We start from the raw sequence: 244,583 nt of genomic DNA, 5'->3' as shown, positions 1-244,583 counted from the left end.
TTTGTATGTGTGCTGATAACACTTCCTGGCTGCAGCTCATTAGAGCAACTCGCTTCAAAGGCCAATCTCAGCGGCGATACACCTTCGAGCAGCAGACAGAGCGGAGCATCAGATGCTCCGCTCATCTAGCGGTAATATAGCGCGAGAGACATGCCGCGCCACCCCATGGCAGATGGGTATCACAGTTATGGCAATGACTTGCCGGAAATGATCAAAAAGTTGAATGACAGCAGAATTGATAACAAATTTATTGATAGATATACCTCAGTTGCTCTCAGTTGCATATCTTAGCTAATTGCATAAGCTAATTCCGAGATGTTAATTTACATATAGAGTGCTGATTAATCTATATTTAGAGCAGAGATTAGCAATGTATTTCAATGAATTTATTTACGAAATATGCACTTTGTTTATATTTGTGCATTTGTAGCGCTCCTTATCTATGTTTGTGTGCTAAAAATTGCCATTGTTTACAGTTAGTTTCGCTCGAGTCGCCGCCAAATTTGATTAGCTCTCAATTTACACTCACGCACACGCACAAGCACACGCACACATGCATAAATATGCGCATTTGCAGTTATTTGAACTGCTCTCATCTGCCGCATTCAATCCATTTACCATTTGGCAGCACTTGGCAACCGTTGCAGCAGAGCAGCGCAGCAGCAGCAGCAGCTCAAATTGTCGCTTTGTCGCTTTGTCCGTCTTATCAACTTCATTCATTAGTGCTGTCAATGCGTTCATGTATGTATGTGTGTGTCCGTGTCCGTGTTCGTGTCCATGTGTGTGTAGTTATTGAGAGAGCAGCGCAGACGAGCCAATACAGTTACTCAAATGGCAATACTTGCATGCCATGTACTCGCTTCGTTAAATATAGCACACTTCAATAAAAAAAAAAAAAACAGCAACAACAACAACAACAACAAACAAAAAATGGAAAAAAATGCCGTGCCAACGTTTCAGTTCGGTTTCCATTCATCAATATAAGAAAGCGACCCAAACTGTGTCAATCAGCCATAGCGACAGCGACAAAGACAGAAGCAGAGACAGCGAGGACCGACGAATGCGGCGATGAGGCAAAGACCAGTTTGAAGCGAATTGGCAGGTCTCGTGCGCTTATCAGACCCGTTCGCCATCTCAGTTTGTTTGTTGGGTGTGTAGTGTGCCGCAAAGTCGCCGCTGATTACAGTTAAATTTTTTTCTGCTATTTGAATCATTTTATTTTATTTTTTTTTTGCATAGGGAAAGGTGACCTGGCGAACTGTGGGGCTATCAGCGGCGACAAACATGCACGCACACCAACACACAGACACACACACACACATACATACATACACGCGGCCGCTCAAGTGAAGAGCGTTTGAAATTTGCGCTGGGTTGTTGGTTGGTTTGACTGACCGCGCGAATTATGATTGAATAATGTGCCCACTGCGAGGGTCGTAGTCGTAGTCACTTGCCAGTCAATTATGCAAAACGGTTACTGCACTTTGCATTAATTAACGAGTACAACAATAAATGCGAATATTTAATAGTTACAAACTATTTGACTCTGCTGTCATACGAGTTGCACGTGTACCGAGATGCCTAAGCTGAGCTTTCAAAACGAACAGCTGTTTAGAGAGCCAAAGAGAAAGAGAGCGGAAGAGAGTGAGAGTGTTAGAGTTTGTGTGTATGTGTGTGGGAGAGTGCAGAAAATGTCGTTGCTTTAGCTCTTCTTCTTGTTATTCTTCTTCTGCTGGTTGTTGTTATTATTATATTGTATGCTGCCCTCCCTTCCAGTGTGAGTGAAATATTTTGCAGTTAAATTTAAATTGAACGTACATATGTGTGCTCGTGTGTGTGCGTGTGTGTTTATGTTTGTGTGCTTGCAACATTTTCAGTAATTTAAAAATAAGTGCGCCGACGAGCAGCGGCCCCAAATAGCATCCGCGAAGTGCAGCCGACTGGATTGGCGCAACCATGCCATGTGATGATGCGTATGCAGCATAAGCAAGCAGGCAACAGAGTGAGAGAAAGAGAGAAAGAAACAGCCAGGGGCTGCTACTGCGACGGCAATGCTGGCTGGGGTTGGAGCAGCAGGCGGGTCTCCGGTCGGTCGGCCGGTCCGTGTGCGCGAGATAAACAAACTGCCAGTTCACTATCAATCAAATACCGGAAACAGCTGCTTTAGTTTTATTTTGCCATAGCCATTTGGCACAGCAACACACACAAACTCTCGCACACACACACACACATCGACACGCACGCATACTCGGAGCAGAGCGAGAACGGCAGGCAGACAGACAGCAGCGACTTAGGCGACGGCTGCAACGACGTCGTCCACGTCATCATTGGCATACGTATAACGTATAACGTATAACGTGGCATATGTATTAATACACATACCAGCATGTGAAACATGTGCATGAAGAGGAGTATGTTATTTATGTTATGTTAACACAGAGAGAGCTGTTTGCCTCGAGCTGAAATGAAGTCTGTAAACAGATTTATTCTGTTAACATGATTCTGTAAGGTTGGCAATGTAAAAGACACTCTGTTGATATTTAGTATTATATGATTTTTTTTATTTTGTAGTTTTTTAACGGAACATACATTCTAAAAACATTACATAAAGTTCTTCATCATCATCTTCTTCATTGCCATGGAGGCTCTCCAACCACCGTCAAGCTCCACTTCTCCTTCAACTCCATTATTATAGTAAAATGTACAAATAAAATAAATATTCATTATATGTATATCTTGTATGTATGTATAGTGCCTTAAATATTAATCGTTTACTTAAATATTCATCAACTTGCTTTACTTTACTTTCTTTTAGTTTGTTTTTACTTCTCCATTTGTATTTAATTTTAGTTTTATTCATTAATATTATAGTTAGGATTTAAGCATAGTATATGTTTGTATTACTAAGCTATATTAGCTTATCTATATATAACATATACATTTATAACATATGGTAAAGTGTGTTTTTTAGTTGTTTTTTTTTTTTCAATCTTTTTTTTTAATAATATTTTTTATAAATTTGTTGTCGCCTTTGCTAATCGGATTGTATTTTTTTTTTCTTTTCTGGTTTATCTTTATCTAGTTCTGCATATATAAAAAAAAATGGTTTAGTTCTGGATTTTTTTACTCTTAAAATGTTGTTTGGCTTTTAATTGTTTTTCATTTCTGTTGTTTTATTTTATTATTATTTTCAGTTTTGTTTTGGAATCTTGTGTTATATTACAATAAAAAATCATAAAAAAAATAATAACAATTTGCATATAAAATACATTTGTAAGAAATTAATTGTTCATTCAGATTTAGTTTTACAAAAATTTATTTTAATCAGTTTTAAGTTTTTGCTGTAGTAAAGTAAACTTTGTTCATTTCTCCTCTCGTATATATGTATGTATGGCTACCACGCACACATATACGCTCACGCACATATACATAAGCACATTTAGACTTGGATCTAGAGCAGAATTTAGTTTTAGTTTGAAGAACATATAACATATTATTATGCATTAAATTCGTAATGTGTTTAGTTGTTGTTGTTGTTGTTTTTTGTTTGCCTCTACTTTTACTTTATCAGATATCGTACAGATTATGATATATATCGTATATATATATCGTATGTGCGTAAATGTTTTTGTGTTTTTATAGACTTGTTTTTGTTTTTTAGTTCTACAACATCAAAATGGACTTTTGGATATTCAAAAATTTTCTCTAGTTACAGTGTTTGCTGTATATATGTATATGTATATATACATATATATCGATATATATCCATATATACATATAGGCATAATATTTATCTAAAAAGTTCATACGAATGGTTCAGTTATGCAGAAACGAGGCTTTACTGTACAGGTTACATTGGTGTTGGAATTGTATTTTTGTAAATTTGAAAACAAAAAATAATAATAAAATAAATAAAAATAAAAACAAATTTGCCAAATTCAAGAATAATAATGCAAAATATATAAAAATATATATATTTATATATGTATTCAAAAAAATAGTTTACAAACATATTTTTTGTCGCTCGTAGTTTTTTTTTTTTAGATTTTAGTTTTGTTTAGTTTTTCTTTTCTTTTTTTTTTAAATTAAGCGAACATTATTTTTTAAATAACATTTCTAATAATTAATAATTATCTGTTTGCAGTCTTTGGTTATTTATTTTTTCTTTTCTTTTTTGTTTTTCCATTTTTTTTTTTCCATACAGTTAATATTTTTGTTTTTGCATACATATATATATATATACATACATATATACATATGTATGCGTGCATATGTATATATGTACGTATATATATATATATTATATATAGGCTCATATGTTTAAGTCATACATTTAATAATTTGTATATATAGGCGTACACACATACATATATACATATACATATATACATATACATATATACGTATGTATATATACATACATATGTATATATCAATTTCGAAGCTCTACACGCTCTCCTCACTCTCCTCCCTCTCCTTCGCTAGCTGCTGTCTGTGTCGCGTTTTTTACCCGCGGCAAAAAACGCGCACAAAACGCGCGCTCACACTCTCTCTCTCTCTCTCCCTCCACCGTTACTCTGCCTTGCCTTCAGTAGTCTGGACTCGAGTCGAGCAGTCGCTTCTCTGGCGTCAGATCGCCTTTGCGCAGAATTCTGCTAGCCGCACTGCAGCCATGATCGAATCCCTTGCCATTCGCCTGCAGCGCCGCATTGGGGGAGCCAATGGAGCTGCTGTTGTTGAGGACGCCGCCGGCTAGCGGCACAATGGGCATCATGCTGCTGGTGGAGCCAATGGCCGCGTCGACGCCGATGTTGCCCTGGCACCGGCAGCCGCGTCCCGCGAACCGCGCGTAGCACTTCTCGCAGAGCTTGATGCAGCCGCGCATGGGCCAGTAGCACCAGAGGCAGGGCAGCACAATGGACAGGGCGCCCAGCCAGCCCCAGCGCTGGGTGCGCTTGTAGGGGCCGCAGGAACAGGGATTATCGACGCAGGGTGTGCCGGTGCCATCGTCGCAGTCCATGTCGTTGTCCCGCGCACAGTGATAGAACAGCGCCTTCGCGCAGCACAGGCACGAGGCATAGTCGATGATCGACTCGGCGCTGCACAGGCACGTCTTGTTGCACACCCATGTCTGGGGCAGCGGGCGCGGGCTTTGGCACTGCTCGCAGCGGCACAGGCCGCAGCGTGGACACACAATCGGATTCAGCAGCGACGGATCGCCGCCCATCACTATCGAGGCGCCCAGCTGGCCGCCGCTGCCGGGCAGCATCTGCTGCTGCTGCTGCTGCTGTTGCTGGTGCTGCTGCAGCAGCTCCTGCATGTGCTCCTTGCTGCCCGGCTGCTTGGTAATGGGTGGCTGCATCTGTCCAGCCGCCGCTGTTGCTGCGAAGCCTAGGCGCGGTGGTGCAGGCGGTGCAAACTTTGAGGCGGGTGTTGCTTTGGTTTGGCCATTTAACTGATGCGGTTGGTGGTGCTGCTGATGTGGGTGGTGGTGGTGCTGGTGGTGGTGATGGTGGTGCGCGGGTATGTGTTGCAAATGCGAATGTAATAAGCCATCGATGCCTGCTCCGGACGACGTCGACGTGGACGTCGCACCCACTCCAACTCCCACTCCCGCTCCCGCTCCCGTTCCCGCCGCCGCCGCCGCCAATCGATTAATGTGATGGGCAGCCGCTGTTGCTGTTGCAGCCGCTGCTGCTGCCGTTGCCGTTGCAGACGCTGACGTCGCATGTTGCTGCTGGTGTCGTTGCGGCAGCAGCAGCAAATGGTGCGTCGTTGTCTGTCCGTTATCCTGCTGCCCGGCCGGATGCTGGCTGCGTGTCGCATGCTGCAGCGGCGTGTCCACGTACTCATTGGTGAGCCTTTCGGATTCGGGTCGCGGTTGAGCCAGCGTGACGGGCGAGGCGGGCGGCTGACCCGTTGACAACAGAGACACGGGCTCAGCGCTTTGGAAATGACTAAGGAAGTTGTTGTTGTTGTTGTTATTGTTGTGGTTGCTGTGGTTGCTGTTCGTGTTGTGTATGCTGATGTTGTTGTTCGTCAGCAGCGGCGCTGGCGGTCGTCGTCGCGTGAAACTGGAACTCGAACCGGCGCTGCTGTTCGCCGTGGCCGTCGAGGAGGAGGCGTTGCTGCTGTTGCGACTGAGGCTGCTCGGTCGCTGCGGCAGAAATGTCAGATGATGTATCTGATAGTCGTCAAAGTCGGCCGTTGTGGGTATTATAGATATAATGTTGTTGTTGTTGTTGTTGTTGTTTATAGTCGATGTTGCAGTTGTTGTTGTGCTAATACTCAGTTGTTGCTGATTGCTGTTGCTGTTGCTGCTGCTGTTGCTGTTGCTGCTGCTGCTACTGTTGTTGCTGCTGCTGCTGATGCTATTGCTGCTGTTGCTGATGCTGTTGCCACCACCTAGCGCTGTTGGCTCCGGCGCCCTTGGTCGATGCACACGCGGTTGGAGCTTTGGGGGCCGTGGTGGCGCCAAGGGATCGCCGCCATTTCTGCGATCCATGTAGTGTTGCAAAAAACCAAAATTCCAAACACCAGCCTAGCTCTGCTTGGCTGCCTGCCGGTCTCTCAATCGCTATCTACCTTCGTCTACCTCGGCTGCTCAGCTCTCAATAGAGCTTGAGGTAATTGCTGTGACCAAAATCGGCTCGATTTGCCTTCATCCTAGCACGTTCCGTCGCCCGATTGCTTTCTGCAACAACAACAACAAGCGAAAATAAGTGAATTAGTTTAACTGTATGCATGTGTAAATATATGTATGAAATATCTTTCATTTTGCCTTCAACTAGCACGTTCTTATTAACTACATACGAATATAACCTATATTGTACATCTATTTAAAAAAAACTCAGCTGAAGGTTCGCTTGGCACGAACCACATTTGTTGTTGTTACTCTTCATATTTCTCATTGTTTATAATTAATTTCTTGCTGTGCCATAAATATATGTATATGTATGTATAAAAATAAAAACATTCGAAAAACAAAAACAACTCGAAGAACAAGCACAACATCGCTTTGGTCAGCTCAAACCCCCCAAGAAAAAGGTCAAAACCATTGGCGTGACTCTTGTGTAAACATAATGCAAAAACTTGCGATACCCTGTAATTCATAAATAAATATCATAGGGTATGCTGTTGTGAACTTTAATTTTGTACACTTTAGCAAATCCATTTATGATCATTTTATATTGTACAGGGTATCTTGCTGCAGATCACTCTTAAATATTGCATTCGCTATTGCTTTTTATCGTTTGATATTATATACAGATCATGCCATGCACTCTGACTATTAGATTTACATAAGATTTACAATAAACACATTTTACAGGGTATCTCACTGCAATAATTCCCATTTCTTATACTACATATATCTCTACATTTAATATATACATATATATATTTTAACACTTTGCTTATCAACATTCAACATCTCTCAATCAGTACTCCCCTTTTACAGGGTATCTCTTGATCTGCCACTTCTCCCAGCTGCTCCGCTAATTGTTTACTTTTAAAGTTTGTTTTAATTTGTTCCCTCCATTGTCTGCCATTGGTACTAAACCCTCAAAATTCCCTAGAATTTACGATCTTCTCAGATTGTAGCTCCCCAATTAGGATTTTGGCTAATCTTGGAGCGGGTAGCTTTGTTTGTTTTTCTCCTTCTGCATCAAGTTTAATGCCTATTCCTGAGAATTGGCCTAGACTTTTTGTTTAGCTCTGCAATTGAAGTTTCTGATTCAGATATTTTTTTATTGCTTAATTCCATATTTGAGCTTTTTGTACGCAACGAAATTTGTTTTCTTTTGCTTTTTAGTATTTTAATCACCTTTCATCTCACTCGGTGAACTAAATGATCTTCATTATCTTTTATAGCCACTCCCGCAGTTCGTAAAAATTGAAATAAAATTAATTTGGGCGCCACATTCAGTTTTTTTTTGTTTTTTTAATTTAACCATATAAAAAATGCTGGGTTTTATGAATAATATTATTTTGCAATCGAAATGGGAATTGGAATTTGAACTAAAAAATGATCTAAAATGTTTATATACAAATTTTATTCAAATTGAAAAGCGAATTGGTATACAATGTTTACTTTTAGCACTGTTGTGTACTAAATGATCTAAAACTGCATTAGGACTGACATTGATCGAAATTATATATATACATAGACCACTAAATTGGGCTGGAAAACATTTTTAGAGCTAAAATAATAATTGACTTGTTCTAAAGTCTAAAATATTATATTAAATATGTAATTGAAATAGACTTGAATTTAACTAAAAGACTTGCATAAAATTGTATATGTTTTAAATTAGAATTGCCATCAGTTATTATTGCTCTATTCGCTATTACTATGATCTAAAAAATGTTCTAAAATGTCTAATAATTTTTATATAAATAATGCGATTAACTCTGATGTTAATTCCAAAAGAGCTTCACCCATATAGTTTATTGAATCGCCTAGCGAGTGCTTACTGTAGCAATAATATATCTATGCCATGTCGAAATGAATTTGGAAGCACTTAAAGCATCTCAGCTATGTATTATTAATGAATGCGTGGCACGAGTCACAAATAAGTAAATACAGGAAATTAATGAAGCCAACGATGCTAAACATGAAATCTAACTATACCCGAAAATTAATATATATACATGTATCTATATACATTCCCGTAGCGAATGGGCAATAAAAAGCTCTAAGAATTAGTATTATTATAAGTGTTTCGCATAGGCAACAACCAAATGCCAATGGATCTTTATTGATTCAATTTTACATAAGTATAGCACATATATTTACGATATATATATATATTCGATATATCTGGTATACAAATTTGAAACAAACGCCCACTTATTGACGTCATGTCCGGTACTCAAAAACAATTTTCGAGAATGACCACAATTGAGAAAAACAAAATCGAAATAAACAGCCAACAGATGAGGAATGGTCCAACGCAGAGGGGCCCGTGTGGACGGGGGGCGTGGCAGATCGCTTGCTGATTGCCAATAAGAAAAGCCATGAGAAATACTAGCTAGACCAAGAAAGAAAAAAAAAACTGAAATACTCGACTTGTGTGTTTGCCAAACGTGATTTGGTTTTTCTTTTGATTTTTCGTTGATTTTTGTTTCTTCTCATTTCTAATTTTTATATTGCAAATTATTTGTTAATTTATGAACATTAAACATGAGTGTATAAATGAATATATTTTTAATAGATATTTGTTTCATAATTAAAAAATTGTTTTTTAATTATTATCGCAGAGCACAAAAAACGAAGAAATGAAAGAAACTGCCACGCCCAAAACTCTGAATGCCAAGATTTTCGATTTCATTCTTAAATTAATTGGCACAGCGCAACAATAAAAACAACAAATAAAAAAGAGAGAAAACGAAACAAAAACAAACAATGGAAAATAACAACAAAAATATCATCACGTAATTTAAAAAGATTTTTCTTATTTTTAATTGCGTTCGAATAATTTTTTGTATTGTCTGCATTGTTGTTGTATTTTGTAGCATGTAGCATTAACAAACTTTGACCTTGTACAAAAGAAAAAGTGCTGCCAATTGTTTAATTTTTATTAATTGTTTGCTAAGTAAATTTTTACATTAACATTTTCATAATTGTTGACACTGTTAAAGTTGGCAGCTGCGGCTGCTATAATAGTGGACTGTTAAGCTTTTCTTGGCTGTTAAAGCTGTGCGTTCTTTAACATTACGCCGCTGCTCTTTAAACTATTATAGCTGTTATTCAAGCTGTACAATTGCTAGCGTTCCACTGTTAAAAGACCACATCGTGCTAACGTTCGCTGTTAAGTTTAGCTATGGAGCTTTCTGCTGCTGCTATTGCTGTAGTTATTGGTGCTGTTAAATGTGCTGTCACTGTTACACATGCTGCTGCTATCGAATTAAAATGAATTAATTATTCTTAAACCTGCTGCTATTATTGTTAAAGGATCTGCCTTATTCGAATTCGAAATTAGCATTTGGAATTTGAAACACTTTCATTAATAAGTGAACTTGTCGCTGCGAACGCCACAGAACAAGTCACGCGAATCGCTGTCGCTGCTAGCGCCGTGTCGCAGTCTGAGTTAGCGTCAGCGTCAGCGTCTACGTCAGCGCTGTTGTCTTTCATTCAAACGTTTCGATGGGTTTTTTTCTTTCTCTTGCTCTCTTGCTTTTGTCATTGTATTTTTGTTTTGTTTGCTGCCTGTTGCAATTCAAATAGAATTATTTAGCCCAAGCAAAAATCAAATGCAAACTGGTTTTAATTTTATAATAATGATTTTTTTATATTGTATATGTATATTTTTGTTGTTTTCAGTTTTGTTGTGGTTGAAGTCGGACTACATTTGAGGGCCGTGCTCCGTGGGCGGTGCTGACATTGGAGCCGCTGGGGCGGCAGCCACGCCCCACTGTCATTTAATATGCAATTAACAAATATCAGCATGACCCAATTATCATAAAAATACAAATACAAAAACAAAAACAGCAAGAAATATGGAAAAGAACACGAAAAAGCTCGATAAAAGCCAATTTTATGAACTACTCATAAACGATATAGCGCGTAATTAATGGACATATTTAGCCAACATCAAATGTGGCTATAAAACGAGCAGAAAACACTGGATAAATAAACAGTAGACATACATACATACATACATGTACATATATATCTACATGTATCTGAACAGTGCGAGAGCCTGACTTGCCTTACGAGACGTTATAATCTGTATTTTATATGCTTTGCGTTTAGTACATTTTACGATTAATAATAATCTGTAAAAATTATAGTACAGTGAACACACCCTAAGTGGATCCGCACAAATTGAGGCATTTTTATAGTTAATATGAGTTTCTAGATATGGCCAAACATAAATTTGATATGATTCCTTAACTGCAATCGATTAGTTCCAGCAGCCGAGTGTTTACTGTACGAGTTCAACACGTGGTGCAGGGCATTTAAATGCCTCTGCTATTTTATGAATTTGCTCAAAATTGCTGAGCTGCGAAAATTGATTTAAAACGACTTTCTGAAGCAGTCAGCAATGAGGCAAATATAATCATATGAATATACATATATATATAATTATAGTATATATATAATTATACATTTGTGTATATAATTAAATTAAAAATTGGAAAAGAAATTGGCGCGTGTGCTCTTATCTTTTATGTTTATAATATTAAGGGAAATTGAGAAATTCCAAAAAAGATAGAGATACAAATGCAGCTACAGATACGATTGCAGATGCAGATACAGGTACATATAAATATGGATTTATAGATAAAACTATAGACCCAAATTCAGATAGAAATCTAGCTATAAATGCATATTTCTATATGTAGATACAAGTATTAAATTTAGATACAGATACATATGGATTTAAAGTTACAGATACAAAAGTATCTACAACTTCTAATTCAAATACAGAGACAAATGTAGATACTGTTACAGATGCAAATGCAGAATCGGATACAGATGCAAATGTAACCACAGATATAGATACAGATACAGATACAGCTAAAGATACATATATACATAGCGGCCGCCACAAATGGAGCTACAGCTGCGACAGATGAGCATCGTAGACAGGAAACGCTAATGACTGCCGGCAAAGAGCTGCCTCAGCCTCGTGGCAGTAAATCGGTAACGGAAAAGACTCGCCAGACTGAAGGGAAAACTAAAGAAGGGCAGAGGGAAATCAATCGGCTTCCAGCAGCAGCAGCAGCAGCACAGATCATTAAACTATTTAAATGCTGCAGCGAGGGGCAGCGACAAAGAGACAGAGAAACGGCTCAAGTCTCAGCGACTAAAAGAAGTAAAACACTAAAAGGCAAAGGCAAGCAGTCTAAAAGGCCATATGTTGCTGGATGCTGCAGCATTAACAGCAACAACGACAACAACAGCAACAACATTAGCAGCAAAGGGCAGCTAATAGTTTTCAAAGCAAATGAGCAGCACATGTGGCACACAGATACACATACACAGATACACATACACATGCAAACAGAAGAATATATGTATATATGTTGTGTGTATTGGGTCTATGCTCTTGATAATGATGCTGATGATTATGTTGGCTGCTTTTTCTTGTCTTTTTTTTACATTTTTCTTTACTTTTATAGTAATCATTGAAGCTAACTGCCTGAAGCAAAGAGCGAGAGAGAGGGAGAGAGAGAGAGAGAGAGAGGGGTGATCCATAGAGGGAATCAGTGAACGCAAGGTAGAACTGAGGATGAGCGAACACACAGCATAAAGATCAAATCACCAACAAATGAGCCAACAACAACAAAAGCGACAGCAACAACAACAATAGTTTAGGTAAAACGTTAACTGGCCGACACGACTCAGATATACCCTATGCAGAGAATTACAAACAGCTGTCAAAGGCAGCTAGACATACGAGATGTATAACAGTTATGGTGATATAAAAGATATTTAACATGCATATAACAGCGATGTGTACATAGCAGAGGAATATGAGCAATGCAGCAGCTATATAACAGCGCTGTTAAGCAGGTTTTATTTATGTTAAGGAAATATCTAAGAAATATATCAAGTGTATATCATGCATAACATTTATAAATCAGATATGCAGAACATGTTATTATAAAATGTACATATTTAACAGACATTTCTGATATAAAGTACAACTCAATCTGTGTTACATAACAGTTAAGATATAAGAGTCGAATATGTAGAATTTACAAAGTATAGAAAATATACATCTATTAGATATATAACAGTTATTTAGCAAATGTTAAATGTTTATAGCAGGCAGCTATGGCTTGCATAGCAAATTAGTAGTTAAATAAAGAAGCTAAAAAAGCTAAATCTAGCTTTAAAATCGAGGCATATACAATTAAGCTAAGCGAGGCTAAGAAATTTACAATCAAGAGCTTATGCAACTAGAGTAAAGTATATAGAATGCTATAATATGCTATAATATATCAGTTAATAACTGCCAAACCCATATGCCCAGTTTTGATAACACGTTAACAGGGCATCAAAACTAGAAACGTTTCGACGGTTAGTTTTCTTGTCTTGTTGTTGTTGTTGTTGCTGCTGCTGTTGCTGGCTGTTGGCCGATGGCTGTATGAGTAAGAAAGAAGCCCATAAACTACAGATGATCGACCTCAAGATTTTCCAGCACTGATTGTCGCTGAAGCGTAGGCTCTAACAATTTTCCAACGCAGCTGTATCTATAGCGAGAGCCTGTATATATATATGTGTGTGTGTGTGTTTATGTATCTGAGCTGCGTCAGCTGGTGCAGCGTAGGTAGTTTTCAGGTAGAATCTATCTCTATGTGTGTGTGTGTGTGTGTTGTTATAATGACTAAAGTGAGTTACAGTTAAGTGGCAGCCAAAAAGGAAGCTGCAACATTTGTTGTTGTTGTTGTTGTTGTTGTTGTAGCTGTGCGTAAGTGCTGTTTCATTGTTGTTGCTGCACACCTTTCGACTGACTGGCAACAACAACAACAATCCGCTGCCCTTGCCTTATAAATAGATATCTTCAACAGATGTTTTACACACAACACAAAAAAAAAAGTTCATTGAAAATTCTTGCAGGCCAACAAAAAAAGGGGAAATTTCTTATGGTATATATGGATGGAGCCATATGTTATAAGGACTTGCTCTTAGATATGTGAAGATGTATGTGTGTGTGTGTGTGTGTGTGTGTGTGTGTAGGTTGTTGGCCATCAGCTAGCTGAGGCTTCCAAGAGCTGTTGGAATGTTGGAGGAATTCTTTTTCTTGTTATTCATTGATTGCGTTAGCTGATGATAGAATGAGAATGGTATCGATAGATAGGCAAGCTAAATGAAGTGGGATTATCAGTTATAGCAACTCTTGGAAGATCATTTAAGTTAAGTCTGCTAGTCTAGCTTAAGCTGAGCTTGTACTTTCTATATATATTTCATATATACCCTATCTGAAGTCTAGCTCCATATTACTGTTAAGATTTTAATTGAAGTGCTTAAAAACCTGCCCACGCACTTCCTGTCTTGGCCATCGATTTGGTATCTATAAATATCTGAGACTTTCTTATGCTATCGCCTTGTACAGCATTATGGCACATACATATATACATATATATACATATTTCTCATTTTTAACAATAAATCGATTTCATTTCATATACACATTGTTTTCACCAACTTTGCTGTACATACAGACATACATACATACCTATGTATGTACGTGCTGTACAGCTGTAGGCTCATTAATATTGCCAGCCCTACGCATTAATTCAATATTATTTTATACTACAGCTCGTTTGCAGCTACTTTATCTACAGCAACGCCCACCAATTGGGCCGAAACGAACAAAAATAAAATAAAAAGGGCAGAGCACTAATAGAGCCATATAGCAGAGGCCTACACACATACATATCTGTATGTATATGTGAAGATATGCTTGTTTGTATGTATAAATTTTTGCTATATTCAATTTTTCGTGTGCTATTCAAAAATTCCGGTCACATCCTTACACGCGCAAACGCCCACACAGCACGACGCTGACGGCGACGCCAGCAGCGCAGCGACGCAGACGACGCTGACTGCGCAGGCGACAGCTGCTTGACTACATACATATACAGATAGCTAGCAATATATGTATGTATGTATGTATATAGATATATAGCTAACAACGTGTTAAGCACATAGACACATGCACACACACACACACACACACACACACACACACACACACACACACACACACACACACACACATACAGTTTTGCCAAAAAAAAGAAAGAACGACATTCATGACATGCTGTTGATGACGTCAATGACACACACACACACACTGATACACACACACACACACAGGCAAAGGCTGCAAGGAACGCCAGCACGTCTGTCGTCTGCGTTTACCTATATACAACACTTATAGAGCAGGCGAATGCTACCAAAATAGCAACAACAACAACGGCGACAAATGAGAGCCAACAACAACAACAACAACAACAAATGCCTTTCTTTTGCGCCCAAAAAAGAAAAGAAGAGTGAGGGAGAGAGAGCGAGCGCGAGGCAAACCACCCCAAAATCAACCTGACCCGCCTTAACTTGCCCTCAAGTACTCACACACACACACACACATGCACACACACACACTTGCAGTCCATTCACACACACAGGCAGACACAAACAGCTGAGCGAGCAAAAGTTTAGCAAAGCATAGAAACAGGCGCGTGATTTGAGGGCACGCACACACACACAGACAGACAATCAGAAAAGTGAGCGAGAGAGAGTGGGAGCATGAGAGACGCAAAGGTGGAGAGCCAAGGCGTTGCTGATGGTAGTGTGAGCGAGACAGCCAACACTTGACTGTCTGCGCTTAGCTATTTTTAGCCACAATTTGGCCAACACAAAAATAAAAGCATCTCTCTGCGAGTGTGTGTGTGTGTGCGTGTGTGTGTGTGTATCCGTATAGCTGGTACAGATACAAAAAGAGGTGAGTGACGCCTAAAGTGTCTGTCTTTGAGATACTTTTGCCCAGGATAACAAAAAGCAAACAGAGCTGTACAAGAAGCTGCAGCAGTGGTAACAATAGTCGCGTGGGCTCGTCTCAAGCAAGCCAACAAAAGCAGCAGCAGCAGCAGCCGTAGCAGGAGTAGCAGCAGCCGTAGCAGGAGTGGCAGTAGCAGCAGGAGTAGCAGGACTCGTAGCTGGTCACCTACGCAGCCGCGTATTGTTGCCTGGCGACGAACTCCCACTGGAGCTTAGCTGGAGAGTGGGAGGGGCGCAGGCAGTGGCCGTTTCTCACCTACAGGTGGCAGAGATTGCCCTCAGCCATTGTGCCTTATAACAGTTAGCTCAATGGCAGCCGCGTTTGACAGTTTTGGGCGTCATCTTTGACCATATTTATAAATTGTGTTTCTTCTCTCATTGTCTCTCGCTCTCGCTCTCGCTCTCGCTCACTCATTCTCTATTATTTCATTGACGACATTTGTGCCGCTGAACGTATATACTATTTGTGTGTGTGTGTATCACGTCTATATGTATGTATCTCTATCTGTATCTGTATCTATAAGTATCTCGAGTGCGCGTTTAATGAGCATTTTGTATGCGTTTCTCGACGTTCGCCATTTGGGTGGCCCCTCGGGTGGCCAGAGGCACCATGAAAAGAACTCAAACCGGGAGCCGCTTAAGCTTTGGGGCATGCAAAAACTAACAAACGAAAGCGAATCTAATGGGCCACAAACCGAGGCAAACGAATAGCGGAAAACAGCGAACCAGAATCTGGCATGGTTGGAGCGATCCATTACTCGGCAAATTGTTAAGCACTATAAACTATATAAATTATGACTTTTTAGCCCGATGCCCGAGCACTTGCCATGAATTTCAATTCAACCATTTTCGAAATTTTATTGAATTCGATATTAGAAAAGTTCGCATTGTGATTGAGCTACTGGAAAGCAACATAAAAACATATACATTGTTGATTACAAATGAGTGATAAGATCTCAATTTGATGTCGAGGACTTAAAAAGTTTAATTTAGTTCTTGGAGAGAATATGTTTTTGACTATAGATAGTAAAATATGTGAGGATACTGTGTGAACTGAAGTGCACATATTATATTGTATATAACTAATTTTCTATGGATACAAATATAAATATATATAAATTATATTATTACTTTGTTCTTGGCATTAAATAATATTTAGATTTTTTTATAGATCATTTTTGAGTTAAGTTTCTTAACCAGCTTTTATTGAACACATATGCATATATGTATATGGGAACAAATAAAAGATGACTCTTCATAAGATATTTATGTTTACATTATAATTTTCTCTTCTTCAGTCAACTACAAAATATAAACAAGCTTCTTGTAAAGCTCCATTGGTGTTAAATAAATACTGATGGAGTTATGGATGTTCAATCTATGTCTATCTATTTCTATATAAAAATAGAACTTTAAGAAAAGTTAAAATTTCACAAAGAATCCAAATCCAATTGCATTTATCTATATAAGAAATACATTTTCCAAATTCAAGATACTCTCCTCACATAACTGCATTACTGATATACATATATTTATATCTAACTGTGTCTCACATTAATGCATATAAAATTCATGAATAAATGCAATTTTTATGCTAAAAACATATTTAGTTTTTTTATGTAAACATAAAAAATGAGCAACATAAATAAAACAAAGCGAATTTGCGTAAATTATACAAATGTTCATATTATGCTTGGCTTTTCTAGCAAGTGTGCCCATTAATAACACCATCATCAACATCATCATTATTATTATTATCATCATCATCATCATCATTATCGGCAGCAGCAGTAGCAGTAGCATCAGCATTCGTTGCACTGCCCTAAACACATTGGCTCTTGTTGTTGTTGTTGTTGTTGTTGCTGCTGCTGTTGATGGTTTATTTTTAAAATTTATAATTTTCAAAAATAACAATTTTTGTGCGACGACAAAAATAATTAAAATCACATGTTTCGCTTGCGGCATAAAATGTTTTTCAGACTGCTTTGCTTTTCCTTTCTCATATATATGTATTTATTATTTGTTGTTTTTGTTTTCATATATATATATATATATTTATTTTTTTTCATTCCCATTCTTTTTCGTTTTTCTTTATTTCTCATTTGGGTTCCTTCTTTGGCTTTTCACTTGGCGTTTCGCTTTGCTGGCAGCGCAAAAAGCCGCAGAATTCAAAGCAAAGCAAAGCAAAGTATTCGACCGTCTACCTACAAATTGATATACATACATACATACATATAAAAACATAAACATATACATATACATATATATGAATATGAACATACATATGTGTGTAGACGTCATGTGTAGTGCATGTTTTGCCTGCATTTCATATATCTAAATTTATATGCATTCAAAACATTCAATGGACTCTGGCTGGGGTTTTCATTATACAATAATATTTGTGATGGGAGTTGCTGTTGGCATAGAGCACGATCAGTCTTATGTTTTTCAATTCAAAATCAATTTAGCAAATCAAGGATTGCATGATGGTTTCAGAAGCTAGATTCATCAAATGTAATATAAATGTAATATTTGAATAAATGATGCTAACTTTTAGAATAATCACATCTCTTATTGAGAACTAACGAGATCTTTGCTAGTCTATACCAAAGATTGTTTTAAGAACCCTGCACAGACTTCCAAGAGAGACTTGATTTCTGCTTGATTAAAGTTCAATTTGCACAGGACTGGAATCCTTTGAGATTCAAATAAATGTTTAACACTTATCAAAAATGTAGCTCCGAGTTTTTCTTGCTCATGAAGTAAAGAGATTACATGTGCATAAAAGCCAATATATATCCTTATATGATCAATCCTTTCTGTTATATAGGCTTTGCCTATCGATAAGGTATATATATATACTGAAGGCAAGTCTAAGAAAATTGTAAAATATCCAGCTTACTTTCGTTAACTAAATACTAAATTAGATACTATATTCCCTCAAGCAGGTTGAATTTTGATTACCTAGTCCTTAAGCATATATATATTAAATGTAATATAAATTATAAATATATTATTTTTACTTTTTTTTTAATACATCTATGATTCGTAGTAATGTGCAATAGAATTTTTTTATTTTTTGCTTTGCTGCATTTGCGTCTGTGTTTCGCTTTTCACATTAACAATTTTCGCATTTTTCTTTTTTTGTTGCGCCATGTTCAAATTTTCTTGACTGCGTCATCGACGACATTGTGAATGTGTTTTTGTTTTTGGCTAATACATTGAAAAATACCTGCTGCTGCTGCTGCTTCTTCTTCTTCTTCTACTTGTTTGTTATTTATTTGCTTAATCAAATTTAAGCATATAATTTATTTATTTATATACGCGAGTAGCGCGTTTGCCTCTTGGCCACGTTCATGAATGAATTGCTGCTGATATACATACATACATATATTTTTGGCTATGACATAAATAGACAGCTATGAGCGAGTGTGTGTGTGAGTGTGTGTGTTTGTGTTTTGCATTAATTTAACTTAAATTTAATGCCAAGTGCGAAGAGTTTGATAAAAAAGAAGGTGAACAAAATACAAAGATTATTTGCAATTCATGTTTCCATTGAAAAAAAATACCCTAAACGTGCCACGCCCACATTGAATTTGGTATTGTCGAGGGGCGGCAGTTGCTATCAGCTGAAAAACCCCAAAAAAAATCTTTATCAGCTCCAAATCAAAATTCGACTTCGTCTCCAAACGACAAAAACAAAAAAAACTGCAGTCACGAGCCAAAGAACACACACACACACACACACACGCACACAGAGAAAACTACGCTCGACAAGTAAACGTATGTGGAACACAGAGACCATCGATCAAAATATAAACAACAACAACAAATTGTTAACATGCCCACAACGAACTTTATCGGGCTGAAAAAAAAAAATAAATAAATAAATACGTTTTGTACGCCTCTTTATTTATTTTTGGACTCTCGACTTATGCACGATAGAGACGTATTTTTGTCCAAATACCCTGTAAGCAGTGTTTGCAAAGTGGGTATATGGATGTTGTGTTACTGCAGTGGACGGAGACGGGCCGAAAGTGTTAAGGATATTGGCAGGTGAAGAGATCTAAGAAACGCGTTCAGCTTGATATATGAGAGGCCTAAGGGAAGGACTGGAGGAATGAATCTTAAACTCTAAAATAGACACATTGTATAACCTAGCCCATTTCTAAACATATATTATAATATATAGTATGTAAAGCACGCCTAAGCACACCTGGCACAGAGTATACCCGCCGTCTTATATATCCCACTATAGAGCTATTTACTGGCTTTTCGAAAGTGTTCGTTCGTTCCACAAGTTCTTGGCGCACTCCAGTGGGTCATGATAGCTGGCTGATATTTGAGGCGTTTGTCAGTGAAAAATAGAAAGTAAAAGCTTATCGAATGCTTATCGAGCGGATGCCACAAACGGGCAAGAAGTCCAAGAAGAAGAAGAAGCAGAAGCAGAAGAGGTAAATGACGAAATTGAACTATAAATAGAACACTTATATACACTTGAGTAAATATATATAATACAAACATATATTTATACATTTTTGGCCAAGCACGTGATTTCCAACTTGGATAGAGAGAGTGGGAGGGAGCGAGTTGTTGACAGTCGATTATTCGATTATCGTTGATCGATTGCTCAGGTGTTTTTTTCAATGAGCGAACAAAAATAATATTGATTAGACAACTGGCAGATTTAGTGAATGGGCAGCTATAAAATAATCAGCTTATCAAACGAGGCAACAATGAAGCAAAGCCAGCAGCACATCCGATCTCATATGAATACATATATACATACATATATATAAATTTATATATGAGTGAGTGTGTATTGAAATAGTTCTATTAAGTGGAACTATTTGTACAAACTGTTTTTCGCTTGGCTCTCGTATTAACATGAATTCCTAATCTTTATTATATATGCCCCGCGCATTATCTGTCTGGCGGATCGGTAAATAGAAACGCGACGAGACAAACAAAACAACTGCAAAGTCAGTTAAACATTTCTGTATATGAAATACCCTAGTTATACAAAGGTCTACAAAGGGTATATGGCATACAGAAGAAGAAATCTACATTAAATAAAATGATTCGATTATTCACAGTTTCAAAATTATTTATGAAAAGTCCCATAATGTGTGACTAAACAGCATTATTTATGGCAAATCTCGCCCATAAATAATCCACTATATGCACAGATCAAGCACAATATATATATGATTTATTATGGCAAGAAATTTGTTCAGATTTCCGGCAAATTCAAATCTCTACAAATATGTAAGTAAACAATTTCCTGCAACAATTTCTAAACACATTTCACATTCTTCCTGTTGTTGTTTACTATAAGAAATACTATGCTATATACTACATACATATGTATGTATATATGTATGTACATCTGTATGCATATATTCGTTTATAGACATAAATTAACATTTGCATTTGTCACGAATCGCTTGCGGCAATTGGTAATTGTGCATTTCCTGATATCTGAGATGAAGGTTAAACAATTCAGAAACAGAAACAGAAGAGAGAAATATTTCCCAACTCGACTTACATTGATTTTCAAAAGCAATCCGTATAAATCCAATGTTGTAATATATTTATATACGTATATATATATATATAATATATATAAGAGATATATCCAATTAATGCTGTGCTCGTAGACTCGTATAATCCAAAGTTTCGCTCGCTTCGATTTGGCCTTTATTTCAACTACACGCGATCGCGTTCATCCATACAAATATACAGATGTTTATATGTATGTGTGTGTGTGTTGGATTGGGTGTGTGTGTGTGTGTGTATATATATATACAAATAGACGAGCGTAGATTTGCTTGCGTTATTTATTTAGCATTTATGTACATATTAAAAAATATATTTTTTATTCGCTTTGTTTGGTTTTTTTTTCGCATTTCATTCACAAAAGTAAATTTAATTAACACAAAACGCAGCGTTGACAGCGACGGTGACGGCGACGACGGCAGCGACAGCGACGCTGGCAGCACAGGCGACTGTTACAGGTTTGCGTGCCAAAAATATAATAATAATAATAATAATAATAATAAATGAACGTTTGCGACGGCAGCAGCGACCACGACGAAGACGGCGACGGCGACGTTTACGTTGACGTTGACAGCGACTGCGGCTCACACACACACATGTACACTGGCACGCACACACACATGCTCACACGCACGCACACTTAGACGGGGGCCACGTCGACGACTGCAGCTGTGTGAGTGTCGCTTTTGTATCTGTGTAAGTGTGTGCGCTACGACAAACACACTACAGTAAAAAAATATTTTTATGCAATTTTATATAGACAAATTTCGTGTGTCGTTGTTGTTGTTGATGTTGCTGCTGTTGTTGTTGCTGTTGTTGGTGCTGTTGTTGTTGTTGTTATTGTTGTTGTTGCTGCTGTTGCTTTGGCTGTTGTTTTATTTTTCGCTTAACACGTTTTGTATTTGAATTGAATTTTTGTTGTGTTTTTTTTTCGCTAGATATTTTTGCCGTGCTCGTTGTTGGTGTTGTTGTTGTTGTTGGACTTTTAAATAGACGTCGATTTTCTTTGCGCAATTTACATTTTTAGGCACATGATTTCCATTGGAAGCGATTTGCAATTCCAAAATAGATTTTTCATTGCGATTGCAATTCATTTATCAAATACAAACATTTCAAAAACTCACTATATTTTGCACAAATTTAATTAAATTATATATATATCATATATATTTTGTTGCGCTTAATTTGAACTTGATTATTGCTCTTGTTAATGGTCGTCGTTCGAATTGTTGTTAAATTGTTTCAAGTGAATGTTTAATATGACAGGCTAAAAAAAATTATACTCTTCGCGGCAGCCGCTCTGCTCAGCTCCGTTCACGTTGCACTGTGTACACGCTCAAAGTTTTTGAAGCGAAATGAATGCCGAGTTCGACGCGACGTACTGGCAACCTTTTGCTTTTTGTCAACGGCGAAAACATTTCATTCTGAAATTGTATTTGCGGCGAAAAGAGCGCGCTGAGAGCGCAGCTGTGTGAGTGAGCAGGGCACCCAGTCGGACGCGAGCGCATGAGAAACGTAGTGCCACTCACTGAATTTTACAGTGGCAGAAGATTGTGGAAATAATAATCGTGGAAATAGCGTAATATTCCTTTATGTTGATTGATATATAGCGATTAAACAATAATTTAAATTAAAGTTGCTATATTTCTTGATTTTTCACTAATGGAATTACTGTTATCAAGTGCCATAATTTTATTAGAATTTTACTACAATATAGAACATGTTATAATGGAATGTTAACAAATGCCCAGGTCTGTATATAAATTCTGTAATAATGCTCATCTCACAAATGCACTCCTTCAAAAACACGTTTCGCTAAATCCGACTGGTATTATATGAAATGTATACATATAGATTTGTGTATGTGTGTTTGCTTGTGTATCTCGCCATATACTTGATCATTTACGAGAGCGAGAGCGAATTCGCTCTTTGACTCAATGAATTCGCTGCGCTCACGCTGTTCGAGTGACTACAAAACAATTTTGAACTACACAGCATTTGTAAGGCGACAACACATGGTCGGCCTTTCATAACCCCCCCGCCATCAGCTAGCGCCCTTGTTCCACATGCAGCGACTACAGGCCTCAAAAGCGCACGAAGCCTATGCTATAAGCGACGGCGACGGCGACGACGACGACGACGGCAGCGACGGCGACGGCGACGATTTTTCGTACTAAAAACCAACCGGACGTTGCCGCCACCGCCGTTGCCCGTTGCTCGTTGCTCGATGCCCGATGCTCGACGCTCGATGCCCGCGAGCGGCAACCGACGCCAACATAAGCTTTGGGGCTGTGAAGCTTTATCGGTATGTGTGTGAGTATATGTGTTTGTGTGTGTGTGTGTGTGTGTCTGTGACTGTTGGGGGCTTTGCTGTGTTGCTGTTGTTGTTTTAAAAAAAACGGAAATTGAAAATATGCCAACTTGTAGGCGCGCTCGCTCGCCGCGTTGCCGCTGCTGGTGACGGCTCTGCTTTTCGGTTTGCTGCGCTGCAGTGCGGGGGGCTTGTGGACTTGCGACAAATTCATGACAGTTTTTTTTTTTTCATTCATTTAAATTTACAAAGCAAACAGCGCGCAAACGAGCTGTACGAGCAGCAGCGGTAGCCGCCCCCTGCAGAGCCCCCCTCGCACGTTTGCTGCCTACGCGAAGAATTCACCACAGCAGAGTGATTCGAATTCCAAAACCGAAAACCGAAAACAGAAAACCAAAAACAATTTCAGTTTTAATCACTCCAATCTCAAATCTCAAATATTATTTGCCCCACTAAGAAAAAACGAATGTTATTGAGTGAGTTTTTATTTAATAATGAATCCCATCTAGTTGCATATTTTCACCAAATATGTTTTTTTTCCTTCTTCGCTGGGCCATAAAAAATCAGCCTCAATGAGCGTTGAATCTGTCTGTTTCGCGTTGGCTGCCAATATGAATGAAAAATACGCACACACCAAGGCGAAAGTAGCTACAAAACCGCGGCGATGTTGTTGTCTATGGATGAATAGCTGCAGCTGCCAAGTGTGCGTGTGCGTGTGTGTGTGTGTGTGTGAGTGAATGTGTTGGTGTGTGTCGGTTGTCTGTCTGTTTGTATGTGTGTGCATGTATACATGTGTATGTGTGAGCGAGTATCTGTATCTGAATGTTGCATGAGGTAAGCATACGCTGTTGTTGTTGTTGTTGTTGTTGCTGCTGCTGTCGTGCCAGTGTGGTGTGAGTAGAAAAAGTTAACAACAGGCGAGCCCATTGTCTCAAACCATTCACCTGGACAAACAATGAAAAATTATTGTTTGTGCCAAACCAAATGCCACGTATACATATGTATATATGTATGTATGTACATATATCTATATCTAACGATATGAAATTGTTCTATTAATAAATCAATATATATGACATTTAGTATTTTTTGTACACATATTTTCAAACAATTCTATGGCCGTCCGAAACGCACTTAAGTTGCGAGCAAGTAAACGCGCTCCAGTGTGAATGATATTGAAAGGCAAACACATCAGCGACTGGTTCAACGTTGTCTGTCTGGCTGGCTGGCTGGTCTCTGGTTAGGCTGCTGCCGTTGTAGTTGTTGTTGCTGTTGCTGTTGATGTTCGGCAGAGTTGCCGAGTGCTTCGCGCAGTCAGTGTCCAAAGAAAAATACACGACTCTGCGGCGCGTTGGCAACTGTGCGCAGCGACTTTAAAATAAAATCTCAAAACCAGTAGCACTTTTCTTGGCTTCAACATAAAAAAAAGTGCGCGGCAACAACAACAACAACAACAACAGCAGCAACGTCGACAGCGACGTGCGTTGAAAATAACAGCAAAAACAACAACGACAAAAAGTTAAAGCGAGCGTGAAGAGTTGTTTGTTGTCTAATAAGCCAAGCCTCAAAACGGGGGAGATAGCAAGCAAATCGGATCGACTATAGATAACAACTAAGTGAAAAAAATAAATATACATATACATATTATATGTATATACATACATATAAGTACATATGTATGTATGCACATATAGAAAGAAACAAGCTAGCTTGGAAGACAGACTATTGGGTGCCAAGGCAGAGATTAGCATGAACTTTCCAGTTCAGAAGGAAGCGAAACACAAATATACATACATACATACATATATACACATACATTTACATATATATTTACTATATGGCATAGTATCAAAATGGCTTGCCAAACGCATACATTTATACAAATCGTATGTATTTCAGTATGTAACACACACACACACACACACACACACACACACACACACACACAAACACGCACAGCAGACAGCAGTCGACACTCGAAACTTCCTCTCCAATGCCACAAAACTCAACTCGTTTCAGAGAGCGAGCACCAACAGCCACAGCGAAAGCGAATTCCAAAAGAGTCGAGCCGAGTCGAGCGAATTGAGTTTGAGTGAAAGAGCGCCACGCGGCGAATTCACTTAGCTCGCTCACTCACTCGCCAGAGTCGTTTTTATGAATGAAACCGTTTATAATGAATGGAGGCCTGCGCTGCCAGCAACGCTGCCCGCTGCCCGCTGCCAGCGTCGCTGTCATCGTCATGTGCGCTTGCAAAGAAAAAAAAATTTTGTGTTTTTTTTTTTCACTTTTGTATTATTTAAAATTGTTTTATTTTTCTGCTTTGTTGCTGTTGCTGCTGTTGATGTTTTCCTTGACTATTTTATTTAATGTCTTGTATATAAACATGTGTACATGTATTAATTGTGTTTATTTCAGTTCTTCTTTTTATGGATCCATGTAAATTGTTTACGCTTATTTTCGGTCAAATTGCACATAACTTGTACAGTTAATGCGTGAACAATGCTCCAACTCTGACAGACGCGCTGTCGCCCTCAGTTTGAACAGACAGCAGCAGCAATCGAGTTAAGAGCTACTTAGTAGTACGAGAGGCGCATTAAAACACTGTTTTTTATTGAAATACTCTTTTGTGTGTGTGTGTTTTTTTTGTGTTTTTGGGCATAATGAAAACTGCGACAGTTTTTGGTTGTTGCCCACATTTGCTGCCGAACGTGGGCGGACACGCATAGTAGGCTGCCTATCAAATTGACATACATACATATATACATATAGTCATATATATATACTTATATACATATGTGCGTGTAGACACAGTTTGTTAGTTTCATTCTTACCCACACTTAAAATTTTAGACAGCAAATTCAGCTTGGGGGTTTTACCCCAAACCGATTTCATTCCAGCTACCCTAAATGGCAAAAAAAATATTTGTTAACTGCCGAATTAGTACAGTTAGGCAAGAAGAAGATGATGATGAAGAAATTAGATATAATTTCGTTTAAATAGTGTCGTTATTTAAATGTATTTGTCATACACACATATGGATGTATAACAGATACAGTTGTTATACAGGTGCGAGCGACGGTAATTCAGTTTGACTATTTGCATGGACTTTCTACTGCATAGTTTTTTTTTTTATATAAATTCCAATCTTATAATAAAATTCATAATCATTCAAAGTAATCTATAAAGTTAACAATCTATATTTTACATTTTATTTATAAGCAATTTTATGTACAAATAAATATATACAATATAGCATTTTTGCATACAACTTGAGCTAATCGTCATGAATTGAGGTTGGACTTCTGGACCTTAGGCTGGAATAGCTTTAATGCAATGTAAACAAAATTTGCTCTATTATTAATTCGTACATTGTATAATGCATTCACTCAGTTATTTATTCATTCTTTCAATCCATCCTTAGAATAATTATACAATATATTCCTTTATTCATTTATTTATTTACTTATTTCAATCTACCTTTAAAATTATTTTGTTCTATATAATTATGTCAAGACATATATTCTTATCTATTATGAAATCTATGACATTTCTATATCTATATATAATATGTCATATAAAGAGTGAATATCTATGTTTCTATATATCTTTGCATGCCTTGGAAAATGCTCATTTTCTTTGCTTTCTTTTATAGCCATTTGATACAGTTTTCAAGATCTCTAACCTACCCAAGTAGTAAGGCAAATATATGCTAATTTCACTTGAGTTTTGCATTAGAGACACCTTCACCTTCTTCAACTCCTTCTCTATATTCATCTCCATCCCCACCTCAACTGCATAAAGTCTAAGAAATATAGGCACATGTCTTTGGTCTGCACTAAAAATGCTTAAAAAATTAACCATAAAGCTGACAGCTCAAATAGAGAGAAAGAGAAGGGGAGAGAGAGCGAGAGGGACGCATAACAAATGCATATTTAAATTACAACCAAATTTGGACATCGACGTAGGTTCCAAAATCTTTGCCAAGTCAGCCAAAAAAAAAAAAAAACTAAATACGAGAAAAAAATGTTGTTAAATTTTGTAAATGTGAGGCATTCGCTTTTCGATGTGGGCTTTGTCTCTGCTTTGCATATAATCAACATGGAAAGTGGCTCAAAAACCGTCGGCGTTGGTGGTTCGACAAGAAAAAGCTGCACCACACACGCACACACACCGACCAACACACACACACACACAGCTATTGGAGTTTTCAATATTTTTAGTTAACAATGGCAAATGCGACTGCGATTTTGATGGCGTTCGCAATGGCAACAATCACAATGCCAAACCCGCTTCCGTTTCATTCAGAAATGTAAAAGCCCCTAACGAAATATATAATTCAGCATTTAAAGAGTGGGTAATTCACTTAATGATCGGTTGTGTTGTTTATGAGAAAGCCAACTCCCAACGTAACTAACATAACTACAACTGTGAAATGCATTTGCGCAATTGAAATTCATACAATTGCTCGCTCGGGAACTGAAATGAGTATATTGGGTTTTTCGCTAGGATTTTTCGATCTACAGTTTCTCTGAAAAGAGTATATTGGTTTTTTGCTATGCTCATTCAATCTACAGTCTCTCCATTGAAATCCCTTTTGAAACTTGAGCCTCGGAATTATATTCTTTTAGATATTTTTGTCTGCTGTCTTTTTTGGATACATCTAACAGAAGTTCGATAGACGGGTATTATTATTTTAATTATAGGCCATAGTCTTCAAATACTATCCCATAACTCTATATGTATATGTTATATGTTATATTATATTTATGATCATACGGATCGTGAAATATTGACCTGTTATTAATCAACTTTGTAGTGGACTCATTTCCTTTACAGATATACGAAAATATATAAATTGGATTAACTGTAGCTTATTTACGACTACTCTAAGTTCAGTTTTGCTACCATTGTAGTTAAATTTGATCAAGAAAACAAATTTAGAATAAGTCTGATTACCCAACTGCTTTCATAACATTATAAATGGGTTTTGACTAGAATTTCTTTTTGAACCTTGGCAGTTGTAGAAGAAAACCGAATCAGTTTTAGTAAATGTTGTAGGTAAGTTATCGAAACCTTCAAATCAGATCATAACTTAAAATCAATTAAGCTTTTTTTTATGAAATCCATTATCTACTTTGATTGAAGTTTTGATTGAAGAACAGAATCAATCAAACGAAAATTTCCTCTGGATATCGGCTATGCCTCAGAAATATACTAAAGCTAAAATTCTGAAATAAGTTAGATTGAAATCTAAATGCAGAAATATTGATGTCAGAAGTAAATAAAATATATTCTTGTACTCTTCATTTGCAGAATGTGCACCTAATTATTAGATATTGCATTTTCATTAAGATTATAATTGAAAGTCGAATCTTTTACTGATCTTTCACATTCAGCAGTTTTAAGGTTTTGGTAGCTTTTTAGATTTACCCTAGATGTGAAATTCTTTTATAAGAGTTGGTATAAAAAAACTAGGAATTAAATAAAGTTTGATAAGTTTTCGAAAGCTAAAATTCTTGAAAGATCTCTTATGACATCTTTTATATGCCTGTGTAATAGAAATTTCATGAAATTAGAAGGACTCAGACGAGTTTGTAGTTTCTAAAGGCAAAGCTCCCACTGATATCCACAGCATTTGCGTTCAACTGAGGGCGTCAGCGACTGCAGACTCTGAAACAAAGAGCTGGAGCAGCCCTCGCTTATGGTTGCTTACTGATAAATAGCGCGGGTGTTTGCAGCACTCGGTCAGCGGCTGCCATTGGGGCTTATTCACAAATATGCACAGAGGTCTCTCTCTGTGTCTCTGTCTCTTCGTCCCGCTGCCTCTCCGTTGCTCTGTCTGAATGGCTGGCTGGCCGTAAATGGCGCTCAGCATGCGGCGGTAAGCCGGCCAAAATGAAGACAGTTGACACACCCGCGGAATGCCACAGATTGTTGCATGCCTCATGCCAAGAATGAATATACAGCAGCAGCGATGCGAATGATCGCAGCCAGAGGAATCGAGAATCGCGAATTGAGAATCGGGAATTGAGCATCAGGCTGTCTGTGGAGAGTCCCGAGTGAGCAGCCAAAAGCTGGAGCTTGGAATGCCATGGAACAGTAGCCACATCCGCTGTCAACTTTGGAAATTAACGCAGTTATTCACGCAGTTCGCCTGGAGCTGAGCCCAGCTTAAGGCAAAGAGCTAAATTGTGTCTGCCTGATCTTGATTCCGAGTCATTATGATACCAATTTAAAAAACAAAAACAAAACAAAAAACCCGGCTGGCTACCTAAGCGATGGCCTGGCTTGATAGAGGACAACGGAGAGATCTTCGCATCTGACCGAAACCCAAAAGATCGCCAGACAAATGCTTTGGGCACTCAATTCTGTTTCGGTTTATTCACAGATTCGTTCAGCTGTTGGAATTTGTCGACTACTGTTTCGCATTTTTTCGCAATTGCCAAATATTTTCAAGAAATAAAAAAAGTGGAAAAGGCTTCAGCCTTCACAGCTACTGTTTGCCTTGGATAACAGATGTGAGTCTCTGAGAGAGTAATAGGTAAAGACTTGTATGGCTATAGATTGAACTGTAAATGCTGTATGACTACTATATATGTGTGTATATATCATGTCTTTGTATCAAATGAATAATCAGTGGATCATTGCTGTACCTCCAAAGCGTTTGCTTAAGCTGTAGTAGGGTAGAAATACGTCTATTTCCAAGTCAAGTTTATACCAAGAATATGAGGCGCATGTTGCGCAAATAACTTACGTAAACTTAGAGCTATAAGTAAGAAGTCTTAAGAGCAATATAAAATACAGAACTAAATCATATTTAACACCTGAAGAGGCTCTGCCTCTGCCTAAGATACAAAATATAGCCACAATAAAAACTCTGAAATAATAATTCCTTAAGCTAGGCATGAGCCTCAGTGCAAGCAGTTGGCCTAAATGATTTACTATAGACTGATTTGAATATGAGTTACATATATTTATATGCACACATGTATACATATTTATGAAGATGCTCCAAAGCACTTGATTACTCAAACTAAACTCCAAGTCCTGATCGAACCAAAAGGTGCGAATTGAATTGAATCATTAATGAATAGATTTAGTTATGTATCTAAAGATCCTTGCAGTTGAAAAGATTTTAGACACATATTTAATTATTGTATGATATATTGATATAAATTAATAGCTAATAAATATGATCAAGAGTTGCTTATGCTAAAAGCACAAAGGCTTCATTATCTATAATGAATAAATTTACTTAAAAAGAGCATTGTGTAAGTGTATTTTAATGTCTGCTTCATTTATTGAAATACCTTCTCTAGAGTAAATGCCTTAAGGGGCAGAGAATTAAGTATTGCAACTATAAACTTACGAAGTATAATTTGGAATATGATTATACAAAATACACTTGAATTGTGTTTTTTAATCATTAAATCTTCAAAGTTATTGCATCTTGAATGAATTAGTTTGAATCCAGAATGAAAATGAATAAAGGGCTGCAGCATCATCTTAGCTGAGAGTGTTTTCAGTAAATTTCAAATTCGCTGGAAACCAATGCATAACTTAACTAACTAAAAGTCTGTATATAGAGTAGAGTCAACTAAGTTTGCTCTAACTAAAATTGATTAACAATTAATAGTTAATATTACACTGAAGCTAAGAGTAAACAACTATAAGAAGAATTAAGAAAAGCATCATAAGATTTTTTCACTAAGCCAAGGTATTGTTAATAACTTAGCTACTGTAACTAAATAATAAAAAGTAACTTACCAGTTAGACAAAAAACTTTATTGTAGATGAGCGAAAAGTTTATAGTTTATAACATTTGCTTGTTTTTGTTGTCAATTAAACAAATTGCACAGTTTGTGTAATGTTTTGCAGCGACTGTATTTTGAGCCAACAGCTAGTTAAGTACCTATTATTTACACACACACACACATACACAAATCGCCTAATTAATGTACTTAGATATGATTAACTTTGGTTAATTGTTTATTATAACTGCTTAATTATTTTATTTGAATAGTTTTTCTTTTTTTTTTTTGCACACTTTGAATTTGTTTTGTTTTAGGCAAGAGGAAAACGTTTTTTGTTGTTGTTTGTTTTTATTTTTTTTCGGATACAACTGAATGTCTTGGCTCTGCCGTTGTTAATTGCGTGCTGGCCAAGTTGCCTTTTCTCTTTGAACTGCACAATCCCAAGCTGGGTGAGTGGAGAGTGGCCTGCAGGGGATGCACACGCAGAGACTTGAGTGTTGAATGCAGCCTGACGCTCGTCCAGTGACTGAAACGATGTTGCACGCCATTTGCAACGCGGCCAACGGTGCGCCAACTGGCCCCAAACGTCGCCAGCTGCAGTTGTCATCGGCAGCTCGGCTCGCGGTTCGGCTGAAACGACAGGATGCTGGACACGGCACGACGAGCCAGACGAACGCAACGCGATGCGAAGCGAAGCGCAACGAGCGAGCGAGCGAGCCGAATGCAGCTCGTTGCGTGGGCATCGCGTTTGAGGCCTGTTGTTGATATGTGGCAACTGCAGCTCCACTTCACACTTAACTCAACTCAACTCAACTCGACTTCAATCTAAGGCTAATCGAATCCATATAGAGTGTGCTGGCCGTGCTCAGAGCATGGCTCATCACTAAAACAACCGAACTCAACTCTCGGCCACCGGTGATGGCCTCTTCCCCACCCATGGCCAATGAGCGAGCTGCATTCAAGGTCAACACGTTTTGACGGCCATTTTGAAATTGCTTTGCCGTTCAATGGCCGCCCAAACGCGTTGGCTGCACGCTGCACTTCCGTGCCCAATCAGCTCGGCCCTGAGTCCGAGCCCAGCCCGCCGCGTTGGCGTCGTTGCCTTGGCAACGTCCTTAGATAGGCGTAACCTCGACATTGGCTCTGAAATTGGGGGTTGCTTCCGCTGCAGCAGGAGCCGCAGGAGCAGCAGCAGCTGCAGTGCATTCAAGGTCAGACGCCATCATCAAATCAAATGAAGCTGTTCACATACATATGTATATGTGCGTGCTTGTGTGTGTGTGTGTGTGTGCCGTTGCAAGCCAGCTGATTGTCAGAGTTGCCACAGAACTTGAAGTTATATCGAATCGATTTACAAATAAAGGCGCCTAACTTCAAGTTGAACGTTTTAAGAACTAATTTTAGACAGACTATAGATAACTATGGGCTTTATATGTAAATTGTGAGTTTGAGAAAATTTCTGTAAAGGTAATATTTAACAAATGGCCTTAAACAATGCACAGAAGCCTTAAGTTAATAAGTCTTAAAGGATATCCTATAGCTAGATATCCTTAAACGATATATTATAGCTAGTAATTAATATAGTAATGCACAGTACTGGCCATCGTCACTATACTATATATATTGATAACGATAAAAGAAACCCTTAAACAACTCAATTCCTTATCCTGTCTCTTTAAAAATCTACAAATGTCAGTCAAACTCAAGCTCACCCATCTCAAACCTTAAGGAAATCCTCCATAAATACAAGCTGCCAACATTTGCTCTATTTTTAAATGCAGCATCAGGTATACGTTAAGTCCAGTACACGTTAAGTATACGCCATGGTCACATTAAGTATACGCATTATTCATATTTATGCAGCCAGAGCTTTGCTTTGCACTGGACTTGAGGCAAAGCATTTCCCTTTCCGCATATGGGCAAGAGCCGTTTCCCTTCAAGCCAAAATAAACTGAATTTTGGGCAAATCAAAGGCTTTCGCCTTTGCCTGGGTCGCCAACCAAATTGAAAGGGTAATCAAGGTAAAGCAATTTGAAAAGGTCAAACTGTTTTGGCATTCAATTTAGGCGCACAAGTAAATCGAGCAAATCGATTCATTCATACACATACATACATATATGCTCGTATATAAATAAATGTAAGAAATACAAAAATAAATGACAATTCATTGCGACGCGTTCGAAATACATTTTCAAATTCATTAGACAGCAAATTTTCACTTGCTGACGAGCGATATATAAAGATGTATATATTTATATGTATAGTATATATGCATGTATGCATAGATCTGTGTAAGTACATACGTATGTAAATGAAAATTGGCCATCCAATTTTCTGTGGCTGAGTGGCTTTGACTTTGCTTTTGGCTTTTTAGTTTTTGGTTTTGGTTTTGGTTTTTCATGTGCCTGTGGCAAACAAATCGCACAATAAATTTGTGCGCCGCCTGACGTCACAAGTGTCCTAGATAATCAACGGCAACAGCTAACGGCGAGGTGAAATCTATAAACATGTAATCATGGCAAACAGCAGCAGCAGCAGCAACAGAAACAAACAAACTGGCAACATTTACAAGCAGCCAGGCCAAAAGCACGTGCATTTCACGAATTTCATTTTTGGAAACTTCCGCTGCTCTCAACTGCGATTGACGTTGATTTGATTTTCATTACATTTTTTTTTTTTTCGGTTTTCTTTGCGCTTTTCCATTTGACTTTTATTTCTCCTTTCATTCATTAGATATCCCCACTCACACATTGAGAGAGAGGCGCTTGCTAAGCGCTTAAGCTGCTTCTGCAGCCAGCACTCGTTTTTCTCAATGAAATTTTCAAACCCCCCCCCAGCCAAAGCCCGTTGTCTGCCCTGGCTTGGCTCGGCTTCCCTGCTGCTGCTGCTGCTGTCCTAGTTCCACCATCCACATGACGCAGTCACCAACAACAACAGTAGGGGCTGCCTTCTGCTTTGTGGACGCCATTCGCTGCGCCTTGTGAATGAATTTCGCATTCTCTCTCTTTCTTTCTCTCTCTCTCCCTCTGTCTCTGCGGCTCTCAATTTCCAGCTGGCTGAGTTTTTCAATGGCCACAGCCTGCGCGCTGTGGCGTCATTGAGGATTATATCTAGCGTTTATCCTGTCTGGCAGCCAGCTAAAATCTCATCAGCGCCTCCTGCTCCTCTCCCTCTTGCTCAGGGAGGCGTCCTAATGGCATTCCTGCTGCGGCTGTCTGCTTTTATATGTGCGTGTGTGTGTATATATGTAACTTGATGTATATACATTCTACTCTATATACGTGTATTCTAGAAGTACATTTATTTAAGCCTTTTATTATATTGTTTTGAATATATATTACTATGTATGTATGTATATATAGTTAATCAATAATAATATTTATCTTTTTATATAACATGAACCATAAATATAATATAAATATAAGAAAACTTTTCAGACATTGCTTCAGCTACTCAGCTCGTTGGTCTCTCTTGCTTATAAGCAATTTGTAGATTTTGAATCCAAGGATCTTGTACTTCTAACCACTATGTATGTATATAGATCGTACTGCTCATAAATATAGTACTGCTGCACTTAAAACAAAACTCTCCCTTGTCGAATAAGAGATATTTAGAATAGAAAGCTGCTCATAGTTGAATTCCTTTCGAGGATTTGATCTACTGGCAGAATAAAGACATCAATTATATCCAGCCGCATATATATTATATATGTACATGCATAAAATCAGCTACTAAGCCTGCTGCTTGAGCTGATTAATACTTTGCTGAAGTCATATAAATGTCATCTCCATCACAATAAGCCACTTAGCCCAGCAAATACTTGCAGTGACTCAACTGATAGCCTCCACAGAGCTAATGGCCTTATGGCCAGCTTGATATTGGAATGGGTTGGGGGAAGGCGAATATATAAATGCACATTAAATGCTGATTCAAGGATATGCCATGAGCTATGCCAAAGCCTCAATGGCACAAGGAGTTTGCTGTAATGTGTTTGAAGTGGAGCATAAAGCAGATTTTGAGTGACGCACTTGCAGAACTAGTGTGTGTGTGTGTGTGTGTGTGTGTGTGTGTGTGTGTGTGTGTGTGTGTATGGCACACTCGAGAACTGTGCCGTGCTGTGTGTGCGACAGAATTGTCCTTCCAGCAAAAGGTTGAATGAACCCATGGCGGCTGGCTGACCCAGTTTCTGATGCAGCGCCTGGCGAGCCAGCAAAAATCCATTCACAAGCAGCTACGGCAGCAACAGCAGCAGCAGCAGCCGCCGCAGCATCCACATTCACATCCTTGGCGCATTCAATGACAGCTATGAATGAAAAAGGAGCTGCTGCACTGCGCATGCCACCTGGTTCAATGCACTCGATGAAGGTTACGCGAGCAGAGCTCAGAGCTGCTGTGACGTCATTGCTGACACAGTTTTTCCAATTTGCAAATGAGAAACGTTTCATCTTCTACTTCTTCATTATTAATTTATAACTTTAAATTTCATTTTATTTTGAGGCGTAACAAAAATAGGCGCAAAAAATTTTGTTTATGTTCGTGTTGTTGTTGTGCAAAAAGCGTTTACAAATTTGATTTAAAAACTTTTTTCCAAACCGAATACACACAATATACATATATATATTTATACATACATATATATATGTGTACAATAAAAACTAAAGAATTTTCATTAGATCTTCTTCATCTGGCCAAGTCAGCAGCGCCTCAAGCTCAAGCAGTCTGTAGTTAAAGAGTTCTCCGTTAAACGTACACAATTGTTATGGCAAATGCAGCAGCAGTTGCAGTTGCAGTTGCATTTGTAGTTGCTCTTCTTCTTCATCATCATCATCATCATTTTTTTGGCAAAAATGGTCTCTTAAAGTATTTCGAATAACTTCTTAAGCTCCACCATGAGCGCCCAGTCGGTTTTGATCAAATCATCACGGAAATAGTCCTTGCAGGCATCGATGCTCTGGCGTGAGATCTGCAAAGATAGAGATAAACATATTAGAGATATTGAATATTATATTTATATATATTTACTTGTAAATAAATCTACATAGATGACTCTCTTAAGTCTAAGCTATTTATTGTATAAATATACTACAGAAAAAATCATTTCAATTTGATATTGCTTGATATATGTATATTGTATACAGATACTGAGTATATACATATATATTTAATATATATATAATTCTTTTATTTTTTTGTAAATACACAATAAATATTATTCTTAACATCCGGTCGATACGCCAAGGCAGCTCGATTGATTGTATACATTTCTTAGTCTCCATTTCCATTTCCATTAGCATTTCCATTTAATTATATTTTTTTGCCAGTTGCATATTAATTAGCCTGAACAATACTTTCAATATGGAGAGCTGCATACATAATGTCCCGATAAAAAGATATATAACTATAGACGTATCGCACAATAGTGGCAATGGGCCATGCATATCAATGAGCTCAACATAAAGCTAGGCTTCTTCTATTTTAGTTTCTTCAACGAGCATAGCAAATACGTATATAATCGGATAAGAAATTGAGTATAAGATTTACTGCAGTTTTTAAGCCTATGCTATCGAAGTGTTATCGATAACTTATAAACTTATTTAAGGTATTATAGGAAGTAAGCTCGATATAGATATCTAAAAGAGAATGCTTGCTAAGTATATCATAATTATGGTCATATGAAAGTTTTATCGTGCAACTTCAAGAAAACAGATAAAAGTAACTCTCAACTTAGTTTTTAGTCTCACATTTGACCCCATACTTTGGGCTATTTATAGCTTGCGCCACAAGAACCTTATCTACGCTTTAAAGCCAGGGGGGTTATTTGGGTATTTGGGTTGCTGTCGCTTGAACCGGGTCGCCAAATGCGTCAGAATCTCTGATAAAAAAGAAGAACAAAAAAAAATACGAAAGAGTCAAAGCCGTTGCCGCTGTGGCACAATGCAAAAGCTTGAACCCGGCTGCACGGCAACTGGGTCAAGTGAGTAGCCAAAACAAACCGACGAACAAAAACTGGGTTATTCCGCTGAGAGAACGCCAGAAGTCAATGAACGATGCGGCAGCAAGTGCATTGCCGTGGAAGGTGAAACGTGACGTCAGGCATGGCCCCAGCCGCAGTGGGCGGGGCTGGCGTTGGGGTTGGGTTTTGGGGCGCGCCTTGATCAGGTCAGCCATGACATAATACCCTTTGATAGCATGAGAAGGCATTGAGTTCTAAAAATAGCCAAGCGGCTGTAAATAGATATAACTGAATGGAATGAGCGCGTACACACACACACACACAAAGCACACACACACACACATACACAGCAACTACATTCAGACACACATTCGCTCTCTGTTCGCCTCGTCCTTGATGTGTTTTTCTCTTTTCATCTTTGTCTTTACATGATGCGGACTAAATTTGATTACCCAACTCGACAGGCAAGCAATTTTTACGACAAATTAATTGAATCAAACTCGCTGCAAAGTGGAGCTCAATGAGCAATTACCCAACCATTCTTAGGGCCCCGATCCCAGCCAGCGCCAGCCCTAGCTGGCAGTCAATGCTGCTGACGTCATTGATGCCGCCTCATTGATAAGTGGCACTAAAATAGCGCGAAAATTAAGTTCATTATCGATTTCAAAAGTTAACACACACACACATACAGCACTCATATATATATGTATGCACACGTACACACCCAGACTTGTACGTACAGTGTCCTTCTACTTGACGTCAGCAATGTTATTGTTATTGAATACCCTGCAGTTGATGCATGTCAATAGAGGGGAGTAGAGATTAAGCTGAAGTATGCAACAGATGGTAACAGGCATCAGCAAAACCTTTAAGATACATACAAAGATACAGATACAGATACAGATATAGATACAGATACAGATATAGATACAGATACAGATACAGATACATATACAGATACAGATACAGATACAGATACAGATACAGATACAGATACAGATACAGATACAGATACAGATACAGATACAGATACAGATACAGATATCCATCTTGCAGCTAATTACAGGGCATTCGCCCGTCGAGCACTGTCCCACACCTACAACAATCTTGTTTTTTCAAGTAATTAATCAAATAATGTTGCTGGCCATTTGCTTTAGCGGAAGTTGCAAAGACCTTTTAATGCCGTTTATATGGCTACCCCGCCGCCGTGGCCTCCCCCGCTTCCCCCGTTCCACCGACGCAATCAGGTGCACACCTTTGTTTTCACCTGCCCGCGAAGTTTACACAACTTGGCCATGTAATTTGATAAGCCAAGTTGGCAATGGAAACGCGAATGGCGCACTGCCAAAGTTTAAGTGCCGATTGAGCTGATAGCGCATAGAACGGGAACGGGAACGGGAGCGGGAGTGGGAGGTGCTAAAGGTACCTGGTGCTCGAGCGCCCAACCGGTGCAGGTGTCACTCAGCGAATGGCCATTGCAGCTAACACCTTCTGATTGCCCAACTTGGCCAAAGAGTTAGGTTTCATAGCAAGAAATCAAATGTTGCAATTAAGGGAATGGAAATATAAAGGGGGAGCTACGGGGGGAATTGGCGAAGTTGTAAGTTGGACAGAAGATATATAGAACATATAGCAGATGTCTAAGGAATATATTAACTAATCATTAAATAGATACCAATGAAGAATTTAATGACGTTTAGCCAAGGCTAAGTTATTATCTGATGAACTTTGGACTTTTACTTGTGCCAACAGTAAACATCTAGATCTACATTATGCACTAATTTACCTTATAGCTCTACCTATATTGTATTCAGTTCTTACCTTGCTCACGAGCATATCGTCCGCCTCGAAGTGTCGACCATACATTTTGGGTGATTCGCCGGGAATCGGTTCGATTTTGATGCAAATCTCCTGACCTTTGCGTGCAAATTCGATTTGCTTGTGATTCGATTCGATTGAGGTGACAATACCAATGTCCACAAACTGGAAATGACAGAAGAAAAAGAAAGAAGATGTGTATTAGTGAGATTCAATTAGAGAGCCTAGTTGAGCTTACGATTAATAGAAAGATCAACTCAGCACAATAGATAATGGTACTACGAATCAGTAATGAGTAAAAGAACTTTAGAGAGGGGTTACGATAAGCAGATACTCTGTCGTCTGAGAGTTACAAGAGTTATACAGATATAAATTAATCGATTTCGTAATATATCTATACTCCCTACACACTATCATACACACAATAAAATAAGATCTATATATGCTAGAAATGGTGACTCTTCCAATGATCTAACTGCATTTAAACGAGCTTTAGTCACGCAAAGATCAATATAGGCTGCTTATAGGGCTTTAATTGGTTCAGGGCATTAAAAGAATTCAAATAATAATAAAAACAATTGAGAATATGGCTATCGGGCAGCACCGCATTGTCAATACTTGATACGCCGCCAGTCTAGTTATAGACCAATAGACCCATTAGCATCACTGGATGAGCGGGCATTCGGTAACGAAATGAAAACTGGAGTCTTAAGTGCTATCGACACACATCTGGCGTCCGGCCATTTCCTTAATATCGCCACTGCCAGCTCGACTGATAAAAAACGCGAGCTTGTGGGTGTTTTGGCTAAATGGGTGTTTACAGTGGGTTAGATAACGCCCCCAAGCAGCAGCGAGCAGCGGGCAGCGGGCAGCGGGCAGCGTCGCCACTCTCTATCGCTGGGCAAAGTCATTGAACCAAATTGTAATATGTTTGTTGTCGTAACTCGTTTGCACTCAGCGACAACAACAGCAACAGCAACAACAACAGCAAATTAAACACAGGAAACTGTTGCCAAGCCAACGCTGACATCGACTGCGCCGCCAGCGTCGGCGTCAACGTTTCCTGTGGGCGCCCCAATGGCGGCCACGTCGCCCGTTTGCTTCGTTCGTATTTCATTCAAACCAAATAAATTATTGAAATTTTTTTCTCTCGTTTTTTTTTTCGTCGTTTTTGGCTTGTTGCTATCGGTGCAAATAGCTACAACACATTTACATACATAGTGAGAAAGAGAGAGAGGGAGAGTCAGAAAGATAGACAGAGAGAACGAGAGAGAGAGAGAGAGAGTGAGAGAGGGGTCGCATTTGTCACCATTTCCTGCCGTTGATTACTCATACGCTCCGTTTTCAGTTCTAGTCCGCTTGTCGAATTTTCATTAAATGTGTTAATTTATTTTCATTTCCACACCATTTGTGTAGGCAGCGCGGCCCGATTGAGCCATTGATGAGTTATCGATAACACATCTAATTGGTTTCTAATGATCGATTGGCCAAGCATTGACATGCTGTTGATGTATAGAATTTTACTCTAATTTATGGCATTTTAATGGCATTTTTTAGACAGCGTTGCCACAGCGAGAAATAAAAAATAGTTATCGATAATTTTATTTGATTTTTTTCAGTAATTTTTAATCATATTTTCATGCATCTAAATTAAGTCTCCAGCTTTATAATTCCATTCTATGAAACTGTGCTAAAACTTCAATATTTACGCTCTATAAATACACACATATTTATAACACATTTGATACACTAAGTCCACTAACGAAATGCATTTCAAATATAAAAATATGATTGGTAATGACAAAAGAGCAACTCAATCATGCAATCCATCGACTCGCTGTGTGCGTTTCGATGTTCGTGTATGTGTGTGTGTGTGTGTATCAACGTTTATCTAAAAATATGATTTATATATTTATATATATATATATATAGTGTTTTTTTTTTTTGTACAGACCGGATGTCGTCTATTTTCAAACAAGAACAACAACATCAAACACGAGTCACTGCCTCTGCCTCTGCCCCTGCCCCTGCCCCTGCCCATGCATGTTCCTGTTTTGTTTTTGTACAGAAATCAACAACATTTATTGTACAATTTATGAGAGATACTGCATAGAACAGTTTTGATACAGCCCAATGGAACACCACACACAAATTGTGCGTACTCGTTGCTGTTGTTATTGTTGTTGTAATTAACTTAACTCTCGCAATTAATTTCACTCTATTTCTCTCTCTCTCTCTCACATTCACTCTCTCTCTCTCTCTCTCTCTTTGTCTTTCTCTGTGGTTTTGTTTTTCTGTGCTTTCTTTATCATGTCATGGTTTGCTTTTGTCTTTGAAGCTTAAACTGCAGTTGTCAGCAGGAAACACTAAATTAGCTGCCGGCTGAGAGAATTACGGCATTTCGACACACACAACAACAGAAAAAAAAGAGACAAGTGTGTGTGTGTGTGCTTGTCATGCACAGACAAATCAGAGTGCCAAAAATTTGCGACATCCGTCACAACGAAACCTGTGAACGAGCGAGACAGCTGCACATAGAAACAGAGGGGGCAGAGCGAGAGAGAAAGATAGAGAGAGAGAGGGAGAGGGAGAGGGGCAGATGAACATCTGTGATTTCAGCTTTAATCACAGCCATTGACAACTTTGGCAACGTCAACACAAATGGCTCAAAAGCTTTTCCCTTACGCTGCGCAGCTGCAAACGGTTCAGTGTTCTTCCTCTTCTTCGTTGAGGGTTGTCGGTCTTTGTACTTTAACGGTATACAATTTCTATATGCGACTCAAACCACAAGCAAAAGCTGTCGGCGTCATCTGCTGATTGCATTTGACTGCGAATTCAAGTGTTTGAGTGCATGTCAATAAAAAAATCTATAAGAAATGAATATCGATAGATTATCTTAATAACTGCGGTAGCTGATATTTGATATCGATATATAGCTTTAATAAATGATAAGGAATACCCCCTAAAAATATAGACAAATAGCTTTAATGAATTATACAAGCGGCTATAAAGGACAGAGTCCAGTAGGTAAATAAACGATAAATTATTCAAGAAATATTGATAGTGCACTTCGATAAAGGATTATTAATAGGACACGCTCAACGATATTTAATAATAATCGATAGAAGCTATGATATAATATTAATGCGGCATATAGAATTCAAATATATTGTTAGTTTTCATAATCGATAAACAAGCAACTTCGATAGACGATAAATACAACACAAGTTATTTTAAGCTAGTTAAATAGAGAACTTTAATAGAAAACCTTCTTTTATATAAACCTTCTTTTTCTATACAATATATAACTATAGAACCAATCGAACTGCCATCAACCAATATTACCCGACTTTGTAGTTCAGCTCAGCTTGACTTTAAGTTCTAACTGACATTCTGAGATTAGAATATTTCAATGGATGTTTGTCATTTCGTCTGCTGCCAACTGATAAAGGCAGATGCCCACATTTCTAGTTGTGGACAGAAAAAAGTCGATGAGGCACTATAATGCAACTGTTGAAGCACGCTGCATTGTCGCCAGTTGGCCAAGAGCAGCTGCTGTGCTGCAGCGCATCTGCAACGCCTCGGCATAACGCCCCTGAGGGCCTGTCAACAGCAGCAGCAGCAGCAGCAGCAGCAGCAACCACAACTGCAACAGCAACAACAACGACAAATAGCAATCAGCCGGCTGGCATAAGTCTAGTCATGCTCATTAGCATCCGCTGTGAATGCAGCTAACGCCCACATATTGACTGTAACAGCAACAACAATGAGAAGCACGTAGGAGGGCCAGCACAAAAGTCTTTCACTTCACTGTGGTGCAGCACACCAATACCAATGCACTCCACTCCACACCACTCCACTCCACTCCACTCACAGGAAGTCTGTGGGCTTCAGCTCTCTCAAGTATGCAGCTCAGGTGGGTGCTGCAAAGTGCAAACAGTGTCAGCCGGTGGCCAAGATCAACAAAGGCTCAACCGACGGGCGACAATTCATGATTGCAGCGATTGTTATTATTGATAAGCAGCCATTGAGGTCTGCCTATCAAATCGGAAACACTTAGAGATAAATTTATCAGTGGAACGATCTGTGGCCAAGTGCAAAACAATTATAAATTAAAGACCATAAAATAATTAGAGCCACGATTCTTTCTCCATTCAACAGCTGCATTTACTGGCTGATAACAAGGCGCCAAGGCGCACTTGCAATCGCCGGATGTGAACAAGGGGGAACGGAAGTGAATAAGCAAAAATTAAAAAGAATGCCAATAAATCTTTCAAGGTTTCACTAACTGAAACACTGACAATGATAGCGCTGCTCAGTAGACCAAGGTAAACACCGAACGCGAGCTCGGCACAGAGACCCAGTTTAGCTAACCTTTCTTATGTGTCGCTATATGGAGCAAGTGCTTCAATTTGAAATTTAGAATATTTTGCAACTTTAATGAGACCTTTAAAGGTGCAGAGTATATGCTTGAATAGTCTAAACTGGCGTTTATATGAAGTTGTAGAGGTTTTTATATGGATGTTGATTTCCTTTTATGAAATATTTATATATGATTCTCTCTATATCTTTTGTTTTAGTAATCAGATATAATTGCTTATCAATTTTTATAGACTTTATGTTATGAGTAATCTAATGTATGATCTGTAATTACATTACATTATATGTAAATAAAATTAGTATCTAGTAACACTACATCTAAGACTTAGTTTTTTATCTCAAGAGTCCAATACTATAATGCCAACATCTTTACTTAAAAGCATAAGTAGGTCTCCAATATAGATTATATATCATAGATGAAGCTTTCACTTTAGGCTAGGTATACCTTCTAATCACATTCTATGATAAGCAACGTTCTACATGACATCTACTAGACTAATCAAAGTTCTGACGAAATGAATGAAACACCAAAAACATTCATCTTTTTGACAGCTCGATGAGTTTATTAAATCATATAACTGTCATATATGAATATGCTACCATTCAAGCGAATTGTCACAAAAAAACCCCCCATTCAAACTATATGAGTAAAAGCTATAAATATTTCGCTTTAATTTGAAACACTATTCAGACAATTATTGTGCCCAGCCTTATCAATGCCAGCCCGTTGTAGACTGGCAACTCCCAGAGATACCTGAGAACACGTGTTTCCTCTATGTGCGTATGACTCTCAGGCTGTTGACTAATTGGCCGAGTGACAAACGGCAAGCGATTCAGCCAACTTGCCTCGCCAGACAATCTGTCAGCCCTTTTTCGTTTATTTGTGGCCTCTGCCGTTTTATTGTTCCAATTTCAGTCATGCTCGTGGGCGAATGCGACATTTCGTTCTGGCCAAAAGCAAAAGTATGCAGAATGCCAGACCAGGCCAGGCCAGACCAGACCAGACCACAGCAAACAGTCCAAAACAGTCCAAGCAATCCGTGCCCCACATCATCTTTCGTTGCGATTAACAAACGTCAATTAAGTATATTTATTTTGGGAGCGCGTGTAACCAAAAAAATGAAATACGTAAGAGTGCGGCAGACGGGTGTATGCAACTGCATAATGCTTGCCTAAGGTAAAATTGAAGTTGAATTAAGGGAAGATGAAGGTATTTATATATCTAGGAATGGAGCATTATTACGATACTCCACTCCCTTAATATACAGCATATCTTAACAGTAAACATAGATCAGATCTCTAGCGTTAAAGTATGCAGAAGAATACACAACAAGTAGATGAAGAGAGCCAATATACTCTTCTCATTTGAAGAGCGAGCATCAGCACACACACACACACATATATATATAAAGTAGCTGTCTGTGGGTATTTATGCGATTTTCCGACTTTTGTGCAAATTCAGCATATCCGGCCAAAAAAGAAACTGAAATGCGCCGAAGTAGAAGGCGACCGACTGACCGACCGACCGAGCGAGTGGACGAGGCGACGACGTCGACGTCAATTCCAAGCCACAAAATGAAACAAAAGTGAAGTAGATACATATATAAATATATATATATATGTATACTCTGTCGAGTAATTTGCTAATTACGCTAATTTCTTTTGTTGTTGCTGTACAGTTTTATAGTAAAAGCTATATATATAACAGAGAGAGAGAGAGAGAGAGAGAGAGAGAGAGAGAGAGAGTGTGTGAGAGAGAGAGAGTGAGAGAGAGAGAGAAAGAGACACAACTGAAAGGAAGACGAAACGCAAAAAATATAAAAAAAGCGCGTATCTAAGCGGATTTTATTATCTTATCGCCAGCCTGAATGACTTTCCGTGTCTGTATAAGTGTGTGTGTGTTTGGTGTGTGTGTGTGTGTTTGTGTTTTTTTATGACTGTGCAAACTACACTCGAAACATGAAGCGCTCTAGGCGGTCGCCTAGCCAAACAACAGGAAATAAGCATTTTTATGAATGAAACGTCGGCCAGCTAGCAATAGCGGGCAATAGATACAGATACAGATACAGATACAAATACACATGAGCGATAGATACAAATACACACAGCTCCACTTACAGTTACGTGCAAAATGTTTAGCTTAAGTGAAAAATGCCGAAAAAACAACAAACCCATTGCTATACAGATAGATACAGATACAAATGTGCAGATACAGATACATATGTATATACACATATGTATAAACCGTGCGTTTGCAAACTCGTTTATATATACATACATATATATAGTTTCTATCAGCGTAGTTTTTCATTCATGCTTTGTGCTTTGGCTGCGATTGCATTTTCAGCTTTTATGCTCTGCTTGTTCCATTTTAGATACATAACTAAATCACTTGATATATATAGAGATATATTTTTATGGTTCGCGCTGCCCACACAATATTTTACTAGATATATGTATGTGTGTGTATCTAGCATAATTTACTGCTGCTTTTAGTCACAGATCTTTTTCTCATTCATAAAAACATTTTTTTACTTTTACTTCCGGCTAAGCAAGCGGGCGAGCCGAAAGCGAGGCAGGCGGGCAGAGAGAGAGAGAGAGAGAGAGAGAGAGAGAGTCAGCGCACACCTGCATTGCTTAAGGGTTTGAGCTACTTCCGCTGCCACTTCCGACTTGCAACACACACACACACACACACATACACTGAAGTGTGCACACTTAGAATTTGAGTCGAGCTGTAGCTCAGTTTTCTATCTTCTTTCGCTCATTCGTTCTCATTCATTTGTGTTTTCCTACGTGCGGAAGCATTCATATCCGTTCTTCTGCTTCCGTTCTGCTGCGACTGCCACTGCCATTGCCTCAAATTGCAACCCGCATCTGCTGCTGCTGCTGCGACTGCTGCTGCTGCAATCTGCTTCCGCACCGCCTCAGCTGCTACTTATTTTCCATTTAATTACTTGTTCCGACTCTTAACGCTGTTTCTATTGCTTTATGGTTAAGCAGCATTGTTGTTGCTGTTGTTGTTGTTGTTGTTGTTGTCTTTGGCATTGTTGTCGTAATGCTCAAAGTACTTCTTTGTCGCACACGTACTGCAGCCGTATCGCATATAATACTTCACATTACCCTTAAAAAGCCAATGTGACGCAGTTGCTCATTGCTCAAGCCGTCGGCAGTTAGTCGACAGCTCAGATACCCTTACGAGCGCAGCTAAGACTAGGGATTTGCATTGAAATAGAAAAACTTAGGGGTTTTAGAGATAAGCATTCTGATTCTTATTGTATTGAGTTCACTTAAAAATGTAAGAAGTATGGAACATCAATATATTAGATTACATAGTATATAATAATTAAATTTTTATAAAATGTCTTTCACTATCTAAAAACTTCCCTTACAAATATATACACCATAATTTATCTCCCAATTAAAACCGCCAACAAATCGTCTCATATATCACAACGACTTCGTGTTCACTCTACACTTTTGCCCGAGGGCGACAAACGGAAGTCGTACGCCCATTTAGGCTTAACAATTGAAAATCTTTACTTGAAATGCGACGGCACATGCGTTAAGCACTACGATTTCCGCTACAGCAGGGGGCGCCCGTTCCCTTCACTTTTTTTTTTTTGCGTTTTCGAGTCCATGAATTAAACAAGATCTGGACAGGAGTTGAGGCGCGAACAAAAAGGGATAACGACTACGGCTGACGATACGGCTACTATGGCTCTACAAAAACAAATTCAATTCAACCCGGGGCATTTAATTAACAGATGAAAAACACAGCAGCAGCAGCAGCAGCACCATATGAATAAGCTTTCATTTCCGCTACAACAACAACAACAACAGCAACAACAACATGAGCAATAACACTTGAGTGCTGTTCAGCGCCAACTCGAGGCATGAATGAAATTATTAAAGATATCGATCGACTCTTCGATCTTTTACCAAAAAAAAAAAAAAAAGCAACTGGAAAACGAGTAGCTGAGTAGCCAGGGCAGCAGCTCGAACAGGAGCCCACTCGACGGGTAACAAATGAGTGCAGCAGCAGCAGCAGCAGCAGCAGCAGCAGCAGCAAAGAGTTGCTCCAAATTAAAAACCATTCATATAGAAGGTCTGGCCGGTAGCTACCCTGTATTTGGTAGAGGATAACCTATTTATTAATACTCGTAAAGTTAAAACTAAGTTGCAGAAGCAGTTGCAGCAGACATTGTTCAACTAGTAGTAAAAGTAGTAGCAGTAATAAAACAAGTAGGAGAAGCACTCAAAAGCAGCAAAAGAGGTATTATTGCACCAGTAATATAGAATAGTAGAATAGTAGTAGTAGTAGTAGCATGTATGTCGAAAGAGTAGTATAAATGTAGTAGATAACAATACAATAGTAGTAAAAATGAAATAGTAGTAGAAACTAAATATGTAAAAATATTAATAATAATTATAATAATATAGTATTAGTTTTCATATGAATAGAAATGGCGATATAAAAGTAGTAGTAGTAGTACTTCAAGTAAAAATAGTAGTAGATGTACCAACGAAAAAGTAGTAGAAGTATGCTTAGTAGCAGTGGTAATAACAAAGCTGCCTCAGTGAATTACTATTCAGTAGTGCTGCATCTCATCAGCTCAGACACATCATACCCTTTTGAGCAACATTATTCAAGGGATATACAATATGTTAATATATAAGAAAAATGTGGAGATCTCATCGTGTGTGTAGCAAGTTTATAAACTTTACACAACTAAATTTCGCTTTCTCGAGGCGCTTGCGCTTTAATCAACTTGGCCAAGAAGCGAACAAGACTATTTAACTCTTTTTTTTTCCACAACAGAGAGCTAGCCATGCAGATAGTGAGTAGATATGCAGATACACACACGCACACACAGGTACGCACACTCACACACATTGGCCACATGTGAAGTGTTTGTCGGATTTGGCGCTGAGTAACGCCTCCAACTTCCGTTCGCTATTCACAAGCCGGTCGAAAAGAAAATGAGAAAAACAAGTCGGACGGGGCAGGCAGGCTATGAGCGACTAACAGATATGCTGCAAGTGGAACGCATATGATTTAGTTAAGTTTAGGCTGCAGTTAAATAAAAACCTTAGGTTCAAAGCTTTATCCAAAGTCTGATAAATTTATACGATTTTTATTCGCCCTCCTTGTAATTCAAAAGATTGATAACATTTGCCGCTGCTCGACCACAAAATTCAACCCTTCGAACCTTTAAATTATGCACCAAATTTACCCTAATTAACCCTTGCAGAACTTTTCATGCAGGTCGAATTACTTTTGACTTTGACTTTGGTCCGTCTCCGCAATTTGCGAACCTCAATCGGACTGGGGTTAAGGGTTGAAGCTATCGATCTCGGACACCACAAGTACGGGAAGTGGAAGTGGTTTTACGGGATGGACACAACGGATGGTCAAGTGGCTCATCAGTTGCTTGGCCGTTGTAAATGTTTCTTGGGAACGGAAGTTTTTGGTGGTGCGCAACAAACAATTACGCGCCACTCGAAACAAAGGCAAAACTTGAAACAAAAAAAACAAAAAATAAACGAAGTGATGTGGCTCAGAGTAGAGCCGGGACTGGGGCTGGCGTGCAAGTGGTTAAGCCACTGTCATTACAGATTTAATTAGATAATTAATAAAGGCAATCAATGTTAGGGCCAAGGTCTGCTGCTGCGACGAGCGACCATCTGGCGAGCAGTTAAGCAACGTATCGAACGGCTGACACGCACGCGCACCAGTTGAGGCCGCTCCAAAGGAAGTGGGACCCCTCGTTCGAGTTGACGGAAATCGCGAGGCAAAGGAACGACAACAACAACAACAACTACAACAAAACTGACGACAGCAACAACACTCGTTCGCATTCTTTGGCAGCAAAAGCAGAAAAAAAAATCGTGCACATTTAAAGTAGAGTTGATTGGGGAGGATGGGGAGAACTCACATGTTCTGGTAGTCCCCAAAGCCAGCGTCTGCCGCGGCTACACAGACTCAGCAGATGAGCTACAAAGAGGCGAGCTTTTTCATTTAAGTAGAGTCTGACAATCGACAATCGATAGCCGATAGCTATAAACTGATTTTAAGCCAATATTGTGGTATATGATAAATCAGGCTAATGAAACGATATTAACTTTATAGCAGATCCTATCGCTTACGACTTGTATAGAATATTACAGAACCCATCAACATTTATCGATAATTTTGACTCTACAAAACCTACACCAGGTCCCATGTAGAGCATTGCATACTCTACAAAAGAGCACACAAAATCTGTATGAATTTAACTTTAGAAAGAGCTGTAGCTGCTGCTGCTGTGGCTGCAGAGTGAAGAGCCGAACAAAAAAAGGAGGAAAATGTTAAAAAGAATGACGATGAATGACGGGAAGCGCACAGCTTAGCTGCGCTCCGTTGGATAATTGAGGAAGTTATAATTGCCAATGAAGCCAACCAGCCCAGACTAAGAGATTGCCACGCCAGAACGGGGGGAACCAGCTGTCCAAGCGTTCCATCCATCCAACTGCTCTGCGTCCCGCCTCCCGCCTGCCGTATGCCGCCTGCAACAGCCAGAGTGTTCGAACCCTTTGCAAAAAAAAAAAAAAAACAAAAACACACACACACACACAAACAAAAAAGATCGCAGTAGCCAATTCAAGTTGTCGTCGTTGTTGCTGTTGCCGTTGGTTGTTTTTAGTTTTTGTTTGTGATTGTGGCAGAGAGGAAACAGTTATTGTTGTCTCCTCTGGCTGACGATGACGGGAAACAGGACATGTCTTCGCATAAATTGAACGCCTGTCCAGTCGCAGCCGCGTCGAGTCCAGTCTCAGCGGAAGGACATTAATTGAAGCACTCATTCGCATTCGCATTCACATTCACAATTCAATCTAATCTACGTTTTGATTTATGAGATAAGCATAAATTAATACAGAATGTGCTAGCGTTTAGAATCTAGTAGTATTAGGTTAGCTGAGCTTGCTTAATGGAAAAATTGTGTGAAGGGAGTTACTGAAAAAAAAAACCTTAACAGGAGAGCTCCAGTTCTAAGTTTCTAAGTTTGCATTAAGAAGGTGTGTAAACTGGAAACCTCTTTCAAGATGTTTATGAAAACTTTTATTCTCTATAAGAGTCACATTTAGATTATATATTCAAGAAGGGATCTCAAATGTGCTTAAGAAACGCTTTAGAAATCAAAAAAGTTGTTCGCTTACATATATATATTTATACTCTGTCTTTCTTCATCTTCAATACAAACTTCAAATTTCCTTAACATATTCAAGGAACTATCTCCCACAGCTGTCCACCTCACATAGTTTTCACTGTATTATGTTTTGTGCATACGTATGTATATGTGTATGTGTATGTGTCTTAAAACGCAATTGCATCACAAGAGCATTGGCAAATAAACAATAAATACCAAGTGTAGCAAACTCGAGAAACGCGCACCTGTGTCAACAATGGAAAAAAAGCGTCTGAGTTGGATACCAAAACCAAATGCGACGCAGTTTATAAAGATGGGCCCTTACCCTGCATGCATACATACAAAGGCACACAAACAGATACGCACAATTTTTGTATCTGGATACTTGACACGATTTTGAAAACAAGGACTTGCATTGTGTCGCAAGTCGCAAATAGTTCGATGCGATAGACCCCCTATAGATGGATCTACAATGCTTTTCCATTGAATAACCTTTTGTGATACACACACACACATATATATACATATTCACTCTCTCTTTCTGTCTTGCAAAATAGTTAAATATTTGCATCGCCTACTGTCTCGGACTTACCTCTTTGCTGGGCACACAGATCGGCGTGCCGACTTTAACGATTCCATTCTCTACCATAACGCCCATGACAATCGGATCGCGACTGTTGAATATGAATTGTGGCAGTATCTGTAGAGAGGGGGATAAAACATAGTGAAAAGGGGAATTAGTAAATATTTCTGATAAAACAAGGTATATTTTTGGAGAAGTGAAATGGTATTTACTTAACTTTTCCAGCTTAACATTAAAACCAATCAAATCAAATCAAACTCGAAGCCCGTACAACTTTCTTATAAGAAAACTAATCTACTTAATGAAGCACCAACCAGAGCTAATTAGATTCAACTCAGCTGCTATCTGCAGCAACAATCTTGAAGCTTATATTCAGAACAGATCTAAAGCTTATCTTTATCTAAAACTAATTCTTTAATCGCTTTCAAGCTGAATGCAATTTGTGTTGTTCGCTTTGAAGAGCGTTGCCAATGCTATTTGGCCTGGAGCAGACAACTCGAAGAGGGCCAAATGCAGGCAATGATATGAGAATGTAAGAGGCAAGAGTTAATAACTTAACTAAACAACATCATTGTTGTTGCTGCTGCTGCTGTTGTTGTTGTTGTTGTTGTTGTTGTTGTTGTTGTTGTTGCTGCTGTTGTTGCTGCTGTTGTTGTTGTCAGGCAGTGGGCAAGAAAAAGGTCTGGCAACTGGACACAGCTGTGAGCCCAATTAACAGCACAGTGGGAGACAAGACGGTGGCTAGAGACAAGACTGCAGCTCCAGACACGACCAGAGAGACCAGAGAGTCTTGCCTAGGGTCGAGTCGACTGCAGTTCGAGTCGTTGTTGAATGCGACTATAACCTAATGATTAGCTATAAATCAAATATGCTATTTTCAACATTATTTGAGCAGGAAGTGTGGACGTGATGCAAGCGTCTCACCAAACAGGCCTTAATCGATCGTTGGCTCACCTGCTTGGCTGATGGCTAATGATGCCAAGAGCCAGAGAGGGGGACAGAGAGAGAGAGAGTGCGACTGGGTGGCTGTAGTCAGCCACAAAGGCGAGTTGATTGCATTTTACACCTGTAGCTCACATTTGCTATAATTATTACTTCGATCAAGAAATACTCAATTCAATGAGCTAGGATATTTGCTTGTACTCGACATTTAATATATAACAATTCTTAGACAATAGATCATGCAAATTTTAGTCATTTGCCTAATCTTAATTACTTGGATTCTTCACTCACCTTCAGTTTGCATGGAAAGACGGCAATCGAGCGGAATTCTTCGCGTTTCTTTTGCTTCAACTCCTCGCGGTAGCTGGTGAACTTATCGAACAGATGATAGATAATGTCCGCTTGGAAGATCTTGACACCCAGCGAATCGGCCATTTCCTGTGCCTCGCGCTCCACTTTCACATCGAATGCCAAGATCGTTGCATATCTGTAGAACGAGTGTAGAACGAGAAAGAGTTGGCCAATTAAATCAATAACAAATGATCATCTTGCATTACAATTATAATTATAATTATCATCATCATCATCATCAAATATCAGTAACTATTTGGGTTTTCCTGTCTTTGACTATGTCGAACGGAGCCAGGAAGCGTCAATAATTGAAATGAAAAAGAAGAAGCCGGCGTCTATGCTACCTCTTCTTCTTCTTCTTCTTCTGCTACTTCTGTGCTCAACGTGCTTTCAAAGACAGGAAACAGTTGGCATTAAGTCGATACGTGCCACCCTTTGGAGTCAGCCGACAAGACAGGTTCGGTTCCACACAAATTGTTGAATAAATCGAGAAGGTTCTCCTTACTTTTGATGACGAAAATAGTTAGGAAATTATTTATGACTTAGTGTTGGGTAGTAGCTAGGAGGAAAATTTTCAGAAGTGCTTTACCAAGCTAACGAATGAGGAAATCTTAAAATATTGTGGAGCACTCAGGGCGATACTCGCACATCGAAAAACTTTTGCGAAGATTGATTATATATAGAGGATGAAGCGGTAAATTGGGAGCACTAGGAAAGAGATAATTAATGGGAGAACGAGTAGATCATTTGACTCTTAAGATGTCATAGAAGATCATTTATGTATGAAATATCCAAGCTATGCCAGCATAAAAACTTTTCTCCCTAGGAATCTTTCATTCAATGCTAAAGATCACTCATTTTATTGTCTATATAAATTCCATTTATAGTCTATAAATATATTTTAAAATCAGCTTTAAGAAATTCCACAAGAGAACAAATTTTAATTAATAAATAAAGCTCATTGTTTGTGGATCTTTCGCATTGGGTGGTTAAATATTTTGTTTTATGCTGCCTCGGAGTGTAAGAGTTGCCATAAAGACGGTTAAAGTTATTTTTTATGATGCTTGTGGCAAGATAAATGTGGACAGCCAAGGACGGAATCATCATCATCAACATCATCGTTGTCAGGGAAGACACTTAAAAAACAAACAAACTGAAGAAGAAGAAGAAGCAACGCAGAAAAAAATACACAAATTTCGTGATCACCTGCAGCGTAAAAAGCCAAATTTTATGGTTAAAAATTCCGTGCGCGTAAGAATCATCAATAAATAAACGGCAACACATAGTAAAAATGTAATATTGTGTTTATAGCCTGCCAGCGAGTATGCTCTAACCATCTCACTCGCACGAAGAGCGAGAGAGCAGCAGCAGGAGAGCGAGTGAAAGAGAGAGTGAAAAGGGGGTGGGCTGGCAGAGCTGGCATTAAATGTAATATTGAGTTTATAGCCAGCCGGCCACTCACTCATTCAAAAACACTCCAAAATAGAGAGTGGGCGAAAAAAGGAGTAAAGAGAGAGGGGGAGAGGGAGAGAGATAGATCGAGGGTGGGCTGAACTGCTTATTTTATAGCCTGCCAAGCAAGGCTTACAGCTTCAAACTCTCACTCAAGAGCAATGCAAAATGCAAGCTGAGTGAGTGAGAGAGCAAGAGAGGTGGACATGTCTGAGTGCTTTGGCAATGCATAAATAACTCAAATGGCTGCGCATGCGCAAAGGGCCGGATGCGTTTGGCAGCGGAAACGACGCGTCTATTACATGGGCGTTGATATGCAGATACAAATGTGGCATTCGGATACATTTGTATCTGCATAGCTACACACACTTCTATTGCTCTGTTGTTGCCGAAGTTATCGCCTCATGTGAGGCAGTAATGTGAGCATGTGGGCCGAACGAATTGTAAATGTAGCTGCAACTGCAACTGCAACTAACGTATCTGAAGCTGTGAATATTATGCTGAATGTATCTGCAGGTGCGAGTGCATCTAAATGAACGTATGTACCTCTGCAAAAACATATGCAGCTATACATTCATCTATATATGTACATATAAAGTAACTCATCTAGCTGCGAATGCATTTGTGTCTGTGCATCTGCATTCGCTTTGTTGCTGCTAAGCAGAGCACAAAAACAGTTGTCGCTGCAATCGGAAACTTCTCAGGCAGCAGCCAAGAGGCAGCGACGCCGCGCTATTCGCAAAAGTTACTCTAATGAGATAAAGCCGCCGTCCAGGCATAATTTTCTTAAAGGGTATCTCTCGCGCACAACAATAAATCATCGGGTATCGCAGGCAGTGGAAAGGAAAGTGCATTCTCTGATTGCCGCTAAATGAATCACTTAACCCGGAGCAACCACAGCCACACGGAGTCCATGTCGGCTATATCAGACACGCTCTTCAAAGAGCCGCACGGCACATTGTTTATAAGTCTTTTGTTCTTTGAGGTGCTGGCGGAGGGGGCCAACGGAGAGGGAGGCCGGGGCATGGGGAATGGGGAATGGGAATGACCAGTCGCTGGTGTTAATAAAGTTAAGCTGCAATAAAATTGAATTGTTCGCTGAATGCAACATTGTTGTCTCCAACAGCTGATATAATAATGATATGTAGCCTGCCTCCGCTTATAAATGGACTCCAGAGATCGTTAAAATGCTGCCGACTGTGCTTAGAGTGGTTAAGAGTTTAGTATATTTGGTTAACTTACTGCGCCTCATGCTCCAACATTGTCGAAGCCTTCATCACATCACGCTTGACCACGGGACCAATGCGAATGGCAGAGTACTGCAAGAGACAGAAGAAAGAAGCGGGAGAGAGAGAGAGAGAGAGAGAGTATGGATTAGATTAGGAAATTCGTAATAATGATACGTTTACATTTTAATAGGTGTGCCAAATGCCAAATGCCAAACGTAAACCCCTTGAACCATGCTCAAATTTCAAATTCTGACGCAGCAAATATGGTTACCAAAAAAATATAAAGGAAAAATAAACCTGATTGTGGGCGTAGAAAGTGCGTAAGAGCAGCCGCAAAGCTAATTAAATTAAACGCACGACATCGATACGATATACGGGTGCTAAAAGGTAAAAGGTCAACCGACACCTGCAAACGCATTGCTGACGTCAGCACTTAAGCACGCTTCAGCGTGGGTCAGAGGGCAAGGGTTGTTCCCTGACAAGTGCCCAGCCAGAGACAATGTTCGTCTTTCTCAACAAATTGAATGATTGCGTTGCTTATTTTATTTGATGTATCTTTCTCTGTTCCTCTTTATAGTTTCTCAGTTTTTTTCTTTATTTTTATTGCTTTGCTAACCCCTGGTGTTTAGGTCTGCACGTTCCGGTCAAGACTTCCGTTCTTATGCACATCTATTTATCTACATTTCGGGCCAACTTCCTTCGCGCTGTTGATTTCATTAAAAATGCGGTCGCAACGTGTTTATGAATGAAAATTAAGCAATAAGCTCTTCAAAATGCTATCGCGTGCGTGTGATTGTGTGTGTGCGCGTGTTTGTATGTGTGTCTACGATGCAGGAAGAATTACTTCCGTTGTTGTCGTTGCTTTTTTGTTTTCATTTGAACGTATGAACATTTACTCATTCATTCATTTACTCATTCATTCGCTCGCTGGTTCACTCATTCATTTGTTTTTTTGCTGTACGATTTCAAAGGGTATTCCAACTGAAGCATGCCATTTTTGTAACCCTCATGCAGGAGTTAGCTTCGACTGCACAAATATGCGAATAAATATGTACACATAATACATGATTTAAATTTTCATAATTTGTTTACAACGTTTCATATTAAAGGACATTATATATAGTAGTCTGATATTTTCTCTTTCATTTGTCCCGCCAGGGTATTTTCTCTTCCATAACCTTGCTAAGTTTCCCTATTTTTTTTTCGCTTGTTTTTATATTGACGTTCTTGTTGTTTTGTTCGGTTCTTGGCAGCAACTACGCCGCATTAATGAAAACGTTGGCATTGTCCACTTCTTCTTCTTCGCTCACTTCCTTCCTTTCATTCTTTTAGTGCCTAAATGTAGATATATAGTACATGCCGCAAAAACATGAGAACAAGCACACAAAATTAAATTCATTCATTAAATTCAGCGATACGATGAACACGCCATGGAGTGGGAAAGTGGGCTAGCCGATGAGTGAGAGTGAGCGAGCGCAACGCAGGCAAACAGGCAAAGGGTGAGTAAGAGGAGCGCAGTGTAGAAAGCAACGCACGAGTTAGGGCTAGAGAGAGACAGCTAATTGAGTTGTTTGCAGTACAATGGACTAAATTTTTTAACCGTTTTCTTCTCTGTTGTCGTTGTTGTTGCCTGTTGTTGTTGTTGTTGTGCACTTCTTTTTGACATTCTACTTTTTGCTGCCTAAAATGGTGTTGGCCAGGGTTTTATTTTGTTCATTCTCTTCTTTTTTGCGTTTTACGTTATTTGAGTAGAAGCAACAATTGTTAGAACTGCGAGACGAGTAATTAATTTGCTGTTTCAGCTAGCTTTTGCTACTACTTCTGCTTCTGCTTCTGCCTCTGCTTCTTCTGCATATTCTCCTGATTTTGCATTTCGTTGTGGGCGTCGTTGCATTCGCATATTTGCATGCAACTACGTCTCGATTACAAATTGTTGCCAACGCGCTTCGCGCTGAGCATGGCCGAGTGCCTCGACTTGCGAAACTTGCTATAAGTGCGAGTGTCTGCTGTGTCTGTGTAAGTGTTGTTGACTTTTAATTAAAATGCATAGGGGGAATCAAATTACCTACACTACCATAACAACGTATCTACGTACTTGCAAATACATACATACATATGTACGCTTATATGCTTGTAGCCTCTACCTAGTAACCAATGCTGATATTCCATGACGTCGTCGCCCGCAGAAGCAGCAGCAGCAACAGCGACTCACAATTATGGCTAAAGCAGCCACAAAAGTAGCAAAAGCTACAACAGCAGCAACTTCGTTGATGGCTGCATAATTACAATTACAGCCCAAATACCTGAATTAAACAAAACTAACCTAACGGGCAGCCATTCCCAGGCAGCATGCGTTTTCCCTTATACTCTACAATTTGTATTTTAGCTGTGGCATTCAGTTTGTTATGGCAGAATTTATTCTCTCTTATGTGCATATTCTCATATCTATATATCTCTCCCTCTCTCTTTCTATCATTCTCAATATCTATTATTCAACTTATTGCCTTCTCGATATCATATTACACATTTCAGCGTATTAGTTTCGTCTGCTAATATATTCAATTTTTTGGCACATTCAAGATATCTGCTTTTTCTTGTGTTGAATTTGCTGAGTGTATGTATGTATATACATATGTACATGTGTGTGTGTGTGTGTGTGTGTGTTTGGATATTTCTGCGCAATTTTTCATTCATGAAAGAAAAACGTCACGGACGAGCTAACAGACTCCGACTTGGCTGCTTGTTACGTATTTTTCATTCATAAAAGAAGAGGAAGCAGAAAAAGTAACAGACACAAAGAAAACAAAATTGCGTTGGCATGAATGAAACTTTGCTCAGTTGTTGCGGGTGTTTGTGTACATGTCAGTGTGTACGTGTGTGTGTGTGTCTGTGTGTGGGTTTACTAATACCATTACCGAAAAAAAAAAAGAAAAAGAAAAGAGTTGTATAAGCAAACGCAGCTTTTTTTATGAATGGCAGCTTGACTAGCTACGACTACGATTTTGCTATATTTGGTTGTAAGCGACGAGAGGCAAATGTTAATGAAGCCGCAGTTGGCAACGGAATTCAAGCACAGATTGCAGGCCAATTGCATAACGGTGCTTGCAACAGCAACTGCAATGCACACAACCATTGCACCAAAAGCTCTCCCTGCCTTCCTCTCTCCATCTCTTTTGTGGCTATTCCATGACTGCGTTGTCTTTGGTGTCTCGTAAAAATATATACACATGTACATACATATATAATGCAAGCAAATACACTGCGCTCCATAAATCTGCGACCAAAAATTAGATGGCGTTGCATACAAGCTGAGGAAGGGCTGGCGTAAAAATCGAGTAGCTGCTCATAATACGACTTCCCGCTTTAATACGTTGGGCAAACATATACATAGATAGGAATATGTGGGTTACTCTGCTCAAATCTAAGCGTTTCCCCTTGACAACATGAACAGTAGATATCGGTATTTTTAACTGTACAACAGTGGTATGTTAGTATTTATTCATGTATATCATAAATCGTTAGATCACCCTCGCACTGTATGTTGATGAGCAAGCAAAGATTAGAGAGAGGTTAAGGAAGCATAAGAAGAACATATACACACTTATATACATATGTATGTATCTACATATACACACAGACATACCGTGTTAACCTTAAAATTTTTGCAATTCATTTTCGAGGCAGTTTTCATTAGTATTTGAGCATGCTTCTGCTTAATGGCCTTTGGGTGTGAAATTCGCGAAACCATTTAAATTGAGGGGCTGCTAATGAATTATTGTTATTTGTATAAATATTGTGCGTATTGCTATTATAAGTGAATTATGTTAATCTTCAATGTAAGTGTGCATATCTGTGTATGTGTGTGTGACGCACGCCCCCACTAAACACATGGCCAGCAAGATAAAGATGGCAGATGGGCAGTCAGGCAGCCAGGCAGACAGCAACAAGTGCAATTAATTTTTATGAATAGAAAGCGCGGCTGCTGCTGCTGATGATGATGATGATGATGATGATGCTGATGCCGTTACGCCCTGCCGCGTCGTGTTTAATTTATAGAAATGTATAGCAAATGTTTATTTGATCAATAAAATGAATTATTGTACGCGAGCAGATGTGCGTGTGAACGAGCGAGAGCGTGCGAGATAAAAAGAGGGAAAGCTTCTGTTCAGTGTACAAACAAGCAAGCTGTCTGCCAAAATGAATGAAATAACTGAAATGAACAACAACAACAGCAAGCCCAACAGCCAATAAGCATCATGGGGGCTGCATTTAAGCAGAGCGCAAGTGCCAGCAGCTGAGAGCGCAGCCCAAAGAAATAGAGAGAAAGAGAGCAGACGAGAGCGAATAATGTACGTGTATGCGCATGTGTGCGTGTAATTGATTTGTTTTCCATACAATTTATTGCCTGTCTGCTGCGTGTGCTCTTTTTTCTTCTTCTTCCTCTTTTTAGTGAAGCGTGTTTCAGTGTTTTTTGGCGACACTTGCGGAGCTGGTTATTATTATTGAGGTTGTTGTTGCCATATGAAATGCGCTCAATGAAATGATGAATGGGCACTCAAGCCAGACAGAGCGAGAGAGAAAGAGCAACAAGCTGCCCATCAATTGAAGCCGAGCTCATCAAAAAGAGAGCCGCACTCACTCTCTCAACCAATTTTGTTTTTGTTTTTTTTTTTTATCTATTTAAAGTGTCGATTGTTTTCAGCTCGGACGTTGTGCCGTAAATTAAACCTAAACGACTTTTTAACGCGAATGGCAATGTGTCTGAAATCAATGAAAAACGTATTTTATTTTATTTTATTTCTCTTTTTTTTTTTTTTGGCTGCCGCCAACAACAGCAAACATACACACAACAAGACACTTAAATGACAATTTCCGGTCAGTTTGGTCAGAGCCAATATAAATTGGAATCCCTGTTCGTATTTCATAGCGTGGGTGCTTCAAATAATTACTCGATCTCAATGAAAAACACACACAAACACAAATTCAGAAAAAACAACTACATATACATACATATACATATATATATGTATAAGTATTTTGATCTGTTATGATATTAATGCCATATACGATTTCTCGATGAGAGCGCGAGCTACTCTATAAATAAACTCATGAGTGGAAGAAGACGAGCTAGTTATATAACTAGGTAAGTACAATATAAATCTTTGCTGTAGATTATAGAAGAGTTTGTTATACAAGAGTACAAGCCGATTACAAATATATGAACTGCAACTGTATAATAGAGATATAAAATGAAGTATAACACTCCAGTATAACAGCAATACTCGTATAGTCGTATAATAGCATCTAGTCAAGCCAATTTGTTACCTAATCCACTTTCTAACTAATATGCCCTCTCTGAAAGGTAATTAAATGGTTGACAAGTGACATTTGGTATTTGCGTCGGCGCTAGTTAGTTACTAAATTTGGCTTAAACGAAGGCGGAACTTGTTACATAGCCGGCCGGCCCGCTGCCCACATAACCCACACTCAACTCAACTCAGCTCAACTCAATTCAAGTCATGAATGAATGAATGAATGGCAATCAAGCCGCTCGCTGTCCGTCCTCGTCGTCTGTCCGTTTGTCACGCTGTCAGTCCGTCCGACATTTTGCCATAATTGATTTTTGATGCAAACGCAAATATAAGTTGACGGCGACAAATTTTTGCGTTCCAAATGTATAAAACGAACTAAACCATATGAGCGGCTTGCTAGAAGTGGGCATGCTGGAAGTGCAATTACCCTGTACAAAATTTCAAAAGGAATATTCTATTTATTTCATTGACGTTGGTATACCCCATGGCAGATCTAAATTATTAGCTGTTAAGAGAGGAGTTATCCTTGATCGGAAATGCATTCTCGAAGAGTTTTTCTCTGTTTCTCTTAAGATAAAATGTAATGCATGTAGAGGTACCCGATCTAAAATCTAACATATATCACTAGCAACTACTCCATAGTAGACTCAATCGCTAAGCCAGAAATCTTTCGAGTACATTTAGAGATCTCATTGCATCTCAATGATTTACATTAAATAGCTGAGATCACAATTAATCACCTGCCACAGCAACGTTCCACTTTACTTGCCACGCAAAGTGTGTTTTTGTCAACTGTTGTACGCCTCTGACTAGCATTATGTAAGCTTTTATTAGCCAATTTGCATAGTTGTTGTCTCCGTTGCGTTGGCGTCTTGGATTTGGCTTTAGACTCGAATTTGGTGGCTTTGGAGCAATGATGGGAAAACTTTTCGCAGCTGCCTGCATAAAAAGATGATGAAAATGTGCTGATGAGACTGTGGGAAACCCTATAACGCATGTGGGCTGCCCTTAATGAGCTTGTAGTGTTAGCTAATTGACTCGGATCTTGCTCTGTGGGCTCGAACTAGTTTCACAGACTACCTAAAACAAACAAAAACTAAGCTAAATATAGAATTGGATTATGGAATTCCATTTCTCTCAATTGCAATATAGACGATTCAATACATATACATTATATAGTAAAGAATGTAAATAGTAATGTGTTGCTTGAAACATATAACATATATATGATATATATAGCAATAGTCCTGTTAGATATACAATAAATAGGTTAGTGTAGCACTTTATAATGTGTTATACAGTAAACCCAGACTGATCACAACAAATTCTTAAGTTCTTTAGCAAAGAATGCAACAGCAAGTAATAATAATGAACGGAAATATCTGATTACATTATCGGCATATCATACCTATATTTATACACATAAATATATATTCATATAAATATACAAAACAATATGGATTCTATTTATTTTTGTTACTTCCGCTAAGCATTTCCGCTGCCTGGCATTAAATTTGAATATTCAAACGTGTTCTTTAACACAAACAAATATGAAATGCCAATAAAAATATATGTATCTGATATATGCACTTACATATATATACGGTTATATAGAACTGGCATCAAATAGCCAGGCATCAAATGGCAAGTGCCTAAGAATTCATTCATAAAAGCTTATATATAAATATTTAAGCTATATATATATATATATATACATATAGATATGTCTATAGGGTCGCCATAATCACTCAGTTACATACATATATATGTGTATATTGATATATTTATGTGGTTATATGTAATAAGTAGCTGCGTATGTTGTCTCCATACATACAAATACATATACATACATATATGTATATATAGAGCGCAAACTATTTTTAGTTGATGTTCAATCTTTTCGCAATTGGTGTGGGGGGCGGGGAAGGGGATATGCGCAGAAGATTGGATGCTTTGGCTCTTTTGGTTGGGGCAGTGCGTGCTGTTGGCTATGCGCCCGCCTTTTGGCTGCTTGTTGCATGAATCACTCCGAATGTGGCCGGGTTTCTAGTTGTTATTTGTTATTGCTGTTGCTCCCGCTGTTGTTGCTGCTGCTGTTGTTGTTGTTGTTGTCGCTAATGTTGTTGCAACTATTTGCACCGCATTTACAAAAATACATTTTATGTTTACGCCAACAAACGGCGACGTTGTCTGCCGCGCTGGCTGTGCTGGCTACGCAGACTGCGAGCTGCGATCTCAGCAGCAACAGCAACAGCAGCAGGAGACGGAAACGCAGGTGGCGACTGGCGACTGCCAACTGAGGAGAGAGGGAGCAGCGGAGCTGTGCAGCTCGGGGAACTGCGAATCGGGGAATCTGGTCACTGAGATTTAGGCAGACGCCGCCATCGCCCCATGCACTCATAATTTTCCAAAAATACTCTTCTCTACGACAATTTACAACTTTCTCTTCTTGTTGCCATATTTTTCAAAAAATGCTGTTTTTCAAATTAAATTAAAAAACTAAAAAAGCCGCAAAAAAAAAAAAAAAATTATTCTGTGGCTATTTTTGAAAATTTGTCGGCTGATTGAATACTTTGATTATGGTTTTTCCTTAATTGCAATTACTCTATGTAGATCTATTAGGATCTATTACAAATAGTCAAATTTAAATCATTAATAAATTGTTTCATTAATAACAAACTTAGGTTATATATAGTTTATATACGGCAGCATTTAAATTGACTTTGTGTATCTATAATTTTCCTTTTTATAAATACTCATATATTAAATGGGCTCATGACATATATTTAATTATTAAATAACAAAACGATTTAGCTACGCATTAATATGCCAACATCATTTCTATCCCACAAAGGTTTCCTCTCCCATAATTTATTGCTGCATTTCTAAACTCTTCACTTACCGGAATCTTTGAAGTGCGTAAAAATTCGAGCAGAGCTTCCAAGGAGCCTAGAGTCGAGGCCTGCACATAGACACCTGATGGAGCTAATTTGATGTGGCTTAAAGCGCTCTTCAGTTCGCGGGCAACTTCCTCTCTGTAAGTAGAAATAAAATACATAAGCGAGTGCACAAATGGATATTACAGACTACAGATATAGCGCTATTACACACTCGGCTATAATAGACGACTATATAAAAATTCGTTTCACCCACTTGCATATTTCGATTTCATCCGGTTTGTGCGCAATAAGCAAATTGATGCCAGCAATTGCCTTCTCCAGATCCTTGGCGGCTATCTTAACACCCTGGGCTGCCTTCACCTCCTTGTATTCCACATAGGCGTTCTTCACACGCAGCTCCTTCATGGGCTGTGGCATGAGCAGTGAGCGAATTTGTGTAACTATCGGTCCATCTGTGCCGGCTAAGATCATGGTCTGACCCTCGCGGAGTCTGCCATTGATCAGAATGGCATCGATGGTGGTGCCCAGACCAGGTATGGCCTTCACTTCCAGCACTGTGGCCTGCAACTCTTCCGAGTACATCAAACGCTTGGCCAACATGTTTTGGCAGAAGTCCGTTATCATGAACAACAAGTTGCCCATACCCTCGCCTGTGATGGCGCTCGTTGGCACTAGGGAGATATAGGTCTTGGGATCTTTGTTCTCATAGAACAAAGCTGCATTCAATCCTTGCTCAGCAAATTGCAGAATTACATCCTTTGTGCGCTGCTCAAACTCCAGCTGAGTATTTGTCTGCTGCTCCTTGATTACATCCCTGACATCGCGACGTGCCAGGACCTTCCAGTCATAGAGACGATCGATCTTGTTGAGGGCCACGATGAAGGGGCACTTCTTCTTCTTCAACAGCTGTATTGACTCAATTGTTTGCGGCTCCAGGCCGTGCATAATATCCACAACCAAAATGGCAATATCACAGAGAGATGAGCCACGATTGCGCAAATTACTGAACGATTCGTGGCCAGGTGTGTCAATGATCAACAAACCGGGCAAGCGATGCTCGAAGTTGGCTGCATTCTTAACATATTTTGTCTGCTCCTTGATGGCATCGATGGGCACATTGGTGGCGCCAATCTGTTGCGTAATGCCACCCGCTTCTGAGTCTTGGACGTGAGTGCGTCGCAACTTGTCCAGAATCTTTGTCTTGCCCGTATCGACATGGCCGAGCACACACACAACGCCCGCTCGCAATTCGTCTGTGGTGCGTTTCTTCTCAGCATCCCCTTGACGTTTGATGATGCGCGCCTCTGCCCGCAAACGTCGCGACTCAGGATCGTTGGCCAACTGAGCATCCTCCTTTTCGGACTCTTCACTCTCCTCCTCCGACTCATCGCTGTCATCATCGGTGTCATCATCATTATTATCGGATTCGCCTTCATCTTGCGGTTCATTTTTGCCGTTGTTAGTGGTTGTTGTGGTTGCTTGGGAAGATTCCTCCTCTGGCTCTGCCTCGCTGTCTGTAGCATCCCAGCTCTCTTTAACCACCTCCTCCTTGACCGCCTGCTCAACAGCTGCTGCAGCAGCGGCCGCGGTTTCGGCTGCCTTTTGCGCGTCATCCTTGGACTCACCCGCGCCTTCATCCTTGGGCGCTTTCTTCTTGTTGGGACGAATGCGTGTGCCTGAAAGGTATTTAAGATTATTGACTACACTATTCTTCTAACGTCACAAGCTCACCTGGCCTTGTCGGACGCTTGTCATTTGGATCAGGTATTTCCAAGCCCTGCGCCTTGAGTGATTCGAGTAGCGCCTGTGCTCGAGCACGATCTTCTTTCTGCTTTTTGGTCAGAAGTTTGCCTTCGGCTTTTAGACGAGCCTTGCGTTCGGCCTCCTTTTGCTTTTTCTTCTCCTTGCGTTCAGCTTCTATACGTAGAGCCTCCAGACGAGCCTCTTCGCGCTCTTCTTCGAGGCGAATGCGCTCTTCCTCAAGTTTTTGCAAGCGCTCCTCTTCCTCTTTGCGCTTCTTGAGCTGTTCCTGCATAGCAGCCACAATCGCAGCAGACATGCCCTTCTTCTTGGTGTCCTTTTTCTCTTCCTCGGCCTCAGCTTTCTTATCCTTTTTGCCTTTTTTCTTGCCCTTACCCGTTTTGGAAGTATCTTCCGAAGCTTCTTCAGCTTCGGCCTCAACCTCAGGCGCTGCCTCCTCAGACTGAGGCTCAGATTCAGGCTCGGGCTCTGGCGGTGCCACTGGAGCTGCCGCTGGCTTTTGCTTCTGCTCTAAGGCTGCTCGCTGTTTAGCTAGCGCCGCCTCTCTCTTTTGTCGCTCCTTTTTCTCTTTCTTCTTTTGAGCTGCTGTCTTTATGCCGCTTCCTCCCTCTTCATCATTCTCATCATCTTCGGCTTCAGCTTCGACAGCTGTTGCTGATGCTGCTGGTGCTTGCTTTTTGCCCTTCTTCGACTTCTTGTTGAGATCTTCCTGCTCAGGCTCAGATGCTACTGCTGCTGGTGCTTCTCCTGCATATTCTGCCTGTAGTGCCGCTAGCATCTTATCCAAATCCTCGTCATCATCTTTACCCTTGCGCTTTGCCTTTTTGCCCTTCTTTTCATTCTTTTTCTGTGGCTTAGCAACCACCTCTTCCTCCTCCTCGTCGGGTGAGTCTTGTGCAGCTGGCGGTTCGTCATCATCCTCGTCGTCCATCAATAAATTGAAAGCCGACTTCTTGGCGGGCTTCAGATCGGGCGCCTCATCAGCGGAGTCTTCATCCAAATTTTTTGACTTGGCCTTGCCTTTACCCTTCACACTCAACTTTTTGACAGCCTTTGTAATGGTCTCTACTGGCGCATCATCCATGATGTCGCTGCCCTCATCCGAAGCATTGGCATTTTTGTTGTTCTTCTTCTTGTTCTTGCCCTTCTGCTGGTTTTTCTTGTTGTTAGCACTCACTTGATCGTTGTCCGATCCTAGGACTGCGGTTTCACTAAACGGTAAGGATAATACGATTTGTTTTTAATAGGAACTTTGCCAACGTTGCCATCGTGGCAACAATATCAACAACAAAATCAATGGGAATGGGGAAATCGTACTTACTTTTCGTCTGCCGATGAAGCACCCTCGACGTTGGTCAATATCTCTTTCTTGCCCTTTTTAGCTTTAACCATCTTTCCTGTCGTAGTCTCAACACGCTTCTTCTCTGAGCACCCACGAAACGCCGAAATGAATTCACTATTAAAAATCTAAAACACGACGCAGAGGTAAACGAAGGCAACAACGACGACAACCACGAGTGTCTGTATCCTGGTGTTACACCCAAAATGAGTATCAGCTGCTGTTCGGTCTGCTCCCGTTTCACACAAGTTGAATCCTCTGCTGGGCGTTAAATTCACAATTTCTATGCTTCGCAGAATAAAAGTTTATGAATTTTTCTTTGCACGCCGATTTGGTTAGCGAACACGGTGCACCTGTGATAGGGGTGAGCAAATGGACAATTTTTACATCGATAGTTTGTTTACTATCGATAGTTGAAATATTAGTGGTATTTGCTGCGGCAACAATAGAAATTTAAACTTCTAAAATGTAAGCTGAAATCGTTTTTTAATAATTTAATATGTAAAAGGTAAACCTTGGAAATTCAATCGCGCTAGTTCAACATATGGACACATATTACTCTTTTTTATTTTATTTTTTATTTACACAATATATCGCACATAGATCTTATTGCACGACTGTTATTAACATTACATGAAACTGTTGTCTTTGAGTGCCATGAACATATGTTTTACATTTTGTGGATTATGTTTACGTTTTTGGTGATGTGGGACGCGTTCCGACAGTTTAGTCTGGAACTTCGAAGTTTGCAAACGCCGGCTCTAGTTTTCCGCGAAGAACGTAAAAGAGAAAGCATAAATTAAGCATATTTAACGCATTTTCAGGTAAGTTGTTAATATTAAGTATAAAATTTTTAGACTTACATATGTATAAGAAGTTAATTGTTAAGGGTAATGGTTGCTCTCTTTGTTATGAAATTGCAGCGCAAGGCATTTTTCCTGTATTTGCAAAGTGCCCTATAGGATTATGTCGATTATGTCCGGCGACGCAACAGGCATTAACGAGAGCAACAATACAGCCAGCATTTCGGAAGGCAGCAGCAATAGTGCTGAGGTCTGTTGAAATTTAAAGCCTTTTGCTCTTCAGATTTGTGTATACGAATTAGAACTTCATGTTTTTCAATCCTCTCCCTCTCTCTCTCTCTATCTGTCTATCTCTCTTCCCCACCGCTATTCAGATCAAGAAGCTCGACAGCCAGCCTACAAATAAAGTTATTTCGTTGATAACAAGCGAGAGCGGCTATAAAGAGGAATCAAACGACAGCCATTTGAATCGTTTGCAGTTTTTACGAAACGAACTCAACTATATAAGCGAAACCGACTGGATGTACGATAGCCTGGAAAAGAAACAGCAGCAATAGGAAAAGTTTTGTGTAGACAGCGAACGAATAGGGAACGTGCGAAAGAAGAAGTGTAAAGTAGAGGCAGCAAGAAATAGAAATTAAAAGCGTGTAAGGAGGAAGAAGGAACGTTCGCGAGGAGGAATATAAAAGAAACGCTGGCACAGTCACAGCATTGAGAAAAAAATCAAAGAGGGAATTGAAAGTAAAAAGGAAAGAGGCCGATAACATTAGAAAAAAAGCAGACACGGTAATGAGCAAAAATCAAAGAGAGAATCGAATGTAAAGAGGAAAGGAGTCGATAACACTAGAAAAGAAATCGAAATCACTGCAAAGGGCTTACACGTGAACTTGAACGAAGCTCAACAATTGTCGAAAATTAAATTAAAAATGCTTTCGTTTTGGAGTCGAATTTTCCAGAACTGCGAAAAAGAGTTGCAGCAGAACCGCGATCTGCTTGCCCTAGAGCATGATTTCCTAGACCAAATGCCCGTAACTGAGAACAGTGAGAGCAAAACCGATGAGACGAGTCCCAATGAAAACGGGAAGAGCGAAGAATTTGCCACTATGTGCGCATCTCGCAAGGGCGTCATCACACATTTAAGTAATCAAACTGGTATTATAGACAACTTTCTATGCTTTGAGAAGCATATTGCAGCAGATTTCTTCGATGATCTGAATGTGGGGTGTGTGATTGAATATTTGGTATATAAGCAGGAGCATGGTGAGACCAAGGTAATCAAAATACAAAAGATTCTCGAGCAGTCGTGGGAGAAGCCAACGGAGGAAAAGGTGAGCTACATAGCCGGATAGATGAAGGGCATTAATGAATATTTATTCCTCATAAGGTTAAGGAAGTTATGGACTCCTTAAAGCAGGATAATCCAACCTATTTCAATATTCAATTGCGGAACATTATGGGCACCATTACGCAGCGCCAGCCCTCGTCAATCGAGGTTGATACAGATTATGGCGAGCTGACTGTTCAGTTGGACAGCGTTGAATCGACCTTCTTACCCAGAACGGGTGATGGGATTACGCTGGTATGCCAAGTGCAGCTGGATGAAGGGTATGTGGATCAACAGGGCGAAATACTGGAGGTAAAGAAGCTATTTCCCACAATCCTCGAAGAGAAGCAGAAGTGCACAGTCGAGCGGGTCTACGAGGAGTTGATAGTGCTATCATCGCTGGCTTATGTACTTAAGGAAGATGTGCCAATAGGAAGTCAATTGCATCTGGGCGACATTGTCCAAGCAGATCTGATCGAGTGCAAATATGTAAGAAAGTTGAAGTTCATTTAAATATAAATGTAGTCTGATAATTATTTGTAAGATTATTAAATAGTCCATATCTGTTTTCTGCTCCCATAAAAACCCAGGGTAGATACTCTCGACGCGCCATCAAATTGGTTGTGCTGGAGAAAAACTTTGGCGAGATCACGAGAAATCAAATAAGCACCACTGCCGAAGACAAAAGAGCAGTTGCCGTCGAGGGCGTGGATCGCTTCATCTATACAGAGCTGTGGAGAAAGCACCATGTGACACTTCGCCTCAAAAATGTGGGCACTCGGGACTTCGAGCTGCGCTCCATTTATGTACCAAACTCGACAGAGTCACAGATCCGTATTGTGGAGCCTGTTAGTTCGCGCACCATTACAGTTGGCAACCACATTTCACTGGTTTTCGAGGTGCACACCAAGTTCATGGGCGAATCGAAGGAGTACTACTGCATGAAGTTCGATGCGTTTAAGCTGACTCATTTTCTGACCGTCGTCGTCTGCGAAACGGAAGATGAGGCTATCGAGGCGAACCGTCGTATGATTGCTTCCCAACAGCTCATGGTTAATGGACGCAGTGTACAGCAACGGTCCCGCTTCTATACCTTTCAGGTCTATGCAAATAAATCTCCGTTGGTGCCGGGCGAATCGATAGCTACCAAGCGCCGCTTTGTGCCGGTGTATCTTGGAGCCTATGAAGTGCCAGACAAAATGTGCGCCATAGTGCTTAAGACGGACACGATTAAGGGTGTGTGGAAACTCTTGGGCGCTCATTATCCGTTTCTCAATGGGAACTTTAACTTTGTCAATTATGTACAACGCTTTTCAGCTATGCTGCACCTAGAGGAAATTGACTACAGCATTAGCTTTCGGAACTATGACCGCGAGCGAGCTCACTTCATTCGCGAAGGTGAATTTCTCTCGCTATATATAGAGAACCTTGCGGAACGTCGTCCGTCGCTGGTACTGGGCGACACAGTGAATGCGATCAATCCCTGGTTGGAGCCGGACAGCGAGGATAAAAAGTTGTTCCAGGGCGTCGTGCACAAGGTTTTCTTCAATAGAGTGCATCTAAAGTTTCACGCCAACTTTCAGCAGAAATATAATGGCGAGGATTATCGTCTGGAGTTCCACTTCTCACGTTTCGCTTTTCGGAAACAGCATCATGCTTTACCCCGCGTTTGCGACCTAATGGGCGAAAACTTTCTGTTTCCCAGCAAGGTTGTCAAACGCAACCAAATTCAACTGGATATCACTTTCAAGAATGATGAAATGTATCTAGGTAATCAGAAGCTAAAATGGTTTAACACCTCGCTCAACCCCATCCAAAAGCGGGCTGTTTTCCAAGCACTGAGGGGCGAGACGTATCAAATGGCCTATGTCATCTTTGGACCACCAGGCACGGGTAAAACTGTAACTCTAGTGGAGACCATCTTGCAGCTGGTGCACAATGTGTCCGGTTCGCGTCTTCTTGTGGGCACACCGTCTAACAGCTCTGCTGATCTGATCACCAAACGCATTATTGAAAGCAAAGCCTTGACTCATGGTGACTTTGTGCGCCTTGTCTCGCAAAATCAGGTGGAGAAGGATCTTGTGCCGCCAGATCTAGCGCCCTACTGTGCTACAGTAGACATTGGCATAATTGACTCCACGCACGATAGCGTAAGTTGCTCGATATATGTGAAATTCCACATTGCTCAGATTCGATCTTTTGCAGATGATTGTTACGGACTCTGGTTTGAAGCTGCGCTGCCAGGCCAAGTTTTTGGGCAAGCATCGCATTACCATCAGTACTTGCACTACACTTGGCAACTTCATCCAAATGGAATTTCCTCGGGACCATTTTACGCACGTCCTGATCGATGAGGCGGGTCAATGCACAGAGCCCGAGACGATGGTGCCTATTGCCCTTCTAGCCAAGAAGCGCAATCAGGTTATTCTGGCCGGGGACCCTTACCAGCTGCAAGCGATTGTGACCAGTCGCTATTCAAACGAAATGGGTCTAAATGTCTCGTTTCTGGAGCGGCTGCTCCAGACTCCGCCGTATCGCAGGGATCTGCAACGCTTTCCCCACAGTTCGGGCTATAATCCATGTCTGCTGACCAAGCTGCTGTACAATTATCGCGCACTGCCCTCCATCATGTGTGTGTATAGCAAACTCTTCTATGACGACGAGCTTGTCTCCATGATCTCCGAAAAGGATTCACGCGAGGCGCGTTACCTGGCCGAACTGCAGGCAGTCTTTGAGCCCCATGTGGATATGCCGTGCACTCATGGCACTTTCTTTTACGGCATAATGGGTGAAAATTTGCAGGATTTGGATTCGCCCTCCTGGTATAATAATGATGAAGCTCGCGAGGTCTTTCTACTGGCCGTCGCGTTGTTTCGTCGCAATGTGCCTACAGATCATGTTGGCATTTTGACACCTTATGCCAAACAGGTGAAAGTTCTGCGCTCCTTGTTCATTACTGCCAACATGAGCATGCCCAAGATTGGCTCCGTGGAGGAATTTCAGGGTCAGGTAAGCAGCTAACAGTAGAGTTGCCCAAGTTTAAGTCTAATTTTCTCCTGTCTTCTAGGAACGCGACATCATGCTCATATCCACGGTGCGCTCCTCTGAGTCCAACTTGAGATCTGATGCGCGCTATAATTTGGGCTTTGTACGTTGCAACAAACGCATGAATGTTGCCATCTCTCGTTCCCGTTGTATGCTGGTCATCTTTGGTAATCCTCTCCTGCTCTCTGTCGACGATTGCTGGCGCCATTTGATTCTCTTCTGTGCCAACAACAATGCTTACTTTGGCTGTGAAATGCCAGAGTCGATTTGTCGTCAGGGGGAAGAATCGGACGACGCAAATAATTCTGATTTGGTGCCTTAAGGACAATGGACCATGTCTACTAAAAAGCTAGATTTATCCAAAGTTTCATATACTTAAAGACAAAACAAAAATGAATAACTGACGAAATTTTTTACTTTTTATTTTTACTTGCATAGATATGTAAGCATTCCTTATTGACTTAACAATTTACCTAGAATTACTGAAGTTGAGATTGCAAAGAAATTTGTACTTTTTCGAAACCAATAAAATTTGTTTTATTTTGGGACGGTGCTTCGTTTCGTTATTTAGTGATGGATCGCTTTGCAACGCGATCAACATCTTCTGACCGACGCGTGACTCACGAAGTAATTTAGTTAGCAACACGCTACCCGAGCGTTAATGATAGAATAATATCACTGACCAGAGAACACATGTTCTACATGTCTAGTCTATGTGTTCTCTGGTCAGTGATAATATGCATTAAAAGTTAATTTTACATCGAGAAGTTATATATACTACAAATACTTACACTTTTTTGCATTTTGTGCATCGAGCATCATTTAAATGATGCCCATCTCTATGTGTGTACGGTTATGTGTACACACTGTGCTTTTACCGTTACAGCCGGCCATGATTTTTAGGATGCATGTTTTGTGCGCTCATTCGCAATGAGCTGCAAACGTATTCGGGTTGTAAATATACGAAAATTAAATTAATACACGAAGAAAATGACAGAGGCCGTGCTCGAACAAAACATCTTTATGCTCAGCGAAAAAAATGAGCATGAAAGAAATCAAATTGAGGTAAGTTAACATTAAAATAAAATAAATGTTAAACAAGGCTCACTTCGCCTTGTAGCGCCTCTCGAAATTGCAATGGTTGAGCGAGTACGCAATGGACATCTTTAAAACCATGAAGGAATCCGAGATGCGTCGCCGTCCCATACTTTTTATGTCCACCCAAATGGACCAGCGACCAAGCCTACTTCAGCTGTGTCAATTGATCACGAGAACCTATAGATTGAGTCGATGCTCCTTGCATTTGGGTGAGTGCCAATAATTAATAACACTATACATATGTAAAGCTGTAAAGTTCGCTTAATGTAACAACAGCCATCTATTATCTGGATCGGTTACTTGATTTCTACACCATACGCGTGGACAAGCTGGAGCTGATTGCCATAATCTGCATGCACATAGCAGCGCAGATGGAGAATCAGGACGCCTTCGTGCCGCGTTACAGCGAAATGAATCGTCTAATCAAGAAGTCCTACGCGCCCTTTGAGTACAAGGCCGTGGAGCGTAAGGTGCTCACGTTCTTCGACTTCAATTTGATGAGGCCCACGACTGCGAGCTTTGTGGAGATGTTTGCCTGCAGTTTTCTGACACGCGAAGATTATGAAGCCTATTGCCAGCAACTCGATGAGCAACCCTCGCTGGCAATCACATATCCGCGCTTCAATTGCTTTGAACAAATGCTGGCCGCACTCGCTCAGCTGTTGCTGCGCCTTTCCGATTACACGCTGAGCAGTAAGCTGATGAATTTATATATCTATCTACCCCAATATAAATTAAACAAAATTTATTTTATGCAGTTAGCAGACTCTGTAACGAACCCCCTTCCCTGTTAGCTGCCAGCTGTATTGCATCCACAAGACAACTGTGCGGAGTACCCAAGCGCTGGACGCCCTATCTAACCCAGTTGACTAGCTACACAGAACAGATAATAGAGCCATGTGTGGATTGCATTGTAACCTATCATTATTATCAACCAGCAACAGAAGCAACACTTTTTACGGACCAACAGCAACAGTTATCGGAGAGCAGCAATTGGTCCAGTCCGGATTCTGGCTTTGAGGAGCAGCTCTTAAAACCCCATATTAAAATTGTCTCCGTTGAGGTGGAACCCTTCGACGTAATCTCAGTGCAGTTGCAAGGAGCTGGAAAGCGTAATAGAGATGAGGACAACGAAGACCAGCAAACGAAGCGTTTCCGAATGAACGAAAATGAGGAAAATACCTAGAATCGGTATATAAGTTATAAGTATATTCTATATCTACATAATCCAAATATGAATACTTTTTTGTATTATCTACCTATATTAAGAGAGATCAAGTGAAGCTTTAGTATTTTGTTTATAGTTAAGGACTCTATGTTTATGTTTATGCACAGTTCTAAAAGAAATTTAGTATTATATATGCGTACATATATATGTGAACAATATGTGCACTGTAACCAATGAAATTGAGAAAGTTTTGGTATAAGCAAAGATAATGTAAAAGACATCTAAGTTGACTTAGAATATAAGTTTGAAAAGATAATCATATGCTGGTTTAAGAAAATATTGGAAAGGATTCCAGGTACCTGGCTGAGTTAAATATTTTAATTATAACATCTTTCCCCACATTGATTTTTCCAAAATAAAAACACAATTTGCATTTCGTTTTTCCATGAGAAGGCCTTTCGGTGTTTTGTTTCTTTAATATTGTAGTTGTAAAGGATTTTCATCATTTTTACTATTTTCTTTTTGTTTCATTTAGTTAACTTGTGTTTTTATATGTATTTTTGATTTGTCAAAATGTTTTTTAGATTTTTAGTTACATTTTCTTTTAAAATTATGTTACAATTGGACCGAAAATAGATTTCTTTAAAATTTACAATTTTCCTTTAAAGCATTTATAAAAAAAAACTGAGTGTATGTTTCGAGTTGTCTGAGTATATGTGCGTGTGTGTGTGGGGGTGTGTTAATGTATGTGTATTTGTTGGAAATACCTTCTCAACCTCTCTGCTCCATCTAACATCGTTTCAATGTCCTGTCCACTTGCCTACATCTAACTCCAAATAACATAAAACAGTCACAATGCGCTTCTCTTTTCAATGAAAAGTACTTAATGAACTGTTTCGTATTTTGGTTGTTTGATTTTTAAAAATTACGAAACAATCATTTAAGACTGATCATCAACAATTGAAATTTAGAAACTACTTTATCATATTATTTTTTACAACAATTAGTTAAGGTTTTTTTTTGGTTGCATCATTGAGTTTTAGCAACGGCTAACATTTTTTTGCTATTTGATTGGATTCTTTTTATATATATATATATATATATATATATATATATATATATATATATATATATATATATATATATATATATATATATATATATATATATATATATATATATATATATCTATATATATATATATATATATATCTATATATATATATATATCTATATATATATATATTTGTATATATATACTTATTCAGATTTTGGATTTTTTTTAAAACTCATCAATTTTTGTCGATGGGGTGTACAAAATAATGTTGATTTCTTTATCGTTATTACAGCTTACAATTTTGCTTAAGATCTAACGCTAAATATAAATTAAAGATATTTGTTTGTTTGCTTGTTGTTTGTCTCTTGTTAAACACGTTAAGCTTACACAACTAACTTATAGAATCTGATTTGTAATTGTATTTGTATTGTTTATGAAAATTACTTTATATATATATATATATATTTATGTAAGTATAATAGTTGTTGATTTTATGCTTAAATATATATATAGACATTTAATTTGGCATGTATTGCGTATATTTCGCTCAATCTCACAAAAAGTATTCAATTCTATTGAGATATTCTCCAAATATACAAATACAAAAACAATTATGCAAATATACACTATTATTTACACTTTAACATTCGTTCAATGCATTATTTTAAAATTGCTCTGAAGACCAGTTTCTTGGTTTTGAATTTTAGGGTTATCTATTTTGTCTTTAAAGCTATAGACTCCTTTATGGGATAGTTCTTGCGGGTGGGTGGGAGCTAGATTCATCAAATGTGGTTAGAAAATTTTGGAAATGCAATAATAATGGACTAGCTTTAAGGATTTGTACAACACTCAATTAAAAATATATATATTTAGTAGTTATTTAAATAAATATAGATACGAAGTTATGAATGTAGTTCGGCACAAGGCTAGGGCAGCTCATTTGGGGTTTTGAAAAGTCGGAATAAGCTTAATTTATAGATCTATATATGCGCCGTTGATTAAAAACTAAATGTGAGTTGTATATGAGAGACTTCTAAGAGCTAGCTAGATTCACAGGAAACAGGACTTTGATGATCATCACATGTGTGTTGTTTGTTTCTTTATGGTTCATTGCTGATGTTTGTTTTTGTTGTTGTTGATGATAGGTTTGTTGTTGTTGTCGTTTGTGTGTTTTATGCTGATGTTGTCTGATTTTTGTTTTGTTTTCAGTCCTTTGAGTGAATCGGTATCACATATTTATGTCCATACGGACTTTTGTACTTAATGCCACAATCACGATAAAATTTATCTGGTATACCTAAATTACATAAATACAATTTGCCACAATTATTCGTTGTTGTCTTAGCGGTTGCTGTTGACGTTCCTGCTGCTGCAGCAGTAGTCGAAGTGCTTGAATCTTGGCTTAACGGTAGAATGGGTAAAATTGAGTACTTTATAGAAACATCCTTAATGCCACAAGGTGGCGGATCCACAGCAAGCACCGAGGCGCTAAAACGAAAAATGGATTAATAACAGAAAACATAACAGAGAAAGCTTCAAAGGTTTACCGATTGACGCTAAGCCATTTTTTTACAGCATCCGATAGATTAACGGTATTTGTCGATAGTATCACAAGATCTGGCGTGGGCATAGCTGTAAAGAGATATATGTTTTGGAATGATTTTCGAGTATTAATGAACTGTTCTCTATGGTAAACAACTAAAACTTATGCCAAAACTCATATAATGTTCCGAACTACATTTTATATTCATTAAGAAGGGAAACAGCTCTGACCTCTATCTATATTTTTAACTCTAATTAAAATTAAACATATTTCTAATACATAATTAATGACTTCTTCATACCGTCCACCGAATGTACCACGGTGTTGTCAGTAGCTCTAAATAAAGCAACCTCCAAGTTGTTGTTTTTTTCTATGAGCTGCGCATTCTCCACATAAAGTAGAACAGTTAGGCCATGTGAGGCCAACAGACGACCAGTAACAGCGCCGATGTTGATTGTTCTATAAAAGATATAAACAGAACCTATAACATATGCATATTATACTACATCCAATCATTTAACTGACCTCATAGTATTAACGCCATCACAAATTATGGCAATCTTCGGCCATTGATGATTGTTGGCGGGCGTTAAACGACGTGCGCCACCAAGCAATGTGATGGCCAAATCGCTGGCGCCACGCGCTAAAATATCCATCTGTCGCTGGATTGATAAGCCCGCCTTCTCGGCACTTAGCTCTATGCGATTGCGCACATAGGCCGGTATAGTAGGTATGATGAGGCCATCGTCCGTCACAAAATCTTGGCTGCCATCGAAAATGCTCTCAATCTGACGTAGCTCCAGCGGCTTGCTAGCCAAGATGTTTTCGTCGTGACGGTACTTTTTCTCCTGTTGCTTCTGCTTCTGCACGTGCACCGCATGACGCACCACATCCGGCTTCTGGTGCGTCGACTCAATGTCATCCCAAATGGCTTGCTTGTCGAAAAGCGCTAAATTACCCTCGAAATCGAATTCCTCGTGCAGCAGCGGATCATCAGCTTCACTGCCAAACGTTTGCTGTTGCTGTAATCGCATGCTACTCTCTCGCCGTACTCGATTGCGTTGCTTGTTCTTCATGTTTGGATTGCCATTGCCATTGCCATTACCATTACCATTGCCATTGTAAGAGTTGGAATTGTAGCTGCCAGATCCGTTCCCATTCCCGTTGCCATTACCATTGCCATTGCGTTTGCCATTGCCATAGCTGGCAGCTGCTTGGTTATAATAACCGCCATTGGTTTGGCTATTGCTACCGTTGATAATGTCAATGGGTCTGCTGCTTCCAGATACTTCGCCGCTGCCGCAACTGCCATCCGCACTACTGCTACAGTAGCTCCCACCTCCTCCAGCTCCGCTCACTCCTCCTCCATTGTATGCCGTACTTCCCAACTTCACCTCCACTTTGGCTGGTATCATATTACCAAAAAAGGCGGCAACACTATTTGGCGTTGTCGCCAGCTGCTGCATCGCACTCGAAGCACGTGAGGATTGAGGTGTACTGCAACGAAAAGGAAATGAAAATTGGGAAACATAGCTTAATGAAAGCGTATCTCTTACCTTCGCACTCCATTCGCGCCAGTGCCATTTGTGCTGAGCATTAGTTGTTGCATTTTATCACTCAGAGCCGAATGGCTCCCAGCTGCGACCGTTCCATTTCTGCCATGGACAGGCAGCTCCTTCTCACGCTGCTGTTGCTCTTGTTGATGCTGCAGTTGTTGCTTGCCCAATATGTTCGTGAAATGGGGCAATTTAACAGGCGTCGGCTTATTAATCACAGTCGGCGTTGTCGTCTCAACATCCTTCACTGGCTCAATGAGATTGATGCTCTTGATATCGGCACAGCGGAGCACCACCTCGGCGTTCTGTTTGCGCAATGGAACACCGTTGCGAAAGGCGCGCACTATGGTTATCTCTTCGGCCGAGATTTTCTTGATCAGTCCTTGAAATACGCCCAGCTCGTCGTCGCAGGTCAGGCTGACCGCACAGCCAATCCAATCTTGATCTGTTAGACCCATGTAATAAGTAGCTAATCTCGAACTACACAAAAATGTTTTGTATTTGCTGTTATTTTTTTTTTGCTTTTTTGCGATTTCTCTTTCCTATTTGGCTTTAGTTTTTGCCAGCGTTTGCAGTTTGTTGTTTAACACGCAATTACCACGCACTAACGCACGCTTGTTAATAGGGCACGTAAATGATAGTATTTTGTTATTGTAAATTTTACTTGGAATTTTTGGATTTGTATGATTCACATGAAATGACCTTTAGATATTAATACTCCATTGAATTTAAAGAATTTCTGTTGTTTCGTTTAAATTTTCACTGCCTTTCGCATTTACGTTTTCGTTAGAGACGGACGATATTTGCATGCAAAAAAACAAAAAGAAAACCTTAAAGAAGAGCCATCAGCGAATATCGTCGTAACCAAATATGTATCGCTGTCACTGGTAACTGTAAATACTTAACAGGCGACTCAGCGAGAGCGGGAACTCTTACAACTTGATATAAATAGTCATTTTAGAATTACATGAACAAAATATACAATTAAGTTGCATTTTATTTTTGGAGCAAATCTATAGTTAGTCATTTCGAATTTTTAAATAAATCCGGAAACATATTTAACAGCACTGATGTTAGCCACAAATATCGATAATATTCGGTACAGAGTTGAGCAGAAAAGTAATCAGCAAGTGTATCGGAATAAGTTAGTTGTCGTTTCTTGTCGGGCGTGTTTAGCCGTGAAAGTTCAAAAAATTGTTGTAATATTTGCGCATGAAATATAAACAATCAATTGATTTATTTGTGAAACGAAAAATGTAAACGCGATCTAGTGTTGACACGCGAATACAACGAAATTAAAGCCTACCGTGCAGTTGGCAGTGCGAAAAGATGTATGTGAGATGAGTTTTCCCCTAAGTATTTGCTCATATACACTCAAACACACACGCACAAACACACGTTCACAACAGGCACATGCAAACATGTATATGTATGCATTCATAAATTGCACACATACATGCTCACACTTATAGTAGAACAATTTAGTTAAAAATACAACATAAATCAAACGAAATTATTGTGCAAGTAAGCACGACAGTCATTATCTGTGTGGAGCTGCATGTGTATGTGCCGTACTGTTAGATCAACCCAAATGGAATAAGTTTAGAATTTGGATACCATCACGAATGCCGGCCAGGTCGAAACGGCGTTGAACCTTTCGCGCTTGGATAATTACTTGTCTTGGCTTTATGCTTTGTTGCTCATAAGCATTCTATGGGCACACATACATTTGCACCTGTGTGCGTTTGTCTACGCTGGGTGTGAGTGTATGTGTATGTCTTACAAGTACCGTACGTTCTACGTCTTTGTTGTCTGCTGCCGCTGCCGTTGCCTTTGGCCTTGCTGTGCAGCAGCTTCCATTTGTTCTCACCTCTAGCTTTTGTCAATGCTTGAGCACTTTTTGTTTGCTCTTTTTTCTTTTTTAATTAAAGATGCACTTCCGTTGTCTTTAAATCTGTTTCACGATGTCTCTTTCTCTCTTACAGCTGCAGAACGTAGGCCAAACCATGTCGGTGCGCAACAGCAGTAGCGGCAGTGTTGCGGCTGCATCCTCATCAACGGCCGATGTGCCACGCCCGCCGCCACGTCGACGCGCCGCCTCTGTGGCAGGACAACAACAGCGCCTGGACTACAGTAACGGACATACGCCACGTAGATCGTTGGCTGTAGTGGTGAGTAGAGAGAGGGATGTGGGCTGTGGATTGTAAACGAAGTGAAGAGTAGCCCGGTGGGTTGTGTGTAAGGGTCAGCGGCTGTGCTCGTTGGAGAGTGGCACACAGAAATGTTCGCTTCTTTATCAGTGTGCTTTGCTTTAGTTACTGATTATATATGATTGTCTATGTATGTGTATATGGACGAGTATATGTATGACTTTTACGATATTTATACAATGGATCTTATCTGAAGATAGATATACATATCTGAATTCGACCAATAAACGACTGTGATTCGCCTTAAAATTTATTTAAAATTCTGAGAAATACGCAATTTTTTCCCTAAATCATTTAAAATGATTAAAAATGATTATTTCAACTTATATTTTGTTGCTCACTTTCAACATGTATTTGTGTACTTTTTGAGATAAGCCGACGTGCTTGATAAGCGTTAACTGTGATTATCAAATTCCAGAGATCTGCGCGGAGGGCACGTTTAAAGGTTCTGGGTGGCTGCTGCGAAAGAATGTCTGAAAGTGTGTTTCCTTTGCACTTCCACACAGTAAACAAACCATTAATAATTACGCTACGCTCTATAACAATAATAAACAATGAGAGACAAAAGCACTTAAGAGCAGAAGTTTGCAAATTTATTTGCTAATTAAATAAACAGCAATTGTTTGCTTTGAATGTGCGTAATTTGAGCGCTCAATGAAATTAATTGAGTGATTACAGTGAAGACTCTAACAATTAACATACATTTCAATAATGCAAACAATAATGTGCAGGCGTTTGCTCTTGCGAGCAGTTACTGTATTTGCTTTACTCATTTGACACAGTTAGTCAACTAGCTCCGCGGCGCGAGGAGCGCAATCGCTTTTTATCTTCATTAGCGAGCTTGTGCTAACCCACAGGGGGCGTGGCAATCGACCTCTAAAAACTTAACAAGCTGCATTTAGCGCGCTTTACCAGTAGACTATGAGAGTGGGTGAGCTTTTAACCAAAGTCTAGATAATTGCGTCACAGACACACCTGTCAACGTCACGAATATACACATTAGCCACATCATTTGTCGTTATCATATATCTAACTATTTAAATATAGCTGATTAAACATTTGACGTAAGCCGGTTTCAATAAAATGTTAATAATAATTGCTTGACGCATGTTTTGGAGTTCTCTTAGATTGTTTGTGCGTTTCATTCACATTTTTACGCACAAGCACACACACACAAACAAACATACATGTATTTACTTCAAATCATATGTTTTTGTTTTGTTTGCCTTGCCACTTGTTCGCGCAGCAGCTGCCCGTTTTAAAAAGCTCGCGGGCATATGAGGAGAAGCTTTTCCCTTTTCAGTGTTAAAAAAATACTGTAAGCGATACATTTACCCAATATGGACACACTGCACAGAAATGTGTTTGCTTAATACGTTGGTTTACATGTGTGTATTTATTTACACGCAATCACATGAGTAGAAATCGTTATATTATGTATTTATCAAACATCCAATCAGCGGCATGTTAGTTTCATTAATAAGAGCATCTGTATAAAAGCTTTTTGTTGCTCATCACTTCTCTCTCTTTGCATTTATATACTTAACACATTTGGGCACACTGTATTCGAGCAAAAATATTTTAGTTTAGTTTAGAACGCGAGAGCTCCCGTTACAGGCAACGGCAACCTTCGTGTTGTTGTTGTTGCTTCTGGTGTACAAATACAATCACATGAAAGTGGAAAAGACTGACGCAGAACATGCTTCTGTATTAGTGTTGGTGTGTTGTGCGTTGTGTTCACCCGCTTGCTTGTATTTATTGTTATTGTTATTATTTTTGCGCGTTGGGCTGTTAATGAGAGATAAATAAATGAATAATTGAATTATGTACACACATATAGATATATATAACAAAAATATAAATGCCGCGTGCGTTTCTTTTTGCTCTGAAAATGTGTTAATTATATAAAATAAAAACACTCATGTATCTATGTTTTGCTTTTGTGTGTGTGTTTTATGTGTATGTGTTCACAAAAAGCAACAGCCTTTTGCTTTTGCTCGTGAGCTAAGAATCGAATCAACGTCGCAAACGTGAAAACAAGATTGGCCATCGCCATTTGGATTCTCGCTCTCTCTTTCTCTCTTTCATTAGTCATGTGCATATATATGCCGATAAAAAAAAAAACTTTTACATTTTTGAGTGATTTTTGCCTTGTTATGGGTCCACAGACCTAATTTTGTACTTATTTATATATAATTAATTGTGTGAGTCGAGAACCAGGAGAATTGTATTTATATTCACAGCTAAAACCAAAAAATAATTCAATGTCTAGTGTAAACCTGTTCCGCTTTGTAGACATTCAGCAAATATGAAATAGAGACTTCAATAACATCAACTAATATTTATTGCGCCAAAATCAAATTTGTGTTTGGAGCTTGGTGCGCCATCTCTCGCTTGATGCAGTTAAAACCGAAAATCGTATAACTCTAAAATGTTTATAGCTTTTTAGTTAAAAGGCGTGCAATAATTAACACTCTCTGTGGATTAGAAAAACAACGATATACAAACAATATCAAACAAAATGGCCGAATCAACAACAACAACGACCACAAACAATGCCGAAGATGGTCAAATTCATGGCTTCAATAACACTGATGTAAGTGATAGCAGGTGCTTCTCTCTTCTCTATCGCCCTCCCTCTTTCTCTCTTCTCAGTATGTCACTCGCTATTTGTGTCTAGTATGCATACCTTTTAGCGCCTAAAACGCGATCGGCGCTTGGCGCAAAAGCTTTGGTGTTAAATATGTAGATGCAAATACACTGAACAGCAGCTGGTATACTTATTGAAATCGTTGGCTAAGTTGTTGATAAGCTGCCTAAGGTGCATTTTCTGGTCTTCATCTTCATCTCCATCTCATACTCTGAATATTTTTGGGAACAAAAATATGCATATATTAAACAGGAGCGTAATTGTACGTTTTACGTAGGAAATATCTTTCTTTCTCTTTATATATATTTTATATACTATCTCTCTCACTCTCACTCTCTATCTCTCTCGTCGAGCTCTTCTCAAAAACATATTCAACTAGTTTAGTTTTAGCTAGTTACCATAATTTGGGCAAAACAATATAAGAATTCAGAAATTTCTTCGCTGGGATAAACATTCCAAGAAATTCACACTTTAAATGCAGGTCTTCTATTTATAAATATTATTTACTTATTCATATTTACACTCTGTGTATCGCAATGTGTTAAATTTAAGAGTGCTTCCCATTCATTCCACAGATACATACATGTGTATCGACATACATATATGTATATCTTTGCATATCTCTCGTCCTGAACTCATCTGCCCTTTTGCTCATCCATCAATATACAAATGTGTGTGTGTGGGAGGAAAACCCTATTGAACTCATATGCGACATCAAATCAATTTGTGTAATGAATTTTCGCTGACATTCAGATGAGCACAGAAAAAAAAAACAAAAACAAAAATAGTAATAATAATAGGAATCAATTTAATCAATTTAGTTAATGGATGGTTTCTATTCATGTTTCCCTTATGCAACTCATATTTAGTATTTACAAATCATTTACCTTCAATTCAAATAGATATAATTTCCAGTTCCGTCTGATAACTTGACTTAAAATTTCTATTACTACTTGCAATCGTCGCTTATCAGCAAATAGTTATTCATATATACATATCCTATTACTCACCAATGAGAATTTTTTAAGGTTGGCTCGACCGCAGCACCTGTTTGTCACATGCTGCAGGCATTTATTTGCTTAGGCTAAAGAGCATTTTGATAATATGAAATACGAGCAAATCGATGGGTTGTTTGGAACTATAAAATGATTGGTGGGTGTCACTGCGCAGCTCTTAATTGATATTAGCATGTTCCATAGACGTTGTTTGTGTAGTGGAACAGCTAACAACATTCCCAGCTGAGATTTAATGGCTAAAAATCAATTAAAGGCAGAGCTTAAAGTGACAGCGCTTAACTAGGGTTAGGCGGCTTGTCAAGGGTTTTGGGATTTCGATCGGGGTTGCTGTTGCGGACTGACGGATTGATTGATTGATTGATTGATTGACTGATGTAATCGGACTGCATATTTGAGCTTTAATGCTGGCCACATTTCTGCTGCACGCTCTCGTCATTGACATGTTCAGAGCTAATTGTAACTATAAGTAAAATGCCTATGCGTCGCTATATCGATATACCAATGTATATATATACATTGCAGCAGTTAGCAATCGGCTGTCGAGACAAACCACAAGCATTCCAAGATGGAAAACCGCTAAAAAAAATCAATATAATAAGTTCATGGAAAACGTGTCATACGGCCCTGCAAAATGCATTCACAACGTGGCGGAAAATGTTGACACTACATTATATATGTATATATGGAATATTGTATATAGTAAGCAGTAATATATAGTAATACAATAAAGTATTGAGCTAATTAAATATTGTGAACTGCTAATGAGAGGCGAGAGTTGGACAAAGCGCTTAGGCAGATGACCTGAGTTCAGTGTAATATTCATTTTTTTGCAGGCGAGCATACCCAACCACATAATACTCGTTCGAAATGTATGTAGGTCACATGATTGCTGTATAAAGTACATAAAGCGATATACCCGCTCCTCAGCATGTGAGAGGGTACAAAAAATGCATATTGAAGAGTTTTTAACTGTTTTAAATTCCATTCATTCTTCCATATTAGTAAGGTATTTGGACAAGAACTGCCAAAATGCATGCACATGTCTGAAAAAATATTTAATTCCATAAATTAATCATTGAATAGATATTAAATATCCAATTAAGTGGCTAATTACTAGGCATATATACGGTTTGGATTGGCCTTTGGGTCAAGGGCGTAAGAATAGCTGGTTACATATCTATATCTGCATATACATACATACATATTATATTTCAGCATTCAAATGCATAAATTAGATGTTGGCTGCAAACGTTGCGTATGCGTAATCACAGACATTAAGTATACGCATCTTATGGCCAACAGCAGCAAATGCTTTATGACTATATAAACAGAGAATGTAAAGTCTGTGTCTCGGGGACTTTATAAGAGTTTTGTCGTTGCATGTGGAGTGTGGCATGTGAGATGTGGCAAGTGGCTCATTTGACACGCTGCACACTTGTAAGTTGTTCAGCCTTAACTTTTCACATTTTCTTGTTGCTTCTCTCATTGTAGAACGACGCCGGCGATTCGTGTCATCTGCGCATTGTCGTGCTAAGCGGCAAATCCTTGGCCAAAAAGGATATTTTTGGTGCCAGGTAAGTTGGAACTAAGCTAGCTGTCGGTGCTACATTACTGAGTACCTTTCCATTTGGTTCTCTTCCAGTGATCCGTATGTCAGAATCGATTTGAATACCATACACGGCGACATTAACATTGACTCAGTTTTGACTAAAACTAAAAAGAAGGTAAGCGAACTATTGCCCAAGAGCGAGGCCCACTTCGGGTACAGCGAATATTTTGTAGTTAATTTGCTTTCTTATCAGTCAACATGTGCAGAACTTACATACATTAGCCTAGACGTACCTTTTTCTAGGCAAAGTCCCACATAAACAGATGTGGAAATGCTGGCAAATGACTAAAGGCAAATGGCTAATGACTAATGATAAGATTAAGGTCAGGGGACTTTGTCTGAGAAAACCAAAGAATTTCACAATGAGAGGCGAGTGGGGTTAAAAAAGTAGCCAAAAGTGTATTTATGATTCTTATTTATCTTATTGTATACCCATTGAGTTATGCAAGTTGAAATGGGGCATGTTCTGTTTGAGAGAACGTGTGTAACGGGCAGTAGGAGCTTTACTTAGCTTAGAATAATGGGTATTTGCTAGGGTACTTGCTAGTCGTATACTCCCGCCTAAAGCACTCGCACTTGCGTCTAATATACTCATTTCCTTTATTTTATGCTTACAGACACTAAATCCATCCTGGAATGAAGAGTTTATATTTAGAGTAAGTATACTAAATATAACTAAATAAATAAACTGAAATTAAAATATTGAAATATATCAATTCTAGGTAAAACCGTCTGAGCACAAGCTGGTTTTTCAAGTATTTGACGAGAATCGCTTGACACGCGATGATTTCCTGGGCATGGTGGAGCTGACGCTGGTCAATCTGCCCACGGAGCAGGAGGGCCGTACGATTGGCTCGCAGAGCTACCCGCTGCGTCCGCGCAGGTCAGTAGGGTATGTTTATTTGAGTTGCTGTTTGATTTCCTTTATTTAATTTCAGTTCATTTAGACAAGAACATATACAAAACTCTATATAAAACTAGTAAATTGAATCCAAAGTAAAACCAAAACCAAAAAAAAAAAAAAAAACTTACAAATTAGATGAAAATAAGATGTACTTATATATATATGTACCATAGGCATAGATCGAAACTAAGCTGTACACAATCCATTTAATTAGTCGTTGCATCACGTATTTGCCGCTTCTGTTGGTCTAGCAACTCGTCATATGCATTTTTCGTAACTCTTTATCATTTGGCTTTATTATTGTTTGCTGTTTAGACAGCGCTTTGTGTAATTGTTTATGATTTTTTGATTTTGTATTATTTGTAAATACGAGTGTGCGTGCGTGTGTTGGTGTTGGTATTGGTATTGGTATTGGTATTGGTATTGATAGTGTGTGTAACTGTATTGTGTGTGCATATATTTGTTGGCCTTGAAGTGCGCTTGTTGTTTAACATTTACTTAATACTCCATTCTCTACATTTCTGTATGCAAATATAGCGCTAAATCACGCATCAAGGGCACCCTGGAGATCTATCATGCCTTCATACGCGAAACACGCGAACAGAGCGAACCGTCCAGCAACAACAGCGACGGCGAATGGGAGCATGTCGAGGCTACAAATGCCGGCGAGCAAACATCACAGCCGGTAGCTAATTGTGAAATAGTCAACTAAAGACTTCTTTTAACTAACTAACTTTCCATTATGTTCCATTGTTAAGCATCCATTTCCTACTGGCGGCTCAGATGCGCTGCCCGCTGGCTGGGAGGAGCGACAGGATGCGAATGGACGCACATACTATGTGAATCATACAGCACGCACGACGCAATGGGAAAGGCCAACCATGTAAGTGTAAGGACTAGACGCAGGGAAAAGTGTGTTAAGAGAAGCTAGCTAACTGTAAGAGAAGAACTTGATAAATTGATGGATGGCATAGCTGTATTTCTACTGATAGAATGACAGATTGCTTGATCTATGTATCTATCTATCCACTGATTCATGAGAAAGAGTACTTAGGTACTCAGGCAAGAGATAGTATAAATGTTTATATGAGCAAGAGTAGTTAATTTATCAAACAAGCAATTAGACTCTATTTCAAACATAGATATATATCAAAGAGCATAGATGTATTTATAGTAATATTTAATATCTCTCTCACCTTACAGCTTGACAAGTAACAATAGCCAAAATGTTGAGCAGCTGGCATCAGATTTCCAAAGACGTTTTCACATCAGTGTGGATGATACGGAGTCGGGACGTGGACAGGTAAGTCCAACAGCAAATGCAATTCTTACTGCAACTGTAACTTAGCTGCACTGAACAAACAAAAAAAAGAAAGACAAGAAAATCGATTTTTGATTTGATTTTGATTAACAAAAGCCAAGAATAACAAATACTATTTATTATTAAACTATGCTGCATGTGTGTTTGACAATTGACTCAATTGTGATGCATGAACTTTATAAACTTTTTAACTATACACACACACACACAACACAAACATACATACGCACAACACACACTACTCATCTCACTTGTACAAATACTTCCTGTGAGCCTTTGTCATACACCGAACAACAAAATCAACAATCAGCGTGCAAGGTCGTTGCTGCCAGCCACACGGGATGAGAGTAGCGTAGACAGCGGAGATGATGATGAAGTGGAAGAGGAGGAGGAGGCGGAGCAGCAGGAAGTGATGGAGCAATTGGAGGCGGAGCGAGCTGCTGATCAGAGCAATTGCCTGCACTGCGGAGAGCAACACAACGAAGCCGAATTGCAGCAGGAAGAGGCTGAGCCGGAGTCGCTGGCAGATAACGGAACAGATCAGCAGTTAACACTGTCCGAGAATGCTCAAACTTGTGATATACTCGACCACAACTTGTACCTGAGGCGCATGTTTGTAATGCCAAACAGTTCTCTAATGCGCGCGTACTATATGCATCTAGTAATCGTAAAGCCAACAGCTAGAATAGTATACAACTCGCTATAACTATTGATTTTTGGATAGTCCGCTTTATAATGCTCGTCAGGCTCTCCAATTCTCAGGCGATTTTGTTTTGTAAATTTATTATTCATTTACTTGGACAAATATTGGTTGTGTAGTTTGGCTAGTTGCTCTATATACATGCGATATGTAAAGCTAAAGCATATTTAAGTGTGTGTATTCGCGAGGGCTGACTGAAAAGTTGCTGGAAAGATGAATAGCAAATAGTTGAGATAAAAAATGTTATTATAGAGATTTTTGTATATGATTGCATATAACTATCAAACTCAATCTGGAATTACAATATATATATAGAATTCGCCACAGCGCAGCATAGTTTTCAAGCAGCAATATATCCATAATCTAATATGGTTCACATACAAATACCCTGTTTAATTATTGGCTAATATCATGTATATATATTAAATTAGGATGCCAGGGATAATAACAATGCCACGCCCGCATATAGTCCCTCAACGCCCACAACGACACCAAGCACACCGACACAAATGTCACGCAGACAGTCGCAAGTATCAGTTAGCAACAACAACAACAACAATTGTGATACAATACCTGAACAATCTGAACTAGAGTCCAATCCAGTGGTGGATCACGCCAGGTTAATATGCCTAAATCTCTGTGGGTTCGCAACGAACCCGATTCCAAGTCAAATTCCGTTCACTGTTTTTGTGTTTTGTCTAAAACCCGATTCTGAATTCCCAGAGTCCCCAACTGGTTAAATCCTTTACTCCCTTCCCCTGCTCCGTTGTGGCTGTTTCTCTCTCTTTAATGCGTCTCTTTTACAAATCCAGTTTTGTTTACAATTCACTACAACGTCGTCGCGATGCTGGCAATGAGATCGAGGTCTCGTCGAGCAGCGTGCAGAATGATTTGCGACCGGTGCGTCAAGCACCTAACGATCTAGTCAATATGGCCATAACGAATCTATTGACCCGGCGTGCCAATGATCGCCAGGAAATGGACCAATGGCAGCAGAGGCGGCGCCAAGTGCAGCGGCAGCACAGACAATTGGTTAGCATACACACACACACGCATACATACACAGCATACACTCACACGCACACACACACTCACACGGTTATAGGCATTAACTCTATTAACTGTAGTTTGTGACTCGTCCCTCGACGCTTCGTTCTGGCTTCATATTGCTCAAGACCCATTGCCAGTCCGTCTATCTCAGCCAAAAATATAAGATTGCTCAAAATGGTATATAAGAAAGCATAAATCAAAATTTTGTATGTCTGAATGTATTCAGAAAAAAAAAAAAAAACAAAAAATCATCCAAAACTCTATCTCAGCACTTCAAGTCCAGTAACATATTTCTAAATTAAAGCTTGGATGGGCATATTATGGTCACGTGTAGCGGATGGGGTAAGCTATGGAGCATACAAATACTATAGAATTTAAAACAGATCTATTTATAATAACTACACATATAGACAACAAATTCCGGGGCAACTTTTCGTTAAAAATCATCATGTAAATATAGATTTTGGAAGTTTGTCAAAAGGATTTATAAGAGTTGGGATAATCTAGGCGGGATTGCTTGATTACCAAATACCCTTGTGGCTAAACAAATTTTATTTCTAGGGTGTTTTTTATGTGAGTTTCGAGAAAAATATAGAAAGTAATCAATATCTATAAGTGGGCATTATCTCTCACTTTTAAAGAGTCTATATGCCGAATTTGCTATCCGACATTTCCGACATATGCTCAATTAACTCAAGATAAGCCAAACCTTATCTTTATGAGCCTGTTTATGTCGCGCCTCCCATCGCCCCTCCCATCGTTACATACTGTTCAAGCATGTTCAATTGAATAGAAGTAAACAATTTGTATACATAATTAAGAATAGCTGCTATATACATATGTATGTGTTGTTTATATGCATGATATATATATACATGATGTGCATAATTCCATCTAACAAACGTATGCAATACAGATCTGTACTTAACGCATTCATTTTTCATCTGAGTTTCTAATTTGTGTCTCAATTTAGAGCTGATGAAGCATTGATATGTTCGTATATGCGTTGTTTCTCTAGCTCTATTTCGTATAGTTATATATGTTTACTGTGTGTTCTTTTTAATTGGCTGTGCTCTATGTATTTTTATGTTCTGCTTCTTTCTTTTTTTTTTCTTATTTGTTCCTCATGTTTGGCAAAATTAATTATAATTTATTGGAAACATTTCTTTTCTGTTTCTTCCAATTGTAATAAAAATAACCAATTAAACTATACAACAACAAAAACATATTGCAACCATAACCAATTAGAGTGAAGACACCGATCACACAGACAGCCACAATCCCTCAGAGATCTCAGCTCCGTCCACACGACGCAATTCCGAGGAAGACAACGCGGCTGTGCCCACGGATCAAGTAAAGTTTCATTCCATATACATACTATATATATCTGCCTATCTATATCTACCTATCTATCTATATATATATGTATATTTGCACTCGAATGTGCATGTGCTTCTTTTAGCTGCCGACAGACTATAAATATTTGATTAGGGACTATTTTAGAAATATTTTTGCATATAGCTAAAGGATGCCCCTTTTGCCTTTGCAGACCGCCGCCAGTGAGGAGGAAGCGCTGCCACCCCGCTGGTCCATGCAGGTGGCACCCAACGGACGTACCTTCTTTATTGATCACGAGGCAAGGCGCACCACCTGGATAGATCCGCGTAATGGACGCGCCAGTCCCATGCCAAATCAAACACGCCGCGTCGAAGACGATCTTGGCCCGTTGCCCGAGGGCTGGGAAGAGCGCGTGCACACAGATGGTCGCGTCTTCTACATCGATCACAGTAAGCTCTAATCTGACAATGAAATGTACAATGTACACGCTTTACTCAACTCAATTTTGCTTTCATTTGCAGATACGCGCACCACCCAGTGGGATGATCCACGCTTGTCAAATCCAAATATCGCTGGCCAAGCGGTTCCCTATTCGCGAGATTACAAACAGAAATATGAATATTTCAAGAGTCATATTAGAAAGCCTGTAAGCATAAATACCTATACAAATTATATTGAAAAGTCAACTAATCATCTGTCTTCTATTTAACTTGCAGACAAATGTACCAAATAAATTTGAAATACGCATTCGTCGTACATCCATATTGGAGGACTCGTATAGAATTATTAGTTCGGTGACAAAGACCGATTTACTAAAGACTAAACTATGGGTCGAGTTCGAAGGAGAGACGGGCTTAGGTAAAATCAAATATGTTCTCCTTTATATATTTGTATACATAACTAAATGTTTGATTATGCATTTTTTAGATTATGGTGGCCTTGCCAGGGAATGGTTCTATTTGCTATCCAAAGAAATGTTTAATCCATATTATGGACTCTTCGAGTACTCAGCCATGGATAACTATACGCTGCAAATCAACAATGGCAGCGGACTGTGTAATGAGGAGCATTTAAGTTATTTCAAGTATGTATTTCAAGAAACTACAAATATTTTGTATCCTATTGTAAATACCTTATATTTGTGTTTAGATTCATTGGCCGCATAGCTGGCATGGCTGTGTATCATGGCAAATTGTTGGATGCCTTCTTTATACGGCCGTTCTACAAGATGATGCTGCAAAAGTCCATAGATTTGAAGGATATGGAATCGGTTGACACTGAATACTATAACTCATTGATGTGGATCAAGGAGAATGATCCGCGCATTCTGGAGCTCACCTTCTGCCTGGACGAAGATGTGTTTGGCCAAAAGAGTCAGCACGAGCTCAAGACAGGCGGCGCCAACATTGAAGTGTCCAACGAAAATAAAGATGAATACATTAAGTAAGTAACAATAGAATCCATCAAACATATATTTGTATACTTACATCGTCATCTTCTAGGCTTGTCATCGAGTGGCGCTTTGTGGCGCGTGTTAAGGACCAAATGACAGCATTTTTGGATGGTTTTGGTTCTATCATACCACTGAATCTAATCAAAATATTTGATGAACACGAACTGGAGCTGTTAATGTGCGGCATACAGAACATCGATGTGAAGGATTGGCGTGAGAATACGCTATACAAGGGCGATTATCATATGAACCACATCATCATTCAATGGTTCTGGCGTGCCGTCTTATCATTCTCCAACGAAATGCGCTCGCGTCTCTTGCAGTTCGTCACGGGCACATCGCGTGTGCCCATGAACGGTTTCAAGGAGCTTTACGGATCGAATGGTCCACAGATGTTTACCATTGAGAAATGGGGCACACCCAACAACTTTCCACGTGCGCATACCTGGTAAGAGTCTGGCTTTTCTAGTAATTCGAATTGATTTGAAATGCTTGCTGCATCCATTTAGCTTCAATCGTCTGGACCTGCCACCCTACGAGGGCTACCTGCAGCTCAAAGATAAACTGATCAAGGCCATTGAGGGAAGCCAAGGATTTGCTGGAGTTGATTAATAACACTGGTCCTGTGTGCGACGGCGTTGGCAACGTGGCTGATACTGTTTGGCTGTGGCAAACGGTTCACCAGTTATATGAGGAGGAACAGCAACAACGACGACACACAACATCACTACGACAACTAGATGATCAGCAACATCCACATCCACATCGACATCAACATCAACGGCAGCAGCAGCAGCAACAGGGAAACCGCATTGCGACTACTTGGAACACCACCTCCACTCACTCGTGTACTTATTTGTTCGTTTGCTTTTGTATTATAATCACTTTTGCTAGTTTAGTGCTGTTTCGTATGTATTTTTAGCTAGGCGAAAGCACATACACACATACACATACACGTACACATACATAAACTCCAATTGGAGACCTAAGGTCCACATAATTGGAGTAGACTATACATAAAGGACGGGTCTACTTGTATTTGTATTCTAATTGGCCCATGCCGAGAAACTGTAAATTAAAATTAGTAATCCTAACTAACTAAACTACAACAAATTTAAATATATGCATTGCCTGCGTTTACACTCACAATCACACACACACACTTAGATCGAAAAATCAACAAATTATACAAAAGTAAAGTAAAGAAAGAAATGAAAAGAGAAAATATATCTTATATAAAGGTTTTTATAATTGTTATTTTTATGCAATATTCGTGTCTACAACAATGAAAAGTTATGCCTAATTGACATTCGATTGATAAAGACCATTAAACTGTAACTTTTTTATTCTGTATAACTATGTATGTGTATTTAATAATAATAATAATTCTAATGTTAAACTGTGCATAAGTCTCTCCAATTTTTAATGATAACGTTTATATAAATAACTATTACAACAACAACAACAAAACGATGCCACTAAATCGCAAATCAAATTTATGTATATTGTTAAATTTAAATTATATAAAATGCATTCCAAATGTTTATTAAAATGAAGAAAAAAAACAAAACAAAAATGTATGAAACTTATTGATGATATATTGAGGATATAAATATATATATATATATATATATATATATATATAAAAGCCGAGTAAAGCCTAAACTAAACTTTAAAGTCAAATTATGATATAAAATGCAAAAAAAAAGGAGAATGATATATTTAACTGTTTCAATGTGAAAGAAACTAAAGAATAACAACAACAAAAGAAGAGCAAAAACAAACAATAAAAAAAATGATAAAAATATATGAATTTGGGAAATTATGGTCTAGTTTAATAAGGAAATTCTTTGGAAGCGTAGAATGCAGCCGAAGGAGAAACCCGGTGAATCTGTCAACTTATTCTACTCCAATTTGTTGGCTCGTATGATTTCCCTAAGAGCAGCAACTATCTAGTCGAATATTGATAAAAAGTAATCTTTCGATATTATATTTTTCGTTTTTTCTATTATTCTTTAATTTGATGAAAATGTCAAGCACCTAAAGTAAAGGCACTCGTTTAATTTTACAGCTTAGCGGGAGATGCCAGTCTTGTCCTTGATCCAGTCCAGGTAGCTGGTCACACGGGTGAAGGCAGCTGGCAGCTCCTTCTCGCAACCGGCGGAAGAACCGAAGGAGGTCAGACCAACTTGTTCCTTGTTGTGCTTCAGGACCAATGGGCCGCCGGAGTCACCGTTGCAGGTGGAGACGGCGGCTGGGGTGGACACACAGATGTTGGAGGCACGGACGTTCAGAGGGTAGGTCTTCCTGCAAGCATCGTTTGAGATGATTCTCATGTCGGCGTACTGCAGGCGAGAAGCCACAGCGTTGGAGGAGTCGGAGGTGCGGCCCCAGCCGGAAGCAACGGCCTCATCATTGACATAAGTGGAGTAGTGGGACTCCCGACGGGGCAGATCGACGGCACGGATAGCGTCGCTGAATTCGGTGTACGGAATGCGGATGAGGGAGATGTCGTTCAACAGAGTCTTGGGATTCCAGCCCTCATGAATGATAATGCGGTCCCTGCTTACGGAGTGCTTGACCTTGGGGCTAGAGCGGATGACGCTGCCCAAATGAACATCGATGGAGTCAACACTGTATAAATGGATGAAGAAGCAAAATAGAATTAGCTCAGGATCAGTTGGCAAAACAGCTTCAACTTACCCATCGGTGCAGTGAGCGGCAGTCAGGATCCATTCATGTCCGATCACGGAGCCACCGCACCAGGCGGCGGAGTTGCCGATTCTCAGAGAAAGACCAGCCTGGTAGGGGAACTGATCAGGGCTGGCGTCGCGTCCATTGGTGATGCGACCATCAAGTCCCTCCACAGCGGGTACGTAGACATTGCGGAGCTCGGGCTCCACGTTCACTTCATAGGGAGCACGCAGTGCCGATCCCGAGGCGTAGGCCACAGCCAGAGCGAATACGACGAGCACCTTCATGTTGACTTCAATGAAGACTATAATCCGGGTCAGTTCGAGCTGCCCCTTTTATACAGTTTCGCTCCATCGGGAATGACGTCTGCAAAATTAGGGTTAGAGCACCTGTTCGAGTGTCTTTAGTAGGTCTGTCTGGCTTATCAATTAAATTAAAATTTTGTTTGCCTTTTTGTAAACTTTAGATAGGATTATTTGCCAAAAAAAATAAATAAAATAAAATAGAAACAACAGCTGCGTATCTTTTCCTATAAGTATTGATAACTTGATTTGTATATATGTATATATATTATATATGTTGTATAAATATTTTTATATTTATTGCGATTCTACGTCGTCATCAATCCAACTTTTTAGCCATTCACGCACTATCTATTCTAACACTAACATTCTAAATAAACTCAAATTGTATTTAAAATTTTCCATCGAAAATAATTTATGCAGGAGCGTATTATCTATAGATATAGTACACTTTCTAGGTATGAAGCCTAAACTTATCTATTTTTTAAAATGATATTTATTTATTAAATTATCAGATTTAGCGTTATTTACAGCACATACAGTAGTATGGTTTGCTTCTTCCTAAACTTACAATAGAATAGAAAAACGAAAAGAAATTTGTATCAAAGAAAAGCTCAAGTGAATTTTTTATATAGTAAATATATTATATATACATAGTAAGTATGACTAAAAAGTTTTTTGATTATGTTTCATTGAGCTATCTAAGTTTAATGATCAAATACGTTGAGGCTTCAAAATGTCTGTTAACAATTGTCGGCGGGAAATCCATTTTGATAATATTGTGAAGGTCTACCTACCAAAAAAAAAAAAAAAAAAAAAAAAAAAAAAAACTATGGAAAATCCATTTATTTTTGATAATACTATAAGTGTTGGTCTTCTGATCATCCAATATTTATAACATTATCAAAACTCAATACCGAAATGAAAAAAGTTTGTCGAAAAATCGCTGATAAATCCAACAGTCTGCGGAAATCTCTGTCGTTATACTATATGAAATAGTTTAGCCTTAACCCTTATGTTGGCCAAGCAGATTTTTTGCGCTCGCTTGATTCGTCTATGGCATGCTTATTAAGTATAAGTATTTCTCGAAAAATCTCTGTCCAAATGTATCGACAAGCCACCTCTAAATATAATCGTTTAGCTCTAGTTAAGTAATAACCACTCGATTCTGCCGTTCTATCTCTTTTAGATAATGTTATAAATACTTTATGATGCGACTTTTTTCATAAACTCTTCAACAAAAGTAACTGTAAGTTTCCTTTAATACTAATGCACCCGTTTGATTCTGATGTTAGTCGATCAGACAGCACCCACACTTCCTGTTGAATTGAAGCGTCACTGTCTGAAGTGCTTTCTCTGCGACTTTATTGAATGGGCTCTTGAGACTGTAGGAACGTGGTATTACGTAGTAGTACACTTTAAAAAAAATATTATTATTTTTGTTTTTATAAGAGATTGGTAGTAAGAGCTTCATTCAGCCTGAATAATGAATATATAAATCAGAAATGAAAATATAGACAAAAACCGTTTCAATTTAATTGAATGAGTTTCTATAGAAATCATTGAGACTAATCAGTTTAATTAGTGATTCGATAATTCAGACTTCTTTGTTCAATACATACATATATCAGGACAATTCATATAATGGAAGACGCAGCGCACGCGCCCTTATCTGAACCTCTCGAGAGTCCCCGTGTGAGCAGATACTGTGATAAGATATTGCGTGTGCCAAGACAATGATTGTTGGGCTATATAATGGACTGCTCCAGCTCTGTCCGAATCAGAAGTTAGCTCCGATAGGAATCATGAAGCTATTCATTGCATTGACTGCTCTTTTGGCTACCGCTGCTGCTGCCCCCATGGAGGGTCGCATCACCCATGGCGAGGTGGCTCGCGTGGGTCAGTTCCCCTACCAGGTGGGATTGAGCATTGCTATTGGCGAATCTGGCGCCTGGTGCGGCGGCACCCTGATCTCCAAACGCTGGGTCTTGACCGCTGCCCATTGCACAGACTCTGCTGATTCGGTGACCGTCTATGTGGGCGCCACCAAGATCAAGGAGGAGGAGCCCGGACAGCACCGCATCCATGTGGAGAAGAACGCCATCATTGTGCACGAGCACTGGGATCCCAAGATGGTTGTCAACGACATTTCCCTGATCAAGCTGCCCGCTGAGCTGGAGTTCAACGACCGCGTCAGAGCCGCCACGCTGCCCAAGAAGGACGGCCGCTACTCCACCTATGCTGATGAGCTGGCCATCGCCTCTGGCTGGGGTCTGGACAGCGACAAGTCGAACTCTGTCTCGCCCGTGCTGCGCTACGTGGAGCAGCCCATCATGAGCTCGAGCAGCTGCAACAAGTACTGGATGGGCCTCATCACCGACAACGTCATCTGCATGAGCACCAAGGGCGGCAAGTCCACCTGCAGCGGTGACTCCGGCGGTCCTCTGGTCCACAAGGAAGGCGACATCAACTATCTGATCGGTGCCACCTCCTTCGGTCTGTCTCTGGGCTGTGAGAAGAACTTCCCAGCTGTCTTCACCAGAATCACCTCCTACCTGGACTGGATCGAGGAGCACAGCGGTGTGGTCAACAAATAGACTTCCACTGGAATTCGTATATAAATAATAATAAATAAATGATAATCGGGCTATAACTATGGTTGTTGATAGTAGTGAATCTATTTAAGAGCGTGATACTTGGATGTTAATACCATACTCATATGCTCCTTTGTAGGATTAGATATATATGTACATAAATGTGTATTTATATGTATATATGTATGATTATTATCAGGTGAAGGTTCTCAAGTTTTAAGGGTAGATTGTTAGTGCGATACTTGAGCTAATTGCGACGTAGATTTCTATAAAAATAGCATGATCAAAGACATTGTTATTAATAACTTAATTGAGTTTGAATGATGAAGTTAACTGCCTTAATAATATTCTCAGCACTCTGTGTGGCTCAGGTGGAGTTGTTTACGGCGAGAAATCGGATTACGAATGGAGAGCTCGCTGCAGTTGGGCAATTCCCATACCAGGTGGGCTTCAACGTTTCGTTTGGCAACAGCAGCACCTGGTGTGGCGGCACCTTGATCAGCCATCGCTGGATTCTGACAGCCGCCCACTGCCTGGATGGGGCAGTGAATGCCACTGCCTACCTGGGTGCACTCAACATAACGAATGAGCTGGAGCCAGGCCAGCGGCGCTATCAGGTGCACAAGTCGCACATGATCGTGCATGCCAACTGGACGGTCAGCACGGTGGCCAATGACATTGCGCTGGTGCAGCTGCCTCTGGCGGTGGAGTTCACGGATCGAGTGAGGGCGGCTGAGCTGCCCAGAGGATTGAACGGCAGCTACTCCAGCTACGAGCAGATGACGGCCTATGCCTCCGGCTGGGGCAGGGACAGCGATAGCGCCAACTCGACGTCGCCCACGCTGCGCTTCGTGGCAATGCCCGTGATGCCACAGGCACGCTGCAAGCTGTACTGGGGCGGCTCGCTCTCCGAGAAGATGCTCTGCATGAGCACCAGCAGCGGCAAGTCCACCTGCCAGGGCGACTCCGGTGGCCCGCTGATCTACAAGGAGGACGGCAACAACTATCTGATCGGGGTCACCTCCTTTGGCCTCGCCACGGGCTGTGAGATTGGCTTCCCGAGCATCTTCACGCGTGTCACGAGCTACCTCGATTGGATTGGGCACCACATAAACAATTGAAATGGCTGGCAAATAGAGAAAAAGAGATGCAAAACAAACTTTTTTGTATTTTGTTGTTTTTTTTTTTTTTTGTTTTTTATTTTATGTTTCCAATTTTTTTTATTGTTCTTTTGGGTTTTTTGTAATTTTTATTCGAACCTTCGAAACGTGCGTAAAAATCGAAAAGAAAGTAATTCATCTTCGAAGCATAGCAGAGGGCTTCCAATGAAACTTTTCACGAATTTCCGGGCAACTTTTTCGAAATGTCATTTTCCGTTTTGTTTTTTTTTTTCTGTTTTTCAACTATGTACAAAAACTTAAAAAGTAGAGTAGGGGGGAAAAACTAAGAAATAGAATTACGTGTTGTTTTTGTTTTTTTGTAATATATCTAATGCTGCTTTTGTTGTTGTTTTTGTGTGTTTAGCATTAGCAATAATTATGTTTTTTGCTTTGTTTTTCTTTGAAATTTTCTTGTAACTCAACATTTTATCGTATTTTCCAAATATGAATATGTATATGTATATTATATTGTATGTGTGTTTAGTTAGTATATAGCTATACGATCTTCTTCTTTAACTTTCTTACGATTTTTTATTTAGCTTAATGCAATTAGAATTAGAAATCGAATAGTTTTTTTTTAACTTTTTCTGAAAAAACGCGCAACGTTTGATTAAATTTGTTTTCTAGTCGAAAATTACATAATTTATGATCGTGTTTTGATATATGTATTTCATTAATCATTTATCATTAATCTTTTTGCTTAATTTCATATAATTTGCATAGCTTTTTGTTTTTGTTTCTTTCGTGTTGCACAACAATTGTATTTTGTTTTATTCATATTCGTTTTAATGCTATTTAATTTTTAAATTAAAAACAACTCAAAGCTATGTCGACTTTTTATCAATTCTTTGTTTTATGCTTTTTTTTTTATTATTCTTTAGCTGCTAGTTTTTGTTGTAAAATTAAAAAAATTAAACGAATTCATTGTTGTAAAAGATAGAAATAATAATAATAAAAAAACGAAAAACTTGGCTAACTAAAACTTAATTTCACACAATTTTTAACGGCATTCACTTTTGTTTTTCTTTTATATATATGTATGTATATATATATATACTATTATTTAATTCAAATAATTTAGGTGTGTATGTATTTAATTAATATTCTATGTAGTTTTCTTCTTATAACTGCTTTTGTTTGTGATTTCTAAATTGGTTTTTATCATTTTGCTTTGCTCTTCAATTTATAATTAAAGTGCGCGGCTCTCGACTTTACACAAATTACTTTTCACAAAATTTTCGATTCAAATTTTCTGTTTTCTTTTTTCTCGCATGCTTGCATTTTATTTGCATTAGTTAGGGCCGTATTATTATTTGTTTTTAGCTAAGCGGAAGTTATTTCTCTTGTGGCTATTTACAACAGTTCAATATATATATATATAAATATATTTGTGTACGTGTGTGAGTGCAAGTGTGTGTGTGTGTATTTATGCTTATGTATGGGTATTTGATTTACTAACTTACAGACTAAACGGCCGTGCTCACGCTCTATTTGCAATCGAAAGGATTTGCTTCTCTTTTTACAATTACATGTTTGTGTGTGTGTGTATATATGTATGTATGCGTGTGTTTGTGTGTTAGAATTAAAAATTAATTAATGCTGTACAGACGTTTCATTTTCTTCTTATTATTATTATTATTTGTTTTTTTTGAAGTTTGTTGTCTTCCGAGTTTTTCATTTTGTTGATTATCATTATGTGTTGAACACAACGAACCTAATTGCGATTGCGTTTGCGATTCAGTTGTGGGTTTTGGGCTTAACTAAAGTATAGTTCAATTAATAACTTAGCCAACTAATGCATCATCATCATCATCATCTCACCAACAATTACGACTACCGTATTACATTACATATAAACTATATCGAGGGTAAAGTTGTTTGGGCTTCCAAAGAATATAAAGTTATGTGGGAGCGGCTATTGGGATTATAGACTACTTTGACTACGACTACTTCTTGTTGTAAATGGGCAGAGCGGTCGGTGCAATGCCAGTGGAGACGCCAGCTGGCGCCATCGCCATGGACGCGGAGGAGACGGCAGCATTGGAGCTCAAATTGGCGTTCGACGACGCGGTCGTCATATTGGGTGGCAGACCAAGCAGACTGGCAACGGCGGCCTGCGTATTGGACGCGGCGCCAGCACCGCCTAGAGGCGCATAGACGCCACCACCCACGCCGCCAGGGACTCCATTATACTTGGCATAGTCTTGAGTTTTGCTCTTCTTGCTCTCCTTATCCCGATCCCGGTCGCTGTGCTTCTTTTTGCCGCTGCTGCCACCGCCTCCACTGTTGGCGCTGCTGTTGGTGCTGTTCGATGAGCTATAGCCGCCATAGCCCGGCAGACCCATCGGCTGACCAGCTGTAGTTGTGATTCCCTGCGCCGTCGGAGCAATGCCAAAGCCAGACGCTGTTGACATTGGCATCAGTCCACCTCCGGTAGAATAGTTGTTGGGCTCCACCTTGTTCTTGCTGATCTTCAGCTTGAGCGGTGCAGCGGCGCCCACTTGGAGACTGCCATTGGGATTGGCGGCGGTCTTGATGACCAGCTTGAGTGAGTCCATGGACGTGTCTTTGCTGCTCCGCTCCTTCTGCTTGTCCTTTTTGTGTTTCTTACGCTCCTCCTTATCGGGCTTGTCCTTCGACTTGTCCTTCTCCTTGTGTTTGTGTTTGTCCTTCTTCTTCTTCTTCTCTGACTTTCCAGCACTCTCTACATCCTTGCCCTCGCCCAGTTTAGTCAAAGCATCCAGTTCCATGGCAGGCGCTGCTGCCAAGCTGTTGCCCAAGAGATTTGTCGGTGCACTCAGCGATTCCTTTTTAATGTGCTGTTGGCTTGTTGGCGGCATCGGTTCCAACAGCTCCGCCGGCGGTTTCAGACCGGGCATGGTCAACGCGTCAGGCTTCAGCAGCGAGCCATTCGTTGTGCAGAGGCTCTCCTTGAGCAGTGTGCGCACCAAATCAGGCGTCGTCTCAATGCCACCGTTCGACATGGACAACGGCGCGTGCTTGGTGTCCTCGGGGTAGTTCGAATAGCCCGGAAGTCCCATGCTGTTGTCCAGCTTGCGCACTTTGTCGCGCGGCATGCTGCCCGCCTCATGATCGTCTAGCTTGCTGATGTTGTATTGACTCCCAGAGATTTCATTGGCACGCTTCAAGCTGCCCATGTCACGACTCGAATCGTTAGCCAGGAGGTCGCCGTGGCTCTTCTTGTGCGGCGGCAGCATGGGCTTAGTCGAGCTGCTGCTGCTGCAGGCGTTGGTGCTGCTGCTGCCCGACGATCCACTACCGTGTGGCAACGTGTTGCGATGCTTGTCCTTTTTGGTCGGCGTCAAACGATCCTTCTTGGGGCTGTCCCGATCCCGTGTATGATTGTTCAGCTTATAGCCCAGGCTGTCGTGGCCAGGTCCTGGCGCAGGCGGCGGCAACAGCCCATTGAATTGCGGCTCCTTCTTGATGTCGCTCCACTCCGGACTGAAGAGGGAATTGTTCTTGCCGAGCTGTTGCGACTCCAGCGGAGGCTGCGACTGCGACTGCGACTGCGATTGCGACTGCTGCTGCTGCTGCTGCTGCTGCTGCGGCATATGATTGTAGCTGGGCACTGCCTGGCTCTGGCCATAGGGCAGCTGCTGCTCGAAAGGCGGCATGCTGTGGACGGATGACGATGAGCTTGATGACGAGACGGATTTATTGCGATGCGAGCCGTGCGAGCCATAGCCAGCAGGCGGCGCTGGGTAGCCACCACGAGACATCAGCGGATTGCTGCTGGGTCCGCTGCTGCTGTAGGACGGCGGCGCATTAGGATACATTTTGCTGCTGCTGCTGCTGCTGCCGCTCGACGACGACGACGACTTGCTGGCATCTTTGGCTGCTGCTGACGCATTGGAGGCGGATGATGAACTGTTGCTGCTGCTGGTGTTGCCACGACTGTCTAGGAGTGGAGGCGGTGGCTGCTGGGGCTTGGAACTTGTGGACATCTTGTGGCCACCGTGCGTCTGCATGCCTACGGGTGGCATGCCACGCGATGATTTGTGATAGTCTATGGGCATGGGTGGTCGACCAGACGGCTGGCTCGAGGAGTTGCGTTGGCTGCTGTTCGTGGAGGAGCCGCTGCTGCTGCTGCTGCTGCGCTGCGCCGACGACGACGAGCTCGACTGATGACCAGAGGGCGCACGACTGCTGTAGCCGGGTTGCTTCGACTTGTGATCTACATAGAAGAGAAGAGAGTGAGATTAAATGGCTCATGAGATGTCGCTGCTGCCGCAAGCTGAAATTCTGCGATACTCACCTCCATGTGCCTCGGGCGGCAGTGCGCCTGGATAGTTTGGCAACTTGTGATTCGATGAAGACGAGGAGGTAGTAGAGGACGTATTCCCTGGGACACAGCCCACCGACGACGTCCGCTGATGACTGCCATCGCTGCGTCGCTGCTGCGATGGCACCATGGCCGGCGGTGGCAGTAGTGCCGATTGCGATGAATCACGACTATCGTTGCCATTCATCAGCTCTGGCGGTGCTGTGATATTCGAGTGATAGCCCTTCATCATCTCGCTCAGCTTCCAGTCTTCTTTCGGCTTGTTGTCCTTGCTGCTGCCAGTGGCCGTGCGATTGCTGGCGCCCTGTGCAATGGCCTTGATTGAGTTGAGCTTCGATTTGAGCCGTGCGGGACTCTTCTCGTAAATGGCTATGAACTCGTCCGTCAGCTGCTTGAGCAGGTCCAGCGATACGCTCTTGTCCACATAGTAGAACCAGTGCTTGCCCTCGGTCGATTGCGGTATCTCCCAACGCGACCATTTGCAGGCCAAATAAATGCAGAAGCAGGCGACCACAGTGGGTCGATATTGCAGGCACATCGAGGTCAGATGTAGGCTAATCACCAAAAGGAGCAGCAGCCGAAGCCCGCATCAGAATTAAGACTTTAGTAATTGTTAAATACGGAGTATATATACAATATATACTATATATGTACGATATGTAAGTTATGTTATATATTGAGCCTTAATATCTAGCATATATATATTTGTGTGCGCGTGTATATGTATATATAAGCGCATAAATGATGCTTTGATTGCTTTTTAATACTGTTTGCGTTTCTGTGAGCAAAATTATGATATTTAAGGATCAGCGTCATGATACATATATTATTTAATAAAACTATCAAGTAGTATTTGATTTTGCCCAAAACTCAAAATGAACTGTACAGGTTTAGAATTATTGATTAACAGTTGTAGGGCAATAAAAATCAAATAAACAATATGAAAAATCTAAGCAGACAATGCATATGATATTATCATTTTATTCAAGAACTTCATACACAGGTAATTCTATAATGACATTGTGGTTTTCCTTTACAAGATTAGAAGCGTGTTAGCAAAAGTGCTATAAGTGGCCCAAATCCTTTGCAGCATAAAGGGACTTAAGGTAGAGCATTCAATGACCTTAACGCACACTCAGGTAAGCAGCGGCCGAAGAGGGATGCCCACAGAGTGAGCAGCTACATGATTTGTTGACTCTATTGTGTCCTAGTTGCCTGTGCACAATGTGCACATACATATACATATACACCCACACACACACACTGTATCGCAGATCTATTGTATGCCAGCTAGTATCCCAGTTGATATGGATACTATTAGATGGTGTTAGCCATACCTGTTTGAGGCCAAGAAGTAGGAGGTTTGCGCCAGATCCTTGCATGCTAAAATATATCACAGTGTTAACAAAATCACAATTGCTCTAATCATCGGGCATCCAATGGCATTTGGCATTGGTATTGGTATTGATATTGGGTTTAGAGCATTGTGCCTACCTTTGACCAGCTGGCAGGTGCGCACCACATGTGTATGCGGATGATCGATGGCCACATTGAAGCCGAGCGTCTGCAGCAGTACGTTCTCATTGAAGACGAGCTCCTGGGCGAGATCTGCATAGGTCTGTTCGGTTGTCTGTGGTAGGCACTTGTTGGCCGCCCTTATCACATGCTCCAGCTTGCGCGGCTGCTCCTCCACCTTGGCGGCCAGAAACAGGCTGGCCGATGCCATGGAATTGCGATGGAAATGTGTGAACGAGTGGAACGCATAGAAGCGATGCATATAAACGATCGCGGTATTGATGCATAGCTGCGACACCTGCAGACGCTGACCCATCTCCTGTATCAGATAGGCGGTCATCTGTCTGTAGTGCAGCTCATCGTCGCTCTTAATGCCGCATCGCCGACTTGGCGAATTGCTTAGCTGCTCGTTGGTGAAATACCAGATCTTGTCCTTCTCAACGGGCAGATTGTTATTGCCCGTTGAAGTTGAGAGAGCGGATGCGGCTGAGGTCGAGGCTGACGCAGCAGCGTTGCTTGGTGCGCCCGCGGGCGTTGCCAGTAGACTCATGGCTCTCGCGTACAAATACCCACACACGCGTTAACGTCTTCTTCTTCTTTTGTTAATTTCACATGCAAGAGAACGCACAGTATTATAGAAATTCGATTTAATTTCTTCTGTATTTGTTTCGGCTTGGCAGCTGACTCAAATGTTGTCGTCGACGTAGGAACTGTACGATTTACAAGAAGAAGAAAACCCAGCAGAGGCACAAGCAGAGTCTCTTTTTTCTTTGTCGGCTGTGCCAGATACGCTTGTATTGGTAATATACTACGACTGTAGGAGGGAAAGGTGACTGACGCTCGCTGCGCTGCTGCTACGGCTGCTGCTGCTGCTGCTGCTAATGCTGCGCGTCTTTTGTAGCTGTCACAACACATTTGCTATGAAAGTTAAAGCAAAACGCACACTTGATTTCGATTTGTTTTGCTTTTTCACACTTTTTACGCCATTCGAAAACTGCTTTTCTGTTTTTTTCTGCTGTTTTGATGGCGTTTTACAAGCATTTGTGTGTATGTGTGTGAGTGTGTATATGTGTGTGCACGAGTGTATATGTGTGTTTTCTGGAAATTGCGACTGCTCAACGAGGGACATATACATAGACGGAGCCCGACGACGAACGTACGTTATGCAACTTATATACATCAATTCATTGTTATCATTGTCGTTATTGCCTTTTCGCCACACAAAAACACCTCATTTTTGTTCTATAATTTGCAATGCAAATGCATCGCAAAAATGTGATTTTGCTCTTGGAACGCACAATGACACAAAAAGAAAAAAATGTATGTATGTGTATATGTATTTACAGTATGGCCGTCGCAGTCGCATTCGTTATCGATACCATGATACATCGGTATGCCACCATACCACGATGCGCGGATATGGCTTCACGATATATTTACTATCGATATGCCATGTTAAGTGCAAGGCTGATATGCATATATTACGCAGTAAAAAATATTGAATTATTGATTAATTTGCGAGGCGTATTAATGTTATATGTATTCGTTTTGCATATAAAATTAATTATTCGCTTTGGTGAATTAGAAAAATAGTATAAACCAGATAGTGTCTACTCAAAACCAGGGGCTTTTGCTATTAACAGAAGTTCGCACGTATCAATGGTTAATTTGAAGAGCCATATCAGCCAGCTGGTTGTCAGGCATGCCCAGTACTCCGAATTTAGTTCCAAATTTCATAACTTTCTAAAATGTTTCATTAAATTGAAATAAAATGCGGCTGTTTTTAGTCTCATTTATTAATGTTATTTATAAAACAGATAATATAAGTATGTGTGTATATATATATTTTTATAGCAATCTGTAGATTAAAATATACAAAATTTAGCTAAAACCTTAAAACTCTAACGTTTTCTCATAACAGTAAATAATTATGCTATTTCCTTTTACCAATTTTCCTTGGCTGTGTGTTAAATTTAAATTAATATCTGACCTGTATAGTCAGCTCCGATTAAATTTCTAATTTGTGGCTCGCATTTGCTGATTTTTAAATGCAGACGTTAGAAAATCGTCTGTTGCATATACAAAAACTGAAACTTAATTTCTTAAACGTTAAACATTTATATATATGTATGTAGATGTAGATGCATATATGATAAGCTAAATATACTATATATAAACTACATATTAACTTCTCAACATATTCGCTAAAAACCTTTTCCAATCCATTCAACTTTCGTTTTCAACTAGCTACTACGCATAACTTTTCCTATTTTTCCAACTTTATTGCACTCAAACATCAAAACTCATCCACAAAACTCACTCGATCTTAAAACTATATATATTTTTCAATAAAGTAAGTATTTGACTTAACTCTGCTAAAGATCGGTTTTTCTTTCAAAATTTAAATCTTTAATATTTAGTTGGTCTTATCCAGCGTTTCTTTTCATTATGTATATATAGATGTATACATATCGAATATATATAAATTTTATCTTTTATAATTATTCTTGTTTAATTTCTAATAAGTGAAACATGAGGTCCAGAAGTTGTTTATTTACATTTAGAGTGCATATTTAGCTTGGCGGTTGCAAACGTTTGATCGGTAAAAATGTTAAAATAATAAATATATTTATCGAAAAAAAAAAAAAACAAAATATATAATAATAAAAAAAAATTATAAAATCTATTTCGTTGTAATTTATGTATTTTTAACAAAAAGCAGTTTAAAGAAAACGTTTTTTGCTATAGATTTTTTGGAATGTAAAACTGTAGTTTCTATAAAACCTAATAGATTTCATAGCTGTTCTTCGTTGCATTTATTTATTTACTTTTTGTTAGTTTTTCGAGGGCAGTCTGAAAAGTTTAGTGTGTAAGAAATGGCGGATAAATTCTTGGTACCCATATGAATATGAGTGTATACATTTTGTTTTTCTTTTTGTCTAATGCCAAGACCTGGAATACTTGCATTTATGAACAAATCGTTAATTTCTTATCTTTCTTTTTACTTGTATCTTCACAAACTTTTCAGACCACCTCGTATTGTTTTTTGGGCTTTCATCTTTAAAGCATCTGTTTAATAATTGTATCATACTGCTTAAACTCTATAAATAGGTATATATGAATTTAGATAGATATATGCTTCTCCCTCTATCGTTCCATCCATATTCGAAACCTCAAAAACTGAGTTTTGTTTTCCATCTAAAAAACGAGCTACATCGAAATTTCGTGGCTTAAATTTATCTAAAATATGTTCTATGCTACATAGACTTTGAATATATATATTATATATAATTTATATATATATATTTTTTTTTTTATTTAATGGGAGGTATATTTAGATTTCAAATTTGTAACGGGTTGCAAATATTTGTATTTTGTATATCATGGATCGTTGCTATATATATATATATATATATCTCTATTTTATATCAAAATAAAACTCATGCATATTGAAATAATAATTTTTATTTTAATAATTAAAAAATAAAAAATAATCATAAAAAATGTTTACAATGAACAGAGTTAAAACTCACTTCGTTTTTTTTCTGTTTATTATTTATAAATCAATCTGTCAATCAAACCCTCAATTAATTTGAACAAAATTTAAAGAAAAAAAATAAAACTCTTTATATTTTGTAATAATAATATAATAATAATAATAGATAGATAGATAGTTAGTTAGTTAATAATAAAGGTACTTAGAGAACGCAAACTATATAATAAGTATAAAAGAAATACATATACATATACATCGAGAGATATATATGAATATATATATATATAGAACTAGGAGTTGGTTTTACTCTTTTACACTTTTACATTTACACTTTCTTCATCTTTCTACTATTCTTTTAAACTTTTAGTTTAGTTATATGCATTTAAGAGATTGCACTTGTTTTTTCTTTCTTTTATTTTGGGCAGTGTTTGAAACATTATTGTGGATTTGTATTGTTGGTTTGCTGTTGTGTTGTTGTTGCTTGCATTGCAAGTTTGTTTGTAGAAATGTGAAACTATTTTATATATATTCTTTTTTTGAGTTGTTTTTGTTTTTCAGTTTGTGGCAGTGCTTAGAAAAAAATATTTCAGACATAAAATTCAGACCAAAAAGTTGTATGTTTTTTTTTTGTTGTTGTTTTGAAATTTTGTTTTTGAACTTAAAAGTTAATAATTACAATGAAAGTTGACTCCTGTTTTAGGATATTGGGGCAGCGTAGATGTACCATATGTATATACAGATTTGCATATACATATAGTATAGAGTAGAAAGATAGACTTAAATAAATAAACTATGAATAGACATACAAACTAATTAAAACTATTAAAAATATATTTCATATTTCTCTCTTGATCTCTTTTTATAAAATAAGCAACAAAAACAATGAGCCCCCAAAAAACGAATCGTAAAGTAACACTAAAGTATAGTTAGGGATAGGCATTAGGTTTATATATTGGGGGGGTTGGGGGTTATATAGTTCATATATTAGGCTAGGCGTTGTTGTTTTTCTCGTTCCTTTAGCTATGCAGTTAGCTAAACCTTTTCTTTCGTACACAAATATCAATAAGAACTCATTGATCAATCACTCAATCAATCAATCAATAATAATAATCAATAATGATAACAATAATTAAATGTTACAATTAAAACACTAAAGCCAATGAATAGAATTATTAATTACTAACGAATTTTACATTTTACATTATATATAAATACACACATACACATATATACATATATATATATAGACATACATATGTGTAGAGTATATATATGTATATATAAATATATGTATGCGTGTGTGTGTGTGTGTATGTGTGTAGGGTATATGCTTAGCAGCTATGTAATTTATACTCTTCATCTTCTATAACCGAATTATCTGCTTAGATTTTAACAAAATAAACTCAACATGTACAAAAAGAGACACACACATACACACAGAGATGCATTTGTTTGTGTGCGTGTGTGCCGTTGTGGTTGCTACGCTCTTATATACTCTATACATATATAGATATATTTCTACTATTGCCGCTAGCCGCTTTAGCTCCCATTCTATTGCCACCGTTAACATCTATATACATGCTCTCCCACTCACTCACTCACACTCGTTCTGTCACACTCACACACCATTGCAATCAATCTCAACTATATCCTTGGGCACATCCACGAACTGATAGACCAATCGCTGTCCATCCACCTTAGCCAATATGCCGCGCTGATAATAGTAACGCAGCGCTCGGCCCATCGTCTCGTAGTTCATGTCGGGCTTGTTCTTGTGCATGCCCCAGAGACGGGAGACAGCCTTGGAGTCTACTAGCTTGAAGACGCCCTTTTCACGGTTCGTCCACTTGATGAAACGCGGACAGTATTCGCGATCCTGTAGTAGCTTCAGCAGAAACTCCCACAGGTAGGTGGTGGAGCCTTCGCGACTGCGACGCTTCACGCCCATCTCGAGCTTCGGCTTGCGCGGCTTTTTCGCCTTGCGCTGCTGAAAGCTGCCCAGCTCCAGCATATAGGAGAGATCATAGTTAACGCTCGATGTCGCCGGCTGTTGGATGACGCCGTTCTGCGTGCTGCCGGCGTTGAGCATCGCTGCTGCTGCGACGGCGCTGCTGCTGCTGACGACCGCCGCTGCCGCTGCCGCTGCTGCTGCAGCATTGGCAATTGTGGAATGCGAGTGCAGCTGATGTGGATGCTGAGACTGTGGATGCTGTTGCTGTTGTTGTTGCTGTTGTTGCTGCTGCTGTTGCTGCTGCTGCTGCTGTTGGTGATGCAACTGTTGTTGGTGATGTGACAGTTGTTGTTGCTGTTGCTGCTGCTGCTGCGGCTGTTGCTGATGTTGCAGGGAATGATGCTGATGCGTGCCAAAGCCGTTGGAAGCGACGCTGCGCTGCGTCGACGCCGCCGTTGGCGCATTGAAGTAGGACGTTGTCAGATAGCTGGGCGTGCCGGGTGTGCCAGGATTGACGCCTCCGGAACCACTGTTACCACTGTTGCCATAATAATTATCGGGCACTACAGAAAGGGACAAAGATAGAGCGAGAGAGAGACAGTGTTAGAGTTGCCAAATAGATATGCATTTTGTAAACATCAACATAATTAACATAGAGTCAACAGTATATTTTAATAGACACACATGCATATGTAATGCTTGTAATACAATTTAATTACACAGAAAACTATTTCATTTCGTTTTGCAGCCACTGTGAACCACTGTACGCGGTGCTGCGCTCTTCGCCTGCTCTGTCTGACTATTTCACAGTTCATACATGCACACATACAGACATGCATATATATGTATGTAATTTCGTATGCTATTTAGTAAGTTTTGTTTTACATCCGGCGTCAACGGCGCTGCCGTTGCCCAATTCAACAGACAGTTGTCCGTTGACTGCGAGCGGGGTGGGCAGAGGCTGGACGGGCAAAATGACTGAGCGCCGCGTTGAATAAAATCAAAAGTGTGTGCGCGTTCGCTCACTCACACTAACACAACAATCGCAGTCAGCAGAGAAGAGAGAGCAGCGCAAGCTTTCGTTTGCTCGTGTCTTCACTATCGCATTGTTGCACTAGCAATGAGAGGGCAAGACATAGAAAGAGCGAGAGAGAGAGAGAGCGCACTCGAAAGCAAGAGAGCACACACAAAAATGAGAGACGCTCACAGTGCCAAGCATTGCCACACACTGACTCTGTCGCCGTCGCCGTCGCCGTCGCTGTCGCTGTCGCTGATGTTGTCGTTGTCGTTGTGACCTTCACAATTTGCGCAAAGGCAATGTGTCGATGACCACAGATTTTACACAGCGACGAACACACACAGACACAAAGCGAAGCGCAAAGCATAAAAGCAGCGAGTGCAACACATTCTTATTGCAATTGATTGTGTTGCGTATGTGTGTGTGTGTATGTATATATATATGTACGTATATTCGTTTGTATATTTGTTAATACATGTAGTGATATGTATGAGCTTGTCATTTTTCGACTGCTGAACTTTAGCTGCACACACACACACAGACACATACATGCAACTGTGTGCATGTATGCGTTTCCTTTTTGGAATACTTGATATACTCACCCCCAACACTTCGATTCCAAATATTCCGCAACGAATTCGCCGCATTGTTCTGATATAAATTCGGATGCAGAAATGTGCCCGTATGCAGGTGCGCGGCTGCTGCTGCCGCCGCTGCTGCCGCTGCCGCCGCCGAGTGGGTGGCAGCTGCAGCCGCCGATGTTGCCGCCGCTGTGGGCATGCCCAAACGCGCCTTCAACTCGTCGGCGCATGGCTGCCCACCGGAACTGGAGCTGTCGACGTCAGAGACGCCGCTGTCCGCGGGACTGGGCGGAAATGAACCTGCGAAACGAGAGCAGCGAGAATGGGCCAAGATTAACAAGTTGCCAAATGCTGGGCCAAGCCAATACAATTCAACAAGAAAAAGGGCGTGTGCAGTGGTTCACCTTGCCGCTTGCTGCTTGCCGCTTGCACTCACCTGTTGTGGCCGTCGTGTAATTTCTGTGATGTGGATTGTGAATTGCACCGCCGCTGAGCAGATTATGCAGCAGCGGCCGATGTGGGATGGCCAAAGGTTGTTGCTGCTGCTGCTGCTGCTGTTGCTGCTGTTGTTGTTGCTGCTGCTGCTGATGCGCATTGTTGCTGCTCTGTAAGCTATGCTGTTGTTGTAGTGGTGTTAAGAGCGCATTCTGTTCGGTTTTAATGTGCAGCAATGTGCTTGCAACGCCAAAGGCTTGCTGCTGTTGGCTCTGCTGCAGGTGTTGCTGCTGCTGCTGATGTTGTTGTTGCTGCTGTTGCTGCTGCTGCTGTTGATGAGGTGACGGACTGGTTGATTGTTTGACAATAGGAATTTCAGTATCTGCAAAGCGTAAAAAAATACAAATAATAAATTAGTTGTATAGTTTACAAAAATTATATACATATTTATATCATGGCTTCATCGTTCACTGAGCAACACTCGAAACTACTTGCGAATGTCTAGCAACTGTTGCGACCCAATTATAAACAACTTTATCTCATCAGCTACAACAGCAACAACAACAACAACAACTCTCAGCTCTATTTAAGTGCCGCCCTCTTCGCTTAAGCCGAGACCTGTCAAACTGTCCAAACTAACACGAAATGCAAAGCTAATAATACTTAAATAATTCGCAATATGCATAATTATATACAATTGTTGTTACAGTTGTTGTTGTTATCGTTGTTGTAAGCAAGTTGAGCGACATGCAAAAGTCGCCAAGAGGCTAGAAACATTCACACACACATGAAATTGAAATGCCCCAATTTGGCGAGCCATGAACTCAAAGCAACAATAACAAGCAACCGTTAAAAACAATGACAAAAGAAATGCAAAGTGACAGAGGCGGCAAGAGCAAAAAGGAAAAACAACAACAACCACAGCAGCAGCAAAAGTGAAACAAAAAAATTGCATCTCACTTTCTTTGGCTGGCTGACAGCTGCTGCTGCTGCTGTAGCTGCTGTTGTTGTGCATTGAGCTGCAACGCAAGAAAAATGCACAAGTTGTACATAGTTGTTGTTGTTGTTGTTGAAAAGTAAAAGTGCATTTTCACTTATTTTATGCGAAACGCCGCGGCGGCTGCTGCAGCAGAAGCAGCAGAAGTACAAAAAAAAATAAAATAACACTAACAGCAACAACAAAATTGCATTGAATGTCAAGCTGTTCACACACACGCACACATCAACAGCGAGAAATAAACAAGCGCATATAGTTGTCTCGCTTGCACGAGTGCACCGTGCAAGCAAACTAAAAGGCAGCAATAAAGCTTGCATGCAAGCGTGCTCACACACACACACACACACACATACACACAGAGAGACACGCACGAACACAAACAGTTGGCAGCAAGAGAGGAAGAGAAATCAGGTCAAGGCTTGTCGGCGTTGCTGCTGCTACGGCGACGGCGACGGCGACGAGTTTACAATTTATGCTTTGCTGGCTGCATTATTGCATGTTGTACGCGCCGCCTATATATGTGTGTGTGCTTTTTACAGCTTTTTAAATACCTACTCACACACACACACACAGCTCACACACACTTATGGGCAATTCGCCGCCTCGTCTCGTTTTAATTGCCGCTCGTTTCATTTCGTTCATTTGCTCGCACATTCGCCGCGTTGTGGGTGAATGAGAAGCAACAAAAAAAGGCGAAATATACATATTAATGCATATAAAATATGCATGTATTTATATACATATGTGTGTGTATTTATACAAAATTCAAGAGCTGCTGTAAAAATATGACACATTTACATAGACGTTTTTCGATCGACCCATGAGCATGTGGCTCTAGCCAATTCGTGACGGAAATTGCGGCCAGCCAGGCAGGCAGGCAGGTAGCTAAAATCAGCTGTGGCTTGTCAATGCCCCCTTGCCCCTGTTGCACCCGCCTGGCTCTATGTGATACGATTTTTGGTTTTGTGCAGTGGAAAATCAACTTTTATTTCTTTGACGGAAACTATAAAGATTTATTTAGTTATTTATTTATTTCTTGTTTTTTCTTTGTTGTGCAGAGAATTTTTCTTTTTAGATTTTCGGCACAAGAAAAACCTGATATTTGGCTGAGCGGAAATTGCTGTCAATTGTTGTTGCAAATTGTATTTCGCATGAAAATATATATATGCACATACTATATATCTCGTTTAGTTGAGGAAACAACGGACGCTGCTCACGTGGCACGGCGCAAGTGGCTAATAAGGCGTATACGTAATACGGCCACAGCTGTGACCAGCAGCAGCAGCGGCAGCAGACGTTGCGTATACGTATTGACTCAACTAGTATGCATATAAATAGTTGCGTGCAATGCAGAATATGTCAGAACATGTTATGCAGACGGCCGGCCACACCTGGCGTATGCGCAATATGCATAGCGTACAAATTACGCATACGCACGGCAGTCCGCTGGGTCTAGGCGAAATTGAATTGAATCGAATTGGCGAACCCATTTTAAATGTGCCACAAAGAGCGTCCCATAAACTATAGCAACAGCACACCACACACACACATGCACACATGCACACACATTGCGCATTGCAATGTTGACCTCTAAAAATGCGGTCTATTAAAAATAAAAATAAAAACAAAATAATGCCAAACAATTTAATATATTATGAGAAAACAAAATTGGCTAACATGTACGTAGCACACACACACACACCCATACATAGATACCCAAGTGTACAATTAACGGTAGAGTCATGTGCAGACAAACACACACACACACGCACATATGCATTAAGTACTTTTTTTCTCGTCTATTGGCTTTATGTATTTCCCTGCTCAAATTTGGACTTGAACTGCTTCGTTGATATGTGCGCCGCGTTTTGGGACAGTTACATCACAATTCACAATTTACAATGCACAATTCACAATGGAGCAGTTTGCGAATAGTAGGTCAATGTGGATTGTTGTTGTTGTTGTTGTTGTTGTTGCTATGATTAGTTGCCTTTAATGTGCTTAGTTCAGTTACTTTGCCATTAAACGTTATCCAGCTGGCAAGCAGAGTATTCCATAGTCTAACTCTTTTTACCCAGTTGCCTTAGCGTGTGTGTGTGTGTGTGTGTAAAGTGTTTTGTTTACAGTTTTCGAGCTATTTCCGAGGAAGCAGCCCGCCGTATATCTGACAATTGCTAAAACAACAATTGAACAGGTGTTGTTGTTGCTGCAGTGTTTTTATTGTTGCCGTGTCTGTTGCTGTTGTTATTGCTGTGTCATTACGTTATTGGCCTATTTTATAGTTAACTCTGCCTGGTGGGTGTTGGTATCAAAGAAAAAACAAAAACAATAAAGCCTCAAATTTGTGAGTGTGCGTTTATATATCAAAGCGAAAGCAATTTGACTCGAACAACAGCAACAACAACGACAACAACTCTCGGCCGATTAGCCAAAAGTTTGTATGCGAGCAACAGCAACACACAGACACAAAAGAAAGCAACAGCAACAACAGCAACAGCGACTGCGACAACGACGACAACAACTCAAAAGTTCTATATTTAAATATTATAATTTATGTGTTTGTTTGGCTATTGTATATGTACATAAACACACACACACACACACACACACATACACATACAGCTGCACATTAATACATACTAATGTCCAAGTTGTTGTTGTTGTTCTTGCTGTGACTGCTCCCTGTTTTACTCTCCCTTCCCCAATTCGCCCATTCCCACATTCCCGCATGCCCATCATGGACTGCTTCCGTCAGCGAACTCGGTTCCCAGTTCATTCCCACTTTGCGTTCCCAGTTCTGACTCGCACACACACACTCTCTTTGTCTCTCTGCCTCCCTCTCCCACTCACTCTCTCGCTGAATTCCTGTTCTGTTGTTGTTGCTGCTGTTTTGGCTGGCTGGCTTATTTTGGCTTTCATGCCGCTGCCACTGCCGCTGCTGCTGCCACAGTCTCTGCTTCGGCCTCTGCCTCTGCCTCTGTCGCTGCCTTTGCCTTTGCCGTTATGTGTGTGTGTGTGTCTTTCACATTGCTTGTGTATTGGTGCAAAGAATAAAAGCCGCTGTCGAGAGTTGCTCTTGTTGTTGCTGTTATTGTCTTTTGTTCTTGTGTTTGTGAGTCGCTGTCGTCGTCGCTGTCGACGCTGGGCGCATTTGTTTGCCTTTGTGTGTGTGAGTGTGTGAGACAGTATGAGTGTGTTGTGTGCTTGTGCGCTTTTTGGAAATTCAGTCTCAAGTTCAAGGTCTCGCGGATAACGCACACACATGCAGACAAGTGCGAGACGCGTACACGAACACAAACATACACACACACACACACACACACACACACGATTCTTATAGCTTGTTAAAGCTACATGTATGTATGTATCGATGATTGTATATTTATAACGACAGATGTATGTATGTATGTATGTAAGTATGTATATTTATATGTGTGGACTTAAAGCAGCATTTCTCATTAAGTGCATTCGTATTAGTGCGAGCTGTTTACTTTTTGTTGCTGCTATTCTACTTCTTCTTCTACATCTTTTTGCCTATATACAGTTTTGTATAAGGAGCAGCAGTGGAAAAAAAACGCAACGACTACAAAATTATTCCTCAATATTTCCGCATCAAGAATTGATACGAGTTGTATTTTTGCTGTTGTTGATTTGTTGTTTTCTGTTTTGTTTCTGTTGTTGTTTTTGCTGTCTTTTGATACAGAAATTTCTCGTTTCATACAGAAGGAAATGCATATGTACAGCTGTATACATATTGTATATGTATGTATGTGTGTATGTAGTATATGTACTTAAGTATGTAAGTCAGTCACTGTGCTTATGTGTACATATTATATGGTGAATAATATATTGTAATTTTTGTTGAACTCTGTTTTTGGGGGGTTTTATTTGTACATAGTATTAAAATTGTTGTTTTTATTATACATATATTATTTTTGTATTTTGATTATTCTTAAAAAATGTATATATACTATGCATACATTATAATACATGCATACATACATACATACATATATGCCTAATGATTTGGCGCATTTGTTTGCTACGCAATTCGTTAGCTCAGTAAATAAAATTTTGTAATACTTTTTGGCTCCTGTAGAAATTTTAATAAACTCTCTATATGCAAGGGACGGTAAGCAGTGGGGGAATTAATTAATAAAGAATTTCGAATCATAGCGAATTTGAATTTATGATAACTTTTAAGGATAGTTAGTGTTAAAGTAGCTAAGCTATATGTAAGGTACGTACATCTATAGATGTATTGATAATGCTTTTAGAGTACATATAGTACATTTCCTTAAACATCTTCTATATTATAGCATTTAAGGAAATGATTCACAGCATTTTTAAAGTATTTTTTATGGAACTCAAATTTCTATATTATAATTTTATTATTAGCTGAATGCTTAATTCTGACTTTATTACGGATATTACATAATTTCATCATATTTTAGTCATTTTTTTTTGTCAGTTTGGCATCTTCATTCACACCTCTTCCCAATTAGCACTTTCTCTGCATAGTTCTTCTATTTAAAGCGAGTGTTAATTCGACTTCTTTATGTGTATGTTTTCACATAGACATAGAAATATATCGAGTCTTTAATCCAAACTAAATTTGAGCTATCTAATTGCATTGGCGGTCAGCTGTTCAGCCAGAAATTAAACAAATTGAATAGTCGCAACAACGTTGTATGTGAGGTATTCTGATTAGCCAATTCCAATCAGATTTTGTAATTATATTGCGCTAAGCACTTTATTCGTGACATAATCTCAGTTATCACACACACACACACACGCACACACTCTTCTTAACTCTCTCTTTCAGGCTTATTATCAATTATCGCACTGCAATCAATGGACAGATAAGGAGACCCCACGACTCAACATGCTGGGCAATTGCTAGAGAACTGCGTCTGCCAATTGAATGCGCTTACAACACACTCACACACACACATATACAGACTTACACTCACGCAAACAGAGATAGACAGAAACCGAGACATGGCGCTTACATAATTCTAAAAACTCAAACGTATTTGGGTTAAGCTAAAGAAAATGATTTGCTAATTTCTTGCGCTGAAACGAGAAATTTAAGTTTTCCGTGCGCCACTGTCTCGCTCTCTCTCACTCTCTGTTACACTCTCTGTTTCTCTCTCCCTCTCTCTCATTTTCTCTATTCGTGTATGCGCTCAGTTGTTGCCAATCTATTCCCAACCTACCTCAAAATGTTTTGCGTTAGGCCTCAAAGCAACAGAGACCTCGTTGTGCAGCCCGTTTACGACGAGGGGGTGGGTTGGGCGACGACGACGTCGCTCTTTGCCACTATTTCCCATACACACACACACACACACACACGCACGCACACACTTGTACACTCGCTTACAGAAGCTGAAGCTGCGCTGCGCTGCTTACTCATGTAAAGGCAGACCTAAGGCAGAGAGGGAGAGCGGCAGAGCGAGAGAGACAGAGAGAGCGCGTAACAAGCGCTTGTAAGCTCTCGTTGCGCTCTTCGCCTCATGTCGCAATCGAAAGTTGCCTAGCATACTGTGTGTGTGTGTGTGTGTGTGTGTGTGTGTGAGTGTGTGTGGGCGGTGAATTGGGAACGGGAGCAGTGGCTGCGGTTGAAACCCCAAAAGGTTGAAGGTAAAACAAAATCAAAAGCAAAACAAACGAAATAAAGTCGTGTGGAATAAAGGTTACAAAAAAGAGAAATAAAAAAAATATATTGCATGTTGTAAGTGGATATATATATGTGTGTGTGTGTGTGTATGTATGTATGTGTGTTTTTAAAATACCCAAAATAAACTTTGTCAAAAGAGTTTTGTAAAAACAAAAAACAAAAGGAAAAGGAAAAATATTTCGTAAAATTTGAAAAGAATTTGCTGAAATCGAGTTTCCCAGCGTTTTACACCAATGAAGATCTTTGCTGAAGATAACGATGATTTGTTTACTGTATTCAGAAAGAGTTGAGTGAGAAGAGAGAGCGAGCGGGAGAGAGAGAGAGACTGAGTTTCAGCTGCAGCAAAATTCAGAGCTTTGGCATTTGTTTTTGATTTGATGCGAGGAACCAGCATTTTGTGAAATTCTGCGGGCTATTGCGGTTGAATTTAACGTACGTTGAAATGCGAACAGGAAATTTTTACAAAACATGTGCCAACATATGCCATTGAAAGCAGGGCATTATCTGAATGTATATTGTATTGCCCAGTTTATGGCAGGGTGTGCATGTTTAAAGACCTAATTATAGTAAGATTATTCTCGATAGGTTTCAAAATATTTGTATGTACTCTAATATGTATTATAGTTTACACAATTCGTATATTAACTTAACTTAATTTGCAAAACTCTTTTAAGTAACATCTCTAGCTCTTTGGCTTGTCACACACATATCTACATAAGTTCATTTTCTTTCGACTTCAGTTGCAGCAAAACTTTCCAAGCAGCTGGCAACTGCATAAATCTGTCAGGGCCATGTACTTAATAAACTGAATCCCTGCCAAAGAATGCTCAGCCCTCTAGCCAGTGCACAGTCCTCTCCCTTCCTCGCCCCCTGCCACATTAGTCATTTTAGAAACGTGACGCCCACTTTGTGGAGCTGCGAGCGACGCGCATTTCCGCTAATACAAAAATTTCAAGTACCTGACGCCCTTTTAAAGAACAAGTAAATGCCACATACATACATATATACTATGTATATTTATATTGTATTTGCTTTGTACACATACATGTGTATATAATGTGTATTTGTGTTAGTACAAGATTGCGATTCCCTCTGCTGCTGGCCAAATCGGAGCAAAGGCAAAGGCAAAGGCAATGGCAACAACCGCTTGCAAAAGTCAAAAGAGACGCTCGTGTCAAATAGAGGAAACAAGTTGTTGGCTGCTTATGCGAAGGGTTACCTTAGCCAGTCGCAGTCTACTAACACACATACACATGTAACAAGTGCCAACACACACACATACACTCACGCCCAGAAACAAATAGTCCCCCAGTTGGCAGTTGGCGCCTTGGCAATTCGCCGCAGCAGTGCGAACTGAGAAACTATTTCACACACACACTCTCACTTACACAATATTACAATTTACGATACATACACACACACACACATGCAGTCGCAGGCAGCGTGAATGCAGCGCGAATGGCAAAGCAAAAGCAAAGCGAAGCAAAGTCGAGAGCGTTTGATAGTTGAGCGGAATTGCCGCTCACTAGAAAGCTGCTCGCACACATTAGCTTGCGCTCTCGCTCTCGCATGGCTCTGTAGTAGTTGCTGTTGCTCTTGCTGCTGCTGCTGCTGCTGCTGCTATTGCTATTGCTGCTGCCGTTGCCGCTGCCGTTGCCGTTGCCGTTGATGTTGCTGTGCGTTTGCCGCCTAAAGTAATCAATAAAATTGTTGAGGTGGGTTAGGAAACTGTTACGAAGCTGCCGCTGTTGCGGCCAGCCGCTCTCTGCTCAGACAGCACTGGCAGCGACGTCAGCAGCATTTTTGACGTCGTCGTCGGCGGAAATTGCGCTATTTTAAATAATGTTTATTTTGCGTTTGGACGTCTTTGTTTTTTGTTTGCCTGTCTATTGGGGGAGCACATATTTTGTTGTTGTTTTTTTTTTTCTGCTTTATAAATTTTGGCCTGCTATTGTTGTTGTTGCCAAATTGACATTTCACAACTTTTTTCTCTGCTTAAAGTTGAGAGATTTAAAGCCAGCCACGAATGGATACAAAACAAAACCAAAACAGTGAAGCTTAACAGATCTCCAGATATAGTCAAAGTGTAAAGGTAGGTTTTGAGGAGCATCAACAACAGTTAGAAGTCACACACATGAACATAATTTTTATCTGTTCACCCATCAAATTTATATGGCTGAGCATATTCAAGCAAGGGACACGCAAACTTGACAAATGAGCGCGGATTTACATATGTAAATGTTATTAACAAATCAGTAGTCAAAAGATATGCTACTAATTCATTATTATTAAGCTAATATAGAATTTAATCAGCAATAGATTAGAGTTAAGATTAGAGTTTAATATTTGGCAGTTTGTTTTAACTAATTATTCTTTAAATAGGTCCATTAGTTGTTGATTGTCTGCTGCTGCAACAGTCTAGAAGATGCTACAGAGTTATACTCCAGTCAAACACTTGCATGGGCAATATGGGTAATATGTGTTTATATAATACATACATACATACATATGTACATATTAGATTAGAATAAATCATTAATCCAGATCTCCCAGCTCCCATTGACTCTTCTTGATCATTAACTCATTTCCCATTACTATTGCTGGGGCACATTATATTATTATATATAAAATATAGGGTATTTTCTAGTCAGGCTGCATGAATAGATTACATATTAATTTTTTAAATACTTCCAACTTGTATCCCAATATACTCCATTCAAATCCCGCATTAACACATATGTACATTTTACAAGGTAACCTCAAGTCAAGCATTTCCCACTTTTATGTCTCATTGAACAGATGATTCTTGTGGCATGTTCAAAAGATTCTTCTCGAATATCCCTTTTTATTCGCTACTTTCTATATTTATAAAAATATATTTTAATTATAGGGTATGTCCTAGTCAGGCACTTGCACGGCCTTTTGCACTTACAGTAGCGCTTCATCAAGCTCTTCTTGTAGGCCGCCGATCGTTCCGCCGGCTTCAGTCGCATCCTCGTTCGCTCGCCATGCGCCGTTGTTGTTGACGCCTCCTCGTCGGATTCACTGCCCGAATAGGCGTGGCCACGCCTCCTGCTGCCTGCCACAGGAGTCGCCGACGCAGCAGCACCCGCTGCTGCTGCTGCTGCAGCACTGGCTGCATTCGCTGTTGCTGTGGCAGTGCTGCTCAGCGAGAGATCCAAGGGTGAGTCATAGCCATTTTGGTATTGCAGCTCCAACAGCTCCTCGTCATCGGCATCCGCTTCGATGTCCGCATCGGCGTCCTCCTCGAGCGTTTCCTCATCCTCAATGTCGCTCATTTGCTGCTGCTGCTGCTGCTGCTGTTGCTGCTGCTGTTGATGGTGCTGCTCATGTTCATGTTGCTGCTGTTGTACATGCAACTCATTGCTGCTGGTGATGACGCTGCCCCGCTGCAACTGCTGCTTGCGTTCCCAAAGTATCTTTGAGACATCATCCAAGGTGCTGCGCGTTTTATCTGGCTCGGCGTGAAGAGGTTGCTCGGATTGTTGTTGCTGCTGCTGCTGCTGTTGTTGCTGCCGCAGATGATTGTAGAGCACTTTGAACTCTCGGCAATCTGTTGCAATGTGCTCAGAGTCCTCCTCAGCAGCCTCGACTGCTGTCTGCTCCTTCTTAACTTCGCTAGCAACTTCTGCTGCGGCGGCAGCTGCTGCTGTTGCAACTTCTGCTGCTGTCGCTGTGGCTGCTGCTGCTGCTGGCAATGTTGCTGCTGCTGTTGCTGCTGGTGTTGCAGCTGGACTTATGCTGGGCGCAGGTATTGGACTGTGTTGCTCTGACTTGATTATCTCTATGGCACCTTCGATAGCTGTTTTAGTTAGATCCTCCGCATCCTTAGCTAGGCTCGCTGTTTCGGGCGTCGGCGAGGCGACAGGCGTGGGCGTGGGCGTGACACATGCCGCAGCTGTCGGCGATGCGGCCGGCGAGGCGGATGCCGAGGAGGCGGAGCAGGCGGATGATAGCGACAGCAGCGAAGAGGAGCTCGAACTGGACGACGACGACGACGACGACGACGATAATGACGAGGATGATGACGCCGATGATGATGATGAGGCTGTTGTGAGTGCCGCCGTTGCAAAATTATGCGCCGTGGCGGCCACCAAATGTTGCACCATTATCATTTTTATCAGTTTCTATAGACAAACAAACAAATCACATTCACAGGTTCTCTCCCTCTCTCTCTCTCTCTACTTCACTCTCTCTACACGTTGCACATGTTATTATTCATTTATTCAGGTGTTTAAACTTAATAGATTTGAGGTAATTTTGCACTAATTCTGCTGCAGTTGACGGCGACTGCAGTTGGACACATTTTGTCACACGCAACGCGTAGCGCGCATACGGAAACACGTAAAACGTACAACGTAGAACGTAAAAGTCCGGCAACAACAACAACGTCGTTTGCTTTACTGTTGTGCGGCTGCTGCTGCTGTGTCTCGCTTTACTTAGCTTTTTGCTTTTTGCTTTGCTGTCAGCCGCGGCACGTCATTTATCTCTTACGGTATCAGCAAAACTAAAATCTAAAGTCAGCACAAAAAGCACTGCCGAGTGTTTATTAGGCGCAAACAAACGTTGCAGGCGGCGACTGCGACGCGACTGCAGCGTGCGATGTCGTTGGCAATAAGCGTCGATGCCGATGCCGAAGCCGATGCCAACGTCGACGTTTCTGGCAAACGCGCGCGCGCGCCCCACTCACAAACACAGAGTCAAGCCAGCGAGAGAGCCAGAGCAAGAGCAAGAGAGACAGGTGGGAAGGCAAAAACAAAAACAAAAAAAACGGCGAGAATAGAAACAACAATAACAACAGTGGAAATAAAAATGAGCAAGCGACTGCGACAGCGACGGCGACTGAATGGGGCTCGCTTGCTCGGCTCGCGCCAACTGGAAGAGCGCGAGCCACGAAATGTTATTGGGACCCGCTGCGCTATTGCGAAAACGATGTCGACGTCGCAGTCGCCGTCGCAGCGGCAGCGGGGAGCGCGCCAAAATGGTAAAGCAGCAAACGTAACAGTTTTTGCGTTTCGAGAGCAAAATGTTTGGCGCTCTCTTTTGCTGTTGCTGTTCGTATGTATGTATGTAAGCTGTAAATACGTGTGCATGCCTGTGCTTACATCTGTTTGTATGTACATATGCCTGTCTGTAAATATGTGTGTATGTATATTTATGCATGTGTATCGCTGCTGCAGCGACGGCTGTGTTTGCGTTGGGTGGTTTTGTGTGCCACATGCGCATTTGCATTGCATTTTCTCCTCTAGGGACATTGAGTGGCAAACATAGGCAACCGGCACAGTGGTCCAGAATATATAAGATTTCATTTATTTTGCATGTAACATGCAAACAGACATACGTTTGTATATGCTTGATATTGAGGCTAGCTAGATACCCTGTACTGTAGAGTAATCCGTATATTATCAGAGATTATCACATTTTCTTGTTTAATTCTATCAAGCTAATGAAATGATACAGCATTTCCTTGTTTGCCTGATCTGCCGCCTAGATCAATTATGCATACATAAAATACACACACACACACAGAAACACATACTTGCGCGCATGTAGTTGTGTCTGCCTCTCTGCTAATAGCTGCTGCGACCCAGACCCACTGCGTTCACTTCAGTGGAGCAAGTGGCGAGCAATTGCAGCTATCTGGACACCCAAATGGGTCAGGCCGAGTCAAAAGGGCTGTGCGATCATGGGGGAGCAGCAGCAGCAGCAGCAGCAGTGAGTGCAAAATATGGCAATGCGTGCGTGTATGTGTGCGAGAGTACGACAAGTGAGCAGGAGCTGGCGATGCCGACGTCGACGTCGTTGTCGTCGTTGCTGCTGCAATATCGTCGTCGTGCAATCGACGCGACTATGACTCAATGCAAGTGTGTGTGAGAGGGAGAGACAGAGAGCGGGCGAGCGTGTGAGCGAGTGAGCATACAAGAGCAAAAGTGTGCTCTCTCAGTTACCGTCGCCGCCGTTGCCGCTGCCTCAGCCGCTGCCTCTGCCGTCGCCGTCGCTGTAGCCATCATTGTTTGACGATGCCAGTAGAGCAAATTTTCACTTTCCGTTTGTTTAGTTGTTGGGGGCCTTTCCATTTACTTGCCAATTGCAACTGTATGTGTGTATGTGCATGTATGTGTGTGTGTGTGAGTCGCTCTCTCACAGCTCAACATGTGTGTGTCTGAATATTGCAAATGAAGGAAGCAGAACAAGAGCTGTAGAAGATGAAACAGAAGGAAGAGTTTGGCGCTTGGCGTTTGCCTCTACAAAGAGGCGGACGGTGGGAGGGTGGCATGGAAGCCATGGGGAGTACTTTAATGAGGCGACGACGACGACGACGGCGTCGCTGGCGACACAGACATACTTTTCGTTGAGCTAGTGTGCGTGCGAAATGAGTCCAATGTACCGACAACTGGTAGCCGAACAGAGAAGGGGGTGGGGAGCGCAGACGGCTCCTTTGGTAACAACACAAAATACACACAGACAGAGCTAAACAGAACGAGAGGTCAGGAGGGAGAGAGGGATACGAATAGGGATAGACACATAGAGCCGTAAAAGAATTTTTGAAGAGGAAGCGCATTAGGTGGGCACCTCGACTGCCACTGACTGTGAACTGAGTTGGAACTGGAACTGGAACTGCCATCGACTGAGGTTTGGGCTTCAGTGCTGGAGCTTAGGCTTCTGTGTAGTGGATTCATGTTTCATGTTTCAGCAAAAGTCATTGAACAGACGACGACGACGACGACGACGACGACGACGGCAACTGCTGCTACTGCTCCTGCTCATGCTCGTGCTCCTGCTGCTGTTGCTGCTGCTTATTTCGACGTCTCAGCTCAGACGTTAAGTCAAATGGTTAGAAAGTGTCGGAAATGTATCGCTTTACGTGCCACCCGCATTCTCGCCTGCCCAGCTCCAAGCACCATCACCAGCGTCAGCTCCAGCGCCCACTCCCAAGTTCCTGCGAGAATGATGCGAATCGCCGCGTCATCGGCGAGACAACATTTTCGGAGTAAACAGCAGTGAATGACCTCATATCATCTAATACACGCGCCAAGCGCCCAAACCCCGGCCACCCCCCGCTGCGCCCCTGGCCCAGACTAGCCTGCAGACTGTCGAAGCTCCCGAGTCTCTCATTCTCAGAGCGAGTCTCAGTCGACGATTACGATGGCAACGACAACGACGAACGACAACAACAACATCAACGACAACAACGTCAACGTCGATGTCGACGTTTGTCAAACTTATTTTTATGCGCTTCTCTTTTACGAAAAAAATCATCAGACTTGTAATTGTTACGGTTTCGTCTTATATACAAACAAATATATGTATGTATGTGCATATATAGAAGGCGGGTTGGAGGCGTGTCCGCCCGTAGGGTTGCCAGCAGATCTCTTTGTTTGGCTGCTCGGTAATCTGGTCAATAATGTTAGCTCTTTGTCTGCCCCCATCCAGCCACCACCAACCCATCCAAGTGGGCGTGGGCAGTGGGCGGGGTCAGTTGTAGGTTAAGCGACAAGATGACATTTGATTCAAATTTCGATTTGGATTTGGATTTCTGCACCAAGAGATCAACTATAAAGATAGTTCCATATGCTAGACATAGCATAGTTCCAGCAAATTGAATTGCGGGTCAAAGGGCGAAGAGAGCTGAAGCGAAACTGCGAGTTTCTGGAATAATTTGGAAATATCAAGTGATAGCACAATGAAGACTAAATTGCAATGCAGCGATTTGGAATATTTTCGAAAATTGCACGAGATAACAATGCACGGATTTATAATGAAATTTAAAGATTGAATCACGGAATTATAATAACAATAACATATGTATATATAACATTTGTTAAATATTTTTCAACAGGTTAAAAATGTCGAGAGGGAATAAAGACATATAAAAAGTTCTTTGAATCTATATTAATATATAATTGATATATTTTATCCAGATCTCGTTTATTAATCACAACTATATAAATTTATATCGATCCATCAGGTACATTTGCACAACTTTACATCTTGGCCAATAATTATTGATGTTTGATAACATCCGATCGTAACATAGATATCATATGCGAGTTCAATATTTGTTACACATAGGAACTGATTCATATTTGTTTCCAAATCATGTTCGCATAGCAAACAACATTTAAGTCCAGAGATTAGAGCCAAGAGGTTTCGCTTGCAGATCGTTGCAATTCTTCAGGAAATTTCCAGCGCAACTTTTTGCTTTTGTTGTCTACGTTTTTATTGCTGTTTCATTTTCTGTTTTTCGTTACTATTTTTATTTTGTATGCTTTTTGTTTTTTCAATTTTTGTTTTCATTGTAATTGCACTTGTATTGGCATTCACCTTTTCATTCAAAAAGCAACTAGCTCAGCGCTTTTATTGCCTAACAGCAACAACCTTCAGCTCAACTGTTTCCCCATTTCTTCAGCAACAGCAACAGCAAAGCGAAGAAAAAGAAGAAGCAGCTAAAGCAGCAGAAGTTCAGTTGCATAAATAAAACAACGCACTTGACCGTCAGCGAAAGACATCATTATCATTGTTAATAATTAACATTGGAGACAGAAATGAAAAAACTATAGTTTTTTTTTAGCTTGACCCACAGTGCGTATGAGTAACATTTTTGACTTTGCTGTAAATGTGTGTAAACGCGGCCTTTTACATGGCTATTACAAGCGAGCAATATGGTAATGTGAAATAGGGGAGAAGCTAAAGCAGAAGTTCAGTTAAGTCAACAAGAAATTGTAACTGAGACGCGACAGAAGCAGAGACAACGAGAGTGAGAGTGACAGGGAGAGCAGACACTAGAGGTCAAGAAACAAGCAGCAGCAAGAGAGTGAGGGAGAGGGGACTCGTTCTAGACAATCCTTGGCCATAATCAAGCTTTGTCTGACCAAACAGTTTTCCTCTTGCTTTTATGTGTTTTAATTAAAGCTTCAATTGAAATCGAAAGCCAACGCCAGACGCGCATTAAATGTTGCTCAAAAGGAAATAGCTGAGTCGAGCAAACAGCAGCGGGCAGCAGCAGCAGCAGGCAGCAGAGTTTTTTTCTTGCTTGCACTTGACAACGAAACTGACAACAACACACAACAACAGCAACAACAATAACAACAGACAATGGCATCCTACTTTTTAGCCACAAACAGCCAGCAACAACAACAACAACAACAGCAGCAGCAGCAGCAGCAGCAAAACAAGTTGCTCATACGCCCCGTTGGCCCGTTTAGCCGCTTTGGCATTGTTTGTGGCTCGTCTGCAATGCTTTGCTTAGTTTTTTTTTTCTTTCTTTCATTCGATTTTTTTGGTTTTCCTTTCTGTTGCACTTGCACTTTCTTTTTGCATTATGGCGTGTGGAAAAACTTTCGATTTTCTCGCATAAAAATGGAGAAAAAAAGCATCGAAAAAGCAAATTATTTTTAAAGAAAATGAAAGCGAGAAGTGCAACAACTCAGCGACTGAGACAGAGATAGCAACAGCGAGACGGCAGACGGACGGACGACTCACTCCTAACCGAGTTAATAGCAATGTGTGGAAACTTGTGGAAAACTCTAATCAGGTTTTCCTTGCCCACCCCTGAGCACCCCAGAGCACCCCAGAGCAGCGCCCTAAATTTGAAGCTTGCGTTTACGATGCGCCGTTTGCTTTTATAGCCCAGCACTTGGCAGAGATTGCTGGCGAGCTTGGAATAGAATCTAATATATAGTTGCATTGCCTGTGGGTATTTGACCTTAAGACATGCTCTAGGGTGGGATATCGAAAATATTACTTTTAGCTCTATAACTCTACTTTTTGAGAGTGAAATGTAAATGGGATGATCTTCAAATTTTTTACTTTCTATTATTATTGAGAGTCCCATTAATTATTTACATAAAATATATAAGTTATACCCAACTATTCTGGTTTCTATAAGTTTTTTATTTACATATTAATATTTTGCTGATCTGATCTTCTAATTTAAATAGAGATGTTATCTTTGGCAATTCGATCTGCAGTTTTGCTATCTTTAATCTTATGCTCATCAGCCCATGGATTTTTAATACTGTCATCTATTCTTCGATCTTCACAGATCTTATCAAATTCGTTATACTTTGTCCTATCCCATTATTATACAATTGTCTTATGTTTGACTTTCAGTTTATGATCTTATGATCTTCAATTATTCTTTCCTCTGCTCTTCACAATCGAAAAATTCATAAAATTATCCACAATTATTTCTATTTGAAATCTAAATTTTTATGAGCTTTGATTTGTTAGCTCTACGATCTTGGCTATCTCAGCGGAGTCTCGTTGCTTGAATGTCTAAACAGTTAAATAGATGAATTATGTACTTCAGTTTCAGTGCTAGGCGAAAACAAAGTCGTGTGACTGCAATTGTGATGTTGCATTGAATTGAGGGAGACTTAATGGCCGCATCAACGGTCACGTGCCACCTGCAACTTTGCAACTTTTTGCAACCAGAGTAAAGTGGCGAGTAGAGAGAAAAAAAAAGAAAAACATCATCATGATTTTTCTAGCCGACTTAGCCAGGTTGGATGACTTCAGAGCCCGGTTTGCATTTGTATGCAACGTCGGTCATTCATAATGAAAGTGAATTCACTTCGCATTGCATTTTTACATTTTTTTTTTCTGCTTTTCTTTAACAGTTGCCAATTGGCTTGTTTCTTCTATATATGGCTAATTTCTAATGCGCTCAGCCTCTCTCGCTCTATCTCGCTTTGCCGCGCGCTCTCGCTGCCGCCTCTACGCGTTGCAGAAACCAGTTATATCCATCTCTCTCTCTCTCTAACTCTTTGGACATCGTCATCGGCCCTGGTAACACTGACTGACTGACTGACTTCTTCGCCAAGCGGCGAAAACGTAAACAGCCAAAGGAAATCGTTTTGCAAAAAGCAAGAAAAGAAAACACACACACACGCACACACACACAGCAACAGCAAAAAGAAAACGTGCCTCACAGCTGGCCAAGCCAAGCCGTGCGACTGTCTGTGCCACATGTGGCCAGTTTCGCTGCTCGCCAGTCGCCCGATGCGATGCTATCGCTTGCTCGCCCCTTGATTTTCCCAAGTTTTCTGGCCAAGCCGGAAAGTATTTATTTTAATTAACGATCGCGTCGCGTTGGAGTGTTCGATTGTATTCTCCAATCAGCAGAGCTTAGCCTCGGCTCGCCGGGTGTCGCTGATTACTGTTTGATCGTTTTCCACAATTTCCGAAAGCGATCAGCATGTGTGTGAGTGCGTGTGTGTGTAGACAACTTTCGCTTTAGCTGTGATTTGAACTGAAAGGATTTGCTCCGAGTCTACCCAGAGAATTACTGTTCAGGCATTGCGTATACGCAGTGGTTGCCTGTGCAACTCTTCATCTTTGAGTCGACTTGGGCATATATTGAATATACTATATGATATATCATATAATGCTATATAATTGACTAGCTATCAATATGAAAGCAGATATTACGTATACGCAATGTATTATATATTAAATTGATTAATTATCCCAGCATAATATCTTCTTATTTATTATATATGATTTCCCTATTAAATAGTGGTACATAAAAGTATCAGCTTATTAGATTATATCAAGGCGCATTGCGTATACGCCTAGTTAGACCTTGCTTGAGAAATGGTTGTATATATAACAATCTACTGCATATCACATATATGCATGTATATCACATATGATATCTAATAGGCTGTTATGAAGAAATACTAGCTGTGTTATATCTCTGTCTCTTTCTCTTTACACAAAGTATATGCATTGCGTATACGCACTGCATGCCTAAATCAACTAAATAGACTGTGTATATAATCCAAAGTAAACAAAATTATTCATTGAATGTTAATACCTCTACAAAACTCAAACTATATCCGATATTGATGAACATTACGGACCATATTTTGCTCCCCATTATAGACCCAACAAAATGTTTTTGCATCCTTGATTAGCAGCCACCTAGCTAGCAACATTCAGCAAACTCTACTCAGTTGCTGAATAGCTGAAGTGCAATTAATTACAAATGCTTTTCAGCATTTTTATACACAATATTTACTAGTTATATATTTTCGCAACAATACGTGATGGCTGGCTGGTTAGGCATCCCCTCTCTAACAACAATGCATCTGAATATCCATATCGAAATGTGCATTGAAATGTTTCTCGAAGTCTCCGAACTAAAAGTTGATTAAACTGCACAATAACAAACGGCAACAACAACAATTTTCAAGTTCAACACAATGAATATCAATTTGAAAGAGCTCTGATGTTGTTGTTGGAAATTTTCCAAAATGCATAGCTACAATAGATAGTGCGTGTGTGTGTGTGCGTGTCCATGTGACAACAAAAGATGCAACAATAATATATGGAACGACCTAAACAACATAATATTCACACATTTTAATAAACTGATTAGTACCTATGATGAAGATACAGCAAAAGAAAACCCAGACTATCAAATAAAAGTTCACATTTTAAGCTCTATATACACATAGCTATATATCTAAATCTTTACACGTATTGGTGTGCACATTTCATTTTCGTTTGATTTGCATACCCTGCAAACATCCATCATACACATAAATCCCATTGAATCTAGAGACTTCACACAGCCAGAGCCATAAAAACTTAGATATAGAGATAAGTTTGATATACAGATATTATATTATATATATTAGTTTATTTATGCATTTGTGCAACTTTTGTAAATTTAGTTAACTCTGATGCCAGAAGAGCTAGAGCTAAGGTATAAGTAAACAATTTATTTCTAATACAACTCAATTTTTAATTTATTTTTTTTAATTTTTTTTTTATGTTTTATATTGTATATTTTATATTTTATATTTTATGTTTTATGTTTTATATTTTATTTTTTATATTTTATATTTTATATTTTTTATATTTTATATTTTATATTTTATATTTTAATTTTTATAATTTATTTTTTATATTTTATATTTTATATTTCATATTTTATATTTTATATTTTATATTTTATATTTAATATTTTATTTTTTATATTTTATATATTATATTTTATATTTTATATTTTATATTTTATATTATATATTTTATATTGTATTTTTTATATATTACATATCTATGTATATCTCTATATAAATTTACACAATTACCCTTACTTTCTCTCAACTCCTAACTGCTAACTGCCCATTACAGGGTATCTGCTAGTCGTACGCAGTCCAAGCGCCTGGTCTTACTTGTTTTGGTTTTTAGTTTTTGTTGTTTGTTTATGTGTTTTATTGAAAAAGATTTTCAATGCCATTATTGTGCATGTCTGTGCATGAGTGTGTCCGTGTGCATCGGTGTGTGTGTGTGTAAGTTGTAAATGCAAGCAAAGCAAACGTCCGTCTAACTGTACGACCGTCAACCGCAGACATTGGGACAGAGAAGACAGAGGCGACAGGCACTAGAGGCGTCGGCAGACGGCGGCCACTGACGCTGACGCTGGCGTTGACGTTGACGTCGACGCTGACGCTGACGTTGGCGCTGACAGCAGCCAACGACTGCAGAAATAGCTTAGCTGACGGCGACAGCTCATCCAAGTTACAATTTATTTTTTTTGCTGTAGCTTTAGTAACTGTTATTAATATATATATAGCCGGGCAAATTTAAATATGTATATAAAATATGCATATATAATGGAATTTATTTAGTATATACATTATTGATGCAATGACAAAATACTTTTCTAATAATTTCCAACTCCTAACTACCTTCACTTAACTCTTTGAGCAACCCACGCACTTCGTTTAATTAAAAGTATTAATTAACATCATCTTCTTCATCTTCAATCTCTCTAAGAGTTTTATTCCATAATCTCGCCAGCTCCACTCCCACAAAAGTCTTCAGCCAACCCTCGCTTGACAACACTAAGCTGTGTAATTATGGGTAAGTATACATTGTGTGCATACGCTCAAAGAAAGTTTTTGCACCGACATGGATGGCCGGCAGCCGGCAAATTGATCGTGCAATAATTACTGCATAGCTGCTGCAACTGCAACTGCAACTAGCTGCAGCAGCAGCAGCATCAAATGTTGCTGTTGCTGTTGCTGATGATGATGAAGTTGTTGCTGCTGCAAATGGAAAGCAACGAGAGGGAAAGTGTTTTTCTTTCTTTTTTTTTTCGCCAGCTATTGGCAGTTTTCATTTTCCATGGCATGCTGCCTGCCTGCCTGCCTGCTAATAGTGCCAATCGCATAATACACACACACACACAGAGATTACACACACACACACACTCTTGTTGAGTGACAGAAACACATTGGCATTGAAACGAGTCAAACGTCGTTTGCCTGCAGCTGGCAGCGGGGCAACGGCAATAACACGCTACCTACCCTAAGTGAGATCGATCTACAACTGCAACAACAACAACAGCAGCAGCAGCAGCAACTGCAACAACGACATCAAATTTACACAAACTGCAAAACTGCAAACGACATTCAACCAATAGAAGTCAAAGTTCTGTGAGAAGGCGACAGATAACACGTCACTTGACTCGAATGGGGACATGGACAACATGCGTGCCAGCCCGCCCACCCCACCGCCCCACCGCCTGCCGTCCAACCGGCACGACCCGACAGCGACAGCGACAGCGACAGCGATGTTCTGCCCGTGGCTCCCCCTCCCCCTCTCAGCCCTGCTCTCTCACTTGTTCTCGGCCGCGAATCGCGTCGAGCCACTCGAACGAACAGTCAGCGATGTGAATCGGAATCGGAATTGAAATCGGAATCGTCGTTAGCTTCGGGCAGCGACTGCAGCCCCCAATCCCACTATTCTCCTGCTCTATCTTACTGTTTCTCTACCTCTCTCTCTCTCTCTTCCTCTTGGCCTGTTCCCCTCCCTTGAACCCAGTTAAGCGCTTGCATCGAAAATATTCTCAGCTCTTGAGCTGAAAACGTTTTCAAATGCTTTTCGGTAATGTCTCTCCCTCTCTCTCTCTCTCTCTTTCTCTGTCTGTCTCTTGTTCTCTTTGTTTTCTATATTTTATAGAATTTGCGCGTATCGAACGTTGTAATTATTCTTGCCTCTTGTCTTGGCCCAATGCAGGCGCCAAAAACTATGGAACGGTCGCAATTTGCTGCCGTTTTATGGTCGTGGCTAGGCTGTCTATCGGTAGCTACAACAACAATGAATAACAACAACAAATAAACATTGTTCAATTTAATTTGCTGCAGCACTTGTTCAATGTTCTCCAATGCTGACTGCCTGCAGGTAATCGCCGCACACAATTACAGGTAAATCTATGGGCGCACTTATGCTGCCGCTGCCGTTGCAGTTGCCACATGCAACGATTGTGCTGCGATTGTGCCGCATATTCAGTTATTGGCAACGGGCGCATTTTTAGCTGAATGCTTGACTGACTCTGTTGCATCATGGGAACACTTTAGTTGGGTTTCGTTTCTATTTTTATTATTTTTATTTGTTTTTAGTAATTTATGAATATTTAAATATGCAGAGAGTAGTTGTTCCGAGGTTGCACAAGTAAAGATTACTTTGGAGAGGTTTAGCTTTTGGCATTTAATGGTACCCATCTCTGATATTTTATGAGTAGTTCTTAATGATATTCTAGATTCTGATTTGGATCTTTCGTTTTTTAGCCTACCCAAGAATATAATATTTCACCCAACTGTTCCTTAAGGCTTAAAATCTGTCTGATTCTATGTCTATATCTCTCAATTTGAGTAACCATATCTTTATCTCTTCCTCTGTAGCTCTTGACGTTTCTCTCTATTGAAGTTCTCTCTCTCTCTCTCTTTCTTTGATTTCATTTTTCTCTGTCTCTTTTTTGATCATTACTAAATTTCTCAATCTCATTCTCTGCCTCTCTCTGTCTCTCTCTCTCTAGCCATCTCTCTCGCTCACTTGCTATTTTGTTTCTACCTCTCTCTCTTCCACCTGCCCACAATTCATATTCCATTAACACATTCCCTATCACTCAATGCATATCAGTTTTCAATTATCACTATTCCATTATCATCAGACTACGATCTCTAATAACAGCTCATTGAATAACACTTACCTACGGCAACACCCTGTAACGGCAACTAAAACCTGCACACACACACACACAGTGACACCCTCAAGCTATATGCATTTTATTTGCTTAGGCATATTTTTAATTTGCGAGGAAGGAGAACAAATAATGAGGCGCTGCATAGATAGATAGATACGGCCGACCAACTGCACTCGAGCAACAGCAACAACTGCAACAACGGCAACAACGACAACAATCAACACGAATCAAACCGAATGTTATTCACGAATCAAAACGAAACGAATAAAAATACAAATAATAAAATAGCAACAGCAACAGCAACAAAAGCAACAAATTTCCTTTTCTAGGTCTAGGCCAGCTGAACTGCAATTACATTCTAAAATATGCACATATGTTTTCTTCGAGTGTATGCGCCACACAAAGAGCGAGAGAGAGAGAGAGATAGATAGAGCGGGAGAGAAAGAGAGAGAGAGAGGGGCGTAAGTCTTTAAGAGTTTTGCTTGATACTCGTCTGCACTTGACTATGGAAAGTATATGGAAGATATATGTATATGGCGGATATGTGTTTGAAATATGTATATTACATATCTATAGATGTCTCTATATATACTTCTATATTGAAGAATCGTTCTATATAGCAAGCGCTTCCAAATTGTAATTATTTGCCTTTTTGGCCATAAATATTAAAGTCAATGTATCTATATATCTATATAGGCATATATCTGATATGTACCTATGTATGTAGTATATATATATATAGATTTATGCATATATGTATATATATATATACATTCGATTATAGATGCACACGTTGTCGTGCTCAGCAGACATCCGCCTAATATATATTTTTATTTGCAGTTGCTGTTGCAGTCATTGTTGTTGTTGCTTTTGTTGCAGTTGTTGTTCTCATTGTTGCTGTTGCTGTTGTTGTTGTGTCTCTTACGCATGCAGCGTTTCGCTTTCAATTTTGCGTGCCTCACGTCTCGTCTCTTGTCTTACGTCTCTCTCCCTCTCTCTCTCACTCTCTGCCGCCGTCTCTCTCTCTCTCTCCATCTCTCTGTCTCTCTCTGTTTATTCTTTTTGAAGGACAGACTGTGTCTATGTTGTCTATGCTGTTGATGTTGTCGCTGTGTGCGCCTGGGTGTCGATCTGAATACCGACCAAAGCGACCAACGCACAACACACACACACACACGCACACAGCATACATGGATACATACCTTTAAATTCACACACACAGACGTACATACACACATATATGCATAGGTATGTGCGTAATAGCTTTAATATATCCATTAAGAATTGCAACTTTGTAGCAGCATTTAGAAAAATGATCTAGCATAGATCTTGCTGCGCATTATTTATAACTATATACAATATATATATACATACATATGTCTGTAACATAATTTGTCTACAACTTGTTATGTAAATGACATAAAAGCTTATGAAGTTAGCCTTTAAACAATTCTAATTGAATTAAGTCTAAGTGAAAGACGAACAGAAGAAGAACTCGCACAAATATACAAATATTTCAGAATAACATATCCTAAGATAAAATAGAAGAAGAGCAGAGCTCTCAACAAACGACTCAAGATCAGGATGTAAAAATAAATTGTACGTATGATCACTTAGTATATATAGAGCTAGAGGTCTTAAAGAACTTTTATTAGATAATAGAATCTAGTAGTAGTAGTATAGATTTCTGGGTTAGTAGTATTACTAGTATAGAATACTATAAGTTAATAACTTGGTTGGGAAATTTGAAATTAAGCTATTATAATATAATCTATTATTTATGCTAGATAACAATGGCGAAACATCCCAATTTTACCGTATTCTTTGTTATCTACATGACTAAATACAATAGAGTTACTAGAGAACTATTGTATAAACTATATACATATTTAGGAGTATAAATCTAAAATAAATGTATATTATGCATATATGTATGTGTGTATATCTCTATATCTGAACAGCTTGTACACAACCAATTAGTTCGCACACGTTGCGCCGTGGATGACACAGATACATTTTGCAACTTGCGTTGCTTTTCCGCACATTTTCCTCGTTTGCGCGAACGTAATTTGCTGCTGCTTCTTCTTTTTATTTTTGTACAACAAATTTGTGTGCCATATAAGTGTGTATCATGCATATCCGCTTACACACATACTAAACGAACTACTAGTGTGTGTCGTGTCGGCACGATCTGAAGATCTATAAAAGCTAGACAGATTATGGCAAAAAAATTAAATAAAAGAGTCTGCAATGCGAGTGGGTGGAAGTATGTATGTATATACCTAGGTGGGTGGCCTGACGACTGATTGATAGAAGGTGCTAATTAGGAACAAACTAACACACACACAAGCACAAGCAACTGCAGTGGCAAATGTTTGCCAATGGGTCACAAGTACCAGCCGAGCGCACATGAACTAGAACTGGAACTGGAACTGTAAGTGAAACTGGAACTAGCGTTCAGCGTACTGCGCTCATAATGTTTGCTGAATGAGATATGCAAACAAGCAGCAAGAACGAAAAAAAAAGTAACAGAAGAAGTGGAGAGAAAAAAAATAGCAAGAACCAAGAGCAGTTGATTTTGTATAATGAAGCGCCTCGCGCCAATGAAAGCAAAACGGCTGCGACGCTGGCAGAGACGTAGACAACGACGACAGCGACGGCGACGGCCACGATGCGCATCTAAGTTTTTCGATGTCGCGGGGCAAAGGAGAGCTTTCGCGGACTCTCGCGAGCAGCTCTCTTTGGGAGTGTGTGTGTGTGTGCTTATGTGTTTGCCTTGCGTTTGCTGCTTCTACAAGTACACACACACACACACATACCCAGCATACATAAAATACAGCGTCACGCGAGTGCAGCGAACTAATTCAAGGCTGCATACCACACGCTACAGCAAAGCAAAAATAAAGCTTTGGTAGTATTAGTGTGTTACTCTCCGCTTGGTTGGGCTCGCCGCGGCGAGTGCGAGCGAAATGTTTTTGCTCTCAGCGTATATGCATGTGCATGTGCATGTGAATGTGGATGAGTATGCGTGTGTGTGCTGTTGCTTGTGTTTCGGATTGTGTTCGTATTTGCGCTTGTGTTTGTACGTTTGTGTATTCGCGCGCAGGCAAGACAAGTTCAGCGCTAAGCATTCAAAGCCGACCAAAGCTAAGCACAGCGACGAAGTTGGGGGCGAAGAAGCAGACTGAGATCTGAGACCTGAGACTCAGTGACTGCGGCTGCGACTGCGAATACGAGAATATTGTAAGGTTGTATCATCAGCAGTAGCAACAGCAGCAGCAACAGGCACGATCATCATCATGGTGATCATCATTATCATCATTGTTGTCATTTGGCGCTGGCTTTTGTTTTCATTTCTGCTTTATAACGAGATGCGAAGTCGGCGGCACACGCTCTAATGCAATCAACAGCAGCGAACGAACGTCGCGCAAGCTGTGAAACTGCGAAACTGGAACTGGAACCGAAACACACGCACACACACACACACAAGTGCAAGCTCCTGTCTGTCTCTCTCGCTCTTACTCTCGCCCACCTCTCCCTCTTTGTTCAGGGGGGAACTGTATTCAGTTCATTTGCTCAATTCTTGTCGGTTTGTTACTGTTGTTGTTTTTGTTGCTGTTGTTGTTCCTGTTGTCGATTTTTTTCTCTTTTTGTTGGTTTTCTAATGGGCACAGCGAAATGTGTTTTGCCTTTCAGCTGTTGTTATTGTAGCTGCCATTGCATATGGAAAAGCATTGTGGCTGTCGCCGCATTTCATTTTCATTGGCCGTAATCGCGTATGTATATAGAGAAAATGCATTTCGTATCCACGTCCCGTTCCGCCATTTCCCACCTCTCTTCCGCCAATTCACCACCCCACCCGAGCTGCTGTTCACCACCCTATGGATGTGCTCTATTATTACTTTTTACTTTTCGTTTTCTGTTTTGTGTCTGATTGTTGTTGTTGTTGTTTTTGCTATTGCAATTGCCTTTGGCATGTTGTTGTTGTTGTTGTAGGCTGTTTGGGGTGAAGGTGAAAACTTGCAGCACAACGGGAGACTCAACGACGATCGCTGATCGTTTGCTGCTCTTGTTGTTGTTGTTGTTGTAGCTGTTGTTGTTGTTATTGTTTGGTGTGTTAATGGGTTACAGTGCAATTAGGACAGTGTGCCTGCGGAGCAGTTGTTGCTGTGTTTGAATATGCAATTGAAATTTCATTTTTAACGTAAGCCTAGGTGTTGAGAAAGTGAGAGCGCGTATAAGGGTATTATAGTTATATTGAAGAGGAATGATACATAAATATATAATCCGTATGTAGCTGATAGATGTCTTTGGATCTCTAAAGATCTATTCTAAAGATGCTGTGCCAGAGTCTCTTTATGTCAAACATAAGACAGAAATGAATTAGCCTATGATCTATTTGTCAATATATGATATAATTCAGAGATCTATATATAGATCTTAGATAATTTAAATATTCAGCTTGCATAAAAATAGCAAATAGAAAAACAATTATTATTTGCTATATTTTGACTACTAGCAATATTATGTACAAATATAGTATATTATAATATATTCATATTTTCCCCACTATTTAATTAAAGTTTTCCTTTGTTGGCCTTGGTCGAGCCTAGCTTTGCGGATCTGGGTTAATCTTGTTAAGCTCTGCCACGCCCTCTTCATCTTTGTGCCGAAAACTCATTACAGATATATCTCTTTATTGATGAAGTCGCCATTAATCAATTGCAAAAACAAAATGGCGGCCAAAATGACATTATGTAAGACACAAAAGAGACGAGAATGACAAAAGACCCAACACTCGGCCCCATCTAACACACACACACACAAAACAAATCTAAAGGTGAGGCTCCTGCAAGGGGTTACGTATTAAGAACCAAAATGCAATTGCAGCACCTCAAGATGATCGACTACTAAATACTCTATAATCTACACATGGATAGTATGAATAAGTATACACAATAGACCCTTCACTATAGAAAATTTTGGCTATGTAAAGTCATGGAAAAACCACTTAAAATATTATGTATCTACACAATGTATATTTATATATGGTATATATATTATGAATAGTTTATTGTATAATATATGATCTATTGTATGTAGAACAATGTATATTAATTTCCTCAAAATATCTCTATTAAATATAGCCTTACATCAAGTATTCCATTTATAATGCAATTTCTATAGGTGTATGAATATTATATCTCTGTGTGATGCCCACCCGTATATATATGTACATACATACAATATATTAGACATATTCCAATCGCCTCTAAAGAGTCAAAGCTCTGGCAAACAGCAAAAAGTTGCCCCGTTAACCATGAGAATGAACTACCTTGCACGCACGCCTGCATCCAGGGTAGTTCAAATGATATCCGTTAATACTTGAACCCAGCGGTCAGCTGCGTCTTGCGTGCAACAAAACAACAGCAAACAGCAGCAGCAGCAGCAGCAGCAGCAGCAGCAACAACAACAACAACAAGCATCGAACAATTTTAGACAAGTCGCCAAAACAAATGCATGAAAATGCAAACAAAAATAAACTCAAACAAAAACTAAACACAAAAGCAACAAACATATATAGATGTGTGTGTGCGTGTATATACCTGTATAGAATAGTGCACAGTATATAAGTATATATTTATATGTGAACAACAATTGCCAATCGACCAATCAACAAAATTGCAAAGTGCATTTAGCAGTGGCAACATTTTGCACTTGAGGCAACTGGCTGTGGGGTACGTGCACGCGGGACAGGTGGGCGGGGGCACAGGGACGGGGGGGCGCCGCTTGGGGCTTATAGACGTCGGTGACGGTGGTGACAGTGACGTTCGCTCGACTCGGCCCGGTTCGCTGGCTGGCAATGGACAAATGAACGCCCCTGACATCGTTCGTTGTTGTTGCTGTTGCTGTTGCTGCTGTTGCTGCTGTTGCTGCTGTTGCTGCTGTTGCAGTTGTTGCTTTAGTTGTAATGTTAATTGTCGTTAGGCGATTCGCCGCTGGCCCGTTGCACACGCAGAAATCCTGATTTGGCCATAACAACGCACATTTTAGAAAAATAAAAAATAACAAGAAAAACAAAAAACGCTCGCGACACGATTTGAAATTCAAATTTTTGCCACAGCTACAGAAATGCGTGCAACAACAACAACAACAACAGCAACAATAACAACAGCGTTGTTGCTGTCGCTTTAGCCATGAGCCATGGCTAAAAGCACTTATGCATTGGCAACTAGAATAGAAAATGTCAGTTAACTAATCAAAATCAACAGCAAACGAGGGCTGGGCGAAGCAAACAAACAAAGCGAAGAGCAGGGAAATATATACATTAATTATCATATATATATATAGATATAGATATATATATTGTATGTGTGTATGTATAGGATATAGGAAAGGCACAAAGCAGTCCTTGATAAATAAATAATGCTGTAGACAGAAGTTTATAGGAAATCTTTTCCTATTAAGCTGAAGAGCTACGAATCGAAAAAGGGATACATATTATATATATATAAATATAATATGTATGTATGTATACCTGTACAAAAATTTAGTTATTGTATAGACCTACCACACGACTGAATCATGAAAGTCTTATGACTATTATTTGTACTTTACTCTACACATCTAGGAATAGCAATGCTCTCTCTCTCTCTCTCTCTCTCTCTCTCTCTTTCTCTTTCTCCATCTCTTCATTCTCTATGTATAGAACTGCATAATGTAAGTCCTTTACTTATCTTTTTGTATTTCTCTCTACCTTTTATCTGTGTCTAAGTCTCTGGCTCTTATTGTTCCTAATAATTTGACTTTACACTCATCTCTGCCTCTTTCTGCTTCTCTTACTCACCCCAGCTTTATCTTCTTTCATGTCGGCAATCTGTCTCTGTCTCTCTTCCTATCTCTCTGTACAGATATCTTTCACAGACTTGGTATTTCTCTCTCCCACCTTCGCTCGACCCGTCTCTCCAGACTTCTCCTGCTTTCCTCTTAACTTGTGTCTCTATACTTGATCCTTTTCTTTATTTTCTATATCTACCTACTTCTACATTTTACTATCTCTCTCGTCATAGCATCAACAAATCTCCATAGATCTCATTGTTCTTCTTCGTCTACTACGCTCTTTCTCTATCCCTCTCCCTCTGCCTTTCTCTAACAATAGTAATCACGCTCTCTCCCTCTCAGTCCTGTTCTCTCGTTCTATAATCACATCAAATTCATATAAAACCGATTTCTAAGCTTTGCAATTAATCACCATCAATTGAATTCAATTCAATTCAGCTCAGTTCAGTCCAGTTTAGTGTTGTGCAGTGCTTTGCAGCCCTGAAGTGAGGGGCCCAAAAAGTCGCGAGCGCAGAAACTAACGCACTTTGTGCGAATGTGGCTAAAACGCAATGCGCCGTGCCGTGTGGACCCCCTTGACATTAATAGCGTGGCCAAGTCGCACTCAAAGCTGCCGTCGCAAGCAAAAGCTGACAACTGTGTGTGAGAGAGGGAGAGAGAGAGAGAGACAGGGTGGGGTGAAGAGGCGAGCCAATGAGAGGGGGAGGCAGGCCAGGCTGGCCGCAATAGAACCTTGGAGCTACCCTCTCTGCTCTGAGCAGAAAAGTGAACAATCTTTGCAGCCGCCGTCGTTAACCGTTCACAATGTCAACGGCTTGACGCGACTGCGACTGCGACTGTGATTGGGCAGCAGCCGGAGCAGCAGCAGCAAAGCAAAATAAAAAAGAATATCTAGAAGCAAATGAGAGAGAAAAAAGAGGCGCCCACTCATCAAGGCGTATCCTTGAAATGGTAAAATTAAAGTTCAATGCTTGAGCGGCGCTTGAACCCAGGACGAGGCGTCAGGACACGACCCAGCCGAGCGGCAGCAAAGAGGCGTCTAGTCTACCTAAGCCAAACAATCACCCAACTGACTGAGCGAGAGAGTGGGCGGGCAGAGAGACAGCGAGAAAGAGAGAGAGAGAGAGAGAGAGCGCCTAGTATTGCGCCCATTTTGATGTCTCGCTTTTCGGTTTTTCTTTTTTACGGCTCGAACTCGCACGAAATTTTCAAGTTCAAGGTTGCCAGGAAAGCAGCCATGCACCCCAAACACCGCACTGAAACCACCGCCACGCCCACCAGGCCCACCCGGCCAGACGTGGGCTTCGTCTTTTGTCTGCCTCGGCTGCGTCTCGGCCCATTGCTCATTGCCTGCCCGCGCCCGCACCCGCCCCCTGCTGCCAGCCGCCATTTTGTCTGCCTCTCTTGTCCCACTCTCACGCTCTAGCTTCCACACTCTCCCTCTCCCTCCCTCTCTCTCTATGTGCGTGCGTCGTTTCCTACACAGCGTCGGCCATGGCAATATCCTTTTGACCTTGAAGCGCACAATTTCCACACGCAAAATTTTATTGACCTGCCTGCAGGGCGGCGACGTCTAGCGCTAGCTCTGTCTAGCGCACGCTCGCTCTAGCTACCTTCTCCCTCTCCCTCTGCCCCTCTCTGTGTGTCTCTTGAGCGTGTAAAGGAAACATAAAAAACGTCGAAAAAGGAATATAAATAACAAATACAAAGCCGACGGCCACCCGCAGCCCGCGCCATGCTCTGTCTGGCTGTGGGTCCTTTTTAGAAAAAGGAAGTAGGTTCCGTGGGTGGGCGTGGCGGTTCGTGCTTTTTAACGGTGCGTCGTCTGCGGCAGCAAATAGCTCAGCTACAGACATTTATTAATGAAGAGTAATTAGAATATAAATCAGAATTTTCGTATAAATATTTAACATTCTTTAGTCCACTCCACTCACTTTTAAATAAATTAATTCAAGTCAAATATGGAACAAAATTCCCTTTGAACTTTATCGTAAGTCCCCTAACTACAGAAACTCTCCAAGTAAAGTATAAATAGAAATGCTACTTTAGTCAAGTTCGGCACCAGCTAACGACAAACCAATTACGATATCTACACTTTTAGTCAAGTTTCCCACCCCTTGTTAACAGACAGCTCTTTACGATACTAAGTTTTAGTTATGTTCAGCACCAGCTGTTGAGGCTTTCGTTTATATTTAGCATATGCATCCACCGCTGCTTAGTCAAGACACATACCACATTCAATAGCGAATCAGCACAGTGACTGCAAAACTACATTTTGTTTCTCGTGTGAATCAAACTGTGCCGCGCAGCCAGCTTAACTTGATCGACAGCCAAGTGCAGCTGACTTAACGTTAAATGGCGCGTGCTTTTGAATTTGAGTTTACAAAGAGCAAAAATATAGATATCAAAGCCGACTTACCATCTAGCTTATCCATTCGTTTGTCTATATTTAAGCACTTCGACATGAGCTTCTCCACTAGCAGTGGATTCGCCGAGGCGCTCGTTACAGTAACAAATCGTGATTCCTCCGGCGTACAATCGCCATTGCCATTTGCAGTACTATTGCTGTTGTTGTTGTTGTTGTTGAGCAGATCGCAGGGCAGCAGAAAACCTAGTCAATAAATATATATGAATATAAGTGTATGTAAGTGAATAACAGTTAGCTAACCATTGCGTTTGGCTGCAGCAGCCGCCGTCGTCGTGGCCGTCGCTGAGCTGGCGCCAAAGCCAAGCAGCGCCTGGCCATGCCCACCTCCACCGCCTCCACCACTGTCCGCTAAACTGGCGCTGACCGTGTCGACCAATCCCTGAACGCTCAGCTGTACATTGTCCTTGGCCAGCAGATCGTCTCCGGCGACAACGGCGGCGGCCACGCTCGCAAAGTCGTTGTCGCTGATGACGTTGTTGTTGTTCTCCTCCTAGGAAAGAGATAGGCAGAGAGGAGGAAAAGGGAGAGACAGAGAAACAACAAATAGAGAGAGTACACGTTGTTGTTGTTTGTTGGTGTAGTTTGTTGTTGTAGTTATTGTTGTGGGGGAAATAGAAAAGCAAGAAAAAAAAATAGAAGAAAAAAAAAACACACATTTGTGGTAGGGAAGAAAAGAGCAAAAGAGAATACAAATTATAGGGAAGAAAAGAGCAAAAGAGAATATAAATTATAAACGGTAAATGTGAGACGAGCTCTGTTCAAAGCTTAAAAGCAAAAAAAGTCCTGCGCAAGGAAATTTGTGTGTGTGTGTGTGGGAGAGAATGTGTGTGTGAGCGAGCGAAAGTGTGATGCACATGCATGTGTGTGTATATGTGTGTGTGCTTTAGTTCAACTTGTCTGCGGATGTACATTTTCGACTTTGACCTCAACGGTCGCCAAATCGGACAGCAGGCTCTCGATCTCGAAGTTGCTCTCGGAGAGCGTGCGGAACAGCTCATCGGAGGAGTCGCTGCCACATAACGGCTCCACCACCACGTTCACATTTCGAGCCGCTGTGCCGCAAAGCTCCGACGACTGCTGCTGCTGCTGTTGTTGCAACTGTTGCTGCAGCTGTTGTTGCTGCTGTAGTTGTTGTTGCTGCTGCTGTTGATGCTGCTGCTGTTGCTGCTGATGCAATTGTAGCTGTAACTGTTGCTGTTGTAAGGAGTTGCTGCTGTTGTTGTTGCTCGAGCCAATAGTTGCATTTATATTCTCCGCATTGACCGAGGAATCATCCTGTAGGAATAAAGGTTTAATTAAAATAAAAGCTCAATTTTATCAGGAGATGTGGGCATACGCACTGTCATGCAGTTAGCCAAGTCTAGGCCGCCAACTAAACGACCATCGTTATCCGGACACCAGAGCAGCGCGTCATCGATAAAGGGCATCGCTGATAGGGCAAAGCCTGCACTGCAAATACTGTTAACTGCCAGCGTGTAGCCGTTTCCTCTGCACCCTTTCACTTGAGAAAATTTCCTTATAAATATCCCCAGAATTTGCCTTGACAAAATGTCCGTCGACAATTCCCTTTCTCGCCTTTCGTCTCTCTCTTAATTATTTAAGCTTAAGTGAGCTTTTAAATTTATTGTAAACTTTTGACTTATCACACTTTTGTTTTTTATTTAATTTTAAATTTCAGTTTTCACAAATTTAGTTTTAGGCACTTTTTTAGACGGTTTTGGTTTGGTTTCCGTTTAATTTTTAATTTTTTTTTTTATTATTTTTTATCTTCGAGTCTTTTGTTTTGGACGTTTTTTGTCGCTGAACCAAAAAAATAAAAAATAAAGTTAAGTCCACTTTAAAATTCGTTTATGTACTAAGTGTGTATATTGTTAATTACTTTATATAATATATATAATATTTGTATATATATTATTTTTATTTTGGCCTTAAGTTTTTCAAGAGTTTTTTTTTGATTTGCACGCCTAAAGTCTGGAAAGAAATGAAAATGGTTGAAAATTAGTTTTTATAAGATAAATAGGGAATGTTTCTTAAAGTAATTTGTATGTATTTAACTAGATTAAGGTATAACAATTGCTAAGGGACAATATCTTAAGTATCTTTACAGATATTGGCTTAGCAATTGTAAAAGGGAAATTTCCAGTTACTTCCTTAGCTATCAATTGTTTGGGGATATTTGCTTAAGGGACATGTACAAATACTTGCAATCGGAGGTAATTTATTTAAGGGACATTTACAGAGCAGTAACAGATTAAGGAAAATTTATTTAGCTCAGAGATATTTACATCAGCTTTACTTATGCATTCATGCATGTATTCCAACAATTTGAATAGAAAAACATAATTTGAGAGGTCTCAAAATATTTATTGTAAATAAATTCATTTATTTATAATAAATAAAAGCTATGCAGCTCGAATTGTAATTGATCTGTCGTCGTTTGACCAGATTTGTGGCGAATGCCTCTGGCTTAGGTGGAAAAATCAAACCTGGGGATGAGCTGGTGAAATGTTGATGGAAAGTCGTCTCGATGCATTGCATTGTTTTGATAATATTTGGCTTAACTTCCGGTTAAAGGAAAAACAAAACATAATAAAAAGAAAAAAAAGCACATAAGCAACTATCAAAGTTAATTTCGTTTAAAGTTCAATAACATTTCAAATTGCGAATTACGATTAAGCAACAACAGCAACAATTGCAACTGCAACAGCAGCAACAAAAGGGACTGCAAAATTATAGTTAAAGGTTTTGCCATGTGCAGCAGCTGCAACAGCAAAGGAAAAACAAAAAGTTGCAACAAAAAAAATAATAATAATAAGAAAAAAAAATACAGCAAACCAAAACAGCAAAAGCAACTTTGCAAAAAATGCTTTTTACATAACATGTTGTTGAACCGCATGCAAAGCAAACAGCAACAGCAACAACAACAACATTAGCAATAGCAACAACATGTTTAGCTGCAACTGTTGCCGCTGCCGCCGTCGCCGTTGCTGCTGCTGTTGCTGTTGCATTTCGCTCTCTCTAAGCTGCCAAAACCAATGCAAGTGAAAGTCTAACAACAACTAAAGCAACAGCAACAGCAACAACAACAATTGCATGTTGCGCTCGTAGCGCAAAAAGTTCGTTAACATTGAACTACGAACAGCAAAGCGCAATAGCAACAACAGCAACAACAACAACAACAACAGTAGCAACAGCAACAACCATAGAGAGAGAGAGTACATTGAACAGCAACAACAGCAATAGCAACAACAACAACAATAATTGACATTACAACATTGCGCTGCCTGGCACTGATGCTGCTGCTGTTGTTGTTATTGTTGTTGTTGTTGTTGTTGTTGGCTGCGCCTGCGTTGGTTTTTCCATTGCATGCCAGTTTGCAATTGCAGTTGCTGTCTTTGTTGTTGTTGCTTGGTGATGCGCATGCGGCGCGGAAAACTCGTTTGCCATTATTCAATACAAACAGCAGCAGCAGCAACAACAACAACTGGCAGCAGCAGCAGCTGCTGGCGGCTATTCACTTTTCTGCTCACAAGTTCAGCAGAAGAAAACTTGAAAGAAAAGCCAAGGCAAAAGCAAGAACAACAACAACACCAACAACAACGACAGCAGCAATGGGCATTAGAAAATGTTGCTGGGAGGCAACTGTTGCTGGTTGCTGCTGCTGCTGCTGCGGCTGCTGTCGAGTGGCGCCAATCTTCTGCTGCGTAATGCACATTGATTAGAAGATGTCGACGTTTATGCAAAATATTACCTTTTCTTGTTGTTGTTGTTGTTGTCTTAATAACAGAGCAACGGTGCGTATACACAATATTTGATTAGACAGCCACAGCAGCAACAGCAACAGCAATGGCAATGGCAATGGCAACAATTGCTCGCATTTTGATTAGCTAAAGCTTATTAAATTCTTGCATTTGTATTTGTATTTGCATTTGCATTATGCTCGCAGCACTTCCTGGTGCACACAGTTTGAGATTATTCTTGGAATTGGGCGCGGTTCCATTTTCTCTTTCTCTGCTTCTTTACTTTTACGCTATTTTTTCAAAGCCAAGCGAATGCAAAAAAGCTCACGTGTGAAATACCAGATGGAGCTCTACATATAGAATTGCGCCTATGAGAGTTAGATAATTGCAATGTGTGTGTGTGTTGCTGATTGTTCATTAGAACTAGTTCAGTTCCATTGACGAATTTAAAATGAAGAATTTAACGATAATTTATATATTTAATATCATATTTAATTATACTGAGTCGAAAGACATTGTAAACAAAATTCAATTTATAAGAGTAGACCGATTGGCGTATACCCTATAGTCCTGTTTATTCATAAATATGTTGGCTGTTGCTGTTGCTGATATCGAATAGAAAGAGTATTGCCAAGTCGTCTATGAGCGTTTTTAAATTATTTAATTGTGTTCCATCTACCTATCTTATAGAAAGGTGAGTCTTTATATAAAGCGCTTTTCGCTTTGTCTACATTTACATAAGATAATTATCTATTATTTATTATTAGAAAATATGTATATTATATCTGCTTAGATAATAAATATATACTATATAACTAAAACTAAATTCCATAACTCACCTCTGTTAGATATATATGTGTAAAGATATATATTTATATGTAAAGATGCAGCTTATCCAGATCGTGTTGTAAATATTGTTTCACGTTTTGTTTTTGATTTTTTTTATGTTTTTGTTAACAATAAATTGTCATTAATATATATATATATATATGTGTATGTGTATATATATTATATAATATGTATAGATATATGAATATATACGTATATCTAAGTTGTTTTCTTTTTATCTAAACTAGAAGGCAGTGTAAAGTTGTCCAAAAATTTGATTGTTAATTTGCATTGAAGCGTTGTTTGTTGTTGTTTGTTGCACTTGTTGCAGCAGTTGTTGTTGTTGCTGCTGCTGTTGATGTTGCTCAAGAAGAAGAGAAGGTTGCCAACACTTTTGTGACAGCAGTAAGATATCTGTGTTTAACTGCTGTTGTTGTTGTTGTAGTTGTTGTTTTATTTTACAACGTATGCTATAGATGTACAAGTATAAAGTTTTATTGTCATTAGCAACATGGCTGACATTGACCAAATTTGCATTTGTTCCCAGTTTCTTGCTTTGGGCACGCATTTATGGTGTTTGCACGTGCACTGTGGCATTTAAGCGATGCCAAATGGGGGCCAAAGGGCGCCTCACCCCTCTCTCTCTGTTAAGCTCTTGCTCTAGCTGTGATCGCTGTGTGGCGGCCTCTGTAATAGAAAGAAGATTTATGATTTATTTTTATTTATTTTTTATAATAATTATGTTTAATATTGTAATTCTAAATTTAGCGCTTTTAGTTATGCGAGACAAATCTTAAAAGTCGTGACTTGCAATGGAGATGTAGCATTTGAAGAGAGGGATATGCAGGTATTTTAATACAAAATTTCCCTCTTGCTTAGATATGTGTGTATGTATATCGAAACATGGCTGAGCTAAACACTACCACATTTACAAAGTAACAAACGAAGTATGCAGTAAAGGGATATTTATCAACTTAACTCTGACTCACTTAGGGACGTTTACTCTAAGTACGTAAGGGATATTTATAATGAGCGTTTCATTATGCCCAATAAGGAATATTCACTTCAGGGATATTTATGAGCATTCACTCAACTGACAAATGCTCAGGGATTGATTACGTTTTATGCATAAGTACATATATGTATGTATTTATGCATTTCTACAATTTCCCATTCCCCATGCTCAGCTATCGATATGCCAGCATATGCTACACACACACACACACAGACATACACACACTAACACACTGATAACTATTTAGTTGTTATATTTATGTACATACTCGGCTAAAGCTTTCGGCTGCACTCGCTCCGCAACTCGAGAATGAGCTTTTATTTTTATTGTCTAGTCAGCACCAGCAACAGCAACAACAACAAAGACGAAAAGCTACGCAAATAGTTGAAACACAAAAGATGCGTTTAACTTGCGCTCTTTGGTGGCTTTGCGACAACAAGGTGCAAAGAGTTGAGCGGATCAGTCGCGCTGCGTGGGCGCTTGCGAAGGGGGAGGAACACAGACAGAGAGAGCGAGAGGGAGAGAGTGTATGTCTGGTGCTAGAGCGCCGGCGTCTTTGGCTTTGTCTACATTGTTGTTGCTCATTTACTGCGTAAATATGTTTTGCCTGCTCTTACTTTTTGCTATGACTGTTAGCTTTTTGCCATTGTAGTTGTACGCATATACTATGTGTATATCGGTATGTGTGTGTGTGTTCGTGATATTGTGCTTGCTTGCCTGCTTGTATTATAGTTTGTGTGTGCATCGTGACCTTCTCACACTGTCATGGCTACGTATAAAATTGTATAAAAATAAAAGCTTTCGTTTTATAATTTGTATGCAGCTCCATGCGCGTGAGTGTGTGCGTGCGTGAATGTACGTATGTATGTCTAATTGTATATATGTATATGTATGTGTATGTGTATGTGCGTGAAGAACATAGACGACTCGTGCCTTTGCGACAACAATAACAACAACACGTTAAGAATTGTTTTGCATTGAATAAAATATTATTTATGTTCCGCTCAAGATCGCATTTTTTGCTACATTAATGTTTGTTGTGGCTCCAGCTGCTGCTACTGGCTTAGCTAAGCTTTTGCAGCATTCTACTTCCGACTCTGTTTTGATAAAAGTTTGATTTGGATATATGCATGTACATACATATGTACATATTTGTTGAGCTTTTAGAATTTCGAATTCAAGTTTTAACTCAGGTGTGGAACGATATTTGTGTTGCAGATGTTTCAAGGACATTCAAGTAGTTTTCGTCTACAATTCTCTTATCTTACTATGCAAAATAGTTGGCTGGCAAAAAGACATAGAGTTAGATGCCCCTTGTTTACCAATTAGAATTGACTCTATACAGATACCCAACGACCTTCTAGCTAGTTGCATACAGGGTAAACAGTATCGAGTGCAGATACTCTATCAGTTTTATCTATTATCATTTTGAATATATAAATATTCTCGCCTACCCAAGTTGTGTTTATATCTACAGGGTATTTGCATGGTTCGTCAATGTTTTTGTTAGTACTGTAGACAAACTGTTTAAGATTCTTTTAGTCATGCTCGATTTATAGAGTTGCATACCAAATAGATCACAAAATTTATATTACTAGTCAATGATACCCTGTTAGAAATTAGTTATTGTCAGTTATAAAATCGGTCATTATTAAAATTAATAATTTTACAGGGCATTCTGTAGTTCATATTATACTTTATTTATTTATATATATACATATATTACTTTATTTATTTATATAAACGCCATCCTTTTATTTCAACTTCATTAATACAAAGCTTTTGATCGTTGTCAACTATTTAACACTTAAATCTTACAGCTAATCAAATTTATATATATTATTTATTATCTATATGTATATGTATATCTACATATTTATATATATTTTTACGTAATTTATTTTAGCAAATGGTCTAAAATTCGTAACCTTCCTCGAAATGATTTTTCTCTAGCTTTTCGTTATTCGCTTTTCGTCTAACCGCAACAACAACAACAACAACAAAATACGACTTGCATGGCAGGTTGAATTTGTTTTTGTTTTTGGTTTTACTTTTTGTTGCCTTTGTTGCTGTTGTAACCTTCTGTTCTGTTCGATTCAAGTTTAAGGTCGAGCCCAGACCCGCGCCAGCCCCCCTCCCTGCCTTAGTCTAGACAACAGACCCTTGAGTCGCTAATGCCCACTAATAATGCTTTAACAGGGTGTTTTTGTTGTTGCTGTTACAAGGGCACAGCCAATGCTTGTTGTTACACGCACCTAAGCACACACATACATACTTACACATTCAAGCTAAGCCTATAAAAGAGCAGTCTCTCTTAAATCATTTAACAGACAATTTCTTTGCTACGTTATGCCACTTAACGGCTAATTTGTAATCGAATTATTAATAAGAAATACCAAAAACAAAATAAAATATCAATAATTATTAGACTTGTGGCCCAGGGCATTGGATAATCTTGACTTGTCTTGGTCTAGGGTATCAAATATAACTACGAAAATTTTACAGATTTTTCAGAAAAAAAAAAAAAAAATGATGAAGGTTAAAAATCTAATAAACTAGAGCATGAAAATAAACACATGTTTTAAAATAAGCCCTGAACCATTTTAGATAATTATTGAAATAATAAATGAACAGAAACATAAAAAAAATAATAATAAATAAGAAAATCTTTAAAATGGTTTTGAATCAAATTTATTCAAAATTCTTAATTCCTTTGTGTTGAATTCAACAAGCATAATATATTCCTATGCAGTATAGTATTCCTTATATCGTCATTAAAAATAAGCTTTAATAAAAGCTTCATTCGGTTGTTATTGTGTTTTCTTATAAATCAGATTCCTCTTAGCTAAACTAAATATGTTATAATTAACCTTCGGCGAGGAATTTGTGTTGACTGAGATTAAGACTTAGACTAAGAATATGTTTATTTTGGTTTAATTTGAAAGATGACAGCTGAAAAGTTATAAAACTAACAAGAAGAAGAAGAAGATGGAAGATGCGAGCGAAGACGAAGACGAATATGAAAACAAAATAGTAACAAAGAGCTCAGCGCAACTTGCATTTTAATAAATTTAATTAATGAAATAACCATAAATTCAGATGTTAAATGGAAAATTTATCTCTTATTCTTCTTCTTTTAAGAATTGTGATACAATACAAAAACAGGCAGAATGACAGATGTGCTTGTATGTATGTACATACATATATATATGATTGCATACTTACGACATAGTGCACAGTGCATATGTATGTACGTACGTATGTATTTATGTATTCAGACAAATATGTATGTATATATTCAGAAATACATACATACATGTATCCAGTCATATCTATGTACAGAGATCCTATCATACTAAAGCTAAGCAACTTACATACATACATACAGATAGATGTGCATGCGTGCAAGCATCCATCAAATATACGCATATACAGACAGAGAAATAAAGATACATGCATACATACATACATACATACATATGCATAACTATAATAGAGAAACAAAAGAACATAGACAAAATCTTAAGTGTCGCACAAGCTGTTGTTGCTGCTGCTGTTATTGTTGTAGCTAAACTGTAAATTCAAAATAAAATACATAATGCTATAAAAACAGAATAGTCAAGCGCTACTAACCTTAGACACAAGCAGAAAGAAGAAAAAAGCAAAAGGCAAAAGCAAAAGCAAAAGGCATATGTATATATGTATCTAACTACAAAATATATGTTTCTATGTCTGTCAGCCACTACACAAATACATACACACTGTATATGTATACGTGTATGTGTATAAAATACGCAACCTTCAAAAAATCTAACAAAGCAAACTTGTTCAATAGTCATATGCGTATCAGGAAGTCAACATTTCAAGGATTGACTCATTGAAAAGTCGAATGCGACAACAACAACAACAAGAGAAACAAGTTAGTCGCGCTAACACACATGCGCATATAGACTTACACATACAAACACACATAGACACACAGACACCATTGCGTTAGACGAAAACTTTGAAAAGCGCGCCGGCAAAATGCAGTGCAAAAAATATTTACAGTAAAGCACACATACAACCAGACACACATGCTCTGAGATCACTTGAAATGGCTGCACTCGCAACTGCAGTCGCTCTCACTCTCTCTCGCTCTCACTCCCTCTCACTCTCTAGCTGTCAGTGTGTTGAGCTTTATTGAGCGTCGCTGTTTGCGTGTGTATGGGTAAGCGCATTCGCTTAAGGCGCATTCTCTTACGCTCACTCTCTTATGTTGGGCGCTGACTTCATTCAACGGGGCAACCGCTGCCGCCGCCGCTGCTGTGTTGCTGCATTGTTAAATAAAAAGTGCAAATACCGTAAGATTTTGCTTTTGCTGCTTTTGTTGCAAATTTTACTTTTCAATGTGAAATGATTTAAAAACTAAAAGTTATTGTGAATGAGGTAATTGGCAATGTCAATTTGCCTATCTCTTGAAAATAGAATGTATTTAACTGTATTTGGAGTATGAATGCTTTCAATACTAGTTTTAGTTTGACCATGCTTTAAAAAGTTCAATATGTGAACCTTCAACCTGTCGCTCTGCAAACACACACGACTGTATGAGTGTGCGTTGTCACTCAGGTTCACTGCTCACATTCAAGGCACTAACATAATAACCTAGCCCACGGCGAATTTAATTTCAATAACGCGATAAACTTCATCCAAATAAAACAACAGCAACAAGTACACCAATTGATATTCGTGCCGTCGATCGCATGGAAGGTCGTTGCATTAAAAAAGAGTTTAATGACCAAGGAAACTTTTGCCGAAATATGAAACAAAAGCCAACAACAATTGACGCTGCTGCGTAAGCTGCACCAGCGGCAATTCGCCGTGCGCCCACAACTTACGATGCGCATTCGCACTCCGCGCTCCTTTCATGGCAGCAACAACAACGCAGCAGCAGCAGCAGCGGCAGCAACAGTAACAGCAACGGCAGCAGCAGCAGCACTTGGGAAAGGTCAACGAACAACATTGCCTCCGTCGGTCAAAAGCAGAGTTCACACGTACACAGACAACGCACACATGCAAGCGCACACAAACATGCACATACACACACATACAAACACCATGGAGACGCATACAAATGCATTGTGAGGCGGCGGCGCAGCGAAGAGCAACAAAAATCCAACGGCAACGGCTGGCAAATTTTTGTTTTGCTTTTGCTTTCGCGTTGAGTGAAGTGAAATGAGTGTAAAGCGAAATGAAGTGAGGTGAAGTGATGCGATGTGGAGCGAATGAGTGAGTGTTACAGCCTTGTAAAGCAGATTGAAGTGCCAGCCCGCGTTTCGGCAATGACTCAAACTGCTGGCGGCCTGACTAATTAATTATTTATTAATTATTACTCATATTGAGCTATTTCCATGCCGCACGCAACGTGGAGTACAGGGCCAACCGTTGCTATGCTTACTCTTACGCCTACGCAAGCAGAGAGCAGCGAGCAGCGAGCAGTGAGCGCTGCGTAGAGTCAGCAATTCATTCACTTTTGTAAACTTAAATAAAAGCGTCTCTGCTCGCTGCTTGCTGCTAGCGCTGACGCTGCAGCTGCGTCATGAGATCAACGCACTTTCTGCGTCTCTGTGTGTGTGTGTGTGTTGATCCCACGAAACAATTTGCCGTTTAATGCACCCCAAAAAACCAAAACAAAAACAAAAAGCAGAGCGAAAAATAAAACAAAAAGCGATACAAACAAAACAAAAATCTGCAGCGGCAACTCAATGCGAATGACTCAATTTTTGAGTGCAATTTATGCATTTCATATTCAGCGATTTGCATGCACAGTTTTCACTTTTTTAGTGCAGCTCAAGCAAGTTTTCCTATTGACAGCAAGACAAAATGTGAATAATCCAAAATATGAAAATAATATGTATAACGAAAGTTATCTGCGGCCAATAATAATAAAAAATATTAATAATAAACGAAGATATACAAATCAAAAACGCAAGAGAGACAAGAGACAACAGACTTGCAATTGCACTCAAATTCCTGGCGGTCGAGGCGACTGACAAAACTGAGCAGCGGGCTGAGGGCAGCCGGCAGCGCGACGGCCGCCCCGGATACAAATACAATGCACTTGGCCAGTGGCCAGGCTAACGATGCAGCCAAAGCTCGAAGCTGGAGACGGAGCTGCAGCAGAGGCTGAAGCTGAGGCTGCGGCTGAAAGTACTAAACTTGTTTGAAAGTTGCAACTGTCGATGGAAGCAACTGCAACAAGAGCAGGAGCTTGAAGAGGGAGTGCGAGCAAGTGAAAGAAAGAGAGCGGGAAGGGGCGGAAGAGTATGCAGGAGTAGGAGGACGTAAAGGAGAAGGTGGCAAGCATTTGCAATATTTTCGGCTAAACTTGAAATTGATGTAAAAGAGAATAAAGGTACAAAATTACAGCGGCGAAATAAGCTGAAACTCAAAACTCAAAAGAAGTTGTGAGAAATAAGCAAAATATAAATACAAATAAGACTATAAACAATAAAATAAAATAATATTACTAAATAATAAATAAATTAAATAAGTATTTTAAAATATACAAAAAATATGTAAAAAAAAAAAAATAAATATGTATTCATAAAAACTAGAAACGTACATATTGTATATATTTTTTACATATAAGTATTATTATTTTTATATATTTCTAATTTTTATTATAAGTGTACATATCTTAACTTATTTATACACTTTTGTTTACTTTTTCTATAACTATCAAAGTAAATGAAATTTAATCGGAATTCTCTCGGTTCAAAGTTCACAGCGCAGCCACCCCCTGCTTCGCCTCTTCTCTACTCTTCTCTTTCACACAAAGCGAAAGTGTGCGCGCTCAGCTCTCGCTGAGATTATGAATTCGCCGCCATTTCGATTGTCTTTTCGATTAGCCCAAAAAGGCCTACAAAATAAACGTAAACTAAAAGCGAATGCAAATGTCTATGCTGCAGGACATAAAACAAACGAAATTTCACATTGAATGCAGCGCGCCGCAAATAAACATCATCAGCATCAGCAGCAACACAAACAACAACAACAGGCGCAGCAGAGCAGCAGCAGCAACAGCAGGGAGTCGCGTGCAGCAAACATTTGAAGATGCCCCGCACTCTGGACAGGGCCATAAAACTGGCTGAGCCTCAAGCCTCCAACCATGCCCATGCCCAACATGCCAGGCAACATTAGAAAACTGCAACAGCAACAGCAGCAGCCGCAGAGGCAAAGGCAGCGGCAGCGGAGGCAGCAACAATAACAAAATGTAGTAACAGAGCAGCGAATGAAGCAAATGAACGAACAGCGTCGCAGCCAGCTTCTGCGTCGCCGTCGACGCTGACGTCGAGTGTATGCATCAAAAAACAGACAGTAAATCTGATTGTTTGGGGTAATTGAACTTTCTTAAGAAATTGCGACATGTACACTTTGAAAAGCTCTGGATTTGCGAGCAGCAGCGTCAGCTGAGACAGCGCAGCAGCAGCAGCAAGCAAAGGCAGCACCACCAGCCGCAGCCGCAGCAGCAGCAGCAGCAGCACACAAATGTACGCCAATGACCGAGTTCGGGTGAAAGACCTTCGATAACCATCATCATCATCATTCGCAGAGCAGCAACGGCAACATCATTAGCGAGTCCGAGTCGTTCGCAGCGTAGTCATTGCACTAGCTGCCAGCCAGCAAAACAAAAACAAAGCAACACAGAGAGTGAGAGCAAGTGAGAGCACGCGCCAGTCAAGAGAGCTTCGCTTTTGATATAAGAGCAAAAGTTGCAAAGAGTTGCAGCAGCGCAATTTCATTGAACTAAATTTAGCATTGTGTGCGTGTGCTTAGCCAAAAGAGAAACAGCGCGAGCTGCAGCTTTCCATGCTCTCTCTCTTTCTCGCTCTGATATCACACAAACACAAATACAAACACTAAAACAAAAGCGCGGGAGTTGTTTTGCTCTTGTTGTACTGCTCTGACTTGCTATTGCTGTTGCATTTTTGCATGTGCATTTGATGTTAGTTTTTATTGTTATTGCATTTGCGATTTCGAGGTGCATGGCAAGACCTCAACTAAGGCTAAATTTGTTGTGTTGTTGTGACTGTTGTTGTTTAGTTGTAGTTGTGTTTGTTTGTGTATTAGTGTGCGTGTGTGCGATAATAGTGCGCTATAGGCGCTGCCGCATTTGGGGGCTATTGAGATAGGCGCGCGATTTGATCAATGCAGCTCAAACTATAAAAGCCTTGGGGCGGCATTAAGTGCGGCGCGTGTAGCAGTTTGACAGGCGTTACAGTGATACTCAAACGGTAGGCGGCAATTTACAGTTCTAATGCGACAGATGCTTCGAGTAAAAGTAAACGAATTTTTAAATTTTATTTCACATTAAATTTAAATCAATTTAATTAATTATTATTGTATGCATGTATATATGAACGCATCACATTAATTTTATATTTTATTTCTAGATTATTACAGAATAAAAATAACTGCTGGCGCATTCCATTCAGCATGAGGGAGACAGAGACAGATAGAGCGAGAGGACAGAATTTTGGGCATGAAGTTCGAGTGAACGTACTCGCACTCACAGTTGGCCGCGTCAATGCACGCTGACGCAGCCGCAGACGCCGCCGTCACCGTCGCAGCGCTAAAGCAATGACACTGATCCTGGCGTTGAACTCTGTCAATGCAGTGCCACGCTTCCGGCGGTGGTGAGAGCAGAGGAGCAGGCGAGACAGAAAGAGAGAGAGTGAGAGAGACAGAGACGGAGACAGGGACAGACACACAGCAAGAATAGCCACTACAAAAACAAAGCAGACATCAATTTCGGTTTCGTTTTCGCTGCTTTATTCTACGGTTAGTTAGCCTCCAGTTTGAGTTGTTGTTAATTATTATGCTCGAAGCTTTTTGGGCAAGGTCATTAAGCAGCGCCAACAGCGACAGCAACAACAAGCATTAATAAAATAAGAAGAGTAGAGCGAAAAACCCTGCTGCTGCTGCTGTGCTGATGCCGCGGCTGCTGTTGCCGCGGCTGTTGCTGCCGACTTCTGTTTGGCCTGCCCAGCGACTTCTACTCTACGTTTCTTTATGCTTTAGTTCGGTTCGTTCATACGGTCTTAATCAAGGTGAGTAACCTTGGCCTTATTTTCGAGCAGCGCACTCTTTGCTGTATGACTGTGTGCGTATATATGTGTCTGTGTGTGTACGCGCTCACGCATTGCCAAAAAAGCTAGCCACGGCGCTCACCAAAAGCGTCGCTCACGAAGGCACAGCCACAGCATGAGCAAGCGAGCGAGGTAGAGCGACAGAGGGCGAACGGCAACTGTTGCTGCTGGCATTGCGGAAGGTCATGATTTTTTCGGCTACTCACGCTGTATGAGCATGTGTGTGTGTGTGTTGGTGTTGGTGTGTGACTTGCTGGCATTTGCTGAAACCGAAACTGAACGTGAATTTGAATGTGAATGTGAATTTGATTTTCTGGCGTCTTTAGCCGCCGACTGCGGCGGCGACTGCGAATCAAGAACTACTGTTAAAGCTTTTTGTCGATATGCCGAATTAATTTATTTTCGACTAAATTTGCAGCAGTTAGCTAAGTTTATGCAGTTCATTTGATTTTTAACCTTCACTTACAGTTTAACCTGATCTACAAATTATTTGCCTTGCCAAATTCGTTGCTAAGTGTCATAACAAATAGTCGCCAAAAAGAGAAAAAGCAAAAAAAGCAAAACAGTATATTGCGCCTTAAGTCGTGTTTAAAGAACTTGTGTTATGTTTTATTTTCGATATGGGATTTTTTCTTTGCATGTGCTTTCACGCCTTCAGGTGCTGTGACTGGCAGTTGCAGCTAGAGAACTTTTACTCTTCAAGGAAATTTATTGGGAATTAATTTATGCAGGGCAATTTAGCAGCTGTTAATTTAATGCCGTTCATTTGATTTTGTCTTAAGCCTTGACATAGCTGCTACTGTTTACAGGGAATTTTTTTTATTTCGGACAATTTTATTAGTTTTTTATGCATTTTGTGAGTTTTAACTATCGAAGGTAAATGTTTGAATAATTGGGTGATATATACAGTAATAAGCTACTAAATTAATTTAACAGCAATTTTGCACTTTGGCAACTACTAATATTGGAAAATTTATAGGGAATTGGGTATTTTCAAAGCTGCCTGTTTTGAGCTGCTATGTAAACTATTAAAGCACGTGCTGGGCCACTTGTTGTCTTTTATAGGCCTAAATACATATTTATTTATGTGTGTATATATAAATATAATTATTCAGTTATATATCTGTGTGCATTTTCATGTGTGTGTCTAAAGCATGCATAATCAAGAGCCGAGAGCTTGAGACACGCCACGGTTTGCACTTGGCCTTGCCGAGCGCCGTTTCGTTGCTACCTTGAACCTCAATGTGCCGAATGTTGAGTTGAGTTGCCTGTGTTGTTGCTGTTGTTATTGTAGAGTGGGGGCAGCAGCTTCGAAAAATAAGAAGAAAAAACTAAAACCGAAACGATATCAAAATTGAAAAACGATTCGCAGTTTTACGTTGAGTTGGCAGTATGTGCTTTTCGTACGCTTCTTTTTTTCCTCTCATAATATTGTTGTTGGACGTGAACTTTTTAGCAGCAAACAAAATAAACACAGCATATGAGAGAACGTTGTAAATGGAAAAATTAACGGTCGCAGACCTACAACAAAACCAAAAACGTGACTCTCAGCGACTTTAACTTGATGCGTCTGCTATGACTTTTAATAACTTACCTACATATACACATACATATGAACATACATAAATATGTATAGTATATTATACATATACATTAATTTTAGAACTAGTTTTCGTATACATCTGCCTGAAGCTCTGAAGGCCGCTGGTTTCTAATACGCTTCTACACGCGTTGCGTATGTGTAATAATTTGTAAGGTTGCCCTTTATCAAGTATACGCACCGTTGTGTGCTTATCAATTTAGACAGGGTAACAAACAGCTGTGGCTATTTGACTGGGGAATTACCTCTCAAGTGGCATTACCTCTACAATTCGACTTCACTTCAGCTAAAATACATACATATGTATATCAAATCAAATATCATCTCAAACAATGCGAAACCCTGCAAATTCTGTTTCTCTTTCGATGTTTACGTATTTCAGAAGATCCGAAACGGGTTTTCATTTTGAAACAAAAGGGGAATTATCACTAATAGCCAATATCAATAAAAAATTCACAAAATCTGCACATGCGTAAATAACTATGCATATATCAATTCCATTTTGATATTTGACTTCATATGTATATAGTGAAAGGTCGCCTAACGAAAAGTTCCCCCTTCTGTTATTCAGCTTTGAGTTCGTTTCAATAATCTTCTGATGCTTTCTTAATAGTTCCCATTATTTCGATTTTCCCTAAACTTTTTTTCCTCTCATTTTGCTAACTGATTTCTATTTGTCTGGTATTTTCTTTTTTATCATTCAGTCAAGATCTATGGCATACAGTCATCTTAAACTAAAAATAGGAATGTTTCTAGTATCTTCCTTTTTGTCCTTCAATCAAGATCTATAGAAAACAAACTGAATTTTTCTATTTCTTCTGGTATTTTCCTTTTCGTCCCTCAGTCAATATAGCAAACAAATCTCTCGCAATTCGCTTTAGTAAGATTTCCCTGTATTTAGATGTATTTAGAAACGCACTTGTACTTGCACTTGCATTTGCTTCCAGCTTTCCAATTGCTGCACTAAATGCATCGCCGCCCTCCGTTCATACACAGACATAGCAAAAACAAAAACAACACTAACAACAAGCAATAATAATAAGAAAAGTATCGAATGCTCGCACAATTACAACTGCAAAAAGGTTTTGCACTATGCACTAACAGGCACTCACACACACATACACACACACTCAGGCACATGTGTATTTGTGTGCGTGTATGCACATGTGCATTTGCTGCCGACATCGGCGGCAACATGCGCTTAGTATATATTTTGAATGGTTGCGCTTTATATTGGCCTCCGAATGTGTCTAGCTTCAATAGCAGGCCAGGGTCATGCGACACCGGGGAGGAAAAACTGACGCGAACTGACGCGAGGCACACATACAGACGCAACGGTCTGTGTGTGTGCCCGTTATCGGAAGAAAACGCCAAAAGCTTTACAGCAGCGTGTTTGCGAACACACACACATACACACACACACACACACACACAGGCGCACACAAAGGCAACGCAAAATGCGCGCTCGCGTTCATTGCCTTTGCAAACGCTTAGATCGCGCTCGCTCTCTCTTATGCTAGAGCATTAGAAGAGCAGCGAAACCAAAACCGAAATCAACAGCCGCCATAGGCTAAAGCGCTAATTGATTAAAGAGAGGTCAGAGCGGGAGAGTGGGAGAGCAGCAGAGTTTAAGTTGAAACAGGACAAGCAGTCGACGCTTATCGGCTAGTGGCAATCGTAACAATCAAAACAAAACGGCGAATAAAGCTCTCACAGTGCCCTTTGCCAAGTCTCATTTCAATTTTTGATGGATTTTATTTGTTTTTTTTTTTCTACTTTTTTTCTGCTTGCGGAAGGCGGGAAAATAAATGTTCGCATCGATTGTGAGGTTGGTCAGTGTTTTTTTTCGCCAATTCCTTTTTCGTGGTGAATTCTTTGACATGAGTGTCGAATGTGATTGGGCTGCACACGAGTAGGGTAGGAATTTTAAGGGGAACTGGGTGAGGAAGGTTTGAGAATTAGATATGGTAGATTAGATGAGATATTCAATATAGATAGCAGATGCAATTTATGAAGCTTGATGTAAAGCGTAAATTAAATATTAATATAATAAATGTAATGCAAAAGTAAATAAAGAATATTAAAAAAAGTGAAAGCTGTAAATTTAATTATTTTAGTAGAACAAATAGCCTTAACAATTCATGGCCAGCGTGAGATAATAGTCAAGATTACAACAAATTCCTGACTGTTGCCTAGATAAAAAATACAGCTGCTATAAATATGCAAGATTGTTTGATCTGAGTCTCAGCTGCTTGATCGATAATCAAACCAATAACTTAATTAATTAGCTCTTTCTTTCTGTGTCGAAGGTCGCACCCATCATTTGCATAGCCAATATTTGTTGGCTAAAAACAAAACTTAATCGACATAAGCATAAATAATATAAGAAAAAAAAAAAAAAAAAAAACTAAAACTACTAAATAATTTGCGCTGTTGTTAGCAGTTTTTTTTTTATAGCGCTTCTTTTGTCTCGAATTTTAATTATTGGTAAATTGTAATATTCGAAGCCGAAAAAGTGGGACATTGCTCTTGCTGTGACTCCAAGACTAAAGCTGTAATTCGAGCAGTCGTAAAGAAGCATTCAAATTGAACAGTAGTCGAAAATAAAGAATTGGAAGAAGAAGCAGAATATAGTCCATATGTACGTTAACAGATTGCAAAATTTTTCGATATTCGACAAAAAAGCAATGAATCATCGTTAAAATAATGGCTAGAACTGAGTATTAACGAAATTACTTTCGTTTTTATGAAATAACCTCCATTTGAATTTCTTATTTTTAAATTTAAAATTTCCTCCCAACTTGTTTGCTAAATTTCCTTTCAATTAATTGCCTACATATGAGTGAGGGAGAGGGATATTTGTTAATAATATCCCAGGGTAATTCTCCTTCTTTTTCTTTATATTAGTTGACTCATTCCATTCACCGTTGCACTTTAATGTGCATATGTATGTAACTACACACATGCACACATACATATATCAATTAGCATTCGCTGATATTTTCCTGAACTTTCATGCACACACATATGTATACCCACAGATGCGATGACGAAATGTGAGCATAGAAAGCTTTTTTTTGCGTTTGTCTATTGCGATTTGCTTCCTGCATTTTTGCACTTGCTCACAAAAGCCTCCCCCAAATCTCCTACCCCTCTCCATCACTCCATCTCTCTTTCTCTCCTTCTCTATACCACTCTCTGTCTGCTACTCGACTTTAACACTAACAATTTATCGATAATGCAACTCTGTTTTCGATTAGTTGGGCAAATTCTAGAGCGTTGCACGCTGCGTATGCGCAATGTCTTCAATTCACTTACCATTTGCAATAGTAGTAATCCAATTTGGCGTATATCCATTATGTTTACCGTTGCTGCAGTTTGTAGTTTGATTAAAAACAGTTGCACTTTACTTCGCAGCAGAAAACGACTGCTGGGCAAATATTTGCATTGAAACGATTGTAAATATTGCGTATATTTTGTGTATGTAAAATCTACATTAACAACAACAACAACAAAGGCAAAAACACTTTTAGGCACTATGAGGGATCGCGGCCGCTGTTGTTGCTTGTTGGGTGGGTGGTTGGGTGGCGGGTGGGTCAAAATACAATTACACAAGACTTTTGCCAATTCTCAATTTGCTCGGCATTTTGGCAGTGAATGCAGCAGATACTAATGCTGATTCCGTATCAGAATCAGCGTCGACACACACACACGCACATACACACACGCGCGCGATTACGCACTATATGCGATAGATACAGATTTGTTGTTTCACTTATAAGGCATTTTGATGCACTTAATTACGAGGATTCGATTGTCCGCGGGGGAGTGGCAATTGTAATTACAATTGCGACTTTTTTAATTATACTTTGATTTTGCGTTTGATTTGATTTGTTTTGGGTAAGCGAAGGTTTTTCAAGATTTGTAGCTGTTGCTGCTGCTGCTGTGATCGACTGTGCTGTTCAGTTCGAAATTTTGCGACCGTCCGTTACAGCAGTCAGATGAAGACTAAACGCAAGCGAACGCGTTATTTTTGCACACAGCAGTGCAATGAGGCACACAAACAAGCACTGACACAAGCATGTGCACATGTATATGAAAACATTCACAGCGGCAGAGACACGCGCGCGGCCGCTCAAGTTCATGCTCTGAACTTCAAAGCTCAGTTACCTTCATGCACGTCGTTGTGCTGGTATTTGTGAGCACGCTCACTGAGCGTATGCGTGTGAGTGCGAGCGAGAGAGACAATCGGCAAAAGTGTGAGCTGTTTGGCTTTTTGCACTTAAGAGAGCGCGCGCCTATAGTAAATGAAATGCACTCTTAAGAGAGCGCTGAGAAAGGGCGAGTTGGTGTACAAATCCTTTTATTAGGCTTACTTTTAAAACATAACGAAAATGCATACAAAATATATATAAAGCATTGTGTAAATTAACTTTAACGATTTTTCGTTATTAATAACTGAAAATGGAAACGAGGTGTTTTATCTTCTTTCCTCTAAATTTTAATATGAACATATTTGTATAAGAAAACAGTTTTTATGTTGTCTTCAGGGACGTTGGAATCTTAGGCAGACCAAATTCATCCGTTTCAATGGTGCTCTGCAACGGAGAACAAAATTGCATTAGTATTAATGTTATTAAATTAGCTTTGTGACATTTTGCTACCTTGCCCGGTTTAATGCTATCGGCGCCTGGCTCTCTGTCTGGCGCTTCGGGAGCCTTGACAACATCATCCAAGTAACTGGAGTCATCATCCAATGCCATTTCATCGCCCAATGCATCGAGCTCTGCCTGCAGATCATCGTCATCCACGTCGGGCATTCCATAGGTGCGTCCCATGGCCTCTTGTACCTCGTCAGCCTGCTCCAGCATATCCGCCATATCGTCGTGCATGTCCTCGATTTGATCAATATTAATTTTCTTATACTCCGTCTTCATTTGCTTCACACCATCCTTCATGGCGGCCACTGTGGCTTGAGTATCCTTGAGGGATTGGGCGGCATAGTTGGCTTGTTCCATATTGAAGGATTGATTGCGCAGAGATTCAGCTTGTTGCTCATAGCTAATATAATCAAAAATATAAATGAGTAAATTAATGACCCAGCCATAGAGTTTATTACGCCTTACGCCTTCTTTTGTTTGAGCACACGCAGCGCTCTTTGTTTAACGGAGTTCTTGGCTGGGGATTCTCGCATTTTGCTCAGTTGTTCACGATATTTACGCAGCTCTGTCTCCAATTTCGCAATCTTTTCTTCAATGTTAGCTGCTCGAGCGTCCACCTATGAAAATTCTGATTAGGCTTTTTTCTATTCACATTTATAGATACACAGTTACTTACCCCACTAATACAGTCGGTTAGACTTGGGCCGGGCTCCTTGGGCTTTCCACGTCCAAAAAGTCGATTCATTTTGTGCTCTGCGTAAGCTTGCTTCTGTAAAAAGTTTAAACAATTTTGCGTTGAATTTTGTTTGATGACTAATTTTTCTTCTTCTTCCCCACGTAATATAAACAGCTGGGTATATACTATCGATACTTGTGTATCGAATGCAACAAATTATCGGTAGTTTGCGTCAGCCCTGGAAATTAGCAATTACAGGAATTAGTATATAATTTCTTATTTAATAATCTTGATTCGTTAGATTATTAAAATTATACTTATAGTTTACTGCGTACTTCCTGTATAAGTAACTATGATTAATAAAACCACCTGTTATTAGCATCAAATGAAACCACTTGTTATGTATTTATTTTCAAATAACGATTGGGTCTCGTTACCATCACTAGGTATACACAACAACTATCTGATAGAGATGTGCAATGTTGTTCAATTGAGAGCCAAAAGCAATTTAACTAACAAATAACATATTTAATATTCTATTCTGTATTTCATGGCGTTTCATTAATGAATAAATAGTCTTAAGCAAGCAAATGCATAACGAAACGATTTAGATGCACAACAGCGCTCAAATTAAAATGAACCACAAGAGCGCAAAGAGTTCATTGGTTCGCTCAGCGATGTGAATCGTTTGAGCGAACATACTGCGAGGCAATTTTACTATAAAAGCGGATTGCTGCAGCTTCCAGCATTATTTTCTGTAAGCGAAGTTTGTCGGTCGGAGAGCGGGAGAAGTGATAAATGCATTGAAAATGCGCGAAGTGCAGCACGACAGAAACGTTTAATTGATGTTAACCGCGTAAAAATGAAAGCTGCAAATTGTGCTAAATATCTTATATATACTAGATAAGCCCACAAGAACGCTGTGAATTGCGTTATAAAATAATTGTCTCATATGCTATATACATATGTGTGTTTGTGTTAGTGTTGTTAATTCAATTTTGTGAAAATTCAATATTTGCACAGCCACAGCCAGTGCCACAGAGGCGTCGCATAGCGTGTGGGTTCCATTGACGTCACAGCCGCTGCGTCAATTGGTTTCAAAGGGCTGCCACGCCTACCCAACCATGTTGAAAGCTGCTGTAAGCCAGTGAACGAATTTGCCAGCAGCATTATGGATAGCTCCATGTATTATAAAGCATTAAGGGACAACGCTGCAGAGGCAACAGAGGCTGCTTTGTTCAACAGCGACGTCGACAGCGGCAGCAGCACTGCTACGCCACACGTTGAGGATGGCGTCTCCATGGACAACTTCTATCCGGCTTTGGTGCAATGTTTTGGAATCATTATATGCGGGTAAGTCGGGCTAATACAATTGACCCACGCACATTTGACTGACATTTGCAAAACTTTTTGCACCTTGACCCTTGACTGACTGTTGCGTGGGCGCTTCCCACAACTTTAACAGTTAACTGTTGTTGTTGTTGCTATTGTTTTGTTGTACGTGTGAGTTTGTGCAGTTCGATATTGTGATCTCGTTAGTCACGCGCTCGTTCAATGACCGGTTCCGATTCATACAATAAATGCCAATTTTTAATTTCCTTGAACTAACATCAACAAGAGAGACATTAACAGTGTCATAGTCTATTGCTTTTACTGGTGAAATGATTGATTACTAGATAAAGTAGATTGCAATGATATTATTTATATTTGATATACCAATTTTATTATTGCTTTTATTGAATATAATAAATATGTATATACAAATATTTTGTTTATTAAAATACTCATACTAAAATTGTTGGCTATCCACAAAGAGCTTATTGCGTCCACTGTCAATTACTGTGTACTTCTTTTCTAGACAGTAAGCGTTAGATGAGTGCTCAAAAGCGTGTACTTTCTCTCTCTTTTATTATGCGCTCTTTATTAGATATGTGCCAAAAATGCTTGACCTTGCTCTTCTAAAGCTTTCTTGTAGTTTAAGAGAATCTTCAAGCTGATGGAACAAATTAGATTAGCTTGCTTGAGCATATATTTAATTCAATATACATAAATATTTAATTATAAATACATTCTTTATCATTATTAAAATTCATATTTTCTGTGGGTTTTTTTAAACGATTTATTCCGCATATTTTCCCCTTAGTCATGCGGGTCGTTGGCTTAAGGCGTGGGAATATTCCCTTTCCGTGCATAGTTAGCATACCAAAATGAATCAACGAATGGAATTGATTAATGTTTGCAGTGTAGATTTATATAAATATTTGTGTATTTTTAGTAGATGTTAATTCATTCATATTATTCAATCTATAATTATTTGCTACTTTTTTTTGTATTTAAATAAAACAATTAAATGTCACTAGAAAAGTGGGCCATAAATCGTTGCAAATTTTTGGACGCACAGAAGCGTGAAGCGTTTCCAATTGCCAATCGTGCTCCATTCAAATACAATCTTAGATATAGCCATATGCAAATAAACTACAATTAAAAATGTGCAACAACAACAACAACAACAATAGAAAAACTTTGATACTAGTTTAAATTTCGCGCTTTGCCAAAGGCAATTTCAAAATATTTGCGTTCAATTAGTAAATTACAATAAGCGAAAGTAAAACGTTTAGAGAGTGCGATAAATAAATCAACAATGTGTACGCCTATATAGATACATATATGCATATGTATGTGTGTGTGTGTGGATATATAGACAATTACAAATGACCTTGCAATACTCGCTGTAAGCAAAATTGATCAAAATCGATTGATGCAATCGTCTAACAATTATGCAATCGAAAATCGACTGACAATGCAATTACGTATTGGCGGGCTATATACCCTATACCTTGTACATGCATACATTTGCTTAAGCCATATGCATACGTATAGACCATACAGTGGTAACTGGATTGTAGAGAGGTTTTTAAATTGTCATGATACATTCCATCCCGAATTTATTCACAAGTTTAGCTGATGTGGATTCGAAAATAGATTTTTCTAGCTTATCTACAATAAATGTTTGTTGAACTTTTTAGTAGTTTGTCGATTTCCCCATATATATTTCTCTAGCCAGCTGTTTTGTTTACGATTTAAATATATATAGCTATGCATATATATATATATATATATATATATATATATATATATATATATATATATATATATATATATATATATATATATATATATATATATATATATATATATATATAATTGTGATTCTAATTAACAGTTGGGCTTCACAGATAAGAAATACTTTGAAATTGATAAACTTATTTGCCAGACTGATAAGAGAAAGTATGTTTAGGTTTTTGTCTTTGTCTTGAACTAGCTTTCTTATTGAATTTAGCTGATTATTTTAATGAAATCAAAGCGTTTGCTATTAATAAGAATGAGAGACAGATAAATAAAGTAATTCCCATATATATATGTAACTATGGGATGAAAATGAATATAGTATAAATAATATAGCATATAAGGAAAATATGATAATAACTAATAGATTTATTAATATATAATAAACATGACGGAATAATATTAAATACCTTATAAATAATGATTCACTAATTATGTATTACATATCAATCTTTATATGAATGCCCACTCTAGTGTTGCCTTTAACTCGTGCGTCCACTGTACCTATGATAATACAAACACTACAATGTTTCAAGTGCTAGCTTAGATGCATGCTAAGCGGGTTTAAATGCTGATAGGTTGGATGGGTGATGCACGCGAGTGCCTTATAAACAGCAACAGTTTGGTACGTCGCGTCGTAGCTGCTACTGTTTGATCAATAACAACAATCACAACAACAACAACAACAACAACAACAACAATGACAACAATAGTAATAATAAGAAATTCTATTTTATAATTCAGCTTTAATTGCCTTAGTTTAAATAATAAATAATAATCAAATTATGCAATGTTTACTAATTGTTCAAATGGATTTCAATCGTATCTAATAACTGGCCATAATGAATAATAGATTTTAAGTGAGGCTGGCATGGAAATACCTCAAGTGCCTTTAATGTGACCCAACAAACGAAATATTTCGTACTAAAGTTAGTTATCAGCGTAACAGCTGTTCTATGTTTTAACTAAATATAGAGCAGGAATTCGAAATGCTGAAATAGTTTCTTCATTAGTCGGCTCTTGGCTTATCTGGAAACTTGGCACGTGACTGGCTGCTCTTCTGCAGAATTAATGAATTCAATTTTATTTATTGTATTCCGAAATATATGGCTAATAAGCAAAGCTCTATGTATTAAGCACCATAAGTCTGTCAACTTGGCTGAATATTTCCATTCATTGCCAGCTCATATGCATCATTTGACACTTGTTTACACAACAAACACACGAAAAATACAATGAACAACAACAAACACGGCGCAACTGTTAATAGAAAAGCCAAAGCGAAATTCTTCCAAAAACGTGAACACTTGATAATAGAACATATCTAGAAATTGGAACAACAGCTAATTTAATTTCAAATGGTTGTTATTATAGTTAGATGTATGAGATATAGTTACAGCTGCGCATACCCATTGTTAATTTGGTGGTCTAATGGGGTATACTGGCTTTGTGGAAATATCTGCTATCAGTAGTTAGAGGATGTACATACATATATAGGCATACTTTAACTATATTTTACTGACTGTAAATTGTATAATGTAAGCTTCTCCAATTAGGCAGGCTCTACGGTATAAGTTAAGTAATATTTGCTTAAACGACCTTTAGCTGTTTCATGACATCTGTGTTTGTTTACTTCTTAAAAATGGGTAAAATATATATATATACTATATTTATGTGTATTTATTTATATTCCACCAAAAATCAGAAGAGCGTAAATTTAAATATCTGTATTTATACAGCTGTCCTTTGATTGATTAACTGCAGTAGAGCTTGTTTCGCTTAAACATTTCTGCTGCTGCAGAAAGTCAGATCTTACAACAAACAGGTGACAAACAGGTGAATTACACATATTTCATGTACTCTAGTTAGATATCAGGCAGACAAAACGAGGGAAATCATTTATTTAGCTGTGATAAATCGCAATCACGCACCGAGCAGACATTTTTTATTGTTGTTGAGGTCAGCGAAGTAGCTCAGGTTTTGTTTGTGGTGTGTGGGGAAGTACTCCAGTTATTGGTGTGTTTATATATAATATATATAACTGGGAGTTTTTCGTTGGGCGGAACACATTGAGTGCAACATTCACAAGATTTTGAAATGCAAAACTGGTCTTTACACCTTTTGTTTTTGTTTGCTTTATTTTATTAATAATATTGTTCACTTTGTTGTTGCATGTTAGCTTGCTTATATATGTAAAGGTTTGAGAGTTCCGCGTATATACTTTATTTATATTATAAATATATTTAAATGCACGCACATTATTAAAGAGGTGTGGCTCAATCTGAGGCTTAATCTTTCTCTTAAGTCTATATATTATATTGCCTTTTCTTTACACCCTACACTAGTTGATTATAGCTAAATGGGGTATATTGACTTTGTGGAAATATATGTTGAAGGCAGAAATGCATACATGTATAACATCCGAGCAGACAAGGAGACATAAATTAGTTAAGTCGAGCTCGTAAACCGCAAAAGATACTTGAAATTGGAAATATATATACCAGCCCAATGTTTACTACAAATGTATATTTTCTACATCATTTTCTTAGTGATAAATAAATGATATGAAAACAAGAAACATATTGTATGCAACCTGCAAAAACCAAAAGACAATTTGATTAAAGTACTTAATGTTTTTAAAATCATTGGAATACGTCCTCACCTAAACATACACATATTCAATAAGTTGATAAATATCATGTATATAAATGTACAGAAGAGTCCTAAGATTTTCAAAAATAGGGTATCTCCCAGTCAGGCACTGCTAACTAAACCTTAACTCATCTACTTTACATCTACATACATATAATCTTTAATATATTTCCATTCATCACTTATAACCATTGCTATAATCACTAACTAATCTCCAACTCTTCTCTTCTCAGCTATATAGCTGGACGCTTTAAGATCATCAGCAATGCGGAAACCAAGGGATTGGCCACATTCGTGGGCACCTTTGCCTTGCCGTCGCTCATCTTCCTCTCGCTCGTCGAGCTCAATTGGAGAGCCGTCAACTGGACCTTCCTGCTGGCCATGCTCATATCGAAGGCGATTGTCTTCTTTGCCGTCTTGGTCATTTGTCTGCTCGTGGCGCGACCTCTGAACTTTGCGCGTGCCGGTCTAATGGCCATCTTCTGCACGCAGAGTAACGATTTTGCCATCGGATATCCCATAGGTAAGACAAAGATCTCTCACACTCTCGCTCTCTCTCCAATCTCTATTTGCTTTTAGTTATGGCTCTCTATAAGGATGTGCATCCGGAATATGCTTCGTACTTGTACCTAATGGCGCCCATTTCGCTGGCCATTCTCAATCCCATTGGCTTGGTTCTCTTGGAGATTAGCAAGATTATCAAAAGCAAGAAGGAGGTCAGTCGCAATCCGCCCCTCTGCCCGGAAACCTGTCCCGCTGAGCAGCTAAGCAAGCAGCGCCGTTGCCTGGGCGAGCATACGATACTCGTGTGGAATACCATCAAGTCGTTGTTCTTCAATCCTTTGCTGCTGATGACACTGCTGGGCGTGGCAGCTGGCTTCCTCTTTCCCAAAGGACTGCCCGAGGTGGTGGCTAGCGTGCTGCGGGTGTTCGGACAGAGCTTCTCGGCCACGGCTTTGTTTTTGCTCGGCCTCAAGATTTTGGGCGGCGGCACCGGAACGGAACGCAAGACAATGGGCATGGGCCTGCTGCTGCCAAGCGTGCTCATTCTGGTCAAGATGTAAGTTGTTGCTTGAATAGAGTAATTGGATATGCTTAACTTATATTTTCCTTCGTTTCTCCTTCAGTTTGGTATTGCCTCTGGTCTGTCGCCAAACTGTGAACATTATCCAGGCGGGCGAGAACTTCAATGATACCACAGAGCTGAGCACCTTTGGTTTTCTCTATGGCACCTTTCCTGCGGCGCCTGGCGCCTTTGTGATTGCTACCCAATACAATGTGGAAGTGGAACTGGTTAGCATAACAAATTATATAGAGATTATATATCTAATTGTCATTTGTCCATACAATTTTGCAGATCGCTCGCAGCATGGTCTTGTGCACGTTTATCTCAGCGCCGCTTATGTTTATATCCGCCAAGATGATATCGCTGACAAATCTAAAACCCTTGGACTACTTACATGAGCTGGATGCCTTCTCCTTTGACATCAGCGTGGCTGGCGCCGCCGCCTGTTGCTGGATGCTCGCGCTGCTGATAGTGACGAAGCGTTTTAAGCGCATGCCGCAACGCATAACAGCTTGCCTAGTGCTCTCACAGGTGCAAATTGTGTTCAGCTTTAATACGCGTTTACATACTTAACAACTGTTTTTCACTTTTATCAGCTGATGTGCTGCATTGGCGTCATACTCTGGTCGAAGCTGGATCACGTGGAGCGCTGGCCTCTGTACCTGCAATTCTTTTTGTTCAATATAGGCACCTACAGCTCGCGCTTGTGGACAGCTTTATTGGCCATAACGCTGCTCTTCTTGCAGTGCCGCAGCTTGTGCTTTGTGCTCAAGCTGTGGCCCTATATGGTGAGCTGTTTAAATATAACTGAAATGTGCTCACCCTCATTGATTTCTTTATATCTTCACAGCTCATCTTTGCTTGGGGCGTGCCGGCTCTTATCTCTGGCCTGCTAATTGCCTTCGATTCCAAATCCATGCCTAGTGAGAAACAGAACCCTAGCTTTCAATATGGCAATGCCCAGGCAGCAATTGCCGTCTTTCTGCTCGTGATGTGCTTCATAGGTGTGTGGGAGCTTAAACTACTCCTTTTCAATTCAAAACTGATGAGAAATTAGCATATTTTTGACGCGTTATGACGTTACAATGATGCACTCAAAGTTTTCAATCTGATTATAAAACTTTACATAAGCAATCGCATTTTGTTACCATAAATCTAATTGAATCTAATTTTACAGTTACTGTGGGCTGTCTTGTGCTGCATCAACGCTATAAGAAGCGCTATGAAAAGTACCTGACCTATTCGCGTGAGTTATCCAATCCGGATTCGGGTATGCATTCGCTATAGCAATACAAGAATTAACAGCCAGTTCATCAGCTCCATTCTCTACAGCATCCGATTTGCATTCAACTGTATCAACGGCCAATTTGTTGGCCAATGCGGATCGTTCGCCATTGCGGCAGAGCTTGCGCACAACCTCGTATTCCTCCTCGTCTGACGATGATGAAATGATCACCACAACTGTGGTGCCCGAGATCAGGGCGAATGGTGGCTGTGGCTCTGGCAATGGCAACTGTTGCTCCACCTCGACGGCAACCACGCCCACAACAGCATCCACTGTGGTCATGGATATAGAAGATCTACTGAATCGCAGTCGGCAGCGCAATGTGATGAAGGATTTGGATAAGATTGATAGTGCGCCGACAACAGAATCGTAGGCATAAACTTGAACTGTAGAGTAGGGTGGTTTATTGAACATTCCCTTTATTGTAGCCACATGTGCAGCAGTGCGTACAACTGCGGTCCGAGCACCTCGCGCCAGAGCTGTCAGAATATCATTGAACGGTATGAGGAGCAGACGCGCAGTGGTCTGGAGCCATTGGAGAATACGAGCGATTCCGATGAGCATCAAACACTGAAGCATACCATTTTATTGATCATACTGCTCTGCTCCATGTTTGTCGGCCTGGCCGTGTCCATTTGGACGCTGGTCATGGAGGGCATGTCGGGCATCTATTTGGAGCTAAGTTTTCTGGATGCTTTCCTCAACTTTGGCCAGGGATTAATTGTGCTCGCTGTGTTTATAAGCGACACAGGCGAGCTGCTAATGCCGTTGATCAAATTCTGGCGCAAACTCTGGTTAGTATTTAGTTGAATATTGAATTGAAGTAGTATTGATATATTGATGCAATTCCATTTCAGGTATGGCGCTAATGTCGTCAGTCTACCTCACTGGTCCACTTTGCGGCCGGAGACAAAGCAGATATGCGAGCAATTTCGCAATCATCACTTGGAGAACTGCAAGAAGGACATTGCCAAGGATAGACGGTGAGTTTTCTGGCTTATTGCTGAATTATGTTTATACAATTTCTGCTATTCCCCGACAGATGGCGCATTCGTGTTTACCGCAAGGTATTCTATGGCAGCGAATTCGTTAGCTGGCTCATCGAGGTGGGCCTGTCCAAGGATCGCATGGAGGCTGTGCATTATGCACGACATCTGGTCGACGGTCGTGTACTGCGACACATTAACAACGTTTATCATTTCGAGGATAAGCAATTGCTTTACAACTTCTGCAGTCGCATCTAGACGACAAAAGAATGCAACGACGCCAAATGTTAAGTTCGTTTCTGTTATGATTAAGTGAGAATCGTGTTATTCGTGTGCTGTGATTGTACGCTAGCGGGTATGCACATCACACATACGCACGCACACACACACACACACACTCTCGTACACACCACTACAGACAGCCATCAGTTAGTGTGTGTGTATTCGCGTGTGTGTGTGTGTGTGTGCGTGAGTGGGTGTTTGTTTGTGCCTTTGAATAGGGAAAATGTTTATTGTCTATTTATACAAACTATAAATATGATTTGACACATTTGTTTATACAATAAGTAGATAGTTAATTTAGGAGCAAAAGCTCAAGCTATAGTGCAATAATTTAGCAAATATACTATATTATATATATATACATACATATGATTAATCATATTAACGATGCTTCTGTCACAAGCAACTGTGCATAAAACGTGTGTGTGAATGCCCATATCGAGCTATAAATATAAAAGCAAATGCCTATATCCTATCTTGTATGCTAAATACATACGCAACAATAAATTTATATATATGTATATATGTACTATATATATATATACATCGAAAACAAATTACAAATGCATTTGTGTCGCATTCGTTTTTAAAATTCTTTCGATTTCAGCTTCGGTTTTATTTAAGTCATTTGCATTTTACCTATACATATAGCTGCTGTATATATATATATATATACATGTGTGTATATCTACAGTCTGTTTATCTATAGTTATATCAACATCTTGTGGGCTCTATAATTTTAAATTTAATTTCTTGTTTTTGTTTCATTTCGCTTTTGGCTGTGCACGCGTTGAACAATTTTCGTGTTTGTAATTCCAATTGACTTTAATTCCGGAACGAGCGCTACGTTTTGGGAGCCTCTATTGATCAAATGTTAATTGTGAGCCGAGAGGTAGATAGACAGAGAGAGAGAAAGAGGGAGAGAGACGACTTATTGAGCCATTAAAATGCCGCGGATGATGTCTCAATGTTTTGATATTTAAAACTTGGTAATCTTTTTTTTTTTTACTTCTTGTTGACTGCTTCTTTGTTTTATATGTTTTGTTTTTAATTTTGGCTGCGTGCCTTTTTAAGGTGGCAATACAATAAACATTCTTATTTGTTTGTTATGCTAAATAGTTGCCTGCAAATATGTGAACCCACTGTGCAGCCACTGGGTGGCTCTGCGCCTACGGCCAATTGTTGGCGCAGCTTCCGTTTGAATGGACTGCACTTCGTATGCAATTCACGTCACAGTATGCACTCGGCATAAACAACTGCAGCCAGCCAGCCAGCCAATTGTAAGACATTGATGCATGACCGAGCAGCACCCACTTTCAAGTTTCCTCAAGCTTGCCGAGCTGCACAGTTCTTGGAACAGCATCGGCATCTAGCTGGAAAATTACAGACGCATGTACATATGTCTGAATTCATAAGTATTCATATATGCACATACACATATTTACTTTTCATGCACAGCCCGTGCAATCGGGACTACCCCAAAAAATGTCGCTCGAGCGTGTTATCAGCTGGGAAGATTGCAAGCTCATAAACTTTAATGACAACTTAAAGCAAATAAGATAAGTTAACAAAAAAGAACTAAATAAATAACATATCAAATAAAAATAGCATTAACCTTGACATTTGGCTCAGATAGGAAAGCGTATAGCAGGGCATCTATATTTGGTGTTTTATAATGGAAACGTTGTTCAAAGTTACTAAATATTAAGTAGTGTATTACATATTATTTAATTTTACTAATTATCAACTATAGTCTACTTGATAAATTGTTTCACGATTCCATCAAATTGATTTCTAGACCTCTGTAAGTACTACTAAATCGATTTAGTGTGTAATTCTTCATAGTTGCTGTCTATGAATCAGTAGAATTCATTGGAATTTCGTAGTATACAAATATTGAAGGAAACGATCAAATGAGAGTAAAGCAGTAAAGTAAAGTAAGAGGAAAAAAAGAAGTAGAAATCTCCTGAGAAAAGACAAATTAATAAATGTTTTATAATCTAAACAAAGTTGATCCTTAGCTCAGTTTTATTATAATAGATTATATATTTATATGTCCAATTAGTTTTATACAGTTTTCTAGAGTATTCCTCAAATTATTCCCCATATAATTCGGGACACTGCACAAATTGCAGGCACTACGGAGTCAGTGGAAAGAATGCGGAGCTACATATATCTTATTTGACAAATACAATTGTGCAAGCAGCCTAAGTGGGGCTTGCCAGTGAGTCAGGAGATTTACAAATTCAATACGGAATATGTGGGTAAATACACATGGAAAACTGATATAAGTGCTCTGATTGTAAGAGTTGACTGTGTACAGATATATATAGACATATTGCTTACTATTTGAAATATTCTGGGAAAAGAGATTAGAGAGGACTCTTAGAGGCAGCCTTATCCCAATTCGCATTTGAAAAGTGCTTGTCAAATATGACAAGAGGATGTTGGCAATGGGACTGGCAGTCAGGCATCGCGTGGGCCGGCTCAACCGCTGCTTTACCATTAATCAGTGACTTTAGGGTGCTAAGCTAATAAATGAAAAGGTCTAGCAAATAATACGCTATTATTTATGAATTCCATTTTGGCCAACACAAGCCACAGCCAACGAACGAGTCAAGAGTCGCAGGTCAGTCAACTGTTCTGCCAAAGAAGAGATGATGTACACATACATACATACACACATATATATGTATATGCATGTACATATAGTATATAGTGTATATAAATGAAATTTTTATGTGCCCTCAAAAAGGCAAACGAAAAAATATGAGGCCGGCGCTCGGTAAGCTTTCAATTAACGGATAGCCAACAGGACATCGAGGGATAGACTGAATTCACTGGAATATATTACGCAAAAACTTTTACTGGGCCTTAAGTCAAAGTTCGTGTTTGCCTTTTTGTTATTCACTATCTGTCTCTCTCTCTCTCTCTCTCTCTCTCTCTCTCTCTCTCTCTCTCTCTCTCTCTCTCTGTGTGTGTGTGTGTGTGTGGTGGGTGTGTGTGCTTTGGACAAATTAGCTAAAAATAGTCACGGCATGACGTCCTTCATGCTGCAGGACAGCCTCTTTATTAGGACCACCATCTGACGGTCTTTGAATTTATTATCAACAAAAGTCGACGAATGTGAAGCATATTGTGGGCCAACAATTGATTGGCAGCGTGTGTACACACGTTTGTGTGTACACAAACCCTTGTCTGTGTGCATGTGTGTGTGTGTGTGTTTTAGGCTGCGAACTCGCAATTAAATTACACATTGCGCATTCGCCGCATTGTCAACAAATTGAAGCAGCTGACTGCAGACAGCGCTGTTGCCGGCGCTGCTTCTGTTGGCAGCGGCGTCGACGTCAGCGACGGCGTCGTGTTGCTCACTTCCGTTTCGCTTTACGGCTAATATCGCATTTAGAATGCATTTCGTATGCGCCTCTTTGATCTTAACTCAAGCATTTCGCACACACTATGTGTGTATGTATGTGTGTGAGTGTGTGTATTGATTATTTGCAGTAGCTATTTATTTCATAATTGCATTCTTAAATGTGCTGAAAAAAATTTACGAATCAAAAGCCGCGCGCACGATTCACCGAAAAATTTCAATAAATACAAAATATTTTAATTGTTCAACAATTTTGCCAAGAAAAATAATAGTTGTTAAGCTAAACAAAAAAAAAAATCATAAAACGAATTATAAATGCACTATTAATAAATTATATTACTTACATTTTAGCTAAGAGCCTCGGTTTTCTTTGACCATTCATCACCTCAATTACCTCAAGATATTGGCAAATAATTCCATTAAATAATAATTGACGTTGAGCAATTGACGTTTCTTCTGATTCCTGTTTTAGTATACCTTTTACATTATGGTTTCTTATCGAATTTCTTGATAACTTCCACAGGTATTGTAATGTTCATGATGATAAAAGAGTCTAGAGATTTTGCAACCATTTCTCTGTCTGAATACGCTCATGAGTTCAACTCTTTGTCTTCATTCATTTTTTCCGGTTTGTCCGTATCGCAATATAAATAAAGTTGTGATATCCTGATCTGAACCACAGATGAATGAAAAATACATTAGTATAGCCGAAAGAAACAATAATAAAAATATTTTAATTTTAGATAATAAATAAATCCTCTCGGATTATTCAACAAAATATTAACTTGCAACTGCTGATAATTAGTGAATACACTATAAGCATATCAAAGCAATCAATGGTTAATAAAACGTTTAGCTGGCAAGCAATATACACTGCTGGTAATAGGGCTTACACACATAGTCGATGTGTTTATATGTCTAGTTGATTAGGTCGATAGATTTATAGTTCAGTCACATATTTATATCAGTTTACCCCTGGGAGTGACAGCAGCTGAGATGATGGTAACACTTTGATATAGCTCCATTTGTATGCATCAACATATTCATTTAGTGAGCGACAGTCGAATTCAATATGCACTTACATCGTAACATATGCTTTGAGATGACGAATTTATAATTCATAATAATGTGTGAGTTATAAATTGATCACAGTTAAGTAGAAAAGTACGCGATGTAATAGAAATTAATATATGTTATATTACTGTATATATTATTAATCATTTAATGTGTATATAGTGTGTATAATGCATAACCAAGTGCATAAGCTGCCCAAGTGGAAGAGCATATAAAAATAGCAAAGCAATTACGACCGCACAGGCTGCTGCTGCTGCTGTTGCTATTGCTATTGTCGCAGTCAACGTTGGCGTCGGCGTTGTTATTCGGCATTCGGCACGAGCGTCGCATGCTAAATGGGGTGGGCTCAACTGTTGGCACACGACGCACACGATGTCGTCTTCGTGGCTGCTCGGCGCTGCCGTCGCCCACGATGTCGTCTCAGCTATGCAGCATCGAGCAGAAACGAAGACGACTTCGTGTGCGTCGTGTGCCAACTGTTGAGCTTCGCCTGGCTGCGCTCAGCTAAGGAGCTGTTGCTTTTGCTTTTGCGGCATTGCCGGTGCTTTCACACCCACGGCGACGAGTAGTAGTAGCAGAGGCAGCAGCAGAAGCAGCAGCAGCAGCGCCAGCGACTGCGGCAGAGCAGCCAGCGTTATTATCGTTGTCGTTAGCCGAGCTGTCGGCTCGTTATTCTTAATCGACGGCTCGCTGCAGACGGTGCAAATATCGCACGGCAAAACTTACCGAAAAGAATATATCGCGCGTGCGTAACAGTCTATACAGAGACAAATATATATATACACATATATATACATATATATTTATATATATATACATACTTATGGCTAATGCCGAAAAACAGCAATTGCTAAATAGTTTAATGATAAATTAAGTGAACAAGTGGCTGACGATCGCAAAACTAGTTTACAGCTTGCCGCACTTGCAACACACACACACACACAAACGTGCAAAGATTGGTAAAAATATCATCAAATAAGAAAGACCGCCATGTCCGTGGCCAGTGGGGCTGACAATGCCACTGTGGGGCAACTGCTGCAGTTGGCCAACGAGTTGACCACAAATCGATCGGCCGCTCTAACGGCCACAGCCGCTTTGTATAACAATCGCAGGCGTTTGATATTCAGTTTGATTGTCATGGGGCTCGGTGTGATCGGCAATTTTCTGGCATTGATTATTTTGGCGCGCAAAAAGCATAACAAGAACAGCAAATACACCTTTATGTTGCGGTAAGTCAACTGGAATGCATATATCGACACCAATACACACACACACTCAATCACACACACGTACAGTCAGTCGGGTGCGAGTGTCTCCATTGATAGTTGTCATATATAGTTTTTGAACTCCGTGCGTCGAGTTCATGGCAGTTGAGGTTTGTTCAACTTGCTGCAAATCGAAATTGTGCGGGTCCGAATTTGCATTAAGAGTCAAGCGTACGACGCGAAAAGCTCAGCTACCCCAAACAGAAAACAATCACTAAAAGCTAAATCGGAAAACATATGCGAGTATCGCATTTCGTATGCCCTGTGCAAACAAGACATTTCAAACTTTTTGAATAAGCGCAACAAATATGCTGAGAACATATGGTGGGGTAGGATTTCATTAATGAAGCTTTTACATTTGTGAACCGCCTGAATTCATTTATTATACTGCTTTGCATCAGTCATAATATTTATATGAATTAAAATTGAGTGTAATGGGCTTTAAACGTGTCGTATACTTAATATGTATATATTTACTTTTATATTTATGACAGATCGTGACATTTTTAGCTGTGATATCCTTTAAGAAATTCAAATTAAAATTGTACATTAATTATTTAATTATACAAATAAATATTTTTAATAATACTCGGTTGAAATTTATACATTAAAAAATACGCACAAAGGGAAGCTCAATGTTTTGTTTAGTTTTCGTGCGTTTCTTTATGGTTTTTATTGATAAGTCATAATCAACTAATATGTGACCTTGAGCCTAAATTATTAAAATATATATATATGTACAAGCACATATATACTAGCTAATAAAAATCGTTTAGCTCTATCGTAGAGCTCAAGTCTAGCTAAGCTTTATCTTTATATCTTATCACATTTTACTTTACCTAAATATTTTAAAAGTTAATAGCAAACTTATATCAATTAAATCAAAAATAGATAATTCAGCCGAAATGTGTGAGAAAAAGCTGTGGACGAATACATTTATATTTAAACAAAGAAATTATTATTTTTAGAAAACCATTAATTTGTACTATTTTGAGAAAATCAAATACTTACAAGCTAACGAACTAGTTCTTTGCTTGGGTGATTTCAGCCCTAGAATAAATATTTCGTATTGTTTTTTTTTTTTTAATGTTAAATTCATTGTAAGCTTCTATACAAATTAAATGTAGTTTCTAAGCAGTTTAAGCCGTTTTGGCTTAATGGCCAGCAATTGCCGTTCCAGCTAAATCTAGCTTTTACCGCTCCGGAAAGATGGCATTGTCGTAAATATTATTTACATTGATTTATAGTCCCTTTTTGTTTTTGGTGAATCCCCATACGTTTTATGTTCATATTCATTTTAATAAATACCTATACTTCGTTTAACTGTATATAAGTCTTATAAAACATTTAATTAGAGATAGACAAAACATTGATTGCATTAACAAAGCACAGCAGAAATTTCTATTGAGATATGTACATATATGAAAGTATACATAAAAAATAATAATTACTCTGACTTATTACATTTGATTAATTAGTCATTTTAAATTCAAAGTATATTTGCAAAACTTATATATGTATACCTATATATTCTCTTTTAACTCTTGGCAGTATTTAATAATCGGCAAACGTAATTAAAAATTGCCCATTTAGTAACTCAATTATATTTCAATTAAGGCAAATCCACGCACTTTATGGTCGGGCCATAAAATCTGCTTCCCCAATCCAAAATTATGTGACTACAAAAATTCAGCCAACGAATTCGATGAACATCGAATAGGCTGAGTATACTATTATATATGAGATAAAAAAGCTCTTCTTCAATCAATTACCATAACCACCCTCGTAATTGAATTATATCGTTTGCTTAGCTGTCGCATAACTTGGCATTAGTTCGCATCAGCTTTGATTTACTTTCATCACTTTGAAATTTCTGGCTGGCAAATCGCGTAAAATATTCGAGTTCATTTTTCATCTGGCTTAACTGGCATCAATTTTCACAGTTTTCATTCAACATAATTTGTTCCCAGCAAATCCTCAAAGTGCTTGTCAAAGCAATTTGAGCTTTCTAATAGGGGCAAAAAGTAGAAACAACAAGAAATGTCCTTGCACAGGACTTGCGCGTGTGCTCGCTCAAGGGTGCAAATGGCATAAGCTTTGATCTACAAGTTTTGATTTTGATTGATGAAAGTGTGCGCATTCATTGGCACTTGATGTACGAGCAATGTATGTATGTGTACATTTATATAAAGGCAGCCCTTGAAAGTTTGTGCCCTCATGCGGGCCCTAAAATGTACGTGCATAAATTATAATATCTATATATAGGTATATATGTATATACATCTATATACACATACATACAATATTTACATATAGTAGATACACTTCCGCTATTCGATTGCAATGATTTGCTTATTTTCCAATTTCATGCCTGCTTGTTGGGCTAAAGCGAGCATATTAGTTGGCAAAACTTTTTGGCATCTATCAAAGAAAGAGACTTGAAATATTGAATATAATATAGTACATCTAAAATATTAGCAAGTGAATAGTACCTCTACTATATAAAGAGCAAGAGAGAGCTGGCGTTACATATACCAGAAGTCCTGATCCCTGACATTCCATATAGAGGCTAAGAGAGATCAATGAATTCTATAGAGACGCCGATGATGGGCACACTGTTGCTCATCTTGAAGGACCCACACAGCTATATATATCTATATATCTTCTATATATTTATGTTAGCACTATACATTTTCTACATTTTATGATCTTTCTTGAACGAGTATCAAGCTGTCGTTTACGCTCGTCATTTGAATTTGTTTGTATAAATTGGAATTTTTGTTGCCTCAGCGAAAATTTGCTCAAACATTTTCTAAAACAAATACGACTCACTAATGTAAAAGTTTTGTATATATACAAACCATAAAACGACATTGTAATTACAAGCTGCGACTATAAACACATGTATATTATATATATGGGGTATATACATATATATATAGTATGTTTCTCCGACTTTATGCGTTCGTCCGGTAGTTCCACAATAATTACTATTCAGCATCTCCATCCATATCGATATACATACATATCTGTGGTATTTATATACATGTAAATATTTTCTTCGGACTGCCGAGAGTTGAAATCGATTATTTATAACCAAGACAAATGATTTTCTTATGCGCCACGACGAGTGACAATTTTTAATGGTTCTGTAAGTAAAAAAACAAATAAATAAAAGCGAAAATAAAAGCAAAAATCGAGTTTTGCAACGACAAACAGAGAACTTGTTGTCTTCTATCTGAAAGTAAACAAATGATAGACACAGGCGTACCAGAACGAATACTAAATACTCTACAGCAAATATGTAAAATGTTTTTGAACAATTTTAAGAAGAGACCAAGTATCATATGACCAGTAATGATCCTTACTAATGTCTAGATTTTTGTAAAATCATTATTTATATTAGATGCAGTGATACCCCACATAACTTACTCTACCGTACCTGTATATAAGCTATATATATTACCTGACGACATTAACAACAATAATAGTACGATTAGCTAGCACTTCAGATATACACATGTGAACAGAGTATGAGTCTGACTTGCATTCATGAGAATCGTGTAGAAGAGTTTACACTTGTACTTCACGAGGTATACAAATAGTTGAGGGCATTAAACGGCCTTCACCTACCCTCTCTCACTCTCTCTCTCTAACGAACTGCATTGATACATTTATCAGCCAACAGCCCAGAATAAAACAGTTTGAAAAAATATATATGTATGTATATAGAGAGAATACATAGCTAAATAGAAATGTGCAGACATTCGTTAATCGGATTCAGGTGATAGCAAGCAACCAGCAATTGCTAGCAGGTATATTACTAGACAGATTTTAAGCAATCAGGTCTTGTGGAATGAGCATGAATCAGGCAATCAAGCGGATATTGCGTCTATATACAGTTTGTATATACATATATAAAAGTATATCAACTTGCGACTGGTCAGTTAGTGCGATTTGTCACTATTTGTTTGGGCTATCGATAAGGCCCAATAGATGTGACATCATTAAACGCATTTATTGTGCAGAAAACTTTAATTGCGCTATTTACGAGCCGAACGCAAAAGACAATAACTTACAGGCTCTGTTGGCTCTATGGCCCCTCTAGACCAGGCCTATGCTGCGACACGCACTTGAGCCCACAGCTGAGCACGTCGCTCTGGCAAAAAGGGACCTCAAGCAGTCTCAAACTGCGCTAATTTATGGACCCATTCAGTTGCGTCGAGCTAATCCCACATCCTTTATAATGCCCGCTCATGAAAGTGAAACAGAGTATATTGGTGTTTGCGAATGTGTGACTGATGTAAGTTGAAAATATTTTGAAATATATATGCATGTGGGGGTACTCTTGATTATAGCGTAGTTCGCTCAGGTCTTGAGATATTGTAGATGCTCTTCATTGAAGCTCTAGACTTGTATGTATGCTCTCTATCATACTATCAATGATGTACTCAAATTTCTATAGAGATGGAAGCAAATTGAATAGAAAAGCCTCACAAAAACAAACAAAGGCAGTCACCTCTATGACTAGAAGACGTGGTATATTGGGAAAACTACATCTATTTTATACCTTTATGACTCCATATACTAATCTGCACTCGCTATAGACCTTCAGGCAGGCAAATGATATGACATTGTTAAGTTTTCCCATCAACCATGAACGAGTATTATGCAGTCGTATACTCACCCTCATATTATTACATCCATTTCAGCTGCCTGGCCACAAACGACTTGGTCGGTCTGCTGGGCATGTTGACTGCTGCGCTCTTGAAGTACAATTTCTTTGAGGAGGAGGAGGTGCCGTTCTTTGTGCGACTTGACTGTGTGGGTCATGTGGTGTGGCGTTTCTTTGGCGTCAGCTCCGGCTGTATTGCAGCCGTAATGGCTGCCGAGAGATGTATGGCCCTTGCACGTCCCTTCATCTATCACAAGGTAAGCAGAAATTTCCACTCACTCACATGGCATTCACTTAGATCCATCTGTGTTGGCTGTGTTATATAGCACATCACCTATGAGCTGATTCAGAAGAGTGTCAATAGCATTTTGCTGGTGGCCGTCGTAATTACGTTTTTGCCCTTTGTTGGCTTTGGCGCCTACATAGACGAAACGAATCCGGAGAAATTGAAATGTATACGCTATCGCGATGCCCCAGGCACCTTGAACAAGGCCTACTCAATATTCTTTATGGTGTTTGGTAAGTCCCCTCTCTCCCTCTCACTCCCCATAATAATCATCGTAATTATCCCTACAGGCAGTTTACTTTGCGTGGTTATTGTCGCCTGTAATTTGTTTGTGGCGCGTGTATTGTGGGTCATTGGACGCAGTCGCACCACCAAGCGGTATATGCAATATAATCTGGTTAATCGCGAGAAGAGTGTGCGCAGCATCGACGCCGAGAGCAGCAGCGGCACCACCCTCTATTCGGCTCAGCCGTACAGCACCAGCACCGGTGGCGGCAGCAGCCACTACAATATGCCACCACCACGTCAATTCCATCATAGCAACAGCGTAACGATGACTGCCGAGACCTCACCTGATGAGATCAAGTTTGCAAAGCTTATGGCATTCCTGAGCATCTCCTTTGTCATCTGCTGGATGCCACAGATGGTAAGTTATAGATATGTATATCTGTGTGTATATCTATAAATTACACTGTACAGCAAATTATATAATTCAATAGATTTTAAGGCAATTTATAGTAAAAATCCTTAGAGTTATTTATTCCTTTCCATTTTGGTTAACCAGTGTAATTTATTAATTAATGCAATTATTTTACTATTTTTTGTTTTCATTCTATTAAAGTTGTATTTTGTTAAATAGTGTTACCTTTTAATGCTTCTTCCCTTTACAGATTGCCATTCCACTGGCCATTCGGGAAAATCGTGTGCCCAAATCGCATCCATTCTTCATCATAGCCGATGTCCTGATGGCCCTGCACTTCACTCTCGATCCGTACATCTATGTGCTGAGCCGCACCAAGAGCATCAATTGGTCGCTGCTCGGCTGCATCAAGCGCTGGCGTTGCGGCTGGCGCGGCGGTCGGCTGCAGCGTTCGCAGAGCGATCAGAGTCGCATTCGCACCACCACAACGGAGCAGAATACCCTGGATTTCAATTAGGTCGAGCAGACCCGTTCTGTCTGCACTCTAACCTAAGTACTTATTAGTCCTATCTCTCTCTCTCTCTCTATGTGTGTGCGTGCGAGCGTGTATGTGTGTTTGAGTTGAAGACCCTCGTTGGCCAAGGAGTATCTCAATGCTGGGACACATTCCCTCAGCGCCAGTCAGCTGAAGGAGCTGCCTGTCTCATTTAGTCGTAAGCTATCCAATAATAAATCCCAATACCATATCAGGGCTGAAACACATATACTCTATCCGTAGTATGCTAAGTGAACAAAGCGCTCTTTCACATACTCTCATAATCTATTAACTGTACTTGTATAGCTCTAAGCATTACGTATAAACATACATATTTAGCTTTTACAATACGATATAAATAATCCATTAAATATGAGATGTGTTTTATTTTGGGTAGGATTTCGGACTGGGGATTAAGTCCACAATTAAGGTATGGTTAAATTACATTCAGGATCCCCGAAGAAGTTCTACAATTAAATTGTTCGCACTTACTCGTAATCCCACAGCAGATTTTACATCATTTCTGTCGGTTACTCGTGCAAAATCTATCCAAAACATAATTATACATCGAATAATAATCGTAATCCTCCTCTTGAATTAAATAGCCGATTTTCTTTTGTCATGTTGTGTACAAGTAAGTTTTTATTTTAAAAGTTATTTAGTACATAATTTGAATGCATTTTTCTTTAATTGTTTTAAATCTTCTTTTGTTTTTGTTTGTTTAGTGAATGTGTTTTGGTTTCTGCAATCGGAGACACACGGGGAAAGGTGTTTAGGTCCAGTTGATGTCTGTCTGTGTCAATTACAAATTACAAATTGTTTATGCAAAATGCGATGAAAATGTCACAAAGAGAAAAAAGGTCGTGTGAATGGAGGTGGAGAAGTGGAAGTGCATTCGCTTTCAGATCTCTGTCTTACAGTGGTATAGGGGTTTCTCTCGATCGTGTGGAAAGTTTTGTGTGCTTTAGATTAATGGATTATATTATATCTATATATTGTGTCTTATGCCCAATAATGCCGCCATCTTCTGATGCTTCGTCTAGTAGCGGTTGTAGCGGCCGCGCGCGCGATTGCGTTGCGGCGTTGCCTTTGGGCCGGCGGCAGCGCGAGCGGGCGTTGCCTTCTTGGCTGGCGATGGCGAGGCATCGGCTGCTGGAGCAGCTGCAGCTGCAGCTGGTGTGGCAGCAGCCGGAGCTGGAGTTGCAGTTGGTGTGGCTGCAGCAGGAGCAGCAGCTGGTGTGGCGGCAGCAGGAGTGGCTGCAGCTGGAGCAGCAGCTGCCGCGGCAGGGGCCTTTGCCGGTGTCTTGGCTGGCTCGGTCTTGGTCGGTGTAGCTGGCTGAGCTACTGGTGCGGGAGTTGGCACTGGAGCTGGCTCCGGCTCTGGTTCGGGCTCTGGCTCGGCTTCTTCTTGTTCCTGGGTCTCCATCTCCTCACCGTTCTCCTCGCCAGCCGGCTCCTCACCCTCGCCGGCCTCCTCCTCGCCTTCGTTATTCTCAGCCATCTCGAAGTCTTCGTCGTCGCCAGTGGCCTCCGATGGATCGTAGAGCTCTCCCTCGCCAGCTTCGCCAGTGGTCTCCTCGGCTCCGCCCTCGGCAGCTGGAGTCTCACTTTCATCGATCTTGCGCTTCTTGCGCTCATTCTCCTCAAGGGCAGCGGCGGCACGCTTTTGTGCAATCTTGGTATCGCTGGACTTCTCATTGATGAACTTGAGGAAGTTGCGATGATGAGTTGCGGTGCGCGAGTGAATCTCGGCGGTGACCTCTGTGTCGAAGAATTTGCTGCAGACAGCGCATTCGAAGCACTCCAGCTTTGAGATCAGACCAGCGCCAACGGGACGCTGCCAATTGTATTTGGGCAGACGAGTGTCTACCTCACTGGGAATCTCATCACCTTCGGCAAAGTCAAGGATGCAGTCCTCGGGATCAACGGGGAGAGCAACCTCCTCTTCTTCCTGGCTCTCATTGAGATCTTCACCCTCCTTGGTTTCATCAGCAGCCTCTTCACCCTCTTTGGGCTCCTCACCTTCAGCTTCCTCGCCCTCGGCACCCTCCTCTTTGTCATTCTTGGTTTCAGTGGTTTCCTCGCCCTCCTTCTTCACGGGCTTCTTCTTGCGCTTCTGTGGTGGACGGAGGTCGCGAGTCTCTTCCTCAGCGGTGCTTATGGGCAAAGTCTGACGCTTACGCTCGCCCACCTTGGTGTTGTTCTCAGCGGCCTTCTTCAGGTGATCGGCCGACAGCAAATGAGTGTCATAATCGATGCGTGTGGCAAACTCCTTGTTGCACTCCACGCACTTGGGATGCAAGAACTTCTTCAGCTGCAAATGACCCTCGGATTTGCGATGGGTTGAGATATGGCCATGGAAGTTCAAATCGCACATGGTGCAATAATCCAACTGGCGCTGCTTGCTCTTGCCCATGCGCTTCAAACGATCAAACTCAATCGACTTTAGCTGCTCAGCAATCTTGGCCTCCTGGCGTATCATGTTGGCCTTCAGGCGATAGCTCTCCTCAATACCCTCGCGCATCATCAAATGGGTGCGTCCCTTGATGTGGTTCTCAAACGAGTTGGCATCCCACATGTGCTTCTTGCACAGATGACAATAGAACATATCGTTCGGCACGCTAGCATACGGCGATTCCTTTGGAGTGGTGACACTAATTATCACACGATTATCGAGTGGAAAGAGTAAAAGATAGTTTATATATTAGTCAAGATTATTTCAAAGGAGGCTGACTTTAATAGGCGGCAGCTGTAGAAGTCACGCTGAAAGGATTGCACTGGATAAATATATATAGACAGACAATATATATATGTATATAATATTAATAGTTCTGGCATATTGATGAAGTAATGAAGGATGGGCAATCAATTGATTGGAAGGGAAAAAATGATACTTCCCATTACGATTATAGTGCATAAATCGTCGGACTTTACTAAAAATATCTCTGGAATAACTTCAGTTTTCTGATACACGAACTCAATGTGGTTTACACAAAGCACAAAAACCAAATCTATGCAATGTTTTATGATGGTTTTAAGGACGGAAACAAAAACAGACGGACATGATTACGTTGATATGAAATCTGTTGTTGAAACGGATCAAGAGAATATTTATAAAACTAAGTTATGGATGCGAATATGTCTTTCATGAATTCCAAAAATATAAAGCTGACTAAACATTAGTATAGCACCAAAGAGGCGGAAGCATCCAAATAGCTAGATAGATACCTTGAACTGCTGAGCTGCTGTGTCAATCGGAGAGTATTAAAGAGAAATCGAGGAAGGATTTCGAGATTCGGAAGATTGGTGAGAATAATACATTTATGCGAACATAGCAAAACGGCGGACAATGCTGGAGGACTTCTCCTCATAAAGAATATATATGTATATATTATCACAAAAACATGTTATAGTGGATAGAGGATATGAAAAATTAATCAATATATATTTACATATATATATTTGAAATAATTACAAAGTCTATTACTGTTCGCTATTCAGGGTATCTAACAATTCGGTATACCGAACAGCTTGAACATTAATGAATATACACATCAAACGATATTCCCCTTAAATGATATCTATGAGTCGTGAGGTATACTAAAATAAGTTAGCATATGCGAGAAAATAAAATAAAAGCAAAATAATAATATATAAAATAAAATACGTAACATTTATAACTCAAAAATGAAATTATACGAAACACATTTAGTCCACCCATCCTATAAACTCAGACGCTCTATTTTAACATCAATCAGTAAGGAGGATTTATGTTCTATACAAAATAGGGAAATACACACATATATTTATATATACATACATATACATATGTATATTATATATATACATAAATATAGCAATCCAATTGAGATAGTTAATTGTGATTATTCTTGGTAGAAAGAACTTATCAATATGCATTGGAAAAAATTGGAAATTAAGTACTTAAAGTTATACTTTTTGTTTTTTTGTAATTGATGCATTGATAAAAAATATTTGTAGAATTGATACATTGATGTGGAGGGAAAAATTGCGAACTGAGCAATTTTTCGCGGATATTTATATTTTTTTGGCAAATGTTTTATTGGAATTATTTTGTTTTTTTTTTTGTTGTATTTGATTTTTATAGTAGTTGTACTCTTACCTCTCAATTTTTTTTTCGCCAGGAGTAATTTCCTTCTTTTTATTAGTGTTGGCATTTTTAGCCAAAAGTTTCTTGGCACGATCAAAAGCATTCTGCTTACGAATGCCGCCGGCGCCCTGCTTTTGTGGGGGCTTTGGACCACCCGTAACGCCACGATTTTGGAAACCTCCTTGGCCACGACGATTATTGAGACGATTGCCGGCACCGCCGCCGCGATTGACCATCTATTTATGTTTAACACATACATAGTTTTTTGTTTTTTGATGTTGTCGTTTTGTTTACAATACATTCAAGTAGTAAATTATATAGTTTATATCAAACAGATTCGTTTTTCATGAAGCAAATGGTATGAATAGTAGAGTTTGAACGATTTTCAGTTGATAGATTGTCATCGGTATCGTTATCGATATGGTACAATTATAAATTCAATCGATTACAGTTATACAATAAAATCATTATAGATATAGAAAGCGAAGGCATATATAACATATATAGATGGCATTAAGCCATTTACAATATTTTTGGATTGTATAAAAAATTTCGAAATTAAATTAGTTTCCATTTTGACAAAACGGGAAAACAGAATTCACACATATATAATATTAATTGTTTATAAAGATAAATATATATATCGTATATATATATATATAGATAGATAGATGTATATTGGTCAAATCGGCGGAGCGGTTCGCGCAATCAGTCGACGGGGATGTTTTGTTGTTGAAGTCGTTGGCGTGGCGGCGTTTATGGCATTTTGTGGATTTGAGAAACACAGAACACGGGCGGGCGGGCATAGGAACCGATTAAGTGGATTGATCGGTTTATCGGTTTGAAGTTCGATTTCGATTGTTCGATTGTGAGTTCGATCAGAGCAGGAACGTTGAAGAAGAATGGCGATGTGTTATATGATAGTTTTGATTTTTGTTTTTGTATTTTTTTTTAATTGTTATTTGATATATTTTTTTGGTAATTTTGCAAATTGCAGTTGCACACCATCAATCAGTAATCAGTACCAGTACCAGATCGGATCGATTAGTTATTCAGTTTCAGAGCAGAGCAGAGCAGATTAGAAGAGTTTCAATCAATCAATTAATCAGTGCAGTGGGACGTCGCATTGGAAGAATTGGGCATCGCATCGTTTATATATATTTGCATTTTGGTTTTTGTATTTGCATATTTCATATAATATATTTGCGTTTTATGCATTTTACGTTTGTTGGTTTGTTGTTTCGTTTGTTGCATGTGCCACAATGTTCATACATCGTTTTGAAATTGCAGTTGCGCATACACATAGTAATAATAATATAAAAAAAAGGTAAATCATAATTTTTGAGGCACATTTATAAACGTTGTCGTTGGAAGAGATACGACAACACAAGCAACGGAAAAGTAGTTATAGTTATATTCATTTTGTTGGCAAACAACAACAACAATTGCAGCAGCAACAACAACAATAAATGCACGCAGCGACGAACATCGTCGGATATATATATATATGTATTTGATGTATAGGCACAATTTGGATGCGATTCGAAATGCGTTTTCGATGCGATTCGATTTGCGTTTTGCGTATTGTTTTGAGTTTGTTTTTGCAAACAAGCATCGAATGATTTGTTTGGTTTGGTTTTCAGTTTTCGTGTAGAAGAGAATAAAAATAAATAATTGGTAAATTAGCAAAAATTGTGATTGTTTTAAAAATCCAAAGATTTTTGATATTTGGGTTTTTGGTCGTAGTAAATATATAAAGTATTTTATACAAAAGTTATTTAAATGCCTAAATACATCTAAAAAGTGAATATATATATATATATATATTTGGTTTCTCGAATATCATCATACTCTTTTCATCTTTAAATGGAACATTTGTTGGCGGTACTTCATATTTAATTGGTACAATCAATCAAATCGATTCAAGTCATCAACAAATTTTATTCTACACAAAACAAAAAATCTGCATTTAAAATGGAATAAATGCTTTTTTCTATGAAAACCTTCTCCATCTAACCAAAATTTCCAGGGTTCTCACTTTATGCAAATTGGTTTAATTATAAATTTTGTTTGTTTTTTTTTTTCATTTTTTTTTTTTTTTTAGTTACCAACTACAAACTATTTAAAACTTATGTCTTAATAAAAATAAAATAAGGGTTTTTGTTTTGGGTTTATCTCTCTAGTGGGGGAGCTAAGAGGCAGAGGAAGCTAGTTTTTATTTGGTTCAAGTGCACTTGTTTGTTGACACCAATATAAAAGAAATTAATAATAATAAACAAAAATCAAGTAAATTCAATTTTATGTTGATTTAAGTACAGATAGCGGTTAATTAGCATATTAAATGAGCTCTATTATAGATCTACAATACTATTTACACTTGGAATCAAACAAGTGCAATTTGTAAACCAATTCTGTTCAGCTCCTCTGCTCCTCTCTCAGTCCTCCACGGAGAGAGGATTAGACACAAAATAATAATAGAATACTCAAAAATTATAATGTTGATAAAAAAGGCTCGATATATATCGATACATACCGGTCCGCCGCGTTGATTACGATTGCCCATGCCGCCGCGTGGCAGATCCAGCAGCGAGGGTGGATTCTGATTGCCGAATAGATTGTTCAGCAAATTGTTGGCCAAGTTAATAGCCTGGGCATTCATCTGGCCGCCACCTTGGCGCATATTGTTGCCAAATTGGCCGCCTCCGGGATTCTGGGACTCCCACGGCGACATATTCATGCCGCCCATGCGATTGGCGCCCATCGGTCCGCCGTACTGATTACCGCCGCCGCCAAAGTTGCGATTGCGATTCTGATTGCCACGGAAAGCCATATTCGCTTTAAGATTGTTGTTGCCGTTGATCAAATGTGCTGGACGCGAATGTAGTTGTTGTTGTTGCGGATTTACGTTGACCTTAACGCTGCAATAAAAGAAAGAGAAAGATGGAGGATTGCACTTAGCCAAATTAAATATTTATATCTAAGCATGAACACTCTGAATAGAGGTACTTAAAATGCATTTAGTTGTAAAAGTGTATATTTAGTATATTTAATGGGTTTCTAGGCATACCTGACCATGACTCTTAGCTATACTAGATGAAAATATGTATTTAAGAATTTTTTTTTTGGGTATTTTGGGTAAGCGAAAGCGTGCGTTTATGAAGCGTTTGTAAAGGCTATGCTGAAATTAAAAAAACATCACAGAACATAAACAATGTAAACTAATTTTAACTGTTACTAAATAGTAGTTGAATTATTTAGATGAAGTTAGTAAAAACATATGTTAGGCACACAAAAAAGTAAAGTATCTGTATCTAGGGGTGTGCAAAGGAAGCGCAGATACATACACATCAAGTTATATGTATACAAAAATAACGTCATCTGAAAACAGGGTAGTATTTAAGTATGTATTGACGCACGCATTGACGTACATGTAGAACGCTACCTGTTTACCAGAATTGCAGACATACACAAATACAAGCACAAAAGAGAAATGGGCACAGTTAGTTAGCAGCGATACAAAAAAAACTGGTTTTAATGCACCAACAACAATATAACCGGCTGAAAATAGCGGCAAAAGCAAATGCTTTTGCTGGTTGAGGTGAATGCCTATCTAAAAAAAAAAATGGCGACCAAGCGATGCGTATGTGTGTGTGTGCGTGTCGGCTGAATCAGAAAACCGGCATTGAAAAAAGTATGCTTAAGCAGATCATGCATTTATTTACTTATCACAACGAAGAATTAAACTAAATATTATAATCTAAGAGATAATTATTGTCAACTTCATTCACCACTAATTCTGCGCAGTTTACATTATATCAAAAGCTCAGCAAACTAAATGTACTTTTTTCTTACGGCATAGATTGCATAAGTTTTTATAATTTCTGAAAAATTTGTAGCAGAAGCCACTATTACCATGAGACCACCAATGAAAATCAATAATTAGATTGCAGGTTGGCAATGTGAAAAAAATAATCTGCCAACAGATACACACACACACTCATACACACGCACAGAATATTTTTCACAGCTAATGAAAGTACGGGAAATTATGCATTGATTGACTTACGTTGATTAGTTTTCTTGATTTGCAGCGCTATGCAATTTATTTTTGTTTTCTGTGACTATTTTAACACGTTTTTTATACAAAATTTAATTCTATATTTAAGATGGCTGCCTATTGTGAAATTTTATTTTCCACACACGAACGAGACACTTCTCTCTATGAGCTGCAAGTAATATGAATAGATTGCTTCGATAGAAACCGATGGTAATTATTTTTCATCGCAGGGTTGATTGCAAAGCACAATATTGCCAGACTGTTCAAATGTATGCGATATATATTTCTGAGCCGGGCCGATATTTTTAAATATCGATAAGTGCTATTTTGATAAATGAAGTCACAATATTATCGAGCGAAATTCAAAATGAAACATAGGGCAAAGGAGGTTGTTTTTTTTTGGTTTAATTTTATTAATTTGCATAAAATTGACGTATAATTCTGATATACGTCCTTGTAATGCATATCTTTTTACATATAAAGGGATTAAACATATTAATTGTAATCTTTATAATAGCAATAATCGTAATTATAATAGTTCTTTTCTTTGCATTTATCTAGAAAAATTACTGCTGCCTTTTGTGTTGTAGCTGTTTAAGTACCACAGCATAGAATAGACTCAACATAAAATATGGTGGCATACATTTCGCTACGTGTTTTATGTGTGGTGTCTTTCTTTCGACTACTAAAAATAGAAGATACTACAGTGAGACATCTATACACAGTTTACATATACAAGAACATAGATCAATTAGATAGGCAAAAGGTGCAGCGAAATGGGATCCAAATGGCATCCGCATCCCGACTCTCACTACTCTGTGCGCCTGTCTCATTGACATGCCGACAATATTATATGCTAGATTTAACGGATTTATGGATTAACTTGCGCTATTTAACATAGTAACTACAGAGAACACTAACCAATAGTAAGTTCGCATTTGATTTCATATCTTTCTTTGTTTTCTTTCTCTATCTCTTTCACTCTCTGCTTCTGTTTGTGTGTGTTTTTTGGGATCGAACGTAAAGGATATTTGCATATGTTTATCGTTTTCAAATGACTCGCACTTCTAATGTATTTACATAATCCGCCGTCGGCGACGGCGCCCGCACCTAGTAGAAGAAGAGCAATCGCTCCTGGGCCGATGCGGAGAGCAGGCGCCAGGAGCGTTTGATGCTCACATACTGTATGAAGGCGCGTATGGCAATCAGGAAGCCAAAGGCGCAGATTAGCCACCAGAGCCACGAGTTCTCATGCGAGGCCAAGTCCGTTGAGTGTTTCACAATCAGCGTCCACTTGGCCAGCGACAGCCCGAAGCCGGACAGAGCGCCGTACCGGGCCGCAATCGTGTGACAGAAACAGGTGAGCATCAGAAAGCCAATCCAGTTGAATAGAAATGCGACCATAAACGCCGTAATGAACATGATGTCCGTGCCCAGCAAATTGTCTGTGGTCGACAGGCTGTTCTCCGGATCGCCCGCATCGATGGCAATGAACGTCAGCGCCGGATGATTGGAGCGCACAGCGCCGGGGCCATCACGCAGCGGATTTGGGGGCAGCGGCAACAGCGGATTTGGCGGCGGCGGCAACTGCTGGGTCGTTGGCAAGGTCAGAAAGGCGGGCGGCAGCTCTCCATTCAGTGACTTCTCCATTTGCACCTCCTCATATGTGGGCAGCTTGCCGTGCAGCTCCTGCGGCAGCGCCAGCTCACAGCTCTGCGACTGATCCCCATCGCTTGCAACGTGTGCGGTCAGCGCCAGCGAGGGCTGCTGCGGCGCCAGTGGCTGTTGGCCGCCCTGACCCTGTGCGTCCGGCTCGTACGGCGGAGGTGCGCTAAAGTCTGCCTTGGGCGGACCCAATGGATCATCGCCCGGTGCGGAGGGTTGCTGATTATTGTGCGGCATAACTGTAAAACAGAAAGAATGGGATGAAGATCATTAATTTTGAATATATAATATAATTTAAAATAGACTGCAAAGAGAGATAAATACGATGCATAAATCAAATTTACTTTTTATTTAGTCAAAACTTTGTTCTCGCATTTTTATTAAAAATAGTTGTAATGCTTTGTCATTTGTTTAATAAATAATTATTAAATTAGTCGTATTATTAAATAAATGGGCGGCTCGCTGCCAAAATTGCATTGGATTTCAGTTAATAATACTTATTGCGTTAGCTGCATAATCGAAAGGCACTTCGATGGAATCGCTTAATTCAAGTTATAAATCAGTTATTTGTAATAAAATGAAAACAGTTAAACAATTTGAAAGATTAGTCGTTAGCGCAGATTAGTGCCTGGCACGCTCATGGCTGGCAGCTGACAGACGATAGGCCTGCTCCAATGTGACAATGCGACAATGATGCGGCCCAAAGGGACGACGCGCTATGCGCAGCGGCTTAAAGCCATCCACTTGATCGACGCCCGCATTCTCGAAACCCAGATCACCCACATCGTTCCCGTTGCTGTTGCAGTGCAGCTTCTCCTTCTTCAGCTTCTCGTGCCGCAAGTAGAGCACCACACAGCACATGGCCATAATGATGACGGCGAGCGTCGCTCCGCTCACGATGCTCGCCTTCTCCAGCATCACACGATTGCGCGTGGGCAGATAGGAGCCGTCGATCTCCTTGTACTCGCAGCGCGGACCCATAAAGCCCAACGCGCACTCGCAATTGTACAGAATCTCGTTGTGAATCTCCACGGTGAAGCAGGTGGCGTCGTTCAGGCAATACCAGGCGGCATATGTGGGCGGGCAGCTGTAGATCGGGAACGTGATGTTCGGCCTCGACGTGGTGGTCAGTGCGATGACATTATCGGGCGGAGGCGATGTCTGCGCTGCCTCCGGACGAGGCTTGGATATGGCACGCGAGGAGCAGGCGGCGCTCAGCGAGAGGCAGGCACAGAGCACAGCGGAAAAGGCAAGCAGCGTTTGAGCTTTCATCTTGAGTTCTACAAGTTAAGCAGCAGGCGGCGGCGCATGGCGAGAAGTATTGCAAGTGGGCGAGAGGCAGGTTGGGTGGCAAACAAATTTGTGTGTCTTGTGTTTTGCTTATGCTTTTTGCTTTTTGTTTAGTTTTTGTTCTTGACTTTTTTTGTTTTGTTTTTCGTGCGTTGTCTGCAACAGAATAAAAGCAAAGTGCAATTAAAATCAACTTAAAATTCAATAAAAGTGAATTTACTGTGTTTTTCTTATTCTTTTTTTTTTTTTTGTGGTGTGCGTGTTAAGTTGTGGGTGTTGGTGTGTGTGTGTGTGTGTTGTGCCGAGCTGTGCTGTAGAGTGTGCTAACGCCTGCCTAGGCCAGCCTTGCCCTCAATCTCATTCCCACTGCTGCCCTCTCTCTCTTTCTCTCTCCCATTCTCTCATCTCTGTCTGTCTGTCACTCTCTCTCTCTCTCTCCCTCTCTGTCTCTCGCTATCGACCTAAGTGGAAAATAACAAAGCGGCTTATTAATTAACAAATTACATGTTCTGTACAAAATAAGAGAAATAAACACAAATTACACATTTTATTTACCTGTCTCAACTGAACGAAGATGTTTGCACAGTTTGCACTTGTTTTTTTTTTTCGTTGTTTACTTATTTTTTGGGTATTTTAATGTGTTCACTCTTAACTTTTAAAAATACATAAGCGCGAATACGTTGAACTTGGCAAGTTGAACTTTACGTAAGTCACCTTGACTATCCTTAACGCTAAATGACAATAAGGTAACTCTTGCAGGTAGAGTTAGTTCCACGAGTGCATGTGGAAAACGAGTGGATCGTTAAAATGCTTAGAATGTGCAAGAAACGGATATTGTATAAATAGTGGATAGTAGACAGAGTAAAGAAGTAGAGGGTGTCTTGTTGTAAAAGTAGTAGTAGTAGTAGTATTAGTAGTAGATGAGTATCAAAATAGTAGTAAATGAAGAGTTGCTAGTCTTGGGACAGCATAAGTATAAATACTAGCACAGTAGTAAATAAGAAATAGTAGAGCAGAAGAAAAGTAGTCTGATAGTAATAGTAAAAGGAAAAGTAGTAGTAATAGTCGTAGTAGTGGTACTAGTAGAGTAGTGATATAATACTACTATTGACGGTAGATTAGTTCAACTGAAATAGTAGTAGTATCAGCACTATTACTAACTAATATCAGCAAGATTAGCAATATTAGTAGCAATAAAATACTAACAGTCTATTAGTAGTAAACAACGAGTAATAAGCTAGTATGAGTCTCATTCTATATATACCATAAACAATCATGTTGAGCAGATGTTCAATAAGATTTCACAGATCGGAACACTTACAGCTTGCCACGCTTACAATGATTTTTCGTGTGGTTCCACTTTATAAATGCCGTGACAAAGGCACCATAAACATTCCGCCACACGTCATAGAGTCTATATACTTTGTACTCTATGAATATTCCACCTGATTATTATATTTATATATTTTTCTACCCGCAACTCGTAGAAACAAGCTTTGTTTTGGCTCAAGTTCAGAACTTTAATTACGAGCTATTCGCCACGCTAATTTATGGCTAACTGGTTTTCCACTGTTGTCAGATGTCCTTGAACCTAACGGTACTTCAGAAGCATTACATACGCTATATGTATATATAGAGAGAGAGGAAAAAACACATCAAGCTCTACAGTTAACGTTCTCATGGAGAAATTGTCGCGCGAGCAAACGAGTGCCAATTTGATTGACCTTTTGGGCAATTGAAAGCGAATTTGAATAATAACTCAAAATAGTTCTTGGGCTGTTAAATCGTTGTAGTCGTATATTTCCAACTGCTGTTCACTGTGCAAATCGGGACTACGACTCTAATTAGCAACATTTACAAATGGAGGAACAGCCGCAAAAAACACGCAAATGCGCAGTTTATTTGGCTTCCCAGTTAAGTTAATTCGAGGTGTGGGCGAATGCGTGTGTGCCGGACATATTAGGAGAAGGTCAATTTATAAGACACACACACATACCATATGCCCAGTGTTACCATAATAAACACTCTAGATATAAGCTTATTCTGGGAGATTTATGAACTTGGAAACGAGATAAAACAGAGAAATCTAGAATTTACAGGGTATCAGAGACTTGTTCATAGAATGTTTACTTGAAAGTATGTATATATAGCTTGAGATCTTGGGCTATTGCTTAGAGGAGTTCCAGTTTCAAGGGATCTATCGATGGCTGTTGGTCTCTCTCTCTCTCTCTCTCTCACTGTCTGTCTCTTTTTTACTCTCTCTCTCTCTCTCTCTCTGTCTGTCTCTTTTTTACTCTCTCTCCCTCTCTCTCACTTTTTCTCTCTTACTCTCAATCTTCGTATTCCATATGTCTGCAGTTGCACTTCACACTCTGCTTCAATGATTATCTATACCAGGAAAGTACTGTATATATACCAATCTTATCTCAAATCTTGGGTAATTCTAACTCTGCTCTACCTCTCTAACTATTAGTCACACCTAACTATTATATTAAATAGTACTCATATTTAGTATTCCTCTTTAATCAGAGTTTTGCTTCCTATTGTATTTTTATACACGTCTCTTTTAGCGTTTTACCTGTAATTCACTGGCCATTAACAATTAGGTAATTAGACCGAATGGCCAATACAGTTGTTCTCTTCTTACTTAAAGACACATGAGTACTAATAATTATTGCCAGCTGGGCTGGCTTCATATCGCTCGTTTCTTTTTGCGTGGCAAAACAGGCGCTGATTAGGCGATAAAGCGCGTATGTTACAACAACAATGCAATCAATTGATAAAGTCAGAGCTGAGTCACACGATTGAAAGTGTACATAATATGTACACAACAGCTATATATACATAAATATTAGGTTTACATACATAACTCTCGGCTAGCTCATACTCTGCAGAAAGATTAGCTGTATATAAAGCTTTATCAAAATACGAATAAGTAAAATGGGCGTTTTAAAAGTCAATATTGATCAATGTCGATATTTATATTTGTAATTTGCAATATATAACAGTTTAGCAAATATATGTATGTATATGTTCATATATAGGGCCATAGATTTATATTTATATTATATATCAATTCACACGTAACTAATATACCCAAACATTTGCAGGAAACGAGCAAAAAGAAAAAAATACACAAATTACCTCAGACAGCCATTGAAATGTGAAATAGAAAGAGGGCAAAACTGAGAGTTGGCGTGGGTAGGAGAAATTCAATAGGCACTCGACATACATACATACACAAATATATATTGCACATGTATGCGTAAGTAGTTGGCTCTGCCAGCCAGGTACTTGGCTAACTCAATAGGCTGACAAAGAAGTTGAAATAGAAGTAACGCAAAAATAGCGAAAAACAAAACACGATCTGAAGGTTTTTCGTATTGATAAGAAATTTGAGCAGAATGACAGCTGCCATCGTAGCTGTAGCTGTTGCTGTTGGTGCCTCTTGCAGCAGGTGCGAACAATGCAAACGCACACAGATGCACACACACGCATAGGCAGCTGTGCCCTAAACCAGTTAAGCGAGACGCGAGCTACAGGCGGAAGCAGGCGACTGAATGAAGACCTTAAGAAGCAGCTTCCGCCTGCAGCAGCATCATGTCGTTGCATGCATCAACTTGAATGAACGAGCACACATGCACAGACACAGACACACACAGATATGCACACGCAATAGCTAGAACCGTTAAGAATACAAAATGCATTAAAGTGGGCAGTTAAAACAAGTTTCACCAGTAGAATTCACTTCGGCTAGCCGAATTTCCAATGCCCTTACACACGCCCAAGCCCATGCAAGGCCATGTAACTGAAATGCATTCATTTTTGTAGGGTATTCAAAGCTGCGCCAGTATTTGTGCCTGTGCATTCTAGTCAAGAATAAGAAGAAGAAAAACAACTTATTGCTGGACAAGGGCAAATGAATGAATTAACGAGCCGTTGAGTAAGAAAATATGAATAGAATCAACAACAATTGCCACATAGAGCAGTTATCACAGTGAAAAAGTATTTAACACCGAGGCGAAATATCAGCAGAAGCTCTTAGATTATAAATTTACTAATCAAAACACAAACAAGCACGCCCATACAAACATACAGCTGTAGCCACATACACACACACACACATACACACACATAGGCATGCATAGGCAAGATTCTCGCTCCCCTGGAGCTGTTTTGCTCCTCCACCTATGCTCTACAACCTTTTTACATTTGTGTTTCTATTTCTGTGCTACCCCAACAACTGATGCAGCAGCAACAAGGCAACAAGAGCAACAAGAGCTCGGCACAAGTTTTATTTATACAGCAATCGAATTTGTATTTTCTATGCCGAATTTAGTTTTTCATTTTGATTATTCACCTTCTTGTATGCGTTCGTTGATTGGTTTTTCACTTTTGCGCAGCGCGTTCGCTCTCAACGAATGTATTTATTGATTTGCCAAAAACTGTTGCCAAACACACACAGAATACTGTTGTCTTTTGGAACGGTAAATAATTTAATTGTAATACGTTTCGGTATTTCGTTAGCTATTGTAATACTTGCAATAATTAACGAACTGTTAATCAAATTTTCTTCAGTGAATTAGTTGGAGCAAAACAAATGCGACTACGCGAGCCACATTCTTCTTCTTCAGCAAATTTAATTTCACTGCCAACTTCACGCGACGCACTGCTTCATCCAGTGCTGCACAGATACTAAAATATGAAATACTAAATTCAACAGAAAATACCAACTTGTGCACAGGCGCTTGAGAGCAGCGATGCTTATATCGAGTAATCGATTGCTATTAAACCAATTGTAAACAACGACGTGGTAGATTAATTAAATTTTTGAGTTAAATATGAACAAATTTGTATTATTATTGTGTTCCTTTGTGGCCTTTATAAGCGTAAGTACGACAATCTTCAGTTATTATATTTATCTGACTTATTTTGCCTTTGCAGTGCCTTAAGTCGGCTCATTCTGAATTCACAGTTGCTGAATGCCGGGAGCTAGGCTTTATTAAGACACAGTTGATGTGCTCCAATTGTGACAAATTAGATGATTTTGGACTGGAGGCTATTAAGTAAGTAATTGTTTTATGATTACATACAATATTAATAAATCGATCCTTTAGACCTCATTGCAAGCAGTGCTGCACACAGGATCAGCAGCCAGCGGCGCAGCGCACTTATGCCAAGGCGATTCTAGAGGTTTGCACCTGTAAATTCCGTGCCTATCCTCAGATCCAGGCATTCATACAGAGCGGTCGGCCTGCAAAATTCCCCAATCTGCAAATCAAATATGTGCGCGGCTTAGATCCAATTGTGAAACTGTTGGATGCCAGTGGCAAGGTCCAAGAAACGTTGTCCATAACCAAATGGAATACGGATACCGTGGAGGAGTTCTTCGAGACGCATCTCGCCAAGGAAAGCGGCGGCAAAAGCTCTTATAGCGTTGTTGAGGATGCCAGCGATGAAGATGATGATGATTTTCTGCGCACCAATAAAATATGAATATGAATATGAAAAGAGCGATCCGCCTTGAGCAAAGTAGTCAATAAAGATAGCCTATCGTCTAGGAGTTGAGAAACCAAAGCGAGCTTTTTGTCTGTGTATGCAAAACTTTGAAAGCTGTTGGTGCTTACAGTTTGAGAGTGCTTCAGGTTGATGACAAATTGCCATATTTCTCTTTCTGTCGCATTGCGCCGAAAATGTATTGATTCATCATATATAAATTAATATGTATTTTTTGATTTGTTATCTCGTTATCAATTTTGCCGAGTGTGAAGGCAATAACAATGGCTGCCTATTGTGACCCATTCAAATGGCAATAACAATCTATGCCTATTGTGAATTAATTCTTTTCGCAAGTCGTACGGTAATTTACCCACACAAACATTCGTATGACGTATTATTAATCAAATATTTGCTCAGACTGTTAAAATAGTCATTCACTAAATTGGAAAAGCAAATATCGAAATGTTTACACTTCTTATATGTTAAATTTTCTTGTGCGACATGCTTTTGGCTTTTGCTTTCTCACTCCCTCTAACCGGGGCTGTTGGGGCGCATGTGCACGCGGCTTCATTCACAATAGTGTCAAACTGAGGTTATGTATGCAATTCTTCACACACACACATATGTATGTATGTATGTATGAATGTGGATGTGGACATTCGCAAGAAACTGATTTGCAAATTCAATTTCTTATATGTATGAATACTTTGTGCAATATCGCCTGTTTACGTTACAATTCATATTATTCTATAAGTATTTATTATATTCGCTTTTATATAGTATACACATATACACACATACATATATTGCGATTTTTGTTGTTGCTGGGGTTGTTTATTGTTTTAATCATAGCCTGACCCACAGTGGGGCAAGGTGGATAGAAAAAGCTATACTAAAATTAATCAACACTGATTACAAGTCGAAAAGCAAAAATCTTCAATGCAAAATATTTATATGTATGTATTTATGTACATATGTACGTATTTGTCATGATATTGTGAACGACTGTCACGCCCTATTGTGAATCAATAGCTTTTGCCTTGTGATCAATATTAATTACTTCCATTATGACTATTCTATGCATATTGCATTATTATTATGCACGTCAGAGAGCTTATCATTGTGTGCCATAAAAGAGCATTCAACTGTTTGGCAAAACTATATATGTATGTATGTATATAATATTTATATACATAAATACATACGTATGTATATATTTGTGCACATTTCAAGTAACTTTGAGAGCCCCCCTGGTTAGCAGCATGGCTGTTGGCTGCGTCTTGGAATGTCGTTTGAGGCGCCCCCTGTTGTTGTTTTTGTAATTCTCTCTCGTGTTTGCTGATAACATTTGCGCCTTTAGTGTTAGGAACCGGTCGTCCAGCAGAGTGAGCCGATAACAATAATGACGCTATAGTCAAAGCGTCATATACACATGTAGCTTCCATTAGCGCGACAATTTTGATTTGATTTTGGCGCTTCATTAAAAAACGACACGAGAGACCACTAAAACGATGTGCGAGTGCTAGTGAGTGGGAGAGAGGTTGAGAGATGTGACATTTAGCGCGTTAACGCTCTCTCTCTCTCTCTCCATCTCTCTCTCTCGCCTACGCTCTTTTGTGCGACTTGCCCTTTTACCGTTAACAGTATCAGCAAAGTCAACGCGAGCAGCGTTATAAAAATCAAAAGCTTGATTTTTTAATTGCGATTTGCGCTTTGCGCTTTTAGCACGCTAGTAAAAAAGGTTGTTTAACTTATATTAGGCAATATGTAACGTACATACATATGTATGTATTGAAAGTCAATGTGACTAGTCTGAGGTGTTAAGCTTAATAAATAATAAATAAATAAATTTAATGAAAATCAAGCTAATTTTTTAATTTGTTTCTTATGCCTGGTAGTGTATCTGCAGGTCGGTGCTTGTAGTTTATCATTTTTTCCATGTTTTATTAATAAAGTAAGCTTGTCTCAACATTTATGAGTTGTGCGCACAACACATGCTCTACTATGAGTGGTATGTGTGTGTGTGTGCGCGCACACATGCATAAGGATGCGAGCGTAAAAGCATGCACCTACATACATACATATGCATGTATGTATTTATGCATATACGTGTCTCGCTTGCTCTTACTCCAGCTTTTACTCCTTGCGTGAAAGGTAAAAGGCAATAGTAAAATAGGACTAACTGTGTCTCCGCATCGAACTTTGGCTTCTAAATATAGCTCGAGCTACAAATTGCGTCGTGCTTATTTACAAAGCAGCACACAAAATAGCAAAACAACAACAACAACAGCCAAACAACAACCGTTGCAGCTAATTGTAATCTGCAGCCCATGTTAACGTCTGCGTTTGTCGTGTGTGCAAATAAAAAATGTGTTTATTTATGTACTCTATAACACTCAGGGATAGTCACACTATGTGACGGGGCATGTAACGCATGAAAGTAGACAACAGGAAATTTTATACCTAACTATGTATATTATAGAGAAATAAATAAGCGCACGTACATATGATATGAAAGGTTTATATATATTTTTGATCAATATGAATAGGTGACTCATCAATTCAAGTCTACCTGCAAAGTGCCTTATAGCTATTACCTGTTATAGATCCATATAAATTATTCGCATTAAATCAGTGGACTACATCATAGAGCTGTCATGGGAAAGATCAATAAAAAACTCATGATTTATATTTCTAGAGTTTCTAAACTAATTGGCGAATGTTTCGGGTTTCACAGTTTTTTCCAAATATATGTATAAACATAATCTTATCAAAATTGGATCACTATATCATATAGCTGTCATAGATAAAATTCAATGCAAGTAGAACATTTGTCGAAAAGACTTTGTTGATTTTAAAGATATTTTAATAAAATTTAATTTTTGTGGAGCTTTACTATTACGACTATAGGAATCCACTGAAATGTGATATTTGGCTATAATTTTAACTAAAATATCCTATCATAAACCTCATATTATAGAGTATCTATGAGGGTATTACATATTCGGCATACCGAGTATCAATTATTTTCATATGTCTTTGCAATTCAATTGATATGGTCAAGTACCTAGGTATAAAAATATATATATGAGTGTAAATTAAACGTGCAATTATTTGCATATTTAATAATTTGTTGAATTTATAGCAATTCGTTTCAGTAGCACGTAGTACAGTGTAAATAATAATAATAACAGAAATTGTAATTAAAATTAAATGTAAGATTTATTTGAAACAAATAACTGTGTTATTACATTGAATATACTCTTATGCCTGTTTTTTTGTTGTTTACTTTTAGAAATAAACAATTACTTAAATATTTAATTTAATAGTATTTTATGTATTAACTACATACACATTTTATTTATTTTTTATTTTAGCGCATTAAGAAAACAGAAAAATATAATTAAAAATGATTTTTTTTTTTTAATTTTTATGCGTTTTTACAATATTTTTAATATTTTTTAATTTTTTTTCTCGTACGTTTTTTTTTAAGTATTTTAACTTTACTTATTTAAGTTTAGAACTAGAATTTTACATTTGACATTAGAAAAAAGGAAAATTTATATTTTATGCAAAAATCTATAATATTTATATATTTTATATACATATATATATATATATCAATATATATGTTCTGGTACTCAATTAATAATTTTTGCACTTTTATGTATTTTTAAAGCCTGTTTCTCGCTTTTATTTGAAAACATTTTTTGTATCAATTTAATAACTTTTTTTTTTTTTAATTGAAAATAAAATATTAAAAAATTTTGGTACGTAGAATTTGCGTGTGTGTGGATTACAATAGAATAAAAGGTATTTTGACTTGGATTTTATTTTATTTATTTTTGTATGACAATTTCCTAACTATTTATGTATATATTTCTTTATACTTTCAAATTTTTGTAAAAAATTTTGAGTTGTTCGTTTTTGTTTTTCCTTTTTGATTTACAGTTTATTCTTTGTGTTTTCGTTAAGTTTTATCGACTGAATGGAGCGCAATCGGATCCTATATACACATATATAAAATTTGTATATATATATTTATTTAGATTTGTGATACTGAAAATAAGTTGATTTTTATAACTGTTTTTCGGTATATTCGAACAAAAAGAGGAGGCTAAAAATGTTTTGTTTTGTGTTTATTTTTTAAATTTTTTATTGTTATCGATTAGCGATAACCGCATAAACGATAACTCGCACGCTTAAATACTAGTAATTGCTTCGACGGCACGTAAGGGTAAATTTCGATATATCCATACAAATATATGTATATATATACATGTATATATATATGTATATATAATAGCTGGATATCAGTTATAAATAGTTGGTAAATTGTAGCTTTTATTTTACAGGAATTTCTTGTTTTGTGTGTTGCTTCTTCTTCTTCATCTTCAGCTTCATCTCCTTCTTTGTAAAGAACAATAATTTGGTCGTAGGTCTAAGACACTTTTTGGTTTTTAATCCGTTTTCTTTCATATTCCTTTCATCATACAAATAAATACATATACATGTGTTTGTTATATACAGTAAAGTAGATTTATATATCTATATATATATGTACATATACATATATAGTAAGTAGTTGTAGTAGGTATTTTCGTGACTTATGTGCGTAGTTAAGTAAAATCTGAGACTCGCTGTAAAACATATGTATATATTTATATATATATATAAGATAAGGTAAGGGCGGGTTTTCTTTTGCTCGGGTTAATTTGGGGTTTATGTAGAGGTCTGGTATTTAAAAGGGGGCTTTCTGTCGTACACTTAATGTCTAGGGTTAACCTTGTTACTAGCTAGTTACACAAAGCACAGACGAATGACAGGGGGTTTTTTCTTTTCTTGTTGGGGATCCATAACATAAGGCGGGGACGGGCAGGAGGAGGAGTGTGTACAAAAGACTAGCATGGACAAACTCTTACAATTAGCTTAGGTGTATGTGTGTGTGTGATGTATTTGTTTGTGTTTGTGTGTCAGTGTGTGTGTTAACTTGGCTTGATTTGACTTAGAAGAAAAACTTGCGCACTTCCTCATCCAAATCGCTGGAGTCAACAAGTTCATCTATAACACTCGGCACAAGCAGCTCAATCACCTCCAAATCCTTTTTATCCTTTTCAGCAGCTGCTGCTGCTGCTTCTACTGATGCTGTGTCTTGTGCTGCTGCTGCTGCTGCTCCGATTGTTCCGACTGCTGCTGCTGTTGTCTGCGGCACCTCGACGGAGCTGCTGGAGGCTAACAATGCATCATATGTATCCTCGAGCAGTACGCCGCTCTCGATGGCCGCAACAGCCTCCTCATAGTATCAGTTGAGGTCGCGGCGAAAGCTATCCTCGATGCTGGGATCCGCAATCATGATGGGATTCTGATCGGACAATATTTGCAGGCCGGCCACGTCCATCTGTCCCAAGTCCAGATCTAATGTATCGAAAATCCTATTGAAGTCCGCATTCGAGGAGTAATCGCTGAATATTATCGAGGGTATATTGGCTGTGGTGGGCGTATGGCTTTGCTGTTGTTGCTGGTGGTGGTGGTGCTGCTGTTGTTGCTGGTGTTGCTGCTGCTGCTGCTGCTGCTGCTGTTGGTGATGCTGCAGCTGTTGCTGATGATTCATAATCATGTTGGAGTTGCAGGCATTGCCCACCGGCGAGCTGCTCGACAGCGGCGAGTTCGAGTGGTGCGGCGAGTGCATTGGTGAGTGGTGCGGCGACTGATGCAGCGACAGCGACAATTGCTGATGCGGCGATGGCGCCTGCGTGGCCATGGGTATGGGCAGCGGTGAGCTGGGGCAGCCCACCAACCCGGGCGATGGCACTGGCGAGGCGACCAGCGGCTCAACCACGCCACCAACACCATTGCTGTTGTTGTTGTGGTGCTGGCTGTCCACGCCGGGTCCATTTAAGCTCGGACCACCATTGTGCGTGGCCGAGCCATTGCTGTTGTTGTTGAGGAATTGCTGTTGCTGCTGTTGTTGCTGGTTGTTGATGCGCCTCAGATTGTTGTTGTTGCTGCCGGCCTCGGGACTGCCGCTCAGCTCGTTGAAGTCGATCAGCTTGTTTGGCGTCTGCTCCGGCTGATTAAAGCCATTCGCCGAGCTCGTCCCCGCCGCCGCCGCATTCGCCGTGAAGTCATCAAAGTCGAGGGCAACAAAGTTGTTGGCGAAACTTTGCTGCTCGGGCGAGGAGTTGCTGTCGCCCAGCGAGAAGTTCTCAAAGTGATTGTGAAACGAGGGATTCAGACTATTGTAGGCCCCATCAAACCCAGCCGCCAACTGTTGCAGCTGCTGTGGCTGCTGCTGCTGGTGCTGCACACGAATGGGGCTGGCCGGAGCGCTGGTGTGCAGCTCGCTGCCCGAGACACTGCTCAGCAGACCGGGCGAGGAGCGTGGACTAGACGGATTCGCCGGCTGCCGATAATCCGTTAAGTTGCCAGCAACAGTGGCGCTGGCACTGTTGTCGCCCAGGCGACTGAACGATAGATGGGGCGAGCAGCTGTTGCTGTTGCTGCTGTTGTTTGGCGGCTGGGCGACGGCGGCTGACGTTGGCGAATGCTGTTGCTGATGGTACGGCGACGGCGGCCCAGCCGGACTGAACGGACTGGGGGACTGATCTCGATCGCGTCGTTGATTGTGCGGCGACATGACAGGCGAGAGTGTTTGATGCAACTGTTGCTGCTGCTGCTGTTGCTGCTGTTGCTGCTGCTGCTGTGGCGTTGCGTAGTGCTGCAGTGCTGTGAGATTTGGCAGGGAGCCGGTATTGGCATAGTTGGCCTGCTCCTGCAGCGGCCTGAACAATGAGTTGGCGAATTTGGCGTTATATGGCGGATGCAACTGTTGCTGTTGCTGCTGGTGTTGCTGCTGCTGTTGTTGTTGTTGCTGCTGCTGCTGTTGTTGCTGCTGTTGCAACTGCTGTCGCTGCTGCTGCTGCTGCTGCAGTTGCAGCTGTTGCTGTTGTGCTTGCGGCTGTTGCTGCTGATGCATGTGCAACTGTTGCTGCATATTGTGCTGGTGCTGCTGCAACTGTTGCAGCTGCAGCTGGTGCGGCTGCAACAGCGGCGTCTTTCTCCTCTGCGCCTGCGGACTAAAGCTGCGTCCGATTTGGTGCGGCGAATGAGATCGTTGGCTATGGGGCGACTGTTGCCGCTGCTGCTGTTGTTGCTGCTGCTGCTGCTGCTGCTGGGCATAGTTGGCGTGCAGCGTGTTCATGTCATTGCCGAAGCCACCCTCTGCAGCCATGGCCATGTTGAGGCTCTGATGCAGCGCCGAGTCGGAGTTGGAACGACGCCAGTTGGAGTCCATGGGCGGACTCAGGAAGAGGTTCTGTTGTGTGCCACTGTTGTTGTTGTTATTGTTGTTGCTGCCGTTGCCGGTGCCACTGCTGGTGTTGCTGTTGTTGCTGCCGGCAACGCTGACATTGGGCAAGCCCATGGCATTAATCAAAGCCGTCGAGCTGCTGCCATAGGGCGAACGATCCTGCTTCCGCTCCGATTGTCGTCGCAGTGGACCAACGCCCATGCTTCGGCCACGCGACTCACGATACGCAGTGGGTGAACCACCACCACCGCCTCCTCCTCCTCCTCCTGCGCCGGCTATGCCATCTGGGGAGGCACCACCGCTGGCGCCGCTGCCATTGCCGCTGCCCGTGCCATTGCCCGCATTCGCACCTGGCGACGCACTGCTGGCGGCTCCGCTCTCCGGCCCGCCTAGACAGCACTCCAATAGCTTTTGATTCGCCTGCGTCTCATCCATTTTGGTGGCATGCACCTCCTTCATGATCCGCTCAAACTCCGCCGTGCCCTCCGCCTGCTTCTGCTTCTGCAGGGCAATCTTCTCGCTGAACTTACGCGGATTCGCCATGGCTGCTCTCTGCTGTTGCCGCCCCTTCCTTCACTTGTCCTCGGCCTGCGCCTGCGTTTACTTTCTGCGAATTGAAGTTAGTTACGAGTATATAGTATAAATTCGTATAAGTGAGCTGCATAGATGGGGGAAAGGTATTTAAGGTCTGGCGAGATACGTTCATTTTGCTTTGCTCTGCTACGCTTTATTATCTCGAGCGCATCGATTCAAGTTTCTCGCTGCTATATGGAGTCGAGTGCCTTTGAGAGAAGGGTACTCGGAGCGTGCTTAGACAAGGCCAAGGCGCATTTTGAATACTCTATCTCACAGTGAGATACTTTTGAGATATGTACAAGCTATGTATATTACAATAAACCTACTATTTTAAATTGAGGATATGATGATATAATATATAAGCGATTGGGCATATATTACGATATGTAGGCAAGGATAAACTAAATAAAATTACCGAATATATATAAAAAGCTCAAAGTCCATTCAGATATGGAAAGACTACTTTTTTCAGTATTAAAAATCAGCTTAATTGACAAACCCAAATGAATTATGGGATCTCAAGTTTCTTACCTTAAGGAAAAATTTATATACATTTACTTAAATAAATATATATAAAGCAAACAAGTTTTATTCATGTATTTACATTTCATCAAAGTTGTATGAGTATATATAATATCTTTTAAATATAAATTCGAAGAGTAATGAATTGAATAATTGGCCGCTAATTGGGTGTGAAGTAATATATATATATTTAATTATATATGTAATGTATACAGTGTGTATCCGTATAAAGAGAAACTATATCATATACACATATGAGTAAGCTGATGATGATTAATATATATAGTTAGTAACTACTTAGCTATAGTACAACTACACTTTAAACTCTATACAAGTCAGCGTCTTCATTTCATTTCATGGCTATCCAAACGGCCTGCAGTCGTCGTCTATGCTTTGCACATACCTAGGGTATTGCTTATGTTTTGGTCTGCTCTTCGCTTTATCAATGTGTCAGCTGATAAGGCAGATAGTTGGCCCAACAAATCAGACATAGCCGTAGCGGCAACCTCGTACTCGCCTCTATCTGTCTATCTCGCCCTCCCTCTATTTCACAGTCTCTCTCCCTCTCTCTCTCTCTCTCTCTCACTCTCACTGTCTCGCTCGCACGGTCTTCAGTATTTGAGCATTTCTCAGCGATTTATTGCATAACCCAAAGTGATATGTAAAAAGGGCGGGAAATATACATAGCATTCGTCGCAAAAGTAAACAATGGATTTATAGTTCTTTGGAACTGTCTCAGCTATACTATGTACATACATATATCAACACATACACATATGTATGTATGTACATATGTGTGTAAGTATGGCCGTAGGGGACCCAACCTGCAGCTGCATTATGCAAATGCAAAAAATGTAAGTCGATTGCGTAGTAAACGAAATAAATTTGCATGAATTCGCAAAGGGTGGAGGGCAAAGGTTTCCAGCGAGTACCTCTGCACGCAACACGTGAAGGGCATTCATTCAGTGGGTCTGCATAACCTTTCCCCCCACTCCATTGGGTGGGGCAAATCAAACCAGTTGTGCAGCTTCTTGGCAATTTGATGAGCTGGTGTGAGGGAAAAAGAGCTGACAATTTTATAGCCACAGATCGCTAAAGACAAAATAGGCAAACACACACACACACGCACACACGCACACTCACAAGCACACCTGGCTTTATCTTTGTCAAAAAAAAAGAAGAAAAACATGTGAATAAATGATAGAGCAATCGAGCCATGAAGTCATGCGTTGTCGGATGAATTGTTATCTGCGGATTGGACATAGATCTTGAATCGTACTCGTGACTAAAGTATAATATATAGCGGTATTATGTATACTATGTACATATTGCTGATAAATCAGCTAAGAGGCGCAATTGTGGGTGGCCTATAAATAACTCGAAGGCTATAAGGCTCAAAGGTTTTGACTTGCACCTTTGAATTGGTCTATCTCGCCCACTATCACTCTATCTAATTCTCTTCATCTGTCTTTGCCTCTCTCTCTCTCTCTCTCTCTTTATAAGTATTGATAGTCGTATTCCCATGTTTATGCGTGTCAAATAAGTATTAAGTCCACGTGTACTTATACTTGTTTTCTGTGATTAAAGATTGGGCTCTTTAAAGATAAATGAAAGGCATTAATTAATATTGGAATATTAAAATGCTAGACTGAAATACTGAAAACGGCAACTGACTAGTAGATTAGCCCTGGCTTTATATATTATGTGAACTTGACATTTCCAGCTAACCAAATTGAATGCCAGTTGTTTTTCAACCTAATTTCCTCTTTTCAAGTTTCAGCTGTTCCTATTTTCAAACAGGGTTTCTCACTCATGAAACAGTAACAAATAACCAAAAACTAACCATTAATAATTTATGAGCCAATAGAGTTCACAAGTTTCCTTACGCTTGGTTGGCATAAATTATATTGGTTTTTCTTTTATTTTGAAACCCCCTCCCCAAAAACAAAACCCTGCCAGAAAATCAATTTCCCAGCTAGCGATCGGGCGGCAATTACAGCTAAATGTCAAGCGGACCGCATGACTAACAACTCGGAAGTGTTGGTCGAGAGCCGAATTCGGCTTAAAGCTATTGGTTAAAAAAGCTGATTGGCGATTCAGCTCAGACGCAAAGAAATTCCATAAGCAGTTGAGCTAAGCCTCTCTCTCTCCCTCTGCCCTCTCTCCATCTTCTCTGATGACCAGCTGTTGCAGCTGATGTGCGGCTGTCTGAGGGGGACAGCAGCAGGCCATAAATAGATGGCAGACAACTACAACAACAACAAGAACAACAACAACAACAAAGACGAAGCAGAGCGAAGCGGAATCATTCCCACGAATCGATAATGACATTTAATAATGATTTAATAACCGAAACGATAAAAATTTATTTAGGCTCAGGGTTGCGTCGCTGTGTGTGTGGGCAGCTGGGGCTACCTATTCGCCTGCTCCCCCTTTTTCTCCCCCCATGGCCCTTGGCTAGGTCTGCTCTGCGCTTATCAGCTGCTTTATCGGCGCGCGCGCCATGGAATTTTTGAATAATTTTGCACTGTTTGTTGGTGCCAGCGAGAGACGGGGGTGGGCAAGGGTGGGAGCGAGGGCGAGAGCTGTGAGTGAGAGGAGGCCCGCATGTCCGAAAAAAAACGAATACACTAAAAAGACGCAAAATTGGCGGCCGGCTGCAAAGCAAAACGAACGCTGCAAAAGGGCGGAGGGGCAAGGGGTGGAGGGGCGACAGGCAGTCAAGAGGGCTTGCTTTTTTTTCTACTTACTTGTCAAGCGCGCGCTATGACAACAAAATCAGTTGCTCTCGCTCACGCTCACACGCTGCCGCTCAGCGATGTTCTGTGTGTGTAGCCGCAGCAGTTACTCTCTTTCTCTCTCGAGCGCCGGATTCTCTTACACTTTCTGTCTCTCACTGCCAACTAGCTGGCAACTCCAATTGGTGGCCGATTGGCAAATTTAATAATTTTGTCGTTGGGTTATTGTTATTGTTGTTGTTTCTTAATTAAAATAAGTATGTATTAAACTATGATGGCTCTGTTATGGCTGTACATATATATGTACTATGTATGTATATACGTAGGTGTGTAAATATTATATGTGTATTTTTTTGGCGCTTTTTTCTACGTTTCCAGCTGCTGTTTTGTTTGCTCTAAGCTCAAAGTTATTTTATTTCATTCTACTGCGTCTTCTTCTTTACGCTAAAAAAAACTTGTCAGCCGTTTTTGTATTTTTGTTGTGCGCGTCGACTGATAAAACCAGATTTTATTTTGCGTTCTGCTTGAAAATTGATTTCTAATTTGAGTTTTGAGCGCTGCTGCGGCTGCGGCTGCTGCTTCTGCTATTCCAGTTGGGAATTTTTGTTAATGGCCGCGCGCGCAAGATTTTTGTGCTGCTGTTGCTTCTTCTTCCTCTTCTCCTTCTTCTATTTGTGATTTTTGTTGTTGTTTGCTCACTTACACACACAGGTACACATATACACACACGCATACGCGCGCGTTTATTGTTTTAACGCACAACTACGACGTTTTTTTTGTATTTTGCGCTCAGCTGCTTGGGCACACTTTCGATGTTGTTGTTGTTGCCTTTTGCGTTACCAACGAAATGAAAAACTTTTGTTGCGCCTTTGACCTCTTTTCACACCGAGACGTCGACTGAGGCAGCGACAGCGACACTTTAAAAAACTATACGTTGTTGTTGGCTTTGGTGCCAATTGGTCCAGTTTGTAGTTCCAATTGGTTGTTGCACGGATTACGGCATGCAGCTGGACTAGCTAACCGCGTTGTTCTATTGCAGCGACACGTTTAAGTAGTTGATTTCAATTGGTCCAGTTGTGATGCCAATTGGATTTTTTGTTGTTGAGTAGGGAATTACAGCACGCAGCTGCTCTAGTTGGACACAATCGGACTATGCACGTTACCGTTATTGTATTGCATTTCCTTGTTATATATTTCTGTATACATATATATTTCTAGTTGTAGTTGTAATTGTTTGTATGTATGTAAATTCAGCTAGTGCTCCGATTTGGCTTTTTGTTGTGTGGTGTTTTTTTTTCACCAAAAACCAAGCACACACACACACGCTGACACACACACGCGCGCGCACACACACACATACGCAGAGGCGCTTTCATGTGTGTGTGTATTATGTACACACACGTATTATGTATGTTATTTTCGTTGCACCGCACTCGCACAAACTTATCATCACGATTCGACTGCTGCTGCTGCTGTCGTTTCTTCTTCTTCGTTCATCTTCGTCGTCTTTTCTTATAATTTTTGCTCTTCTTTTATATTTTATTTTTATTTGTGTGGTGTCGTCTTTACATGTACATATGTATATTCGCTGCACTTTTACTCTCGCACATACGCAATTTGTTGTTAACGCGCCATGCAATTGCGCACCGTTATCGTTGCGTTGTTTTTTAACAAAATTTATCGCATTTGTTTTGTTATTTTCACTTTTTTTCTTATTAGATTTCTGGTTTAGCAGCAGTGACTAAGAATACACTAAAATTGGTCAAGCGCGTGGAACGGAACTGGTTTGCCACAGAGCTGGCAGCGCGAGTGTTGCTCACAAATGTTCCCGCCAGATGGCGCTTCAGAGAATGTGTTCAGAATTACTCAACAGTGGCGCAACTGTTGAATTTTTTCGAGACTATTGCAATTGAGTGATTAATAATTGATGCAATTAATAAATTAAAACTTGGGGTATTTTAAAATTAATATGAAATAACAATGAAATAGCTGTAGATGGGCGTGGAGTTAAATTTTTGTTATATAAATTTGGTTAGCTCACGTTTTTATAGGCTAGCACACACGCATACAAATTGCATTGCCTGTGTATATGTGTGTGCCTATGTGTGTGTGTGGCTTCCATTGCTCGTACGCCTGTTTCCTTTTCCGTTAACATTTTGTGTCTGGTTTCCGGCATTTTTGTGCGCCATTTAAAATTGTTTCCCAAGATACAAATCTCTAGCTGTCTATCTCGCTCTCTCTCTCTCTCTCGCAATCTCTATCGCTCGCTCTTTTACGCTTTTTCCCTTGAATGCCAATTGCAGGCAAATTGGCGCCTAAGGCTCAATATTTAAGTTCAGCCAAGGCAACGGACAACAACAACAACAACATAAGCAACAACAACGGCAGTTGAGTGAAGGCAAATTGAAAATGTGATAGAGCTATCTATTGCCACGAGTAAATAGCACAAATTATTATTTAGACATTTGAATTAATTAAATGGACTGAACAAGAAAATGCGGCGAGAAATCGAAGTAAAAGGCGAGCGTGAAAAGCGTAACTGTAAAATGGCAGCATTACGAGTACCACTATTACTTAATCTAATATTATTCATTGCCTTAAAACTCAATTATAACTTTAAAAAGTTTATTCAATTTACTTAAATTTTATATTTGACAGATTATTTAAGTAATATTAAAACAAATTATATTTAAAATCTGTTTAGAACTCACCTAAATACGTTCTTCTCTCTTTATATGTACTTATATGTATATATATTAGCTAATCTCTAACTCCCACTCAGCTAAAATATATTTACTAACTTAATCAACTATTTCCGTATCTATGTCGGGCCTATGGCTAGTTAATTTCGCTGTTGTCGTTCCATTAAATTAGTGGAACATTTGACATTTAATGCATATTAATTTTCAACTACCTTATCGACTGTGAGCCCTCGCAGCTGTACATCTCGTTTGTTGCTCTCCAGGGTCGCGCTGTTATCACTGTCGCCTCTTATCATTCGATATCATCAGCAGCAGCAGCAGCAGGTGGTGGGCATGTGGCAGGGGTTATATTGCCTCTGGCATTGATTTCTTAAATTTCAATCAAAGTTCAGCATGTCATAGATTCCACTTTATTTCATTCTGTATATTACTTTTTATCACTAATATCATTTTGCTCTCTGCTGCTTCTTCTTCTTCATTTTTTTTTTGATGATTTTTTTATGCTTTTCTGTTTTGTTTGCCGTTCAGTCGCGCTTCAGCTTTTTGGGCACTAACAATTAAAAGTAACGGCAGTTGACGCCACATTTAACGGTACATACGAGCATCGAGTGTCTGTGTGAGTGTGCACGTATGTGTGTGAGTGTGCAGGTGTATGTGTGTGATGAACTCTTAATAAAGAGATAGCCAGGTGTAAAATTAAATTTTATGTTGCAAAACAAAGAGAGAAAACGAATTGTGCACTTATACACAGACACACATACACACACACACACGTATGAGCATATCCAGACACACACACACAACTGTTCTTAAGCTCTCAGTTCATTAATAGCTGGATTGCATGCAGCAGCAACAATATAAAAAAAAGGAGAAAACAACTGTAAACAAAACACTTGACAAAAAAAGGGCGAGGAAAGTGAGACAAAGAAGTAAACTGTGCCTGATAGATAGATACCCTGTAGAAGGAACTAAATAAATTGAGAGATGGCCACGGACAAAGAGACAGATTTGCGGAAAGATGGGAGGCATACAGAAACACACAGAGAGACATAGAGAGAGAGAGAGAGAGGGAGAGAGTAAGAGAGAGAGAGAGAGCGAGAGAGAGACAGAGAGTGAGTGAGAGAGAGAGAGAGCATACCACGGAGAGTAAATGAAAAAGGTGGATAGGATCAGGAAAATTAGATCGAGCAAGACTGAAGGAATTGGAGAGTGAGAGAGAGAGAGAGTGACAGGTGGGGAAAGAGTGAGAGAAACTGAGAGAGAAAGGCTGATAGAGAGAGAGACAGAGCGAGAAAGGCAGCCAGTTGGCTAAATAGAAGAGAAGATGTCAGATAATTCAAGGTGAAAAGGAAACACATTGAGAGAGAATGAGAACTGAGAAGAAAGTAAGAAGAGAATAATATTATTTATTTATTGATCATTTTCGTAATCTCGCAAAAGTCCCATTAAAAGATTCTGCATCAATCTTAGCTCTATTGATGCAGACGATTTGAGCTTATTTTCCTGCAATGGCAATGGACAAAGAGTAAACTGAAACTGAAACAGCAATTTGGCTATTTGAAAGTCAAATCATTTATCTGAATCGTCTTTCGAATGTGTCTCTAAGCTGAGTATTGGGATAGGTCTATTAAGAACTTTTCGTGCTGTAAGTGAAATTGAATTGAATTTGCTTTCGAGAACTCTCATTTGCAATCGTAAGGCGTGCGGATGAGTGGGTGGTACGAGAGTGGGTGAGTGAGAGAGAGAGAGCGAAATCATTGCGCTTTTCTGTCTGTGGGGCTAACCGAAAAAATCTGCTTGCACCTCTTTGGCTCCACAGCTCGTTATCGTCTTTGCTGTAGGACAACAACAAAAGCAACAACAACAACAACAACAGGGGGAACTACAATTCCTTGTTGCTTGTTTGTTTTGCCAGGCCGCAGAGACAGCAAACAGCAGCAGCAGGAGCAGCAGGAGCAGCAAAAGTAGACAGACGTGTGTGCGAGTTGGACGGGTGGGCGTGGCAGGCAGGCACTGCTTCCTGTCTGCATTTGTTGTCAACGACAGACGAGGCAAGACGAGGCGAATCGGAGTGAGGCAAGCACTTTAGTTTGTGCACATTAAACGTGGCTGTCATGTGTACAATCAGCCACGCCCACACGCCCCTACGCCTACACAGCCCGTGCTCTTATTCCTTTTTCTTTTATTTCTTATAAAATTTGTAGTGAATTGCTCGTTTATTCATTAAATTACAAAGGAGCCAGCGAGTGAACAATGCAATTTGCAGTAGCAACAACTAAGTGAGAGAGAGAGGGGGAGAAGGGAAGACAGTCTGTGTGAGGGTGGTTGCTCGTCAAGGCACGCCCCCTCTTTGCCACCTACGGCCACACAAATAGACAGCTTCTTCGAGATTTGACAGTCGCTAAATGCGAAATACTAGTTGAAGTTTTTAACCGGGCGCCAGCTCTTAAGCCGCTTAATTGCTGCCAAAATAGTGGAAAGGCGCTTCAACTCTGGCATTGCCTCATAAATCCTACCCAGCTCCAGCAGCGCCAGCGCCCCAGCAAATGGGGCAGACCTCGAGCGATGCGTGCGAAATAGTGCAGATCAAGCGGGGCGTTAATAAGCCCCTATGCAAGAGCAGCTGAATGTCTCGCATGCTGCTCAGATAGTTTCTGTGTGTGTGTGTGTGTGTGAAATAGAGATGGCAAAGGGGAGATTGGTATGGGTTAGTTTGGAATGAAATGGTGCTATTTGCTTGCAATTTTCCAGTTTGCTGTGAATGGATATATAGCATTGGCCTAATGTGGCTGAAATACATGCTAATGCCTAATTTGATAGTTACATTCATATAGCTCCCTCTCTCTACACCACACTCTGTCTCTCTCTCTCTCTTCCTCTCTCTCTCTCTGTCTCTGATCTTCGCATTCAATTGTTGTTGATTGATTATAAACGCATCGATCTCAGAACCAATAAAGCTTAAGACTCGAGATCGGCTCACGTAATACAATAGTAGATCAAATTACCTTAAAGTTATCGATAGGTTTTTCCTCTTCAATCGTTATCGATGCTTAAGTTAATCATTCGCATGTCTTCTCCCTTCAAGAGCCTAACCATATGGTATTTAGTTTCAACTTTGTTAGATAATTAATTTCAACTTTGATAGACAATTTTATCAGTCAAGTGATTCAGATCTTGAAGAGTCTCCCATTTCAAATTAAGCCAACTACCTTTAACCATTTATCGAGATATACATCTGTCGTAAAGTGAATCGTTTAGCAGAATATTAGTTGGAATAAAACCACTCTCACGCCCACTCTCAGTACGTATTGCAGCTGTCATGGAAGCTGACAGGACAACAATGAAGCCTCGGCGTCTCGCTCTGGCTGAAGGGGTCAAGGCGTAGAGCACAATGGCAGGTTTTGTGTTAAGTGCATTGTTGTTAATGCGCCGGGCACAATTGAATGGTTCGCTCTCTGCCACTCAGTGAATAGAGTTTATTTATTATGTTAGGAGACGGCCGCCGAGCAGCTGTGGTAACATTTTCTATTGCTTTTGCAGCTGGACAACATGGCGTATGCTTTACGTACGCTCCGAGTTCTGCTGCTTGCCGCAGCGAGCGTCGCTTTAGGCCCTTCGAGTGCCTCATTAGCGGGCAGCGAGACTGTGCAACTGGCGCCAGCTGAGCGAGTGCTGGCCCAGGTGCCAGCAGCAGGTAAGGCTAACTTTTTTTTTTTGGTTCCCTTTTTGGCTTTTCAGCTACCCACATGCAATTAGGGCTTGTTTATCACGCATACGCACTGTGCCACTCGAATAGTAATCGTGTGTGTGTGAATATGTGTGTGTGTGTGTGTGTGTGTGTGTGTGTGTGTGGCAAAAGTCAACGAATTCGTAATTGGTCTTTCGTTTTGCTGCATTTAGTTGGACCAGTTTTTTAGTTTTTGTGGGTCGCATCAGCGAGCGAAAACCCAAAAATAACTCAAGTATCATTCGCGAATTCCATGAGCGAGCGAGAGACGGCGATGAGCGATATGCGGCACAGTGAGGATAGCCTAAGAGTGAACGACTGAGTCACAAGAATAGAGAACTAATTTAAAAGAGGGATAAAACGAGGGAGAGCGAATAGAGAGAGAGACACAGATATTAGACTGGAAAGGGAGAGAGATTAAATTGGAGAATGAGTGAGAGAGAGAGAGAGATTGAGGTTTGAAAGATTGAAATTGAGAGTCTCAGAGAAAGAGCAACCAAATATCAAAGATAGAAACATGTAAGGAGACAGAGGGCAAAGATAAGGAGACGAAGAAAACGCGGGGGAGAGAGAGAGATTGATATAAAGTGAACGAAATACCGCGATTTCAATGAAAAATTGGGAGAACTTTACATTGTTTAAGTATCAATAACAGAATTTTCTGATTAAAAAGATGCACATAGAAGTAGTTTAAAGAGGCCAAGGCAAACTCAGTGAGTGGGGCAAGAGTACGAAAAACTTTATAAATATCTTGAAAAATATAAAAGCCAAGATTACAGTTGAAAAGCCTCTAACGGAACTCACAGTGCAAGTGCTTCTAACAAAGAATAGAGGGTTTCACCTACCATTTGAGCTCTAACAGAGTATTAGCACAGTCGTTTACATCAAAGCAGCAGCTCCTTTACTTTCTCGTTTATTTAAATCTATTTGTGCACAGATTTCATAAGAAATTTCTTTTCCATTCAAGTTGAAACAGTTGAAGAGAAACTTTGTTTGCAACACTTGCTGGAAATGTGCTTGGGCTGCTATCTCTTCCGGTCTGCCCACTTAGCCAGTGCTCACTGTTGCTCCTGCTACGGCTGCTGCTGTTGTTGTTGTTGCTGTTGCTGCTGTTGTTTGCATTTTGCTTCGTGCTCGACTATTTTTAGTCATTCGTCTCCTGTGCCACTTGACAATTGCTGTATCCGCTTAACTGTTGTTGTTGGCTGTTGCTGTTGACTGTTGTTGTTGCTGTTGACTGTTGTTGCCAGCCATGTGAGCTGCTGCGCGTTGCAGCATTTTGATGTCGCGCTGGTGTCATTTGTCACGCATGCAATTGTTGCTACTGCTGCTGCTGCTGCTGCTGCTGCTGTTGCTGTTGTTGCTGCGCGAGAGTGCAAGTCCGAGCTTATTCTTGGCATCATTAAGCGTCGCTGATAACACTTAACACAGTTATGCCACAGCATGTCGGCTAAATGCCAGCCAGTTGCCATTAGCAGGGTGAGCAAAAAGCAACAACAACCAAAAAAAAATGTAAATATTTTTATGCAACAACTCGACAACAGCAGCAACAACAACTGAAGCAAGAGCTAAAAAGAAATTCAACAACTTTCGCTTTTGGCTTTTTGTTTTCGCTTTCGCAGTTGTCTGACATTTTGGGTCAGTTGTCTCATTTATTTGGCGCTGCTCAACTTTAAATGTGATTTATTGCGTGGAAACGAAACGGAGCAGCGAATCGGAGAAATGGAAAAGCTGAAACAGTAAACAGAAAGCGAAAAAATAGGAAAGAAGCAGAGAGATACAGCGAGAGAAAGAGAGAGAGAGACAGTGCAAAAGTTTTTTTGTGCGTTGAACATGGCGTATGATTAACGTCAACGAGTCGTATGCGTAATGAGTGCGGAAAGTTATAAACTGATTTTCAAAATGCGAAAAGGACAAAAAACAAAGAACGAGCAGGAAGAAGAGTAAGAGCGGGAGACAAACAAAAAACTGGCTGAGTGGAGACACATGGCGAACAGTTAATGTCCAATTATGAATAAATGCAGCGGAAAATGCAGGAAAAATGCAGAAAAAATTCAACTCGAATGGAATCAAGTGGAAAACTAGTTGGAGCACGGAAAGGCAAGGAAACAAGATTCGTTTCATTTGATAGGATAAGTTGAATTGCTTTCGCTTGATAATACTTGTTGAGTTGCAGCTGATGCGGATGGCTAGGGTTGATTTGGATGAGAATTGTAGAGGGGGGCGTTGATTAAAAGTAAGTTTCATGCATGATATGCGATGGGTAAGGGGAAGGCTCTTACCCAGATAAAGTTTGTTGTATGTGAGGAAGTTTACAGAGATTGTTTGATGTGAGAATTGCAGAGAAAGGCGTTCGATAAGTTGCATAGCCTATAGAAAAGGCTTGCTTTTGATATATGTAAAATATGTCATTCATACAGCATTCGAGTCGTTTAATTTAGCTGATAACCTTCATTATGAGAAGTGCATAGAAGACCCATCACAGCAAAGTATAAAAGCCAATTTGATGAATCAAAAGACAACTATAAGGCATATATATCTATCCTAAATCACAGTAGAGTCTTTGTCTGCCCTTAGTTTTCCGGTTTGTAAGTACAACTATCCCTTTAGATTTTGTACTCAACGAAAGTCCTTTTGGCAATTGCAATTGCTTTTTCATTTACCTTTTTCATTTTCGTTTCTCCGTTTCTTCGGCGTATATCTTTTGATTATCAAGCAATTTGATTTCCTTTAGCCTGTCTGCCTGCTTGCCGGGTCTCGCTTTTGTTTTTCCTTATCCCTTTTATTTTGTTGTTTTTGTTTTTGAGTACAGCTCATCAGAGAGAATAACTTGAGTGTTCCGTTGATTGCCGGACTGCCGTCAATAGTTGGGCAATGGCAACGGCAATGGCAATGGCAATGACGATGGCAATGGCAATGGCAATGCCTTTTGTTTGGCCATCAAAGTCAGTTACTTGTCTAATGACTGCAATTTGATACGCTTTATCAATGATTCATGTGCGCATTTGCCAATCACCTGAAAGCGAACCAACTTGGCCAAGCCAGTACAATTCATAGCCAGTGCAATTGACGGACTGACAGACAGACAGACAGACAGACAATAAGCAGCTAAGTCAGAGTCAAAGAAAAATCTTAATGAGCTTCGCCATGAACTGGAATCGAGTGCTGCTTAGCAGACTTTGCTTAGATTTTCGTTTTTCTTCTGCTACTTCTTCTTATTTTGGACACTTAAAAGCGAAGTTGTTTTTTTTTTTTTTTTTACTTATCGTCTGCTTTTTCTGCTTTTGTCTTTTAGCACGCAGCAGTTTTTTGCTCTACCAATTAGCCACGGCCATAAATTCTGGCAACTACCCCGGGCTGGCGCTGGAGGTGGAGCGCGAGCAGGAGCTGGAGCAGGAGTTACTTGTAGAACATCAAGTGGACTACAGCTGGCCGAACGCAATGCCAAATGAATTTCAGGTATGAGCCACTTAAATCCATATCGAGCACCGAATAAAGTCTCTGACCCTGCGAGGGGGCAAAAAAAAAAAAAAAAGGAAAACATAAATCACGCGCTTTTTACCCTCCCGCTTTAAGAGGGGGCATTTAAAACTTTTTTCCGGCCCAGATGTCTGTCAGTGCATTGGGTTCAGAGGCACGTGACCACGTGCTGGACACGCTTCACTAACCAAAATTCCATTTACTAAAGCCAACGGGACTCAGCAGCAGCTCACTGTACTGAATTGTTCTCAAAATTGTGAGATATTGAAACGGTAGACTTTATTTTGAGCTCTCTATATATATAGGTGGGCAAATATAGTTTTTAAAGGAGCCCGATTAAGTAATGGATAAACAGAGAGGAAGAGAGAGAGAGAGAAAGAGAGATACGTGCAACATCTGCAGCTAACTTGAAACTGAATCTGATATTAGAGAAATTTTCAAGTCTACTTTTCTTACAATTCCCTATTATACACCTAACACAGCTTTAATTATTAACAAAGCTTCGTTACTTAATATGCTTTTCTTATATATTGACTTAACTTTAAATCCAGATTTCATTTACAATTCCAAGAATTTTTATTTCCATGGCAAGAAAAATAAATAATACTCTCACAAAAAATATGAACAGAAATATATATATTTTGTATACACACTTGCGTTTATCGTATTGCCTCTTCATTAAAGCAATTGAGCTCGAGTGCTGGCAATTAAAATACTTGTAAGCATTACAAATCAATTGGTATCTGGTATCTGCTGCCCTGGGGTAGAGTCCTGCGTATCGGCAGCGTTAATCGCTGTTATTGATTACTTATGGCTGCTGCAATCGCCCAGGTCCAATCAGCTCAACAGCTCGACACTGCAAAGGGCAATTTCTCCAAAGAAAACTTTCTAATTATGGATGCGAATGTGCCCTCTGGCCTTTGGCTTGGCCTAGCCTAGCCTGGCCTGACCTGGACTGGCCCAGCCTAACCTAGCTGGATGAAGCGGAAATGTTGTTGGACCTTGGCTTTGATTTGGTTGGCTTTTGCATTTGCAACGCTGTTGCTGCTCCCAGTCCGGCTCCTGCTGCTGTGTTGCTCATATCCTCGGGACAGCTGCCTTCAATTTTTAGCTGGTCCAGAGTCATGCAAATATTTTTGCATAACAACAACAGTAACAACAACAACAATAATAACAGCAACATCTGCTTTTATAGCTTGTTTGGCCCCAGCGGCCTCGCCTTGGCTAGTTAGTTTTTATTTCGAACGCTTCTTTGGTCTATTAAATATTCCATATTGATAAGCCAGTGTGCCCCCGCCCCCACGCTTCCTGCTCTATGCTCTGCGTGGCTATTTACTTTTAATTTTCATATTTGACACTCGACGTTCCGCGTTTTTGGCGCTACTAGAGCGGAGTGCGTGTCGTGACACGATGCGCGTGTGGGGAAGTGGAAGCATATGGATATGGTTGTCGAATATTTGGATGCAGTTTCTTTATAGTCTAGATCGATGTTTTCTATAAATTTGTTTCTATTATATATTTTGTATGTATTCTGTTCTGTTATATGGATCGTTAGATCTGGCTGTTATATTGTTGTTTAATGATATGTTATAGAAATTGAATCGATATATTTACCATTATTTTAAATGTAGACATGACTGTCTTATGTTATATATACATATAATATATAGAAACTGAGTTCTATGAACTGTCATATCTGTTATACAACCTTGATTATTATGTCGATATGTCTGTTATATAAATAATTTCTTCAGCTGCTCTATGAACTCGTCTTTTATATGGACTGTTATATCTGTTATATAGCTTTGGCCATTATATCAATATTTCTGTTATATAGATTATTTGTTCAGCAGCTATACAAACTTGTGTGTTATATAGACCCTTACTTCGACATGTCTGTTATATAGACTCTTTGTTATATCAAGTCAGCTGTTATATATACTCAATCGCTTCTTTGCTTAGTTAATTATGTTGTCATTCTTTTACATAGACTTAAGTTTGCCGTAGAGTAAACTCTGTTATACATACTCATCTGTCTTTAGTTATCAGGGGTGTTTTTTAAATTTCTTAAATATGTAATTCCAACTCATATTTACTTCTACTAAGACACGACACGCTCTCATCTCTGGCTGCTCATTAAACGGCTGCTGCGAATGTCTACGCAAGCTGCTTGAAATCCAGCTGCATTTGCTCCTGCTCCTGCTGCTGCTGCTCCTGCTCCTGCTGCTGCTGCTGCTTCTGTCTTTAATGTGGCTTTGCGTTGCGCTCTTACCAAATTGCCGAGTTGCTAGTTTGCAGGCACGTCCAAGTCCTTGACTGGAAGGAAAAAAAGATGAACAAGGATATACACCAGGGATTACTTTGCTTAATTCAACTGCAAATGAAAAGTGTTTGTTCGGTAAATTCAATCTTGCCAGCATCTTGTTGACGTTGTCATTACGCCTCGGCACTGCGAGAGCTGAGCTCTGTAGCTGTAGCTCTGTAGCTGTAGCTGAGACTGGCTCTCATTCAGCTTCAGGTTATGGTTATGTGTGTGTGGCAGCCAGCTGCATGGGCTGCTCGCCCTCTCAGCGAGTTCATCAAAGCGTAATCTGCACAAAATGGCGGCATTTCCTCTCACCCTCACACACACAAAGAAAAGAAAACGGAAAAAAAGGAAAACGAAATGGCGGCAACTTTAAGCTAACTATGCGTCCTTGAGCCTGTTTGGAGCCCAACCCTCGCCGGCTTCTATCTAATGGAGTCATAATTCTTCAGCTCGTTAGCAGCAAATACATGCAACGTAAATATGCTTGCCCCAAAAAGGCAGCAGGAAGCAGCAGCAGCAGCATGCCACACATTTTTCGGCTGTCTCACATTTTTGCATGCCCAGCAAAATATTTGGCAGGCTCTATGAGTTGCTTGACTCGACAGCAAACTGGATTTGTCGTCAGCTAGACAGGGTAGCTGGCAGTCGTGCATGCCCCTCTGGGCAGTGTATTAAGCCCTTTTTGCTTGTGTGTTGGCCCACTGACAAGTTGCTTAATTGAAAAGTGTTTTGTTCGACTGCCACCTGCTTCCAGCTGCTGATTCGGCATTCAATAATTTGCCTTTATTTATGCGCGGCATCTAACATAACAAAAAAAGAGACAAACAGAAAGAGGAAGAGAGAGAGGGAGTGAAAAAAAGACATCATCTATATGAGAGGACAATTTTTCAAGGGTCTTCCGCTTGGTTGTTGCTCGCCTTCCGGCTGCAGCCCTCAAGCCACTTCCTATAGCCATTGAAGTTGCTCCTCTGTACCTCTCTCTCTCTCTCTCTCTCTCTCTCTCGCCACACACACATATACAGCTGCCTTCGCTTGCTTGCCATAAATAATTATGTTGTTCTTAGATAGCTGCTGTTGCTTTCTCTTCCTGCCTCTTGCTCTCTCCCTCCTTTCTTGCTCCCCCTTCTTTAGCTTTTGCTGGGGAAAAATTGTTGCAATAATTATCACATTTTTCACGTCGCCATTTTTCATGCACTCAGCAAACGACGCTCGAAAATCTCTCGTGACAGTTTCTTGCCCATAATTAAACGGACATGGGCGTGCCACGCCCACACACACACAAGCTGTCACTTGCTTTATGACAGACATTAGCGCGATAAGCATTTCTTTTTCCACTTTGATACTCGCTCATCGAGTGAAGGTAGAGAGAGTATATTGGCTTTGCTACAAGTTCTTCTTTCTCTTTGTCTCTAGCTAACTCTTAACATTTTTTCTCCCAGCTTGAGCGCGCATTAGGCAGTCAGTCATGCTGCACTGCAACTATTTTTTATGTATTTTTAATTAACTTTCGTGTTGTTTGCTTGCCGCATAATTCCATCAACACTGTACAAATTGACAAAATCAAAAGCTGCACTCGACTGCGCCTAATCGGATCCGGGATCCCGAGTCCAGCTGCTGCTGCCGACTCCTGCTCTAGCTGCCAGTTCTTGCCCAAGGTCTGCTGCTGCTGCTGCTCCTGCTGCTCCTGTCTCTAGCAGTTCAGCTGCTGTGCTCTGTGTGTGTCTCAAGTGTTTGTCTGTCTAATTGGCAAATTTTAATTAGCTCGTCAGTGATGCTTAACAAAATGTCCAAGTGTTTGCTCGACTGCCCCGTAGATTTATGCCCCTGGGTCTCTCTCTCTCTCTCTTTCGGAAATTTCGGGTAACGCATTCACCATGATCGCTTGAAACGTGCACTGGCACAATTTATCGACTGCAGTTTGTCGACCCGCATCGCATCGCAGCTTTGCTGGCTTACTGCAAACAGTGCTGCGTTTACCTTGCTGTGAGTGCAGCACACGCTCTCAGCTAGCCACACACCTTGATGCAACAGCAGCAACGGTAGCAGCAACAGCAACAGCAACAGCAGCAGCAGCAGCAACAGCAGCAGCAACTTATATCTTATGCGTGTGTGTGTGTGTGTGTGGTAGAGTACTTAAAACATGGCTTAAACGCGTTGACACTGCTAGCAACAGCTTTCAATTAACTAGCTGTCGACGCTTGCTTCCCTTTTAATTAGCAACAAAAAAATAAATAAATACAAAAAATGAGAAGATGAAGAAATCTTAAACATTCTTTTTTTTTTGTATTCCTTCTTTCTGCTATTTAGCTGCGCTTTGCACTCAGCTTCTTTTATTAATTTCATTTTCTGTTGTTGCACTGCAGAAACGGGGCGTTGCTCATACGCCGCGTTGTGCAGGAAATTAAGTTTTTGTGACATTATGTTTCGCTCTTAATGAATCATGATTTGCTTTTCTTATGTTTTTCCTTCTGATTGCAGTTTATGTCGCTCAACGGCGATTTTCCGCTACAATTCCAAGACTGGCTAATGGACGGCTATGGCCTGAGCGTGCAGGATGTCTATCAGAGCTGGCCCCGAGCTGCAGCTGCACCGCGTTCCGCCCAGCGGCAGTTGTGCAATGGCCGCGGTGAATGCTACGATGTGGCCGACATTCTGGCCGCGTGTTGTCCATTTTGAGTTTAAGTTAAGTAATGTGGCAAATATAAACACATATTCGAAATGATTAAAAAAATGATGTATATATATATATATATATATATATGGCTATGCGCGGTTACGGCGGGCTATACGGCCAACAATCATTGATGACTGGATCCGGAGCAAAGTGTCCGCAACGTGACCATTAAATGTTGTTGCTGTGGTTTTCCTCTCGGCCTCACACAGGCAAATAATCGAAGTCCCAGCTGCTGCTGCTGTCGACTCCAGCGACAGTTGCGGTGGCCACGATGGCCATAGCGATGCCCTGTAATCAAAACAGCTGTGGGGTGTATGCGTTAGACAGCAGTGAAGATAGATAGATAGATAGATAGATAGATATATGGGTCTATAGCTCATAATATAAATAATTATAGAGTGAATTGAGTATATGGTATTTCATATAACTCTAGCTAGCTTTTGTAGGGTATTTACAGCCGGTCAATATATAGACGTGATGTGATGAGAGGTAAGACTAAATTTATCTTATGTTTACATCATCCGTATGAATAAGGAATTATGATTTCATTTAACTCCCATCGTCCAGCTATACTCATAAGCATTCAGTTTTCTATGGTATCCCATAGTCGAGCCTTCTATCAGCTCATCCTATGAGCCATCATAAAAAGTCAATGAAGCTGTCAAATACCACGCCCTTTAAAGAACCTTGAGTCCTTGCCGAGTTGCAGCTCAGTTTACAGGGTATTCTCTGGCTGCCGCTTTCCATATGTTATTCTCTCCGTATTTGCGCACTGAGCTTTTTATGCGCGGCAGCAATCAGTGGCATGAATGTTCAAATGCGTGCAACAATAAAAAAGAGACAATGGCAATAGCAGCAACACGAATTGTTGCAACAACAACAGCAACAGAAACAAAAGCAAAAGCGAAAAATCAACATTCAACAGCCCAAAAAAAGCAACAGGAACTTTTACCGTTCGAATACCCTGCGAAAGACGTGATAAAAGGGAATGAATGGCATGAACAAAGCAAATGCAGAAATATTAACAAATGCAGAGAGCTGAAATTTGTACAGGGTATTTCCTAGTTGTGCAAGCTCGCCTAATGTGCATTGTTGGCCCTTCTTTTTTCGGTTTTGCATTGTTTTTTATCCTTCTCCGGTGCGGAATTGTTTGTTGTTGTCGGAGCAATGTGATTTTCGGCGTGAAATTTTATTCAATCTCTACGGATGCAGGCCAACGCGCGCTGCCCAACAGTCCATTGATTCGCCGATGGACCATTTCGTGGATAGAGTGCAAAGTCAACAAGGACGAACCATTATCACCTGCCAGACGAAGACTTACACTTGGGCACATAAATATCAAATAGGGGGAATTGCCGAAATCTTTTCGATTGCCTAACATGTGAACAGATCAGGAATATATACAAAATAAATATATACATATGGAAATCTATATATGTTATTCAGTCTGTTACATATTGCTTAACATATTCACAATACCTTGTAAATGTTATCAATAGCTTTTGTAATACGAAATTTATATGAGTTTTTGTAGTTTCTTGTTTTGTTGATATTTTTTTAGAAACTTTTTTTGGGTTTTTGTTTTCGAAATGGCTTTTAATTGATAAAATTGTTTCCATATATTGTCTACATATGTTGTTGCAATCATGCGCGCTATTTATATAGCACTTGTTAAAGCATTTCCTGTATGGGAGCGAGGCTTTTTATGCTTTTAGCTAAATGGCCAAATAAGAGGTATTTCATTTAGGTGGGAGATAGTAAGTAGTCTCTAAAAGGTATACGTATTTGTGGAATACTCTCAAATTTCTTCTTCTTCTTCTTCTCTCTCTCTCTCTCTCTCTTTCTCTCTCTCTGGAACTGTGCCATTTCTTTCTCATTCTCTTTGTTATTATTGTAATTCTCATAATATGCCTCAACTTTCTATTTATTTCTCTATCTCTCTCTCTCTCTCTCTCTCTCTCTCTCACTCTCTGTCGCTCTCTGACTCTCTCACTGTCTCTTTCTCTGCCTCTCCCTCTGTCTCTTCCTCTGTCTCTCCCTCTGTCTCTCCCTCTGTCTCTCCCTCTGTCCCTTCTTTCAGCTCCGAACCTTATTTTCTTCTGTTTCTGCTCTCTCTCTCTCTCTCTGTCTCTCTTTTCATTCTCTGCCTCGCATTTTTTCATGCTCATGCTGTATTCTCTCTGCCCTCTCCCTTTTTCTCATTCTCAATCTCCCTTTTCATCTCCCTCTTTCCTTTTCTCTCAATTTTTTGTGTTTTCACAGACCCCCCTTCACCTTTTCCTTCTCCTGCCACGCCATCATTGTTTTGTTGTCCACTTTTATTAACATTGTTATTTTTTTTCATTTATTTTATATGTATTTTCATTTTTTCAGATCATTTGATTGAGATACAGAGTGCAATTTGTATTTGTTCAATGCGCAAATTTGTCAATTATCTTCCTGTTCGAGCCGCATTTTGTATTCAATTAAGTGAGCCGCGAGTTTATTCAACATTTTTCCGGTTTTTTCGTGACCCACCGTCAAATGATGCACATAAAAAAGTAAAAGAGAAATATAAAAAAATTCTATATATTCACAAAAATCATTCGGTTGCCAAGCGAATATACAAATAATTGCTTTTTACCTTTTGCAGCTAAAGCAGTTGCCCATTCGTTTGTCCCCCAGTTAATCGAATCGAAATAAAAGAAAAATAATAACATGAAAAAAGAAAACAATTCGTTGTTGTTTATATTTGTTTAAAGAATATTGAATACAAACTTTTTGCTTCTGCAAAATTATTTAAAATATTATTTGTGCATACAAATTCATGTGCTGCATATGAAATTTTATTGAAAAGGGACAGAGCTTGTGTGTGTGCGAGAGAGATGGCATATAAAGGCCATTCATTGAGCTGTTCGCACGAAAAAAGTTTTGTAAAGTTCTATTTTAATTTAATTAAGTTTTACATTATTTATTAATTCCCTGTTGTCGAGCACAAACTGTGACTAATAGCAATTTGTTTGAGTGCCAGTTCCAGTTCCAGTTCCAGCTCCAGTTCCAACAGCCGTCCAACATGTTATGCGGTATATGTAATGCATGTAAACGATATTGCTTCACTCAACTGTCAGGCGGCATTAAATAATATTTTGCACTCAAACTGTGCCCAAAGAAAGGTGAGCCAAGGTAGAGAGAGACAGAGAGAGGGAGAGAGGTGGCAAGGGAGTGTGAGTGAGATTGTGATGGGGACTGGCAGTTGGGCTGATGGTAACTGCGAGATGGAGGGAGACTAAAATAGAGGTTGAGCTAGAGCTTGGCACAGAGACCTGGGCACACAACGACAGAGAGTTTGAGGACACAGACTCTGAGCGGATGGTGGGGTGGTGAGCATTGGCAGCGTCATGAAGCTGTGACATTTTTTGACTGCACGCCAGCAGCAAAAAGCCGCACGGCACAGGCAGCCAGAGAGAGGGAGACAGACCGACAGACCGCCAGGCAGACAGACACGAATGTCATCTGCTTTATTATGTAACATACGGCATATTAACTAACGGCGTATTTAATATTTTAAGCAAACTACACACAGCTCCGAGCTCTGAGCTTGGCATTGAAATTGTGCAAAAATATGAATTTTACATTTTGACTATGACATGAGCTGTTGGGGCAAACTCTGAAGGTTAGCCAGCAACTAATGATATTACACTCCAGTGCGGACCATGGCCTGTATAATGAAGCTGAGGAAATTGAAATTGAAATGAAATGCTGATTGGCTCGGAGCCAAAGTCACAAAGTCACGATTTCGTGAAACTTGTTTTCTAAACGTTCCATTTATAGATATTCAAATATAGTCGATAATCACAGTGAATACCAAATTTTTACTCGTAGATATCTAGGTCTATGGCCTAAAACATGTTGCTGACGTAGATAAGGCCGCGTGATTTTTGTGGATAGTAAATGTAGAAGAGGAAGTGGAAGTATATATGAATGAAATTATATATATATAAGATTACTCGAGTTCAGCTCTTTCCTATGTTGCTTTAAGCCTGCTTCAAGCTTTAGCTAAGTAGCTTAACCAATTAGACTATACACACACAGCTTTCTACAAGTCACTCGAGCGAAATGTCATCAATCAAGCTATTCAAGTGCGCTCAGAGAAATAATAAAGAGTATTCGCATTAGCTGCATATATACTCAAAGCCCACTTAACCTTATCTAGCAATTCACTTAATGAGACTTGACGTTTTTAGGCCATTTCAAATGCTGAATGAATCGAGTTTTGTTAGCAAATATATGCAGGATTATTTTTTTTTTGGGTATTTGTAGCCTGCCAATCAGCTGTAAGTGTCCTGCTCTATATACAAAATTCAAGTTATTTTTTGATTTAGACAACTTTAGCTGAGCTTTCAGTGCTGCCGACAGACGTGGCTAACAATGGCAATTGGGTCGTACCTTTTTATGCCATTAGCCATTTACCTGCTGCTGTTGCTGCTGACGTGAACGTGCCCAAAATGCGGGCATCAATAATTTTAGCACTGTTTATTATGCAGATAAACAAAATGGCGGCCAAGCACACACACACAAACACATATGCATATAGACACTGTGAGGTCTTGGCCTTGTCTTGAGTAAACTCGGCTGACACAGCATAAAGTTAGCTCTGTCCTGAGCAAGGGTCAATGGGGGAACTCGGCAACAGTTGCTAGCAATCATCTAGGCTGTTACCTTATTACAACAACAACAACGACAACAACAACAACAACAACAACAACAACAACAACAACAACAACAACAACAACAACGACAACAACAAAGAGGTAGCAAAACTTTGCCATTACGACAATGGGAGTTATCTGGCAGTAAATACATAATCTGCTTGCCGCTGCAGTTCCCAAAAGTGAATAGGCCTCTCCTCCCCGCCTCCTTCTCCTGCTCCAGCTCTGCCTCGGCCTGTGCCTGTGCACCTTGAATAGGGATTTATTTTTATTGCCACGTCGCTCGCTTTGCTTCCTCTTTTTTTTCTGTCTGTGTGTGTGTGTGTGCGTGTTCGTTGGCTGTGTATTAAGGGTTAAGCAGGTGCTTTATAAAACACACGCAGCCTCGCACGGCACGCCGTAACTGTAACTAAAAACCCTAAAGGCCCAATCCAATTGGGTGTCCAAGTGCGTAAACGTCTTTTGGCTTTCTGGTTCGGGCGGCCGCCCTTGCTGTAAAATTCACACCTCAAAATGTGTCCCCAAAGTGCAATCAAGAGATTTTTGTCAGTCATCCGCCCCGTTGGTCATCCGCCCATCCAACCCATTTACCTGAATAGGTGAGCAAAAGTTCGTCTCTATCTCTATTATAATTAGTTAAGCGAAGCATTAAATTAGGTGTGAACATTTTTAGTGCGGAGGAATTATTTATTTTTACGTCTGAAACTGGCTTTCATAAACTTCGGCCCGATCTGGCATATTTATGTGCGTTTAGACCATTTTTATGTATTTTATTTGGCTTTAATATTCATTTTATTATTTTCGGGTTTATTTCAAAAGTTTTTGATTGCCTTTTATGCATTTTGTTTAATGAACAAACTGTTGGGAATATGCACAAACAGAGCTGCATGAATTTTGTATTTAGATACAAAAGAGTTTGTTGTTGGCATGAGTTACTGATTGAATGACTGATTGAGGATTGTAGAAAAGTTTTAGCAGTGCGTGAAATAAAAGCTAAAAAAAGTCAAAAATCAGTTTGATTTTAGTTGTATTTATAGGGAATAACAGATTGGCTGACTGTTTGCTAGAGAAATTTCTTGATTGATTGAATAGTTACTATTGACTGACAGATTGACACTAAGACTTTTTTGACTGATTGATGGAATGATTGAGTGGTCGACTGCTTTATAAACTTACTGCTTGATCAGCTAAGAAGTTGAGTACTGATTGCTTGATAGCTGACTGATTGCTCGATTGACTGACAGCTGATTGATTAGCCTATGGATTGACTGACAGTTTGATTGAGTAACTGACTAATTAGCAGTTTCATTGACTGGCTGGCTGATTGGCGATTGACAGGTTGGCTGATGATTGAAAGACTGATAGACTATCTATAATTAAGTAATATATTGATAAAGTAACTATGTGATTGATGACCGACTGATGAACTGACAGACTGTTCATTGACTGATTGACTATATTTAAAACTGATGAATTTACAGACTCACCGACATTCTGATTGATTGACTACTGTGTGAAACGCTGATTGATACTGCCTGACTGATTGATTGAATTATTGGCTGATTCACTGATTGACTTCTGACTGAAAGATACCTTGACTAACTAATTAACAGATTGTTTTTGATTAAGTGTAACATAGATTGATGAATGATTGATTGATTGACTGTTTAGCTGATTGATTGATTGACTGTTTAGCTGCAACTCATTTTAAAAAGTATTTTTTTATGCTAGGACTGCAAGAACGTTTCGTGTTTCTGCTCAAAGTCTCAGCTTGTGAAATTTCCTATCTAAGCTCAGTATCAATAATTCACTATATATAATCATAGCAGAGACCCCAACATTATTTCGAATCCCTTTTACAAACTGTGCAATTCGAGTGCAAGCGAAACAATTTGCTGAACATCAACAGCAACTAATACAATAATTCAATGGCAAACAGGCTTTCGATTCGTTTACTCAGACTGACAAACACACAATGGAATATGTTTATGTCTCTCTGCCTCTGCCTTTCTCTCTCTCTCTCTCTCGCTGTGTGCATAAAGTTTTTGGGAGTGTAGGCCAGTCGACAGACATATTGAAATTCATAACTATACACGAAACCCAATTACAATATCAATTTAAAAGGGATTAAAAAGCATGTCGACGGCTTAGCCAAGAAACGAAACGGAAACCGAAGCGTAAACTACGAAGAGTGTGGAGTGGCTCTGTGGCTAGGGCATAATACTTATTTATAAGATTTGTTGGCCCACTCTAATACATATACACGCACAGCTTGTGAAATTGTAAAATTGTATTTTGGCCTCTTGGCGGCTCGACGGCCAAAGTTTAAATGAAATTCTGAGCTAGCAGATTTTCATAATAAATAACGCATTAGAAAGCATAATAACAAATATTTCGTATTGAGTCAACAAGAAAAATGAATTTTCCCAACAAGTGGCTCACTCATTCACTCACTCACTCTCTGTCTGTCTCGCTCTCTCTCTTTCTGTGTTTGCGTGAATTTTTGCATAATTTATTTTGTTTGCCAACAAGCTGATAACCACAATTTTGTATACAAAAGACCGCAAAGTATTTGCATGCTGCTCTCTGATATTGAGCGCTACTTGAGTTGGCTTTTGTGTTCCAGCGTGTTTGGCCAATGTAATTTGGTTAAGTAACATTGCTGATAAGTCAGCGCAGAGCCATTGCGTCTGTGTGGCATGCAACGCTTCGCTGTGCCTCAATGCCAAATGCATTCAACTGCTGGACTAAGCAATTTCATTTGTAAATTAGCTGATAGATAGAAGCTGATGTACAGCACAGCTGGAGGGAGACAGCGACTAATTTAGAAAGGTATAGAGGGAGAGAGATGGGTGTATATATAGAGTATAGAGGGAGGCAGAGAGATTGGACTGAGAAAAAGGTTTGCTAACTGGAAATTTGGATAAAGGCTGCAAAATAGTTCTTAAGGACATAAAATCAAGTAAAAATTTATAAGTTTTCTCGTCTACTGTGTAAGGCTCTACTTGGAATTGAACTAATCTAAAATCTTTAAGACTAACCAAGCAAAAATCATCCAAAATCTAACGCGTCATCTATTTACAGGGTAACTGTTAGTCGAGCACACTTCCAGGCCTGGCTCAATTTTTAATCGTAGCAAAGCAACGCTGAATTAGATCCACTGTCAAATTAACATTAGCTGGCGATTACAATGGGATTCCACCTGCCCAGAGCCAGGCTGCAGACATGCATGCGATAAGGCAGCCAGCCAGTCGGAGGGCCGAGGGCAGACGCAACAAGCCAATGACAATTGACAGGATAACGAGGCACACTTCGAATGAAATACACACCCACACATTCACACGCACAGCCAGCAGCAGCAGCAGCAGCAAAACTCGTTTGCCTTCTTGTTGATAAAGGAAATTAAACAAAAAACAAAAAAAAAGAGAGAAGAATAGAAAGAAGTTAAGCCCTCCAGACAATTGACGCAGCTTGAAGGCGCAGGCGGCGTGGTCAGAGTGCGGGAGGGTAAGCAAAGGGGACGAGTCGAGGGAACTGTGGCATTTGTCTGATTGTCTCGTTGACATGACGTTGCGCGATTTGTAAAAGGCTTTTGTTTTTGTTTTGCGTCTGCCTGACGGGCTGCCGCGGCTGCCTGTCTGCCTACAAGTGAGCAACACGCGCCAATGATTATGTTGCCGCTGACAACGACAACACCAATAACAACAGCAACAACATCGACTGGCAACACGGCCAAAACGGCCACACGGAGCACTCCGAAAAGTATGCAACGTTTCGTCTCCTGTTCTTGTTGTTCTTGTTGTTGTCTTTCTTTTTTCGGTATTAGTTTCAGCTTGAAGCTTTTCATTGAGTAAAAGTGACGCATGCGCTGTGGGAGTTTCGTCCAAGCCAGACGAATGGCAGTGCCAGACGATGTTGGGCGTTCAGTTCGTTGTTGACATTCGTGCCTGCTGGACGCTTTCACTGGCGGCAACGCGGCGTATGCGTTATATTTGTTAGCCAGCCAACGCGCTTCAGACGAGAGACACGCGCTTATTGGATTTTTGGCGCAAGTAGCAAAAAGCCGGTTAAAGTGTTAAGAGCATGTAATTTGTGTGTGTGTGTGCTTGTGTGTGTGTGAGCTGAGGTAGAAATACACTTAGCTACAGCATTCAAAAAAAGAAAAAAACGAGAAGCCGAAGCAAAAGGAAACAAAGCAGCAGAAATTCCAAGAAAATTAACTTGGCGCATTCTTGAACTGTTTATTGTTGTTGTGCTGGCAACTGGGTTAATTGATGTGTGTGAGTGTGTGTGTGTGTGTGCTGGTGTGTGTGAGTAGGTGTGTGCGCGTGTGAGTGTGCGGGAATTATAAGCAGCCAAATACAATAAAACACAAGCCCGCAATGAAAGCGCAACAATAGCTCGTGGCACGCGATGAATGCAACAAGAGCCCCAACAATTGCAATACTCTGAAACAAGTGAGCACAAAACTCAGGTAAATACCAAATTTATAAGTACACACACATATATATATATATATCTGTTGCAATATTAGCTCAAGTTATAAATCAAGCAAGTGGCGCACGAAGTGCTTAAGCACAAAACTTTTCCCGCTCGAGCGAATAAAATAATTTTGCCATGAAATAATTAACTCTGGGCCTTTGTCTTTGCCAGTGACATTAAAATAGGTTTTCTCTTTTGTTTATTTACTGCTGCATTTAAATTATTTAAGCTGCACGCATTACAAATAGTTCAAGCATAAAGCTTATTTATTTTACATTGCATTCAAATTATCATAAATGCTGGCGCATTCCAACTAAATGCAAATATATATGTATATAATTATTTTACATTCTAAAATATTTATTTATCGTTTTTCATTAAATATATGTGCATATGGAAAAAATAATTAAATTAAATAATTAGCTCAAGAAGAATGGAATTAAACTTATAAAAGCTCAATATATATATTTCAATTGCAGCAAAAAAAGAGATTAAATCGGCTTTAAGATAAAATTAGTAGTAAAATATATGTACAAATAAATAGGCAATAAAAGAAAAATATAAAGCTATAAATATATTTAATTTCACTATTCATTGACGTTTTGTATAAATATATTTTACTGCTAATTTCAACTTAAAGCTGCTTTAAGCTTTTTTTTTATTTTCTGTTTTTATACACGAGTGTATCGCAGCAATGCTAAATTTTAATTAGAGCAGCACAAAGGTTTTAAAATTATTTATTAAAAATTCCTATATGACTGATAAATTCAGATAATAAAATTATATATTAAATTTATGTATATTGGCTATTATATAAAAAAAAAAAAATGCAATTATTAAAACCAAGAAAATAGTACGTACGTGCATAAATATGTAATAGATAGATATATATTATTTTTATTATTATTTTTTAAATATAGTTCAGAGTATTATTATTTATACTGAATATATTTTAAATTTACTGAAATATTGATTTATATTATTTAAATTACTTACTTAAATTTGTGTACATTATAAAATTAATAAAATATGCTAGTGAACAAGAAATTTATAAAAGTGTATTGTTAAATATCTAAAATAACCAATATTAAATTTAAAAAAAATATTATTTAGTGAAAAGAAAAATGACTAAAATAAAGAAATAATTAAAATTTTAAATAATATTTAATGCATAAGAAACAAAATATATAATTTATATAAAGCAGCTAAAATGTAGCTGATTTTTAGGACAATTTCGCCATTTAGCTTTCTAAATTAATAATTACTCAATTCCTATTTCGTTTCACTTTTAATTGAAGAGTATTCAATGTCGGTGGCGTTGGCTTGTTGCCTTTGCCTTTGCCTGTTTTTGTTTTTATTATTATTTTGCGGAAGCCGCGCAGCAGCATTTATAAAAAGGTTTTTCTTGCTACTCTCGGGTTACGTGAGACACACACACACACACGCATATACACACATACCAAAGTCAACCGCTGGCGTTGGCTCTGCATTACCGTTCTTTTTATGACGGAAGTACATTTAAGCAGATTTTTTACTGTTTGCCCCTTTGCGGGGCTTACAAAAGCGCGCAATGCGATCAGCAGAGAAAATTTAAATATTTTCCTCCAGCTTCCTGCTGCTATTTTTCGCGCTTTTCTTCTCATTTCGCTGTCTTGCCAACAGAATTTATTGCCAGCCAAATTGCAATGTGTTGCCCCCGCCCCACCTAGCCCACCATCAAGCAATAAAAGGCAAGCACAATAAAATGGGTTTTACACATTGCATAAGCCCTGAAACCCTTTTTTTTCACAGAGTCAGTTGTCAAAAAGAAAAAAGAGGAGGAAGAGCAACCGAAATTATAATTTGCTGCGATTCAGCTCGACGTTTCATAATGTTTGATACATGTTTATTGAAATTTAATACAATTACCACGCACCTAAAGGCAACAGCATGTGCGTGTGTGTGTGTGTAGGTGTGTGCGCGCGTGTGTGTGTAAATAAGCCAAGTGAAAGTCATAAGCTCAAAAAATACACCGAGCAAAGGGGCGACTGCTCGAGTTTTGGCAGGCGAGTCAATAAATAAATTTACATGTGACTTGCCTAAAGACCTTCCACTGGCTGTTAATAGAAAAGGCTGTATGGGCTTATGCTAGATGCTTGTGACAGCTTCTATATATCCTGTTAATGAATTTTAAATGAGTTTCGATAGAAGCTGAATCTAAATTTGGTTTGCAGAGTATGTTATACACAGCATATAGCATATAGCATATAGCATATAGCATATAGCATATAGCATATAGCATATAGCATATAGCATATAGCATATAGCATATAGCATATAGCATATAGCATATAGCATATAGCATATAGCATATAGCATATAGCATATAGCATATAGCATATAGCATATAGCATATAGCATATAGCATATAGCATATAGCATATAGCATATAGCATATAGCATATAGCATATAGCATATAGCATATAGCATATAGCATATAGCATATAGCATATAGCATATAGCATATAGCATATAGCATATAGCATATAGCATATAGCATATAGCATATAGCATATAGCATATAGCATATAGCATATAGCATATAGCATATAGCATATAGCATATAGCATATAGCATATAGCATATAGCATATAGCATATAGCATATAGCATATAGCATATAGCATATAGCATATAGCATATAGCATATAGCATATAGCATATAGCATATAGCATATAGCATATAGCATATAGCATATAGCATATAGCATATAGCATATAGCATATAGCATATAGCATATAGCATATAGCATATAGCATATAGCATATAGCATATAGCATATAGCATATAGCATATAGCATATAGCATATAGCATATAGCATATAGCATATAGCATATAGCATATAGCATATAGCATATAGCATATAGCATATAGCATATAGCATATAGCATATAGCATATAGCATATAGCATATAGCATATAGCATATAGCATATAGCATATAGCATATAGCATATAGCATATAGCATATAGCATATAGCATATAGCATATAGCATATAGCATATAGCATATAGCATATAGCATATAGCATATAGCATATAGCATATAGCATATAGCATATAGCATATAGCATATAGCATATAGCATATAGCATATAGCATATAGCATATAGCATATAGCATATAGCATATAGCATATAGCATATAGCATATAGCATATAGCATATAGCATATAGCATATAGCATATAGCATATAGCATATAGCATATAGCATATAGCATATAGCATATAGCATAGCAATACATATAGCATATAGCATTATAGCATATAGCATATAGCATATAGCATATAGCATATAGCATATAGCATATAGCATATAGCATATAGCATATAGCATATAGCATATAGCATATAGCATATAGCATATAGCATATAGCATATAGCATATAGCATAGAGCATAGAGCATAGAGCATAAACATTATTCTAAACAACATTTGCAGCTGTCTCTCACATTTGTACAGGGTATTTAATATAGGCCTTCAAATATCTGCAGTAATGCCGCAGCTTTTCTCTGACTTATTATACGCCATGCGTAATGATATAATCTGAGAGATAAAAGAAACTTTCCAATGTTGGCAACTTTAGGGACCATTTAGATGGCAATTTAAATTTGCATAGCATTAGCTCCCCCTCTCTCTCTCTCTGTCTCTCTGTCTCTCTCACTCTGCCTCACTTCTCAAAAGTGCCTAGTCGAGCATCTGACGACATTTATTAAGTGTGTAAGTGAGCTATTCAAAATCAAAGCAGCAGAAAAATCGTCTTCAGCGTCGCCTTATTGTCAACCACTGTGCAAAGGCCGTGTGGCATGCCAATGCGTTCCACAGAACTCAGTTGAGCTCCGGCCCGGCCTGAGCGAGAGTTTGGCTGCAACAATGCGCGCCCTGACATTTATGGCACGATATGCCGCCGGCAGCTGGCAGCTGGCAGACAAATGCCTTACGAGTGCCATACCAGGGCAGCCTCAAGGCGCCACAGCCACAGCCGCTGTCACCTGTCGACATTTGCCATGTCTTCACGGCTCCAGCTGCAGCTGCAGCTCTCCATCAGACGCCATTGGCCTTCTCTCGTTGCATACTTTTCAGCGCGCTGCATTTGCAATTTTCTATTAAGATTTGTTACGTGCCTCGCTGGCATTTGGAGATTGAAAGCCCACTGAGCACCGCAGCACCTGAGCTTCAGCTGGAGCAATGCATTCAAGGTGCATTTAGATGAGCTCAACTCTGAAAATATTCATAGTTTGCCGAGTTTCTGTTTTGTGTAACTTTTTCGTGCTGATTAATCTGCATTTTAGTTGATTCTCAGCCTTTGATGTTGTTTGCCTTTCTGATAGACGTTTATTAAACTCAAGCCATTTTAATTAAAACTAGCTTTAGACTTTATCCGACTTTCACTCTCTCTCTATATATACTGTATATACCATAGAGCATCTTTAGGGCAATCTGTGAGCTACTACACACATGCCCAGGTGGACCTCTGGCAGCGCAAAAAGTGTGAACAATTTTATTGTGCGGAAAATTCGCTGTGTGTGTGTGTTTGTGTGTGTGTGTTAGCCTTCCCCGCATTCAGGCAAAAATACTTTTGCATAATTTAAAATAAAGGCAACAAAAAACTGTAGGCAGCTTTACAAAACCCGAGCGCGTCTCGGCCAAGGTAACAATAAAAGGTCGTCGCCTGCCCGTTTTTTGAGCGCCTTTCGTTATGATTTTTTGCTTTCAGTTTTTCACTTCTAATTTCCGTCTCAGCTTTTGTTTGTCTTAAAGGCAACTGTTGTTGCTGCATCTTGAGGCAGTTCTAGTCGTATTAAAGTGCTGCTTGTTTATTTTTGGTAGGCCAATAACATAAAATTCTTTAATGGCATTCGCTGGCATTCAAAGCGCTTTTCAATTGAGCTCGCTCGCTGGCTCGCCCTCATGCCGAGCAGACAATTAAAGCGCAAAAAAAAATCACGTTGGAAAAACGCTCTCGCATGCAGCTAACCATGAAAAGCGTTGCATGCCACAATATGCATGTGCTGCGTGCCAAAAAAGAGGACTCCCTAAAAAAAAAGGTATATAAATCTTAAATGTGTTCCGACATGTGTTGTGCGAAAAGGGAGAAGCAAAAAGAAAAAAAGGGGAATAAAGTTGAACGTCAAATAAATCCGCGCAAATAAAACTCAACCGAAACATCCGAAACTTTTTCACGTAAAGCCAAATATAAATAGGACAAAACTGAGCTAGGGTCTGCGAGGGGGGACAGGCGCTGGAGGCCAGCTGACATTGTTTTGTATATTGTGTTGCGTTGCTTAGCTGCAGCAGCTGAGGCAGTGGCAGAGGCAGCAGCAGCCACCGCAAATTACTTGTCAAGTGCTTTGGCAATTGACGTCGCCTGCTTGACAGCCAGCCACCAGCCTGCTTCCCGTTCTCCTTTCCTTTCTATTTTCATTTCCATTTCCCTTTCCCTTTCGCTTCCATTCAATGCCAACTGCCAAACTGTGTCGCGACACGGGCAACAGTTTTTGTTTAGTGCTTGGCCAGTGCGCAAAAGGAGTATATGGGCTAGCTCGATATAGACTCGATATTTGGCAAGTGCATTTCTGTTTAC

General features: G+C 39.7%; 21 protein-coding genes and 1 long non-coding RNA gene across 43 annotated transcripts; 11 read left to right on the top strand and 11 right to left on the bottom strand.

The window, feature by feature from the left end:
- Window positions 1-2,833: 2,833 nt before the first annotated feature.
- sty (sprouty signaling antagonist) lies at window positions 2,834-22,478 on the bottom strand. The gene is given in 4 exon segments (XM_089259037.1): window positions 2,834-5,670; window positions 5,673-5,728; window positions 5,730-6,694; window positions 21,066-22,478. Coding segments are annotated over 3 exon segments (1,914 nt in total). The 5' UTR covers window positions 6,506-6,694; window positions 21,066-22,478; the 3' UTR covers window positions 2,834-4,588.
- A 13,115-nt stretch (window positions 22,479-35,593) lies between these two features.
- On the bottom strand, window positions 35,594-66,739 carry eIF5B (eukaryotic translation initiation factor 5B). Its single transcript, XM_018099513.3, has 9 exons — window positions 66,334-66,739; window positions 64,983-66,223; window positions 63,505-64,927; window positions 63,254-63,386; window positions 55,053-55,129; window positions 52,299-52,494; window positions 51,075-51,182; window positions 38,916-39,077; window positions 35,594-36,104 (listed from the first exon to the last, which is right to left on the bottom strand). Exons 1-9 carry the CDS (start codon window positions 66,402-66,404, stop codon window positions 35,997-35,999), a joined length of 3,519 nt encoding a protein of 1,172 aa, XP_017955002.1. The 5' UTR covers window positions 66,405-66,739; the 3' UTR covers window positions 35,594-35,996.
- Window positions 66,740-66,993: 254 nt separating this feature from the next.
- On the top strand, window positions 66,994-68,025 carry LOC108650459 (uncharacterized). Its single transcript, XM_089259149.1, has 4 exons — window positions 66,994-67,175; window positions 67,275-67,404; window positions 67,529-67,856; window positions 67,897-68,025. The coding sequence occupies exons 2-3, from the start codon at window positions 67,318-67,320 to the stop codon at window positions 67,709-67,711; spliced, it is 270 nt and encodes an 89-aa protein (XP_089115275.1). The 5' UTR covers window positions 66,994-67,175; window positions 67,275-67,317; the 3' UTR covers window positions 67,712-67,856; window positions 67,897-68,025.
- Window positions 68,026-68,080: 55 nt separating this feature from the next.
- On the top strand, window positions 68,081-72,067 carry armi (probable RNA helicase armitage). The gene is made up of 5 exons (XM_018099254.3): window positions 68,081-68,482; window positions 68,539-68,967; window positions 69,069-70,628; window positions 70,684-71,487; window positions 71,546-72,067. The coding sequence occupies exons 1-5, from the start codon at window positions 68,081-68,083 to the stop codon at window positions 71,843-71,845; spliced, it is 3,495 nt and encodes a 1,164-aa protein (XP_017954743.3). The 3' UTR covers window positions 71,846-72,067.
- A 331-nt stretch (window positions 72,068-72,398) lies between these two features.
- Window positions 72,399-74,105, top strand: CycJ (Cyclin J). Its single transcript, XM_018099572.3, has 4 exons — window positions 72,399-72,588; window positions 72,644-72,830; window positions 72,898-73,314; window positions 73,380-74,105. The coding sequence occupies exons 1-4, from the start codon at window positions 72,514-72,516 to the stop codon at window positions 73,805-73,807; spliced, it is 1,107 nt and encodes a 368-aa protein (XP_017955061.1). The 5' UTR covers window positions 72,399-72,513; the 3' UTR covers window positions 73,808-74,105.
- A 980-nt stretch (window positions 74,106-75,085) lies between these two features.
- On the bottom strand, window positions 75,086-78,936 carry Edc3 (Enhancer of mRNA-decapping protein 3). Its single transcript, XM_018099543.3, has 5 exons — window positions 77,946-78,936; window positions 76,915-77,886; window positions 76,691-76,848; window positions 76,394-76,478; window positions 75,086-76,334 (listed from the first exon to the last, which is right to left on the bottom strand). Exons 1-5 carry the CDS (start codon window positions 78,401-78,403, stop codon window positions 76,052-76,054), a joined length of 1,956 nt encoding a protein of 651 aa, XP_017955032.1. The 5' UTR covers window positions 78,404-78,936; the 3' UTR covers window positions 75,086-76,051.
- An 85-nt stretch (window positions 78,937-79,021) lies between these two features.
- On the top strand, window positions 79,022-93,440 carry Nedd4 (E3 ubiquitin-protein ligase Nedd4). 12 transcript variants are annotated; one of them, XM_018099517.3, is made up of 19 exons: window positions 79,022-79,276; window positions 79,931-80,116; window positions 85,313-85,395; window positions 85,464-85,545; window positions 86,048-86,086; window positions 86,153-86,313; window positions 86,872-87,019; window positions 87,093-87,217; window positions 87,538-87,637; window positions 88,787-88,974; window positions 89,168-89,387; window positions 90,654-90,758; window positions 90,955-91,192; window positions 91,265-91,389; window positions 91,460-91,601; window positions 91,671-91,827; window positions 91,893-92,186; window positions 92,246-92,644; window positions 92,706-93,440. In XM_018099517.3, the coding sequence occupies exons 2-19, from the start codon at window positions 79,952-79,954 to the stop codon at window positions 92,806-92,808; spliced, it is 2,874 nt and encodes a 957-aa protein (XP_017955006.2). In that variant the 5' UTR covers window positions 79,022-79,276; window positions 79,931-79,951; the 3' UTR covers window positions 92,809-93,440. The 12 variants fall into 12 exon arrangements, with proteins under 12 accessions (XP_017955006.2, XP_030239742.1, XP_017955005.2 ...); XM_018099516.3 differs by having other exon boundaries at window positions 79,025-79,276; window positions 86,153-86,322; XM_089260209.1 differs by lacking the exon at window positions 79,022-79,276 and adding an exon at window positions 79,489-79,507 and having other exon boundaries at window positions 86,153-86,322.
- A 743-nt stretch (window positions 93,441-94,183) lies between these two features.
- On the bottom strand, window positions 94,184-95,211 carry LOC108650438 (serine protease 1). The gene is made up of 2 exons (XM_018099577.3): window positions 94,900-95,211; window positions 94,184-94,830 (listed from the first exon to the last, which is right to left on the bottom strand). Exons 1-2 carry the CDS (start codon window positions 95,175-95,177, stop codon window positions 94,269-94,271), a joined length of 840 nt encoding a protein of 279 aa, XP_017955066.1. The 5' UTR covers window positions 95,178-95,211; the 3' UTR covers window positions 94,184-94,268.
- Window positions 95,212-96,964: 1,753 nt separating this feature from the next.
- On the top strand, window positions 96,965-97,845 carry LOC108650437 (brachyurin). The gene has a single exon (XM_018099576.3). It carries the CDS (start codon window positions 96,998-97,000, stop codon window positions 97,787-97,789), a length of 792 nt encoding a protein of 263 aa, XP_017955065.1. The 5' UTR covers window positions 96,965-96,997; the 3' UTR covers window positions 97,790-97,845.
- Window positions 97,846-97,993: 148 nt separating this feature from the next.
- LOC108650441 (brachyurin) lies at window positions 97,994-99,527 on the top strand. Its single transcript, XM_018099584.3, has one exon. It carries the CDS (start codon window positions 98,107-98,109, stop codon window positions 98,905-98,907), a length of 801 nt encoding a protein of 266 aa, XP_017955073.1. The 5' UTR covers window positions 97,994-98,106; the 3' UTR covers window positions 98,908-99,527.
- CycT (Cyclin T) lies at window positions 99,163-106,139 on the bottom strand. 3 transcript variants are annotated; one of them, XR_016196647.1, is made up of 5 exons: window positions 104,747-106,139; window positions 104,590-104,635; window positions 103,226-103,806; window positions 100,778-103,144; window positions 99,163-100,738 (listed from the first exon to the last, which is right to left on the bottom strand). XR_016196647.1 is itself a non-coding variant. In XM_018099514.3 (4 exons), the coding sequence occupies exons 1-4, from the start codon at window positions 105,315-105,317 to the stop codon at window positions 100,893-100,895; spliced, it is 3,450 nt and encodes a 1,149-aa protein (XP_017955003.1). In that variant the 5' UTR covers window positions 105,318-106,139; the 3' UTR covers window positions 99,163-100,892. The 3 variants fall into 3 exon arrangements, 2 of the variants coding, with proteins under 2 accessions (XP_017955003.1, XP_089115161.1); XM_018099514.3 differs by having other exon boundaries at window positions 99,163-103,144; XM_089259035.1 differs by lacking the exon at window positions 104,590-104,635 and having other exon boundaries at window positions 99,163-103,144; window positions 105,928-106,139.
- Window positions 106,140-108,691: 2,552 nt separating this feature from the next.
- On the top strand, window positions 108,692-109,686 carry LOC149091366 (uncharacterized). Its single transcript, XR_016196648.1, has 2 exons — window positions 108,692-109,520; window positions 109,586-109,686. It is a non-coding gene; the product is annotated as an uncharacterized LOC149091366 (long non-coding RNA).
- On the bottom strand, window positions 109,585-164,557 carry Eip74EF (Ecdysone-induced protein E74). Of its 2 annotated transcripts, XM_089259036.1 has the most exons (9): window positions 163,850-164,557; window positions 148,797-149,472; window positions 145,558-146,188; window positions 145,127-145,492; window positions 144,458-144,707; window positions 144,209-144,400; window positions 112,250-112,630; window positions 111,835-112,113; window positions 109,585-110,777 (listed from the first exon to the last, which is right to left on the bottom strand). In XM_089259036.1, exons 3-9 carry the CDS (start codon window positions 145,642-145,644, stop codon window positions 109,882-109,884), a joined length of 2,451 nt encoding a protein of 816 aa, XP_089115162.1. In that variant the 5' UTR covers window positions 145,645-146,188; window positions 148,797-149,472; window positions 163,850-164,557; the 3' UTR covers window positions 109,585-109,881. The 2 variants fall into 2 exon arrangements, with proteins under 2 accessions (XP_089115162.1, XP_017955015.2); XM_018099526.3 differs by lacking the exons at window positions 144,209-144,400; window positions 144,458-144,707; window positions 145,127-145,492; ... (1 more) ...; window positions 148,797-149,472; window positions 163,850-164,557 and adding an exon at window positions 121,858-123,831.
- Window positions 164,558-164,877: 320 nt separating this feature from the next.
- On the bottom strand, window positions 164,878-166,046 carry Vps60 (vacuolar protein sorting 60). Its single transcript, XM_030383959.2, has 4 exons — window positions 165,869-166,046; window positions 165,658-165,809; window positions 165,196-165,592; window positions 164,878-165,129 (listed from the first exon to the last, which is right to left on the bottom strand). The coding sequence occupies exons 1-4, from the start codon at window positions 165,935-165,937 to the stop codon at window positions 165,067-165,069; spliced, it is 681 nt and encodes a 226-aa protein (XP_030239819.1). The 5' UTR covers window positions 165,938-166,046; the 3' UTR covers window positions 164,878-165,066.
- A 421-nt stretch (window positions 166,047-166,467) lies between these two features.
- Window positions 166,468-175,829, top strand: anchor (integral membrane protein GPR155 homolog anchor). 3 transcript variants are annotated; one of them, XM_018099524.3, is made up of 13 exons: window positions 166,468-166,625; window positions 166,892-167,221; window positions 171,880-172,169; window positions 172,226-172,706; window positions 172,774-172,939; window positions 173,004-173,243; window positions 173,309-173,500; window positions 173,563-173,716; window positions 173,890-173,982; window positions 174,045-174,366; window positions 174,426-174,791; window positions 174,855-174,980; window positions 175,040-175,829. In XM_018099524.3, the coding sequence occupies exons 2-13, from the start codon at window positions 167,040-167,042 to the stop codon at window positions 175,239-175,241; spliced, it is 2,814 nt and encodes a 937-aa protein (XP_017955013.1). In that variant the 5' UTR covers window positions 166,468-166,625; window positions 166,892-167,039; the 3' UTR covers window positions 175,242-175,829. The 3 variants fall into 3 exon arrangements, with proteins under 3 accessions (XP_017955013.1, XP_089115325.1, XP_017955014.1); XM_089259199.1 differs by having other exon boundaries at window positions 166,522-167,221; window positions 173,890-173,958; window positions 174,030-174,366; XM_018099525.3 differs by having other exon boundaries at window positions 166,524-167,221; window positions 173,890-173,958.
- Window positions 175,830-180,332: 4,503 nt separating this feature from the next.
- Window positions 180,333-187,463, top strand: LOC108650429 (prostaglandin E2 receptor EP4 subtype). Its single transcript, XM_018099564.3, has 5 exons — window positions 180,333-180,941; window positions 185,690-185,909; window positions 185,979-186,171; window positions 186,229-186,584; window positions 186,829-187,463. The coding sequence occupies exons 1-5, from the start codon at window positions 180,703-180,705 to the stop codon at window positions 187,093-187,095; spliced, it is 1,275 nt and encodes a 424-aa protein (XP_017955053.1). The 5' UTR covers window positions 180,333-180,702; the 3' UTR covers window positions 187,096-187,463.
- Window positions 187,464-187,738: 275 nt separating this feature from the next.
- Pep (Protein on ecdysone puffs) lies at window positions 187,739-195,484 on the bottom strand. 2 transcript variants are annotated; one of them, XM_089260179.1, is made up of 4 exons: window positions 195,309-195,484; window positions 193,776-194,160; window positions 191,255-191,478; window positions 187,739-189,767 (listed from the first exon to the last, which is right to left on the bottom strand). In XM_089260179.1, the coding sequence occupies exons 2-4, from the start codon at window positions 194,070-194,072 to the stop codon at window positions 188,153-188,155; spliced, it is 2,136 nt and encodes a 711-aa protein (XP_089116305.1). In that variant the 5' UTR covers window positions 194,073-194,160; window positions 195,309-195,484; the 3' UTR covers window positions 187,739-188,152. The 2 variants fall into 2 exon arrangements, with proteins under 2 accessions (XP_089116305.1, XP_017955023.1); XM_018099534.3 differs by lacking the exon at window positions 195,309-195,484 and adding an exon at window positions 194,310-194,420.
- A 774-nt stretch (window positions 195,485-196,258) lies between these two features.
- Ndfip (Nedd4 family interacting protein) lies at window positions 196,259-202,938 on the bottom strand. 3 transcript variants are annotated; one of them, XM_089260180.1, is made up of 2 exons: window positions 202,798-202,938; window positions 196,259-197,203 (listed from the first exon to the last, which is right to left on the bottom strand). In XM_089260180.1, exon 2 carries the CDS (start codon window positions 197,199-197,201, stop codon window positions 196,410-196,412), a length of 792 nt encoding a protein of 263 aa, XP_089116306.1. In that variant the 5' UTR covers window positions 197,202-197,203; window positions 202,798-202,938; the 3' UTR covers window positions 196,259-196,409. The 3 variants fall into 3 exon arrangements, with proteins under 3 accessions (XP_089116306.1, XP_017955074.1, XP_089116307.1); XM_018099585.2 differs by lacking the exon at window positions 202,798-202,938 and adding an exon at window positions 202,615-202,730; XM_089260181.1 differs by lacking the exon at window positions 202,798-202,938 and adding an exon at window positions 200,833-200,856.
- On the bottom strand, window positions 197,295-202,864 carry Krn (Keren). Of its 2 annotated transcripts, none has more exons than XM_018099594.3 (2): window positions 202,615-202,864; window positions 197,295-198,410 (listed from the first exon to the last, which is right to left on the bottom strand). In XM_018099594.3, exon 2 carries the CDS (start codon window positions 198,234-198,236, stop codon window positions 197,586-197,588), a length of 651 nt encoding a protein of 216 aa, XP_017955083.1. In that variant the 5' UTR covers window positions 198,237-198,410; window positions 202,615-202,864; the 3' UTR covers window positions 197,295-197,585. The 2 variants fall into 2 exon arrangements, with proteins under 2 accessions (XP_017955083.1, XP_089116308.1); XM_089260182.1 differs by lacking the exon at window positions 202,615-202,864 and adding an exon at window positions 200,833-200,966.
- Window positions 202,939-203,001: 63 nt separating the features above from the next.
- LOC108650450 (selenoprotein F) lies at window positions 203,002-203,831 on the top strand. The gene is made up of 3 exons (XM_018099596.3): window positions 203,002-203,143; window positions 203,199-203,320; window positions 203,372-203,831. The coding sequence occupies exons 1-3, from the start codon at window positions 203,096-203,098 to the stop codon at window positions 203,748-203,750; spliced, it is 549 nt and encodes a 182-aa protein (XP_017955085.1). The 5' UTR covers window positions 203,002-203,095; the 3' UTR covers window positions 203,751-203,831.
- Window positions 203,832-207,632: 3,801 nt separating this feature from the next.
- Crtc (CREB-regulated transcription coactivator) lies at window positions 207,633-216,783 on the bottom strand. Its single transcript, XM_089258882.1, has 2 exons — window positions 214,911-216,783; window positions 207,633-211,669 (listed from the first exon to the last, which is right to left on the bottom strand). The coding sequence occupies exon 2, from the start codon at window positions 211,603-211,605 to the stop codon at window positions 209,056-209,058; it is 2,550 nt and encodes an 849-aa protein (XP_089115008.1). The 5' UTR covers window positions 211,606-211,669; window positions 214,911-216,783; the 3' UTR covers window positions 207,633-209,055.
- A 1,281-nt stretch (window positions 216,784-218,064) lies between these two features.
- On the top strand, window positions 218,065-229,857 carry LOC108650452 (uncharacterized). 2 transcript variants are annotated; one of them, XM_030384018.2, is made up of 4 exons: window positions 218,065-218,191; window positions 221,141-221,294; window positions 224,623-224,786; window positions 229,594-229,857. In XM_030384018.2, the coding sequence occupies exons 2-4, from the start codon at window positions 221,150-221,152 to the stop codon at window positions 229,789-229,791; spliced, it is 507 nt and encodes a 168-aa protein (XP_030239878.1). In that variant the 5' UTR covers window positions 218,065-218,191; window positions 221,141-221,149; the 3' UTR covers window positions 229,792-229,857. The 2 variants fall into 2 exon arrangements, with proteins under 2 accessions (XP_030239878.1, XP_030239871.1); XM_030384011.2 differs by having other exon boundaries at window positions 218,092-218,220.
- The last annotated feature ends 14,726 nt before the right edge of the window (window positions 229,858-244,583 follow it).

Source organism: Drosophila navojoa, chromosome 4 (genome assembly GCF_054131105.1).
Source record: "Drosophila navojoa isolate 15081-1374.11 chromosome 4, UAZ_NAV_1.0, whole genome shotgun sequence".
In the NCBI taxonomy this organism is placed as follows: domain Eukaryota; kingdom Metazoa; phylum Arthropoda; class Insecta; order Diptera; family Drosophilidae; genus Drosophila; species Drosophila navojoa.
Note: the sequence above shows the minus strand (reverse complement) of the source record. Positions and strands in the feature narration are given on the sequence as shown.

Excerpts from the sequence above, each read along its gene's own strand:
- eIF5B (XM_018099513.3), bottom strand. The coding sequence starts at position 66,404 with ATGGTTAAAGCTAAAAAGGGCAAGAAAGAGATATTGACCAACGTCGAG. Across the intron at positions 64,928-64,982 it reads CAAGCGTCCGACAAGGCCAG|GCACACGCATTCGTCCCAAC; the intron begins GTGAGCTTGTGA and ends AATACCTTTCAG. Across the intron at positions 63,387-63,504 it reads GATGAAATCGAAATATGCAA|AGAGGAAGTTGCCCGCGAAC; the intron begins GTGGGTGAAACG and ends TTCTACTTACAG.
- LOC108650459 (XM_089259149.1), top strand. The coding sequence starts at position 67,318 with ATGTCGATTATGTCCGGCGACGCAACAGGCATTAACGAGAGCAACAAT. Across the intron at positions 67,405-67,528 it reads GCAGCAGCAATAGTGCTGAG|ATCAAGAAGCTCGACAGCCA; the intron begins GTCTGTTGAAAT and ends ACCGCTATTCAG.
- armi (XM_018099254.3), top strand. The coding sequence starts at position 68,081 with ATGCTTTCGTTTTGGAGTCGAATTTTCCAGAACTGCGAAAAAGAGTTG. Across the intron at positions 68,483-68,538 it reads AGAAGCCAACGGAGGAAAAG|GTTAAGGAAGTTATGGACTC; the intron begins GTGAGCTACATA and ends ATTCCTCATAAG. Across the intron at positions 71,488-71,545 it reads TGGAGGAATTTCAGGGTCAG|GAACGCGACATCATGCTCAT; the intron begins GTAAGCAGCTAA and ends CCTGTCTTCTAG.
- CycJ (XM_018099572.3), top strand. The coding sequence starts at position 72,514 with ATGACAGAGGCCGTGCTCGAACAAAACATCTTTATGCTCAGCGAAAAA. Across the intron at positions 72,589-72,643 it reads ATGAAAGAAATCAAATTGAG|CGCCTCTCGAAATTGCAATG; the intron begins GTAAGTTAACAT and ends TTCGCCTTGTAG. Across the intron at positions 72,831-72,897 it reads TCGATGCTCCTTGCATTTGG|CCATCTATTATCTGGATCGG; the intron begins GTGAGTGCCAAT and ends ATGTAACAACAG.
- Edc3 (XM_018099543.3), bottom strand. The coding sequence starts at position 78,403 with ATGGGTCTAACAGATCAAGATTGGATTGGCTGTGCGGTCAGCCTGACC. Across the intron at positions 76,479-76,690 it reads CGTGGTACATTCGGTGGACG|CTATGCCCACGCCAGATCTT; the intron begins GTATGAAGAAGT and ends ATCTCTTTACAG. Across the intron at positions 76,335-76,393 it reads AAATGGCTTAGCGTCAATCG|CGCCTCGGTGCTTGCTGTGG; the intron begins GTAAACCTTTGA and ends TTTTCGTTTTAG.
- Nedd4 (XM_018099516.3), top strand. The coding sequence starts at position 79,952 with ATGTCGGTGCGCAACAGCAGTAGCGGCAGTGTTGCGGCTGCATCCTCA. Across the intron at positions 91,390-91,459 it reads AGAGTCATATTAGAAAGCCT|ACAAATGTACCAAATAAATT; the intron begins GTAAGCATAAAT and ends TTTAACTTGCAG. Across the intron at positions 92,187-92,245 it reads AATAAAGATGAATACATTAA|GCTTGTCATCGAGTGGCGCT; the intron begins GTAAGTAACAAT and ends GTCATCTTCTAG.
- LOC108650438 (XM_018099577.3), bottom strand. The coding sequence starts at position 95,177 with ATGAAGGTGCTCGTCGTATTCGCTCTGGCTGTGGCCTACGCCTCGGGA. Across the intron at positions 94,831-94,899 it reads GCCGCTCACTGCACCGATGG|TGTTGACTCCATCGATGTTC; the intron begins GTAAGTTGAAGC and ends CCATTTATACAG.
- LOC108650437 (XM_018099576.3), top strand. The coding sequence starts at position 96,998 with ATGAAGCTATTCATTGCATTGACTGCTCTTTTGGCTACCGCTGCTGCT.
- LOC108650441 (XM_018099584.3), top strand. The coding sequence starts at position 98,107 with ATGATGAAGTTAACTGCCTTAATAATATTCTCAGCACTCTGTGTGGCT.
- CycT (XM_018099514.3), bottom strand. The coding sequence starts at position 105,317 with ATGAGTCTACTGGCAACGCCCGCGGGCGCACCAAGCAACGCTGCTGCG. Across the intron at positions 103,807-104,589 it reads TACTTCTTGGCCTCAAACAG|CCTACATCTGACCTCGATGT; the intron begins GTATGGCTAACA and ends TTTGGTGATTAG. Across the intron at positions 103,145-103,225 it reads GCCGCCCGAGGCACATGGAG|ATCACAAGTCGAAGCAACCC; the intron begins GTGAGTATCGCA and ends TCTTCTATGTAG.
- Eip74EF (XM_018099526.3), bottom strand. The coding sequence starts at position 123,061 with ATGATAATGGTGCAACATTTGGTGGCCGCCACGGCGCATAATTTTGCA. Across the intron at positions 112,631-121,857 it reads GAGCTTGATGAAGCGCTACT|ATACTGAAATTCCTATTGTC; the intron begins GTAAGTGCAAAA and ends TACGCTTTGCAG. Across the intron at positions 112,114-112,249 it reads TTACACGACGGCCACAACAG|GTTCATTTCCGCCCAGTCCC; the intron begins GTGAGTGCAAGC and ends CTCGTTTCGCAG.
- Vps60 (XM_030383959.2), bottom strand. The coding sequence starts at position 165,937 with ATGAATCGACTTTTTGGACGTGGAAAGCCCAAGGAGCCCGGCCCAAGT. Across the intron at positions 165,810-165,868 it reads TAACCGACTGTATTAGTGGG|GTGGACGCTCGAGCAGCTAA; the intron begins GTAAGTAACTGT and ends GAATTTTCATAG. Across the intron at positions 165,130-165,195 it reads ATAGCATTAAACCGGGCAAG|AGCACCATTGAAACGGATGA; the intron begins GTAGCAAAATGT and ends TCTCCGTTGCAG.
- anchor (XM_018099524.3), top strand. The coding sequence starts at position 167,040 with ATGGATAGCTCCATGTATTATAAAGCATTAAGGGACAACGCTGCAGAG. Across the intron at positions 172,170-172,225 it reads TGCCATCGGATATCCCATAG|TTATGGCTCTCTATAAGGAT; the intron begins GTAAGACAAAGA and ends ATTTGCTTTTAG. Across the intron at positions 172,940-173,003 it reads ACAATGTGGAAGTGGAACTG|ATCGCTCGCAGCATGGTCTT; the intron begins GTTAGCATAACA and ends ACAATTTTGCAG.
- LOC108650429 (XM_018099564.3), top strand. The coding sequence starts at position 180,703 with ATGTCCGTGGCCAGTGGGGCTGACAATGCCACTGTGGGGCAACTGCTG. Across the intron at positions 185,910-185,978 it reads GTCCCTTCATCTATCACAAG|CACATCACCTATGAGCTGAT; the intron begins GTAAGCAGAAAT and ends TGTGTTATATAG. Across the intron at positions 186,585-186,828 it reads TCTGCTGGATGCCACAGATG|ATTGCCATTCCACTGGCCAT; the intron begins GTAAGTTATAGA and ends TTCCCTTTACAG.
- Pep (XM_018099534.3), bottom strand. Across the intron at positions 191,479-193,775 it reads GTAATCAACGCGGCGGACCG|ATGGTCAATCGCGGCGGCGG; the intron begins GTATGTATCGAT and ends AAACATAAATAG. Across the intron at positions 189,768-191,254 it reads GGCGAAAAAAAAATTGAGAG|TGTCACCACTCCAAAGGAAT; the intron begins GTAAGAGTACAA and ends TGTGATAATTAG.
- Ndfip (XM_089260180.1), bottom strand. The coding sequence starts at position 197,201 with ATGCCGCACAATAATCAGCAACCCTCCGCACCGGGCGATGATCCATTG.
- Krn (XM_018099594.3), bottom strand. The coding sequence starts at position 198,236 with ATGAAAGCTCAAACGCTGCTTGCCTTTTCCGCTGTGCTCTGTGCCTGC.
- LOC108650450 (XM_018099596.3), top strand. The coding sequence starts at position 203,096 with ATGAACAAATTTGTATTATTATTGTGTTCCTTTGTGGCCTTTATAAGC. Across the intron at positions 203,144-203,198 it reads CCTTTGTGGCCTTTATAAGC|TGCCTTAAGTCGGCTCATTC; the intron begins GTAAGTACGACA and ends TTGCCTTTGCAG. Across the intron at positions 203,321-203,371 it reads TTTGGACTGGAGGCTATTAA|ACCTCATTGCAAGCAGTGCT; the intron begins GTAAGTAATTGT and ends TCGATCCTTTAG.
- Crtc (XM_089258882.1), bottom strand. The coding sequence starts at position 211,605 with ATGGCGAATCCGCGTAAGTTCAGCGAGAAGATTGCCCTGCAGAAGCAG.
- LOC108650452 (XM_030384018.2), top strand. The coding sequence starts at position 221,150 with ATGGCGTATGCTTTACGTACGCTCCGAGTTCTGCTGCTTGCCGCAGCG. Across the intron at positions 221,295-224,622 it reads GGCCCAGGTGCCAGCAGCAG|CACGCAGCAGTTTTTTGCTC; the intron begins GTAAGGCTAACT and ends TTTGTCTTTTAG. Across the intron at positions 224,787-229,593 it reads CAATGCCAAATGAATTTCAG|TTTATGTCGCTCAACGGCGA; the intron begins GTATGAGCCACT and ends TTCTGATTGCAG.